At 43.3% G+C, this 263,368-nt stretch overlaps 5 protein-coding genes and 1 long non-coding RNA gene across 16 annotated transcripts; 4 read left to right on the forward strand and 2 right to left on the reverse strand.

Annotated features, from left to right (window-relative positions):
• Positions 1–8,688: 8,688 nt before the first annotated feature.
• LOC135511962 (uncharacterized) lies at positions 8,689–37,620 on the forward strand. 9 transcript variants are annotated; one of them, XR_010451342.1, is made up of 7 exons: positions 8,689–8,753; positions 9,633–9,742; positions 19,298–19,373; positions 24,242–24,297; positions 24,476–24,593; positions 25,382–25,557; positions 25,891–37,620. It is a non-coding gene; the product is annotated as an uncharacterized LOC135511962 (long non-coding RNA). The 9 variants fall into 9 exon arrangements; XR_010451343.1 differs by lacking the exon at positions 8,689–8,753 and having other exon boundaries at positions 9,596–9,742; positions 25,891–31,029; positions 36,376–37,620; XR_010451347.1 differs by lacking the exon at positions 8,689–8,753 and having other exon boundaries at positions 9,596–9,742; positions 25,891–30,725; positions 30,901–37,620.
• Positions 37,621–42,137: 4,517 nt separating this feature from the next.
• Positions 42,138–52,689, forward strand: LOC135511964 (class A basic helix-loop-helix protein 15-like). Its single transcript, XM_064933503.1, has 2 exons — positions 42,138–42,291; positions 50,445–52,689. Exon 2 carries the CDS (start codon positions 50,485–50,487, stop codon positions 51,058–51,060), a length of 576 nt encoding a protein of 191 aa, XP_064789575.1. The 5' UTR covers positions 42,138–42,291; positions 50,445–50,484; the 3' UTR covers positions 51,061–52,689.
• Positions 52,690–52,849: 160 nt separating this feature from the next.
• Positions 52,850–102,650, reverse strand: LOC135511963 (tectonin beta-propeller repeat-containing protein 1-like). Of its 2 annotated transcripts, none has more exons than XM_064933501.1 (23): positions 102,422–102,650; positions 99,133–99,315; positions 96,597–96,719; positions 96,309–96,434; positions 95,957–96,131; positions 95,588–95,688; positions 95,163–95,264; positions 94,783–94,934; positions 93,734–94,323; positions 93,371–93,516; positions 92,685–92,846; positions 92,435–92,584; positions 91,997–92,154; positions 63,149–63,276; positions 57,361–57,560; positions 57,137–57,216; positions 56,930–56,986; positions 56,372–56,546; positions 56,133–56,268; positions 55,745–55,837; positions 55,515–55,621; positions 55,253–55,372; positions 52,850–55,069 (listed from the first exon to the last, which is right to left on the reverse strand). In XM_064933501.1, the coding sequence occupies exons 1-23, from the start codon at positions 102,644–102,646 to the stop codon at positions 54,893–54,895; spliced, it is 3,666 nt and encodes a 1,221-aa protein (XP_064789573.1). In that variant the 5' UTR covers positions 102,647–102,650; the 3' UTR covers positions 52,850–54,892. The 2 variants fall into 2 exon arrangements, with proteins under 2 accessions (XP_064789573.1, XP_064789574.1); XM_064933502.1 differs by lacking the exon at positions 102,422–102,650 and adding an exon at positions 97,596–97,623 and having other exon boundaries at positions 99,133–99,188.
• A 7,765-nt stretch (positions 102,651–110,415) lies between these two features.
• LOC135511965 (brain-specific angiogenesis inhibitor 1-associated protein 2-like protein 1) lies at positions 110,416–173,612 on the reverse strand. 2 transcript variants are annotated; one of them, XM_064933505.1, is made up of 14 exons: positions 173,079–173,612; positions 172,020–172,095; positions 168,390–168,476; positions 154,840–154,901; positions 150,643–150,714; positions 149,465–149,599; positions 132,768–132,920; positions 127,189–127,344; positions 124,820–124,952; positions 123,872–124,094; positions 115,182–115,241; positions 114,877–115,030; positions 111,095–111,135; positions 110,416–110,985 (listed from the first exon to the last, which is right to left on the reverse strand). In XM_064933505.1, the coding sequence occupies exons 1-14, from the start codon at positions 173,127–173,129 to the stop codon at positions 110,913–110,915; spliced, it is 1,476 nt and encodes a 491-aa protein (XP_064789577.1). In that variant the 5' UTR covers positions 173,130–173,612; the 3' UTR covers positions 110,416–110,912. The 2 variants fall into 2 exon arrangements, with proteins under 2 accessions (XP_064789577.1, XP_064789578.1); XM_064933506.1 differs by lacking the exons at positions 110,416–110,985; positions 111,095–111,135 and adding an exon at positions 114,036–114,660.
• Positions 173,613–186,173: 12,561 nt separating this feature from the next.
• On the forward strand, positions 186,174–191,223 carry tmem130 (transmembrane protein 130). The gene is made up of 8 exons (XM_064933069.1): positions 186,174–186,367; positions 186,470–186,558; positions 186,656–186,824; positions 187,124–187,269; positions 187,416–187,497; positions 187,670–187,872; positions 189,115–189,227; positions 189,783–191,223. Exons 1-8 carry the CDS (start codon positions 186,360–186,362, stop codon positions 189,951–189,953), a joined length of 981 nt encoding a protein of 326 aa, XP_064789141.1. The 5' UTR covers positions 186,174–186,359; the 3' UTR covers positions 189,954–191,223.
• A 10,592-nt stretch (positions 191,224–201,815) lies between these two features.
• Positions 201,816–206,469, forward strand: LOC135511580 (transmembrane protein 130-like). The gene is made up of 8 exons (XM_064933070.1): positions 201,816–201,859; positions 201,961–202,049; positions 202,147–202,315; positions 202,609–202,754; positions 202,901–202,982; positions 203,161–203,363; positions 204,664–204,776; positions 205,539–206,469. Exons 1-8 carry the CDS (start codon positions 201,852–201,854, stop codon positions 205,707–205,709), a joined length of 981 nt encoding a protein of 326 aa, XP_064789142.1. The 5' UTR covers positions 201,816–201,851; the 3' UTR covers positions 205,710–206,469.
• The last annotated feature ends 56,899 nt before the right edge of the window (positions 206,470–263,368 follow it).

Below are 263,368 nucleotides of genomic sequence, written 5' to 3' on the forward strand. Positions count from 1 at the left end.
CTTCTCAAACACCCTGCTCAAACAGAGGGATGCTATGTTAGCTAGCTGGCTATGACTATCCAACACAACACTGGAACTCTTCCAAGTCAAGGTAAGCTTTTGGTTTTACTAATTTATTGCCACCGGGGCCCTCCGGTGTAACTGCTTACTGACGGTACACTGTAACGTTACTGCATGACTGTAGTGGGTTTTCTAACGCGTTAGTTATTTCACCAATGTTGACAATGATGTTACTTTAGCTAATATGGTGACAACAATGTGGGCTGTGTGTAGCAGTTATGATATGGTTTGGTCTTGGTAAGGTTTTTTCGCCTGGTCACACAGCTGATGTGTTGTGCATTGACGTCCACAAGTGATAAAGGGAAAAAATGAGAGGAGGTGAGCACATAGATGTGAGAAGGAATACAGGGTGGCTGTAATGAAAGTAAACTGTGTTTACACGTGATGAGAGCTGTATTCATTCCGCCGATTCTGTTGAAAATCGTTTCTCAAAACGGGGATAAATATACACCTGGGATAAATATACCTGAATTTGTCTAATAGAAACTCTCGTTTGCAACTGTTAAACTAATGATTACACTCTAGATCAGCTAGATGCAGGAAAGAGTGTGCAAGGCATTAATGAATGTTCCACTGTCTGTGCAACTAAGTTGTAAACATTCATTCGTAGGCTAGGTTGTAACAACATGATGGGTATAGGGAAAATTAAACCTATCGATGATACATTGAGCGGGGTGAATGGAATATGAATGACAGTCATCCGAATGGCTGTAATAGAAATAAGGCCATGCTCACTACAATAAATCGTCCTCCCTCATCCTAAACGACACATTTTGTCACGTTACAGCCTTACTCTAAAATGACATAAATCCCCCCCCCCCATCAATATACACACCATACCCCATAATGAAAAGCTAATTTATTTAAAAAAAAATAAAAAAACAGAAATATCTAATTTGTGCTTAGGGTCGTTGTCCTGTTGGAAGGTGAACCTTCACCCCAGTCTGAGGTCCTGAGCGCTCTGGAGTTTTCATTAAGGATCTCTCTGTACTTTGCTCTGTTAATCTTTCCCTCGATCCTTACTAGTCTCTCAGTCCCTGCTGCTGAAAAACATCCCCACAGCTGCCACCACCGTGCTTCACCGTAGGGATGGTGCCAGGTTTCCTCCAGACGTGAAGCTTGGCATTCAAGCCAAAGAGTTCAACCTTGGTTTCATCAAACCAGAGAATCTCTTTTGTCATTGTCTGAGTGTCCTTTAGGTGCTCTCCAAGTGGGCTGTCATGTGCCTTTTACTGAGGAGCGGCTTCCGTCTGGCCACTCTACCATAAAGGCCTGAGTGGAGTGGTGCAGAGATGGTTGTCCTTCTGAAAGGTTCTCCCGTCTCCACAGAGGAACTCTGGAGCTGTCGAGGGACCATTGGGTTCTTGGTCACCTCCCTTACCAAGGCACTTCTCCCCCGATTGCTGTTTGGCCGGGCGGCCAGCTCTAGGTAGAGTCTTGGTGGTTCCAAACTTCTTCCATTTAAGAATGATGGAGACCACTGCAGAAATTCTTTGGTACCCTTCCCCAGATCTGTGCCTCGACACAGTCCTGTCTCGGAGCTCTATGGACAATTCCTTCAACCTCATGGCTTGGTTTTAGCTCTGACATGCACTATCTTTCTGAGGGACCTTAAATAGTGCCTTTTCAAATCATGTCCAATCAAACAGGTGGACTCTAATCAAGTTGGGATGCACCTGAGCTCAATTTCGAGTCTAATAGCGAATGGTTTGAATACTTATGTAAATAAGGTATTTTAGTTTTTAATTATTAATAAATTAGCAAAAAAATATAAAACCTGCTTTTGCTTTGTCATTATGTGGTATTGTGTGTAGATTGATGAAAAAAAAACATTTGAATCCATTTTAGAATAAGGCTGTAACGTAACAAAATGTGGAAAAGGTAGGAATTCTTTCCGAATGCACTGTAGTATAACAATTTCAGATTGAATCTGAATATGGGATTTGTTAGAAACAGCCAGTGACAGCGATAAATCATCTGATGGCTTGTAAGCAGTTTCTATTTACAAGCCATCAGACTGTTGAACACTTGAACTGGACTGGCCACCTGCACTGACTCTCCGCACCTTTGCACACACGCTCTCACGCATACACACGCACGCACACACACGCTCTCTCTCACACTCACACACACACACACACACACACACACACACACACACACACACACACACACACACACACGCACACACACACACGCTCTCACGCATACACACGCACGCACACACACGCTCTCTCTCACACACTTGCCCACACAATTCCCCCTTCCCAGGTAAAAGTGTAAATATTGTGCCTTCCTGTATTATACTGATGCTAAAATGTTTATTCTATTCTATTGAGCCATTTACTTTATGTTTGTATTCTTATATTTTATTATTTCTTATTATTGTTGCATTGTACAGAAGAAACCTTCCAGTAAGCATTAAGTTGGGCAGTGTATACCATGTGTATCCTGTACATACGATGAATACAATTTGAAACTTGAAAAAGTGTTTGTCTTCGTGTTCATGTGATTGAGTGTTTTTCCTTCAGGATATGAATGGGAAAGGCGTAAGGACAATTTTGGTAAAGGCTTTAGGGCATGCTGGGGAAAGGCATTAGGACATGTTTGGGAAAGGCTTTAGGACATGCTGGGGAAAGGATTTAGGACATGTTTGGGAAAGGCTTTAGGACATGTTTGGGAAAGGCTTTAGGACATGCTGGGGAAAGGCTTTAGGACATGCTGGGGAAAGGCTTTACGACATGCTGGGGAAAGGCTTTAGGACATGCTGGGGAAAGGCATTAGGACATGCTAGGGAAAGGCTTTAGGACATGCTGGGGAAAGGCTTTAGGACATGTTTGGGAAAGGCTTTAGGACATGTTTGGGAAAGGCTTTAGGACATGCTGGGGAAAGGCATTAGGACATGCTGGGGAAAGGCTTTAGGACATGCTGGGGAAAGGCTTTAGGACATGTTTGGGAAAGGCTTTAGGACATGTTTGGGAAAGGCTTTAGGACATGCTGGGGAAAGGCTTTAGGACATGCTGGGGAAAGGCTTTAGGACATGCTGGGGAAAGGCTTTAGGACATGTTTGGGAAAGGCTTTAGGACATGTTTGGGAAAGGCTTTAGGACATGTTTGGGAAAGGCTTTAGGACATGCTGGGGAAAGGCTTTAGGACATGCTGGGGAAAGGCATTAGGACATGCTAGGGAAAGGCTTTAGGACATGCTGGGGAAAGGCTTTAGGGCATGCTGGGGAAAGGCATTAGGACATGCTGGGGAAAGGCTTTAGGACATGTTTGGGAAAGGCTTTAGGACATGTTTGGGAAAGGCTTTAGGACATGTTTGGGAAAGGCTTTAGGACATGCTGGGGAAAGGCTTTAGGACATGTTTGGGAAAGGCTTTAGGACATGTTTGGGAAAGGCTTTAGGACATGCTGGGGAAAGGCTTTAGGACATGCTGGGGAAAGGCTTTAGGGCATGTTTGGGAAAGGCTTTAGGACATGCTGGGGAAAGGCTTTAGGACATGCTGGGGAAAGGCTTTAGGACATGCTGGGGAAAGGCTTTAGGACATGCTGGGGAAAGGCATTAGGACATGCTAGGGAAAGGCTTTAGGACATGCTGGGGAAAGGCTTTAGGGCATGCTGGGGAAAGGCATTAGGACATGCTGGGGAAAGGCTTTAGGACATGTTTGGGAAAGGCTTTAGGACATGTTTGGGAAAGGCTTTAGGACATGTTTGGGAAAGGCTTTAGGACATGCTGGGGAAAGGCTTTAGGACATGTTTGGGAAAGGCTTTAGGACATGTTTGGGAAAGGCTTTAGGACATGCTGGGGAAAGGCTTTAGGACATGCTGGGGAAAGGCTTTAGGACATTTTGGGGAAAGGCTTTAGGACATGCTGGGGAAAGGCTTTAGGACATGTTTGGGAAAGGCTTTAGGACATGCTGGGGAAAGGCTTTAGGACATGCTGGGGAAAGGCTTTAGGACATGTTTGGGAAAGGCTTTAGGACAGTGGTCACCAACCTATTCATACCTAAGATCACATACCAAGTCTAAATGTAAACCAGAATCTACCTCTTAGATTTCAAACTAGCAATGCTCACTCACTCAGATGGCTGTGGATGAGATCCCCTCCCCACAAACACACATTCAATGTGATGGCTGTGATTGCCCACTATCAGCAAGTTCTCTGTAGTCTTACACTGTCTGTGAGATGTCTATTAGTTAGACAAGACCTGTTCTTTGTCTTGATTCTTTTCATCTGTGAAAAGGCCATCTCACAGAGATATGTTGATCCAAAGTAGGCCTTCACCTTAAGTGTGCAGGATGAAAGGAGAGAAAACCTTTCAGTGTTCACAAGACCCCAAAGGTCACTGTCTCTTGATCTTGCTTTCAACTCAATGTAATTTTGCAATTCAGTTATCTCCATGTCATCTCTGATTGGTAAAGCAAATATTTACTGGAATTTGGCGGACAACTCCTCAATCTCAATAGGGAGGAAAGTGTTTGAGATAAATGCAACAACCTCCCCTATGTCATTTAACTCCTGAAAACGCCTGTAGAATTCGAATGCCAGTTTCTCCAGGTGGGCAGAGAATTCTTGTGGGAGAAAAGCATCTTTGTTTCCGATGTTTTGGAACATTTTCTCCAGGTTTGGGAAGTGCACCAGCCTTCCATTCCTCAGCTGAGAGGCCCACACACCCACCTTGGCCTTAAAGGCTTGACAGCACTGATCATGTGTGCCATGTCTTTTCCCTGAAGCTCGTAGTTGAGCTGGTTCAGTTTTGCTGTTATGTCCGTGAGGAAACCTCAGTCTTGCAGCCGTGCATCATTAGACAGTTCCTCATGCTCCTCATTTCGTGACTCCAGAAATGATTTGATCCCGGGCAGCAAGTCAACAAAGCAACCACCTTACGCAAGCGTGGAGTATCAAGTCACCTTATGCGGCATCAAGCTCATCTAATAAAGATTTAAACAAGCGGTGCTGAAGTCATTTTGCACGAATCGAATGAACATAACGACAAGTGTCAGGACATGAGAGAAGTCCACTACTTTACTAGCTAGTCCTTGCTGATGGATCACACAGTGATAGTTCTAGAACTCTGGGAAATCGGGATCGCGACGGCACAGTGCAACGAAGCCCGAATCCACCTCACGCATTGCCGGTGCCCAGTCGGTAGTGATTGCTACCAGCTTATGAATGGGAATGCTGTTATCATGCACATAATGTTTAAACTCGTTGTAAATGTCCTCACCTCTTGTCCTCCTTCTTAATGATAAAAGGGTGAGAAAAGACTCCTTAGTAGTTGAATCCTTCAACGCCATGAGAACAAACCCCATCAGCTGTGCAGTGTCTGTCATATCCTGGGAATCATCAAATTGCAGCGAAAGCACTCACAAAGTGATAAATCCTTGAGCACTTGTTGGTTCACATCCTCCGATAATGACTCTACCCTTGTCACAGTGGCTGGGCCATGTGGCACACTTCCGATAGCATTTTTAATGTTCTCTTTGTTTTTGAACTCTTTGGATGACGTCTCTGCGGCAAGGGCCATTGCCTGCTTGTATAGCTTTCCACCGGTGAACGATTTCTCATTTTTAGCCAGGAGATGGCTGACACGGAAGGATGCCTCTGTTGCAGCATGACGTTTAGCTGTCGGTTTGGTAAAGAGATGGCTGATATGGAAGGATGCCTCTGTTGCAGCATGACGTTTAGCTGTCGGTTTGGTAAAGAGATGGCTGACACGGAAGGATGCCTCTGTTGCAGCATGACGTTTAGCTGTCGGTTTGGTAAAGAGATGGCTGACATGGAAGGATGCCTCTGTTGCAGCATGACGTTTAGCTGTCGGTTTGGTAAAGAGATGGCTGACATGGAAGGATGCCTCTGTTGCAGCATGACGTTTAGCTGTCGGTTTGGTAAAGAGATGGCTGACACGGAAGGATGCCTCTGTTGCAGCATGACGTTTAGCTGTCGGTTTGGTAAAGAGATGGCTGACACGGAAGGATGCCTCTGTTGCAGCATGACGTTTAGCTGTCGGTTTGGTAAAGAGATGGCTGACACGGAAGGATGCCTCTGTTGCAGCATGACGTTTAGCTGTCGGTTTGGTAAAGAGATGGCTGACACGGAAGGATGCCTCTGTTGCAGCATGACGTTTAGCTGTCGGTTTGGTAAAGAGATGGCTGACATGGAAGGATGCCTCTGTTGCAGCATGACGTTTAGCTGTCGGTTTGGTAAAGAGATGGCTGACACGGAAGGATGCCTCTGTTGCAGCATGACGTTTAGCTGTCGGTTTGGTAAAGAGATGGCTGACACTGGAAGGATGCCTCTGTTGCAGCATGACGTTTAGCTGTCGGTTTGGTAAAGAGATGGCTGACACGGAAGGATGCCTCTGTTGCAGCATGACGTTTAGCTGTCGGTTTGGTAAAGAGATGGCTGACACGGAAGGATGCCTCTGTTGCAGCATGACGTTTAGCTGTCGGTTTGGTAAAGAGATGGCTGACATGGAAGGATGCCTCTGTTGCAGCATGACGTTTAGCTGTCGGTTTGGTAAAGAGATGGCTGACATGGAAGGATGCCTCTGTTGCAGCATGACGTTTAGCTGTCGGTTTGGTAAAGAGATGGCTGACATGGAAGGATGCCTCTGTTGCAGCATGGCGTTTAGCTGTCGGTTTGGTAAAGAGATGGCTGACATGGAAGGATGCCTCTGTTGCAGCATGACGTTTAGCTGTCGGTTTGGTAAAGAGATGGCTGACACGGAAGGATGCCTCTGTTGCAGCATGACGTTTAGCTGTCGGTTTGGTAAAGAGATGGCTGACATGGAAGGATGCCTCTGTTGCAGCATGACGTTTAGCTGTCGGTTTGGTAAAGAGATGGCTGACATGGAAGGATGCCTCTGTTGCAGCATGACGTTTAGCTGTCGGTTTGGTAAAGAGATGGCATGAGCTGTCGGTTTGGTAAAGAGATGGAAAGGATGCCTCTGTTGCAGCATGACGTTTAGCTGTCGGTTTGGTAAAGAGATGGCTGATATGGAAGGATGCCTCTGTTGCAGCATGACGTTTAGCTGTCGGTTTGGTAAAGAGATGGCTGACATGGAAGGATGCCTCTGTTGCAGCATGACGTTTAGCTGTCGGTTTGGTAAAGAGATGGCTGATATGGAAGGATGCCTCTGTTGCAGCATGACGTTTAGCTGTCGGTTTGGTAAAGAGATTGCTGATATGGAAGGATGCCTCTGTTGCAGCATGACGTTTAGCTGTCGGTTTGGTAAAGAGATGGCTGACATGGAAGGATGCCTCTGTTGCAGCATGACGTTTAGCTGTCGGTTTGGTAAAGAGATGGCTGACATGGAAGGATGCCTCTGTTGCAGCATGACGTTTAGCTGTCGGTTTGGTAAAGAGATGGCTGACATGGAAGGATGCCTCTGTTGCAGCATGACGTTTAGCTGTCGGTTTGGTAAAGAGATGGCTGATATGGAAGGATGCCTCTGTTGCAGCATGACGTTTAGCTGTCGGTTTGGTAAAGAGATGGCTGATACGGAAGGATGCCTCTGTTGCAGCATGACGTTTAGCTGTCGGTTTGGTAAAGAGATGGCTGACACGGAAGGATGCCTCTGTTGCAGCATGACGTTTAGCTGTCGGTTTTTGGCTGACACGGAAAAGCTGTCGGTTTGGTAAAGAGATGGCTGACACGGAAGGATGCCTCTGTTGCAGCATGACGTTTAGCTGTCGGTTTGGTAAAGAGATGGCTGATGTGGAAGGATGCCTCTGTTGCAGCATGACGTTTAGCTGTCAGTTTGGTAAAGAGCGACTGCTGTGCTTTCAACACAGACTTGAGCTCGTCAACATTCTGTGACCGAAGCTTGCTCTTTAGCGGGTAGGTTTCTTTGAACTTGGGGTGGCTGGTGTTGTGGTGCCACTCCACATTACCCCTATTTGAGAGCGCTACAGCCTGGTGACAAAATCAGGCAAATCCTTTTGTCCTTAACTATGGTGAACAGAAAATTGTGTTCCCATTCTACATGAAAATTGTTTTTTGCTTTTTACGTTGTGCCTCCTCCATCGTTATGTTAGCTTGTGTATCGTTAGCTTCCCATAAATGGGAAAGGCTTTAGGACATGTTCGGGAAAGACTTAAGAACATTCTGGCAAAAGGCTTTAGGTAATGCTGGGGAAAGGCTTTAGAACAGATAAGTGACCAAGAAAATAGAAGACTTTATATTTGGTTGGCCAGATGCCGCCTGGCTGACCTGCTCTGCTCCCTCCCTATCTCCCTCTCTTCCGACTCGCCCTCTCTCCCTCTCTCCCTCTCTCCCTCTCTCCCTCTCTTCCTCTCTCCCTCTCTCCCTCTCTCTCTCTCTCCCTCTCTTCCTCTCTCCCTCTCTCCCACTCTTCCGCCCGCCCTATCTCCCTCTCTCTCCCTCTCTTCCTCTTTCCCTCTCTCACTGTCTCTCCCTCTCTCTCCCTCTCTCCCTCTCTTCCGCTCACCCTCTCTCCCTCTCTCCCTCTCTTCCTCTCACCCTCTCTCCCTCTCACCCTCTCTTCCTCTCTTCCTCTCTCCCTCTCTCCCTCCACTCCCATTACCCATCTCCCTCCCCGTGTTAAGGAGTTGTCTCTCTGACACAGGATCCCCCAGGCGTATCTATAAACATCCTGTTATTCGGAGGCCCAGTCACATTTGGACTTCCCCCTATGATGCGGCTAGGCTCACTATCATCACGGGTAGAGGTAAAACTTTGTTTTATGAAAATATTAGGTTTTGAGTCTTCAAATCGCCAGTGTCAGTCGTACTGTACGTGGTATGTCTTTGGGCCAGACACAGCTGTTGGTGCCTGATAAATGAAGTGTTAATGACTGATTCATTTTGAAGAGCCACCTCCCTTTGAGGCTGTTAGGCTGTTTTTCACTGAGCAGTCACCTGCTGGAGTATTGACACATTCACAGCTGGCCAGGCCCTACTGTAGCCTATTATGTACAGGAAATGGATAATTGCCGTTGGCTTGGAAACAGTCAAGTATAATGTTTCCTGCTGGTTCAACAGCAACTAGCTTTGTAGAGAAACATATCGATAAAGATATTGAACTGACTTTGACACCTTTCCCTTTACATGAAACATTAGCTTACTGTACAGTATCCCAATTATCCATAAAAATAAAGCTACTTTGTTCCTCCCATGTGGGAGGAACATTGCTGATATCTGCATCAGGCCCTCTCTGCAGCGATGGTGTCTGTGTCGCTGTGGGCCTGCTACTGAGCATGTGCAGGCCTATGGCTGGAGCTGTAGTGCTCCTCTGAGCACCAATGACGTGAGCCAGCTTCCTCAGGATAGACGACAGCAGGCCTCTCAACCAGGGGGGTTGAGGAATGACAAAAACATCCTCTCCCTCCATACCTGCCCCCGGCCAGGACCTTGTCCCCTCTCCGTGCTCCGACGCTTTCTGCAGGAAGGCCAGGTTTCCTGTGTGATGGAGGAGTGGGGGATGAGGGGGATGAGGGAGGGGGGAAGAGGGATGTGACGGCTGGGCTTGTGCACGTAGTGATTGTACAGATTGACTTTATGTTTTAGCTGTGTGTGGATGTTGTTGTGTTATGTCGTTTTCTGCGCAGGTGCAGCATGATGAGACCCATGAAGACAAGATGCAGCAGTGAAGGAGGTGGAGGAAAGACAATGGGACCAAGAACCAGAGCAGCCTTCTTCTACATGGACAAATATATTGGTATGTGATAGGGAAACTACATTTTTGTGATTGTGTTTTGTGCTTGTCATTGTATTCCTGTTTTGTGTTGAGCTGGTTGATAGAGCTTACTGTATCCACTTTGCCAGATATTAGGACGTTTTGAGACAAGACTGAATTGTCTGGGTTTGTAAAATATTTTGTTGATCTATTTTAGCCCTTATATTATGTTTAGTGTAAAAACGTATCCATATATCCTCCTGGGGGATCTGTAGCCCAGCATTATAGCTGCATCTAACTGCTAACTACAGAATTACTAAAAAACACGCTGGCACATTGGCTAGCTCAGTGAATAAAACACACATACAGGTGTACTATCTTAATTTGACCAGCTTCTCACAATAGGAAAATAATCCTGCAGCAACAGGAAATGTGAACTATTATTTGGATTATCATTCATGGACATTTTTGTAGGTGTTGATACATTTTTAGTTAGTATAAATACAGTTCGACATTTTAAAGTGTTAATTACAAACTTTAGAAGCCTTTTAAACTTCGATTCCACGATAATTAGCATTTCCTGCTCAGCAGGAAAGTTCTCTGTGACAACAGAGCGATCAAACAGAGTGATAGTAAAACACATTCGCCTCCTGAGTGATCTCACCCAGATCCCTGGACCAACATAGTTGTTTTAATCAGATCATTCCTGGCTGAGATTGTTTGGAGCTATTTTGGTGTGGCTAGAGCTGAGTCCTGTTGGCATAGCTGTGTCTCTCTGACAGACATGGGGACGGACTTTCAACTACCAAGCCAACCAGTCGGTGCTCTTCTTACTGCCAGGGTAAGATGCTAGAGCAAGAGCCTGCTCACCTGCTGGGTTTGGGCTTGCTTTCTTTCTCTTGCTTTTTATCCATTGGTCCCACTGCATAGAGCAAGCTAAATCAAGTGCACCTTAATAAGTATTTGAAAGACAACAAATCCTGTTTTGGTTAGGGTATGTGCAACTCTCAGGGTGAGAATGCAAAAAAATAATACACTGAAATACACTGTTTGCTGTTTATGGACAACGTTTCTGCCACTGATAAGGTCTTGGTGAAGTCACAGGGAGTATATCTGATAAGGTGTTGATGAAGTCACAGGGAGTATATCTGATAATGTCTTGATAAAGTCACAGGGAGTATATCTGATAAGGTGTTGATGAAGTCACAGGGAGTATATCTGATAATGTCTTGATAAAGTCACAGGGAGTACATCTGATAAGGTATTGATGAAGTCACAGGGAGTATATCTGATAATGTATTGATGAAGTCACAGGGAGTATATCTGATAAGGTATTGATGAAGTCACAGGGAGTATATCTGATAAGTTCTTGATGAAGTCACAGGGAGTATATCTGATAAGGTCTTGGTGAAGTCACAGGGAGTATATCTGATAAGTTCTTGATGAAGTCACAGGGAGTATATCTGATAAGTTCTTGATGAAGTCACAGGGAGAATATCTGATAATGTCTTGATGAAGTCACAGGGAGTATATCTGATAAGGTATTGGTGAAGTCACAGGGAGTATATCTGATAAGTTCTTGATGAAGTCACAGGGAGTATATCTGATAAGGTATTGATGAAGTCACAGGGAGTATATCTGATAAGTTCTTGGTGAAGTCACAGGGAGTATATCTGATAAGGTATTGGTGAAGTCACAGGGAGTATATCTGATAAGTTCTTGATGAAGTCACAGGGAGTATATCTGATAAGGTATTGATGAAATCACAGGGAGTATATCTGATAATGTATTGATGAAGTCACATGGAGTATATCTGATGATGTATTGATGAAGTCACAGGGAGTACATCTGATAATGTCTTGATGAAGTCACAGGGAGTATATCTGATAAGGTATTGATGAAGTCACAGGGAGTGTATCTGATAATGTCTTGATGAAGTCACAGGGAGTACATCTGATAAGGTCTTGGTGAAGTCACAGGGAGTATATCTGATAATGTATTGATGAAGTCACAGGGAGTATATCTGATAAGGTATTGATGAAGTCACAGGGAGTATATCTGATAAGGTATTGGTGAAGTCACAGGGAGTATATCTGATAAGTTCTTGATGAAGTCACAGGGAGTATATCTGATAAGGTCTTGGTGAAGTCACAGGGAGTATATCTGATAATGTATTGATGAAGTCACAGGGAGTATATCTGATAAGGTATTGATGAAGTCACAGGGAGTGTATCTGATAATGTCTTGATGAAGTCACAGGGAGTACATCTGATAATGTATTGGTGAAGTCACAGGGAGTATATCTGATAAGTTCTTGATGAAGTCACAGGGAGTATATCTGATAAGGTATTGGTGAAGTCACAGGGAGTATATCTGATAAGGTGTTGGTGAAGTTACAGTGAGTATATCTGATAAGGTCTTGGTGAAGTCACAGGGAGTATATCTGATAAGGTCTTGGTGAAGTCACAGGGAGTATATCTGATAAGGTCTTGGTGAAGTCACAGGGAGTATACCTGATAAGGTCTTGATGGAGTCACAGGGAGTATATCTGATAATGTCTTGATGAAGTCACAGGGAGTATATCTGATAAGGTATTGATGAAGTCACAGGGAGTGTATCTGATAATGTCTTGATGAAGTCATAGGGAGTATATCTGATAAGGTGTTGGTGAAGTCACAGGGAGTATATCTGATAAGTTCTTGATGAAGTCACAGGGAGTATATCTGATAAGGTCTTGGTGAAGTCACAGGGAGTATATCTGATAATGTATTGATGAAGTCACAGGGAGTATATCTGATAAGGTATTGATGAAGTCACAGGGAGTGTATCTGATAATGTCTTGATGAAGTCACAGGGAGTACATCTGATAATGTATTGGTGAAGTCACAGGGAGTATATCTGATAAGGTATTGGTGAAGTCACAGGGAGTATATCTGATAAGTTCTTGATGAAGTCACAGGGAGTATATCTGATAAGGTCTTGGTGAAGTCACAGGGAGTATATCTGATAATGTATTGATGAAGTCACAGGGAGTATATCTGATAAGGTATTGATGAAGTCACAGGGAGTGTATCTGATAATGTCTTGATGAAGTCACAGGGAGTACATCTGATAATGTATTGGTGAAGTCACAGGGAGTATATCTGATAAGTTCTTGATGAAGTCACAGGGAGTATATCTGATAAGGTATTGGTGAAGTCACAGGGAGTATATCTGATAAGGTGTTGGTGAAGTTACAGTGAGTATATCTGATAAGGTCTTGGTGAAGTCACAGGGAGTATATCTGATAAGGTCTTGGTGAAGTCACAGGGAGTATATCTGATAAGGTCTTGGTGAAGTCACAGGGAGTATACCTGATAAGGTCTTGATGGAGTCACAGGGAGTATATCTGATAATGTCTTGATGAAGTCACAGGGAGTATATCTGATAAGGTATTGATGAAGTCACAGGGAGTGTATCTGATAATGTCTTGATGAAGTCATAGGGAGTATATCTGATAAGGTGTTGGTGAAGTTACAAGGAGTATATCTGGGGCTCAGCTGCTGAGCTATTCAGCCCACTGTCCTCCTCTTACACTCAGGCACAGAGATCTGTAGCCCGCCCTCGCTCGCTCAGCCCACTAGCTGGCTGCCATGGGTTCAGGCTTTGGGCTTCGTATCTATCTGCCATGCTGTACAAACAGGATATTGTCATTGGGTAATTACTGTGGACAAATATAATTAAGATAGTTGCTTATAGTATGCTATGGTTTTTATGTTTTAAACATTTGACCCATTGAGACAATAGAGAGAGAGAGAGAGAGAGAGAGAGAGAGAGAGAGAGAGAGAGAGAGAGAGAGAGAGAGAGAGAGAGAGAGAGAAATAAAGGAGAGAGAGAGAGAGGAAATAAAGGAGAGAGACTGCTTGAACTCCATCCATCCTGGGAAAGCGAATGCTCCTCTTCTCTCCTGGACTCAGTTTCACCTCTGTCTATTTCCATCTGGCCAGCTGTGGCAGGGGACATACCGATAGCGCTCTCAGATTCATCCCAACCCCCCCCCCAACCCCATCACCAGCCCCCTTCTCCCCTCCAAACTCCTCCCTCCCTTCTCCTCTACTCCCTTCTCCTCCCCTCCCCTCTTCTCTCTCCTCCCCTCTCCACTCCTCCCCTCTCCTGACCTCCCCTCTTCATCCCCTCTGCCTCCCTCACCGTCTCCCTCTCCTTCCCCTCCCTCTCCACTCCTCTGCAGTCCCTCTCTCCTCACTTCTCCTCCTCTTTACCTCTAACCCCCCCTCTCCCTCTCCTTCCCTCTCCCTCCTCAAGCTGTTTTGTTTCGCTCTCCTGATGCGCTGACATTAATCACTCAAGATTAAACAGTATGTTCGTGTGTGTGTTGATGGGAGCCCTGTAGTGACCCTGTCCCACTTCTCACAGGAACCAATGGAAAACAAGACTGTTCTGTCTGATTTCTGCTCACCTTCTGATCATCAATGCTCACGTTACTCCTCCCTCCGGCCTAACTTACTGCCAGGCTGGCTGAGTACCCTGTCAGCTCCACAACAACAACCTAAGCACCCTCCCTCACATACACTCTGCAATCTGAACTTGAGCCGAGGGTAGGCTACACCGTTGTGGGTTTGTGAGGGAAGGATGAACACAACAGAACATAGCTTTTTCCAGGGATGAAAATGACCAGATGTTTTCTAGGCATAATATATGGAGACAGTTATCAGGTGGGTTGCATGAACACTTCAAATCAAATACAACTTACCTGCATACTGTTAGGTGTTCTTAATTAAATGGACAATGTTTTAACCAACAATTTGTTTACTGAGAAAAACACCCGTCCCAGTTAAAGACCAGTCTCTCTCCTGGTTAAAGACCAGGAGAGAGACTTCCCCACGCACAGATATCCCCCTCTGCTGGTGTGATCTCACCAGACCATTACTTAGGCCTATGCTAGCTAGTGTACTATAGCTCCCTGAGATGGTTGTAAAGCCATTGTATATCAGGTTTCCCTTCTACACCCACATCAGCAGGTGCAACGATGTCTCTCTGTCTGTCTCTCTCTCGCTCTCTCTCTCTCTCTCTCTCTCTTCCCCTATCTCTCTCCCATAATTCTTATTCTGTTTCTCTCTCTCTCTTTCCCTATCTCTCTCCCATAACTCCTATTCTCTCTCTCTCTCTCTCTCTCTCTCTCTCTCTCTCTCTCTCTCTCTCTCTCTCTCTCTCTCTCTTCCCCTATCTCTCTCCCATATCTCTTATTCTCTCTCTCTCCCATATATCTTATTCTCTCTCTCTCTCTTCCCCTATCTCTCTCCCATATCTCTTTTTCTCTCTCTCTCTCTTCCCCTATCTCTCTCCCATATCTCCTTTTCTCTCTCTCTCTCTTCCCCTATCTCTCTCCCATATCTCTTATTTTGTTTTTCTCTCCCTCCCTCCCTCTCTCTCTCTCTCTCCCATATCTCTTATTCTCTCTTTCTTTTTTGCTCCTTACTCTTCCCTCTTTCTATTTCTCTCCGGACTCTCTCTCTTCCCCTCCACCTTTCTGTTCTAAAGAGACAGAGAATGGTTGCTCTCTCCCTTGTGTTACCTACTGGATAGGAAATGAGCCATGGGGTGGAATGTAATGTGCACTTCTTAAGCTTCAGTCCCCTCTTAAAGAGTGTTAAGAGATTTGGGCTAGACAGGCTTATCAGATGATTTTCTGAAATGTTCAAATCCACAGGGATCTTGGCTTCCACCAGCCTGCACTATGCTGTAACCTATTTCACGTTATGGTTTTAGATTAAAACGTGTCCTGTAATCTCTGTGCTTTAGCCATTGGCCAGCATCAGTTGCCATGGAAAGGTAAGGAGTGCAGCTAGCTGTATTTAAAGAGTAAGGCTAGGAGCAGAAATCCATACAAAAAATACAAAAAACTTCACAATTATTTAAATCATAAGTACAGTAAGTTAGTCCGCAACAAGTGTCATGTAAACTATTTATTAGATGTGAAAATCAGTTTGAGCCTGAGTAGCTTGTACCCTTCATGTTCTGTCTCTCTGTCTCTGTCTCATGTTCTGTCTCTCTGTCTTCTGTTTCATGTATGTTTCATTCGTAACCAGGGGTAACCCTGACTCATTGCATTTTGGATGGAAATATAGTTACACCATGCAACTGGAGTAGGACCCCCCCCCTGAACTGGAGTAGGCCCACCCGAATGCCAGTTGGCTTAAAGCATGAGTGACAGTTTCCCTCTCTCTGGTGGTGGGGGAGTGAATGGATAGGGATGACAGGGGGAGTAGGAGGGACAGGGACTCCCCAGGGCCCCTTGGAGGAGGTTGGGACCGGTAGAGAGCGTGAGATGGATTGGCAGGCTTCAGTGAGAGATAGGAGGAGCTTAGAGATAGTTAAGGGTATAGATTAGAACATCGCTGGCAGTGTCAGCGTTGTGTCGTCTCCCTCCTGACTAACTGTCCCAGCCGGGACTGTTTTAGTATCTGTTAGTGGTTGTGACTGAATGATCCTTTTGCACCATCCAAGAGTTCTACAGCTGTTCGCCTGCGATTATGATTGTGTGTGTATGAGTGTGTGCAGGTCAAAAGTGACAGTCTAGCTTTTCAACACTTTCCCAACAGTCCTCGGCCACTCGGCGTCGGCACCAAATTGCTCAGTGATTGTGTGTGCCGCAGCTCAGTGCTAGCTTCATGTTATCGCTGAAATATCAGTTTGAGCTAAGCTGGTCTCCTGCATGGATTACAGTAAATGTGAGATATGTGTTGGTGAACTGTATGAGTTGCTTCCCGTGTTTGTATGGGTACCTTTCTATGGCACCGTCTCAGGCTTGGTTTCTTGTTACTGCGTTAAGATAGTTTCAGTTTCTTTCTACCTTCACTACACTCACTTTTAAAGACTCAAAAATGTTTGGGAATATCACTGTGATAATAAATACTGTAACAAAGTCTTAGTGAAATTCCTAAAATGAGGTTGTACAGGTTGACAACGTCATGACAGGCCTGGGTGTGCCATTGCTCATCTTGACTAACCCCCTACACGCCTACACACCCACTTCCTTACACCTTACGAACCCGAACCCTCCAATCCCCCTCTTTCTCCTGAGACCAAAGCAACAGTTTACAGTCTAACCTAATGTTGCATTAACAGTCAGTAAGTACACATTAAACCCTTAATAAAGCCTTTGGAGGGATTCTGCAGAGTCTGTTAAAGTGGATCTCGTCTTATTTTTAACACTTGAATGTAAAGATGTAGGATTTGAATTTGAGCCAGTTTGCCACAGCAGGAAAATAATCCTGCAGCAGCATTTAGCAGACACTCTTATCCAGAGCGACTTACAGAAGCAATTAGGTATAAGTGCCTTGCTCAAGGACATGTTGATACATTTTTCACCTTGCCAGCTTGGGGATTTGAACCAGCAACCTTTCAGTTACTGGCCCAATGCCCTTAACCCCTAGGCTAGGCTACCTGCAGTATAGATTTTAGAGTTACATTTACATTTTACATTTAAGTCATTTAGCAGACGCTCTTATCCAGAGCGACTTACAAATTGGTGAATTCACCTTCTGACATCCAGTGGAACAGCCACTTTACAATAGTGCATCTAAATCATTAAGGGGGGGTGGTGAGAAGGATTACTTATCCTATCCTAGGTATTCCTTGAAGAGGTGGGGTTTCAGGTGTCTCCGGAAGGTGGTGATTGACTCCGCTGTCCTGGCGTCGTGAGGGAGTTTGTTCCACCATTGGGGGCCAGAGCAGCGAACAGTTTTGACTGGGCTGAGCGGGAACTGTACTTCCTCAATGGTAGGGAGGCGAGCAGGCCAGAGGTGGATGAACGCAGTGCCCTTGCTTGGGTGTAGGGCCTGATCAGAGCCTGGAGGTACTGCGGTGCCGTTCCCCTCACAGCTCCGTAGGCAAGCACCATGGTCTTGTAGCGGATGCGAGCTTCAACTGGAAGCCAGTGGAGAGAGCGGAGGAGCGGGGTGACGTGAGAGAGTTAAAATTACAAACTTTATAATCCCTTTTAAACTTTGAACACACTGCTGTGCAGGACAATTATCAGCAACAAATGAGTGGTCAAATTAAGATCATCTATCTGTATGTACACTACTATACATCCAAGGCGGCAACCAAACCTTACAGTATACACAGATATAGACAGTTCTAGATAGTATAGATATAGAGAGTTCTAGATAGTATAGATATAGACAGTTGTATATGGTATAGATATAGACATCTATATATAGTATAGATATAGACTGTTATATATAGTATAGATATAGACAGCTATAGATATTATAGATATAGACTGTTATATATAATATAGATATAGACAGTGATAGATAGAATAGCTGTAGACAGCTATAGATAGTACAGCTATAGACAGGACATATATAGATGCATATAGACAGTACAGATATAGACAGGATAGCTATCTCTATAATTTGTGTTCCTGTTCAAAATGGGTCATTTGATATCCTGATCTCTTCTCCTCATCGCGGTAACCACCCAGAACCCAGGCAGAGAGTGACAGGCGGGAGAGTGGCCGGACTGACATGGCACTTTTATTTTTAAATAGCCGTGATACAGCAGCAGCAGCACAGACATATCTATTAGACATGCAGGACCCTATAAGTTCAACTGGCTGATTGGACCAAGCTCTTCTGGAGGGAGGGGTTCTCTTCTCTGCCACCTAGTGGTAGGATACTGCCATGACATGAGTTTATCTGCCACCTAGTGGTAGGATATTGTCACGACATGGGTTTTTCTGCCTCTTAGTGGTAGGATACTGTCATGACATGGGTTTCTCTGCCTCTTCGTGGTAGGATACTGTCATGACATGGGTTTCATTGCCTCCTATGGGTCAGATACTGTCACGACATGGGTTTCTCTGCCTCCTATGGGTCAGATACTGTCACGACATGGGTTTCTCTGCCTCTTAGTGGTAGGATACTGTCACGACATGGGTTTCTCTGCCTCTTAGTGGTAGGATACTGTCATGACCTGGGTTTCTCTGCCTCTTCGTGGTAGGATACTGTCATGACATGGGTTTCATTGCCTCCTAGTGGTAGGATACTGTCATGACATGGGTTTCTCTGCCTCCTATTGGTAGGATACTGTCATGACATGGGTTTCTCTGCCTCTTAGTGGTAGAATACTGTCATGACATGGGTTTATCTGCCACCTAGTGGTAGGATACTGTCATAACATGGGTTTCTCTGCCTCCAAGTGGTCGGATACTGTCATAACATGGATTTTGGTGTTCACTTACTAACTGTCATTGCTTTGGGGGGAAATTGGTTTCATCATCAGGTTTTTGGGAGGGTAATACTGATGCTTCTTCTCTATATTAGGTTAGTGAAATTGTGCTAGCACTTTATCCACTGATTATAACTGTTCAGTTACCATTTTATTATGTAACGTAAATACCTGGTACTTTAGGGTTTAAAAAACCAACAACTCTGAATCAAAGCCTTCATTATTTTGGCAGGAGATACATTTTTTCTCTTTCTCTCTGAGGGGGTGTACTTTAAGTGGTGCTAAATATGCTGCGTGATTCATCTGATTGTGTCGAAGAAGCCTAGTAGAGGATCTAATTGTATGTCCTGCTCTCTTTCCCAGCAGGAGAAGAGGAGGATGGGGGGAGAATAGTGGAGGGGAGTGGAGTCTTCTACATACACAACCCTCTACACAGCAGGTAATGGGCATACTGTAGATGTGTTTACCTCTACTTAATGTCTGTTTAGGGATGTGTTCAGGGTGTCTACATTTAGACTGTGTTGAGGGGTGGAGGTGCTATTACAGGTTACTGTACTATACACTGTAGTATAGAGTTCCTTATCCCAGTAAAGCGTGTTATGCCCGTACCGGGAAATGAACACAGATAAATACGTCAGGTTAAATTGGCCCCACTCAAAACTTATTCAGACACAGCATGCAAGTACACACACACACACACACACACACACACACACACACACACACACACACACACACACACACACACACACACACACACTTAATGCACATATACACACTTGACGCGTACACACTTGTCCAAAATGGCAGTGCATTATTGGCATCAGTCTTGCTTGTTCAGCCATGTCCAGGTCTCAACTGGGGAAGAGCAGGTGTACTGCTGTCAACAGAGGCTCATTTTTGCATTACCAGCTCTCTGAAATGTATCTTACGTTTATGTCATGACATTATAGGAACTCTGTCAGCAAACACTCTAAAGACAATAATCTGTACTAAGATATTATTTGTGATAGTAAGCCCATAGTGAAAAGAAAAATGCTCTTCCACTTAATTCTGTTTCTATATTGACCATCACTGCTGGTTTAGAATAAGATTTGAGCGGAGGACAAAGTTAGCAACTCCAAACCTGAACGATCCCACTCATGAAGGAATGCTAATGAAGGAATGCTAATGAAGGAATGCTAATGAAGGAATGCTAATGAAGGAATGCTAATGAAGGAATGCTAATGAAGGAATGCTAATGAAGGAATGCTAATGAAGGAATGCTAATGTGGAACTGCACAGGAGGTTTTTGCCACCCTGATTAATGGAGAAGACAAATGAGGTTTTTATTTCTCCCCTGTGAAAATATTTAACTGACAGGACACAATAACATGTTTACCACTTTGGCTGTTGTTTCAGTGTCTAGTTTCCCTTAACCTGCAAAACACCAGGATGACAAGTGAGACGCCATCCTCCTGGCGTGTCCAAATAAAGTCTGTAGCCAGGACTGCAAGGGGCCTGGGTGGTGGAGGGCTCATTTCACAGTTTTACCCAGAGTGCAAAGCTACATAGTCTTGACAGTGGGAGAGTAGAGGGTCATGTGGCCCTGCTTGGGGCGTCACGGTTTTGCACTGCTCAGAATAAGCCCTGTGTGTGTGTGGTTGTGTGTACATATGTGTGTTTTGCATGCTCAGAAAAAGCCCTGTGTGTGTGTGGTTGTGTGTACATATGTGTGTTTTGCACTGCTCAGAATAAGCCCTGTGTGTGTGTGGTTGTGTGTACATATGTGTGTTTTGCATGCTCAGAAAAAGCCCTGTGTGTGTGTGGTTGTGTGTACATATGTGTGTTTTGCATGCTCAGAAAAAGCCCTGTGTGTGTGTGGTTGTGTGTACATATGTGTGTTTTGCATGCTCAGAAAAAGCCCTGTGTGTGTGTGGTTGTGTGTACATATGTGTGTTTTGCATGCTCAGAAAAAGCCCTGTGTGTGTGTGGTTGTGTGTACATATGTGTGTTTTGCATGCTCAGAATAAGCCCTGTGTGTGTGTGGTTGTGTGTACATATGTGTGTTTTGCATGCTCAGAATAAGCCCTGTGTGTGTGTGGTTGTGTGTACATATGTGTGTTTTGCATGCTCAGAATAAGCCCTGTGTGTGTGTGGTTGTGTGTACATATGTGTGTTTTGCATGCTCAGAAAAAGCCCTGTGTGTGTGTGGTTGTGTGTACATATGTGTGTTTTGCATGCTCAGAAAAAGCCCTGTGTGTGTGGTTGTGTGTACATATGTGTGTTTTGCATGCTCAGAATAAGCCCTGTGTGTGTGGTTGTGTGTACATATGTGTGTTTTGCATGCTCAGAATAAGCCCTGTGTGTGTGTGGTTGTGTGTACATATGTGTGTTTTGCACTGCTCAGAATAAGCCCTGTGTGTGTGGTTGTGTGTACATATGTGTGTTTTGCATGCTCAGAAAAAGCCCTGTGTGTGTGTGGTTGTGTGTACATATGTGTGTTTTGCATGCTCAGAATAAGCCCTGTGTGTGTGTGGTTGTGTGTACATATGTGTGTTTTGCACTGCTCAGAATAAGCCCTGTGTGTGTGGTTGTGTGTACATATGTGTGTTTTGCATGCTCAGAAAAAGCCCTGTGTGTGTGTGGTTGTGTGTACATATGTGTGTTTTGCATGCTCAGAATAAGCCCTGTGTGTGTGTGGTTGTGTGTACATATGTGTGTTTTGCACTGCTCAGAATAAGCCCTGTGTGTGTGGTTGTGTGTACATATGTGTGTTTTGCATGCTCAGAAAAAGCCCTGTGTGTGTGTGGTTGTGTGTACATATGTGTGTTTTGCATGCTCAGAATAAGCCCTGTGTGTGTGTGGTTGTGTGTACATATGTGTGTTTTGCATGCTCAGAAAAAGCCCTGTGTGTGTGTGGTTGTGTGTACATATGTGTGTTTTGCATGCTCAGAAAAAGCCCTGTGTGTGTGTGGTTGTGTGTACATATGTGTGTTTTGCATGCTCAGAATAAGCCCTGTGTGTGTGTGGTTGTGTGTACATATGTGTGTTTTGCATGCTCAGAAAAAGCCCTGTGTGTGTGTGGTTGTGTGTACATATGTGTGTTTTGCATGCTCAGAAAAAGTCAGGGGAGCTCCAATTACCCTCCTCTCACGGATTGTTTGGTGTCACTTGATTCTGCGCCTCTAGTGTAAAAGGATAGTTATGCAGGACACCCCCCCCCACCCCCCCTGCAAATGTACATGTGTCACAACTCAATTGGTGTGGGACACTCAAAGCTAACCCAATTAGAAAAGCAAAGCAACCCCCCTCAATCCCATTTTTCTGGTAGGGTTAGGGTTACTATTGGCTCTTTCTGTCCCTGACTCCACCCACTAGGGTCTGCACATGGACAAGTGTCCCAAGCCGTTGCATTGCATTGTGGGACTAGTGCATTGAATTTCTTCGGACTGTCACCAAATGCCCGTTAATGTTGACCTGGGAAGAGGAGAGGTAGATATAAACCTGTTATTACCCTGGGAAGGGGCAGGGAAGAAGGGATATTCTATGCTTTGCCACAGTTAGAAAAACAACAGTAAATTAGGGAATGTAACGACTAGTCACCATGTCACACCTGAAACCTGAGTAATGATGGAAGACACTTTTAATGTGGCCCATCAGATCACAATCTTCCAAAGAGGGGGAATCAAAGATACTGTAATTCATGAATGAAATGGACAATGTTGTAGATTTCTATCAAGAGGTTGATGCTGGGTTAACAGACTGACCACAGCACAAATAGTTTAGATTAAAATATATTTTATGTGGATTTTTCAACCCTGGCCTATATCGCATTAGATTTGTGTGTTTTGGGTATATGTTTTGTAGTTGTTAGATATTTCCTTACACCCGCATAACATCTGCTAAACACTTGTATGTGACCAATAAAACGTGTTTTGATTTGATAAACTGCTAGGTTCAGTGGAAAAAGTGTGAAGTATCGATTCAAGCATGAGGCTGACCTAACAGAAGGACCAGGGTTTGCAGGCTAGGTGACATGATGCCTGGACTATACGGGAAGAGGGAGGGAGGAATGGAGGAAGGGAGGGAGGGATGAAAGGAGAGAAGGAGGGTACCCCTTAATGAAACACACAGGGGCTAGGTTGAAACACAAGCACCTTCCTCCATTTGAGTTAACCACCATCTGTCCATCTCTCTCTACCTCCTTTCCGCCACTCCTCTCTTCAGTCCTTCCTTCCCTTCTTCGTCAGACCCGGGACAGAGAGGACCTGAAAGACGAATGTGTGTGTGTCTCCCTGGGAACAATATCCTGATGCTGCATGAGTGTGTCAAGTAGAACTCCAGCATCAGTGATTTTGTTGCCAGGGAGAGGACAGTAGCGACCGGACCTTACAACTTGTCCTCTGTCAGAAAGAGTATGGGAAATATACTGTGTGTGGGCTCCCGAGTGGTGCAGCAGTCCAAGGCACTGCATCTCAGTGCTAGAGGTGTCACTACAGGCCCTGGATCGATTCCAGGTTGTATCACAACCAGCCGTGATTGGGAGTCCCATAGGGAGGCGCACAATTGGCCCAGCGTCGGCCGGGTTAGGGTTTGGCCAGGGTAGACCGTCATTGTAAATAAGAATTTGTTCTTAACTGACTTGCCTAGTTAAATAAAGGTTAAATAAAATATGTTCACTAAATGAATCCAGTATTCATCATTCAGTAGAAAGTAGTAATTGTATTGAATCTGTACAGAAACATTTATTACGTAACATCAAATAAACTTGAAACTAGATATTTAAGATTCCTGCGAATCAATCACATAGCGGCAGAGTAGCTATTTTCTAGACGGCCCTAGCTGTTCTCCCTCTGAAGTGTGTGACATGTCTTTGACATCGACTGTCTGCTATTATCAACAGAACCACGAGAGGGCACTCATACTCACATAGGCTTGTAATAATATGCCATGGTGAAAGTCCTGAAGATAGTAAGGGGTCCTGAGGTCCTGCACCAGCCTCTAAAAACATCTTTCCTCCAAACACTCTTGCAAACGTTCAGGTTCTGATTTTGAGTTAACATTTTCATTGCAGCTTCTCTGTAGAGCTTTGTGTGTGTGTGTGTGTGTGTGTGTGTGTGTGTGTGTGTATGTGTGTGTATATTGTCCTCTCACTGTCTCTCTCTCTCACCAAGGAGGCTCTGTTGCATTAGCCAGGCAATTAATTGATCTGTCTGTTCCCTGCTACTGGTCAAGTCCATGGGACTGACTACTGTATACATATTTCTCTCTCTCCTTCTCTCTCTCTCTCTACTCTTTTTCTCTTTTCCTCAATTCCTATTTTAGTGTCTTATTTCCTGGATTACTGACCCACTGAATGTGGCCCTGGCTCAAATCACAAGGTACAGTAGTATTCTGACCTTCTCTCTAAGTCACTTTTCTCTTGAAATTCACATCGATAGTGTAACAGATAGGCCTGGATGTCAGGAAGTTGCAACATAACATGGTAGTGTTCTGTAGTTGTAGGGCATCATGATGTAGCAACATGTAAAATGACATTTGTTCATCTTCACTTGACAGACTTACTTCACTCCAGAGAATGAGTTTGCTGTTTCCTGTCTTTGGATGGACCCTCATCTTATTGGCTACCGAAAAGGGGTGTGGTCGTTGTGGAGCAAACTAATGAGAGAGAACAGTGGTATGCCTCTGATTCTGTAACTTTTACTAACAGTGTCAATAGTTGTTGACCATTGCTTTGCGGTTCCATTGTCATGTTCTTTAGCTAACAGTTCTCTTTCTTTTATAGTAGTGTGTGTGTGTGTGTGTGTGTGTGTGTGCATGCTTGCGTTGTTTGTTTGTTTGTGCGTGTGTAATTGTGTGTCTGTTTGCGAGTGTGTGTGTTTTAGCTATGTCTGTATGTAGGGCGTTGGTAGGAGTATTTTGGGCAGTACTGCTGTGGCCCCCGACTCACACCTGTTACACAGTGAGTTGCTGATCTAGGGGATACAGGAGACACAGATTAAAGCTGTGTGTGTTGTGTATGAGTGTGTATGTGTGCATCTCCTGGGCTGTGTATGGTGTGCCTCTTGCATTTGTTTGTCATACCGCTCAGTGAGTCAGCATATCCGTTTCCTTTCCTGAGTCACTCATTTAACGGTTGCCCGGTGACCACAGAACGGAAAAAGGTTCCTATTGCGTGTTCGCCTGCGAGGACGGCCACCAATATTTATTCAGGCCTTGCAGTAAGTGGCCAGGAGAAAATTATAAATATAAATTCTCCAATGATTGCCTGGGTGCCATGTCATTGGATGGAAAGCACACTTAGTAATCCAGTTAACATTCCTCATTTTGAAGGAGATATACTGTTGCTATGGCTCATTGTAAAAGGAGACAATGGATGTCTCAATAGATGTTTAGTTTTATGTTGAAGAATAACATAAAATGAACTACATTTTATGTGAAAGAATCACCTTTTTCTCCATGCAGGCATGAAGACTTTCAGTGCTGTCTCTCCTCAGGTGAGAGGGTCCCCCAGGCCAGTCTTTCCGCCCCACATTGCAACCTTGCCATCCCCCAGCCCTGCATCATCAGAAAGGGACGAACCAGGACATGGGAGGAAGGTGTCTTTCTTTGACGATGTCACTGTCAATGTGTTGGATCAGGTAACATCTATCAGATAATTGGTATTTTACATCGGAATCATGTTTTAATACCTACAGTATCTAAATAATGTAATTTTGAACATTCTCAATAGGAGAGTCCCACCAGGGAGCTAATGTCACTGACCAGAAACCTACAGCAAAGAGACCAAGGGTCAAACACCATATGCAAATTTACAGACACAGACCTGAGACCAACGATCAATCCCCAATCCCGCACCACAGCAATGTCAACCTTTTAACTCAAATGTCAACCTCAGGGGTAATCTCCTTAGAGGACAATATTATGTCTCTATCTCTCTATCTGATGGTGGTTGTGTTCACTCTTCCCTACAGGTGTTGGTTTAGAATGGGAGGATGACTTCTCCTTCTTGGACAGCTCTCTCAAAACTAAAATGGTCGACCACCATCTTATTAAATCAATTACATTTTTATTTGTCACATGAGCCGAATACAACGGGTGTAGACCTTACCGTGAAATGCTTACTTACAAGCCATTAACCAACCATGCAGTTCAAGAAATAGAGTTAAGAAAATATTTTCTAAATATGCTAGAGTAAAAAATTGAATAAAGAGTAACACAATAAGATTACATAACAATAGCGATGCTATTTACAGGGGATACTGGTACCAAGTCAATGTGCGGGGGTACAGGTTAGTCAAGGTAATTTGTACATGTAGGTAGGTGTTCAGCAGTCTTATGGCTTGGGGTTAGAAGCTGTTTGGACCTAGACTTGGCACTCCGGTACCGCTTGCCGTGCGGTAGCAGGGAGAACAGTCTATGACTTGGGTGACTGGAGTCTTTGACAATTTTTTGGTCCTTCCTCTGACACCTCCCAGGATATAGGTCCTGGATGGCAGGAATCTTGGCCCCAGTGAAGTATTGGGCTGTACGCAGTACCCTCTGTAGCGCCTTATGGTCGGATGCCGAGCAATTGCCAAACCAGGTGGTGATGCAATCAGTCAGGATGCTCTCGATGGTGCAGCTGTAGAACTTTTTGAAGATCTGGGGACCCATGCCAAATCTTTTCAGTCTCCTGAGGGGGAAAAGGTGTTGTCGTGCCCTCTTCACGACTGTCTTGGTGTGTTTGGATCATGTTTGATCCAGGAATCATGTTTGTTGGTGATGTTGACACCAAGAAACTTGAAACTCTCGATCCGCATCTTAATGGGGGCCTGTTTGGCCCGCCGTTTCCTGTAGTCCACGGTCATCTCCTTTGTCTTGCTCACATTGAGGGAAAGGTTGTTGTCCTGGCACCACACTGTCAGGTGTCTGACCTCCTCCTTATAGGCTGTCTCATCGTTGTCGGTGATCAGGCACTGTTGTGTCATCAGCAAACTTAATGATGGTGTTGGAGTCGTGCTTGGTCACGCAGTCGTGGGTAAACTGCTTCCATCACGTGGACTGGGACATGTTTCGTACTGCGTCAGGCAACAACATTGACGAATACGCTGATTCGGTGTGCGAGTTCATTAGAACGTGCGTTGAAGATGTCGTTCCCATAGCAACGATTAAAACATTCCCTAACCAGAAACCGTGGATTGATGGCAGCATTCGCGTGAAACTGAAAGCGCGAACCACTGCTTTTAATCAGAGCAAGGTGACTGATAACATGACTGAATACTAACAGTGCAGCTATTCCCTCCGTAAGGCTATCAAACAAGCTAAGCGTCAGTATAGAGACAAAGTAGAATCTCAATTCAACGGCTCAGACACAAGAGGTATGTGGCAGGGTCTACAGTCAATCACGGACTACAAGAAGAAGTCCAGCCCAGTCATGGACCAGGATGTCTTGCTCCCAGGCAGACTAAATAACTTTTTTTGCCCGCTTTGAGGACAATACAGTGCCACTGACACGGCCTGCAACGGAAACATGCGGTCTCTCCTTCACTGCAGCCGAGGTGAGTAAAACATTTAAATGTTTTAACCCGCACAAGGCTGCAGGCCCAGACGGCATCCCCAACCGCGCCCTCAGAGCATGCGCAGACCAGCTGGCTGGTGTGTTTACGGACATATTCAATCAATCCCTATACCAGTCTGCTGTTCCCACATGCTTCAAGAGGGCCACCATTGTTCCTGTTCCCAAGAAAGCTAAGGTAACTGAGCTAAACGACTACCGCCCCGTAGCACTCACTTCCGTCATCATGAAGTGCTTTGAGAGACTAGTCAAGGACCATATCACCTCCACCCTACCTGACACCCTAGACCCACTCCAATTTGCTTACCGCCCAAATAGGTCCACAGACGACGCAATCTCAACCACACTGCACACTGCCCTAACCCATCTGGACAAGAGGAATACCTATGTAATAATGCTGTTCATCGATTACAGCTCAGCATTTAACAGCATAGAAGAAATTCGGCTTGTCACCAAAAGCACTCACAAACTTCTATAGATGCACAATCGAGAGTATCCTGGCGGTCTGTATCACCACCTGGTACGGCAACTGCTCCGCCCTCAACCGTAAGGCTCTCCAGAGGGTAGTGAGGTCTGCACAACACATCACCGGGGGCAAACTACCTGTCCTCCAGGACACCTACACCACCCGATGTTACAGGAAGGCCACAAAGATCATTAAGGCCAACACCCCTTCCGAGCCACTGCCTGTTCACCCTGCTATCATCCAGAAGGCGAGGTCAGTACAGGTGCATCAAAGCTGGGACCGAGAGACTGAAAAACAGCTTCTATCTCAAGGCCATCAGACTGTTAAACAGCAACCACTAACATTGAGTGGCTGCTGCCAACACACTGACTCAACTCCAGCCACTTCAATAATGGGAATTGATAGGAAAGGATGTAAAATATATCACTAGCCACTTTAAACAATGCTACCTAATATAATGTTTACATACCCTACATTATTCATCTCATATGTATACGTATATACTGTACTCTATCATCTACTGCATCCTTATGTAATACATGTATCACTAGCCACTTTAACTATGCCACTTTGTTTACATACTCATCTCATATGTATATACTGTACTCGATACCATCTACTGTATCTTGCCTATGCTGCTCTGCACCATCCCTCATTCATATCTTTATGTACATATTCTTTATCCCCTTATACTGTGTATAATATATTAGTTTTGGAATTGTTAGTTAGATTACTTGTTGGTTATTACTGCATTGTCGGAACTGGAAGCACAAGCATTTCGCTACACTCGCATTAACATCTGCTAACCATGTGTATGTGACAAATAAAATTTGATTTGATTTGATTTGAAAAACAGGGAGTACAGGATGGGACTAAGCAACCACCCCTGAGAGTGTGGTAGATACTCAGTGTGGTAGATGTGTTGAGGATCAGCGTGGTGGTGTTGAGGATCAGCGTAGTAGATGTGTTGTTACCTACCCTTACCACCTGGGGGCAGCCCATCAGGAAGTCCAGGATCCAGTTGTAGAGGGAGGTGTTTCGTCCCAGGGTCATTAGCTTAGTGATGAGCTTTGTGGGCACTATGGTGTTGAGCTCTGAGCTGTAGTTAATGAACAGCATTCTCACACAGGTGTTCCTTTGTCCAGGTGGGAAACGGCAGTGTGAGTGTGATTGAGATTGCGTCATCTGTGGATCTGTTTGGTCGGTATGTGAATTGGAGTGTTTCTAGGGCTTCCGGCATGATGGTGTTGATGTGAGCCTGCTTGAAATATGTAGGTATTACAGACTCGGTCAGGAAGAGGTTGAAAATGTCAGTGGAGACACCAGTTGGTCCGCGCATGCTCTGAGTACAGGTCCTGGTAATCCATCTGGCCTTGCGGCCTTGTGAATGTTGACCTGTTTAAAGGTCTTGCTTACATCGGCTATGGAAAGCGTGATCACACAGTCGTCCGGAGCACCTGATGCTCTCATGCATGCATCAGTGTTGCTTGCTTCGAAGCGAGCATAAAAGGCATTTAGCTCGTCTGGTAGGCTCACGTCTCTGGGTCGGCTCGCGGCTGTGTTTCCCTTTATAGTCCGTAATTGTTTGCAAGCCCTGCTACATCCAACGAGCTCAGACTGGTGTAGCAGGATTCAATCTTTGTCCTGTATTGGCGCTTTGCCTGTTTGATGGTTCGTCTGAGGGCATAGCGGGATTTCTTATAAGTGTCCGGATTAGTGTCCAGCTCCTTGAAAGTGCCAGGTCTAGCCTTTAGCTTGGTGTGGATTTTGCCTGTAATCCATGGCTTTGGGTTGGGATATGTATGTACGGTCACTGTTGGGACATCGTTGATGCACTTATTGATGAAGCCGGTGACTGAGGTGGTCTAGAGTTTTTTTCCCCCTCTGTTTACACATGTGACTTGCTGGTAGAAATGAGGTAAAATGGATTTAAGTGCCTGCATTAAAGTTCCCGGCCAATAGGAGCACCGCCTACGGATGAGCATTTTCCTGTTTGCTTATGGCCTAATACAGCTCGTTGAGTGCGCTCTTAGTGACAGCATCTCAGTGCCAGTATCAGTTTGTGGTGGTAAATAGATGGCTACGAATAATATAGAGAACTCACTTGGTAGATAGTGTGGTCTACAACTTATCATGAGATACTCTACCTCAGGCGAGCAATACCTCGAGACTTCTTTATTATTAGACATCGTGCACCAGTTGTTATTGACAAATAGACACACACCCCCGCCCCTCGTCTTACCAAACGGAGCTGCTCTGTCCTGCCAATGCACCAGCTCTATAATATCCATGTCGTCATTCAGTCACAACTCGCTGAAACACAAGATATAACAGTTTTAAATGTCCTGTTGGTAGGATAGTCTCGAATGTAGATCATCCAGTTTCTTTCCAGTGATTGCACATTGGCCAATAGAACTGATGGTAGTGGAGATTTACTCACTTGCCTACGAATCCTCACAAGGCACACAAACTGGGGTGGCAGGTAGCCTAGTGGTTAGTAACCGGAATGTTGCAAGTTCAAACCCCCGAGCTGACAAGGTACAAATCTGTCGTTCTGCAGTTAACCCACTGTTCCTAGGCCGTCATTGAAAATAAGAATTTGTTCTTAACTGACTTGCCTAGTTAAATAAAGGTTAAAAAAACTTTTTTTAAAGGCACACAGACTTTCGCCCCCTGTATCTCTGTCTTTTCTTCACGCGAATGACAGGGATTTGGGCCTGGTCTCCGGGAAGCAGTATATCCTCCTCGTCGGACTCATTAAAGAAAAAGTCTTTGTCCAGTTTGAGGTGAGTAATCGCTGCTCTGATGTCAAGAAGCTCTTTTTAGTTATAAGAGAGAGTAGCAGCAACATTAAGTTACAAAAATTGCAAAAGAAAACACAAAATAGCACAGTTGGTTAGGAGCCCGTAAAATGGCACCATTACATTAAGTCATATTACAGTCCAGTATACTATACTTTAGCATCCCCCCACCAGACCTCGACACCACCACACCAGAGGTGGAGCGGTCCATTCACCCATGCCTGCTCACAGTTGAGACCTTCCAGTCTGGTCCCCACCCACGTCTCTGACGCTGACCTGGAGCAGTGAGGCAAGTGGTTTGATACAATCTTGTTTTTCTGTCACCAATAGAGCCTTGACCTCCTGGAAAAAATTACTTATCCTCTCTCTCTCCCTCACTCTCTCTCCTCCTTTCTCCTACTCTCCATTCTTCTCCACTCCTCTCCCCAACTCTCCCCTCCTCTCTCCATCCTTTTTGTGATGAGTCAGTATTTAACGGATCGCTAGCTTGAAGAAAAAATATACTATATTTTTATTTCCGATAGTTCCAAACCACCTGTCAGTTTGTTACACTGACATCACAAAGCTCTGTGACAGTGTCTGACTCCATAAGTCTTCTATCTGGTGACATAGATCACTGGACTGTGTAGTAGCTAACAGTGCCGCCCGTCATGCTCTCGTGCCACATTCAGCCTTAGGCCAAATGACGTCATCATTACACAATGTACTAAGTGGTCTAGTAAATAGATATTATTGACCAGTTATATATAATATTGATCCGCTTTTGGTAATTTTGATCAGTAAAATATATCATTGATCAGTTATAGGTAGTATATGCAAAACCTGGACCCATACAAATCAGCTGGGCTTGGCAATTTGGACCCTCTATTTCTGAAACTGTCCGCCGCCATTGTCGCAACCCCTATTACCAGCCTGTTCAACCTCTCCTTCGTATCATCTGAGATCCCCAAGGATTGGAAAGCTGCTGCAGTCATCCCCCTCTTCAAAGGGAGAGACACCCTGGACCCAAGCTGTTTACAGACCTATATCCATCCTGCCCTGCCTATCGAAGGTCTTCGAAATCCAAGTCAACAAACAGATCACTGACCATCTCGAATCCCACCGTACCTTCTCCGCTGTGCAATCTGGTTTCTGAGCCGGTCATGGGTGCACGTCAGCCACGCTCAAGGTACTAAACGATATCATAACCACCATCGATAAAAGACAGTACTGTGCAGCCGTCTTCATCCACCTGGCCAAGGCTTTCTACTCTGTCAATCACCATATTCTTATCGGCAGACTCAGTAGCCTCGGTTTTTCTAATGACTGCCTTGCCTGGTTCACCAACTACTTTGCAGAAAGAGTTCAGTGTGTCAAATCGGAGGGCACGTTGTCCGGTCCTCTGGCAGTCTCTATGGGGGTACCACAGGGTTCAATTCTCGGGCCGACTCTTTTCTCTGTATTTATCAATGATGTTGCTCTTGCTGCGGGCGATTCCCTGATCCACCTCTATGCAGACGACACCATTCTGTATATATCTGGCCCTTCCTTGGACAATATGCTATCTAACCTCCAAACAAGCTTCAATGCCATACAACACTCCTTCCGTGGCCTCCAACTGCTCTTAAATGCTAGTAAAACCAAATGCATGCTTTTCAACCGTTCGCTGCCTGCACCCACATGCCCGACTAGCATCACCACCCTGGATGGTTCCGACCTAGAATATGTGGACATCTATAAGTACCTAGGTGTCTGGCTAGACTGCAAACTCTCCTTCCAAACTCATATCAAACATCTCCAATACACAATCAAATCTAGAGTCAGCTTTCTATTTCACAACAAATCCTCCTTCACTCACGCCGCAAAACTTACCCTAATAAAACTGACTTTCCTACCGATCCTCGACTTCAGTGATGTCATCTACAAAATAGCTTCCAATACTCTACTCAGCAAACTTGATGCAGTTTATCACAGTGCCATCTGTTTTGTTACTAAAGCACCTTATTCCACCCACCACTGCGACCTGTATGCTCTAGTCGGCTGGCCCTCCCTACATGTTCGTCGCCAGACCTACTGGCTCCAGATCATCTACAAGTATATGCTAAGTAAAGCTCCGCCTTATCTCAGTTCACTGGTCACAATGGTAACACCCACCCGTAGCACGCGCTCCAGCAGGTGTATCTCACTGATCATCCCTAAAGCCAAAACCTTGTTGGCCACCTTTCCTTCCAGTTCTCTGCTACCTGCGACTGGAACGAATTGCAAAAATCTCTGAAGTTGGAGACTTTTTTCTCCCTCCCCAACTTTAAACATCTGCTATCTGAGCAGCTAACCGATTGCTGCAGCTGTACATAGTCCATCGGTATATAGCCCACCCAATTTACCTACAGATAATATTGATCAGTTATAGACAATATTTATTTATTTTATTTCACCTTTATTTAACTAGGTAGGCTAGTTGAGAACAAGTTATCATTTACAACTGCGACCTGGCCAAGATAAAGCACAGCAGTTCGACTGTCACGCCCTGACCTTAGAGAGATGTTTTATTTCTCTTTTTGGTTAGGTCAGGGTGTGATGTGGGTGGGCATTCTATATTTTGTTTGTCTATGATTTTGTATTTCTATGTTTTGGCCGGGTATGGTTCTCAATCAGGAACAGCTGTCTATCGTTGTCTCTGATTGGGAACCATACTAAGGTAGCCCTTTTCTCTCCTTTCAGTGTGGGAAGTTAACTTTGTGGCACATAGCCCTTAAGCTTCACGGTTGTTTTGTATTGTTTATTGTTTTTGTCGGCGTCACCTAAATAAAAGGAATATGTATGCTCACCAAACTGTGCTTTTGTCCTCTTCATTCCACGGCCGTGACATTGACACATGCAACAACACAGAGTTACACATGGAATAAACAAACATAGTCAATAACACAGTATATTATTGGTCAGTTATAGGTCAAATGTATCAGTTATAGAAAATATTGATAAATTATAGATAATATTGATCAATTATAAATAATATTGATCAGTTATACATAAAATTGATCAGTTATAGGTCAAATTGATCAGTTATACATAATCTTGATCAGTTTTGGATAATATTGATCAGTTATAGGTCAAATTGATCAGTTATAGATAATATTGATCCGTTTTATTATTTTATAATAAGAAATTGGTTGAATCAATGTCGTTTCCATGTCATTTCAATTAAATCGGGAGGGAAGGAAAGGAAGTGAGAGAGAGGGAAAGAGAGAGGAAGTGAGAGAGAGGGAAAGAGAGGGAGAGGCCCCTTTATTTGTCTATCTATGTCAAGGTGTGTCCTTGAGTCCATCTGTGGGCTGGGGACAGCTCTATGACCAGAAGGGGTGGAGGACAGGACAGGACGGCACTCAACTCTAATGCACATGTTCATGCTTGTATGTGTGTGTGCCTGTGTGCCTGTGCGTGTGTGCGTGTGTGCGTGTGTGCGTGTGTGCGCGTGTGCGCGCGTGTGCGCGCGTGTGTGTGTGTGACGGTATTTATGCCAGCTTGTAGTAAGAGCTTAGTTTGCACATTATTACAGCATACCCAGCACAGTGTAGTTATCAGTTATCAGAGCCCATGGGTAAACTAAATACATACGGTTGGTCTGAGGAGAAACTGAATCGAGAAATATTTGCACAGAACCTGAAGTGTGGTTGGGTTGATTTCAAGAAACCTAGCAGGACCAGCCTAGTGTTCACACACACACACACACACACACACACACACACACACACACACACACACACACACACACACACACACACACACACACACACACACACACACACACACACACACACACACACACACACACACACACACACACACACACACACACACACACGCACACACACAGACACACACACACACACACACACAAGGACATCACCACTGTACATTTTGCTGCTGGGAGCTGCTCACCTGTGTCTGACATTCTCTTTAGATACCGGTAGATATATTTGTGGAACCATAACACTACAGTTGAAGTCGGACGTTTACATACACCTTAGCCAAATCCATTTAAAATCAGTTTTTCACAATTCCTGACATTTAATCATAGTAAAAATTCCCTGTTTTAGGTCATTTAGGATCACCACTTCATGTTAAGAATGTGAAATGTCAGAATAATAGTAGAAAGAATGATTTATTTCACCTTTTATTTCTTTCATCAAATTCTCAGTGGGCCAGAACTTTACATACACTCAATTAGTACTTGGTAGCATTGCCTTTAAATTGTTTAACTTGGGTCAAACATTTCGGGTAGCCTTCCACAAGCTTCCCAGAATAAGTTGGGTGAATTTTGGCCCGCTCCTCCTGACAGAGCTGGTGTAACTGAGTCAGGTTTGTAGGCCTCCTTGCTCACACATGCTTTTTCAGTTCTGCCCACAAATTTTCTATATGATTGAGGTCAGGGATTTCTGATGGCCACTCCAATATCTTGACTTTGTTGTCCTTAAGCCATTTTGCCCAAACTTTGGAAGTATGCTTGGGGTCATTGTCCATTTGGAAGACCCATTTGCGACCAAGCTTTAACTTCCTGACTGATGTCTTGAGATGTTGCTTCAATATATCCACGTAATTTTCCTCCATCATGATGCCATCTATTTTGTGAAGTGTACCAGTCACTCCTGCAGCAAAGCACCCCCACAACATGATGCTGCCACTTCCGTGCTTCACGGTTGGGATGTGTTCTTTGGCTTGCAAGCTTCCCTCTTTTTTCTCCAGACATAACAATGGTCAATATGGCCGAACAGTTCTATTTTTGTTTCATCAGACTATAGGGCATTGCTCCAAAAAGTACGATCTTCTCTCCATGTGCAGTTGCAAACCGTAGTCTAGCTTTTTTTATGGCAGTTTTGCAGCAGCGGCCTTTCAGGTTATGTTGATATAGGACATGTTTTACTGTGGGATATAGATAATTTATACTGGTTTCCTCCAGCATCTTCACAAGGTCCTTTGCTGTTGTTCTGCGATTGACTTGCACTTTACGCACCAAAGAACATTCATCTCTAGGAGACAGAACGCGTCTTCTTCCTGAGCGGTATGACGGTTGCGTGGTCCCATGGTGTAATACTTGAATACTATTGTTTGTACAGATGAACCTGGTACCTTCAGGCTTTTGAAAATTACTCCCAAGGATGAACCAGACTTGTGGAGATCTACAATTTTTTAATGAGGTCTTGGCTGATTTCTTTTGATTTTCCCATGATATCAAGCTAAGAGGCACTGAGTTTGAAGGTAGGCCTTGAAATACATCCACAGGTACACCTCCAATTGACTCAAATTATGTCAATTAACCTATCAGAAGCTTCTAAAGCCATGCCATCATTTTCTGGAATTTTCCATGCTGTTTAAAGGCGCAGTCAACTTAATGTATGTAAACTTCTGACCCACTGGAATTGTGATCCAGTGAATTATAAGTGAAATAATCTGTCTGTAAACAATTGTTGGAAAAATTACTTGTGACATGCAAAGTAGATGTCATAACCGACTTGCCAAAACTATAGTTTGTTAAAACAAGATAATTTGTGGAGTGGTTGAAAAATAAGTTTTAATGACCAACCTAAGTGTATGTAAACTTCTGACTTCAACTTTATGTCATACAGAAGTCTGACTGACTTTCTTGTGTTTACCCCAGGATCCACCACTGGGGATAAGAAGACTAAGTGTTGTCATGACTGTCCTGACCAGGTCAGGTTACAAGAGACCACAACCCTACAGATTATCACTCACCCCCAACAGAGGAGGAGAGATCTAGGGGTCTGAAGATGTGGGGGTTTTATGACCCCTCATGCACATGGTAAATCTCAGGCCACAGACAACATCTCTTTGTCCTGTTACTATGGAGAACAAGCCTCAGAACATTAAACATGAAATAAAGGGACTTTGGAACAATGGTTTCCATCAGCCAAAATGGTGGTCATGACGATAGATGGAATATGAAAATGTATGTCATTTTTGTTTTGTTATTAAAGGTTAATAGATGGCGTTATTACGAAAACATTGTAACGTGAAGAGTTTTCCTAGTATATGTTTGATGTTTATACATTGTACGTTGTGTGGAAAATGTCCAAATCAAAGGGAATGTTTTGGTAAAGGTGAAATGTTAAGTTAGTTGTCTAAAATTGGATTTGAGTCAAATCTAGACCTTGCCTCATTAACTTGGTACGCCCAGAGAACTGCCCTACAGGCGGTTATGCCCACTTCTGACCCAACCGCCTTTCTAAACCTGTGAGTATAGAATTTACAGAGAGGACTACGTGACCCAAGCTGCAGCCAAGGTCTAAAAAGTCAATGAACCCAGAACGCAACACAAGTTTGAAGACAAAGAAATCCTTTTCTACCCAAGCTACGGATGAGTAGCTGTGTCTAAGCGGGTGAATTCAAGCTTGACTCCCTTAGCATCCAATCCCAGCGAATCGTGGTATCTAAAAGGTTTCATTCCTATGCTGTGAGCTACAGAGCTGTATGTCATCAGAAGACCCCTTCCATAGCAAGGGCGAGGGACTCCTAAGCCAAAAGGACACTAACATCGGGAGGACGATCAGAGAGGTGCGCAGGAGAAGTGCGTCATCGAGCAGCTGAACGGTCCCCTGAACGTCCACGCAGAGAATCCTCGGAGGTCTACCCCACATAATTACATCATTATATTTGGGGCAAGGCGAGGGTTAGAATAGCATAGCTGACAAATTCACCCAAATGTATATTTCTCTCATGTACTTTCTTTTTCCTCTCTCTCTTTGAAATCCCCATTTTGGGTAACATGCGCCATAGTGTGTTGGCCCATTATACTAAGTTCTAATCAATAGCCTATAATGTGTTTCGTCTATGTGTATCTTTTATCATCATTTTAGCTTTTTAGTAAATAAATATTCAACTAAGATTGGTGTGGTACGAACTCATTGGTGAGACCCGGGTCCGTGCAGATTCACGGGCTATACGACGTTCAGAATGAGATTGGTAGAGGTAACTGGTTAATTAGCGGCTGTTGTGAAATCGATATTCTGATATTCTTTGAGTTAATTTGGGAAATAGAAACTCAATAAAAAATAGTTTTCCCATGGTGCCCAAGGTTAATGAGTTAATAATTGCTTGATTCAGATAATCACAAAATTAGAAACTTTTAATAATTCGATGAACAACAGTCGTCACATTAACTAATACAACGTCACGACAGTGTGTTTGCTGAAGAAAGACAAACACCCAAATAAACAGAATAGCTCAACTAAACCCCACTGTGATAGAATTGAGCCCTCAATAATCAATGCACGGACGCAGACCTCCCTGAGAGGTAGTGACATGGAGGGCCGAATGTACCCCTGTCTCAGAGATTCCATAACATATGTCTCCATAGCCAACGTCTCCTCCAGTGACAATGGGTACACGTGACTCCTGGGAAGTGCAGCGTTCTCCTGGAGGTTTATCATGCAATCCCCCTGTCGATGGGCTGGTAATTTGGTCACCCTTTTTTTTTACAAAAGATGATAGCCAAATCGGCATATTCTGAGGGAATGCGCACAGTGGAAACTTGGTCTGGACTCTCCACCGACGTGGCACCGATGGAAACTCCTATACACCTACCTGAACACTCCCCTGACGAGCCCTGAAGAGCCCCCTGTCTCCAGGAAATGAGGGGATTGTGAATAGCCAGCTAGGGAACACCCAGCACCACTGGAAACGCAGGTGAATCGATAAGGAATAAACTGATCCGCTCCCTATGATCCCCCTGCGTTACCATGTCCAGCGGAACCGTGGCCTCCCTGACCAGCCATGACCCTAACGGTCGGCTATCTAAGGAGTGCACGGGGAAGGGTGGGTCTATCGGCACCAACGGAATCCCCAACCTATGGGCGAGTCCGCGATCCATAAAACACCCAGCTGCGCCTAAATCGACTAGCGCCTTATGCTGGAGAGAGGGAGAAAACGCAGGGAAAGAAATTAATAAAAACGTGACCAACAGGGAGCTCTGGGTGAGTTTGGTGCTTACTCACCTGGGGTGGCCGAGAAGTGTTCCGCCTGCCATCTCGACTCCCAGACGGGATCCTCCAGCACCGGTCTGAAGCCTCCTCCTCCGGTCCCCCTCGATGCAGCCTCTCCCAACTCCATCGGAACTGACAGGACCCCTTCTGAACGCCCACGGGCAGCTAGCAGGTTGTCCAGCCGGATCGACAAGTCTATGAACTTGTCGAAGGAGAGTGTGGTGTCCCGACAAGCTAGCTCCCTGCTGACGTCCTCCCGGAGGCTGCACTGGTAGTGGTCTATCAGGTCCCTGTCATTCCACCCCGCTCCAGCGGCCAAGGTCCGGAACTCCAAAGTGAAGTCTTGCGCGCTCCTCGTCTCCTGTCTGAGGTGAAACAGTCGCTCACCCGCCGCTCGGCCCTCAGGAGGGTGGTCGAACACAGCCCGAAAACGCCGGGTGAACTCCGGGTAGTAGTCCCGAGCAGAGTCTGGGCCGTTCCAGACTGCGTTGGCCCATTCCAGGGCTCTACCTGTCAGACAGGAGACGAGGAAGCTCACACTCTCTTCACCCGAGGGAGTCGGATGAACGGTAGCCAGGTGGAGCTCGAGCTGGAGCAAAAATCCCTGGCACCCAGCCGCTGCTCAATCGTACTCCCTCGGGGGCGCGAGACGCAACACGCTGGGACCAGATACCGCCGGAGGAGGAGTGGGTTGCGTCGTCTGTGGGGGAGCTGGGGTTGATGTCGGGAGACCACTCCTCTCCCATCGCTCCATCCTCTCCATCATTTGGTCCATCACCGAACCGATCTAATGGAGGATAGCTGTGTGATGGAGGACGCACTCCTCCATTGATGGAAGAGGGGAGGTCGCTGCTCCTGCTGACTCCATGTCGTGGTGTGGGCTTCTGTCATGGCTTCTAGGAGTAGTGGGTGGAGGAGTCAGGCGCAGAGAGCAGAGTTAGTTCAAACGTGGGTCTTTATTCCAGGAACAGAGTCATGCGCCAAACACAAGGGCGCATGAATAACCAAGTCCAACAAACAGGACGAAACCGTCCGGAAAAAGGAATCCACATAAATTCACACACATGAACAGAAAAACAAGCCTGCACAAAAGCAGGCGGGCATACCGGGTTTAAATAGCCCAAAACAAAACCCAAACAAGAAACAGGTGACACTAATCAGACAAAACTAACTGAAACAGAAAAGGGGATTGGTGGCAGCTAGTAGGCCGGCGACGACGACCACCTGAACGCCGCCCGAACAGGAAGAGGAACCATAACAATGGTGACCTGATAATCCTGCCATGAATAAATGGAGTCCACCAATGGAGATGGTTTGATTCACTCATAAAGTGTGAGAAAGACAAGACTGCCCGCATGTTCAAAATGTAAGAAAATGTTCATCAGGGTTTTGGAAATGATGTAGGCTAACTACTAACTTCTGTACTGATAATACCGTGATATTGGAAATACAAGAAACAAGTAAACAAATATTTCTATACAGAGTTTTCCTTTGATTGGTTTCCTCTTGCCTACTGTGAAGCATAACTCAGTGATAAGTAATACTATGCTGTAACACACGGACGGACGGACAAATATGATTAATATATTAGAATTTAAATAACACAAAATGAACTAGAGGCTAAACAATAGCCATCAAATAACCTTATACAAGAATAAAAATACAAAAACTGTATCCTAATAAGACAGACAGACAGACAGACAGACAGACAGACAGACAGACAGACAGACAGACAGACAGACAGAGACAGACATCACCCGTGTCCGTTTTGTTGTTTGGAGCTGCTCACCTGTGTCTGACATTCTCTTTAGATACCGGTAGATATGTTTGTGGAACCACTATATCATACAGAAGTCTGACTGACTTGTGTTTTCCCCAGGATCCACCACTGGGGAAGGAAGACTAAGTGTGTTTGCTGAATGAAGACAAACACCCAAATAAACAGAAGAGTTCAACAGTGGGACCTTGCTGTTTCACCGCTAGTGAACACTACACATTCTCCCTTTACAATTTATAGACCAGGGGTCCAACTACAGGGGTGTAAACCATCCCTTTTCAAGTTACTGTACCACCAAGAGTCAGTTGTTGACCTTTCAGGGCTATGTCTGACTGTATCCCAATAAGAATGAGTCTAGAACAGATCAACAGTAACAGAGGGGTCTGCTGACCACAACATAACAACAAGGATTAGTCTAGAACACATTAACAGTAACAGAGGGGTCTGATGACCACAACATAACATAACACACACACACTGAGCTGTGAATGCAAATAGAAGACTAAACAGTTGAAATAGATTAACCAACATAAAAAATCATGTTATATCCCTCTGACAATTAATGGGCAGCTTCAACAAGTGGACTGACATGTGGAAAGCCTCTACTTGATTTTGACAAAGTGCAGTTTTAGCCCTGTTTATACCTGCTTCTAGCAGTCTTGAGCATGTCCACATTCTCATTGTGATCTAATTGTGATATTATCTTCCTGACCACCTCCAGAGCGGTTTTCAAATAATTTGCATAATTTGCATACAGGGAGGGACCATGATATCTGGTCACAATGTGGACACAGTGGACGGAGAAGAGACACATTTATGCAGTGGCATAAAGTACTGAAGTAAAAAATACTTTAAAGTACTACATCAGTCGTTTTTGGGGGGTATCTGTACTTTACTATTTATATTTTTGACAGCTTTTACATTTACTTAATTTTATTCATGAAAATAATGTACTTTTTACTCCATACATTTTCTCTGACTCCCAAAAGTACTCGTTACATTCTGAATACTTAAAAGGACAGGAAAATGGTTATCCCTACTGCCTCTGATCTGGCGGATTCACTAAACACAAATGCTTCATTTGTAAATGATGTCTGAGTGCTGGAGCTGGAGTAAAGAGTAAGAGTAAATAAATAATCAGTAAATCAAAATAAAATAAAAACGATTTTGCCATCTGGTTTGCTTAATATTTTATTTTTGTATTTATTTATGTTTAACCTTTATTTAACTAGGCAAGTCAGTTAAGAACAAATTCTTATTTACAATGACGGCAATATACTGTATGTGAATTTATTTATACTTTTACTTTTGATACTTAAGTATATTTAAAACCAAATACTTTTAGACTTTTACTCAAGTTGTGTTTTACTGGGTGACATTCACTTTTACTTGAGTCATTTTCAATTAAGGTTATCTTTACATCTACTCAAGCATGACAATTGGGTACTTCTTCCACCACTGCATTTATGCAACGGATTCACTGTGGGCACAATCTTGAATGCGGATAAGATCAGGACAAAGGACGCATGTTAGACCAGGTGTAAACAAGGCTTTTGGTAGCGCAGGGCACAGATGACCATGTCCGGAGTTGGAGCGCACTCTTATTGGCTAAGCGAGCGCTACGTGTACATTACAGCAGCAACAGGTACCTCACATGTTTACAGTTATCTTCATCCTCGGAGTGGAACCTCAGACGCTTCTACCACTTAAGCAAAACGTGCATTCTGAAGATATTATCGATGTTCCATGGTGAAAACGATTCTTCTACATACAGGGGAATCTTACTTTCACTTGAAAGGTAAGTTAAGTTTCAATTTGTTGTCCATTCCATTTTTTCTTCATAGAAATCCAATGAAGTTATATCAATTTAAGACATTCACAGTTTTTTCAACTATTCAAATCAAAATAGCCTTTCTTACTGAAAAACATGATATACAGTCCAGTCCGTAATTATTGGCACCCTTGGTAAAGATTAGCAAAAAAAATATTGTATAAAATAAATAATACAAATACTGAGCTATATTGTATGCTCAAGAAAGGAGGAACATTGTATTATTTTATACTAATACAATTGCTCAGAGAAAGATATTTTGTGTAACAAGTAATATATATATTTAAAAAAGATGATTGGTATGCTTGTTTTCAATAGATTTCAATACCTCACCTATCGAGGATAACTGCACTGAGCCTTTTTCTAACATGTTTTATGAGATTGGAGGACACATTGGGAGTGATCTTAGTCCACTCCTCCATACAGAATCTTTCCAGGTCCTTGATATCCGTGCACTTATGGACTCTCCTTTTCAATTCAAACCACAGGGTTTCAATGGGGTTCAAATCCGGAGACTGAGATGGCCATTGCAAAATGCTGATTTTGTGGTCATTTAACCATTTCTTTGTGGATTTTGATGTGCGCTTGGGGTTATTGTCATACTGGAAGATCCACATTGCTAAACGGCATTTGCACTTGGATTAGAATCTGTGCTATGGCCAGATGACATTAAAACAAGAGCTCTTCGGCCACGCGTCACTGGGCAGCTCGGGCCCGGGTTTCCCTTTGTAATCCATAATAGTTTTCAAGCCCTGCCACATCCGACGAGCGTCAGAGCTGGTGTAGTAGGATTCAAACATTGTCCTGTATTGACGCTTTGCCTGTTTGATGGTTCGTCTGAGGCTATAGCGGGATAACAAATATTAAAACATACAGTGAAGCCGCTCATCATTTACCATGCATTCAGTCATCTAACAGACTCGCATCCAGAGTGACTCAAAAGGGAACATCGACAGATCTCCCACCAAGTCAAAACGGGGCTGGAACCAGCGACCTATCTGCCATCGGCTGTGCTTCTAACCGCCAGGCCACCAACCATCCAATATCCCCCCACTGTTCCCCGAGAGCTGCACCTCAACCATCCAATATCCCCCCACTGTTCCCCGAGAGCTGCACCTCAACCATCCAATATCCCCCCACTGTTCCCCGAGAGCTGCACCTCAACCATCCAATATCCCCCCACTGTTCCCCGAGAGCTGCACCTCAACCATCCAATATCCCCCCACTGTTCCCCGAGAGCTGCACCTCAACCATCCCGAGAACCACGCCCCCACCCCGAAAAAAACAACAACCTCTCCCTCCATTCCCCAACCCCAAACCCTCCCAAGCCACCGTCCCCCAATGCATCATCAATCAACAAAATGAACAAAAGAGGAAAAAGAGAATGTGTACACACGTACAAGCACCTGCTCATTAACAGCCTCAGGCAAACAATCATTGGATGTAACAGCATTGCTCCTCAGCATCATTCGAACATTTCTTATAAGCGTCTGGATTAGTGTTCCGCTCCATGTAATCCATGACTTCTGGTTGGGATATGCACGTACGGCCATTGTGGGGATGACGTCATCGATACACTTATTTATGAAGCCAGTGACTGAGGTGGTATACTCCTCAATGCCATCGGATAAATCCCAGGAACATATTCCAGTCTGTGCTAGCAAAACAGTCTTGTAGCGTAGCATCTGCGTCATCTGACCACTTCCGTATTGAGCGAGTCACGGGTACTTCCTGCTTTAGTTTTTGCTTGTAAGAAGGAATCAGGAGGATCGAATTATGGATAGATTTGCCAAATGGAGGGCAGGGTAGAGCTTTGTACGCGTCTCTGTGTGTGGAGAAAAGGTGGTCTAGAGTTTTTTTCCCTCTGGTTGCACATGTGACATGCTGGTAGAAATGAGGTTAAATGGATTTAAGTTTGCCTGCATTAATGTCCCCAGCCACTAGGAGCGCCGCCTCTGGATGAGCATTTTCTTGTTTCCCTATGGCCTTATACAGCTTGTTGAGTGTGGTCTTAGTGCCGACATCGGTTTGTGGTGGTAAATAGACAGCTACAAAAAATACAGATGAAAAGTCTCGTGGTAGATAGTGTGGTCCACAGCTTGAGGTACTCTACCTGAGGCGAGAGATCTAAGATCCCTCCTTATGTGTTCTCTAATTTCATATAACGTTTTAGAAAAAGGCTCAGTGCCATTATCCTCGCAATGTGAGGTATTGAAAGTTATTGAAAACAAGGTTGCAAATAATTTTGACCTCTATATTTAAAAAAAAAATGTTTTTACTTGTTAAATAAAATTTGCCATATGTATGTTGTTTGTATAAAAAATATTATCAATCTAACCTTAATAATCTTTTCATGATAAGCAAAAGCCTAAAAGTTTTACTTTGTTACCCAACTCATCATCACAATGAAATAATCCTGAATGTATCATTTCTGTAAATACTACAGTATGTAGTTGGTTTTATGCTGTGAAAAATCTGTTAGAATAACTTGCTGTTATTTCACCTGTTACCATGTTACATGAATGGCGTCTGATCAAGCATACCAGTAGGCCAACAGCCTTCACACAGACACACATTTCACATCATAGATAGCCTATATCTCAGACAGGTTTGCTGTTAATCTCACACAGTGATCTGCAATTTAAAGGAGCAATCTGTGATTGCTACATCTGCGATTGCTACATGCAACTGTCGTACCCCATCAGAATCCAAAATATATGCTTGTTTTACTCAATTGTTTGTAAACAATTTAATTGTAAACCAACAATGTATAGTCTCAAGGCATGTTTAAAACTATAACTGTGATATCATGGATGGTCAGTCCTTGCATTCATAGCTCTGTTTATGAATTTGAAAGTGGTAACATTTCTTCAGCGCCAGCCCTCAGCTGTTTACTAAATCAGTGGTGGGTGACGCTTTGTCGTTTGAAGTGCAGATTTCCCCTTTAAGTTATGAGATGGAGTACACAAGGGCAAAATCTCTCTCCCCAAAATTGTGCTGTACTTTTCTATCCCCTGTCTGTATTAAAAGAGCATAACCTTGAGTTGGGTATTATCTGGAGGCCTGGGTAACCTACAGTAGGATAAGACAGGTGGAGATTACATTATAGCATTTTCACACACTGGCTGATTAGATAGACACTGTTTTTCTTACATTTTTCTTCGCGTCAAAAGAAAATACATCTTCATTTAAAACTGAATAAAAACAATTCCAATAAGGCCATATTTCTGTCTTATTGTAATATAACATATATAACTCATCATTAATCATCATAAACAGCAGGTCTAGTTCCATTAGCTAATTACAATGTAATTACAGTGTAATCAGCATTTCACGGCGCATGTGATGAAGTTTGATTTGATTTTAGAACTTGGGTTTGTCTTCGTAGTTGTTTTTCTGAGTAATAAGGACTCAAACTCAAGTACCCCCTGTATAGTTTTATTTAAAAAAAGATTTCCCCTTTATTTAACCAGGTAGGTCAGGTAGGACAACTGCGACCTGGCCAAGATAAAGCAAAACAGTGCGACAAAAACAACAAGAAAGAGTTACACATGGGATAAACAAATGTACAGTCAATAACACAATAGAAAAATCTGTACACAGTGTGTGCAAATGAAGTAAGGAGGTAAGGCAGTAAATAGGCCATAGTAGCGAAGTAATTACATTTTAGCAATTAACAATGGAGTGATATATGTGCAGATGAGGATGTGCAAGTAGAAATACTGGTGTGCAAAAGAGCAGAAAAACAAAAACAAATATGGGGATTAGGTAGGTAGTTGGATGGGCTATTTACAGATGGGCTATGTACAGCTGCAACAATCGGTAAGCTGCTCTGACAGCTGGCGCTTTTAAGTTAGTGAGGGAGATATGAGTCTCCAACTTCAGTGATTTTTGCTATTCTTTCCAGTCATTGGCAGCAGAGAACTGGAAGAAAAGGCGGACAAAGCAGGTGTTGGCTTTGGGGAGGACCCGTGAAATATACCTGATGGAGCGCGTGCTACGGGTGGGTGTTGCTACGGTGAGCAGTGATCTGAGATACGGCAGAGTTTTACCTAGCAGAGACTTATAGATGACCTGGAGCCAGTGGGTTTCGCGACAAATATGTAGCGAGGACCAGCCAAATTGACTGCATCCAATTTGCTGAGTAGAGTGTTGGAGGCTATTTTGTAAATGACATTGCCAAAGTCAAGGATTGGTTGGATAGTCAGTTTTGCAAGGGTATGTTTGCCAGCATGAGTAGAGGCTTTGATTCTGGATTTAATTTTGGATTGGAGATATTTAATGTGCGTCTGGAAGGAGAGTTTACAGTCTAACAACACCTAGGTATTTGTAGTTGTCCACATATTCTAAGTCAGAACCATCCAGAGTATTGATGCTCGTCGGGCGGGCGAGTGTGGGCAGCGATTGGTTGAAGAGCATGCATTTAGTTTTACTAGTGTTTAAGAGCAGTTGGAGGCCACGGAAGGAGTGTTGTATGGCATTGAAGCTCGTTTGGAGGTTTGTTACCAGTGTCCAAAGAAGGGCCAGATGTATACAGAATGGTGTCGTCTGCGTAGAGGTGGATCAAATAATCACCCGCAGCAAGAGTGACATCATTGATATATACAGAGAAAATAGTCGGCCCGAGAATTGAACCCTGCGGCACACCCATAGAGACTGCCAGATGTCCCCGATAACAGGCCCTCCGATTTGACACACTGAGCTCCATCTGAGAAGTTGTTAGTGAACCAGGCGAGGCAGTCATTAGAGAAACCAAGGCGTTGGGTCTGCCGATAAGAATATGGGGATTGACAGAGTTGAAAGCCTTGGCCAGGTCGATGAAGACGGCTGCACAGTACTGTCTTTTATCGATGGCGTTTATGATATTGCTTAGGACCTTGAGCGTGGCTGAGGTGCACCCGTGACCAGCTCGGAAACCGGATTGCATAGGGGAGAAGGTATGGTGGGATTTGAAATGGTCGGTGCTCGGTTTGTTAACTTGGCTTTCGAAGACTTTAGAAAGGCAGGGCAGGATGGATATAGGTCTGTAACAGTTTGGGTCAAGAGTGTCTCCCCCTTTGAAGAGGGGGATGACCGTGGCCGCTTTCCAATCTTTAGGAATCACAGACGATACGAAAGAGAGTTTGAACAGACTAGTAATAGGAGTTGCAACCATGGCGGAGGATAATTTTAGAAAGAGAGGGTCCAGATTGTCTCGCCCAGCTGATTTGTAGGGATCCAGATTTTGCATCTCTTTCAGAACATTAGCAGTCTGGATTTGGGTGAAGGAGAAGTGGGGGGGCTTGGGCCAGTTGCTGAGGGGGGTGCAGAGCTGTTGGCCGAGGTTGGGGTAGCCAGGTGGAAAGCATGGCCAGCCATAGAGAAATGCTTATTGAAATTATCGATTATCGTGGATTTATCGGTGGTGACAGTGTTTCCTTGCCTCAGTGCAGTGGGCAGCTGGGAGGAGGTGCTCTTATTCTCCATGGACTTTACAGTGTCCCAAAACATGTTGGAATTAGTGCTGCAAGATGCACATTTCTGTTTGAAAAAGCTAGCCTTTGCTTTCCTAACTGACTGTGTATATCGGTTACTCACTTCGCAGAAAGGTTGCATATCGTTGGGACTATTTGATGCTAGTGCAGTACGCCACAGGATGTTTTTGTGCTGGTCAAGGACAGTCAAGTCTGGAGTGAACCAAGGGCTATTATCTGTTCTAAGTTCTACATTTTTCAAAAGGGGCATGATTATTTAAGATGGTGAGGAAAGCACTTTTAAAGAACAACCAGGCATCCTCTTCTAACGGGATGAGGTCAATATCCTTCCAGGATACTCAGGCCAGGTCGATTAGAAAGGCCTACTCGCAGAAGTGGGAGTGTTTGACAGTGATGAGGGGTGGTTGTTTGACTGCGGACCTATAACGGACGCAGGCAATGAGGCAGTAGTTGCTGAGATCCTAGTTGAAAACAGCAGAGGTGTATTTAGAGGGCAGGTTGGTTTGGATGATATCTATGAGGGTGCCCATGCTTATGGATTTTCGGTTGTACCTGTTAGGTTTCTTGATAATTTGTGTGAGATTGAGGGCATCTAGCTTAGATTGTAGGACGGCCGGAGTGTTAAGCATATCCCAGTTTAGGTCACCTAACAGTACGAACTCTGGAGATAGATTGGCGGAAATCAATTCACATATGGTGTCCAGGGCTCAGCTGGGAGCAAGCAGCAACAGTGAGAGACTTATTTCTGGAGAGATGGAATTTTAAAAGTAGAAGCTTGAACTGCTTGGGCATAGACCTGGATACTAATGACAGAACTCTGCAGGCTATCTCTGCAACTCTGTCCCCTTTAGCTGTTCTATCTTGATGGAAAATGTTGTAGTTGGGGATGGACATTTCAGAATTTTTGGTGGTCTTCCTAAGCTAGGATTCAGACACGGCTAGGACATTAGGGTTGGCAGAGTGTGCTAAACCAGTGAATAAAGCAAACTTAGGGAGGGGGCTTCTGATGTTAACATGCATGAACCCAAGGCTTTTATGGTTACAGAAGTTAACAAATGAGAGCGCCTGGGGACACACAGGGCCTGGGTTAACCTCTATATCACCAGAGGAACAGAGGAGGAGTAGGATGAGGGTACGGCTATAGGAAATGGTTGTCTAGTGCGTTGGGAACAGAGAATAAAAGGAGCAGATTTCTGGGCGTAGTAGGATAGATTCAGGGCATAATGTACAGACAATGGTATGGTAGGGTGCGAGTACAGTGGAGGTAAACCTAGGCATTGAGTGACGATGAGCGAGGTTGCATCTCTGGAGGCACCAGTTAAGCTAGGTGAGGTCTCTGCATGTGTGGGGGTGGGACAAGGGGGCTATCTAAGGCATGTTGAGCGGGACTAGGGGCTCCACAATAAAATAAAACAACGAGAGCTGCCCTAAACAACAGTATACAAGGCATATTGACATTAGAGAGAGGCATAAAGCAATCACAGGTGTTGATTGGGGGAGCTAAAACAACAAAGGGTAAGACAACAACGGATAAACAGCTAAGACAACAACAACGGGTAAATGGCGATTAATGGGCAGAGAGGGTCAGTTATCTACACACAGGCCTGTGTTCGAGGCTGGGGCCAACAGATAAACAAAATGAAGTACAGTGTTAATGAACAGTCCAGCAGGCATCAGCAGTGTAGTTGAGTGATCATAGGGGCCAATGAGCAGCAATAGTTTAAACAGGGAGCCGTTCGGTAGTAGTTACTACGCTAGGCGAGCGGGAGACACAGCGTTCAGAAAGCTAGCGGGCCGGGGCCAGCAGTTTGGTCTTCCCCGACATCCACAACGCAGAAGCCAGCAGACCAGTCGTAATGGATCGGCGGGGCTCTGTGTCGACAAAGGGTCCAGGCCAATTGGCAAGAGAGGTATTGTAGTTGGTGTACTTCGTTGGCTAGCCGGGAGATGGGCCTAGCTCGAGGCTAACTCGAGGCTAACTGGTGCTTGCCCCTGGACAGGGGCGTTAGCCACAATAGCCACTCGGTAGCAGCTAGCTAGCTGCGATGATCCAGTGTAATTGTCCAGAGCTTGCAGCAGGAATCCGGTGATGTAATGGAGAAAAGCAGTCTGATATGCTCAGGTCTGATAGCGCGCTGTGCAGACTGGAAGGTATTATCCGCGCTAAGTGGCTGGTGTCTGAGCTAAACGTAATGACCGCCAGCAGTAGCTAACAATGACTAAATAGCTAGTAGCCAATTAGCTGTCTAGCTTCCGATGGCTTGCCTCTGATGGAGGTTCCAGTTATAAGGTCTAAAAAAAATTGCAGATCCGTACCACATTGGATGAGACGAGTTGCAGAAAGGTATATTTAATTCGAAAATGAAAAAAATGATATATATAGCCTCAATATTGTTATTTTATTATTATATTTTTTTTAAACTTTAGTTAATTTAGTAAACATGTGACAAATAAAATTTGATTGGATGATTTGATTTGAGAGTGGAAGGGGAAAATGGTGGTCAAAAAACTGCATATTCCAACTTGAGTATTTAAACTAATCTGTAACACTGTAGCCCTCAGGGCAAAGGCACTGCCACTTGTTTGCTTATCTCTTCCTTGACCAGTCCTTTCTATAACCAGTTGTTGTTTCTGTTGTCTTTCAAGGCTGTTGTGAGGAAGAGGGGTAACTAAATCAGGCTGAAGGATGAAGTCTAAAGCGAAGGTCGCTAAGTCATGCAGAAAACCCTGGACCGAGCCAGACCTGGACCATGAACCAGAGAACAGAGAACCAGGCACCAGCGAACAGGAGGGCTCTGAGGCCTCGGTCCGTATTGGAGGCTCCTGGAGAGGCGTTCTGAGGGGCGGGGACCGCGAGCGAGGCGGAGGCGGTGGCACCACCCACGGCCCCCACAGATACAGACGGTCTCACAACAGCAACAAAGAACGCAACGTCCGGCGGCTGGAGAGCAACGAGCGGGAGCGCCAGCGCATGCACAAACTTAACAACGCCTTCCAGGCTCTTAGAGAGGCCATTCCACATGTCAAAATGGACAAAAAGCTCTCCAAGATCGAGACGCTGACGTTGGCTGAGAACTATATCAAGTCCCTGACCTCCATCATCCTGGGGATATCTAGCGCCCGCCTGCCTCCTGGTGAGACACCGACAGAGGCTAGTGCTGCCAGACTGCTCCAGTGTTACCAGCAGCACCTGGAGGAGGACGGGGATGAGAGCCTGTCTCAGTTCCTCACCCAAATCCACAGCTTCAGCCAGGAGAGCTAACAGCTAGCCTCAGTTACTCACCCAGATCCACAGCTTCAGCCAGGATAGCTAACAGCTAGCCTCAGTTCCTCACCCAGATCCACAGCTTCTGCCAGGAGAGCTAACAGCTAGCCTCAGTTCCTCGCTCAGATCCACAGCTTCAGCCAGGAGAGCTAACATCTAGCCTCAGTTCCTCACCCAGATCCACAGCTTCTGCCAGGAGAGCTAACATCTAGCCTCAGTTCCTCATCCAGATTCAAAGCTTCAGCCAGGAAAGTTAATAGCCAGCAGGTGCTAACTCCACAGACAAAGAGTTGAAGCATCCAGGCTTGACTTGGGGAGCGAATCTCAACTGAAACCCTATCTACCATATTGTACACTGCTACTCTACTTATGACCATGGCCAAAAGTAGTGCACAGATTGGGGAAAGGGTGTCATCTGAGATGCAGCCTTATACTCCGACAAGCTAGTGAGCTATAGTGACATACCTGACCATGCACTAAATGGAGCACACAAGAAGGTGAGGTGATTTGAAGCACTGTACCCTTGACATTCATTCTCAGAAACGTAATGGTGGAGTACAAGTGAAGACAGACAGTCAGGCAGCCTGTGGACTATGTCAGATTAGACAAAGGCCTAGCCAGAGCTGTGACAGACAGAATCCCCAAAGGACCATGATATAACTTCTAGAACAGGGGAACTTAAAGTTCATCTCACGTGGGATTCTGAATCTGATATGTGGTGAGAACCAAGTCAAAGAACATTCCAGCGCCATTTAATCTGTTTTCTTAATTTTTTTATGTCATTTTTCCTAGCTGGCGATTAACTGTAGTTACCTGATTGGTCAGAAATATAAAATAACTGATTGTTAAAGTATAGTTCTCCAGCATGCACTGTAGCCCACAGGGGCCCAAGCTGTGTATATAGGACAGGCCACCCCTGCTGTAGATAGGACAGGCCACCCCTGCTGTAGATAAATAAATGTTTTCAACCTTTTAGGAACAATGTTTGTTTTCCCAGCTGAGCACTACCTCTGGACACAACAGTCACATACAGGACAAGGATATGCGTACCTATACTGGTCCCACAGACCGCCTCTCGACACAACAGCCAAGTACAAGACAAGGATATAATTCCCTATACTTGTCCCACAGACTTTAGTCAAATACTGTACTGTTTAAGGAAGGGAAAGAATACACACTGTAATTTAAACGAAGGGTAAATTATTTGAAACATATTTGTATGTATATATTTTATTTGGGGGTGGTTGACACAGTTATTAAATTGCAGAGTGGAAGACAGGTAAGTGGGACAAACAGTTTGAAGGGTTGGAGCAGGGAATTGAACTCATGCCTCTGGTGGGAAGAGGAAGCCAGCAGTGTTATCGCAAGATACAGGATCTACACAGAGCCATATGTGTACATGTCAAAATGTACAGTATGTGTTGAACAAGTTGTTTTACCTCCATGACCCTATGGTATCTTGTGTTTTTATGGTTCTGGGACATGGATGTCTGTAGCTCAGTTAGTAGAGTTGGTAGAGCATGGGGCTTCCAATGCCAGGATAGTGGGTTCAATTACCACTTGTACACAGAAAGTATGCAATCATGACTGTAAATTACCTGGAATAAATGCATCAGCTAAATGGCATATTTTATTAGAACAGTGGTGTGTGTGAAAGGTGAATGTAATAATTATGTTGCTATTACAATGTGTGTTTGAATGATACTTCTGTAATATCTTTAAAATCCTGAGTTCTCCTGAGACTCCAAGAAAGTGTGAATTGAAAAATGTAAAACGAGAATCTTCCTTATCAATAATCACATTTATTGAGAGGACATTGACCATGCACACTATTAGAAGGAAGAAATATATAGCTCAATAACACCCTTGTTGGAGTTGGAACAGTACCGGCTTATAGTATTCTATTTTACACCATAATCAACAAAAGCAATGGAATCGCCAAGTGAAGAGTCCGATAGACTTATGATTTTCATGCTATGGTGTACCCCCGTCACATCCCAACCTATATGTGTAATGTGTCCCTCCTTTAGGATACGTCCTGTACTGTAGTAACAGCAGTATGTACTCAGTGTCATTATCAAACAATGCACTCGTTGTATTATGAACTGCCATAGGAAGATAAAGTGACAGTATTCACAGATATACAGTTTTCTGGACAATTAATGATTTGTAGTTGCAGTATATCAGTCACTATTGGATCTTCATCTTTCAGTTTCAGCACTAAGATGAATGAATGCCCAAACGTGATAGTTTCAGCACTAAGATGAATGAATGCCCAAACGTGATAGTTTCAGCACTAAGATGAATGAATGCCCAAACGTGATAGTTTCAGCACTAAGATGAATGAATGCCCAAACGTGATAGTTTCAGCACTAAGATGAATGAATGCCCAAACGTGATAGTTTCAGCACTAAGATGAATGAATGCCCAAACGTGATAGTTTCAGCACTAAGATGAATGAATGCCCAAACGTGATAGTTTCAGCACTAAGATGAATGAATGCCCAAACGTGATAGTTTCAGCACTAAGATGAATGAATGCCCAAACGTGATAGTTTCAGCACTAAGATGAATGAATGCCCAAACGTGATAGTTTCAGCCTTTGTGGTTTAAAGATAATAGTTAATATGACTTTATATGACTGATATTTTAAGATTTTTATATATCAATGTACAATAACCCAACCTTGAAATATCACAATGAAAACATTTATACTATACTCATATTCAGATTTATAAAAAATATATATATATATGTTCTTTCCACCAACCCCTTCAAGTGTGTTGGCTGCCAGTCATGTGTGTTGGCTGCCAGTCAATACTGATAAAATCATAGGAGGTGAAAAATATGCAGATAATAGTGTTAAAACTCTTATTTTCATGAGAAACAAACAAATGAACTTTTAAGCCTTTCAAAGACATCATTTTTCAAGCAATTCACATTTTTTTTAATGAAAATAAGAAAAATAAGAATATGTACTTTCTTTTCAAGAGTAACACAAAAATGCTATAGAAAAAACTGTCCCCCTTGGAACATGGACATACAAACTCTTCACTGTGGCCATCACAGATACAAACCATTCAGGGGAAAGGCATATAACTGTAAAAGAGCCATGTGCTATCTAAGGACTCATAACCTAAATTATTCTCCGTGAATAAACCCTTAATGTTTTTGTTGTGACTCCAGTAGAATCTCTACGTTACCAGCAGGTACAAAGTAGGAAGTATAGTAACTTATTGGAACAGAATCAGTCAAAACTACTGATCGCCCACCTTCACAGAATCATACATCGGCCCAATAACATTGAATACCCCAGAAAACACTTCTTACATTATATTTTAAAAAGTTAAACCTATCACCAATATAACATAAACAAAACATTCACATACAGCACTGTATACACCTACACACAGAAAAAAAACATTCAACCAAACAATAACAATAAATAAAACAAAAAGTTATCTTAAGACCACAGATTTAAATAACGATGATGCAATGTTCGAAGACTGAGTCACACAGTTTAAAAATGACTAGTGCTCTATGTGGGAAATGTTGAACATGACCTGCTAGCTGTGAAGAGAGAAGGTGATTGGCTGAGTCAAGCTGAGGGCACAGAGCTAGGGTTCAAAGGTAATTGAACACAACCAGGTGATTGGTCAGAAGAAGAGTTTGACTTCAGACACTTAGAGGGTGAGGCTGGAGCTGGGAGCTACAGTACAGTGTGGATGGTAGAGTAGTTGCATTGGGGCTTTTGTTTTGTAGCGAGAGTTGGGCTGAAGACAGAACAGAGATACAGTGTCCACTGGCAAATACTCTATGTGTGTGTGTGTTTAACACCTGACAGCGTTCCCATTCTCCTCTGTGTTCCTGAAGGAGAGCGGTCTGCGGGGTGGATGGGTGCAGAGGGGGTCCGTCAGGGAGGCGGTAAGGGAGGGTGTCAGGGAGGGCATACGGACACGGGGAGCCTCGAAGGAGTTCCCTCTCACAGTGATGTGGTCCCAGCCACCCTGAGGAGAGAGAGGAAGTTAGGAATAGAGGGAGAGAGAGAGAGAGAGAGAGAGAGACAGAGAGAGAAAAAGAGAGAGAGTCAGACAGCCCCCCCCACCAAGAAAACCTTTCCATTGAAAGTCATTGGTGTCTCAGAAGCAGGTTGGTGAGTCAGGGTTAGAGGTAAGGTTTTAGGGTCTCACCCCGATGCCATAGTCCCACGACTGTCCCTTTGGCTCCATGGGCTGAACCCCCAGACGGTGACAGACTGTCCCACAGCTCAGACTGTGGCTGCCTTGCACCTTGTCAGCTATGATCCACACCTACACAACAACAACGAGAAGGGTTGAGTTACTCAACACAGTGCATTGTCAAGATGTTAGAATTTTGAAAAAAGAGGAAGTCATTATCATTCATTACTGCCAACAACAACCCCCCAGTTTTTAGATGGTAGGTTCTGCTCACCTGGTCCAGAGGTCCTACGGAGACCTTGCGTACATTGTTGGAGATGTGTTCCCATGACGATCCCTGGGGGCAGCTAGGAGTCAGGCCCTGTCTGAACCACAGGTTACCTGGATGGAGAGCACCAAATTAAAATCATGACAAAAATAAAGAAGAGATGGTTCAACTAATAGACGTCTGACAATAATAAAGGTCCATGTCATAGTCAGTCATGACATTCTCGTCTGTAGTACCATGTTGATCCACTGTGTAGACTGACGTCCTCCCTACAGACACCTGTTGGAGCTTCTGCCTGACTGGAGAGGGGATGTGGTACCAGCAGTCTCCTACAGGGGGCAATAGTACATTAAACAGCCAGTGATTAGAGTCTTCTCTCATCATTAGGTCCATCTCTGTGATAGGAATCAGAACTCAGAGAGAGGTAAGCTCCTCCCGAAAACAAACATTGAGCTATTACTGTAAAGCACTTTGTGACAACTGCTGATTTAAAAACAACTTCAGAAATACATTTGAGTGATTTGACTGAACTGTTGATTTTAAGACTGTAAGACACACAGGACTGAAATGAGAATCCCTGGGTTCTGTCAGAGACGGTGGGTTCTGCGTGATTCTCTGACTGACCTGAAGGGCTCTGTGCGGTCACGGAGCCCCTGTAGAAGGCAGAGCCATCCCTGGCAATGGCCCACACCTGGTTGGCCCCACCAATGGAGATAGACTTAAAGGGCTGGTCTGTGCCCACATGGAGCCATGACGTCCCCTAGAAACACACGCAACCACTTCTGTTATCAACCACAATGTCTGTGTATTCATGGTGGACTTGTGTGTTGTATGTTTACATATTGTGTGTGTGTGTGACTCACAGCAGGCGTCAGTAGTGTGACTCCCAGTCTACAGAGCACGTCTCCCTTGTTACTGATGGCCCACAGAGGGATCGGCTCAACAATGCTCTGAGCTCCACACGGGATGATGGTCACGTCACTCAACGGGATGGGTGGGACTTCCTGCCATGGCCCTGTGGTAGTCAGTTTACACTTCCTGTCAGAGGAAATACAAGGGTTGTTCAAATAGGAGTTAAGTCACACCTAGACCAGTGTACCAACAGTTGAATTAGGTGTGTAAATACTGGGCTGGAGCAAAAACATGCACTCCCTGTGGGTCCCCAAGACCAGGATTGAAGAACTCTGCCCTAGACACTGATCTAACAGCAGTTGTTGTGTTTCCTTCCCCCAATGGTTAAGGTTAGGATTTAGGTAGAATAAAGCTGATCCTAGATCTGAGTTTACGGGCAATTTTTCCCCCAGAGCTCAAACCCAGGCATGTTTAAACACAGTGGGCAGACTGAGGACAGACCATAGTGTGCTTACTAAACAAATAGTGATGAGGGAAAAGGGCGATTGTTGTGTGGTAACATACAGTACCTGGCCCATCGCCTACGACGGACAAAGTCCTTCAAGGTCTTGTGGCCATGATACGACCTGGAAGAGTACATACAGAGGGAGGGAGATAAAATACATGATAGTGACAGAAACAAACATATCATGGCTACTTTCATGCAGGGAAAAGATTCAGATTGATATGTAATAGATAGACCAATGAATATGTATTGGGGAAGGTTAGATACTCACGTTGGGAAATCAGCTGCATATTGCCAACCCTCTCTGTCTGTCCCTCCAGAGATACCATAGTCAATGGCCCAGTCTGCCACCTGATAGAGACAGAGCAGTTAGCGGAACAAACTTTGTAGGACTATTTTAGTCATCTAATGGCACTCTGTGCATATTTAGTTCAGGTTCAAAAGTTATATTGTCCTGGGGTGAAATTGAAATTTTGTCCAGTTACTGGTACCCACCCATGTCCAATGAGGGGATGGAGGCTTGGTGTTGGCCTTGGTACACTCCTGCAGTCCTGTTGCATCACTCCACATGTAACGGTCTGTTGGGAGGCCTCTGTTGGTATATCCTGTGACTGGGTTCCACCTCTGGTTCTCATAAATGTAGACACACTTCACATCTGTCTGGGTGTAGATGTTATCGGTGCTGCTGGCCAGACCTAACAAAAACAAGAGAGGGGTTATAGTCATGAGCTGAGACAAAACAGCCATGAAACATACCCTTACACCCTAACCTAACTGTCCCCTGGCGTACGCCTGTTGAAACATACCCTTACACCCTAACCAAACTGGTCCCGAGCGTGCGCCTGTTGAAACATACCCTTACACCCTGACCAAACTGGTCCCGAGCGTGCGCCTGTTGAAACATACCCTTACACCCTAACCAAACTGGTCCCGAGCGTGCGCCTGTTGAAACATACCATTACACCCTGACCAAACTGGCCCCGGGTGTTTGCCTGTTGAAACATACCATTACACCCTGACCAAACAGTCCCCGGACATGAGCCTGTTGATTTTGTCTATCCACACTAGACGCGATCATGACACACAGGTTAAAATACCAAAACCAACTCTGAACCAGCTATATTAATTTGGGAACTGGTCAAAACACTTACAGTACCAGTCAAAAGTTTGGACACACCTACTCAGATTTTTCTTTAATTTTACTATTTTCTACATTTTAGAATAATAGTGAAGACATCAAAACTATGAAATAATAAATATGGAATCATGTAGTGACCAAAAAAGTAAAATAAATCAAAATATATTTTATATTTGAGATTCTTCAAAGTAGCCACCCTTTGCCTTGATGACAGCTTTGCACTCTTGGCATTCTCTAAACCAGATTCATGAGGTAGTCACCTGGAATACATTTAAATTAACAGCTGTGCCTTGTTAAAAGTTAATTTGTGGAATTTCATTCCTTCTTAATGTGTTTGAGCTTATCAGTTATGTTGTGACAAGGTAGGGCTTGGTATACAGAAGATAGCCCTATTTGGCAAAAGACCAAGTCCATATTATGGCAAGAACAGCTCAAATAAGCAAAGAGAAATGACAGTCCATCATTACTTTAAGACATGAAGGTCAGTCAATATGGAACATTTCAAGAACTTTGAAAGTTTCTTCACGTCCAGTCACAAAAACCATCAAGCGCTATGATGAAACTGGCTCTCATGAGGACCACCACAGGAAAGGAAGACCCAGAGTTACCACTGCTGCAGAGGATAAGTTCATTAGAGTTAACTGCACCTCAGAAATCCCAGCCCAAATAAATGCTTCACCAAATTCAAGTAACAGACACATCTCAACATCAACTATTCAGAGGAGACTGCGTGAATCCGGCCTTCATGGTTGAATTGCTGCAAAGAAACCACTACTAAAGGACACCAGTAAGAAGAAGATACTGGCTTGGGCCAAGAAACATGAGCAATAACATTAGACCGATGGAAATCTGTCCTTTGGTCTGGAGTTTGGTTCCAACCACTGTGTCTTTGTGAGACGCAGAATAGGTGAATGGATGATCTCTGCATGTGTGGTTCCCACCGTGATGCATGGAGGAGGAGGTGTAATGGCATGGGGATGCTTTGTGGTGACACTGTCAGTGATTTATTTAGAATTCAAGGCACACTTAACCAGCATGTCTACCACAGCATTCTGCAGTGATACACCATCCCATCGGGTTTGCGCTTAGTGGGACTATCATTTGTTTTTCAACTGGACAATGACCCAACATACTCTACACCTCCAGGCTGTGTAAGGGCTATTTGACCAAGGAGAGTGATGGAGTGCTGCATCAGATGACCTGGCCTCCACAATCACCCAACCTCAACACAAGTGAAAGAGTTTGGGATGAGTTGGACCGAAGAGTGAAGGAAATGCAACCAACAAGTGCTCAACTCCTTCAAGAATGTTGGATAAATCATTCCTCATGAAGCTGGTTGAGATAATGTCAAAAGTGTGCAAAGCTGTCATCAAAGCAAATATATGGCTATTTAAAATATATTTTGATTAGTTTAAGACTTTTTTGGTCACTACATGATTCCATATGTGTTATTTCATCATTTGATGTCTTCACTATTATTCTACAATGTAGAAAACAGTGAAAATAAAGAAAAACCCTTGAAAGCTATTGTATGAAACATTCATGGACATTTAGCTAGCTTGCTGTTGTGCTGGGAGATAAACATTGGGTTGTTATTTTACCTGAAATGCATATGGTTCTGTTTTTAGCTGGATCTTTGTAGAATTTTGACCCGGAGTCATAGAAAATGGTATGTTTCTCTACTCCAACAATTAATCCACAGATAAAAAGGGAAACCTAGTAAATTCTTTGTTAGTTTCTTTGATTAATCTCTCCTTGTTCGCTTGAATATCACCCATAGGTGGGGTTGTATGCTTGTGAAAACCAATGAGTAGATGGGAGAGGCAGGACTTGCAGCACATCAAGCTTCTCAAATAGAACCAAGTTCTATTTTAGTGTTCGGCAACGTGAGCAGTTTGAGAAAAAAATATTGCAACATGCCCGGTTTGGTTTCCCTATTAGTGGCTATACAGTACTTGGTTTATGTTTAGCGTATGCTTTAAATTCAGTCCAGTAGGTTTAAGCCTTTTTGAAATCTGACACAGCGGTTGCATTAAGGAGAAGTTTATCTTTAATCGTATGTTAAACACTTGTATCTTAGATCAATGTTTATGATGAATATTTATGTGATTTGATGTGGCTCTCTGCACTTTCACAGAATGTTTTTTTGAGACAATGCATTTCTGAACATAACGCGCCAAATTCAAATGAGGTTTTTGGACATAAAGAAGAACTTTATCGAACAAAACACATATTTATTGTCTAACATGGAGTCCTGGGAGTGCCATCTGATGAAGATCATCAAAGGTTAGTGATGAATTTAATCGCTATTTATGACTTTTGTGAGCCCTCTCCTTGGCTGGAAAATGGCTGTATGGTTTTCTGTGACTAGGCGCTGACCTACCATAATCGCATGGTGTACTTTCGCAGTAAAGACTTTTTGAAATCGGACACTTTGGTTGGATTTACAAGACGTTTATTTTTAAAATGGTGTATAATACTTGTATGTTCGAGAAATTTTAATTATGGGATTTCTGTTGTTTTGAATTTGGCGCACTGCAATTTCACTGGCTGTTGTCGAGGTGGGACACTACCGTCCCACTTGTACCAGAGAGGTTAAGTCCAGTCCAGTCGGTTTATGTTTAGCGTATGCTTTAAGTCCAGTCCAGTAAGTTTATGTTTAGCGTATGTTTTAAGTCCAGTCAGTTTATGTGTAGCGTATGCTTTAAGTCCAGTCCAGTAAGTTTATGTTTAGCGTATGCTTTAAGTCCAGTCCAGCAGGTTTATGTTTAGCGTATGCTTTAAGTCCAGTCCAGTAAGTTTATGTTTAGCGTATGCTTTAAGTCCAGTCCAGCAGGTTTATGTTTAGCGTATGCTTTAAGTCCAGTCCAGTAAGTTTATGTTTAGCGTATGCTTTAAGTCCAGTCAGTTTATGTGTAGCGTATGCTTTAAGTCCAGTCCAGCAGGTTTATGTTTAGCGTATGCTTTAAGTCCAGTCCAGCAGGTTTATGTTTAGCGTATGCTTTAAGTCCAGTCCAGTAAGTTTATGTTTAGCGTATGCTTTAAGTCCAGTCCAGTAAGTTCATGTTTAGCGTATGCTTTAAGTCCAGTCCAGTAAGTTCATGTTTAGCGTATGCTTTAACCTCTTGAAACTCCCCATCCCGGATCCGGGATTGTGACTAAGCCTCAGGCTCATTAGCATAACGCAACGTTAACGATTTCTGAAAATCGCAAATAAAATTAAAATAATGCGTTTGCTCTCAAGCTTAGCCTTTTCTTAACAACACTGTCATCTCAGATTTTCAAAATATGCTTTTGAACCATAGAAATTGACTAATTTGTGTAAGAGTATGCAAAGCTACCATAGCATTTTGTGTAGCATGTAGCACGCAACATTTTCACAAAAGCCAGATAACCAAATAAATAAAATCATTTACCTTTGAAGAGCTTCTGATGTTTTCAATGAGGAGACTCCCAGCCACATACCAAATGCGCAGTGTTTCCTGAAAGCGTCTGTGTGTAGGAGAAATCGTTCCGTTTTCTACATTGCGCCTGGCTACCGAAACGAACCGAAAATGCAGTCACCTACAACGTGAAACTTTTTCCGGATTAACTACATAATATCGACCGAAACATGGCAAACGTTGTTTGGAATCAATCCTCAAGGTGTTTTTTCACATATCTCTTCATTGACATGCAGTTCGTGGAAGCTTGCTTCTCTCTCTGTGCCCCATGGAAAAATACTGGCAGGTGACTTTTGCGCACCAATTTCGGCGCAGGACACCGGGCGGACACGTGGTAAATGTGGTCTCTTATGGTCAATCTTCCAACGATCTGCCTACAAATACGTCACAATGCTGCAGACACCTTGGGGAAACGACAGAAAGGGCAGACTCATTCCTCTTGCGTTCACAGCCATATAAGGAGATCATGAAAGACAGAGCCTCAAAAATCCTTGTCATTTCCTGGATGCCAAGTCATCTTGGTTTTGCCTGAAGCTCACGTTAAAGGGCACGCACAGAGAAGATATTTGTATTTCTGGACACGTCAGTGTTTTCTTTCGAACAGTAGCAATTATATGAATAGTCGAGCATCTTTTTGTGACAAAATATCTTGTTTAAAACGGGAACGTTTTTCTTCCAAAAATGAAATAGCGCCACCATAAGTGTAAGAGGTTAAGTCCAGTCCAGTTAGCGTTGTCACGGCTTTCGTCTGTAGAAGGAGGAGCGGACCAAAATGCAGCGTGGTTGTTATTCATTTTATTTTAATAAAGAAAATATACACTAATAATCTAACAAAATAACAAACGTGCGAAACCATAAACAGCCCTATCTGGTGCAAAACACAGAGACAGGAACAATCACCCACAAACACACAGTGAAACCCAGGCTACCTAAATATGGTTCCCAATCAGACACAATGACTAACACCTGCCTCTGATTGAGAACCATATCAGGCCAGACATAGAAATAGACAAACAAGACATCCAACATAGAATGCCTATTCAGATCACACCCTGACCAACCAAAACATAGAAACATACAAAGTAAACTATGGCCAGGGTGTGACAAGCGTATGCTTTAAGTCCAGTCCAGTAAGTTTATATTTAGTGTATGTGTAACCAATGTGAAATGGCTAGCTAGTTAGCGGTGGTGCGCGCTAATAGCGTTTCAATCGGTGACGTCACTCGCTCAAAGACCTTAAAGTACTGGGTTCCCTTGCTCTGCAAGGGCCGCGGCTTTTGTGGCACGATGGGTAACGATGCTTCGTGAGTGACTGTGGTTGATGTGTTCAGAGGGTCCCTGGTTCGGGGGGGGGACGAGGAGAGGGACGGAAGCTATTCTTTCACATTGATGCTGTTGACCCGGGTCACTGGTTGCTGCGGAAAATGAGGAGGTCAAAAAGGGGGTGAGTGTAACTGATGTGAAATGGCTAGTTGGTGGTGCGCGCTAATAGCGTTTCAATCGGTGACATCACTCGCTCTGAGACTTGAAGGGCCGTGGCTTTTGTGGCACGATGCTTCGAGGGTGGCTGTTGTTGATGTGTGTAGAGGGTCATTTGTTCGAGCCCAGGTAGGGGCGAGAAGAGGGACAGAAGCTATACTGTTACATATGCTTTAAGTCCAGTCCAGTAGGTTTATGTTTAGTGTATATTTAGTGTGTTTACCCTGCATGAATCCCCCTCCATAGCCGCCAGTGTAGACCCAGACAGTGTGGTCGTAGCCAACCCCCCACACCACCCCCAGACTGTTACACTCCACCAGACGCAGGTGGCCCCCCACCTGATGCCAGAACCTGCAGACACACAACGTGGGGTTGAAGACAAAGTAAGGAAAAGTATAACATTTTAATTGAAAGGCTATTCAGACAGTCAAGGCTATTCAGACAGTCAAGGCTATTAAGACACTCAAGGCTATTCAGATACTCAAGGCTATTCAGACAGTTAAGGCTATTCAGACAGGTAAGGCTATTCATACAGTTAAGACTATACAGACACTCAAGGCTATTCAGACAGTCAAGGCTATTCAGACACTCAAGGCTATTCAGACAGTTAAGGCTATTCAGACAGTTAAGGCTATTCATACAGTTAAGGCTATTCAGACAGGTAAGGCTATTCTGACAGTCAAGGCTATTCAGACAGTTAAGGCTATTCAGACAGGTAAGGCTATTCATACAGTTAAGACTATACAGACACTCAAGGCTATTCAGACAGTCAAGGCTATTCAGACACTCAAGGCTATTCAGACAGTTAAGGCTATTCAGACAGTTAAGGCTATTCAGACAGTCAAGGCTATTCAGACACTCAAGGCTATTCAGACAGTTAAGGCTATTCAGACAGTTAAGGCTATTCATACAGTTAAGGCTATTCAGACAGTTAAGGCTATTCATACAGTTAAGGCTATTCTGACAGTTAAGGCTATTCAGGCAGTCAAGGCTATTCAGACAGTCAAGGCTATTTATACAGTTAAGACTATTCAGACACTCAAGGCTATACAGACAGTTAAGGCTATTCAGACATTCTAGGCTATACAGACAGTTAAGGCTATTCAGACACTCAAGGCTATACAGACAGTCAAGGCTATTTATACAGTTAAGACTATTCAGACACTCAAGGCTATACAGACAGTTAAGGATATTCAGACATTCAAGGCTATACAGACAGTTAAGGCTATTCAGACACTCAAGGCTATACAGACAGTTAAGGCTATTCAGACACTCAAGGCTATTCAGACAGTTAAGGCAATTCAGACACTCAAGGCTATTCAGACAGTTAAGGCTATTCAGACAGTCAAGGCTATACAGACAGTCAAGGCGATTCATACAGTTAAGGCTATTATGACAGTTTAGGCTATTAAGACAGTTAAGGTTATTATGACAGCTAAGGCTATTCAGACAGTCAAGGCTATTCAGACAGTTAAGGCTATTATGACAGTTAAGGCTATTCAGACAGTCAAGGCAATTCTGACACTCAAGGCTATACAGACAGTTAAGGCTATTCAGACACTCAAGGCTATACAAACAGTTAAGGCTATTCAGACACTCAAGGCTATTCAGACAGTTAAGGCTATTCAGACACTCAAGGCTATACAGACAGTTAAGGCTATTCAGACACTCAAGGCTATTCACACAGTCAAGGCTATTCAGACAGTTAAGGCTATTCATACAGTTAAGGCTATTCAGACAGTCAAGGCTATTCAGACACTCAAGGCTATTCAGACAGTTAAGGCTATTCAGACAGTTAAGGCTATTCAGACAGTTTAGGCTATTCAGACAGTCAAGGCGATTCATACAGTTAAGGCTATTATGACAGTTAAGGCTATTCAGACAGTCAAGGCTATTCAGACAGTCAAGGCTATTCAGACACTCAAGGCTATTCAGACAGTTAAGGCAATTCAGACACTAAAGGCTATTCATACAGTTAAGGCTATTCATGCAGTTAAGGCTATTATGACAGTTAAGGCTATTCAGACAGTCAAGGCTATACAGACACTCAAGGCTATTCAGACAGTCAAGGCGATTCATACAGTTAAGGCTATTATGACAGTTAAGGCTATTAAGACAGTTAAGGTTATTATGACAGTTAAGGCTATTCAGACAGTCAAGGCTATTCAGACAGTTACGGCTATTATGACAGTTAAGGCTATTCAGACAGTCAAGGCAATTCTGACACTCAAGGCTATACAGACAGTTAAGGCTATTCAGACACTCAAGGCTATTCAGACAGTTAAGGCTATTCAGACACTCAAGGCTATACAGACAGTTAAGGCTATTCAGACACTCAAGGCTATTCACACAGTCAAGGCTATTCAGACAGTTAAGGCTATTCATACAGTTAAGGCTATTCAGACAGTCAAGGCTATTCAGACACTCAAGGCTATTCAGACAGTTAAGGCTATTCAGACAGTTTAGGCTATTCAGACAGTCAAGGCGATTCATACAGTTAAGGCTATTATGACAGTTAAGGCTATTCAGACAGTCAAGGCTATTCAGACAGTCAAGGCTATTCAGACAGTCAAGGCTATTCAGACAGTTAAGGCTATTCAGACAGTTAAGGCTATTCAGACAGTTTAGGCTATTCAGACAGTTTAGGCTATTCAGACAGTCAAGGCGATTCAGACAGTCAAGGCTATTCATACGGTTAAGGCTATTCAGACAGTTTAGGCTATTCAGACAGTCAAGGCGATTCAGACAGTTAAGGCTATTCAGACAGTTTAGGCTATTCAGACAGTCAAGGCTATTCAGACACTCAAGGCTATTCAGACAGTTAAGGCAATTCAGACACTCAAGGCTATTCATACAGTTAAGGCTATTCATGCAGTTAAGGCTATTATGACAGTTAAGGCTATTCAGACAGTCAAGGCTATACAGACACTCAAGGCTATTCAGACAGTCAAGGCTATTCAGACAGTTAAGGCTATTATGACAGTTAAGGCTATTCAGACAGTTTAGGCTATTCAGACAGTTTAGGCTATTCAGACAGTCAAGGCGATTCAGACGGTTAAGGCTATTCAGACAGTTTAGGCTATTCAGACAGTTTAGGCTATTCAGACAGTTTAGGCTATTCAGACAGTCAAGGCGATTCAGACAGTCAAGGCTATTCATACGGTTAAGGCTATTCAGACAGTTTAGGCTATTCAGACAGTTTAGGCTATTCAGACAGTCAAGGCGATTCAGACAGTTAAGGCTATTCAGACAGTTTAGGCTATTCAGACAGTCAAGGCGATTCATACAGTCAAGGCGATTCATACAGTTAAGGCTATTATGACAGTTAAGGCTATTCAGACAGTCAAGGCTATTCAGACAGTCAAGGCTATTCAGACAGTCAAGGCTATTCAGACAGTCAAGGCTATTCATACAGTTAAGGCTATTCAGACAGTTTAGGCTATTCAGACAGTCAAGGCTATTCAGACAATCAAGGCTATTCAGACAGTTTAGGCTATTCAGACAGTCAAGGCTATTCAGACAGTCAAGGCTATTCATACAGTTAAGGCTATTCAGACAGTTTAGGCTATTCAGACAGTCAAGGCTATTCATACAGTTAAGGCTATTCAGACAGTTTAGGCTATTCAGACAGTCAAGGCTATTCAGACAGTCAAGGCTATTCAGACAGTCTAGGCTATTCAGACAGTCAAGGCTATTCAGACAGTCAAGGCTATTCATACAGTTAAGGCTATTCAGACAGTCAAGGCTATTCAGACAGTCAAGGCTATTCAGACAGTCAAGGCTATTCAGACAGTTTAGGCTATTCAGACAGTCAAGGCGATTCAGACAGTTAAGGCTATTCATACAGTTAAGGCTATTCATACAGTTTAGGCTATTCAGACAGTCAAGGCTATTCAGACAGTCAAGGCTATTCATACAGTTAAGGCTATTCAGACAGTTTAGGCTATTCAAACAGTCAAGGCTATTCAGACAGTCAAGGCTATTCATACAGTTAAGGCTATTCAGACAGTTTAGGCTATTCAGACAGTCAAGGCTATTCATACATTTAAGGCTATTCAGACAGTTTAGGCTATTCAGACAGTCAAGGCTATTCAGACAGTCAAGGCTATTCAGACAGTCTAGGCTATTCAGACAGTCAAGGCTATTCAGACAGTCAAGGCTATTCATACAGTTAAGGCTATTCAGACAGTCAAGGCTATTCAGACAGTCAAGGCTATTCAGACAGTCAAGGCTATTCAGACAGTCAAGGCTATTCAGACAGTCTAGGCTATTCAGACAGTCAAGGCGATTCAGACAGTTAAGGCTATTCAGACAGTTTAGGCTATTAAGACAGTTTAGGCTATTCAGACAGTCAAGGCTATTCAGACAGTCAAGGCTATTCATACAGTTAAGGCTATTCAGACAGTTTAGGCTATTCAGACAGTCAAGGCTATTCAGACAGTCAAGGCTATTCAGACACTCAAGGCTATTCAGACAGTTAAGGCTATTCAGACAGTTTAGGCTATTCAGACAGTCAAGGCTATACAGACACTCAAGGCTATTCAGACAGTCAAGGCGATTCATACAGTTAAGGCTATTCATGCAGTTAAGGCTATTATGACAGTTAAGGCTATTCTGACAGTCAAGGCTATTCAGACAGTCAAGGCTATTCAGACAGTCAAGGCTATTCAGACAGTCAAGGCTATTCAGACAGTCAAGGCTATTCATACAGTTAAGGCTATTCAGACAGTTTAGGCTATTCAGACAGTCAAGGCTATTCAGACAGTCAAGGCTATTCAGACAGTCAAGGCTATACAGACACTCAAGGCTATTCAGTTCAGTCAAGGCGATTCATACAGTTAAGGCTATTCATGCAGTTAAGGCTATTATGACAGTTAAGGCTATTATGACAGTCAAGGCTATTCAGACAGTTAAGGCCATTCTGACAGTTAAGGCTATTATGACAGTCAAGGCTATTCAGACAGTTAAGGCTATTCTGACAGTTAAGGCTATTATGACAGTCAAGGCTATTCAGACAGTCAAGGCTATTCAGACATTCAAGGCTATTCAGACAGTTAAGGCTATTCTGACAGTCAAGGCTATTCAGACAGTTAAGGCCATTCTGACAGTTAAGGCTATTATGACAGTCAAGGCTATTCAGACAGTTAAGGCTATTCTGACAGTTAAGGCTATTATGACAGTCAAGGCTATTCAGACAGTCAAGGCTATTCAGACATTCAAGGCTATTCAGACAGTTAAGGCTATTCAGACAGTCAAGGCGATTCAGACAGTCAAGGCGATTCAGACAGTTAAGGCTATTCAGACAGTTAAGGCTATTCAGACAGTTTAGGCTATTCAGACAGTCAAGGCTATTCAGACACTCAAGGCTATTCAGACAGTTAAGGCTATACAGACAGTTTAGGCTATTCAGACAGTCAAGGCGATTAATACAGTTAAGGCTATTATGACAGTTAAGGCTATTCAGACAGTCAAGGCTATTCAGACAGTCAAGGCTATTCATACAGTCAAGGCTATTCAGACAGTTTAGGCTATTCAGACAGTTTAGGCTATTCAGACAGTTTAGGCTATTCAGACAGTCAAGGCTATACAGACACTCAAGGCTATTCAGACAGTCAAGGCGATTCATGCAGTTTAGGCTATTCAGACAGTCAAGGCTATACAGACACTCAAGGCTATTCAGACAGTCAAGGCGATTCAGACAGTGTAGGCTATTCAGACAGTTTAGGCTATTCAGACAGTTTAGGCTATTCAGACAGTCAAGGCGATTCAGACAGTTTAGGCTATTCAGACAGTCAAGGCGATTCAGACAGTCAAGGCAATTCAGACAGTTTAGGCTATTCAGACAGTCAAGGCGATTCATACAGTTAAGGCTATTCAGACAGTCAAGGTTATTCAGACAGTCAAGGTTATTCAGACAGTTAAGGCTATTATGACAGTTAAGGCTATTATGACAGTTAAGGCTATTATGACAGTTAAGGCTATTCTGACAGTCAAGGCTATTCAGACAGTTAAGGCCATTCAAGGCTATTCAGACAGTTAAGGCTATTATGACAGTTAAGGCTATTATGACAGTTAAGGCTATTATGACAGTTAAGGCTATTCAGACATTCAAGGCTATTCAGACAGTTAAGGCTATTCTGACAGTCAAGGCTATTCAGACAGTCAAGGCTATTCAGACAGTCAAGGCTATTCAGACAGTCAAGGCTATTCAGACAGTCAAGGCTATTCAGACAGTCAAGGCTATTCAGACATTCAAGGCTATTCTGACATTCAAGGCTATTCAGACAGATAAGGCTATTCATACAGTCAAGGCTATTCAGACACTCAAGGCTATTCAGATATTCAAATATATTCAGACAGTCAAGACCATTCAGACAGTCCAGGCTATTCAGACAGTCAAGGCTATTCAGACACTCAAGGCAATTCAGATATTCAAATATATTCAGACAGTCAAGACCATTCAGACAGTCAAGGCTATTCAGACAGTCAAGGCTATTCAGACACTCAAGGCTTATTCATACAGTCAAGGCTATTCAGATGGTCAAGGCTATTCAGACATTCAAGGCTTTTCAGACAGTTAAGGCTATTCAGACAGTCAAGGCTATTCAGACATTCAAGGCTATTCAGACAGTTAAGGCTATTCAGACAGTTAAGGCTATTCATACAGTCAAGGCTATTCAGACACTCAAGGCTATTCAGATATTCAAATATATTCAGACAGTCAAGACCATTCAGACAGTCAAGGCTATTCAGACAGTCAAGGCTATTCAGACACTCAAGACTTATTCATACAGTCAAGGCTATTCAGACAGTCAGGGCTATTCATACAGTCAAGGCTATTCAGACAGTCAAGGCTATTCAGACAGTCAATGCTATTCAGACAGTCAAGGCTATTCAGACAGTCAAGGCTATTCAGACAGTCAGGGCTATTCAGACGGTCAAGGCTATTCAGACGGTCAAGGCTATTCAGACACTCAAGGCTATTCAGACGGTCAAGGCTATTCAGACGGTCAAGGCTATTCAGACGGTCAAGGCTATTCAGACAGTCAAGGCTATTCAGACAGTCAAGGCTATTCAGACGGTCAAGGCTATTCAGACGGTCAAGGCTATTCAGACAGGTTAGGCTATTCAGACAGTTAAGGCTATTCATACAGTTAAGGCTATTCAGACAGTTTAGGCTATACAGACACTCAAGGCGATTCATACAGTTAAGGCTATTCAGACAGTCAAGGCTATTCAGACAGTCAAGGCTATTCAGACAGTCAAGGCTATTCAGACGGTCAAGGCTATTCAGACGGTCAAGGCTATTCAGACACTCAAGGTTATTCAGACAGTCAAGGTTATTCAGACAGTTAAGGCTATTATGACAGTTAAGGCTATTATGACAGTTAAGGCTATTATGACAGTTAAGGCTATTATGACAGTTAAGGCTATTCTGACAGTCAGGGCTATTCAGACGGTCAAGGCTATTCAGACGGTCAAGGCTATTCAGATATTCAAATATATTCAGACAGTCAAGACCATTCAGACAGTCAAGGCTATTCAGACAGTCAAGGCTATTCAGACACTCAAGGCTTATTCATACAGTCAAGGCTATTCAGATGGTCAAGGCTATTCAGACGGTCAAGGCTATTCAGACGGTCAAGGCTATTCAGACATTCAAGGCTTTTCAGACAGTTAAGGCTATTCAGACACTCAAGGCTATTCAGACAGTCAAGGCTATTCAGACAGTCAAGGCTATTCTGACAGTTAAGGCTATTATGACGGTCAAGGCTATTCAGACAGTCAAGGCTATTCAGACATTCAAGGCTATTCAGACAGTTAAGGCTATTCAGACAGTTAAGGCTATTCATACAGTCAAGGCTATTCAGACACTCAAGGCTATTCAGATATTCAAATATATTCAGACAGTCAAGACCATTCAGACAGTCAAGGCTATTCAGACAGTCAAGGCTATTCAGACACTCAAGACTTATTCATACAGTCAAGGCTATTCAGACAGTCAGGGCTATTCATACAGTCAAGGCTATTCAGACAGTCAAGGCTATTCAGACAGTCAATGCTATTCAGACAGTCAAGGCTATTCAGACAGTCAAGGCTATTCAGACAGTCAGGGCTATTCAGACGGTCAAGGCTATTCAGACACTCAAGGCTATTCAGATATTCAAATATATTCAGACAGTCAAGACCATTCAGACAGTCAAGGCTATTTAGACAGTCAAGGCTATTCAGACACTCAAGGCTTATTCATACAGTCAAGGCTATTCAGATGGTCAAGGCTATTCAGACGGTCAAGGCTATTCAGACATTCAAGGCTTTTCAGACAGTTAAGGCTATTATGACAGTCAAGGCTATTCAGACAGTCAAGGCTATTCAGACATTCAAGGCTATTCAGACAGTTAAGGCTATTCAGACAGTTAAGGCTATTCATACAGTCAAGGCTATTCAGACACTCAAGGCTATTCAGATATTCAAATATATTCAGACAGTCAAGACCATTCAGACAGTCAAGGCTATTCAGACAGTCAAGGCTATTCAGACACTCAAGACTTATTCATACAGTCAAGGCTATTCAGACAGTCAGGGCTATTCATACAGTCAAGGCTATTCAGACAGTCAAGGCTATTCAGACAGTCAAGGCTATTCAGACAGTCAAGGCTATTCAGACAGTCAAGGCTATTCAGACAGTTTAGGCTATTCAGACAGTAAAGGCTATTCATACAGTTAAGGCTATTCAGACAGTAAAGGCTATTCATACAGTTAAGGCTATTCAGACAGTTTAGGCTATTCAGACAGTCAAGGCTATTCAGACAGTCAAGGCTATTCAGACAGTCTAGGCTATTCAGACAGTCAAGGCTATTCAGACAGTCAAGGCTATTCATACAGTCAAGGCTATTCAGACAGTCAAGGCTATTCAGACAGTCAAGGCTATTCAGACAGTCAAGGCTATTCAGACAGTTTAGGCTATTCAGACAGTCAAGGCGATTCAGACAGTTAAGGCTATTCAGACAGTTTAGGCTATTAAGACAGTTTAGGCTATTCAGACAGTCAAGGCTATTCAGACAGTCAAGGCTATTCATACAGTTAAGGCTATTCAGACAGTTTAGGCTATTCAAACAGTCAAGGCTATTCAGACAGTCAAGGCTATTCATACAGTTAAGGCTATTCAGACAGTTTAGGCTATTCAGACAGTCAAGGCTATTCATACAGTTAAGGCTATTCAGACAGTTTAGGCTATTCAGACAGTCAAGGCTATTCAGACAGTCAAGGCTATTCAGACAGTCTAGGCTATTCAGACAGTCAAGGCTATTCAGACAGTCAAGGCTATTCATACAGTTAAGGCTATTCAGACAGTCAAGGCTATTCAGACAGTCAAGGCTATTCAGACAGTCAAGGCTATTCAGACAGTTTAGGCTATTCAGACAGTCAAGGCGATTCAGACAGTTAAGGCTATTCAGACAGTTTAGGCTATTAAGACAGTTTAGGCTATTCAGACAGTCAAGGCTATTCAGACAGTCAAGGCTATTCATACAGTTAAGGCTATTCAGACAGTTTAGGCTATTCAGACAGTCAAGGCTATTCAGACAGTCAAGGCTATTCAGACACTCAAGGCTATTCAGACAGTTAAGGCTATTCAGACAGTTTAGGCTATTCAGACAGTCAAGGCTATACAGACACTCAAGGCTATTCAGACAGTCAAGGCGATTCATACAGTTAAGGCTATTCATGCAGTTAAGGCTATTATGACAGTCAAGGCTATTCAGACAGTCAAGGCTATTCAGACAGTCAAGGCTATTCAGACAGTCAAGGCTATTCAGACAGTCAAGGCTATTCATACAGTTAAGGCTATTCAGACAGTTTAGGCTATTCAGACAGTCAAGGCTATTCAGACAGTCAAGGCTATTCAGACAGTCAAGGCTATACAGACACTCAAGGCTATTCAGTTCAGTCAAGGCGATTCATACAGTTAAGGCTATTCATGCAGTTAAGGCTATTATGACAGTTAAGGCTATTATGACAGTCAAGGCTATTCAGACAGTTAAGGCCATTCTGACAGTTAAGGCTATTATGACAGTCAAGGCTATTCAGACAGTTAAGGCTATTCTGACAGTTAAGGCTATTATGACAGTCAAGGCTATTCAGACAGTCAAGGCTATTCAGACATTCAAGGCTATTCAGACAGTTAAGGCTATTCTGACAGTCAAGGCTATTCAGACAGTTAAGGCCATTCTGACAGTTAAGGCTATTATGACAGTCAAGGCTATTCAGACAGTTAAGGCTATTCTGACAGTTAAGGCTATTATGACAGTCAAGGCTATTCAGACAGTCAAGGCTATTCAGACATTCAAGGCTATTCAGACATTCAAGGCTATTCAGACAGTCAAGGCGATTCAGACAGTCAAGGCGATTCAGACAGTTAAGGCTATTCAGACAGTTAAGGCTATTCAGACAGTTTAGGCTATTCAGACAGTCAAGGCTATTCAGACAGTCAAGGCTATTCAGACACTCAAGGCTATTCAGACAGTTAAGGCTATTCAGACAGTCAAGGCTATTCAGACAGTCAAGGCTATTCAGACAGTCAAGGCTATTCAGACAGTTTAGGCTATTCAGACAGTCAAGGCGATTCAGACAGTTAAGGCTATTCAGACAGTTTAGGCTATTAAGACAGTTTAGGCTATTCAGACAGTCAAGGCTATTCAGACAGTCAAGGCTATTCATACAGTTAAGGCTATTCAGACAGTTTAGGCTATTCAAACAGTCAAGGCTATTCAGACAGTCAAGGCTATTCATACAGTTAAGGCTATTCAGACAGTTTAGGCTATTCAGACAGTCAAGGCTATTCATACAGTTAAGGCTATTCAGACAGTTTAGGCTATTCAGACAGTCAAGGCTATTCAGACAGTCAAGGCTATTCAGACAGTCTAGGCTATTCAGACAGTCAAGGCTATTCAGACAGTCAAGGCTATTCATACAGTTAAGGCTATTCAGACAGTCAAGAATATTCAGACAGTCAAGGCTATTCAGACAGTCAAGGCTATTCAGACAGTCAAGGCTATTCAGACAGTTTAGGCTATTCAGACAGTCAAGGCGATTCAGACAGTTAAGGCTATTCAGACAGTTTAGGCTATTCAGACAGTCAAGGCTATTCAGACAGTCAAGGCTATTCATACAGTTAAGGCTATTCAGACAGTTTAGGCTATTCAGACAGTCAAGGCTATTCAGACACTCAAGGCTATTCAGACAGTTAAGGCTATTCAGACAGTTTAGGCTATTCAGACAGTCAAGGCTATACAGACAGTCAAGGCGATTCATACAGTTAAGGCTATTCAGACAGTTTAGGCTATTCAGACAGTCAAGGCTATTCAGACAGTCAAGGCTATTCAGACAGTCAAGGCTACACAGACACTCAAGGCTATTCAGTTCAGTCAAGGCGATTCATACAGTTAAGGCTATTCATGCAGTTAAGGCTATTATGACAGTTAAGGCTATTATGACAGTCAAGGCTATTCAGACAGTTAAGGCCATTCTGACAGTTAAGGCTATTATGACAGTCAAGGCTATTCAGACAGTTAAGGCTATTCTGACAGTTAAGGCTATTATGACAGTCAAGGCTATTCAGACAGTCAAGGCTATTCAGACATTCAAGGCTATTCAGACAGTTAAGGCTATTCTGACAGTCAAGGCTATTCAGACAGTTAAGGCCATTCTGACAGTTAAGGCTATTATGACAGTCAAGGCTATTCAGACAGTTAAGGCTATTCTGACAGTTAAGGCTATTATGACAGTCAAGGCTATTCAGACAGTCAAGGCTATTCAGACATTCAAGGCTATTCAGACAGTTAAGGCTATTCAGACAGTCAAGGCGATTCAGACAGTCAAGGCGATTCAGACAGTTAAGGCTATTCAGACAGTTAAGGCTATTCAGACAGTTTAGGCTATTCAGACAGTCAAGGCTATTCAGACACTCAAGGCTATTCAGACAGTTAAGGCTATACAGACAGTTTAGGCTATTCAGACAGTCAAGGCGATTAATACAGTTAAGGCTATTATGACAGTTAAGGCTATTCAGACAGTCAAGGCTATTCAGACAGTCAAGGCTATTCATACAGTCAAGGCTATTCAGACAGTTTAGGCTATTCAGACAGTTTAGGCTATTCAGACAGTTTAGGCTATTCAGACAGTCAAGGCTATACAGACACTCAAGGCTATTCAGACAGTCAAGGCGATTCATGCAGTTTAGGCTATTCAGACAGTCAAGGCTATACAGACACTCAAGGCTATTCAGACAGTCAAGGCGATTCAGACAGTGTAGGCTATTCAGACAGTTTAGGCTATTCAGACAGTTTAGGCTATTCAGACAGTCAAGGCGATTCAGACAGTTTAGGCTATTCAGACAGTCAAGGCGATTCAGACAGTCAAGGCAATTCAGACAGTTTAGGCTATTCAGACAGTCAAGGCGATTCATACAGTTAAGGCTATTCAGACAGTCAAGGTTATTCAGACAGTCAAGGTTATTCAGACAGTTAAGGCTATTATGACAGTTAAGGCTATTATGACAGTTAAGGCTATTATGACAGTTAAGGCTATTCTGACAGTCAAGGCTATTCAGACAGTTAAGGCCATTCAAGGCTATTCAGACAGTTAAGGCTATTATGACAGTTAAGGCTATTATGACAGTTAAGGCTATTATGACAGTTAAGGCTATTCAGACATTCAAGGCTATTCAGACAGTTAATGCTATTCTGACAGTCAAGGCTATTCAGACAGTTAAGGCCATTCTGACAGTTAAGGCTATTCTGACAGTCAAGGCTATTCAGACAGTCAAGGCTATTCTGACAGTCAAGGCTATTCAGACAGTCAAGGCTATTCAGACAGTCAAGGCTATTCAGACAGTCAAGGCTATTCAGACATTCAAGGCTATTCTGACATTCAAGGCTATTCAGACAGATAAGGCTATTCATACAGTCAAGGCTATTCAGACACTCAAGGCTATTCAGATATTCAAATATATTCAGACAGTCAAGACCATTCAGACAGTCCAGGCTATTCAGACAGTCAAGGCTATTCAGACACTCAAGGCAATTCAGATATTCAAATATATTCAGACAGTCAAGACCATTCAGACAGTCAAGGCTATTCAGACAGTCAAGGCTATTCAGACACTCAAGGCTTATTCATACAGTCAAGGCTATTCAGATGGTCAAGGCTATTCAGACATTCAAGGCTTTTCAGACAGTTAAGGCTATTCAGACAGTCAAGGCTATTCAGACATTCAAGGCTATTCAGACAGTTAAGGCTATTCAGACAGTTAAGGCTATTCATACAGTCAAGGCTATTCAGACACTCAAGGCTATTCAGATATTCAAATATATTCAGACAGTCAAGACCATTCAGACAGTCAAGGCTATTCAGACAGTCAAGGCTATTCAGACACTCAAGACTTATTCATACAGTCAAGGCTATTCAGACAGTCAGGGCTATTCATACAGTCAAGGCTATTCAGACAGTCAAGGCTATTCAGACAGTCAATGCTATTCAGACAGTCAAGGCTATTCAGAGAGTCAAGGCTATTCAGACAGTCAGGGCTATTCAGACGGTCAAGGCTATTCAGACGGTCAAGGCTATTCAGACACTCAAGGCTATTCAGACGGTCAAGGCTATTCAGACGGTCAAGGCTATTCAGACGGTCAAGGCTATTCAGACAGTCAAGGCTATTCAGACAGTCAAGGCTATTCAGACGGTCAAGGCTATTCAGACGGTCAAGGCTATTCAGACAGGTTAGGCTATTCAGACAGTTAAGGCTATTCATACAGTTAAGGCTATTCAGACAGTTTAGGCTATACAGACACTCAAGGCGATTCATACAGTTAAGGCTATTCAGACAGTCAAGTCTATTCAGACAGTCAAGGCTATTCAGACAGTCAAGGCTATTCAGACGGTCAAGGCTATTCAGACGGTCAAGGCTATTCAGACACTCAAGGTTATTCAGACAGTCAAGGTTATTCAGACAGTTAAGGCTATTATGACAGTTAAGGCTATTATGACAGTTAAGGCTATTATGACAGTTAAGGCTATTATGACAGTTAAGGCTATTCTGACAGTCAGGGCTATTCAGACGGTCAAGGCTATTCAGACGGTCAAGGCTATTCAGATATTCAAATATATTCAGACAGTCAAGACCATTCAGACAGTCAAGGCTATTCAGACAGTAAAGGCTATTCAGACACTCAAGGCTTATTCATACAGTCAAGGCTATTCAGATGGTCAAGGCTATTCAGACGGTCAAGGCTATTCAGACGGTCAAGGCTATTCAGACATTCAAGGCTTTTCAGACAGTTAAGGCTATTCAGACACTCAAGGCTATTCAGACAGTCAAGGCTATTCAGACAGTCAAGGCTATTCTGACAGTTAAGGCTATTATGACAGTCAAGGCTATTCAGACAGTCAAGGCTATTCAGACATTCAAGGCTATTCAGACAGTTAAGGCTATTCAGACAGTTAAGGCTATTCATACAGTCAAGGCTATTCAGACACTCAAGGCTATTCAGATATTCAAATATATTCAGACAGTCAAGACCATTCAGACAGTCAAGGCTATTCAGACAGTCAAGGCTATTCAGACACTCAAGACTTATTCATACAGTCAAGGCTATTCAGACAGTCAGGGCTATTCATACAGTCAAGGCTATTCAGACAGTCAAGGCTATTCAGACAGTCAATGCTATTCAGACAGTCAAGGCTATTCAGACAGTCAAGGCTATTCAGACAGTCAGGGCTATTCAGACGGTCAAGGCTATTCAGACACTCAAGGCTATTCAGATATTCAAATATATTCAGACAGTCAAGACCATTCAGACAGTCAAGGCTATTCAGACAGTCAAGGCTATTCAGACACTCAAGGCTTATTCATACAGTCAAGGCTATTCAGATGGTCAAGGCTATTCAGACGGTCAAGGCTATTCAGACATTCAAGGCTTTTCAGACAGTTAAGGCTATTATGACAGTCAAGGCTATTCAGACAGTCAAGGCTATTCAGACATTCAAGGCTATTCAGACAGTTAAGGCTATTCAGACAGTTAAGGCTATTCATACAGTCAAGGCTATTCAGACACTCAAGGCTATTCAGATATTCAAATATATTCAGACAGTCAAGACCATTCAGACAGTCAAGACTTATTCATACAGTCAAGGCTATTCATACAGTCAAGGCTATTCAGACAGTCAAGGCTATTCAGACAGTCAAGGCTATTCAGACAGTCAAGGCTATTCAGACAGTCAAGGCTATTCAGACAGTCAGGGCTATTCAGACGGTCAAGGCTATTCAGACAGTTAAGGCTATTCAGACAGTTTAGGCTATTCAGACAGTCAAGGCTATTCATACAGTTAAGGCTATTCAGACAGTTTAGGCTATTCAGACAGTCAAGGCTATTCAGACAGTCAAGGCTATTCAGACAGTCTAGGCTATTCAGACAGTCAAGGCTATTCAGACTGTCAAGGCTATTCATACAGTTAAGGCTATTCAGACAGTCAAGGCTATTCAGACAGTCAAGGCTATTCAGACAGTCAAGGCTATTCAGACAGTTTAGGCTATTCAGACAGTCAAGGCGATTCAGACAGTTAAGGCTATTCAGACAGTTTAGGCTATTAAGACAGTTTAGGCTATTCAGACAGTCAAGGCTATTCAGACAGTCAAGGCTATTCATACAGTTAAGGCTATTCAGACAGTTTAGGCTATTCAAACAGTCAAGGCTATTCAGACAGTCAAGGCTATTCATACAGTTAAGGCTATTCAGACAGTTTAGGCTATTCAGACAGTCAAGGCTATTCATACAGTTAAGGCTATTCAGACAGTTTAGGCTATTCAGACAGTCAAGGCTATTCAGACAGTCAAGGCTATTCAGACAGTCTAGGCTATTCAGACAGTCAAGGCTATTCAGACAGTCAAGGCTATTCATACAGTTAAGGCTATTCAGACAGTCAAGGCTATTCAGACAGTCAAGGCTATTCAGACAGTCAAGGCTATTCAGACAGTCAAGGCTATTCAGACAGTTTAGGCTATTCAGACAGTCAAGGCGATTCAGACAGTTAAGGCTATTCAGACAGTTTAGGCTATTAAGACAGTTTAGGCTATTCAGACAGTCAAGGCTATTCAGACAGTCAAGGCTATTCATACAGTTAAGGCTATTCAGACAGTTTAGGCTATTCAGACAGTCAAGGCTATTCAGACAGTCAAGGCTATTCAGACACTCAAGGCTATTCAGACAGTTAAGGCTATTCAGACAGTTTAGGCTATTCAGACAGTCAAGGCTATACAGACACTCAAGGCTATTCAGACAGTCAAGGCGATTCATACAGTTAAGGCTATTCATGCAGTTAAGGCTATTATGACAGTTAAGGCTATTCTGACAGTCAAGGCTATTCAGACAGTCAAGGCTATTCAGACAGTCAAGGCTATTCAGACAGTCAAGGCTATTCATACAGTTAAGGCTATTCAGACAGTTTAGGCTATTCAGACAGTCAAGGCTATTCAGACAGTCAAGGCTATTCAGACAGTCAAGGCTATACAGACACTCAAGGCTATTCAGTTCAGTCAAGGCGATTCATACAGTTAAGGCTATTCATGCAGTTAAGGCTATTATGACAGTTAAGGCTATTATGACAGTCAAGGCTATTCAGACAGTTAAGGCCATTCTGACAGTTAAGGCTATTATGACAGTCAAGGCTATTCAGACAGTTAAGGCTATTCTGACAGTTAAGGCTATTATGACAGTCAAGGCTATTCAGACAGTCAAGGCTATTCAGACATTCAAGGCTATTCAGACAGTTAAGGCTATTCTGACAGTCAAGGCTATTCAGACAGTTAAGGCCATTCTGACAGTTAAGGCTATTATGACAGTCAAGGCTATTCAGACAGTTAAGGCTATTCTGACAGTTAAGGCTATTATGACAGTCAAGGCTATTCAGACAGTCAAGGCTATTCAGACATTCAAGGCTATTCAGACAGTTAAGGCTATTCAGACAGTCAAGGCGATTCAGACAGTCAAGGCGATTCAGACAGTTAAGGCTATTCAGACAGTTAAGGCTATTCAGACAGTTTAGGCTATTCAGACAGTCAAGGCTATTCAGACACTCAAGGCTATTCAGACAGTTAAGGCTATACAGACAGTTTAGGCTATTCAGACAGTCAAGGCGATTAATACAGTTAAGGCTATTCAGACAGTCAAGGCTATTCAGACAGTCAAGGCTATTCATACAGTCAAGGCTATTCAGACAGTTTAGGCTATTCAGACAGTTTAGGCTATTCAGACAGTTTAGGCTATTCAGACAGTCAAGGCTATACAGACACTCAAGGCTATTCAGACAGTCAAGGCGATTCATGCAGTTTAGGCTATTCAGACAGTCAAGGCTATACAGACACTCAAGGCTATTCAGACAGTCAAGGCGATTCAGACAGTGTAGGCTATTCAGACAGTTTAGGCTATTCAGACAGTTTAGGCTATTCAGACAGTCAAGGCGATTCAGACAGTTTAGGCTATTCAGACAGTCAAGGCGATTCAGACAGTCAAGGCAATTCAGACAGTTTAGGCTATTCAGACAGTCAAGGCGATTCATACAGTTAAGGCTATTCAGACAGTCAAGGTTATTCAGACAGTCAAGGTTATTCAGACAGTTAAGGCTATTATGACAGTTAAGGCTATTATGACAGTTAAGGCTATTCTGACAGTTAAGGCTATTCTGACAGTTAAGGCTATTCTGACAGTCAAGGCTATTCAGACAGTTAAGGCCATTCAAGGCTATTCAGACAGTTAAGGCTATTCAGACAGTCAAGGCTATTCAGACAGTCAAGGCTATTCAGACAGTCAAGGCTATTCAGACAGTCAAGGCTATTCAGACATTCAAGGCTATTCTGACATTCAAGGCTATTCAGACAGATAAGGCTATTCATACAGTCAAGGCTATTCAGACACTCAAGGCTATTCAGATATTCAAATATATTCAGACAGTCAAGACCATTCAGACAGTCCAGGCTATTCAGACAGTCAAGGCTATTCAGACACTCAAGGCAATTCAGATATTCAAATATATTCAGACAGTCAAGACCATTCAGACAGTCAAGGCTATTCAGACAGTCAAGGCTATTCAGACACTCAAGGCTTATTCATACAGTCAAGGCTATTCAGATGGTCAAGGCTATTCAGACATTCAAGGCTTTTCAGACAGTTAAGGCTATTCAGACAGTCAAGGCTATTCAGACATTCAAGGCTATTCAGACAGTTAAGGCTATTCAGACAGTTAAGGCTATTCATACAGTCAAGGCTATTCAGACACTCAAGGCTATTCAGATATTCAAATATATTCAGACAGCAGTCAAGACCATTCAGACAGTCAAGGCTATTCAGACAGTCAAGGCTATTCAGACACTCAAGACTTATTCATACAGTCAAGGCTATTCAGACAGTCAGGGCTATTCATACAGTCAAGGCTATTCAGACAGTCAAGGCTATTCAGACAGTCAATGCTATTCAGACAGTCAAGGCTATTCAGACAGTCAAGGCTATTCAGACAGTCAGGGCTATTCAGACGGTCAAGGCTATTCAGACGGTCAAGGCTATTCAGACACTCAAGGCTATTCAGACGGTCAAGGCTATTCAGACGGTCAAGGCTATTCAGACGGTCAAGGCTATTCAGACAGTCAAGGCTATTCAGACAGTCAAGGCTATTCAGACGGTCAAGGCTATTCAGACGGTCAAGGCTATTCAGACAGGTTAGGCTATTCAGACAGTTAAGGCTATTCATACAGTTAAGGCTATTCAGACAGTTTAGGCTATACAGACACTCAAGGCGATTCATACAGTTAAGGCTATTCAGACAGTCAAGGCTATTCAGACAGTCAAGGCTATTCAGACAGTCAAGGCTATTCAGACAGTCAAGGCTATTCAGACGGTCAAGGCTATTCAGACGGTCAAGGCTATTCAGACACTCAAGGTTATTCAGACAGTCAAGGTTATTCAGACAGTTAAGGCTATTATGACAGTTAAGGCTATTATGACAGTTAAGGCTATTCTGACAGTCAGGGCTATTCAGACGGTCAAGGCTATTCAGACGGTCAAGGCTATTCAGATATTCAAATATATTCAGACAGTCAAGACCATTCAGACAGTCAAGGCTATTCAGACAGTCAAGGCTATTCAGACACTCAAGGCTTATTCATACAGTCAAGGCTATTCAGATGGTCAAGGCTATTCAGACGGTCAAGGCTATTCAGACGGTCAAGGCTATTCAGACATTCAAGGCTTTTCAGACAGTTAAGGCTATTCAGACACTCAAGGCTATTCAGACAGTCAAGGCTATTCTGACAGTTAAGGCTATTATGACAGTCAAGGCTATTCAGACAGTCAAGGCTATTCAGACATTCAAGGCTATTCAGACAGTTAAGGCTATTCAGACAGTTAAGGCTATTCATACAGTCAAGGCTATTCAGACACTCAAGGCTATTCAGATATTCAAATATATTCAGACAGTCAAGACCATTCAGACAGTCAAGGCTATTCAGACAGTCAAGGCTATTCAGACACTCAAGACTTATTCATACAGTCAAGGCTATTCAGACATTCAGGGCTATTCATACAGTCAAGGCTATTCAGACAGTCAAGGCTATTCAGACAGTCAATGCTATTCAGACAGTCAAGGCTATTCAGACAGTCAAGGCTATTCAGACAGTCAGGGCTATTCAGACGGTCAAGGCTATTCAGACACTCAAGGCTATTCAGATATTCAAATATATTCAGACAGTCAAGACCATTCAGACAGTCAAGGCTATTCAGACAGTCAAGGCTATTCAGACACTCAAGGCTTATTCATACAGTCAAGGCTATTCAGATGGTCAAGGCTATTCAGACGGTCAAGGCTATTCAGACATTCAAGGCTTTTCAGACAGTTAAGGCTATTATGACAGTCAAGGCTATTCAGACAGTCAAGGCTATTCAGACATTCAAGGCTATTCAGACAGTTAAGGCTATTCAGACAGTTAAGGCTATTCATACAGTCAAGGCTATTCAGACACTCAAGGCTATTCAGATATTCAAATATATTCAGACAGTCAAGACCATTCAGACAGTCAAGGCTATTCAGACAGTCAAGGCTATTCAGACACTCAAGACTTATTCATACAGTCAAGGCTATTCAGACAGTCAGGGCTATTCATACAGTCAAGGCTATTCAGACAGTCAAGGCTATTCAGACAGTCAATGCTATTCAGACAGTCAAGGCTATTCAGACAGTCAAGGCTATTCAGACAGTCAAGGCTATTCAGACAGTCAGGGCTATTCAGACGGTCAAGGCTATTCAGACGGTCAAGGCTATTCAGACGGTCAAGGCTATTCAGACGGTCAAGGCTATTCAGACAGTCAAGGCTATTCAGACAGTCAAGGCTATTCAGACGGTCAAGGCTATTCAGACGGTCAAGGCTATTCAGACGGTCAAGGCTATTCAGACACTCAAGGCTATTCAGACAGTCAAGGCTATTCAGACGGTCAAGGCTATTCAGACAGTCAAGGTTATTCAGACAGTCAAGGCTATTCAGACAGTCAAGGTTATTCAGACAGTTAAGGCTATTATGACAGTTAAGGCTATTATGACAGTTAAGGCTATTATGACAGTTAAGGCTATTCTGACAGTCAAGGCTATTCAGACAGTTAAGGCCATTCAAGGTTATTCAGACAGTTAAGGCTATTATGACAGTTAAGGCTATTATGACAGTTAAGGCTATTATGACAGTTAAGGCTATTATGACAGTTAAGGCTATTCTGACAGTCAAGGCTATTCAGACAGTTAAGGCCATTCTGACAGTTAAGGATATTCTGACAGTCAAGGCTATTCAGACAGTCAAGGCTATTCTGACAGTCAAGGCTATTCAGACAGTCAAGGCTATTCAGACAGTCAAGGCTATTCAGACAGTCAAGGCTATTCAGACATTCAAGGCTATTCTGATATTCAAGGCTATTCAGACAGATAAGGCTATTCAGACAGTCTAGGCTATTCAGACAGTCAAGGCTATTCAGACAGTCAAGGCTATTCATACAGTTAAGGCTATTCAGACAGTCAAGGCTATTCAGACAGTCAAGGCTACCCGGCTACCCGGATAAAGCACTAAATAAACTTCAGTTAGTGCTAAATACGGCTGCTAGAATCCTGACTAGAACCAAAAAATTTGATCATATTACTCCAGTGCTAGCCTCCCTACACTGGCTTCCTGTCAAAGCAAGGGCTGATTTCAAGGTTTTACTGCTAACCTACAAAGCATTGCATGGGCTTGCTCCTACCTATCTCTCTGATTTGGTCCTGCCGTACATACCTACACGTACGCTACGGTCACAAGACGCAGGCCTCCTAATTGTCCCTAGAATTTCTAAGCAAACAGCTGGAGGCAGGGCTTTCTCCTATAGAGCTCCATTTTTATGGAACGGTCTGCCTACCCATGTCAGAGACGCAAACTCGGTCTCAACCTTTAAGTCTTTACTGAAGACTCATCTCTTCAGTGGGTCATATGATTGAGTGTAGTCTGGCCCAGGAGTGGGAAGGTGAACGGAAAGGCTCTGGAGCAACGAACCACCCTTGCTGTCTCTGCCTGGCCGGTTCCCCTCTTTCCACTGGGATTCTCTGCCTCTAACCCTATTACAGGGGCTGAGTCACTGGCTTGCTGGGGCTCTCTCATGCCGTCCCTGAGGGGGTGCGTCACCTGAGTGGGTTGATTCACTGATGTGGTCATCCTGTCTGGGTTGGCGCCCCCCCTTGGGTTGTGCCGTGGCGGAGATCTTTGCGGGCTATACTCAGCTTTGTCTCAGGATGGTAAGTTGGTGGTTGAAGATATCCCTCCAGTGGTGTGGGGGCTGTGCTTTGGCATAGTGGGTGGGGTTATATCCTTCCTGTTTGGCCCTGTCCGGGGGTGTCCTCGGGTGGGGCCACAGTGTCTCCTGACCCCTCCTGTCTCAGCCTTCAGTATTTATGCTGCAGTAGTTTATGTGTCGGGGGCTGGGGTCAGTTTGTTATATCTGGAGTACTTCTCCTGTCCAATTCGGTGTCCTGTGTGAATCTAAGTGTGCGTTCTCTAATTCTCTCCTTCTCTCTCTCGGAGGACCTGAGCCCTAGGACCATGCCCCAGGACTACCTGACATGATGACTCCTTGCTGTCCCCAGTCCACCTGGCCGTGCTGCTGCTCCAGTTTCAACTGAACCGCGGCCCTAGGACCATGCCCCAGGACTACTTGACATGATGACTCCTTGCTGTCCCCAGTCCACCTGGCCGTGCTGCTGCTCCAGTTTCAACTGTTCTGCCTTATTATTATTCGACCATGCTGGTCATTTATGAACATTTGAACATCTTGGCCATGTTCTGTTATAATCTCTACCCGGCACAGCCAGAAGAGGACTGGCCACCCCACATAGCCTGGTTCCTCTCTAGGTTTCTTCCTAGGTTTTGGCTTTTCTAGGGAGTTTTTCCTAGCCACCGTGCTTCTACACCTGCATTGCTTGCTGTTTGGGGTTTTAGGCTGGGTTTCTGTACAGCACTTTGAGATATCAGCTGATGTACGAAGGGCTATATAAATAAATTTGATTTGATTTGATTTTGATTTGAAGGCTATTCAGACAGTCAAGGCTATTCAGACAGTCAAGGCTATTCAGACAGTTTAGGCGATTCAGACAGTTAAGGCTATTCAGACAGTTAAGGCTATTCAGACAGTTTAGGCTATTAAGACAGTTTAGGCTATTCAGACAGTCAAGGCTATTCAGACAGTCAAGGCTATTCATACAGTTAAGGCTATTCAGACAGTTTAGGCTATTCAGACAGTCAAGGCTATTCAGACAGTCAAGGCTATTCATACAGTTAAGGCTATTCAGACAGTTTAGGCTATTCAGACAGTCAAGGCTATTCATACAGTTAAGGCTATTCAGACAGTTTAGGCTATTCAGACAGTCAAGGCTATTCAGACAGTCTAGGCTATTCAGACAGTCAAGGCTATTCAGACAGTCAAGGCTATTCATACAGTTAAGGCTATTCAGACAGTCAAGGCTATTCAGACAGTCAAGGCTATTCAGACAGTCAAGGCTATTCAGACAGTTTAGGCTATTCAGACAGTCAAGGCGATTCAGACAGTTAAGGCTATTCAGACAGTTTAGGCTATTAAGACAGTTTAGGCTATTCAGACAGTCAAGGCTATTCAGACAGTCAAGGCTATTCATACAGTTAAGGCTATTCAGACAGTTTAGGCTATTCAGACAGTCAAGGCTATTCAGACAGTCAAGGCTATTCAGACACTCAAGGCTATTCAGACAGTTTAGGCTATTCAGACAGTCAAGGCTATACAGACACTCAAGGCTATTCAGACAGTCAAGGCGATTCATACAGTTAAGGCTATTCATGCAGTTAAGGCTATTATGACAGTTAAGGCTATTCTGACAGTCAAGGCTATTCAGACAGTCAAGGCTATTCAGACAGTCAAGGCTATTCAGACAGTCAAGGCTATTCAGACAGTCAAGGCTATTCATACAGTTAAGGCTATTCAGACAGTTTAGGCTATTCAGACAGTCAAGGCTATTCAGACAGTCAAGGCTATTCAGACAGTCAAGGCTATTCAGACAGTCAAGGCTATTCATACAGTTAAGGCTATTCATACAGTTAAGGCTATTCAGACAGTCAAGGCGATTCAGACAGTTAAGGCTATTCAGACAGTTTAGGCTATTCAGACAGTCAAGGCTATACAGACACTCAAGGCTATTCAGACAGTCAAGGCGATTCAGACAGTGTAGGCTATTCAGACAGTTTAGGCTATTCAGACAGTTTAGGCTATTCAGACAGTCAAGGCGATTCAGACAGTTTAGGCTATTCAGACAGTCAAGGCGATTCAGACAGTCAAGGCAATTCAGACAGTTTAGGCTATTCAGACAGTCAAGGCGATTCATACAGTTAAGGCTATTCAGACAGTCAAGGTTATTCAGACAGTCAAGGTTATTCAGACAGTTAAGGCTATTATGACAGTTAAGGCTATTATGACAGTTAAGGCTATTATGACAGTTAAGGCTATTATGACAGTTAAGGCTATTCTGACAGTCAAGGCTATTCAGACAGTTAAGGCCATTCAAGGTTATTCAGACAGTTAAGGCTATTATGACAGTTAAGGCTATTATGACAGTTAAGGCTATTATGACAGTTAAGGCTATTATGACAGTTAAGGCTATTCTGACAGTCAAGGCTATTCAGACAGTTAAGGCCATTCTGACAGTTAAGGCTATTCTGACAGTCAAGGCTATTCAGACAGTCAAGGCTATTCTGACAGTCAAGGCTATTCAGACAGTCAAGGCTATTCAGACAGTCAAGGCTATTCAGACATTCAAGGCTATTCTGACATTCAAGGCTATTCAGACAGATAAGGCTATTCATACAGTCAAGGCTATTCAGACACTCAAGGCTATTCAGATATTCAAATATATTCAGACAGTCAAGACCATTCAGACAGTCCAGGCTATTCAGACAGTCAAGGCTATTCAGACACTCAAGGCAATTCAGATATTCAAATATATTCAGACAGTCAAGACCATTCAGACAGTCAAGGCTATTCAGACACTCAAGGCTATTCAGACACTCAAGGCTTATTCATACAGTCAAGGCTATTCAGACGGTCAAGGCTATTCAGACGGTCAAGGCTATTCAGACATTCAAGGCTTTTCAGACAGTTAAGGCTATTCAGACACTCAAGGCTATTCAGACAGTCAAGGCTATTCAGACAGTCAAGGCTATTCTGACAGTTAAGGCTATTATGACAGTCAAGGCTATTCAGACAGTCAAGGCTATTCAGACATTCAAGGCTATTCAGACAGTAAAGGCTATTCAGACAGTTAAGGCTATTCATACAGTCAAGGCTATTCAGACACTCAAGGCTATTCAGATATTCAAATATATTCAGACAGTCAAGACCATTCAGACAGTCAAGGCTATTCAGACAGTCAAGGCTATTCAGACACTCAAGACTTATTCATACAGTCAAGGCTATTCAGACAGTCAGGGCTATTCATACAGTCAAGGCTATTCAGACAGTCTAGGCTATTCAGACAGTCAAGGCTATTCAGACAGTCAAGGCTATTCAGACAGTCAAGGCTATTCAGACAGTCAAGGCTATTCAGACAGTCAAAGCTATTCTGACACTCAAGGCTATTCAGACAGTCAAGGCTATTCAGACAGTCAAGGCTATTCAGACAGTTTAGGCTATTCAGACAGTCAAGGCTATTCAGACAGTCAAGGCGATTCAGACAGTTAAGGCTATTCAGACAGTTTAGGCTATTCAGACAGTCAAGGCTATACAGACACTCAAGGCTATTCAGACAGTCAAGGCTATTCAGACACTCAACGCTATTCAGACACTCAAGGCTATTCAGACAGTCAAGGCTATTCAGACAGTCAAGGCTATTCAGACAGTCAAGGCTATTCAGACAGTCAAGGCTATTCAGACAGTCAAGGCTATTCAGACAATCAAGGCTATTCAGACACTCAAGGCTATTCAGACAGTTAAGGCTATTCAGACAGTTAAGGCTATTCAGACAGTTTAGGCTATTCAGACAGTCAAGGCTATACATACACTCAAGGCTATTCAGACAGTCAAGGCTATTCAGACAATCAAGGCTATTCAGACACTCAAGGCTATTCAGACAGTTAAGGCTATTCATACAGTTAAGGCTATTCAGACAGTTTAGGCTATTCAGACAGTCAAGGCTATACATACACTCAAGGCTATTCAGACAGTCAAGGCGATTCATACAGTTAAGGCTATTATGACAGTTAAGGCTATTAAGACAGTTAAGGTTATTATGACAGTCAAGGCAATTCTGACACTCAAGGCTATACAGACAGTTAAGGCTATTCAGACACTCAAGGCTATACAAACAGTTAAGGCTATTCAGACACTCAAGGCTATTCAGACAGTTAAGGCTATTCAGACACTCAAGGCTATACAGACAGTTAAGGCAATTCAGACACTCAAGGCTATTCACACAGTCAAGGCTATTCAGACAGTTAAGGCTATTCAGACACTCAAGGCTATTCAGACAGTTAAGGCTATTCAGACAGTTAAGGCTATTCAGACAGTTTAGGCTATTCAGACAGTCAAGGCGATTCATACAGTTAAGGCTATTATGACAGTTAAGGCTATTCAGACAGTCAAGGCTATTCAGACAGTCAAGGCTATTCAGACAGTCAAGGCGATTCAGACAGTCAAGGCTATTCATACGGTTAAGGCTATTCAGACAGTTTAGGCTATTCAGACAGTCAAGGCGATTCAGACGGTTAAGGCTATTCAGACAGTTTAGGCTATTCAGACAGTTTAGGCTATTCAGACAGTTTAGGCTATTCAGACAGTTTAGGCTATTCAGACAGTCAAGGCGATTCAGACAGTCAAGGCTATTCATACGGTTAAGGCTATTCAGACAGTTTAGGCTATTCAGACAGTCAAGGCTATTCAGACAGTTAAGGCTATTCAGACAGTTTAGGCTATTCAGACAGTCAAGGCTATTCAGACAGTTAAGGCTATTCAGACAGTTTAGGCTATTCAGACAGTCAAGGCGATTCAGACAGTCAAGGCTATTCAGACAGTCAAGGCGATTCATACAGTCAAGGCGATTCATACAGTTAAGGCTATTCAGACAGTCAAGGCTATTCAGACAGTCAAGGCTATTCAGACAGTCAAGGCTATTCAGACAGTCAAGGCTATTCAGACAGTCAAGGCTATTCAGACAGTCAAGGCTATTCAGACAGTCAAGGCTATTCATACAGTTAAGGCTATTCAGACAGTTTAGGCTATTCAGACAGTCAAGGCTATTCAGACAGTCAAGGCTATTCAGACAGTCAAGGCTATTCATACAGTTAAGGCTATTCAGACAGTTTAGGCTATTCAGACAGTCAAGGCGATTCAGACAGTTAAGGCTATTCAGACAGTTTAGGCTATTCAGACAGTCAAGGCTATTCAGACAGTCAAGGCTATTCAGACAGTCAAGGCTATTCAGACAGTTTAGGCTATTCAGACAGTCAAGGCTATTCAGACAGTTTAGGCTATTCAGACAGTCAAGGCGATTCAGACAGTTAAGGCTATTCAGACAGTTTAGGCTATTCAGACAGTCAAGGCTATACAGACACTCAAGGCTATTCAGACAGTCAAGGCGATTCATACAGTTAAGGCTATTCATGCAGTTAAGGATATTCAGACAGTTAAGGCTATTCTGACAGTCAAGGCTATTCAGACAGTTAAGGCCATTCTGACAGTTAAGGCTATTATGACAGTCAAGGCTATTCAGACAGTTAAGGCTATTCTGACAGTTAAGGCTATTATGACAGTCAAGGCTATTCAGACAGTCAAGGCTATTCAGACATTCAAGGCTATTCAGACAGTTAAGGCTATTCAGACAGTCAAGGCGATTCATACAGTTAAGGCTATTATGACAGTTAAGGCTATTATGACAGTTAAGGCTATTCAGACAGTCAAGGCTATTCAGACAGTCAAGGCTATTCAGACAGTCAAGGCTATTCATACAGTTAAGGCTATTCATACAGTTAAGGCTATTCAGACAGTTTAGGCTATTCAGACACTCAAGGCTATACAGACAGTTAAGGCTATTCAGACACTCAAGGCTATTCAGACAGTCAAGGCTATTCAGACAGTTTAGGCTATTCAGACAGTTTAGGCTATTCAGACAGTTTAGGCTATTCAGACAGTTTAGGCGATTCAGACAGTCAAGGCGATTCAGACAGTCAAGGCGATTCAGACAGTTAAGGCTATTCAGACAGTTTAGGCTATTCAGACAGTCAAGGCTATTCAGACACTCAAGGCTATTCAGACAGTCAAGGCTATTCAGACAGTTTAGGCTATTCAGACAGTTTAGGCTATTCAGACAGTTTAGGCTATTCAGACAATCAAGGCTATACAGACACTCAAGGCTATTCAGACAGTCAAGGCGATTCATGCAGTTAAGGCTATTCAGACAGTTTAGGCTATTCAGACAGTTTAGGCTATTCAGACAGTCAAGGCGATTCAGACAGTTTAGGCTATTCAGACAGTCAAGGCGATTCAGACAGTCAAGGCTATTCAGACAGTTTAGGCTATTCAGACAGTCAAGGCTATTCAGACAGTCAGGGCTATTCAGACAGTCAAGGCTATTCAGACAGTCAAGGCTATTCAGACAGTTTAGGCTATTCAGACAGTTTAGGCTATTCAGACAGTCAAGGCGATTCATACAGTTAAGGCTATTCAGACAGTCAAGGTTATTCAGACAGTCAAGGTTATTCAGACAGTTAAGGCTATTATGACAGTTAAGGCTATTATGACAGTTAAGGCTATTATGACAGTTAAGGCTATTATGACAGTTAAGGCTATTATGACAGTTAAGGCTATTCTGACAGTCAAGGCTATTCAGACAGTTAAGGCTATTATGACAGTTAAGGCTATTATGACAGTTAAGGCTATTATGACAGTCAAGGCTATTCAGACAGTTAAGGCTATTCTGACAGTTAAGGCTATTATGACAGTTAAGGCCATTCTGACAGTTAAGGCTATTCGGACAGTCAAGGCTATTCAGACAGTCAAGGCTATTCTGACAGTCAAGGCTATTCAGACAGTCAAGGCTATTCAGACAGTCAAGGCTATTCAGACAGTCAAGGCTATTCAGACAATCAAGGCTATTCAGACACTCAAGGCTATTCAGACACTCAAGGCTATTCAGACAGTCAAGACTATTCAGACAATCAAGGCTATTCAGATATTCAAATATATTCAGACAGTCAAGACCATTCAGACAGTCAAGGCTATTCAGACAGTCAAGGCTATTCAGACAATCAAGGCTATTCAGACATTCAAATATATTCAGACAGTCAAAGATATTCAGACAGTCATGACTATTCAGACAGTCAAGACTATTCAGTTTTTAAGTGCATACATCTGATTAATCTAATATCTACAAATAATAAATCCATCATATCGTTTTTATCAAGCCTTTATAAAGCATCGATAACAGCCCAGAGGACGTGTCTTACATCTGGTCGCAGGGTGTGGGGTAGGGACATGCTTCCAGGCTTGGCGAAGGCTCACAGACGAAGATGTCTCCTTTACAGGTGACTGACCAGAGGGCCTGTTTAGAGGGGGGACCCTGGATCCCCCGGGAGTCACAGCACGACACACTCAGCAGGGCCAGCTGGGGGTGCAGAGAGACAGTCAAAACATTCCCAGACTACAACTTATAAAGGATAGCATGCAGAGAGTCTTCATAAGCCCTACATAGAGGCAAAGTCATGCTACATAGGGTCATATAAAAGATCCATACATCTGATGCTTTACTAAACGTGGAATAACCCTTTCACCATCCTTTATTTAGCATGACATTTCCTTATGAATAAACATATGATATTCTGTGAAAATTGAGAACTTGTACTGTGTGTCTGGTTCAGGTGTAAGACAGTGATCATATAACCTACCCAGTCGTGCATCTCCAGCTCGGTGGCAGCAGCCAGTCTGATAGGCCACCTCTGTTTGGTCCTCTCTGCTGTGTAGACGGCAAACGTGTGTTTGGAGTCATTCAGCACTGGCACCAAGATAGTCACCTCGTTGATGAACACATGCAGGTACTGGATATAGGGAGGAGAGGAGGAGGGGAGAAACAAGATGAATAAATAACTAATTACAGATCATCCAAAATACACACACACACTGTGGCCCTCCCCTCACCTTCTTCTCCTCGTTGAAGTTGTAGTAGAGGAAGAGAATGCCATCCTGGTTTCCCTCTGGTCCTGAGAACTGCTCCAGGGCAAACCTCACGTCCACCCACTTATGGGGCTTCCAGTCCCTCCACCACTGCATGGTCCCTTTCTTCACCCACACAGACTGGGACTGAGGGGGAGGGAGGGAGAGAAGGGGGGACGGAGGGGGGAGGGAGGGAGAGAAGGAGGGGACGGAGGGGGGAGGGAGGGAGAGAAGGAGGGGACGGAGGGGGGGAGGGAGGGAGAGAAGGGGGGGACGGAGGGGGGAGGGAGGGAGAGAAGGGGGGACGGAGGGGGAGGGAGAGAAGGGGGGACGGAGGGGGAGGGAGGGAGAGAAGGAGGGGACGGAGGGGGAGGGAGGGAGAGAAGGAGGGGACGGAGGGGGAGGGAGGGAGAGAAGGAGGGGACGGGGGGAGGGAGGGAGAGAAAGGAGGGGACAGAGGGGGGAGGAAGGGAGAGAAGGAGGGGACGGAGGGGAGAGGGAGGGAGAGAAGGAGGGGACGGAGGGGGGAGGGAGGGAGAGAAGGAGGTGACAAGGGAGGAACTAATGAGCCTCTATACAACAAGGACAAGTCATAAACAAACTCATTTTATCATGGCAACCAGAAAAAGCATTTGCAAGCATTCAAGTTGTAAGGACGTTCAACGTTCAACCTGTTCTATGGCCTGTTCGTAGTGTTTAAAGTTGTCCATCTCTCTCTTGGAGCGTTCGCTGAGCTGCTCAAAGATCTGTTTCCGCCAGGCAGCTGTCTGGGCTGGACTGATGGACAGACTCATGGACTGGACTGATGATGACAGGGCTGGGAGAGACAAATAGACAAAGATCAAATCTTTATCAACAACATGTGAGGAAACACTCCAGTTGCTCAACAACAACAATAACAAGCACAGGGACACTGTTCTATCAGCCAGAAGGGTGTATTCTGTAAATTTTGTTTTGTAAATTGCTAGGCTTTTTTTGATATGCAGGAGAAATAGAATTTCAGGGCGATACAATATCTACAGTATGTGTCTCACCTGTGGCAGAGTTGAACCAGTTGAGCTGGGAGTGACAGTCCACACCACAGCCTCCTCCACTGACCCATGCCCAGAGTGGATGTTCATCCACCCCATAAGGCTCCTCCTGACACAGGGTGTAGGTGGCCACAGAGGACAGGCTACAGGTGTCAGCCGCGTCCCCTCTCACCCCAGCAGGCCCCACAGCCAGGTGAGTCTGGGTCTCTTCTAGGTCCACGTTACTCCATTGGGGGTCCCCAGGCCCTCCAGACAGGCTGGGGGACAGAACCAGGGCCAGAGGGGGAGACTTGGCATCTGCTTCCCGAAGAGAGGCCTCCTCTTCTGGGATAGAGGGACCGGCGGTGATGGCAGTGTGGGCCCCCTCCCGTTTGACCTTGCGGTCAGAGAGCATCTCGGAGATGAAGCTGTCGCTGGTGACCTTGGGGATGCGTGGTTTGGGGACGTTGGGGTCAACGGTAGGGGGATCGGGGGGAGGGGAGGAGGGACAGGCCCCTACTTCTAGGACTGCCCTTTGTGGACCGTTCTTTGTGTCTGAGTCTTCACTCATCACAGACTGTGCTCGCACCTCTCCACTGAAGAAACAACCAGCACTGAGAGAGAGACGGACGGACGGACGGAGAGAGGGAGAGACGGACAGAGAGAGGGAGAGATGGACAGACGGACAGAGAGAGGGAGAGACGGACAGACGGACAGAGAGAGGGAGAGACGGACAGAGAGAGAGAGGGAGGGAGAGACGGACAGACAAACAGACAGACAGACAGACAGACAGACAGAGAGAGAGAGAGAGAAAGAGAGAGGGACAGAGAGAGAGAGAGAGAGAGAGAGAGAGAGAGAGAAAGAGAGAGGGACAGAGAGAGAGAGGGAGAGAGAGAGAGAGAGAGAGAGAGAGAGAGAGAGAGAGAGAGAGAGAGAAACTGATGAGAGATAGTATTACACAGAGCACCCAGCTGGCAGACAGCTTAGCAAATCGCTTTATGTAGCCGAGGTTGCCCAAGCAGTGAAAACAATGTGTGTGTGTGTTTATGTGTGTGTTCATGTCCCCAGCCCACCTGTGCAGACTGCTAATGCTGGCGGAGGAGTGGGACCTGATGTCTCCGTCTCGGGGCACGTTGACAGCCTTCCAGGCTTTACCACTCAACTCACTGGAGGTCACACCCTGACGGAAATACACTGCTCGGTCCTCACAGCTGATACCCCACACCTGGATGGGACAGAACACATGAGGCGAGAGCCAGACAAGAAACTAACATGACATTGTGTTTGTTCTCCATTACTAAACTGCCTTTTAATCATTATGAATCATTTCTTCATGAATGAATGTACAGTTTATGATTTTAAGCCCATGCCATAAGGCTTGGCTATGAGAGTCTGAGGGAACGTTATAATTAGTTGAATAAGCAGAAGAAATAGTTAAGTCATGGCTCCTTACCTGATCGTTGAGACCCACGTTGATCATGACCATCTCCCCGATCATCCCGATCCAGCCTGAACCACGGGGGTTATAGCAGTTGATGCCACGTCTGTACCATACCTAACAGGTACCGACAGAAGATCATCAGGGAAACAGTCATGACTGAATGATTCATAACCAGAGGTAGACATGTGGCGGAATTAAAATGAAATTTGTGTTTTTTTCCTAAATTCTTCCTTTAGCTCATGTTCATCATTGTCCAGCTCCACATTAACTATCATCAATAAATTCAAATTCAGTTTTTTTTTCATTTTTTAAGCGTCTTTGTGATTCTTCATGTAATGAAAAGTGCTATTTAAATTAAATCTATTAGTATGATTATGTCCAATAATGAAGCATATAAATTAGTGTTCAGTTATGGAAACCCAGTGGTATTGTCTTACCTTGTTGTCCTTGGTGACAGCCCAGACTACGTTGTCCCCCACAGCTACGTGGATGGCCCCGGCCTCTGGGTTGGGAGAGTCCACCACTACCCAGGAGGAGCCTGACGGAGAGAGAAGAGGGGTAATGGGGCCATGAGACCATCAGACTCTTTCTCTTCATCTCTCTATTTCCCTCTTTCTTTAGCTCTCTCCTTTTCACTCGCTCTCTCTGTCTCTCTCTTTATCTCTCTTTGTCTCTCGCTTTGTCTCTCTCCATTACACACACACACACACACACACACACACAAACAGACACAAGCATTCTGTCTCTCTGTGTCTCTCTAACATACGCATCCACGGATACACACACTTCCTCTGTCAACCAGTCACCTCGTGGGCAGTCTCTGGTGATGCCCTCCCTGACGATGAGTTGTCCCTCCCAGAGCACGGCCCAGACAAGGTCCCCTGGACCACAGCTGATCTGCACCACCTCCCCAGGCAGAGACACCTCCTCCCAGCCATCCCCCTCTGGGCTGTGGTGGTGGATACCCTCACGAAACCACACCTAATGACCCAGATCAAACAATCAGTCAATCAAATGACTTAGGAATATATTAGAGTTGTGTACAACCTGGCAGTGTTTTGTGATCTCTGAAGATATGACCTCCCCCTCTGAGCTGTGTGTGTCTGTGTGTTAGTGTGTGTGTGTGTGTATGTGTTAATGTTTTAGTGTGTGTGTTACCTTGCCCTGTAGAGAGACAGCCCACAGAGACAACCTCCCCCTGGGCTCCTCACTGATCTCCCAGCCTCCACAGCTGATGTCATTAAAGGGGTCTGGAAGGGGACCACTGTGACCTTCTGACGGGATCTGGTAACAGAGAGAGACAGGTCAACACACACACACACACACACACACACACACACACTGTAAACTACGGTACATGATGAGTACAATACAAGCATGTACACTGCAGAGGTACACAGTTACATCCTGGTTGTGGCAGGTGATTATATTTCTCCAAATACACACCTTGGCCCAGGTGTCTGTGGCCTTGTACCTCCTGTAGCGGATCCATCGCCTGCGACGGACACATGAGTTCCACTTCTTATCTTTGGTGTAGGTGGCAGGGAAGTCCATGGCATAGGTCCAACCCTGCAGACACACAGACAGACCCATTGAATCAGTATAGTGAGTTACAGGTATTAGAACAACACGTTGTTGTTTTGGCTTCGTACTCCAGCACTTTGGATTTGAAATGATACACTGGCTATGAAGTGCAGACTGACAGCTTTTTAATTTGAGGGTATTTTCATCATTATCGGGTGAACCGTTTAGAAATTACTTTTTGTAAATAGTCCCCCCATTTTAGGAAACCAAAAGTCCTGTGTCAAATTCACTTATATGTGTATTAAAGTAGTAGAAAGTTATGTTTTTGCTTACCTCCCCTGATATTGGTAATGGTGAGAGGTTAGCGTGTCTTGGGTGTATGATCTTTGACCCTCTGTAACTTTATCACTCATCATTATTCAAGATTCATTCAGGATTATCTGTAATCACCGTAGCATCCACATTAATGTAGAAGTGTTTAGAAATATATTCTATTCTTATCTACAATAAAAGGGACTCCATAATGACACAATACGTTATTTACCATTCATTTCTACTGGGAACAAAATAACCTGAAACACAACCAAAACAAACAGCAAATGCATTCAAAAATGTGTAAAGTTACAAGCTTGATGTAGTCATTGGGCACTATCAATATGGGACCAAATACTTCACTTTTCACTACATTAATTCACATAAGTGAATTTGTCCCAAAACTTTTGTTCCCCTAAAACTGGGGGACCATGTACAAACAGTGCTGTAATCACGCGATATGGATGAAAATACCCTCAAATTAAATCTGCCATTCTGCAACTTAACCTTGTATCATTTCAAATCCAAAGTGTTGGAGTACAGAGCCAAAACAACAACCAATGTGTCACTATGTACACTCCATCCAAACATTTCATGCAGATGAATTACCTGACACATGGAAAAAGTCCAGACGGGGCTGATGGAAACATGAAATGAGGGTATAAATGCCGACAGACAATTTGTTCTTTCGACATGTTGGGATCTTTTTGTCTGTAAAATTAATTATGCGAGAAATAGCAGTGAAAATAACCATGATACCGATGATATGTTGTGTGGCCCTCCCACTATGACTCGGGGAAGCATGCAGTTCATTAGGCTACAGATGAAATAAGTTATGATGAACTTCACAGGGTGGTGAAAGTGCACAGTGATGAGCTTGATGCTCCTTTCCAATATATATCGAGGTTCTTATTCTGGTGACATGATGATCACGCTTATGAATATTAATCTCATACTGTAGGTAGTCTACCCACTGTATCAGCCAGCTGTTGGCTAGAGCACAAGTGCCAAGACCATTGTGGACACATTTTCTATACAATGCAACAGTTTTTGTGACAAAACCATCAGTACATTTGAAAATGTGATGGTACATGGGAAATGAATGATGGTACATGGGAAATGAATGATGGTACATGGGAAATGAATGATGGTACATGGGAAATGAATGATGGTACATGGGAAATGAATGATGGTACATGGGAAATTAATGTAAAAAGTTGTTTTTGTGTGCACTACATCATCATGCACATCATTTCATCTGCAAAAAGTCAGTTTGATGGAAACATCTCTGGTGGGAAAATGGGCATATTGTTTTACGCAGATTTTAGAGTATTGGAATGAAAATCTGTCACCAATTGGATGGAAACCTAGCTAGTCTACTGTTGGAGATCACTGTACGTGAGGGGTAAGACAATGACAGAGAGGGAGGGAAGAAAGACATAGAGAGGGAGAGAGAGAATTAGAGAGAGGAGAAGGAGGGGAGGAGAGAGAAGGAGAGAGAGGGAAAGAGAGAGGGAGAGAGGAGAGAGGGAAAGAGAGAGGGAGAGAGGAGAGAGGGAAAGAGAGAGGGAGAGAGGAGAGAGAGGAAAAGAGAGAAAGAGAGAGGGAGAGAAGAGAGAGAGGGAAAGAGAGAAGGAGAGAGGAGAGAAGGAGAGAGAGGGAAAGAGAGAGGGAGAGAGAGAGAAGGAGAGAGAAGGAGAGAGGGAAAGAGAGGGAGAGAGAGGGAAAGAGAGAAGGAGAGAGAGGGAAAGAGAGAAAGAGAGAGGGAGAGAGAAGGAGAGAGAGGGAAAGAGAGAAGGAGAGAGGAGAGAAGGAGAGAAGGAGAGAGGAGAGAAGGAGAGAGAGGGAAAGAGAGAGGGGGAGAGAGAGAGAAGGAGAGAGAAGGAGAGAGGGAAAGAGAGGGAGAGAGAGGGAAAGAGAGAAGGAGAGAGAGGGAAAGAGAGAAAGAGAGAGGGAGAGAGAAGGAGAGAGAGGGAAAGAGAGAAGGAGAGAGGAGAGAAGGAGAGAGGAGAGAAGGAGAGAGGGAAAGAGAGAGGGAGAGAGAGGGAAAGAGAGAAAGAGAGAGATAGAGGGGACATATAAAATGGAGGAGGCGAGAGAGGAGAGAGAAAGATACAGAAAAGAGAGAAAGACGGAGAACATTCACTTCTTTCTCTGTGGGCTCTCCTCCAAAGTTCCCGTCAATGTACCAGTCCCCCTCCCACTCCCAGTTGGTCGAGGGAAGAAAGAAGCTGTCAAGGGGTTGGTGTTCCAGTCCTGTGATGTTACTCCACTGCCAGCGGTCGCTCGGCAACAAGCGATCTGAGAAGTTATCCATGGGATTCCATCGCTGAGAGAGAAAGAGAGAGAGATAGAGGGAGATATATATATTTATTTGTATTATTATTTTTTTTTTAATTGAACTTTTATTTAACTAGGCAAATCAGTTAAGAACAAATTCTTATTTACAATGACGACCTACTCCAGCCAAACCCGGACGACACTGGGTCAATTGTGCAACGTCCTATGGGACTCCCAATAATGGCAGGATGTGAAACATATATACATATATATACACATATATATATACATACACATATATATATACATACACATATATATATACATACACATATATATATATATACACACATATATATAGAGAGAGAGAGAGAGAGAGAGAGAGAGAGAGAGAGAGAGAGAGAGAGAGAGAGAGAGAGAGAGAGAGAGAGAGATAGAGGGAGATATATATATTTATTTGTATTATTATTATTTTTTTTTAATTGAACTTTTATTTAACTAGGCAAATCAGTTAAGAACAAATTCTTATTTACAATGACGACCTACTCCAGCCAAACCCGGACGACACTGGGTCAATTGTGCAACGTCCTATGGGACTCCCAATAATGGCAGGATGTGAAACATATATACATATATATACACATATATATATACATACACATATATATATACATACACATATATATATACATACACATATATATATACACACACATATATATATACACACATATAGAGAGAGAGAGAGAGAGAGAGAGAGAGAGAGAGAGAGAGAGAGAGAGAGAGAGAGAGAGAGAGAGACTATTAAAGACTACCAGAACCCACTGGATTCTCCAATTACATTGAATTAACTACAGGACAAAATACAAACCCTCCAACCCCAAAAAACCTGTGGTGTTGATGGTATCCTCAATGAAATTATAAGATATACAGACCACAAATTCCTATTGGCTATACTTAAACTCTTCAACATCAACCTTAGCTCTGGCATCTTCCCCAATATTTGGAACCAAGGACTGATCACCCCAATCCACGAAAGTGGAGACAAATTTGACCCCAATGGGATGTGGGATGTGTCAACAACAAAGTTGGGAAAATCCTCTGCATTATCATTAACAGCAGACGAGTTCATTTCCACAGTAAAGAAAATGTACTGAGCAAAGGTCAAGTGTACTTTTTACCAAATGATTTGACAACAGGCCACATATTCACCCTGCACACCCTCATTGACAAACAAACAAAAAAACATAGGCAAAGTCTTCTCATGCTTTGTTAATTTCAAAAAGCTTTTGACTCAATTTGGCATGAGGGTCTGCTATACAAATTGATGGAAAGTGGTGTTGGGGGAAAACATACAACATTAGAAATTCCATGTACACAAACAACAAGTTTGGGGTTAAAACGGGCAAAAAGCAAACACATTTCTTTCCAGGGGGGTGGGAAAGGGATATAGGTTAAGCCCCATCCTCTTCAACATGTACAGTGAGGCAAAAAAGTATTGTCAGCCACCAATTGTGCAAGTTCTCCCACTTAAAAAGATGAGAGAGGCCTGTCATTTTCATCAGAGGTATACTTCAACTATGACAGTCAAAATGAGAAGAAAAAAATCCAGAAAATCACATTGTAGGATTTTTAATGAATTTATTTGCAAATTTGCAAAGCCATCACCTACAGAGAGATGAACCTGGAAAAGAGTCCCCTAAGCAAGCTATTCACATACACAAACAGACCCCACAGAGCCCTAGAACAGCAACACAATTAGACCTAAACAAATCATGAGAAAACAAAAAGATAATTACTTGACACATTGGAAAGAATTAACAACAAAATGGAGTAAACTAGAATGCTATTTGGCCCTAATCAGAGAGTACACCTTGCCAGAATATCTGACCACAGTGACTGACCCAAACTTAAGGAAAGCTTTGACTATGTACAGACTCAGTGAGCATAGCCTTGCTATAGAGAAAGGTCGCCGTAGACAGACATGGCTCTCAAGAGAAGACAGGCTATATGCACACGACTCACAAAATGAGATGGAAACTAAGCTGCACTTCCTAACCTACTGCCAAATCTATGACCATATTAGAGACACATATTTCCCCCAGGTTACACAGATCCACAAAGAGTTAGAAAACAAACCCAATTTTGATATCACATATCTACTGGGTGAAATACCACAGTGTGTCATCACAGCAGCAAGATTTGTGACCTGTTGCCACAAGAAAACCAGTGAAGAACAAACACCATTGTAAATACAACCCAATATTTTCCCTTTTGTACTTTAACTATTTGCACATTGTTACAACACTGTGTATAGACAATATGACACTTGAAATGTCTTTATTATTTTGGAACTTCTGAGAGTGTAATGTTTACTGCAAATATTTATTGTTTATTATCTACTTCACTTGTTTTTGCAATGTTAACATGTGTTTTCCATGCCAATAAAGCCCTGGAATTGAAACTGAATTGAGAGAGGGAGAGAGAGAGGGTTACAAGGACCATAAATGCATCAGGTGCAAGAGAAGCACAAACACAGGCACAGACAGACACACAGTCACACACACACACACAGCCCACCCTCCCCCCACCACACACACACAGCCCACCCTCCCCCCGCCCGCCCGCCCCACACATACACACACAGCCCACCCTCCCCCCGCCACACACACACAGCCCACCCTCCCCCCGCCCCACACACACAGCCCACCCTCCCCCCGCCACACACACACAGCCCACCCTCCCCCGCCACACACACACAGCCCACCCTCCCCCCGCCACACACACACAGCCCACCCTCCCCCCACCACACACACACAGCCCACCCTCCCCCAGCCCCACACACACACACCCCACCCCTCCCCCGCACACACAGCCCACCCTCCCCCACCCCACACACACACAGCCCACCCTTCCCCCGCCCCGCCCCACATACACAGCCCACCTCCCCCCACCCCACACACACACAGCCCATCCCCCCCACCCCACATACACAGCCCACCTCCCCCCACCCCACACACACACAGCCCACCCTCCCCCCGCCCCACATACACAGCCCACCCTCCCCCCGCACCACACACACACAGCCCAACCCTCCCCCCCCCCACACACACACAGCCCAACCCTCCACCGCCACACACACACGGACCCTGTACCTGGTTCTCGAATGTCTCCTCCTGGTAGCGTATGGGAACATCACTCGAGTGGACATTCAGGTAGATGTGATGGTCACAGGCGATACCCCAGCAACACTGCTGCACGGCCGTCACCCTCTTAAACTCTAACACAGCATCATGACACTGCTCCCACTGCTGCCCTCTGGTGGACAAGCTGTACACACGCCCATACACATCCACTGCCCACAGCAGGGACACAGGCATGTTCAGGCCTAAGGAGAGACGTACTAAAGTAAGATGCACTGCTTTCATTTAAAAGATTCAACTGTTCGGTCTAAAAATAAGGACATTTACCTCAGGGTCAAGCCAGCAGGCCATCAGATTTGCCACCAGTGCTCCTTATAGGACACATCACTGCACTCTATACTCCTCTGTAAACTGGTCATCTCTGCATACTTGTCACAAAACCCACTGTTGCTGCTTATTTATAAAACCCTCTTAGGCCTCACTCCTCCCTACCTGAGATATCTACTGCAGCCCTCAGCCTCCACATGCAACACCCGTTCTGCCAGTCACATTCTGTTAAAGGTCCCCAAAGCACACACATCCCTGGGTCGCTCGTATTTTCAGTTTGCTGCAGCTAGTGACTGTAACGAGCTGCAACAAACACTCTGACAGTTGTGGCTGCTTTGTGTGATGTATTGTTGTCTCTACCTTCTTGCCCTTTGTGCTGTTGTCTGTGCCAAATAATGTTTGTACCATAATTTGTGCTGTTACCATGTTGTGCTGGTGCCATGTTGTGTTGCTACCATGTTGTTGTCATGTTGTGTTGCTACCATGCTGTGTTGTCATGTGTTGCAGCCTTGCTATGTTGTTGTCTTATGTCTCTTATGTCTAATGTTGTGTTGTCTCTTGTCGTGATGTGTGTTTTGTCCTACATTATATTATTATTAGTAGTAGTAGTTTTAATCCAGCCCCCGTCCCCGCAGAAGGCCTTTTGGTAGGCCATTTGTGAATAAGAATTTGTTCTTAACTGACTTGCCTAGTTAAATAAATGTTAAATATTTTGATTAGATTTGAAATAATAAAAATAAAAAATGTAGCTAGGCTAAGCTAGGCTAGCTGGCAGGCCTGATTTTTTTTTTTTTTTTGGGGGGGGGACATAATGACACATAATTTGTACACTGCAAATCAACCACAAGAAGCCCAAACATATATAATATTTGACTAAAACATAATCATTTCAAACCTTGCTTATATTTGTACATGATGTGTGGGAATACTTGGGAACTGATTTCTTAACCTTAAATCACCTAGAAGCTGATTTCCTGGTTTTTTAATAGTATTTTATGTGCAACAATAAAATTACAAATGAGTTCGGTTATTATATTTTTTTTGCTCTGAAAACTTGTGGGGCCAAATAAAACCACACGCGGGCCAAATTTGGCCAGCAGGCCACTAGTTAAGGGAACACTGATCTACACTCATTGAAGTGGTTTTAACAGGTGACATCAATAAGGGATCATAACTTTCATCTGCATTCACCTGGTGAGTCTATGTCACCTGGTCAGTCTATATACACTCAGTGTATATTGTCTCTTTGTCCCTTTGATTGTAGAAGGCTTTAAGATAATCTTATCCAACCCAAGTATATCAATTTGGGGGTAAAAAGCCAACCTGACCATACAATTTACCACTGTTCTGTGTAAACTGTGCCAGCTTCATCCTGTCCTATTCCTTGCCCACTGCACTAGGGCAGTGGTTCCCAACCAGGGGTACTAGGACCTATCCACGGGAGGTACTTGAGAAGAAGGCACTGTTCTATCTTGTTGTTGGGAACCACTGGGTTAGGGGCACTGTCTATCTTGTTGTTGGGAACCACTGGACTAGGGCACTGTCTATCTTGTTGTTGGTAACCCCTGGACTAGGGGCACTGTTCTATCTTGTTGTTGGTAACCACTGGGTTAGGGGCACTGTTCTATATTGTTGTTGGGAACCACTGGACTAGGGGCACTGTTCTATCTTGTTGTTGGGAACCACTGGGTTAGGGGCACTGTTCTATCTTGTTGTTGGTAACCACTGGGTTAGGGGCACTGTTCTATCTTGCTGTTGGTAACCACTGGGTTAGGGGCACTGTTCTATCTTGCTGTTGGTAACCTCTAGGTTAGGGGCACTGTTCTATCTTGCTGTTGGTAACCACTGGGTTAGGGGCACTGTTCTATCTTGTTGTTGGGAACCACTGGACTAGGGGCACTGTCTATCTTGTTGTTGGGAACCACTGGACTAGGGGCACTGTTCTATCTTGTTGTTGGGAACCACTGGACTAGGGGCACTGTCTATCTTGTTGTTGGGAACCACTGGACTAGGGGCACTGTTCTATCTTGTTGTTGGTAACCACTGGGTTAGGGGCACTGTTCTATCTTGCTGTTGGTAACCACTGGGTTAGGGGCACTGTTCTATCTTGTTGTTGGTAACCACTGGACTAGGGGCACTGTCTATCTTGTTGTTGGGAACCACTGGACTAGGGGCACTGTCTATCTTGTTGTTGGGAACCACTGGACTAGGGGCACTGTTCTATCTTGTTGTTGGTAACCACTGGGTTAGGGGCACTGTTCTATCTTGTTGTTGGGAACCACTGGACTAGGGGCACTGTCTATCTTGTTGTTGGGAACCACTGGACTAGGGGCACTGTTCTATCTTGTTGTTGGTAACCACTGGGTTAGGGGCACTGTTCTATCTTGCTGTTGGTAACCACTGGGTTAGGGGCACTGTTCTATCTTGTTGTTGGTAACCACTGGACTAGGGGCACTGTCTATCTTGTTGTTGGGAACCACTGGACTAGGGGCACTGTTCTATCTTGTTGTTGGGAACCACTAGACTAGGGGCACTGTTCTATCGTGTTGTTGGAAACCACTGGACTAGGGGCACTGTTCTATCTTGTTGTTGGAAACCACTGGACTAGGGGCACTGTTCTATCTTGTTGTTGGGAACCACTGGACTAGGGGCACTGTTCTATCTTGTTGTTGGGAACCACTGGACTATGGGCACTGTTCTATCTTGTTGTTGGGAACCACTGGCCTAGGGGCACTGTTCTATCTTGTTGTTGGGAACCACTAGACTAGGGGCACTGTTCTATCGTGTTGTTGGAAACCACTGGACTAGGGGCACTGTTCTATCTTGTTGTTGGAAACCACTGGACTAGGGGCACTGTTCTATCTTGTTGTTGGGAACCACTGGACTAGGGGCACTGTTCTATCTTGTTGTTGGGAACCACTGGACTATGGGCACTGTTCTATCTTGTTGTTGGGAACCACTGGACTAGGGGCACTGTTCCCTCTTAAACTCTAACACAGCATCATGACACTGCTCCCACTGCTGCCCTCTGGTGGACAAGCTGTACACACGCCCATACACATCCACTGCCCACAGCAGGGACACAGGCATGTTCAGGCCTAAGGAGAGACGTACTAAAGTAAGATGCACTGTTTTCATTTAAAAGATTCAACTGTTCGGTCTAAAAATAAGGACATTTACCTCAGGGTCAAGCCAGCAGGCCATCAGATTTGCCACCAGTGCTCCTTATAGGACACATCACTGCACTGTTCTATCTTGTTGTTGGGAACCAGTGGACTAGGGGCACTGTTCTGTTGTTGTTGTTGTTGTGATTTAGGGATCATGCTATGAGGTTACAATAATAACCATGATTAAAGCTGCAATATGAACTTTAGGGGCAACCTGAAATGTGAGTTATAGAGCTGTCATTATTTTACATTTAACTAGGCAAGTCAGTTAAGAACAAATTCTTATTTACAATGATGGCCTACCCCAGTCAACCCCGGACGACGCTGGGCCAATTGTGCGCCGCCCTATGGGACTCTCAATCACAGCCAGATGGGATCCAGCCTGGATTTGAAGCAGGGACTGTGGTGATGCCTCTTGAACTGAGATGCAGTGCCTTAGACCGCTGGGCCACTTGGGAGCCTGTTCTATGTGCACTATTTCTATGCTTCCCACTCTTAATTTTAGTTTTTGCATCTTTTACTTTCGGTTTTGTACACAAGATTAAAACAGCTGAAAATACAATATATTTGGCTATGGAAAATATATTTCACAGTGGTTTAGACAACACAACAATATTTAGATGATACAAAGATATGTCACATCGGTTTAGATGATACAATGATTCTCTACACTATACTAGCTTGTTTTGTCACATAAACTGAAATTAGGCGAACTATTAGAATTTTAGCAACTAGGAAACGGCGGAGTGATTTCTGCATAGTGCATCTTTAATACAACAGTGCTTTGTTTACACTATTTAAACCACATCTCAGGTAGGCTGAGTCACGTGTCTTCATCACTGCCCCATATTCTGAACACTGTGGTCATTACACCATAGTCTATGTGGCATAACATAAATATAGTATGACGTTTATCATGAATAACTTCATAATTTTAAACTTTTAAAGGGGATTTGCTGAGTTATGTTAAACTAACACCCCTCCTCTCTTTTGGAGCGAGTGATGCTCTTCAAAGGCATAGTCCCTGTCGCTAGCAATTAATTAACTGATGTAGCCAGAGAGAGACCTCTGTGTACTGTCTGAACCGAGCTGAGATATGATCTTAAATAGCCCACTTGACTCGACAGTCTCTTTAGCGACAACTGTCACCCACCAAGCAAACTGCAACATTGTAACTTTTTGCGAGAATACTGTGAAAAATGAATGACATTTGTTACATTGTAATGGCGCAGTGAATGATCAACATGGATACATTGTAGATAGTACAATCTTGCTAAGTGACATATAGCTAGGCTTCGGTTGTCTTATAAAGCACTCTAAACTAGTATTAGCCAGCTAAGTGTATCACAGGTAGTCTGCTATTTTTGCATAATATAGCTAGCTGGCTGCTGCTGTCAGACAATCTACAACCGCATAACTGAATGACATTATGTTGCTTATAGGGAGGTTTACCACTGCAAAACCAGAAATTAAATAGCTTGCTCGTTAGCAGTAGCTCATCACTTACCTTGTGCTCCATCTCATAAACCGTATGGCAGTTCACGTAAATCACTGCAATTCATTCGGCATATCAGATTGAATATGCAGTGATTTCACGTTTGCCACTACTGTATCTATTTACATTGCAATCGTTTCCTAATCCGAAACAGGAAGTGTTGGGTTTTACTGTAAACGCAGATTGGCTGCTGCACCAAAATGAACCAATAGCTACATTTGTCCAGTAGGTAACGCTCGTAGTTTAGTTATTAAAGGACAGTACAAGGTATGATAGCATTGGATACAACAATAGAATACAATCGGTAATGTACTCGTCTTTCCTTACCAGCACTGAATTTGCTTATAGCTGGTATATTGAGGAAAGTTTTACTTACAATGACTGTGATGTGTGGCTTGCACTGAATGTAAGATGCAATGTATACTTGATCCGAAAATGTGGTCGGAGGCGCCATATGAATGGTGTGACGCAATTGCGAAACTTCTGGAGGTACGCAGAGGCCAACATGAGCTCTGTTCCGCATCGTCGTGCGCCTCTCAAATGTTGTGACAATGCAGAGGGCTCTGTATAGCTCCGCTTTGACACACACACACACACACACACACACACACTAGGAGTGGACAGTGGACATAATGGACAGTAATGTCCTATTGACAATCCCTCAGCGTTGTCTCATGCTTTTCCTTTCAAATGTGTCTTATGACCAACAAAATAGCAACGTAAACAGACTCTAGTGGTAAACATAAGACATCTTTATTTAGATATTAATGTGAGTGTTTATGGCTATTTACTATGGGGCAGGAAATAATGGTAGCCTACTCATTCGTTCAATATAAAATAAAAACGACTCATTCAATTAAAAGACAACCAAATTCTCAATTTCATCTCATGTATTAAGGGACATACAACATTGTCAGTTATAAGTCTTCATACAGATATTCAGTAGGTTATGGCAGTAAATTGCAAAGACAGTACATGAATTTTAAATTAAAAAAAAAAATAAAGACCATGTTAAGGTTTATCCTGTTTTACTGTGAGATAACATCACTTTAGTCTACAGAACACCATGGTAAAGCATTTTCCTTGTCACCTTTAGAGAATGACAGAATACACATCAGTATCTGAACAGAGATAGAAGAAGAACCATAAACGTATTTGGGAATCATCAATTATCATGGACAGCAGTGTGTATCATGAATTCCTCTACACTGAAGGAAGAGAAAAACCTATATACTCTTTCGATATACTGCATGGTTCATACAGTAATTCTACCAATAACACAATGTTATTGTGATTTACAACAATTGTGTATTTGTAAAACACAGTCTTCAGCTTACCATGAAAAAAACAAAGATAAATTGTCTCCTTACAACTTTATAAACATCATGAACCTTTAAACAATAAACATCATGAACCTTTAAACAAGTATGAAAAAATAAATTTTAAAACTATGAAGAAATAGCATAGCAGAATCCATATGTCAATCCATTCCCCATTCAGCATACATACATTTAGTAGTCTATGGCTAATCAAAAATCACTTATTTTCATTTTAAACATAACTAACATGAGCTATATTCATTCTTCCATAAACTCTCATTGTTTACACTCAATACACTTAGTTGGGGCTGAGTAGACTTCTTTATGATGAAATGAATTTAAAAAAAATGATACATCTCCAATTTGTTTAAAATGTACGCATAAATAGTAGCCTCCCCATTGAAAAATGGTTACGTCATAATGAAAAAATAAATATGGCAAAAAATGTAGCACTTCTTTCCCCAACTAGTGTCCCTGTGCCTAATTCCTACAACTACTACAGACAGAATACAGTGCCTAGAGAAGGTCTACAGACAGAATACAGTGCCTAGAGAAGGTCTACAGACAGAATACAGTGCCTAGAGAAGGTCTACATATAGAATACAGTGTCTAGAGAAGGTCTACAGACAGAATACAGTGCCTAGAGAAGGTCTACAGACAGAATACAGTGTCTAGAGAAGGTCTACAGACAGAATACAGTGTCTAGAGAAGGTCTACAGACAGAATACAGTGCCTAGAGAAGGTCTACAGACAGAATACAGTGCCTAGAGAAGGTCAACACACCCCAAATATTACAAAAATAAACTAATAATCATTTTGCCTTCCTACCGATGTACACAACCTAATACACATTTTCAGTGAAGTAAATTACAGAAAATGTTCAACATGAGAAAAAAAAGAAGTCTTGATTGTGTATGACTTCACACCCCAGAGTTAATACTTGGTGGAAACACTGTTGGCAGCCATTACAACTGTTAATCATTTGGAATAAAATTCCAACTCTCGACAACTCTTAGGGAAATACATATCCATAGTTTTTGTCAAAATTGCTCAAGAGCAGTAAATGATCATATAATAACTCATGTTATAGGTATGCTTGTCAACGGCAGGGACTGGGGAGTTTGTCATGATCAAAAATAAATATGAAAGGAGCAAAGTCCAGGTAAGAAGTTAGAGAAAACCCTGCCTCAGTCTTCTGAAAACCTAACCCTGGCATAGATGTTTTTGCGGAACAATTACACAAATGTTATTGCCGAAGACTCCAAAATGTTTGCCAAGAGGTGTTGAGTGTTCCTCAGTAGTCCACTCTCAGTCCTGACTAACTTTGCTTGAAAATCAGAGACACGGTTCGAATATTGGTGCCCATCAATGATTCCCAACCAAATGTAATGAGCTTGAGCAATTTTGCCAAAACAATGGATAAATGTTGCCCTAGTACAACAAATGATTCCCAGCTGTAATGGCTGCCAAAGGTGCTTCCACCCAGTATTAACTCTGGGGTGTTGTATAATTTATCTTTCAGTCTGAAAATGTGAAGTAGTTTGTGTAGGTCAGTGTAGGTCAGTAGAAAAAAACATTTATTCCCTCTGTAGATTACATTTTAAGGCAACAAACTTTGAAGACTCTGCAAAGGGTGTGTAGACTTTCACTAGGGACTGTATATATATTTATTTAAAAAACAATCTGAACGCAAAAGAGTGCGGAAGGTAGCCTGGATTTTATTATGTTTCAGCACTGCCCATAATCATTGTCACTTCACTACTCTGTTTTACAATGGAGCTGGCTACAATGGAGCTGGCTACAACGGAGCTGGCTACAACGGAGCTGGCTACAACGGAGCTGGCTACAACGGTGCTGGCTACAACGGTGCTGGCTACAACGGTGCTGGCTACAACGGTGCTGGCTACAACGGTGCTGGCTACAACGGAGCTAGTTACAACGGAGCTAGTTACAACGGAGCTAGCTACAACGGAGCTAGCTACAATTGTGCTGGCTACAACGGAGCTAGTAACAACGGCGCTGGCTACAGCGGAGCTGGCTACAATGGAGCTGGCTCGGGTACAATGGAGCTAGCTACAATGGAGCTGGTTTGCTGAAGCGGAGTAGAATCCATGCTTTGTGGACATCTTGTTGGACTGTAATTCTGGAGTGTTGGTGGTGCTTTATCATTCCTCTGTCTGGATGAGCTCTGGTTATTAGACGTTGGGTGCTGATCTGTCGTTGGTCACTGTAGGTCTCAGTTTGACAGTGGCAAAGGGATTCCCACCTCTGGAAAATATCAGGAAAAAAAACATTGTCATACGTGAATTCCTTATTATTTCCCATCAAAATCATGTGAGAGGTTATATTGTTATAACAGAGTTATTATAAAACTTACCCCAGAAAGGGAACCTTTCCAACCTCATTGGGTAGAGAGATCTATTAACAAAAAGAAAGAGAAACACTTAAGCCATGATACATGCTGTGTATATTTACTACATGCTGCATTATCCCCATGCAGCTGTCAGTGTTGTATCACTCCTCAGTGAAGAACTCTGGGACGTATTGAGATGGAGGATGCCATGATCTCATGCTGGGTGACAGGAATCTAGAATTATCTAGAAAGGCCAGCACACCGCACACCTCTTCTCTGAGTAGATGGAAATCTTATCGAAACACCAAGCAAGTGAGTGTGATGAAAATAGTTTTAAAACAGACGGTTAACTGATTACGTAGCTATGCTTGAGGTAATTTAGGATGTATAAACGTGTATCTATTGAACCAACAATTACCTGCACTCTCAGAAAGTAAGTTGTGTTTGTTTTCTATCCTTATCTGATGTTTTGAAGATTCATTCTAACAGTGGATCAGGCTGTTATCATTCAGCAGAACAGATTGAATAGATACACCAACGGTCAGAGCAAACGTAACACCTGGGTCAATTTCAGAGAATTTAGTTTTTGCACTGCAAAGAAATTACCCTGTTGGCCTCCTCAACCTATTCCAGGACATAACCACTACACTAGAGGGCAGACAGTGTCCAGGAGTGAGGGTGAATGGGCAGCTATGGGAGAGGCCCCAGACAGTGGCTTACATCAGGAACCATTCATCTTTAAGCAACGTCACCTCTCCACAATCACATGATCAGGGGGGATGGGGAGGTGGGGGGGCAAAGAAGAAGGGAAGCAAGAAGGGGGAGAAGAGGGGTGATAAATGCCCACTCTATTACCATAGCATCCCTAACAGCAGTGTATTTCTCTCAATGCCCTGAGGCAGCAGTTCCAGCACACAAGGGCAATCAATGAGAGGAGAGAGAGAGAGAGAGAGAAATCTGAAGTCAAATGTGTGCTGTTTGCTGATGATCTGGTGCTTCTGTCACCAACCAAGGAGGGCCTACAGCAGCACCTAGATCTTATGCACAGATTCTGTCAGACCTGGGCCCTGACAGTAAATCTCAGTAAGACCAAAATAATGGTGTTCCAAAAAAGGTCCAGTCACCAGGACCACAAATACAAATTCCATCTAGACACTGTTGCCCTAGAGCACACAAAAAACTATACATACCTTGGCCTAAACATCAGCGCCACAGGTAACTTCCACAAAGCTGTGAACGATCTGAGAGACAAGGCAAGAAGGGCATTCTATGCCATCAAAAGGAACATAAATTTCAACATACCAATTAGGATTTGGCTAAAAATACTTGAATCAGTCATAGAGCCCATTGCCCTTTATGGTTGTGAGGTCTGGGGTCCGCTCACCAACCAAGACTTCACAAAATGGGACAAACACCAAATTGAGACTCTGCACGCAGAATTCTGCAAAAATATCCTCCGTGTACAACGTAGAACACCAAATAATGCATGCAGAGCAGAATTAGGCCGATACCCACTAATTATCAAAATCCAGAAAAGAGCTGTTAAATTCTATAACCACCTAAAAGGAAGCGATTCCCAAACCTTCCACAACAAAGCCATCACCTACAGAGAGATGAACCTGGAGAAGAGTCCCCTAAGCAAGCTGGTCCTGGGGCTCTGTTCACAAACACACCCTACAGAGCCCCATGACAGCAGCACAATTAGACCCAACCAAATCATGAGAAAACAAAAAGATAATTACTTGACACATTGGAATGAATTAAAAAAAAAACAGAGCAAACTAGAATGCTATTTGGCCCTACACAGAGAGTACACAGCGGCAGAATACCTGACCACTGTGACTGACCCAAAATTAAGGAAAGCTTTGACTTTGTACAGACTCAGCGAGCATAGCCTTGCTATTGAGAAAGGCCGCCGTAGGCAGACATGGCTCTCAAGAGAAGACAGGCTATGTGCTCACTGCCCACAAAATTAGGTAGAAACTGAGCTGCACTTCATAACCTCCTGCCCAATGTATGACCATATTAGAGAGACATATTTCCCTCAGATTACACAGATCCACAAAGAATTCGAAAACAAATCCAATTTTGAAAAACTCCCATATCTACTGGGTGAAATTCCACAGTGTGCCATCAGAGCAGCAAGATTTGTGACCTGTTGCCACGAGAAAAAGGCAACCAGTGAAGAACACGCACCATTGTAAATACAACCCATATCTATGCTTATTTATTTTATCTTGTGTCCTTTACCATTTGTACATTGTAAAAACACTGTATATATATATATAATATGACATTTGTAATGTCTTTATTGTTTTGAAACTTCTGTATGTGCGATGTCTACTGTTAATTTTTATTGTTTATTTCACTTTATATATTATCTACCTTACTTGCTTTGGCAATGTTAACACGTTACCCATGCCAATAAAGCCCCTTGAATTGAATTCCCATCTCCCGTCTGGATTACTGCAACTCGCTGTTGGCTGGGCTCCCTGCCTGTGCCATCAAACCCCTACAACTCATCCAGAACGCCGCAGCCCGTCTGGTGTTCAACCTTCCCAAGTTCTCTCACGTCACCCCGCTCATCCGCTCTCTCCACTGGCTTCCAGTTGAAGCTCGCATCCGCTACAAGACCATGGTGCTTGCCTACGGAGCTGTGAGGGGAACGGCACCGCAGTACCTCCAGGCTCTGATCAGGCCCTACACCCAAACAAGGGCACTGCGTTCATCCACCTCTGGCCTGCTCGCCTCCCTACCACTGAGGAAGTACAGTTCCCGCTCAGCCCAGTCAAAACTGTTCGCTGCTCTGGCCCCCCAATGGTGGAACAAACTCCCTCACGACGCCAGGACAGCGGAGTCAATCACCACCTTCCGGAGACACCTGAAACCCCACCTCTTCAAGGAATACCTAGGATAGGATAAGTAATCCTTCTCACCCCCCTCCCCCTTAATGATTTAGATGCACTATTGTAAAGTGGCTGTTCCACTGGATGTCAGAAGGTGAATTCACCAATTTGTAAGTCGCTCTGGATAAGAGCGTCTGCTAAATGACTTAAATGTAATGTAAATGTAAATGAATTGAATTGAATTGAGAGAGAGAGAGAGCGCAAGATGGGAGAGAGAGAGCGCTGAGAAGAGTGAGAGATGGGGAGAGCGAGAGTGAAAAAGATGGGGAGAGAAAGAGAGAGAGCGAGCGAGCGAGGGATGGGGCGAGAGAGGGCCTATAGCTCTGTACACCATGATTACTTCATTCTCAAACCAGCTGACAGTGCAGGTTCTAATTGAAGATGTGTGGTTAAGCAACATTTCTGTGTAGGCCTATACCCCCCTGGTCCTCCGTCCTTCCCTCCCTCTCTTCCTCCCTCCTTCATTCCTGCACAGAGACAAAACCAGGCAGGGAGCATTTTTTAAATATATTTTTATTTCCCTCTCTCAATTATCAGTGGCAGCATCAAGACATTTAGGCCTTAGGTTTCTGTCATAACAGAAATAGCTTAAAGTGTGCTTGGTGGTGGGAGTCCTTCCCTAACTAGCCCATGTGAAAATACACAAATAAAATGTCTTCCACATTAGGTCAGCCAACTGTAAACCTGTGGATAGGGTGAAGGTTTAACGTTCACTCTAAGAAGACCATTTTCCAGCATATGAGCTAATAGACAACATCAAAATCAAAGTTGTTCAAAAGTTTCAGAGACCTTGTAGGTGGTTTAACATTGAAATGAGTCCAACAAACTGATTGTCACTTTAAGGTGACGTGCTGACTGTATTGTTAGGTAAGAATGTGGAAGGGTTGACTGGGTTCTGACCGTGTTTTTGGGTGAGGGTGTGGAGGCGCTGACCAGGCTGACAGGGCTGTTCCCTGTCCTGTCGCTGTAGTCTGGCGGCGGCAGCAAAACAGGCTCCTCCTCTTCCTGTTCCGGAAGACTGGCCACACTCAGACGACGCACCGGTGTCCCCAAACTGTAGACATAGACATATACACACAAATGTTAAGACTTTACCTGGCACAAAATAACCTTGTTTCTAGACACTTCTTGAAAGCCCCCTATAGATTTGAGAGGGTAGGTGTAAACAATATCATATGATCATCACATGGCTATATGTGTCGTACCTGTTTGAGATCAGTGGTTCATTGTAAGGTCGGCAGTAAGATGAGGGAAACCAGCCCCGCCTGAAACAAACACAGACACACTAAAATATTAGCCCAATAAAACAACAATGAAGAACATCACTCCTTTCATCCACTAGGTAGCCTAGTGGTTATCCTTATCCCAGTCTGCTGTTCCCACATGTTTCAAGAGGGCCACCATTGTTCCTGTTCCCAAGAAAGTTAAGGTAACTGAGCTAAATGACTATCGCACGCAATTGCAACCACACTGCACAACGCCCTAACCCATCTGGACAAGAGGAATACCTATGTGAGAATGCTGTTCATCGACTACAGCTCAGCATTTAACACCATTTTTTTATTTTTTTTATTTCACCTTTATTTAACCAGGTAGGCTAGTTGAGAACAAGTTCTCATTTACAACTGCGACCTGGCCAAGATAAAGCATAGCAGTGTGAACAGACAACACAGAGTTACACATGAAGTAAACAATTAACAAGTCAATAACACAGTAGAAGAAAAAAAAGGGGAGTCTATATACAATGTGTGCAAAAGGCATGAGGAGGTAGGCGAATAATTACAATATTGCAGATTAACACTGGATTGATAAATGGTCATGTACAGGTAGAGATATTGGTGTGCAAAAGAGCAGAAAAGTTAATAAATAAAAACTGTGGGGATGAGGTAGGTGAAAATGGGTGGGCTATTTACCAATAGATTATGTACAGCTGCAGCGATCGGTTAGCTGCTCAGATAGCTGATGTTTGAAGTTGAGGAGGGAGATAAAGGTCTCCAACTTCAGCGATTTTTGCAATTCGTTCCAGTCACAGGCAGCAGAGTGCTGGAACGAAAGGCGGCCGAATGAGGTGTTGGCTTTAGGGATGATCAGTGAGATACACCTGCTGGAGCGCGTGCTACGGATGGGTGTTGCCATAGTGACCAGTGAACTGAGATAAGGCGGAGCTTTACCTAGCATGGCCTTGTAGACGACCTGGAGCCAGTGGGTCTTGCGACGAATATGTAGCGAGGGCCAGCCGACTAGAGCATACAAGTCGCAGTGGTGGGTAGTATAAGGTGCTTTAGTGACAAAACGGATGGCACTGTGATAAACTGCATCCAGTTTGCTGAGAAGAGTGTTGGAAGCAATTTTGTAGATGACATCGCCAAAGTCGAGGATCGGTAGGATAGTCAGTTTTACTAGGGTAAGCTTGGCAGCGTGAGTGAAGGAGGCTTTGTTACGGAATAGAAAGCCGACTCTTGATTTGATTTTCGATTGGAGATGTTTGATATGGGTCTGGAAGGAGAGTTTGCAGTCTAGCCAGACACCTAGGTACTTATAGGTGTCCACAGATTCAAGGTCGGAACCATCCAGTGTGGTGATGCTAGTCGGGCAAGCGGGTGCAGGCAGCGATCGGTTGAAAAGCATGCATTTGGTTTTACTAGCGTTTAAGAGCAGTTGGAGGCCACGGAAGGAGTGTTGTATGGCATTGAAGCTCGTTTGGAGGTTAGATAGCACAGTGTCCAATGACGGGCCGAAAGTATATAGAATGGTGTCGTCTGCGTAGAGGTGGATCAGGGAATCGCCCGCAGCAAGAGCAACATCATTGATATATACAGAGAAAAGAGTCGGCCCGAGAATTGAACCCTGTGGCACCCCCATAGAGACTGCCAGAGGACCGGACAGCATGCCCTCCGATTTGACACACTAAACTCTGTCTGCAAAGTAATTGGTGAACCAGGCAAGGCAGTCATCCGAAAAACCGAGGCTACTGAGTCTGCCGATAAGAATATGGTGATTGACAGAGTCGAAAGCCTTGGCAAGGTCGATGAAGACGGCTGCACAGTACTGTCTTTTATCGATGGCGGTTATGATGTCGTTTAGTACCTTGAGAGTGGCTGAGGTGCACCCGTGACCGGCTCAGAAACCAGATTGCATAGCAGAGAAGGTACGGTGGGATTCGAGATGGTCAGTGACCTGTTTGTTGACTTGGCTTTCGAAGACCTTAGATAGGCAAGGCAGAATGGATATAGGTCTGTAACAGTTTGGGTCCAGGGTGTCTCCCCCTTTGAAGAGGGGGATGACTGCGGCAGCTTTCCAATCCTTGGGGATCTCAGACGATATGAAAGAGAGGTTGAACAGGCTGGTAATAGGGGTTGCGACAATGGCGGCGGATAGTTTCAGAAATAGAGGGTCCAGATTGTCAAGCCCAGCTGATTTATACGGGTCCAGGTTTTGCAGATCTTTCAGAACATCTGCTATCTGGATTTGGGTAAAGGAGAACCTGGAGAGGCTTGGGCGAGGAGCTGCGGGGGGGCCGGAGCTGTTGGTCGAGGTTGGAGTAGCCAGGCGGAAGGCATGGCCAGCCGTTGAGAAATGCTTGTTGAAGTTTTCAATTATCATGGATTTGTCGGTGGTGACCGTGTTCCCTAGCCTCAGTGCAGTGGGCAGCTGGGAGGAGGTGCTCTTGTTCTCCATGGACTTCACAGTGTCCCAGAACTTTTTGGAGTTGGAGCTACAGGATGCAAACTTCTGCCTGAAGAAGCTGGCCTTAGCTTTCCTGACTGACTGCGTGTATTGGTTCCGTACTTCCCTGAACAGTTGCATATCGCGGGGACTATTCGATGCTATTGCAGTCCGCCACAGGATGTTTTTGTGCTGGTCGAGGGCAGTCGGGTCTGGAGTGAACCAAGGGCTATATCTGTTCTTAGTTCTGCATTTTTTGAACGGAGCATGCTTATCTAAAATGGTGAGGAAGTTACTCTTAAAGAATGACCAGGCATCCTCAACTGACGGGATGAGGTCAATGTCCTTCCAGGGTACCCGGGCCAGGTCGATTAGAAAGGCCTGCTCACAGAAGTGTTTTAGGGAGCGTTTGACAGTGATGAGGGGTGGTCGTTTGACTGCGGCTCCGTAGCGGATACAGGCAATGAGGCAGTGGTCGCTGAGATCCCGATTGAAGACCGCGGAGGTGTATTTGGAGGGCCAGTTGGTCAGGATGACGTCTATGAGGGTGCCCCTGCTTACAGAGTTAGGGTTGTACCTGGTGAGTTCCTTGATGATTTGTGTGAGATTGAGGGCATCTAGCTTTGATTGTAGGACTGCCGGGGTGTTAAGCATATCCCAGTTTAGGTCACCTAACAGAACAAACTCTGAAGCTAGATGGGGGGCAATCAATTCACAAATGGTGTCCAGGGCACAGCTGGGAGCTGAGGGGGGTCGGTAGCAGGCGGCAACAGTGAGCGACTTATTTCTGGAGAGAGTAATTTTCAGAATTAGTAGTTCGAACTGTTTGGGTATGGACCTGGAAAGTATGACATTACTTTGCAGGCTATCTCTGCAGTAGACTGCAACTCCTCCCCCTTTGGCAGTTCTATCTTGACGGAAGATGTTATAGTTGGGTATGGAAATCTCAGAATTTTTGGTGGCCTTCCTGAGCCAGGACTCAGACACGGCAAGGACATCAGGGTTAGCAGAGTGTGCTAAAGCGGTGAGTAAAACAAACTTAGGGAGGAGGCTTCTGATGTTGACATGCATGAAACCAAGGCTTTTTCGATCACAGAAGTCAACAAATGAGGGTGCCTGGGTTTACCTCCACATCACCCGCGGAACAGAGAAGGAGTAGTATGATGACGCTCCAAACTCGTCATCAAGCTCGAGACCCTGGGTCTCAACCCCACCCTGTGCAACTGGGTACTGGACTTCCTGACGGGACGCCCCCAGGTGTTGAGGGTAGGTAACAACTTCTCCACCCCGCTGATCCTCAACACTGGGGCCCCACAGGGGTGCGTTCTGAGCCCTCTCCTGTACTCCCTGTTCACCCACGACTGAGTGCGCATGCATGCTTCCAACTCAATCATCAAGATTGCAGACGACACTACAGTGGTAGACTTGATTGCCAACAATGACGAGACGGCCTACAGGGAGGAGGTGAGGGCCCTCGGAGTGTGGTGTCAGGAAAATAACCTCACACTCAACGTCAACAAAACAAAGGAGATGATCGTGGACTTCAGGAAACAGCAGAGGGACAGTAGTGGAGAGGGTAGTAAGTTAAGTTCCTCGGCGTACACATCACAGACAAACTGAATTGGTCCACCCACACAGACAGTGTGGTGAAGAAGAAGCAACAGCGCCTCTTCAACCTCAGGAGGCTGGAGAAATTTGGCTTGTCACCAAAAGCACGCAAACTTTTACAGATGCACAATCGAGAGCATCCTGGCGGGCTGTATCACCGCCTGGTACGGAAACTGCTCCGCCCACAACCATAACGCTCTCCAGAGGGTAGTGAGGTCTGCACAACGCATCACCGGGTGCAAACTACCTGCCCTCCAGGACACCTACAACACCCGATGTCACAGGAAGGCCATAAAGATAATCAAGGACAAGGACAACTGTACTCTATACCATATACTGCATCTTGCCTATGCCGTTCTGTACCATCACTCATTCATATATTTTTATGTACATATTCTTCATCCCTTTACACTTGTGTGTATAAGGTAAATTGTTAGGTTAGATTACTCGTTGGATATTACTGCATTATTGGAACTGGAAGCACAAGCATTTTGCTAACCATGTGTATGTGATAAATAACATTTGATTTGATTTGATTTGATTGATTTAGAGCGTTGTGCCAGTGACTGAAAGGTTGCAAGATCAAATCCCTGAGCTGACAAGGTAAAAATATGTTGTTCTGTCCCTGAACAAAGCAGCACTGTTTCTAGTCTGTCATTGTAAATAAGAATGTGTTCTTAACTGACTTGCCTAGTTAAAAAATGAAATTCCCAAAGCTGTAATAATGTCTGTCTGTGCCAAAGGGACCGGAAATGGACTTTCTTTGCTAATTTGTTTCAGAAAGAAAATGTCAGTAGGCAGACTAACATCTCTGCTTCAAGCTTAAATCTCTCTCTTCTCTCCCCCCCCCCGTTTATTGGCATGATGTAACTATGTACATATTTTTTGAGATGCCAAAGCTTACTTTGGAGATTTACAATATTAACATAATTAATAATCAATATTGTCAACAGGACAACAGTAACAACCAAGGGTCAAAGTAACCATACATTGAACAATAACAATTAGCATAGAGGACATGTGCAGGTTGGTTGGTCTGTCAGACACTGTCCCTCATCTTATCTCGCTCTCTGGCTCTCTCTCCCTGATCTTTCACATACATATGAGCACTAATGACTTTAATGACCAGCTAGAAGAAGGGAGATACAGCCATACAGTAGACTTGCCATCAAAGCATGGCTTTGAGCTTTGAGCTATCGGTCTCTGTGGCATTAACAAAAGATAATGGGTGCGCTACATTCAGCTGGTACCAGGCTCTACCTTCACTGTATTCAGAGATGAAAGAACATAAACAAAGATGGCGTTTCAAGAAGATGGGTTGGTATTCATCCTTCACTCCCCACACAGTCTGTGTATGAGCAGACATCACAATCGCCAACGGTCTTTCAAAGGTGTGGTTTGACCAAACTACCTTTCAACAACCCCTCGCCACGCTCTCACATGTTGAATTTCTTGTTGCGTTTCCACATCAACATTCATCATTGTATATCCCAAAAAACACAACCAGCCAAGTGAGGCCACTGCTTTCTTCTGGAAAATGTGAAGTCCAAGATGGACAAAGGGGGTGTTGTTGGGGCTGTGTATCTGGAACTAAGGAAGGCTTTTGATACTGTTAACCATGAGATTCTCATCACAAAATTGTCCAAGCTCAACTTTTCCCCTGATGCCTGGAGATGGATGAAAGCATACCTTGAAGGCAGAACTCAGTGTGTCAGAGTGAGCAATGAGCTGTCGCCCACTCTTAGCTATGATGTGGGTGTGCCCCAAGGGTCAATACTGGGGCCCCTCCTGTTCATTAATGATCTGCCTTCTGTCTGTACTGTGTCTGAAGTTCAAATGTATGCAGATGATACAGTGATATATGTGCATGCAAAGAGCAAACAACAAGTTGCACAAGAACTCACTACTGTAAAGGTCCAGGTTACAAAGTGGCTCAGTGACTCGTGTTTGCATCTCAGTGTGAAAAAAACTGTTTGCATGTTCTTCACAGAGGGCAACAGATGCTACTGAGCCAGATGTCTATGTGTCAGGGGAGAAGCTCCAGGTGCTATCTGATTTTAAGTACCTTGGCATCATACTCGATTCCAACCTCTCTTTTAAAAAGCATTTGAAAAAGGTAATTCAACAACCAAACTCAACCTAGCTAATTTCAAATTTATACGAAATTGTTTGACTAAAGAGGTAGCAAAACTGTACTTCAAATGTATGATACTATCCCACTTAACATACTGCTTGACTAGTTGGGCCCAAGCTTGCTGTACAACATTAAGACCTATTCAGTCTGTCAACAAACAGGCTCTCAAAGTGCTTGATAGGAAGCCCAATAATCATCATCACTGTTACATCATCAGAAAGCATGAGCTCCTGAGTTGGGAACATCTTGTGCAATACACTGACGCATGTCTTGTATTCAAGATCCTAAATGGTCAGGCTCCACCTCCACTCAGTGTTTTTGTTAAACAGAAAACCCAAACATATGGCAGCAAATCCACAAGGTCTGCCATGAGAGGTGATTGTACTTTTCCCTTAAGGAAAAGCACCTTTAGCAAATCTGTTATCTCTGTGAGAGCTTCCCATGTCTGGAATACACTGCCATCAGACACACACAACTGCACCACATAACACACTTTCGCAAAATGCTTGAAGACATGGCTAAAGGTCAATCAGATTTGTGAACATGGTCCCTAGCTATGTGTTGCCGCTTTCCATGTTTTCTGTTGTCTGTAGCTTGTGAGGTGTGGAAACACTGTTGTTTTTATGAATTTTGTCTTGCTGCTTTTTGTTCTATGTTGCTATGTCTGTATGCTACGTCTTGCTTGTCCTATGTTGCTCTGTCTGTATGCTATGTATTGCCTATATTAGGGTAGCCTAGTGGTTAGAGCGTTGGACTAGTAACCGAAAGGTTGCAAGTTCAAACCCCTGACCTGACAAGGTACAAACCTGTCGTTCTGTCCCTGAACAGGCAGTTAACCCACTGTTCCTGGGCTGTCATTGAAAATAAGAATTTGTTCTTAACTGACTTGCCTAGTTAAATAAAGTTTAAAAAATACATATTGTAATTATTTTTAATAACCTGTCCAGAGACTGCGGTTGAAAATTAGCCGGCTGGCTAAAACCGACACATTTACTGAAACGTTGATTAATGTGCACTGTCCCTGTAAAAATAAAATAAACTCAAACTCAACATGATGGAGAGCAAAGCCACGTGTCCCTAAGAGCTCCGTTACCTTCTATTGCCTGCAGTTGTGGTAGTTAGCAAGCTTAGGGTAATAGTGTTATAACCTCTAGCACTGTGACAGATTACATAATTTCACTGAGAGATCTTAGATCTGCGTCCGGGTCTTCTCCTGGGAAATAAGCCTTAACCTCTTACACTTATGGTGGCGCTATTTCATTTTTGGAAGAAAAACGTTCCCGTTTTAAACAAGATATTTTGTCACAAAAAGATGCTCGACTATGCATATAATTGCTACTGTTCGAAAGAAAACACTGACGTGTCCAGAAATACAAATATCTTCTCTGCGCGTGCCCTTTAACGTGAGCTTCAGGCAAAACCAAGATGACTTGGCATCCAGGAAATGACAAGGATTTTTGAGGCTCTGTCTTTCATGATCTCCTTATATGGCTGTGAACGCAAGAGGAATGAGTCTGCCCTTTCTGTCGTTTCCCCAAGGTGTCTGCAGCATTGTGACGTATTTGTAGGCAGATCGTTGGAAGATTGACCATAAGAGACCACATTTACCACGTGTCCGCCCGGTGTCCTGCGCCGAAATTGGTGCGCAAAAGTCACCTGCCAGTATTTTTCCATGGGGCACAGAGAGAGAAGCAAGCTTCCACGAACTGCATGTCAATGAAGAGATATGTGAAAAAACACCTTGAGGATTGATTCCAAACAACGTTTGCCATGTTTCGGTCGATATTATGTAGTTAATCCGGAAAAAGTTTCACGTTGTAGGTGACTGCATTTTCGGTTCGTTTCGGTAGCCAGGCGCAATGTAGAAAACGGAACGATTTCTCCTACACACAGACGCTTTCAGGAAACACTGCGCATTTGGTATGTGGCTGGGAGTCTCCTCATTGAAAACATCAGAAGCTCTTCAAAGGTAAATGATTTTATTTATTTGGTTATCTGGCTTTTGTGAAAATGTTGCGTGCTACATGCTACACAAAATGCTATGCTAGCTTTGCATACTCTTACACAAATTAGTCAATTTCTATGGTTCAAAAGCATATTTTGAAAATCTGAGATGACAGTGTTGTTAAGAAAAGGCTAAGCTTGAGAGCAAACGCATTATTTTAATTTTATTTGCGATTTTCAGAAATCGTTAACGTTGCGTTATGCTAATGAGCCTGAGGCTTAGTCACAATCCCGGATCCGGGATGGGGAGTTTCAAGAGGTTAATTAGGGTGTAATAAATCTTTGTAAAGTTGTAATAAAGTTGGTCAAACTCTCAATACACAGTGACTCACTGCCAAGTCAATAAGCCTCTATAAATGTGTTATAAAACTTCATAAATCCTCATAGACCCTTAATAACCAGTAAATAGTGACTTACTGCCATGTCTTCTCCAGGCTAGAAAGCATTTATAAAGGTGTAATAATGCTTCATGAAGTGACTTACTGCTGGGTCTTCTCCAGCTCTCCGTATAGCCATCCGTCCTTCTCCTCCTTAATGAGCAGTATGATGATGTCACCATCATCAAAGGACAGGAGTGTGTCGTTGTTGCCCGCCGTGTGGGGGAAGATGGTCCTGACCCGTGGCTTCCTGCCCACGTTCAGCCCAGAACCTATCGACACTGACCGAGATAGAGACAGGCTTCCACTGTTCTCCATACTGCTCTGGCCTGGAAGGTCAAAGTTCAAGTTCAATATGTTTTATTATCAAAATGTAGAAAGACAGCAAGTACTCGCTGAAATATTTGATATTTACAATAGCAGAGTTCAAAATAATCCATGGATAAGTATATCACGGAGGAACGAGACATGGTTTATGGCTAATGATTTATAACCCTGGTCTAAATGGCCACACGGAGAAGAACTATTGCATCATTAAAGAGGGGAATTGGTTTTGCAGCAGAATCTTCTGTGTAATTTAGACATTCAATAAGAGAAGACATGGAGAACAAATGCTAGATGAAGTAAGAATCGATAATTTAGCAGGATTAAAGGGTACATGCAGCACAACTTGACGGGAATAAAGATACCATCCTCAACCTTCTTTTAAGATTTCCGTATATATTCTGTCGAGCAGACATACTCAATAATGTCCCAGCGCACAAGATAAAATATTTCCAAACAAGATTACAGGTAGATTAGGACAGCCACCAACTGCTATACTGTCATCTTTTTTATCAATTTGTATAGATCAGATTACGAAAGGCAGCATACTTACATGAGTAAAGAGGTATGGGACTCGTAAAGCTAAACAGAATCTCTGTATAAATGAACAGCTATCAAAACATTCTATTTTCAAATTTTGTTATACAGAGTACAACTACACACACAATGTAACACATATTCAAACTTCAATCCAAAGCCTGAAGCCTAAGGTGTGAGGCTGCAGTAGTACCTGAGTTGTGGTCTGATGTAGATGTGGATGTGAAGGAGGCGTGGGGGACGTCCTGGTTGAACATATTAGCCAGTGGACTGATCTGGGCCTTCAGCTGGGGGGCTGGTGGGGGAACCATCGAGTCCCTGTTGTTCTGAGGACAGAGAAAACATCAAATATGAAAGCAATGCATCTGGAAGAGCAAATACCATTTGTGACTCGTTTCAGGAAACTAGGCGTATGTCGCGCGTCACTACTTCCCAGAAGAGGCATTTGAACATAAACATTTATTCTAAACATTATTTTTTTTGATTGGCTGAGATAATGGATGGGCTGGACATGCACGCGTCTGTCTATAACATGAGCTGCTCAGAATGTGTAGGTCGTCCTTTCTAATGTGTTTAAAAAATATCACGAAGAACTGCAAAAGTATTGCTAATTCTCTCCACTTTCTGGAGGACCAAGTTTTGAAATCAGTGGAATACCTGGTGGAAGCAGAGTATGATAGCTAAGGAGATGGAGAAAATTTGGGCATTTGATTGCAAATAACTGGAGGGAGTCGAAAAGAGGACACACAGAAGGTTGTATAAAACTCCTGTCTACCGATTACATCTTCAAACTATGGGCAACCATGGCATCCGTGACAGAGAGGGAGAAGCATTTATCCAAATACTGTATAAGAGAGTCTAGCGAGCTACATTTTCAGAAATTATACGTTTTTGTCAGGAAGTCGTTTTCATTGCAAGTTAAAGCATACTGTTAGTTGGCTCGCTGGTAATAGTCATAGTGTTTGTATCTCAGAGCCATTTGCATTGCTAGTTATAGCCTATTGTTACCTAGCTAGCAAACGTTGAACCTAGTTGGTTAGCTTTAGCTACCTGCAGGGTAGTAACGTTATGAGTTTAGATTATGGTTCATAGTTTAGCTAGCTACATGTTTAAACAAAAGACTTTACTATGCAAGTAACCATTTCACTGTGTCGATTTATACCTTCTCTATACTGTGCAATGTGACAAATAAACGTTCATTCAATTTGATATAGTGTGTATTTACCCGACGGTAATGTAAAGAGCAACATGACCAGCAAAAGTCAAATTAGAATATAACGTTAGGCCAACGAGACAGCGTTCAAGTTCGAAAATTCTCTGGTAGAATGCCCTGCTTTTATTTTGTCACACTCACAACTGTAAGCTATTTTCTGCAATTAGCTTACCATTAACTTGTTCTTGTTGTGAGTTTATTTTCCTGTAATAATTAATACAAATTAGCTAAAGTTGAGACGTTGTCAGACATATGGTAACTTAACGTTAGCTAGCCAGCTGACAAGCTAGAAACAAACCAAAACATTGTTTAGAAAGTTGATTTTAGTTGCCTGGTATGCTAGATTGACATATACTAAATAAATGTTTAAAAACGGGTGGGTTTATTGGTGTTAAAATACACCAGTTATGCTAATTTGGACCAACAGGCTGCTGATATCGTGCAGCCTTTAGTTTTTGTGTTTCTACCTTTTCAAAATGAGAACAACAAGTTTGATGTCGGACAACAATAGAATGTTCATTATGTCACTGCAACAACTGTCTACAGACATGTCAATAGACGTAGTATAAACCAGTCTTTAGTCTTGAAATCGTTGGTTGTTTAGTACACTACTGTTCTCACTCTGTTTAGCACATGGCCTCACATGTGAACCATTAAAGAGGTAGGTGGGGCTAAGGCTTAAGAGGGTGTGAATGATGCTGAATGGATGTAGACAAAGAAGAGCTCTTCTGGGTTATATCCTGCCTGTTTGGCCCTGTCCGGGGGTATCATCGGATGGGGCCACAGTGTCTCCTGACCCCTCCTGTCTCAGCCTCCAGTATTTATGCTGCTGTAGTTTATGTGTCGGGGGATAGGGTCAGTCTGGTATATCTGGAGTACTTCTCCTGTCTTATCCGGTGTCCTGTGTGAATTTAAGTATGCTCTCTCTAATTCTCTCCCTCTTTCTCTCTCTCGGAGGACCTGAGCCCTAGGACCATGCCTCAGGATTATGATGACTCCTTGCTGTCTTTAGTCCACCTGGCCGGTCTGCTGCTCCAGTTTCAACTGTTCTGCCTACGGCTATGGAACCCTGACCTGTTCACTGGACATGCTACCTGTCCCAGACCTGCTGTTTTCAACTCTCTAGAGACAGCAGGAGTGGTAGAGATACTCTCAATGATTGGCTATGAAAAGCCAATTGACATTTACTTTTGAGGTGCTGACTTGTTGCACCCTCGACAACTACTGTGATTATTATTATTTGACCATTCAGGTAATTTATCAACATTTGAACATCTTGGCCATGTTCTGTTATAATCTCCACCCGGCACAATAACTGCCATATTGTCACTGTCTGACATCCCACTCACCCTGTTGTAGCGTTCGACGAGAGGCGAGGCTTCTGGGGTCCCAGACATGGGGGTGCGGAGCCCCTCTAGCATGGTCAATACTGTATCGGGGACCTTGGTGGCATCTTTGCATTTATCCTGCCAGCTGGGCAGCTTCACTGCCAGCAGCTCTTTGGCCTACAGGGCAGATAGATACAAACAGGTTATAAAGGAATAATAAAGCTTTATAAAGCATTCATAACTAGCAGTGTTGGGGGATGGAGTAGAGGCACATCTGACCTTTTCAAACAGGGTAACATTACTACAGTTACTTTGTCAAACAATGTGTGCATTACTTTCAGAATCATATCTCTACTGGGTATGTGTTTCCATGATCTGATATCCACTTGTTTCCTCATTTAGTAGTTGAGCAAGCGGAGAAAGGCTGTTTGGGGAAATGTCATGACACCTGCTGTCCATAGAAAGGTATAGAGGGTGCACCTCTGATTTCGCTACACTCGCAATAACATCTGCTAACCATGTGTATGTGACCAATAAAATTTGATTTGATTCTATGGATCTATTCTATGGATCTGTGTACAGTCGTGGCCAAAAGATTTGAGAATGACACAAATATTGATTTCCGCAACGTTTGCTGCTTTAGATATTTTTGTCAGATATTACTACGGAATACTGAAGTATAATTAAAAGCATTTCATAAGTGTCAAAGGCTTTAATTGACAATTACATGAAGTTGATGCAAAGAGTCAATATTTGCAGTGTTGACCCTTCTTTTTCAAGACCTCTGCAATCCTCCCTGGCATGCTGTCAATTAACTTCCGAGCCACATCCTGACTGACGGCAGCCCATTCTTGTATAATCAATGCTTGGAGTTTGTCAGAATTTGTAGGTTTTTGTTTGTCCACCCGCCTCTTGAGGATTGACCACAAGTTCTCAATGGGATTAAGGTCTGGGGAGTTTCCTGGCCATGGACACAAAATATTGATGTTGTGTTCCCCGAGCCACTTTTGCCTTATGGCAAGGTGCTCCATCATGCTGGAAAATGCCTTGTTCGTCACCAAACTGTTCCTAGGTGGCTGGGAGAAGTTGCTCTCGGAGGATGTGTTAGTACCTTTCTTTATTCATGGCTGTAATCTTAGGCAAAATTGTGAGTGAGCCCACTCCCTTGGCTGAGAAGCAACCCCACACATGAATGGTCACAGGACGCTTTACTGTTGGCATGACACAGGACTGATGGTAGAGCTCACCTTGTCTTCTCCAGACCAGCTTTTTTCCGGATGCCTCAAACAATCGGAAAGGGGTGTCACACACTGACCTTAGATATCTCTGTTTTTCTATATATTTTGCTTAGGTCAGGGTGTGACGAGGGTGGGTACTCAAGTTTTTGTATGTCTAGGGTTTTTGTATGTCTATGTTGGCATGATATGGTTCCCAATCAAGAGACAGCTGTTTATCATTGTCTCTGATTGGGGATCATATTTAGCTAGCCATTTTCCTCATTTGTGTTGTGGGATCTTGTCTATGTATAGTTGCCTTAGTGCACATCAGTAGCGTCACGTTTCGTTTGGCTGTTTGTTGTTTTGTTCAGTGAGTTTCGATTTATTAAAATTATGAGGAACTCTACTTACACTGCGCCTTGGTCTGATCCTTACGACGAACGTGACAAGGGGATTCATCAGAGAAAATGACTTTAGCCCAGTCTTCAGCAGTCCAATCCCTGTACCTTTTGCAGCATATCAGTCTGTCCCTGATGTTTTTCCTGGAGAGAAGTGGCTTCTTTGCTGCCCTTCTTGACACCAGGCCATCCTCCAAAAGTATTTGCCTCACTGTGCATGCAGATGCACTCACACCTGCCTGCTACCATTCCTGAGCAAGCTCTGTGTTGATGGTGCCCCGATCCTGCAGCTGAATCAACTTTAGGAGACGGTCCTGGTGCTTGCTGGACTTTCTTGGGCGCCCTGAAGCCTTCTTCACAACAATTAAACCGCTAACATTGAAGTTCTTGATGATTCGATAAATGGTTGATGTAGGTGCAATCTTACTGGCAGCAATATCTTTGTCTGTGAAGCCCTTTTTCTGTTAAGCAATGATGATGGCACGTGTTCCCTTGCAGTTAACTATGATTGACTGTCACGGCCGTCGAAAGAACTGCACCAAGGTGCAGCGTGGTAGGCGTACATATTTCTTTATTAGAATGAAAAGACGCCGAACAAAACAATCAACACTACAAAACAAACCGTGAAGCTAGAGACTATGTGCCATAAACAAAGTCAACCATCCACAAAGACAGGTGGGAAAAGGGCTGCCTAAGTATGGTTCCCAATCAGAGACAACAATAGACAGCTATCCCTGATTGAGAACCATACCCGGCCAAAACAAAGAAATACAAAACATAGAAAATTAACATAGAATGCCCACCCAAATCACACATAGAGACATAAAAAGCTCTCTAAGGTCAGGGTGTGACAGTACCCACCCACCCCCCCCACAAAAGGTGCGGACTCCGGCTGCAAAACCTGAACCTATTGGGGAGGGTCTGGGTGGGCATCTCTACTCGGTGGAGGCTCTGGTGCGGGACGTAGACCCTGCTCCACCACTGGATCACCCCGCTTTGGTGACGCCTCTGGTGTGGGGACCCTCGCCGCCAACCCCGGACAGGGAAACCTTGCTGCGGGCCCCGGACTAAGGACTCTCTCTGCGGGCCCTGGCCTGGGCACCTTCACTGCGGGCCCTGAACTGGGAACCCTCATTGCGGGCCCCGGACTAGGCACCCTCATAGCGGAGGCTCAATCGGGAAGTTGCTGGAGGCTCCGGACTGGGGACCGTCGCTGGAGGCTCCGGACTGGGGACCGTCGCTGGAGGCCTGGTCCATGGAGGAGGCACAGGATTAACCTGGCTGGGGAGACCTATTCGAGGCCTGGTCCTTGGAGGAGGCACAGGTCGAACCGGTCTGTGGGTGAGCACTGTAGATCTGGTGCTTGACACTTGCACCTCTCCTCTTGGCTGAATGCCCTTTTTAGCCCGGCACGGGCGGAGCGTAGACATAGGACACACTGAGCAGTCACAGCGCACCGGAGACACAGTGCACAGAGCAGGCGCAGGATACCCTGGGCCGAAGCGGCGCACCGGAGGCCAAGCGCGCTGGAGCTGAAACAATCTGCCCTGGCTGGATGCCCACTCTAGCGTGGCACTTGCGGAGAGCTGGCATATAGCGCACTGGGCCATGAGAGCGCACTGGATACACCGTGCGCTTTACCGCATAACATGGTGCCTGACCAGTACCACGCTCCTTACGGTAAGCATGGGCTCAGGTCCATAGCCTGACTCCACCAATCTCCCCGTGTGCCCCCGCCACATTTTTTTGGGGCTGCCTCTCGTGCCTGCCTCGATGACTTGCCTCCACATATCGACTTCGCTCCTCCTTCGCTGCCTTTATTTCCTCCTTTGGATGGCGATAGTCCCCAGCCTTTGCCCAGGGTCCATCACCGTCCAGGATGTCCTCCCAAGTCCACGAGTCCAGAAAACGCTGCTCCTCCTTACCACGCTGCTTGGTCCATTGGTGGTGGGTAGTTCTGTCACGGCCGTTGAAAGAACTGGACCAAGTTGCAGTGTGGTGAGCGTACATATTCCTTTATTTATATGACGCCGAAAAAAAACAATAAACACTACAAAACAAACCGTGAAGCCAAAGGCTATGTGCCATAAACAAAGTCAACCATCCAGAAAGACAGGTGGGAAAAAGGCCTGCTAAGTATGGTTCCCAATCAGAGACAACGATAGACAGCTGTCCCTGATTGAGAACCATACCCGGCCAAAACAAAGAAATACAAAACATAGAAAAATGAACATAGAATGCCCACCTAAATCACACCCTGACCAAACCAAAAGAGACATAAAAAGCTCTCTAAGGTCTGGGCGTGACATTGACAGAGGAAGAACAATGATTCCAAGCAGCACCCTCCTTTTGAAGCTTCCAGTCTGTTATTCAAACTCAATCAGCATGACAGAGTGATCTCCATCCTTGTCCTCGTCAACACTCACGCCTGTGTTAACGAGAGAATCATTGACATGATGTCAGCTGGTCCTTTTGTGGCAGGGCTGAAATGCAGTGGAAATGTTTTTTTGGGGATTCAGTTCATTTGCATGGCAAAAAGGGACTTTGCAATTAATTGCAATTCATCTAATCACTCTTCATAACATTGTGGAGTATATGCAAATTGACAGCATACAAACTGAGGCAGCAGACTTTGTGAAAATTAATATTTTTGTCATTCTCAAAACTTTTGGCCACAACTGTACTTGTGGTTTATAACCAGAACTGGCGGCTTGAAAGAAAGATTTTGAATGAAAAGATAGGAAAGCTGTACCGATGTAAGCCTACTCTATATATAACTAATCAAGCAGCCCATATATAGTGCAGCACTTGAAGTCTAGCACAGGAAAGCAGTGCCACAGATTTAAGGAGAAACTAGTGATCAAACCTGAGTTAGTAAATAGCCTAAATTTGGTAAAGCACATGCTGCTTGCTTTGCTCACACAACATTCAAACAAACAGCGAGATTTAGAGATGTTTTTCATGAAAGAACGCGTTATGTTCCACACAAAGTAATATTGTAAAGTAACGTTACTTGTGTTAAATATAACAAGTGGTATGTAATGTATTACTTTCCCAAGTAACTAATTCCAACACTGGTAACTATTGAGTTATATGGCCAGGTTAGGAGGAGCAGGGGTTGCAGTGCTGAACAACACATAGAATCTCAGCCATATCAACCCCAAGGTGGGCATGACCCCTCCTGTCTCAGCCTCCAGTATTTATGCTGCAGTAGTTTATGTGTCGGGGGGCCAGGGTCAGTTTGTTATATCTGGAGTACTTCTCCTGTCCTATTCGGTGTCCTGTGTGAATCTAAGTGTGCGTTCTCTAATTATCTCCTTCTCTCTTTCTTTCTCTCTCTCGGAGGACCTGAGCCCAAGGACCATGCCCCAGGACTACCTGACATGATGACTCCTTGCTGTCCCCAGTCCACCTGGCCGTGCTGCTGCTACAGTTTCAACTGTTCTGCCTTATTATTATTCGACCATGCTGGTCATTTAGGAACATTTGAACATCTTGGCCATGTTCTGTTATAATCTCCACCCCACCCGGCACAGCCAGAAGAGGACTGGCCACCCCACATAGCCTGGTTCCTCTCTAGGTTTCTTCCTAGGTTTTGGCCTTTCTCGGGAGTTTTTCCTAGCCACCGTGCTTATACACTTGCATTGCTTGCTGTTTGGGGTTTTAGGTTAGGTTTCTGTACAGCACTTCGAGATATCAGCTGATGTACGAAGGGCTATATAAATAAATTTGATTTGATTTGATGCCTCAAGAGAGGGCACAAATCTGGGACAAACAATAGTGTCCGTTCTGGTGGATTTAAATTCTGTTGTTGATGATGTGAATTCTCCCCACTGTGTATAATGATGCCATATCACTGAGTCTACCTTTACTTTAAGATAAGGTTAACTAAAGGACTAAAGGTTAACTAAAGGACTCAAGAACTAAAGGACTAAAGGTTAAATAAAGGTTAACTAAAGGACCCTCCCGTGCAGTACTGCAATACCTTCTCGTGGAAGGTGTTGACATGGTAAGAGAACGTGCAGTGTTTGTCGACCAGGAAGCAGAATCGTCTCTTCTCCTCCAGGAGGGCCTCTCTGCAGCCGTCAGCGATGAACTTCTGCATGTCACTCTGCCGAGACGAGATGGTCTCTATATACTGAGGGGAAGAGGAGGGGAGGGTGGAGGGAGGAAGGGAGACAGGTCAGTAAAGGGGGGCACGGGGGCCAAAAAGGGTTAGATACTTTGGGGTGGGGGAGGGGACATGTTATTAAGGGTTATGGGTTACTGTGGGGTGGGGACAATATGTATGAGATTGTCTCCAGATACACTCTATGGAAAAAAAAACATGTGACTTTCACATGTGCACATGTGATCTCATGCAGGACATCTAAGGACGTCTCAAGGTTTTGCTCGCCTGAGGAAGAGCATCTAAGGATGGAGGTCTTCGTAGCTGTCTATTTACCACCAAAAACCGATGCTGGAACTAAGACTGCACTCATTGAGCTGTATACGGCCATAAGCAAACAGGAAAAATGCTCATCCAGAGGGGGCACTCCTAGTCCACTCCTGGTGGACATTAATGCAGGGAAACTTAAATCAATTTTACCCAATTTCTACCAGCATGTAAAATGTGCGACCAGAGAGAAACCTCTAGACCAGCTTTACTTCGCATACAAAGCTCTACCTCGCCCTCCATTTTGCAAATCTGACCATAATTCTATCTTCCTGATTTCTGCTTACAAGCAAAAACTAAAGCAACAAGCACTAGTTATTCGGTCAATAAAAAATTGGTCAGATGAAGCAGATGCTAAGCTACAGGAATGTTTTGCTAGCACAGACTGGAATATGTTCCGCGATTCTTCCGATGGCATTGAAGAGTACACCACATCAGTCATTGGCTTCATCAATAAGTGCATCGATGACGTCGTCCCCACTGTGACCGCATGTGCTGTACATACCCCAACCAGAAGCCATGGATTATAGGCAACATCCAAACTGAGCTATATTAATTTAGAATATTTTACTTTGAAAGGCGTAATTGACATTAATTACATTTAAACAGTCATGGTCCCCTGTAGGTTTTGTCTAGTTGTGGTAAAAATACCATACATTTACAACCAGTTACTGTATTTTTACAGATAAATAAGGGTGATAACAGACATTATCCTGCTGTATGCTGATTACTTGAGACTCAACCTCACTTGCGATTTGAACTAACAACTTCTTGAAGTTCATGTGGACATAATAAAGTTGGGCAGGAATACATTTCTGCACTTTGCCTAAAGTTGCAGTAAAAATCAAGTAAATATAAAATATTGTACTGTGACCACAGTTGGGACTCATAACCGTTATGTCGCTAGCAACCTGAAATGTCCTGCTACAGTGCAGCAATAGCACCAGATCTGTGAGCATGAAAGATACATGGTCACAGACCTATTGGCACGAATGCATTTCTACACTTTGTTATAAGCTGCCCAGAATCAAGTAAAAAATGGTCAAATTATCACCACCAATGTAAAACTAGGACTGCTCAAGGACACAAATCTTTTAGGATTTGAACTTACAACCTCTTGGTGGGAAGTGCATCCAAGTGTCTGCAGTCCCACCATGTTCAAACTAAATGCTTGGAACATCTTGAAAAAATAAGTGTATGTTTATGTTTCACTAGGGGTATACAAAGTCAAAAGTATTCTTCACAGGTAGGCTACACATATGAACTCACATGGTACAGTTTGGTACCTTGTAAGTATAAAGGGCAATTTTTCTACCCAATATTTTGAATATAAGGTACAATCAGCCTGTTGATAGGTGGGGGTAACATACTGGTAGGCTCATTAGCATATCTGGGGGCATGGTCAAATAGATGTGTATTTGTGCCAACCCTCAGTGGAAGTGATGGAGCAGTTTGTGTTTGATGGTTATGCCAATGCAAGTAGAGCACCTCCTTTGACACTGTGTGTTCTGCAAAATTTTAAAGAGAATGTGTCAGTAATGAGCTGCACTGGGAAGAGCTTACTGTGTGTTTTACAGTAACTTAATGTCAACTTGTAGCCAAAAGTTGCTGTGATTTTGTAATTGCTTAACTGGAAACTACTTGTCATTCAGTAATTGTACAAGTTACACAAACCTACTAGCAAAATGTTGCATGTAACCTACAGGACACTTGCTGCCACTAGAAATCTTGCCAGTAACCTAATGTGCCTTCACTGACTCTTCTGTTGACAACATGCACATCAATAGCTGATTGGCAGCATACTGTAAAAGTGTCAGCCTATTAGAAGATTGCAGGTGTGACTAATGAGGCATGGCTTTCAGCTAGCTCTTTTTGGTCTCCCATAAATGGGAATGTCATCAAAGTTAATCTGCTCTGCTCATAAATGTAAGATTGTACACAACCACACAATAATGATGGCGCTGGAGAGGATGGCTGCCGTTTTATTGGCTCTTAACCAACTGTGTTATTTTGTTTGTTTTTTCGCATTGTTTGTAACTTATTTTGTACATAATGTTGCTGCTACTGTCTCTTATGACTGAAAAGAGCATCTGGATATCAGAACAGCAATTACTCACCTCGAATTGGACAAATAATTTTTCTTTAATGAGTCGGACGGGAAGGATATACTCCAAACACCTGAACAGGCCCGCATCCCCGTCATTCGCAGCAGAAAGAAACTGAGATTTCGCAGAAGGAGATCGAGGAGCCTTGCGAGGATCAGGCAACGAGTGGCTAATCTGCCTTTGCCATCCGTACCTGTTAGCCAATGTTCAATCGCTGGAAAATAAATGGGATGCACTAAGAGCATTGATGCTCCTACCTATGGGACATTAAAACTGTAATATCTTATGTTTCACAGAGTCATGGCTGAAAAACAACATTAATAACATACAGTTGGCAGGTTATACACCATCTATCAGCAGGAAAGAACAGCAGCCTCTGGTAAGACATGGGGTGGCGGCCTATGTATATTTGTAAACAACAACTGGTGCACAATATCTAAGGAAGTCTCGAGGTTTTGCTCGCCTGAGGTAGAGTATCTCTTGATAAGCTGTAGACCACACCATCTACCTAGTGAGTTTTCATCTGTATTTTTTGTAGCTGTCTACATACCATCACAGACCGATGCTGGCACTAAGACAGCACTCAATGAGCTGCATACCGCAATAAGCAAACAGGAAAACACTCATCCAGAGGCGGTGCTCCTAGCAGACGGGGACTTTAATGCAGGCAAACTTAAATAAATTTGACCTAATTTCTATCAGCATGTTAAATGTGAAACCAGAGGGGAAAAAAACTCCAGACCACCTTTTCTCCACACACAGAGATGCGAACAAACTCTCTCGCCCTCCATTTGGCAAATCTAACCATAGTTCTATCCTACCTGATACATGCTTATCAGCAAAAATTAAAGCAGGAAGCACCAGTGACTCGGTCAATAAAACAGTGGTCAGATTAAGCAGATGCTAAGCTACAGGACTGCTTTGCGATCACAGACTGTAACATGTTCCGGGATTCTTCCGATGGCATTGAGGAGTACACCTACCTCTGCAATTGGATCCTGGACTGCCTTACTGGCCACCACCAGGTGGTAAGGGTAGGTAGCAACACATCCGCCATGCTGATCCTCAACACGGGGGCCCCTCTGGGGTGCGTGATCAGTCTGCTCCTGTACTCCCTGTTCACTCATGACTGCACAGCCAAGCATGACCCCAACATCATCATTAAGTTTGCTCATGACACAACAGTGGTAGGCCTGATCACCGACAATGATGAGACATCCTATAGGGAGAAGGTCAGAGACCTGACCGTGTGGTGCAAGGACAACAACCTCTCCCTCAAGGTGATCAAGACAAAGGAGTTGATTGTGGACTATAGGGAAAGGAGGACCGAGCACGCCCCCATTCTCATCGACAGGGCTGTAGTGGAGCAGGTTGACAGCTTCAAGTTCCTTGGCGTCCACATCACCAACAAACTAACCTGGTCCAAGCACACCAAGACAGTCGTGAAGAGGGCACGACAAAACCTATTGCCCCTCAGGAGACTGAAAAGATTTGGCATTTGTTCTCAGATCCTCAAAAGGTTCTACAGCTGCACCATTGAGGCCATCCTGACTGGTTGCATCACTAACTGGTATGGCAACAGCTGGGCCTCCGACCACAAGGCATTACAGAGGGTAGTGTGTATGGCTGAGTACATCACCAGGACCAAGCTTCCTGCCATCCTGTACCTCTATACCAGGCGGCATCACATGAAGGCCCTAAAAATTGTCAAAGACTCCAGCTACCCTAGTCATAGACTGTTCTCTCTGCTACCGCAAGGCAAGCGGGCCCGGAGCGCCAAGTCTAGGTCCAAGAGGCTTCTAAATAGCTTCTACCCCCCAAGCCATTAACATCTAATCAAATCATGTCATTCACTAGGTCCCCCCGTGTGGTTCGGGGATTTTTGCATTTGTTTTGTCTTGTTTTCCCACACACCTGTTGCATTCCCTCATTACGTGACATGTATATAACCCTCTGTTCCCCCCATGTCTGTGTGTGGAATTGTTTGTTGTAAAGGGTATGTTCATTATTAGACTGGTTTGCGACGGGTTATTTCAACCCATATTTTGTTGTTCTGGGTGCTGTTGGTTTTGCCTCATTAAGGGTGGTGATGCTAGTCGGGCGGGCAGGTGGGGGCAGCGAACGGTTGTAAAGCATGCATTTGGTTTTACTAGCGTTTAAGAGCAGTTGGAGGCCACGGAAGGAATGTTGTATGGCATTAAATCTCGTTTGGAGGTTAGATAGCACAGTGTCCAAGGAAGGGCCAGAAGTATACAGAATGGTGTCGTCTGCGTAGAGGTGGATCAGGGTATCGCCCGCAGCAAGAGCAACATCATTAATATATACTGAGAAAAGAGTCGGACCGAGAATTGAACCCTGTGGTACTCCCATAGAGCCTGCCAGAGAACCGGACAACATCCCCTCCAATTTGACACACTGAACTCTATCTGCAAAGTAGTTGGTGAACCAGGCAAGGCAGTCATTAGAAATACCGAGGGTACTGAGTCTGCCGATAAGAATATGGTGCTTGACAGAGTCGAAAGCGTTGGCCAGGTCGATGAAGATGGCTGCAGAGTACTGTCTTTTATCAATGGCGGTTATGATATTGTTTAGTACCTTGAGCGTGGCTGACGTGCACCCCTGACCGGCTCGGAAACTGGATTGCACAGCGGAGAAGGTACGGTGGGATTCGAGATGGTCAGTGATTTGTTTATTAACTTGGCTTTCGAAGACCTTAGATAGGCAGGGCAGGATGGATATAGGTCTGTAACAGTTTGGGTCAAGGGTGTCTCCCCCTTTGAAGGGGGAGAGAGGGGGGGGGGGGTTAGAGCCACAGAATGCAAATTTCTGCTTGAAAAAGCTAGCCTTTGCTTTCCTGACAACCTGCGTGCATTGGCCCCTGACTTCCCTGAACAGTTGCATATCGCGGGGACTATTCAATGCTATTGCAGTCCGCCACAGGATGTTTTTGTGCTGGTCGAGGGCAGGCAGGTCTGGAGTGAACCAAGGGCTATATCTGTTATTAGTTCTGCATTTTTTGAACGGGGCATGCTTATCTAAGATGGTGAGGAAGTTACTTTTAAAGAATGACCAGGCATCCACAACTTACGTGATGAGGTCAATATCCTTCCAGGATACCCGGGCCAGGTCAATTAGAAAGGCCTGCTCGCAGAAGTGTTTTAGGGAGCGTTTGACAGTGATGATGGGTGGTCGTTTGACCGCAGACCCGTAGCGGATGCAGGCAATGAGGCAGTGATCACTGAGATCCTGATTGAAGACAGCGGAGGTGTATTTGGAGGGCAAGTTGGTCAGGATAATGTCTATGAGGGTGCCCATGTTTACAGATTTAGGGTTGTACCTGGTGGGTCCCTTGATGATTTGTGTGACATTGAGGGCATCTAGCTTAGATTGTAGGACTGCCGGGGTGTTAAGCATATCCCAGTTTAGGTCACCTAACAGAACAAACTCTGAAGCTAGATGGGGGGCGATCAATTCACAAATGGTGTCCAGGGCACAGCTGGGAGCTGAGAGGGGTCGGTAGCAGACGGCAACAGTGATGTCACTGCGACAACTGTCAATAGACCAACACTACCGTTCACTAGTTTTAGAACACCTACTCATTCAATGGCTTTTCTTTATTTTTGCTATTTTCTACATGGTAGAATAATAGTGAAGACATCAAAACTATGAAATTACAGATATGGAATCATGTAGTAACCAAAAAAAAGTGTTAAACCAAATCAAAATATATTTTAAATTTGAGATTGTTCAAATAGCCACCTTGATGACAGCTTTGCACACTCTTGGTAGTGTCTCAACCAGCTTCACCTGGAATGCTTTTCTCAACAGTCTTGAAGGACTTCGCACATATGCTGAGCACTTGTTGGCGGCTTTTCCTTCACTCTGCGGTCCGACTCATCCCAAGCCATCTAAATTTGGTTGAGGTCGGGGGATTGTGGGGGTCATCTGATGCAGCACTCCATTACCCTCCTTCTGGGTAAAATAGCCCTTACACCGCCTGGAGGTGTGTTGGGTCATTGTCCTGTTGAAAAACAAATGATAGTTCCACTAAGCCCAAACCAGATGGGATGGTGTAGCGCTGCATAATGCTGTGTTAGCCATGCTGTGTTAGCCATGCTGGTTCAATGTGCCTTGAATTCTAAATAAATCACAGACAGGGTCACCAACAAAGCACCCCAGACCATTGGTGTGGCAGGGTAGCCTAGTGGTTAGACTAGTTTTGGACTAGTAACCGGAAGGTTGCAAGTTTAAATCCCCGAGCTGACAAGGTACAAATCTGTTGTTCTGCCCCTGAACAGGCAGTTAACCCATTGTTCCTAGGCTGTCATTGAAAATAAGAATTTGTTCTTAACTGTTAAATAAAGGTAAAAAAACAACAACAAAGAAGACCTCCTCCTCCATGCTTTACTGTGGGAAATACACATGTGGAGATCATCCATTCATACACACCGCGTCTCACAAAGACACGGCGGTTGGAACCGAAAATCTCAAAATTCCACCTGTCTTATGTCCATTGCTTGTGTTTCTTGGCCCAAGCAAGTCTCTTCTTCTAATTGGTGTACTTTAATAGTGGTTTCTTTGCAGCAATTCGACCACACATTCTCCTGTGAACAGTTGATGTTGAGATGTGTCTATTACTTTAATTATGTGAAGCATTTATTTGGCCTGCAATTTCTGAGGCTGGTAACTCTAAAGAACCTCTGCAGCAGTGGTAACTCTGGGTCTTGCATTCCTGTGGTGGACCTCATGAGAGCCGGTTTCATCATAGCGCTTGGTTGTTGTGACAGGACTTGAGGAAACATTCGAAGTTCTTGAAATTTTCCAGATTGACTGACCTTCATGTCTTAAAGTAATGATGAACTGTCATTTCTCTTTGCTTATTTGAGCTGTTCTTGCCATAATATGGACTTGGTCTTTTACCATATCTTCTGTTTACACCCCTACCTTGTCACAACACAACTGATAGGCTCAAACACATTAAAAAGTAAATAAATTCCATGAACAAACTTTAAACCTCTCTGAACCACCCATCCCGGGATAATTGTCATCAGCAACGCTGAATAGCATAGCGCCACAGTCAAATAATTTTACTAGAAAATATTCATATTCATGAAATCACAAGTGCAATATTGAAAAACACAGCTTAGCCTTTTGTTAATCCACCTGTCGTCTCGTCTCATTTTGAAATTATGCTTTACAGCGAAATCAATACAAGCGTTTGTGTAAGTTTATCGATCGCTCGACAAAACAATAAGTACACTTGGCATCAGGTAACTTGGTCACGAAAATCAGAAAAGACATCAAATGAATCGTTTACCTTTGATGATCTTCAGATGTTTTCACTCACGAGACTCCCAGTTTGACAACAAATGTTCCTTTTGTTCCATAAAGATAGTTTGGTGCGTTATGCCCAGGAATCCACCGGTGAGAGCGGTCACGACAACGCAGACAAAAATTCCAAATTATATCCATAATATTCACAGAAACAAGTCAAATGTTTTTTATAATCAATCCCCAGGGTGTTTTTCAAACATCTATTCGATAATATATCAACCGGGACAGTTGGCTTTTCACTAGGACCGGGAGTAACAATGGCCGCCTTTCTCTTTTGCACACAACTCACTCTGAGAGCCCCCACCTATCCACTTATGCAATGTGTCTAAAAGGCTGTTGACACCTTAGGGAAGCCACAGAAAAAGGAATCTGGTTAATATCCCTTTAAATGAGCAATAGGGATGCATAAGAACGGAGAGGTTTCAAAAACAGGGGCACATCCTGATTGGATTTTCCTCAGGTTTTAGCCTGCAATATCAGTTCTGTTTAAAACCTGGTAAGGCTCGGGACAATAGTGCCCCCTTTGGATGAATTGCGTGCCCATAGTAAACTGGAAAACAAATCTGTCCAAAATTGCTAATATATGCATATAATAATTATTATTGAATAGAAAACACTCTAAAGCTTCTAAAACCGTTTGAATTATGTCTGTATGTATAGCAGAACTCACAGGGCAGCCAATCTCCCAAACTATTTTTCTCATCAGGAAGATTGGGCCAAATTTGACGTCATCGCCCCCACCCTTCCCAACCAGCTATGGATCTGGGATCAGTTTCTATGTCTTCCGCGAGATGTCTTCTATCAGTAGAGCGTTTAATTGTGCAAATCCCGCGAGCTTTGACCCTTTGGCAGGCAAAATACTGGGTGTCGCGAGAAAATACATTTCAGCTGGAATTTGTCGCATTTGCTAACACAAAGACACACGACTTGAAACCAAACGCTGTTTTGGGTAAGTATGACTCCTTCCACTACATTCTGATCGAAGACCATCAAAGGTAAGGGAATATTTATGTTGTAATTTTGTGTTTCTGTTGACTCCAACATAGCGGAGAAATATTGCTTATGTCTGAGCGCCGTCTCAGATTATTGAATAGTTAACGATTTCTGTAACGTTAAAAAGAAATGTGACAAAGCGATTGCATTAAGAAGCAGTGTATCTTTCTAACTATATGTAGAACATGTATATTTAGTCAAAGTTTATGATGTGTAATGCTGTTATCTGGCGTTATCTGGCGGAGTTATCTATAATTTCTCCGGACATTTTTTAGCATTTTCTGAACATGGCGTCAATGTAAACAGAGATTTATGGATATAAATTGCATATTATTGAAAAAAACAAATGTACTGTGTAACATGTCCTATTACTGTCATCTGATGAAGATTTTCAAAAGGTTAGTGAATTATTTTTCTTTTAATCCTGCGTTTGTGATTGCATCTTTTGTTCGACAAAATGGCTACATATCGTCTGTGTCTTTGTGGTGGTTTGACATACATATGTGCTATGTTTTCGCCGTAAAACATTTTAGAAATCTGACTCGCTGGGTAGATGAACAAGGTGTTTATCTTTAATTTGAGCTATTGGACTTGTTAATGTGTGGAGGTTAAATATTTCTAAGAATATTTTTGCATTCTGTGCGCCACTTTTTGAGTTGAGGGGGTGGGGTGCCCTTGGGGAACGTGTAGCGTGAACAAGTTAAACAAGCCTATAGTCTTGAAATCCTTGGTTGTTTAGTACATGGCCTCACAAGTGAATCCTTAAAGAAATGGGTGGGGCTAAAGCGTAAGAGGGTGAGAACAATGCTGAATGGGTGTAGACAAAGAAGATCTCTCAACAGGTGTCCCAAAATCAAGGGCCAAGTTTATCAACTTTCATGGCAGAATTACTTTCCCATTGTCCCTCAACTGTAATATATGATATTCAATTTTCTAGCTTGGAGTCTTTAATTTTACAAAAAAAAACACAATTTCATGTTTTGCTACGAATCGAGCTCTTATGTGACATTTCACATGTGAAAACATGTTTTTGGAACCATTCCTATGTGAAATAATCATGTGAAAACATGTGTTTTTGGAACACTTCACATGACATTTCAGATGTAAAACATGGTTTTGGAACACACAAAGGTGCAATTCTATGTGTTATAACTGTTTGCTAAACTATGACCCAACCTGGGATTTGAGGTCACAACCTCTGGAGGTGCTGATCTTTATGCTACACCAGCAGTCTAACATCCCCCTAAACATTCCTTACCTATAATTAATCTCTGCATTTAGCAACAGAATGCCATCTGACTGCTATCAGTTAATCCGACTATTCTCTCAACATGGATTTAATTGACTTATCTCAGCAATTTTATTATTATTCTGGTTTAATGATACTCCTGAATCACTATGATAAATATAATAGTTTTTCTTGAGAGTATTTTCAACAACGCTGAGATCTACTTTGAAGTTTAACGTGTAGGAATACAGGTAAAATGCATTACTGACACAGACATTGTGGCATAGCAGGATGGTTGGAATGCTGTGGACCAAGAGGTTGTGTGTTCAAATCCCAGGTAAGAACATGTTGAATAATAAATACTGTATCAATAAACATAGACAACAAAGTGTGTCAAATATTTACAGTTGAAGTCAGAAGTTTCCATACACCTTAGCCAAATACATTTAAACTCAGTTTTTCACAATTCCTGACATTTAATCCTAGTAAAAAGTCCCTGTTTTATGTCAGTTAGGATCACCACTTTATTTTGAGAATGTGAAATGTCAAAATAATAGTAGAGATAATGATTTTCAGCTTTTATTTCTTTTATCACATTCCCAGTGGGTCAGAAGTTTACATATACTCAATTAGTATTTGGTAGCATTGCCTTTCAATTGTTGAACTTGGGTCAAATGTTTTGGGTACCTTCCACAAGCTTCTCACAGTTGGACATTTCTCCAAAAAGTACGATCTTTGGCGTTGATTTGCACTTTTCGCACCAGAGTACGTTCATCTCTAGGAGCCAGAACGCGTCTCTTTCCTGAGTGGTATGACGGCTGAGTGGTCCGATGGTGTTTATACTTGCGTACTATTGTTTGCACAGATGAACATGGTACCTTCAGGAGCATGGAAATTGCTCCCAAGGATGAACCAGACTTGTGGAGGTCTACTATTTTTTTCTGAGGTCTTGGCTGATTTCTTTTGATTTTCCCATGATGTCAAGCAAAGAGGCACTGAGTTAGAAGGTAGGCCTTGAAATACATCCATAGATACACCTCCTATTAACTCAATGATGTCAATTAGCCAATCAGAAGCTTCTAAAGCCATAGCATCATTTTCTGGAATTTTCCAAGCTGTTTAAAGGCACATTCAACTTAGTGTATGTAAACTTCTGACCCACTGGAATTGTGATACAGTGAAATAATCTGTCTGTAAACAATTGCTGGAACAATTATGAGTGTCATGCACAAAGTAGATGTCCTAACCGACTTACCAAAACTATAGTTTGTTAACAAGAAATTTGTGGAGTGGTTGAAAAACAAGTTTTAATGACTCTAACCTAAGTGTATGTAAACGTCCGACTTCAACTGTATGTAAAAAGTACTGTATGTGTATCATAACAACACATTTTTGTTTGCAGGGCATCACCTGTGAAATCTCATATAAAAATTCGAATCCAGATGTGAAAGGTTATGTGAAAATCCATATGTGAAATATCACATGTAAAGTGTTCGAAAACACATGGTTTTACATGATTTCACAAGTGCAAAACATGGAAATGTCACCTGTGAAATCATGTGATTTTCCATGTGAAATCGTGTTTTTTCCTTAAGGGTACTGATGAGAGGATATAGGGGATGAGACTGACTGTTAAACCATTCAGTAAGGTTGTAATTGCATGCTTAGAAAAAAGCGATTTGCTTAATTTAACTGTTCAGGTCACGTTCGGGCTTATATTGAATAATGTTGAATAATGAGATTTATTTCTATTTTTGAATATATCCATACATTTTTTATTTATTTGACCCCCTTTTTCTCCCCAATTTTGTGATATCCAATTGTGATCTTGTCACATCACTGCCACTCCCCAACGGGCTCGGTAGAGGGGAAGGTCAAGTCATGCCGCGCTTCTTAACACCCGCTCGCTTAACCCGGAAGCCAGCTGCACCAATGTGTCGGAGGAAACACTGTTCAACTGACAACTAAAGTCAGCTTGCAGGCGCCTGGCCTGCCACAAGGAGTCGCTTGAGCACGATGAGCCAAGTAAAGCCCCCCAGGCAAACCCTCCCTTAACCCGGAACAACACTGGACTAATTGTGCGCCGCCCTATGGGACTCATGGTCGGTTGTGACACAGTCTGGGTTAAAACCCCAGGCTGTAGTGACACCGCAACACTGCAATGCAGTGCCTTAGACCTCTGTGCCACTTGGGAGGCGAATAATGAGTCTCTGCTCTGTCTGTCTCCATCTCACCCCCTGTTATTACTCCATCATCCCTATCCTGTAGAAACTCAATAACTCTGCTGAAAGAACCCATGTCTAAATCCCAAATAGCACCCCTTTCCCCAATGTAGTGTATGGTCAAAAGTAGTACACTATATAGGGAATAGGGTGCCATTTGGGATGCAGACCCACACCTTCCCAGTGATTGACTCAGTATTGAAACACCCTCACAAAGCAGACCACCGAACTGACATTACACACAGACAGCTCAGGTCCTCTTTGAAACAACATTCAATCTCTGTTTCACCCTCCTCCCCTATCTCTCCTCTCCTTTTTTCCAGTTGTCTTGACGACAGTGACAGACTATTCGTCTCTAGGGTTCTTGTTTTGTGGTTTTGTCACAGACCCTCCTTTAATGTCTAGCCCAGTTCTCTCTAATTATCTCTCTCTCACTGTTTCTCTCTCTTACCCCAATGATGGGGCAACACCACCTAAAATATGGAGCTTAATTTATACTGCAAACAATCACTCAAACTGGAAGACTGGAAGACTGGGAAAGAGAGAGGGGGGAAAAGAGAGAGTGACAGACATATGGAGAGATAATTAATTGAGCTCAGATGGTGCAGCAAATCAAATCAAAGCAGGCTTTATTCATTTCAGAAATGGAATGCAACAACGCAATGTGCTTCAAAGGAAAATAACTAATGAAATCAATGAAAATAAAAGCGTAACTATTTACTACACAAACATAAGCGGATAAAAAAAAAGATAACAAAAACTGAAAGCCTAAAAATTACCCTAAGGAAAAGCAAAGCTAAAAAGGTGTGTTTTAAGATCACAGTTTTGGCCCCCTCAGGTTCTCTGGCAGGCTATTCCAGAGGCTGGGGGCATCATAACTAAAGGCTGCCTCTCCATGTCTCTTGGTCCTTGTCTTTGGGAAAGTTAAAAGGCCAGTTCCAGAGGACCTGAGGGACATACTGGGTACATAACTTAAAAGCATGTCTGACATGTATTGGGGTGCACAATCATGGATTGATTTAAAAAACAATAGAAAAATCTTAAAATGAATTCTAAAACTCACAGGCAGCCAGTGCAGAGACCTTAAAACCGGTGTAAGGTGTGCTCTCCTGTAGACGTTTGAAAAAGACAGATTTGGGGAAATTCCATTACCGATCTATGCTACTTCATCTATAATCTATCTATTAAAAGGCATTCATGCATTACTTTGGAGAGCGCAGGTTGTTTTTATTTTTCATCCATTTATATCTTCTGACAACTGACCCAAAGTAGATCACAGCAGATCAAAACTAAATACAGTCTGATACATGACTACTAAGTGTGTATGGGTTGGCCCTTATCTAATCAACAGGTGTATTACTCATAAGACAATGACAAACCATTAACACTTCAAAAGAGGAGGGAGTTTGTGTCCCCATATCAAGCCACAATACATCACTGTCTATTAGTTTCACCAAGAACAGACTAGATTACAGCCCTCTTTTTAAAGGGTGCCATTCATAGGCAAAGATAATATACATACCGAAACAAAGATGGTTAATAACAAGATTACAACCAAAAAGCAATTAAGAAGAGATGAAACTGAAGAGAGAGCAAGAGAGAGAGAGACAATATTCTCCTCTTCCAAACCCCCAGTTAGCTAGTGCTTCTAGGATAGAGAGAGACATGATTCTCCTCTTCCAAACCCCCAGTTAGCTAGTGCTTCTGGGATAGAGAGACATGATTCTCCTCTTCCAAACCCCCAGTTAGCTAGTGCTTCTGGGATAGAGTGAGACATGATTCTCCTCTTCCAAACCCCCAGTTAGCTAGTGCTTCTAGGATAGAGAGAGACATGATTCTCCTCTTCCAAACCCCCAGTTAGCTAGTGCTTCTGGGATAGAGAGAGACATGATTCTCCTCTTCCAAACCCCCAGTCAGCTAGTGCTTCTGGGATAGAGAGAGACATTATTCTCCTCTTCCAAACCCCCAGTTAGCTAGTGCTTCTGGGATAGAGAGACATGATTCTCCTCTTCCAAACCCCCAGTTAGCTAGTGCTTCTGGGATAGAGAGACATGATTCTCCTCTTCCAAACCCCCAGTTAGCTAGTGCTTCTAGGATTTCAGTCAGAATAATAATAGAATGTGTGTTGCATGTTAAATAGAAACCCAGCTCACACACTGACACTCATCAACGTCAGACCGATGAAACCAGTCAATAAAGCAGGATTGAAAGAGGAGTTATTGAGCAGAGCCAGAGTGGGTTTCACAGTGGGTTTCATCAACAGACAGCATCTCCCAGGGCCCATCTCTCACCTTGTCCTATTGATTTAATAAAGAAGTCTATGGTTCGGAAGACTATTACTCTGTATCCTCTGATTACTGTTAGTGGCTAAATATGCTACCAGACACCACTCCAAGTCTACTCTATTTAAGGCAACATTTGTTAATGTATAAACTTCACCCGTTCCCAGTCCCACTACACCGTGTGAAGCCTGTCAGTGAGTGTATACTACCAACCAACTCCAGGCCAACTACCAGCTCCTAGGTGCACACGTCATACTCCAGAGTTGGCTGTACCCATAGCCAGTCAACACTTGAGAGCACAATACTCACAAAAGAGTGTACAGTGCTCCCACTCCCCACATTCACTAAAACACACTGTCCATTCTAATGTGATGAGAGGCATTTGATCCTCGATGAGCCTTCAGTGTTGCTTTATGCGTGAAGGGGCACGACAGTGACGGCACTCCACTTGACATGAACACAAAGACTCTGCCCGCAGCTATAGGTGTGGTGGTACTTGAATGTGTAGTGTTCATTTCCCTTCCATCTGTGCACTTTTATGTACAGTTTTTCCTCCTTGCGGTGTGTGGCAAGATCAAGGAGCCAGCTGGGCCTATGACTTTCCCTGGGTTTACTGTCAATACGAACTTCATAAACTTCTTTCTTTGATATCCTCTTTGGCAGGATTCTCCAATAGACGCGGACCAAATTCGGGCAATTTTATTTGGCCACCCAATTTTTTAAAACAATTTTGGGACATAAAAGACTGTAAAAATCACCAGGAATTTAGGAATATATATTCCCACTCGTAAATAAAGAGTTGTGATTGTATCCCAATATAATCAAGGTTTGAAATGATTCTGCTTTTGTGAAAATACTATACAGTATCTGTTTATAACTATGTTCTGGGCCCCCGACCATCCACTCAAGAAGAACAATCGGTCCGCGGCTGAATGTAATTGTGAACTCCTGTTCTGTGGATTACTGCTCCATGTGTGTAAATCATTACTTTACAAGGAAGTCCATAGAAGGGTTCGGCATTGTTTGTGAAAACAAAGCATGACAACCATGGCAACCAAGAGCAAAAATGGTCTGTCTGGTTTTTATAGAGACGCATAGAGAAAAAGGTGGTTTTGGATGAGAGTAAAGTCACGTGACCATCTGTTAAAGTGCTCTCTAAAGCAGTCTGAGAAACTCAAGGAACCCATGCACATGCTCACACCATCAGAAAAATTAACTGGACACAGAGTCACTTTTCAGCTGATCGTGTTGTTCCAAAAGAAAAAAAAGACACCCCGTTTCAAAATGGAGAAAATTTTAAAAGTGGGACAAGGGCCTTTTCTGACGAGCATACCCAAGGTGCATTGAGTGTACAGTCTGATCACTGATACCTCGGTGAAATTAGATTACATCTGGTTCTAGTCTCACCTCGTTCTCCTTGGTTAATTAAGATCTGGTTCTAGTCTCACCTCGCTCTCCTTGGTTAATTAAGATCTGGTTCTAGTCTCACCTCATTCTCCTTGATGAATTAAGATCAGGTTCTAGTCTCATCTCGTTCTCCTTGATTCATTAAGATCTGGTTCTAGTCTCACCTCATCCTCCTTGATTCATTAAGATCTGGTTCTAGTCTCACCTCGTTCTCCTTGATTCATTAAGATCTGGTTCTAGTCTCACCTCATCCTCCTTGATTTATTAAGATCTGGTTCTAGTCTCATCTCGTTCTCCTTGATTAATTAAGATCTGGTTCTAGTCTCACCTCATCCTCCTTGATTCATTAAGATCTGGTTCTAGTCTCACCTCGTTCTCCTTGATTCATTAAGATCGGGTTCTAGTCTCACCTTGTTCTCCTTGATGAATTAAGATCTGGTTCTAGTCTCACCTCATTCTCATTGATGACTTAAGATCTGGTTCTAGTCTCACCTCGTTCTCCTTGATGAATTAAGATCTGGTTCTAGTCTAACATTGTTCTCCTTGATGCATTAAGACCTGGTTCTAGTCTCACCCCATTCTCCTTGATTAAGATCAGGTTCTAGTCTCACCTAGTTGTCCTTAATTAATTAGATCTGGTTCTCCTTGATTATTTGAAATCAGGTTCTAGTCTCACCTCGTTCTCCTTCTTCTCGTACTTGGTGGCTTGTTTTCCCTGGCTCTTTCTCCGCAGCTTCTTCAGGTCCGTCTGAGAGCGCTCCAGAGAGTCCTGCTTCATTTTGTGCTCTGACTGGTACCGCTTGAATGTTGCCTGGATGAGAGATACAGAGGATAAGATGGAGCGATGGAGAAGACTTTTACTGAATGCAAGGAGGGGATATTGAGGAGGGGATATTGAGAAAGGGATAGAGGATATTGAGGAGGGGATAGGGGATATTGAGGAGGGGATAGGGGATATTGAGGAGGGGATAGAGGATAATGAGCATGTGATACGGGTGAGGGGATAGGGGATATTGAGGAAGGGATAGAGGATATTGATGAGGGGATAGAGGATATTGATGAGGGGATAGAGGATATTGAGGAGGGATATTGAGGAGGGGATAGAGGATATTGGTGATATTGAGGAGGGGACAGGGAATATTGAGGAGGGGATAGGGGATATTGAGGAGGGGATAGAGGATATTGAGGAGAGGATAGAGGATATTGGTGATATTGAGTAGGGGATAGAGGATATTGGTGATATTGAGTAGGGGATATTGGTGAGGGGATAGAGGATATTGAAGGGACAGGGTATATTGAGGAGGGGATATGAGACTATTGAAGGGACAATAGTCAATTGGTAGTTAAAGTCTTGTCCCATTGCTGCAACTTCCGTACATCCTCCCGAAACACAACCCCGCCAAGCCGCACTGCTTCTTGACACAATGCACGCTTAACCAGGAAGCCAACTGCACCAATGTGTTGGAGGAAACACTGTACACCTGGAAACCGTGTCAGCGTGCATGCGCCCGGCCCGCCACAGGAGTTGCTAGAGCGCGATGGGACAAGGACATCGGTCGGCCAAACCCTCCCCTAACCCGGAGGACGCTGGGCCAATTGTGCATCGCCTCATAGGTCTCCCTGCGACACAGCCCGGTATTGAACCAGGATCTATAGTAACGCAGTTAGCACTGCGATGCAGTGCCTTAGACCACTGCGCCACTCAGGAGGCCCTGGAGACCATGTTTTAAGTGTGTACTCACATACCTGTACACGTAGACATACAGACACCTACACAAACACATGCATGCACTCACACACTCCTTGCTATTACATTGTCACTTGCCAAGGTCCTACAATGGTCAAGGTACTTACAGTCATATATTTGACATCCATCTCTGTTTTCCTCTCCAGCTCAGAAATGATTTCTTTGTGGAACTGCTTGAACTGAAAAGAAAAGAAAGAATGTAGTTCAAGTTGATATATAAACGTATGACAATAATAATCATGGAAAGATGGTGACATCAGGATAACAGTTGTGAGCCTGAGCCAGAGGAATGTAGCTGTGATAATGTCTTTCTCAGTAAGGGGAATTCCAACAACAGGTCTGTCTTTTGTTTTTTAAACATTGACTACTTTCTCCTTTCCCTCTTACAGAAACACTACATGACCAAATGTATGTGGACACCTGCTTGTCTGACACCTCATTCCAAAATCATGGGCATTAATATGGAGTTGGTCCCCCTTTGCTGCTATAACAGCCTCCACTCTTCTGGGAAGGCTTTCCACTAGATGTTGGAACATTGCTGCGGAGACTTGCTTCATTCAGCCGCAAGGGAATTAGTGAGGTCGGACACTGATGTTGGGCGATTAGACATGCAGTTGGTGAGCCAGGGCTCTGTGCAGGCCAGTCACTCAACAAACCATATCTGTATGGCATTGTCATGCTGAAACAGGAAAGGGCCTTCCCCAAACTGTTGCCACAAAGTTAGAAGCACAGAATCGTCTAGAATATCATTGTATGCTGTAGCGTTAACATTTCCCTTCACTGGAACTAAGGAGCCTTGCCCAAACCATGAAAAACTCCAGACCATTATTCCTCCTCCATCAAATATTACAGTTGGCACTAGAGGTCGACCGATTATGATTTTTCAACGCCGATACCAAAACCTATTATTGGAGGACCAAAAAAGCCGATACCGATTAATCTGACAATTTTTATTTTATTTGTAATAATGACAATGACAACAATACTGAATGAACACTTATTTTAACTTACTATAATACATCAATAAAATCAATTTAGCCTCAAGTAAATAATGAAACATGTTCAATTTGGTTTAAATAATGCAAAAACAAAGTGTTGGAGAAGAAGGTAAAAGTGCAACATGTGCTATGTAAGAAAGATAACATTTCAGTTCCTTGCTCAGAACATGAGAACATATGAAAGCTGGTGGTTCCTTTCAACATGAGTCTTCAATATTCCCATTTAAGAAGTTTTAGGTTGTAGTTATTATAGGAATTATAGGACTATTTCCCTCTATACCATTTGTATTTCATTAACCTTTGACTATTGGATGTTCTTATAGACACTTTAGTATTGCCAGTGTAACAGTATAGCTTCCGTCCCTCTCCTCGCTCCTCCCTGGGCTCGAACCAGGAGCACAACGACAACAGCCACCCTCGAAGCAGCATTACCCATGAGCAAGGGAAACAACTACTAGAAGGCTCAGAGCGAGTGACGTTTGAAACACTATTAGCTCGCGCTAACTAGCTAGCCATTTCACTTCGTTACAACAGCCTCATCTCGGGAGTTGATAGGCTTGAAGTCATAAACAGCGCAATGCTTGACGCACAACGAAGAGCCACTGGCAAAACGCACGTACGTGCTGTTTGAATGAATGTTTACGCGCCTGCTTCTGCCTACCACCTCTCAGTCAGATACTTGTATGCTTGTATGCTCAGTCACATTATATATATTTTTATTTTACCTTTATTTAACCAGGCAAGTCAGTTAAGAACAAATTCTTATTTTCAATGACGGCCTACGAACAGTGGGTTAACTGCCTGTTCAGGGGCAGAACGACAGATTTGTACCTTGTCAGCTCGGGGGTTTGAACTTGCAATCTTCCGGCTACTAGTCCAATGCTCTAACCACTAGGCTATCCTGCCACCCCAGTGGTTATCCTGCCGGCTACCCTGCCTCCCCAGGGTTTATCTAGTAATATTATCAACCGTGTGTAGTTAACTAGTGATTATGATTGATTGTTTTTTAATGGTAGCTAGCAACTTACCTTGGCTTACTGCATTTGCGTAACAGGCAGTCTCCTTGTGGAGTGCAATGAGAGAGAAGCAGGTCATTATTGCGTTGGACTAGTTAACTGTAAGGTTGCAAGATTGGATCCCCTGAGCTGACAAGGTGAAAATCTGTCGTTCTGCCCCTGAACGAGGCAGTTAACCCACCTAGGCCGTCATTGAAAATAAGAATGTGTTCTTAACTGACTTGCCTAGTTAAATAAAGGTATAACATATTTTTTTTAATCAGCAAATCGGCGATCAAAAATACCGATTTCCGATTGTTATGAAAACTTGAAATCGGCCCTAATTAATCGGCCATTCCGATTAAATGGTCGACCTCTCGTTGGCACTATACATTCGGGCAGGCAGCGTTGTCCTGGCTTCTGCCAAACCCAGATTTGTCCATCAGACTGCCAGAAGGTGAAGCCTGATTCATCACTTCAGAGAATGCAATATTCATCATACAAATCATCTTAATCTTGGAACTCCCCATCCCGGATCCGGGATCGTGACTAAAGCCTCAGGCTCATTAGCATAACGCAACGTTAACGATTTCTGAAAATCGCAAATAAAATGAAAATAATGCGTCTGCTCTCAAGCTTAGCCTTTTCTTAACAACACTGTCATCTCAGATTTTCAAAATATGCTTTTGAACCATAGAAATTGACTAACTTGTGTAAGAGTATGCAAAGCTAGCATAGCATTTTGAGTAGCATTTAGCACGCAACATTTTCACAAAAACCAGATAACCAAATAAATAAAATCATTTACCTTTGAAGAGCTTCTGATGTTTTCAATGAGGAGACTCTCAGTTACATACCAAATGCGCAGTTTTTCCTGAAAGCGTCTGTGTGTAGGAGAAATCGTTCCGTTTTCTACATTGCGTCTGGCTACCGAAACGAACCGAAAATGCAGTCACCTACAACGTGAAACTTTTTCCGGATTAACTACATAATATCGACCGAAACATGGCAAATGTTGTTTGGAATCAATCCTCAAGGTGTTTTTTCACATATCTCTTCGTTGATATGCAGTTCGTGGAAGCTTGCTTTCCTCTCTGTATCCCATGGAAAAATACTGGCAGCTGTCTTTTGCGCACCAATTTCGGCGCAGGACACCGGGCGGACACCTGGTAAATGTGGTCTCTTATGGTCAATCTTCCAATGATCTGCCTACAAATACGTCACAATGCTGCAGACACCTTGGGGAAACGACAGAAAGGGCAGGCTCATTCCTCTCGCATTCACAGCCATATAAGGAGACAATGGAAAACAGAGCCTCAAAAATCCTGCTCATTTCCTGGATGCCGTCTCATCTTGGTTTTGCCTGAAGCTCACGTTCTAGGGCACGCACAGAAAATATCTTGGTAGTTCTGGACAGGTCAGAGTGTTTTCTTTCGAAAGCTATCAATTATATGCATAGTCGAGCATCTTTTTGTGACAAAATATCTTGTTTAAAACGGGAACGTTTTTCATCCAAAAATGAAATAGCGCCCCCAGAGCATCAACAGGTTAAATTCAGTTAAGTTTCAAAGTTGATTTGCCACGTGCACACAGGAAGCAGTACAGTGAAACAGTTTTATGCTTTTACGTTACATTTTTACATTTTAGAGTTAATTTCGTGAAATTCTACACATTTTGACATGGGAAGTTATTGCAATTTTATAACAAATTTCATGCAATTCTACACATTTTGCCATGAGTTGGAGAGGAACAATTTGCTGTTATAGTCATTTTTTTCTCCCCAAGTTTTATTATGATATGTGAGTGAGACTAGCTAAATCAAGGGGGCTGTTGATTAGACCATGATTACTAAGTTTACATAGCTGGCCGCTGGACAAATTTACCAATCTATTTGGGCTAATTGTCAGTCACTGATCGTCACACATAACAATAGAAAAACTGTGTGGGGGGGGGGGGGGGGGGGGCTGCAGGTTGTCCATCCCTGGTCTAAAAGACAAACAAAGTAGTAACAGTTGTCTTGTGTCCAGGTGGTATTTCTCAGTAGACTTTGTTGTATTCTAGGTGTGTTTAGAGGATTAGGGAGGCCTGCTAATTACTAGTCACAGTGAGAAAGAGAGAGTTGGCATAGGAAGGCACTATGGATGTGGGTGGACATGAGCACACAATGCAGGTCAAAGAGAATGATAACCCTGGACTTCAGTCTGCCACTTAACTAGCAATTAGATGGTAAAATGGTAATTACATAACAAAAAAGGAATAATTACTATTTTACTAAGAGAAGAAGTGACAGTAGGTCAGCTGGGTAACTTACATTCTCCTCCAGCTCCAGGTGAACCTTCTTGTGCACCTCAGAGATTTCCATCAGAACCACACCTGTAGAAAACAGATCATACATCATACACAGGTAAGGGACATCTAGGCTGGGTGCCAGTCACAGTCCTGCTAGTCTATATCCTCTTTAGTCAACATACTGTTGTCTTATTGGGCAAGGCCAGGATACATCTTCCCTTATCCTGTAAGACAACCAGGCTAAAAACTACTGCATTTGAATATGCTGTGGACATCTATGATCCTTTCTCCTCACATTGCTTGGCGGCAACGACGTCCCTGATAGCCTAGCTGGCATGGGACAGGCTGAGACGTCATGAGGAGGACAATGGGTTTTCACCTCAAAGCTGTTGAATCTGTTCTTTCCCTATGCTTACAGAAACAACTGTTACTGTCAAGAACAAAGCTTACTCTAGCCCTTATCAAAATGTAATGTGTATTTTACGTCATATGGGGTTTTTACATACCGCATGGAAGACTTTTCGGAACAGTAATGTTTGAACAGTAACTAAGTAGTCGCTACTGATCAGGTCCACATTGACACAGAGACAGAAAAAACAACCATTGAACGCCATAGAGGAACATGGCACAACTGCAGTCATACTGTAAACAGAAGTAGACAACGACAGCAGATAGACACAATGGGGTGACATCTAGAGGTTCTGTAGAGTATACTGGAATAATATTCCAGCATATTGTTAGGAATTAGTTGTGGTGCATTCTAGCACCATCTGCCACTAGCACCACCTGCCACTGGCACCACCTGCCACTAGCAGGTTTGCTTTTGACAAAATGTAATATTGTATATGAGTTATTGTATATGAGTTTTTTTCTATTCCCTTTGCAAACACCGTCCAATCACTCCTATCACCTCAGTATTAATTCAATACCCCAAAGCCACGACTGGGCCTGTGAGACCATATTAACAGACTCAACCCAAACACACTGAGCATACATACATTAGGCACACACGCACGAGCACACACACACACACACACACACACACACACACCTACCTGGTGTGACCCCAGGCAGGCCTGCTTATACAGAGCTGCACCTCTCTGGCCGACTGCAGCTTCAACAACATTGCCCTCTGATAGTCAATAGTACGTACTGGTAAATAATGCCATTGCACGTCAGGGGGAGGGGTTGCTGGGCTCTGGGCAGGCTGATATACAGCACCAACAACAGACTGCTACAGAATGAGATGGATGGTGTTCAAACAGGCTGCAGAGTGAGGGCTGGGGTGCAGTGAGAGGGACGGTGTGCAGTGAGAGGGACGGTGTGCAGTGAGAGGGACGGTGTGCAGTGAGAGGGACGGTGTGCAGTGAGAGGGACGGTGTGCAGTGAGAGGGACGGTGTGCAGTGAGAGGGATGAAAATGTGTGGGCAGAACTGAAAAAGCGTGTGCGAGCAAGGAGGCCTACAAACCTGACTCAGTTACACCAGCTCTGTCAGATGAAATGGGCCAAAATTCACCCAACTTATTGTGGAAAGCTTGTGGAAGGCTAGCCGAAACATTTGACCCAAGTTCAACAATTTAAAGGCAATGCTACCAAATACTAATTGAGTATGTAAACTTCTGACCCACTGGGAATGTGATGAAAGAAATAAAAGTTTCGGAAGACGCATGGCTCTCGACCTTCGCCTCTCCCGAATCCGTACGGGAGTTGCAGCAATGAAACAAGACTGTAACTACTACCAATAAGGACATTTGACCCTGTAATCCAACACATGGCTCTGGTCTTAGTCTCAGAGATCTGTGTCTGCTACAAGGTTTTATGTAAATAAGGAAAAAATACATCTCTCTCTCAAAACATTACAACTGAATCTGGTTCTTCTGTCTCCAGATTGACCTTCCCTGATAAGGATACATACTATTACACTTGTAGAAAAAAAGTGCTATCTATGTAGAACCTAAAAGGGTACTTCATCTGTCCCCAAAGCAGAACCAGTTGAAGAACCATTTTTGATTCCAGGTAGATCCCTAGAACCCTCTTGGGTTCAATGTAGGATCTTTTTCAGAGAGGGTTCTACATGGAACCCAAAATAGTTCTCCCTGCAAACAAAAAGTGTTCTACCTGGACCCAAAACGGGTTATCCTATGGGGACAGCTGAAGAACCCTTTAGGAACCTTTTTTTCTAAGAGTGTACCCAGGAAAGGATACATAGTATTGTTCATAATACTGTATAGATAGGTATATGTGTACATCTCCAAACACTGCTTCATCTACAATATAAGAATGAATAATACTAGCCTTACATACAGCTATAGTTACATCCACTATAATCAAAGGCTTCACAGCTTGACTGACTGTGTCTGTTTGTGGTGGGTCATTTGGGAAACCACCCAGTAATGATGATAAGACTTGTATCCCAGCCTTATCCTAGATGTCTTCAGATAGTGCTAGGTGGTGGCCAGTCTCGTTGTGATGTCTGGTGACGTAATAACGACATCATCATTATTATAGAAACCTCCTTATACCTCTGTGGTTTATGGTGGTTATGATAGCACAGAAAACTACGTCCATCCTCTTTCACATTGTTACCAGGTGATGTAGTTTATGAACGGTGTAGGCCTCTGGTAACAGAATACCTGCCGTTCCCTCATAAGAGTCTAATAGAGAAACATGGTGTGGAAAAACAACTTTATTAGATGACAAATTACAATAGATTTAAACAGGTGATCTGTTCAGGTTATTCATACGCACCGGTATTGCTAATATGCTAAACAGCATTGGAATAAACTCAAAGCTTTGTATCTATGGCTGACTGAGCTATGTGCAGTTACATTTATGTGTTAGCAAATGCTCTTATCCAGAGCAACTTACAGTAGTGAGTGCATACATTTTCATACTGGTCCCCCGTGGGAATCAAACCCACAAACCTGTTGTTACAAACACCATGCACTACCAACTGAGCCACAAAGTGCCTAATTCACACAATGTGACCAAGGCAGTGACATTTGAACTTTGAGATAGTAACACTGCACTTCGAGATAGTCGTCACTCTCATAAAACAATAATGATAAATTGTGCAGGGTCATGTCACAGCAAGAGTCTGACGCAATACGGACAACACCTATCTGAGTCACGGCCAACGATATCACAATCTTGAAGCCACACATTCCAATGACAGGTAGGGAGAGTGAGTGTTGTGATGTTGCCATGGTTGGAAGTCTTTGTTCTCTGATATTACATGGATATGAATCAGATATCGGTGTCACTCAGCTCCAGGCCCATAGAGCTATTGTGCACGCACACACACACAGTGTTGAGAAATGTATAGTGGCTGTTTACGGGCTCCTGACCAATTCTGCTATTTTGTGTGATTTTTTTGTAGAGTGGTTGAAAAACGAGTTTGAATTACACTCTAAGTGTATGTAACCTTCCAACCTCAATCATATAGAAAATGTGTGGGCAGAACTGAAAAAGCGTGTGTGAGCAAGGAGGCCTACAAACCTGACTCAGTTATACCAGCTCTGTCAGATGAAATGGGCCAAAATTCACCCAATTTATTGTGGGAAGCTTATGGAAGGCTAGCCGAAACATTTGACACAAGTTCAACATTTTAAAGGCAATGCTACCAAATACTTATTGAGTGTATGTAAACTTATGACCCACTGGGAATGTGATGAAAGAAATAAAAGCTGAAACAAATCATTCTCTCTACTATTACATTTCACATTCTTAAAATAAAGTAGTGATCCTAACTGACCTAAGACAGGGACATTTTACTATGATTAAATGTCAGGAATTGTGAAAAACTGAGTTTTAATGTAGTTGGCTAAGGTGTATGTAGACTTCCGACTCCAACTGTATCTGCATTTACCTTTATTTGAACCAACTTATTTGACTCATCACATACGCTGCTGCTACTGTTCATTATCTGTCACTTTATTCCTAGTTATCGGTACATATCTACCTCAATTACCTCGTACCCCTGCACATTGACTCTGTACTGGTACCCTGTGTATATAGCAAAGTTATCGTTACTCATTGTGTATTTTAGTATTATGTGTTTTACTTTTCTATTATTTCTCTATTTTCTTCCTCTCTGCATTGTTGGGAAGGACCCTTAAATACATATTTCACTGTTAGTCAACACCTGTTGTTTTAGAAGCATGTGATGAATATAATTTAATTACACTTCACACACACACACACACACACGGTAATGAATCCGTCATTAGTCCTAGACACAGGTTGCTCTTCCCTCTCTTGGTGCTGACTCACCACCCATTATGTTAAAGTGCTGCTGGAGACATTGAGGTGACCCTTTTTCCCAGATTTTTATGATCCATTAAGTAGCTTCTTATGTTTGTCACCGTCCTCCATGATGGACTGCTGGGTGGATAAGGCCAACAAATGGCTTCATCTGTGTTCATGTCACACATACATTACCATTATAGTGGCTGTTATCAACAGAAAATTGTCAAATATAATGTAGTGCTATATAACTTTAATAGCCTGGTAGCAGATCAGTTTGTGTTTCTAGCCAACTGAATCTAGCGTTACAAAATGGAACACCAAATGCATATGGAATATTGGTTTAGAATGGGGAATGTCCATTTGAGGAATTCTAATTAAGTCTGGAGCTGTTCCTACTCTATTTCTATGGTTCCTCCTCAGTCAGCCCAGACTGGCCTCAGTCAGCCCAGACTGGCCTCAGTCAGCCCAGACTGGCCTCAGTCAGCCCAGACTGGCCTCAGTCAGCCCAGACTGGCCTCAGTCAGCCCAGACTGGCCTCAGTCAGCCCAGACTGTGTGAATTCTCTCACGCGTTACAGAGCAAACACATTGAACAAACAGACTGACAGAAGAGGACACTATTCCCACTATCACATCTATCTTTCCCTTCATCTGCCACCCTTCTCTCCTCTTCCCCTCTCAGGGCCAGAGTAAAGATTTTATTGTTGTCAAGATATAGACACCGAAATTGCTGGAGTTTGATGAATAACATTTTGAGTGTGACCCCTTGTTCGATTTAATTTATTGTTGTTTGGAACATGTTCATGCTCCAAGATGTAAAACTAGACAGTGTGCCCTCAGCAGACCAAACCTCATGTCTCAGTGTGCCCTCAGCAGACCAAACCTCATGTCTCCGTGTGCCCTCAGCAGACCAAACCTCATGTCTCCGTGTGCCCTCAGCAGACCAAACCTCATGTCTCCGTGTGCCCTCAGCAGACCAAACCTCATGTCTCAGTGTGCCCTCAGCAGACCAAACCTCATGTCTCAGTGTGCCCTCAGCAGACCAAACCTCATGTCTCAGTGTGCCCTCAGCAGACCAAACCTCATGTCTCAGTGTGCCCTCAGCAGACCAAACCTCATATCTCAGTGTGCCCTCAGCAGACCAAACCTCATGACTCAGTGTGCCCTCAGCAGATCAAACCTCATGGCTCAGTGTGCCCTCAGTAGATCAAACCTCATGGCTCAGTGTGCCCTCAGTAGACTTTTGTGTCACGCCAACCTCCCTCATTTCAATAGGAGAAATTCATACAATTGAAAAGTCTCCGTGTGCCCTCAGCAGACCAAACCAGTCTCCGTGTGCCCTCAGCAGACCAAACCAGTCTCCGTGTGACCTCAGCAGACCAAACCAGTCTCCGTGTGACCTCAGCAGACCAAACCAGTCTCCGTGTGACCTCAGCAGACCAAACCAGTCTCCGTGTGACCTCAGCAGACCAAACCAGTCTCCGTGTGACCTCAGCAGACCAAACCAGTCTCCGTGTGACCTCAGCAGACCAAACCAGTCTCCGTGTGACCTCAGCAGACCAAACCAGTCTCCGTGTGACCTCAGCAGACCAAACCAGTCTCCGTGTGACCTCAGCAGACCAAACCAGTCTCCGTGTGACCTCAGCAGACCAAACCAGTCTCCGTGTGACCTCAGCAGACCAAACCAGTCTCCGTGTGACCTCAGCAGACCCAACCAGTCTCCGTGTGACCTCAGCAGACCCAACCAGTCTCCGTGTAACCTCAGCAGACCAAACCAGTCTCCGTGTAACCTCAGCAGACCAAACCAGTCTCCGTGTGACCTCAGCAGACCAAACTAGTCTCCGTGTGAATTTACATCACAATGTATCTCGTATTGATCAAACTGTTAACAAATTGCTATGAGTAACTTTCCCCCTTTTAGATGCTTTGTAAGGGTTGTAGGTGATGGGGTTGATTTTCACTAAGTAGCTAAATAGAGTAGTGTAATAGAGCAGCATCTGCGTCAGTCAGTGAGTTTGGCAAGTGGCATATACGTAGAATGGTATGATGATAAGTGTAGGATCCTGTGTTTTTAATCGACCACTAGACCAGACCAGGAGAAAGTCTTACCCTACTTATAGGCTACAACTAGAGTTCAGAGTTTTCCCTTGTTTAGCAATGTAGTCAATAAATACTTAAGGCCCTAATAATAATAGATAACCAATAAGGGACCATATCAAGCCAACATTTTAGCTCCATTCTGCCTGACACGGGCCTATTTGACCTCCTGGTTGGAGCTGTGACATTGAGAAAGGTAAAGGGTGTTGTTAACAGATAGAACAATCAGCTTATCACTTAATACGACTTGGCATTTTTTGATAAGTAAGTCATTGACTGCTAAGCGCTAATGGACATTCCTGCGTGTTTTCACTTCAAAGAAAACTGCTGGGCTTTCAGATGTTTTAGATGTGTGAAATCTGAAGGAAATAACTTTAAACAGAAAATCTGACATCTATTTATGTAGTCCTATTAACTTTTGTGTCACGCCAACCTCCCTCATTTCAATAGGAGAAATTCATACAATTGGAAAGTACAGCCCATGACTCAATTCCAGCTCAAATTAATTAGTGGCTCTATTGACTCCATTTTGGATCAAGGGAATTGAGCAGTAGAATGACCTGGCTCTGCAAACAAGAGGGTCAGAAAGAAACTGTGAAGGAGCCCAGACAGCCAGCCTCCTTCCTGGTATTCAGTGTCATGGAAAGACCTGATTGTTCTGAGAAACATACTGTCCATGTCTCATCACAAGGGAGCACATACAGTGCCTTTTCAATATTTTGTTGCATTACAGCCTGGTTTTAAAATTGATTAAATTGTGATTTTATGTCACTGGCCTACACACTGGCCCCATCATGTCAAAGTCTATTTGTTTTTAATAAATGTTTACAAATTAATTAAAAATGAAAAGCTGAAATGTCACATAATTAATTGCATTGGACTCACTCTGTGTGCAATAATAGTGTTTAACATGATTTTTGAATGACTACTTCATCTTTGTACCCCACACATAAAATGATCTGTAATGTCCCTCAGTAGTGAATTTCAAACCCAGATTCAACCACAAAGACCAGGGAGGTTGTCCAATGCCTTGCAAAAAAAGAGTAGAGGAAGAACACGACTAGAAAACAAAGAAAATAGAACTATTGTAAAATAGATTGTAAAATATATAGAGTATGTTTCAGCTGGAAGTAGAAGCCTAAGTGTTATTGTTCATTATTTTACTCCAATGAGGGGAGGGGTGGTACGGTTAGTGGAAAATATATTTTGTAAAGATAAGTATAGTACCAGTCAAGTTTGGACACACCTACTCAATACAGGGTTTTCATTTATTTTTTACTATTTTCTACATTGTAGAATAATAGTGAAGACATCAAAACTATGAAATTACACATGGAATCATGTAGTAACCAAAAAGGTGTTCAACAAATTAAAATATATTTTATATTTGAGGCTCACCCTTTGCCTTGATGACAGCTTTGCACACTCATCATACACACTCAGTATCTATACTGTGTATTTATCCCCAAATATATGGGAGATTTGAAATGATGCAGACAATTACAGTGATGGAAGCTACAATCTACCTGCAATATTAAAGCTGATCAAACCCTCAAACCTAAAAAATAAATACTAAACAAAATGCAAAAAAGGGCACCTATTTGTAGATGGGTACAAAAAAAAGCAGACATTGAATGTCCCTTTGAGCATGGTGAAGTTTTTATTCAATTTTTTATTTCACCTTTATTCATTAGTTATTAATTACACTTTGGATGGAGTATCCATACACCCAGTCACTACAAAGATACAGGCATCCTTCCTAATTCAGTTGCTGAGAGGATGGATCAACAACACTGTAGTTACTCCACAATAGTAACCTAATTGACACAGTGAAAAGAAGAAATCCTGTACAGTATACAAATATTTCAAAGCAGGCCTCCTGTTTGCAACAAGGCACTAAAGTAATACTGCAAAAAGAATATCAGAGCAATTAACTTTTCGTTCTGAATACAAAATGGATGTTTGGGGCAAATCCAACACAACACATTACTGAGTACCACTCTCCATATTTTCAAGCATATTGGTGGCTACATCATGTTATGTGTATGCTTGTAACCGTTAAGGACTGGGGAGTTTTTCAGGATAAAAAAGAAATGGAGCTAAGCACAGGCAAAATCCTAGAAGCAACCTGGTTCAGTCTGCTTTCCACCAGACACTAGGAAATGAATTCACCTTTCAGCAGGACAATAACCTAAAACAGAAGGCCAAATCTACACTGGAGTTGTTTACCAAGAAGATAGTAAATGTGGCCGAGTATACAGTTTTGAGTTAAATCTACTAGAAAATCTATGGCAAGACCTGAAAATGGTTGTTTAGTAATGATTAACAACCGATGTGACAGAGGTTGAAGAATTTTGAAAATAATAATGGGCAAATGTTGCACAATCCAGGTGTGCAAAGCTCTTAGAGATTTACCCAGAAAGACTCACATCTGTAATCGCTGCCAAAGGTGCTTCTACAAAGTATTGACTCGGGTGTAAATACTTATTTCTGTATTTCATTTTCAATACATTTGTAAACATTTCTCAAAACATATTTTCATTATATCATTATGGGGTATTGTGTGTACATGGGTGTGAAAGATTTTTATTTGATTCATTTTAAATTCAGGCTGCGACAACACAATGTGGAATAAGTCAAGGGCTATTAATACTTTCTGAAGGCACTGTACTTTACATGCAATGCTACTTTAGGGATATCTATCATAAAGTATCTCTAACTGGTTCATAGTATGTGTGGGAACATTCCTTTTTCCAGGGAAAACTCGTCTAGGCCCTAAGTATGTATTTATCATTCTGGTGAGGGAAATTATGAATTAGCATGATTACAATAATATCATATTAGTCCCCCATCAGTGTTGTGCTTGTAGAATGTCAAATAGTGTGTTTACTATTCATAGTGCTGGCTTCTAATAATCGATTTCCTCTATTGGGATTAACAACATTTACACTGGTCTCTGTGGGATCGCATTACTGTACCACGGCAACATCACAAGAAATAGGCAAGTTATCAAGGCCGGAAACGTACTGAAGAAAGAATGGTGTGATCCCCGCCCTCCACCTTTTCTTCACAAGCTGTTTGTCAAAACCCCCAGCAAAGTAGTTAAAACAATATTGAACCCGAGCTGTCACTCTGAACAAAAATGGTAATTACGTCCAGAAATGTACTGTTTCTTATTTGAGTGATGACAGGAGGAGCTCAGTACGAGGTGTGTTGGCTTTTTCATTCTGATCGTGAGTCTAGGAAGTTGGAGACAGCTTTTTGGTTCGGAACAGATTTGACTTAAGGTGACGTAGTGTTTTTTGAGGCTATGTTGAATTTCTAACCTGACAGTTGGTGGTGTTTGATAGGAATGCTTAGGTTGCATCCCACTGCTCTGCCGTCCATCCATCAGTTGTGTGGGAGACAATTCATCAACCCTCCTAGGACATTCTCTCTCTCTCCATCTCACACGAACTCTCTAGGAATGTGTTGTTCTCAGGATGGACACTTTGGTCCTGTTTGAGTACTTAGAAAATGCATGCTTCTCTTTCTACCTCCCTTGGAGGGAGCACCAGTGGTGGAAAAGTACCCAATTTTCATACCTGAGTAAAAATAAAGTTACATTAATGGAAAATGACTCAAGTCAAAGTGAAAGTCATCCAGTAAAATACTACTTGAGAAAGTCTAAAACTATTTGGTTTTAAATATACTTAAGTATCAAAAGTAAAAAAAAATAATGTAATATTTCTAATATTAAGCATATCAGATGGCACGATTCTTGTTTTTAAATTTTACAGATGGCCAGGGGCACACTCCAACACTCAGACATAATTTTCTTTAGGAACGTAGTGAATTTCAAAGTAAAAGTTGTAGAAAATATAAATAGTAAAGTATAGTACTAGTATTTTTACTTAAGTACTTTACACCACTGGTGATCACTGATGTGACATGAATTAATATATGTTTTTTTTGTGGTTTTAATTTCGGGCATTTAAATGGTAGGCTATTTGTTTGTCAACGTGTCTATAATACGATACATGCAGCTTCTCTTCTGTCGTAACATCTTGCCTGCCTAAAGTGGTGCTCATTAGATCAATGTAATTAAACCATAGAATGAATGCATCAATAATCTGTCATCAGTAAAGTTCTCTCTTTCATTCTGCTTTCTTGTTGTGTGAGGACGTTTAGGGGCCGGGGAGAAAATGCAAGATCTTTCCTGTGCAAAATGTCCAAATTACATCAGTTTGACCAGTTTTAAGGAAACGAAAAGCCGTGAAATTATGTTTCTGATTAGATTTCAGTTTATCTTGGATGCATTTATGTGGTTGAAATACTGTCAGCTTCTATGTTTCAGTGTCAATCACTGAAAAGGATTGCGATCCCTAACCGCGCATTCACATTCTCTCAAGAGATGCTGAATTAAATAATAGTTTCTCCACTCCTGTTACTGAGACAAAATGTACATTTTCTGTATTAAATACTTAATTCTGCAGGAGTTAATATTATATACGGCCACATGTTTGTGGTTATAGGCCTACAGTTAGTGTCTAGATTTCAGTTATTTACATTAACTTTAAAAGTGAGCAAACCAGGGGGTGTGGCCGCACCTGCCGCACCCTTCTGCTGTCCTTAGAATGAATGTTTTCACCAATCTATCCAAAACGTTTAAATCTATGAGAGGGATTTCACACTTCATAAAGACAAGAGAGCAAGTGAACACTTCCTAGGGAGTATGGTAAGGAGTCAAGAGACAGCCAGGGCCATTGGCTGCTCATTCACCCATGACGCCTCAGGCTTTACGATCTATCACGCTCCTGTCACTCACCAAACGATCCCATGACCTCCCAAACCCCACACACCCTTCCTTGCCACACATACTTGCTTTCTCCAGACTTTTTTACCATGCAATTAACCTAATCTTCAAAGGACATACGCCAAACAATTTACTACAATTCCATATTGCATTCTGTCTCTGTTGTTCATGTAGTTAAGCCTGTACTGCACTGTACAACACATAGACATCTGATATAGGACATAGTATGTGATACATCCTTCTGGGAAACTCCTCCCCCACCCACCTCGTGACACATCGCTTAGCAAGCGCCGAATTATGAAATGCTGTATTTCGTAGTTTCTTCCTATGTCATTGTTAATTAGTTTTATCAGCATTTTTATCCAGTTTCTAAAGTCAGAGTCTCTAAACTCATGCCTTCCATGGGTGGGTTGTCTGAAGGATTGTAAAGAGGACATTACTGTCCATGCCTAACTTATTCTATTATGTGTGTGTGTGTGTGTGTGTGCGCGCGCACGCGCATGCACGTTATACATTTTCTGTTGATAACAGCCGCTATAATGGTAATGTATGTGTGACATGAACATATGAAGCCATTTGTTGGCCTTATCCACCCAGCAGTCCGTCATGGAGGACGGTGACAAACATAAGAAGCTACTTAATGGATCATAAAAATCTGGGAAAAAGGGTCACCTCAATGTCTCCAGCAGCACTTTAACATAATGGGTGGTGAGTCAGCACCAAGAGAGGGAAGAGCAACCTGTGTCTAGGACTAATGACGGATTCATTACCGTGTGTGTGTGTGTGTACAGGTGAAGTCGGACGTTTGCATACACTTAGGTTGGAGTCATTAAAACTTGTTTTTCAACCACTCTACACATTTCTTGTTAACAAACTATAATCTTGGCAAGTCGGTTAGGACATCTACTTGACACAAGTCATTTTTCCAACAATTGTTTACAGACAGATTATTTCACTTACCATTCAATGTATCACAATTCCAGTGGGTCAGAAGGTTACATAAACTAAGTTGACTGTGCCTTTAAACAGCTTGGAAATTTCCAGAAAATTATGTCATGGCTTCAGAAGCTTCTGATAGGCTAATTGACATCATTTGAGTCAATTGGAGGTGTACCCGTGGATGTATTACAAGGCCTACCTTCAAACTCTGTGCCTCCTCGCTTGACATCATGGGAAAATCAAAAGAAATCAGCCAAGACCTCAGAAAAGAAAATAGTAGACCTCCACAAGTCTGGTTCATCCTTGGGAGCAATTTCCAAACGCCTGAATATACCAAGTTCATCTGTACAAACAACAGTACGCAAGTATAAACACCATGGGACCCCACAGCCGTCATACCGCTCTGGAAGGAGACGCGTTCTGTCTCCTAGACATGAACGTCCTTTGGTGCGAAAAGTGCAACTCAATCCCAGAACAACAGCAAAGGACCTTGTGAAGATGCTGGAGGAAAAAGGTACAAAAGTATCTATATCCACAGTAAAAGAAGTCCTATATCGACATACCCTGAAAGGCCGCTCACATGGAAGAAGCCACTGCTCAAGAACTGCCATAAAAAAGCCAGACTACGGTTCGCAACTGCACATGGGGACAAAGATCGTACTTTTTGGAGAAATGTCCTCTGGTCTGATGAAACAAAAATATATAAAGACCATCGTTATGTTTGGAGAAAAAAGGGGGTGGCTTGCAAGCCGAAGAACACCACCCCAACCGTGAAGCACGGGGGTGGCAGCATCATGTTGTGGGGGTGCTTTGCTGCAAGAGATACTGGTGCACTTCACAATATAGATGGCGTCATGAAGAAGGACAATTATGTGGATATATTGAAGCAACATCTCAAGACATCAGTCAGGAAATTAAAGCTTGGTTACAAAATGGGTCTTCCAAATGGACAATGACCCTAAGCATACTTCCAAAGTTGTGGCAAAATGGCTTAAGGACAACAAAATCAAGGTATTGGAGTGGCCATCACAAATCCCTGACCTCAATCATATAGAAAATTTGTGGGCAGAACTGAAAAAAACGTATGCGTGCAAGGAGGCCTACAAACCTGACTCAGTTACACCAGCTCTGTCAGGAGGAATGGGCCAAAATTCACCCAACTTATTGTGGGAAGCTTGTGGGAAGGCTACCCGAAACATTTGACCCAAGTTAAACAATTTAAAGGCAATGCTGCCAAATACTAATTGAGTGTATGTAAACTTCTGACCCACTGGGAATGTGATGAAAGAAATAAAAGCTGAAATAAATCATTCTCTCTACTATTATTCTGAAATTTCACATTCTTAAAATAAAGTGGTGATCTTAACTGACCTAAAACAGGGAATTTTTACGAGGATTATATGTCAGAAATGGTGAAAAACTGAGTTTAAATGTATTTGGCTAAGGTGTATGTAAACCTCCGACTTCAACTGTATGTGTGTGTGTGTACTTACCTAATTCTCTGGAGACAGGGGACACGGAAGCAGTCTCTCCTATCTTTGACACAGCCTCAAAGTACGCCTTCCCAGCAAGAGTCATCACTGTGAGGAGACAAACAAACACAATCATATGAATGGATCTCCTCAATCTCTACATGATACCATATTCAGCCCCTTGCTCCAGTCGTGGCTAAGTGACTGAAACCAGAGTGTAAAAGTAAACTAGTTACTGTATCATGTGAGACATCTAATTCACTTTTGTCCAAAATTGGGACAATAAATCACATTTTGTTCATATTACCCTAGTTTATAACAACATTCGTCACAAAGTGACAGTAACCAGTAACCTCTTCACAGATTGCCTTGACTAAATCCCCAAACACTCACACTTGTCTTTTCCTACTAGCAGACTTTTCTGATAACTTACTACGACTGTGATATGTGGTTGTCTCACCTAGCTATCTGAAGATGAATGAACTAACTGTTATATGTGACTGTCTCCCCTAGCTATCTGAAGATTAATGCATTTACTGTGATATGTGATTGTCTCCCCTAGCTATCTGACGGCAATACTTCCGGCGCCGACAGAGATGGCCGCTTCGCTTCGCGTTCCTAGGAAACTATGCAGTTTTTTGTTTTTTTTACGTGTTATTTCTTACATTAGTACCCCAGGTCATCTTAGGTTTCATTACATACAGTCGAGAAGAACTACTGAATATAAGATCAGCGTCAACTCACCGTCAGTACGACCAAGAATATGACTTTTGCGAAGCGGATCCTGTGTTCTGCATTTCAACCAGGACAATGGAATGGATCCCAGCCGGCGACCCCAAAAAAACGACTTGATGAAATCCGAGCAAGGGTAGCATTCCAGAGGGACATCAGAGACTGTAACGTTCTTTGCTTCACGGAAACATGGCTCACTGGAGAGACGCTATCGGAGGCAGTGCAGCCAGCGGGTTTCTCCACGCATCGCGCCGACAGAAACAAACATCTTTCTGGTAAGAAGAGGAGCGGGGGCGTATGCCTTATGGCTAACGAGACGTGGTGTGATCACAGAAACATACAGGAACTCAAGTCCTTCTGTTCACCTGATTTAGAATTCCTCACAATCAAATGTCGACCGCATTATCTACCAAGAGAATTCTCTTCGATTATAATCACAGCCGTATATATTCCCCCCCAAGCAGACACATCGTGAAACTCAAAGCGCGAACCACTGCTTTTAATCAGGGCAAGGTGACTGGTAACATGACCGAATACAAACAGTGCAGCTATTCCCTCCGCAAGGCTATCAAACAAGCTAAGCGTCAGTATAGAGACAAAGTAGAATCTCAATTCAACGGCTCAGACACAAGAGGTATGTGGCAGGGTCTACAGTCAATCACGGACTACAAGAAGAAAACCAGCCCAGTCACGGACCAGGATGTCTTGCTCCCAGGCAGACTAAATAACTTTTTTGCCCGCTTTGAGGACAATACAGTGCCACTGACACGGCCTGCAACGAAAACATGCAGAGTCTCCTTCACTACAGCCGAGGGGAGTAAAACATTTAAACGTGTTAACCCTCGCAAGGCTGCAGGCCCAGACGGCATCCCCAGCCGCGCCCTCAGAGCATGCGCAGACCAGCTGGCTGGTGTGTTTACGGACATATTCAATCAATCCCTATACCAGTCTGCTGTTCCCACATGCTTCAAGAGGGCCACCATTGTTCCTGTTCCCAAGAAAGCTAAGGTAACTGAGCTAAACGACTACCGCCCCGTAGCACTCACTTCCGTCATCATGAAGTGCTTTGAGAGACTAGTCAAGGACCATATCACCTCCACCCTACCTGACACCATAGACCCACTCCAATTTGCTTACCGCCCAAATAGGTAAACAGACGATGCAATCTCAACCACACTGCCCTAACCCATCTGGACAAGAGGAATACCTATGTGAGAATGCTGTTCATCGACTACAGCTCGGCATTTAACACCATAGTACCCTCCAAGCTCGTCATCAAGCTCGACACCCTGGGTCTCGACCCCGCCCTGTGCAACTGGGTACTGGACTTCCTGACGGTCCGCCCCCAGGTGGTGAGGGTAGGCAACAACATCTCCACCCCGCTGATCCTCAACACTGGGCCCCCACAAGGGTGCGTTCTGAGCCCTCTCCTGTACTCCCTGTTCACCCACGACTGCGTGGCCACGCACGCCTCCAACTCAATCATCAAGTTTGCGGACGACACAACAGTGGTAGGCTTGATTACCAACAACGACGAGACAGCCTACAGGGAGGAGGTGAGGGTCCTCGGAGTGTGGTGTCAGGAAAATAACCTCACACTCAACGTCAACAAAACTAAGGAGATGATTGTGGACTTCAGGAAACAGCAGAGGGAACACCCCCCTATCCACATCGATGGAACAGTAGTGGAGAGGGTAGTAAGTTTTAAGTTCCTCAGCATACACATCACAGACAAACTGAATTGGTCCACTCACACAGACAGCATCGTGAATAAGGCGCAGCAGCGCCTCTTCAACCTCAGGAGGCTGAAGAAATTTGGCTTGTCACCAAAAGCACTCACAAACTTCTACAGATGCACAATCGAGAGCATCCTGGCGTGCTGTATCACCGCCTGGTACGGCAACTGCTCCGCCCACAACCGTAAGGCTCTCCAGAGGGTAGTGAGGTCTGCACAACGCATCACCGGGGGCAAACTACCTGCCCTCCAGGACACCTACACCACCCGATGTTACAGGAAGGCCATAAAGATCATCAAGGACAACAACCACCCGAGCCACTGCCTGTTCACCCCGCTATCATCCAGGAGGCGAGGTCAGTACAGGTGCATCAAAGCTGGCACCGAGAGACTGAAAAACAGCTTCTATCTCAAGGCCATCAGACTGTTAAACAGCAACCACTAACATTGAGTGGCTGCTGCCAACACACTGACTCAACTCCAGCCATTTTAATAATGGGACTTGATGGGAAATGATGTAAAATATATCACTAGCCACTTTAAACAATGCTACCTAATATAATGTTTACATACCCTACATTATTCATCTCATATGTATACGTATATACTGTACTTGATACCATCTACTGTATCTTGCCTATGCTGCTCTGTACCATCACTCATTCATATATCTTTATGTACATATTCTTTATCCCCTTACACTGTGTATAAGACAGTAGTTTTGGAATTGTTCGTTAGATTACTTGTTGGTTATTACTGCATTGTCGGAACTAGAAGCACAAGAATTTCGCTACATTCGCATTAACATCTGATAACCATGTGTATGTGACATATAAAATTTGATTTGAAGATGAATGCATTTACTGTGATATGTGATTGTCTCACCTAGCTATCTGAAGATGAATGAACTAACTGTGATATGTGATTGTCTCACCTAGCTATCTGAAGATGAATGAACTAACTGTGATATGTGATTGTCTCACCTAGCTATCTGAAGATGAATGCACAAAGTGTAAGTCGCTCTGGATAAGAGAATCTGCTAAATGACTAAAATGTAAAAATATAACAGGGACTAGATCACAAAAAAGCAAGCAGCACAGTGGCAACAGGCAAGGACCAACTCTTGAAGGAAGACACCTCGAGAGGAACACGACTCAAACCATCCTCCATTGACATGTTCTTACCGGCTACAGATTTCTCATAGTTCTTCCCCAGATTGACAAGGTTCCTCAGTCCTGGATTCAACTGCTCCATCACATTCTGCAAGAGGGGGCAGAACAATATAATACTGGCAGTGAGTGTAACTATTCTTCACATCTTTTGTGTCAAAACACCATTTTTATCTCTTGTTGTGGAGTGGATACACAGAGACCAGTAATACGTTAATAAACCATGAGACGTTTCTGATAAACAAATCCAAATAAAGGATTGTCTCAATGTCATCATAAAAAAAGTGTTTACATGTTTGTGTTAATTCTATAAATAACTCCAAGCTGAAATAAAACATTTTAATCATTAACACGATCCTTCACAAAGCATTTGCAGCAACAGGACAGATTGAATACGAGTGGGATTGGTTCAAACGGCCCACAATAAAATGCTGTTCAGGACTGGAGTCCCTGTTTCAATTCCCCAGACACACCCTCAACAGAACAATGAACTGCCAGGTATGGATTGGGCCTAGTTGCACCATGCCAGATAGAGAGAAACACAGGAGGAAGACAAATTAAAACAGAGAGAAACAGGTTTATCTTCAGCTGAAACTGTGGATTGTCATAAACAATGTAGAATTAGTGTTCCTGACACGTTTTGACTTCACTTTGTATGTGATAAGCTTGACGCAAGTACACCAGATGGCCTTATAATTGATGAACTAACAAGAAGACATGTATTATTGGCCACATTTTAAATTGACAAATGACAAAATATAGTTTTTTTCAGTTATTTGGAAAGGCAAATGTTAGGCCTACTTCACTGCGCTTTTTCGCTCTCACGGGCGAGTCACAAGCGTACCCGTGCTCTCACCATACGCACTGTGCAAGTTTATGACCATATTTTGGAATGGGTTTATGTATCTCCTATAATAATAACGGGTTGTGCCCTAAACCTGAAGCCAATTGGAGCCTACTGCTATTGCCAAAGGCGACGATGGACATTGGCCATACGGAACCCATGTTGTTATAAAGGTGGAGAAATTGGGAGCTATGATGATGAGAACATAGCCTAACAAAAAGCCTGCTTACCTTGTATGTACTTTCGGTCAGCTTATTCACATTGTCATGATCCCTAGACATGTTGGCAGTTATTTCTCAGTCTCTACAAGATGGAACAACAGAAACAAGCCAAAAACCAAAGCCAATCACTCGAAGTCTATAGAATTCCCTTCAAATCCAAGGGTGGGCTGTTTAATTGTTCCAGGAGTAGTTTACGCTTGATGGCATTTGTCACACTTTGCATGTACACGTAGAGCCGAAACGCAACTGTTCGCTGGTGGCCAAACAATCCGGCATTCACCGCTGCGCTGACAGCGAGACAGTCAAACTCACTGTGTCCGCGGGGCGGGAGGTAGAAACCGTGGTATCCGAGTCGTCACTGCTTTAGTCAAACCATATAATTAGGAATGATAATTATAATGATAATTCTCCATGACCAAGACGGCTGCCATTTAGTCCTATTCTATAACTTTGAGGGATTATGATCACATAGTCCCTATAGTAATTTAATAGGATATTTATGAGTCAAGCACTTTCGGTGCTGTGGTTTTAGGTAGATCATCAACTCGGAATTGACAATAGGGGTTGGGCGCTCACTCTCCCGGGGCGGTTCTTGTTATTGCATTCGGATTAATTTCAATCACAATAGGTTTACTTTAAAATCAATTCACACCCCAATTTGGCCATCGACATCAGTCTCATGTCAACACCTTCTGTGCCTAATTATGTTGTGGTTAATTAATGGGGAAAGTAGGGAAAGGGGATAACTAGTCAGTTGAACAAGTGAATGCCTTCAACTGAAATGTGTCTTCCGCATTTAACCCAACCCCTCTGAATCAGAGAGGTGCGGAGGGCTGCCTTAATCGAGATCTACGTCTTTGGCGCCCGGGGAACAGTAAGAACAAGTGTCTTGCTCAGGGGCAGAACGATAGATTTTTACATTGTCCGCTCGGGGATTCGATCCAGCAACCTTTCGGAGAGAAGACAACGTTGTTTTATATGGAATAGACTGATGCTGTTTTCCATGTAGGCCTGGGCTTTTACACATCGGTTTCAATTATTTGAATTCTATTTCTGTGAACTCAATGCGCAAATAGCTTAGTTTCTCTGGAGATAAAATAAATCAGATCAGCCCGAACTCTGCAATGGTGGAGTTGTAGTTTCCAACAGGCCAAAATTCTACATAGTTTAGTGCAGAAACCGTGGTAATTAACTACAATGACTTCAATCCATTGCGCGCCTTTTTGTGTGTTTCATTTAGGCAGGCAATGTTAGTTAGGTTAGTGTCGGGCAGACACCGGAGAGAAGAGTCAGAAGATGCAAGATCAAGAGGGATAGATAACTGTTACTTCGCGAGGTATCTACCTGAAAATACATGATCTAAGTGATTGATAGTTGGTATTCAGCAGTCATATTTACTTTGAAGAACTTCTAAAATAGTGATTTTGTCAGACATCATAGGCAGTAGCTCTGTAAAGACGAGATGATGACTTGAAATAAAATAATAAAGTCATCAAATAAAACAAATGTAATCTACACAACAACTGAAATATGTTATGAAAGTAAAGTAATGTGAATAACTGATGGTTAATAACTGATAAACAGTAATGGGAAGTCACTACCATCATGGGACTTTAATTAATTGTTGTATTCTGTCTTGTTTACATTTTTTTGTCGAAACTGAAAACCGTGATTATTTTTAAATAGTCGAACCGAAACCGAACAGACCTCAAAACGCACTAATCTCTCAGCACTAAATCAAATCAAATTGTATTGGTCACATACACATGGTTAGCAGATTTTATTGCCAGTGTAGCGAAATGATTGTGCTTTTAGTTCTGACAGTGCAGCAATATCTAACAAGTCATCTAACAATTCCACAACAACTACCTAAACACAAAAATCTAAATAAATGGATGGAATAAGAATATGTACATATAAATATAATGATGGGTCAATGGCCGACCTGCATAGACAAGATTCAATAGATGGTATAAAATACAGTATATAGGTGGGATGAGTAGTGCAAGATATGTAAACATCATTATTAAAGTGGCATTAATAAAGTGACTACTGATCCGTTGTTAAAGTGGCCAATGATTTCAGGTCTGAATGTAGGCAGCAGCCTCTGTGTTAGTGATGGCTGAATGTTTAACAGTCTGATGGCCTTGAGATAGAAGCTATGTTTCAGTCTCTTGATCCCAGCTTTGATGCACCTGTACTGAACTCACCTTCTGGATGATAGTGGGGTGAACAGGCAGTGGCTCAGTTGGTAGATGTCCTTGATGATCTTTTTGGGCTCCCTGTGGATGCTCTCGATTGTGCATCTGTAGTTCATATTAGGTCCTATACTTTATTTACATTTGTATTTAACTAGGGAAGTCAGTTAAAAACAAATTCTTATTTACAATGACAGCCTACCCTGGTCAAGCCTGGACAACACTGGCTCCACCCTATGGGACTCCCAATCACATCCGGATGTGATACAGACTGGATTCAAACCAGGGACTGTAGTGACACCTCTTGCATTGAGATGCCATGTCTTAGACCACTGCACCACTCGGGAGCCCCTATACACTTGACAATGGGCATGTAGTCTTACACACTATAATCTGAAAATGAACCATAACTCTGAAAAACATGTACTACTTTATCTCTAGAGTGAGGTAGATGTTCACAGAAGCGATGAATGTCGTCGTTCACAAGGGGACCAGTCCTGTTTCTCTGTGTTTGGCTCCATCTTGTGGCCATATTCAATACTTGAGCTCATAAGTGAGATGCAAGCGTCATAACTAGCTGACGTGAAACAAGGGTCTTGCTAATCAATATAATTATATACTGCACTAGATAGAACATGGCTGACTTCATAAGGTTGAATTTTTATATCATATAGGCCAGTCCTATGTACAGTACTAAGGTGTACAGTAAAAGCCTCTGTGTACACATCTTAAAGGACCTATCATGGTCCAAACATACAAACACAGTCATGAAGAGAGCACGGCAAAGCCTCTTCCCCCTCAGGAGGCTGAAAAGATTTGGCATGGGCCCTCAGCTCCTCAAAACGTTCTACATCACCCCATGGTATGGCAACTGCTCAGCATCCAACCAAAAGGCCCACAGAGGGTAGTGCGTACGGCCCAGTTCATCACTGGGGCCAAGTTCCCTGCCATCCAGGACCTCTATACCCAGGGTTGGGTAGGTTACTTTCTAAATGTAATCAATTACAGTTACTAGTTACCTGTCCAAAATTGAAATCAGTAACATAACTTTTGGATTGCCCAAACTCAGTATGGTAATAGATAACTTTCCCTTAAGCGGCATTAGATAAAGACAAAAATGTATGTTACCAATTGAATGACATCCATTACAGGACAAATCAATGTTAAAGTTTACATAGCTGGCCATACATGGATGTTACATTTTACTTTATGGGTTGGTTATGTAGGCTTCTTCTAACCGATCGCTTTCTACTATATATAATAATATGATTAAATTATATCTTTACATTAAAAACCAAAGTCTAACAGAATTCCAGTCATTCCAATAAATGTTATACTCCTTGATCTAAAAGAATAGGACTTGGAAATATGGAAGTATAGATTAGGCAAATTGTTCTACCTGAGTATAACCCAAAACTAAGGACTTATTAGCCAGCCCTACTCTGTTTATGATTTTGTTGTCATGGAGGACTGATTGGGCTCATTGATTCGAGTTGAAAAATAAATGCTGCGCTTGTGCTTTGAGCTCTACTGAAAAGTACTATTTACATGTCAAAATGAATGCCATATGCTGCATTTGCTATAGGCTTATTGTTTAACTTTTTTTTCGTGACACTTTGATATCTTGATAATATGCAGCTGTTTAAAGGGCAAATCAAATCAAATTGTTTTTGTCACATGTGCCGAATACAACATTCACCTTACAGTGAAACGCTTACTTACAAGCCCTAAACCAACAATTCAGTTTTAATAAAAAATATAGAAATATAACAAATAATTAAGGAGCAACAATAAAATAACAGTAGCAAGACTATGTACAGGGGGTTCCAGTACAGAGTCAATGTGCCGGTTAGTCGAGGTAATTGAGGTAATATGTACATGTAAGTAGAGGTAAAGTGGCTATGCATAGATAATAAACAGAGAGTAGTAGCAGCGTGGGGGAGGGGTGGGGACAATGCAAATAGTCCAGGTAGCCACTTGATCAACTATTCAAGAGTCTTATGGCTTGGGGATAGATGCTGTTAAGAAGCCTTTTTCACCTAGACTTGGTGCTCCGGTTCCGCTTGCTGTGCGGTCGCAGAGAGAACAGTCTATGACTAGGGTGGCTGGAGACCTTGGCAATTTTTTGGGCCTTCCTCTGACACCGCCTGGTATAGAGGTCCTGGATGGCAGGAAGCTTGGCCCCAGTGATGTATTGGGCCTAACGCACTACCCTCTGTAGTGCCTGGCGGTTGGAGGCCGAGCAGTTGCCATACCAGGCGGTGATGCAACCAGTCAGGATGCTCTCGATGGTGCAGCTGTAGAACGTTTTGAGTATCTGAGGACCATGCCAAATATTTTCAGTCTCCTGAGGGGGAATAGGCTTTGTCATGCCTTCTTCACGACTGACTTGGTGTGTTTGGATCATGATAGTATGTTGGTGATGTGGACACCAAAGAACTTGAAACTCTCAACCTGCTCCACTACAGCCACGTCAATGAGAATGGGGGCGTGCCTGGTCCTCATTTTCCTGTAGTCCACAATCATCTCCTTCGTCTTGCTCACATTGAGGGAGAGGTTGTTGTCCTGGCACCACACTGCCAGGTCTCTGACCTCCTCCCTATAGACTGTCTCGTCGTTGTCGGTGATCAGGCCTACCACTGTTGTGTCGTCAGCAAACTTAATGATGGTGTCGTGCCTGGCCATGCATTCAAGGGTGAATAGGGAGTACAGGAGGGGACTGAGCACACACCCCTTAAGGGCCTGTCATGCCAAATAGTGTCTCCCTATACATCACAATGGGATTCATTAAACTATTAGCGTTTGTTGCTATATCAACAGTGTGGTGACCTAATGATTCGAATTTTGGATATCATTGCAGCCTAAATGAAGTTCTTTTCATCATTGCTATTCAAAAAAGGCTGATTTTTGCAACAATTTAGCTGTTTTAACAAGTTTGGTTTAGCTAATAAAAAGAAAACATGATTTCTAACTACTTTGTGGTACCTTGTTAACATTACAACATGAAATCCATGTCTTAAATGTTTTGCTATGTTTCGGAAATGGCAAAGAAAACGTGTAATCTGCTTGACACATTAAAGTTACTTAACTTACAGATCACAAAGTCAGTTAATTTCCACTCCATTTATATGCAAATCCCTTTGATTCATACGCTGGCTTGTCTGGCTGTCATGTTTTTATGTTACCCTGCCCTTCCCATGTCTCCACTGACATAACATAATTTCTGTAGTCCTCTATTCTGTTTCATGTTGTTCTATCTCGCACGGCTCATTGGTACACCCTTGTGGTTGAATATATATGGATCTATTGTTGGTCCTAGGATACAACAATGAATAATGTGGAACACATAAATACCACCAAAGGATACCTTACAATTTACAATAATTAACATCCTATGAAACAGCTGTGAAAACCAACCTGGCAATATTTAAAGATTTTAATACATAAACATTTTGGTATAGTGTCATCAATTTATTTTCACAGATGATTATTTTTGTGCACTCACATGGCAATCAGACTTAAATACTTAATTCTGGTATGTGGAATAAAGAGGTAGGTGCTGTGTGGTTGGGAGGTTCTGCCTGTCACTTGTTCTCAACAGGCAGTCTCGGGAAGGGGGACTTGAAGAGGGAGACTGCAAAGTCCAGGCACTGCTGCGCTCTTTGTTCTGAGTGTTTGCAGTGCTCGTGTTTTTAGTTCATCTGTGTATCTCACATATTATATGACCAGTAAGATATGGGTAGCAAACTTTATTAGCAGATAATGACATCATGACAATAACAATAGCTTTAAATTATATAATGACACGGAGGAGGGGATGGGATGAGTGGGCAGATTGTTGGGCAAGTCACTAGATGAAGAATTTTGTCTGGAGAGAGAGGAGAAAAAGAGTTAAAGGATGAAGACGCCCTCAACCTTTAATGAAGGCCCTCAACCCCCTACTCTATCTTTGTAATGTTTGACCTGATGGGGCTTGGATAGGGTGTAGCAATATGGTGATGACTCAACCCTCAACAGGTTATTAAGGTTATTTACAATAACATACAATATACAACAAGATGCAATGTGGTAAAATACCTACCGTCTTGAGGTGGGGAGCCGGGCAAGCAGTGAAAACGGGTTAGGAAAACATCAGACAAAACAGATGACGGACTATGGACAGACAAATTCACACACATTGACGACATTAGACAAACCGATGCATGAAAATGCTTGCAACATCTCCAGCCCCGGGCCTCCTCCTTATCTTCTCTCACATATTTCCGATAGAAGCAAGGAAAGCTGACCTCTGTTGTGTAGGGTGTGGACACCTTGAGAGGCCTGGACCCAGGGGGGGGGGGGGGGGGTAGCCTTGAGACTGACTATCTGGATAAACCCCTGGGCCAGTGTTGGTACTGTTGACAGCATGGCGATGCCGCCCACTGCGAGGAGGCCTCCTACTTCTGGATGCTGCACCTGCAAAAGTGCTTGAGCTTGAGAATGATCAATTGTAAAACTGTCTAACCAGGTGTGTGACGGAAGAATGACCCCGCGAAGGTCCTCCATCCGGCCACAGAGAGCAGCTGGCCTTACCTGCCCCTGTTGGACACTAGTGACGAGAACCTCACTAGTGTCTTCTAGTCCAGTGACTGGCCTTACCTGACCCTGTTCCTCCAGTCTGACGCAAGCCATCTTTGAGGACATTTGATGGATTAGTGCAGTGTTATGAAGGCGAGATATGTACTTTTCAATAGTTTTTTAAGTACTGTATATCCTACCTCAGACTGGTCCCCTTCCGACTCAAGAGCACAGAGAATCAGACTGATCCTGTCTCTGGTGGATGGGATACCTCCTGGGTGGTTTGGACAGTTGACGGTCCTAAAGTCATTAGGAGAGGTAAATTGGAGAGGTACATTTTTATGAGCTCAGCATAACTAGCATTTCTTGCTTTCTCAAATGTCAACCAAAGCTTAACATACTTTGACTCATGGGCTTCACCGAAGTGTAGGGCGTCAGGGCTTTCAGTGGTCAACCGTCCAACTGCTCCAACTGGAGAAGATTGTTGGCTTCCACTGAGGTAACCCTTATGAAGACATAAAGAGAACAATGTCAGTGTTAGGAAAACTAAAACTAGCCTCAGGTTATTTTATGTGCAAATTCAAATAGTTATTATCTGATATGTTTTATATTTACCTTAACGGATGATGACCCCAGCTATAATAATTATTTACACGGATTAATTTGATTGATCAGAGTTTACTTATAGCTAGATACCTCAATGTGACAGACATATAACTAAATGTATAGCTAGTGACATGTAGATGACCAACTAACGTCAGCTAGATGAAAAACTGTTGTTAAATGGTTGCACATAAATCCTTCCAGTTATCTAACAGCAACAGTAATATAAATGAATTTGGGCTGTGAGGTATACGTATTTTATAATATACCGGTATTGATGCAGGGACAGGTTTGGGTTTTTACTTGACCTTCTATACCGGTATTTGAATGTTTGGTTTGTTAAATGTTATAAACCATGTGTACTGTCAATTTTAACGGTTTACTTCACTACTTGAGTCATCTCTCTCCGCATTCTCGCCGTGCCACTTTCCACACAGACCTAGCCACGCCCCCTGCTACTCAAGGAGCGCATTTGATGTTCCTCAACCGCTAGACGTTTGCGTTCATGTTGACGACAACAATGCTGTTTTCACTTTGCTTCTTAATATAAATTAACTAGCGTTCTATAAATTATACTATTAGTTTGTGTTTCTTACATCAGCAAAAAGCTAGTTTGTCTTTTCTTAGCAAGTTGCCCTAAATCTTGTGAGACGCTAATTGTTAACCACTAATAGACAGCTAATAAACGTACTGAGTAAGAGCAAACATAGCTAGCTAACACAGCCTGATAATACCAGTGATGGTGTAGACCTAAATCATTATGTTGTTTGTCCGACAGTATCTTCTAAAACAAAGAGGATTATGCAAAACAAGAATATGTTAGCCACATGAAGTAGCTAAGAGAAAACATGCAATGTAGCCAACGCTTATAGAGTCCCCTAGGAAACACGTATCAACACGTTAGTACCTTCTCTGTCACAATAACACCTCCCTGGCATTTTAATTAGTTGTCATCTCAAACAACACTGTATTCAAAGTGCCCACTATTATATTCTAACTATATAATTAGAATAGTCATTCTATTTCCAAGATTCCAACAGTTTTGCTATAATTCGCAAGTCAAAATGCATTTGCAACATTTGGTTAAAAATAAATCCTAGATTATTTGCCCATATCATGCAGCCCTACGTGGCTGTGTGGAAATGATCTCAATTGAGCAGTGGTGTAAAGTACTTCAGTAAAAATGCTTTGAAGTACTACTTAAGTCGTTTTTTTTGGTATCTGTACTTTTGTTACAATTTTTTATTTTTTTTTGACAACTTTTACCTCACTACAGTCCTAAAGAAAATACTGTACTTTTTACTCCATACATTTTCCTTGACACCTAAAAGTACTCGTTACATTTTGAGTGCTTAGCAGGACAGGAAAAAGGTCCAATTCACGCACTTGTCAAGAGAACATTCCTGGTCATCTACTGCCTGAGGATCAGTGTGGCAGATGTGTTGTTACCTACCCTTACCACCTGGTTACGGCCTGTCAGAAAGTTCAGGATTTAGTTGCAGAAGGAGGTGTTTAATCCCCGGGTTTAGTTTAGTGATGAGCTTTGATGGCACTGTGGTGTTGAACGCTGAGCTGTAGTCAATGAATAGCATTCTCACGTATTTGTTCCTTTTGTCCAGGTGGGAAAAGGCATTGTGGAGTGCAATAGAGGTTGCATCATCTGTGGATCTGTTGTGGCGGTATGCAAATTGTAGTGGGTCTAGAGTTTCTGGGATAATGGTGTTGATATGAGCCTTTGAAAGCACTTCACGGCTACAGATGTGAGTGCTACGAGTCGGTAGTCATTTAGGCAGGTTACCTCGGTGTTTTTGGGCACAAGGACTATGGTGGTCTGCTTGAAACATGTTGGTATTACAGACTCGGTCAGGGACAGGTTGAAAATGTCAGTGAAGACACTTGCCAGTTTGTCAGCGCATGCTCGGAATACACGTCCTGGTAATCCACCTGGCTCTGTGAACTTGTGAATGTTGACCTGTTTAAAGGTCTTACATCGGCTATGGAGAGCGTGATCACACAGTTGTCCGGAACAGCTGATGCTCTCATGCATGCTTCAGTGTTGCCTGCCCCGAAGCAAGCATAGAAGTTATTTAGCCTGTCTGGTAGGCTTGTGTCACTGGGCAGCTCGCGGCTGTGATTCACAATAACAAAACGTTTATCCCGCCTCTGTTTTGGTAAAAAGCTGAGGGATGGGCCTAGAGAAATGTATCCTCTCTCAGATTAATAGACAGAGCTATGAATGCAAGGACTGACCAAAATGATTGTTTTAACCATGTTATGAGGCTATACAGTGTTTGTTTACATTTTCAATGTTTACAAACACCAGAGAAATCAAGCTTATATTTTGGGACCTCATGGAGTGTGACAGTTGAAGTAAGTTTATGAGGCATTTATATTTTTCAAGTATCAGTGGATATATACGTATATATACACACACTACTGTTCAAAAGTTTGGGGTCATTCAGAAATGTCCTTGTTTTTGAAAGAAAAGCCTTTTTTTGTCCATTAAAAGAACATCAAATTGATCAGAAATACAGTGTAGACATTTTAATGTTAAACATGAATATTGTAGCTGGAAATTATTTTTTATGGAATATCTATGTACATTATCTGTCACTCCCTGACCTTAGAGAGCCTTTTTATGTCTCTATTTGGTTTGGTCAGGGTGTGATTTGCGTGGGCATTCTATGTTCTGTTTTCTAGGCTTGTGTATTTCTATGTTTTGGCCGGGTATGTTTCTCAATCAGGGACAGCTGTCTATCGTTGTCTCTGATTGGGAATCATACTTAGGCAACCTTTTTCCCTATTGTGATTGTGGGAAGTTGTCTTTGTTAGGGGTACGATAGCCCTTGTAAGCGGCACGGTCGTTTTTGTTATTTCTTGTTTTGTTGGTGACATTTGAACAAATAACAGAAAATTTACGCTCACCACGCTGTACCTTGGTCTCATTCCGACGACGGCCGTGACGTTATCAGCAACCATCACTCCTGTGTTCCAATGACATGTTGTGTTAGCTATTCAAAGATTATAATTTTAAAAGGCTAATTGAGAATTAGAAAATCCTTTTGCAATTACGTTAGCACAGCTGAAAACTGTTCTGATTAAAGAAGCAATAAATCTGGCCTTCTTTAGACAAGTTGAATATCTGGAGCATGAGCATTTGTGCACTCGATTACAGGCTCAAAATGGTCAGAAACAAAGAACTTTCTTCTGATACTCGTCAGTCTATTCTTGTTCTGAGAAATGATGGCTATTCCATGTGAGAAATTGCCAAGAAACTGAAGATCTCGTAAAACGTACATACAAGAGCACCAACTTCTACCCCCAAGCCATAAAACTGCTGAACAATTAATCAAATGACAACCCAGACAATTTACCTTGAACCCCTTTATCATTTATTTATTTATCTTAATTTAAAGTTAAGTTAATAAACAGCCAAGTTAATAAACATATCACTGACAATTTAGAATCCCACCGTACCTTCTCCGCTGTGCAATCCAGTTTCCGAGCTGGTCACGGGTGCACCTCAGCCATTCTCAAGGTACTAAACGATATCATAACCGCCATCGATAAAAGACAGTACTGTGCAGCCATCTTCATCGACCTGGCCAAGGCTTTCGACTCTGTAAGTCACTGTATTCTTATCGGCAGACTCAACAGCCTTGGTTTCTCAAATGACTGCTTTGCATGGTTCATCAACTACTTCTCAGACAGAGTTCAGTGTGTCAAATTGGAGGGCCTGCTGTCCGGACCTCTGGCAGTCTCTATGGGGGTACCACAGGGTCCAATTCCCGGGCCAATTATTTTTCTCTGTATATATCAACGATGTCGCTCTTGTTGTGGGTGATTCACTGATCCACCTCTACGCAGACGACACCATTTTGTATACATCTGGCCCTTCTTTGGACACTGTGTTAACAAACCTCATAACGAGCTTCAATGCCATACAACAGTCCTTCCATGGCCTCCAACTGCTCTTAAAAGCTAGTAAAACTAAATGCATGTTTTTCAACCGTTCGCTGCCCGCACCCGCCGCCCGACTAGCATCACTACTCTGGACGGTTCTGACTTAGAATATGTGGAAACCTACAAATACCTAGGTGTCTGGCTAGACTGTAAAATCTCCTTCCAGACTCATATGAAACATCTCCAATCCCAAATTAAATCTCAAATCATCTTCCTATTTCGCAACAAATCCTCCTTCTCTCACGCCGCCAAACATACCCTCGTAAAACTGACTATCCTACCAATCCTAAAGCTCCGCCATATCTCAGCTGACTGGTCACGATAACAACACCCAACCGTAGCACACGCTCCAGCAGGTATATCTCACTGGTCATTCCCAAAGCCAACACCTCCTTTGACAGCTTTTCCTTCCAGTTCTCTGCTGCCAATGGCTGGAGCGAATTGCAAAAATCGCTGAAGATGGAGATTTAAATTTCCCTCACTAACTTTAAACATCAGCTATCTGAGCAGCTAACTGGTCGCTACAGCTGTACACAGCCCATCTGAAAGTAGCCCATCCAATCTACCCACCTCATCCCCATATTGTTTTTATTTACTTTTCTGCTCTTTTGCAAGCCAGTATTTCTACTAGTACATCATCTGCACATCTATCACTCCAGTGTTAATTTGCTAAATTGTAATTACTTCGCTACTATGGCCTATTTATTGCCTTACCTCCTCACGCCATTTGCACACACTGTATATAGAGAATTTCTTTTTTTCTATTGTGTTATTGACTATATGTTTGTTTATTCCATATGTAACTCTGTGTTGTTGTTTGTGTTGCACTGCGTTGCTTTATCTTGGCAAGGTCACAGTTGTAAATGAGAACTTGTTCTCAACTAGCCTACCTGGTTAAATAAAGGTGAAATAAAAAATATACAAAATAAATGTTTTTGCACTGACTCTATGCACACTCACTAGACTCTACCCACACTCACACACATACTACACTGACACTCCAACAAACACACTTTACATAGCTGCTGCTACTCTGTTTATCATTTATCCTGATTGCCTAGTCAATTTTACCTCTGCCCACATGTATTACCTCAATTACCTCAACTACGTGTACCCTTGTACATGGACTCGATACAGCTACTCCTTGACTATAGCTTTGTTATTATTTTTTATTGTGTTACTGTTTCCTTTTTATTCAGCAAATATTTGTCTTACTTTTTAACTCTGCACTGTTGGGAATGGGCCCATGAGTAAGCATTTCACTGTAAAGCCTACACATGTTCTATTCTGCGCATGTGACCCATAAAATGTGATTTGCTCGGTAAATAAGAGGAACAAATAGCCATTCCTAAGACGTGACCTGCACATTTTTGATGTGGGTCATAAAGTCAATGAGGAATGTCAAGTGTCCTACCTCACGAATGGCGCAATGGTCTAAAGCACTGCATCTCGGGCAAAAATGCAGAATTTCATTAGAGTAAATGTAACTTAATTTTGTGAACTTCTGGTTTATGATTTCGAATCTAGAGTGTATCACCGGCGGTGGGAGTCTCGTCTCATAGCGAGGCGCATAATTGGCCCAGAGTCGTAATTGTATATAAGAATGTGTTCTTAACTGACTTTCCGAGTTAAATATAGGTAAAAAGATATTTTTTAAATACCTCCACTATCAACAGTGACTTCCAACACGTTAACGTTTGAGTCATTTAGCAGACGCTTTTATCCAGAGCGACGTACAATAGTGAGACACAACAGCTTTTTGTATTCTGACACATATGGCTAAAACGCATGGACATGATTTCAAGCTATTACGTATATCTGGGAACATAAAGGGCATGAACAATTTGCTGGCACCGGCTGACGAGGCATCTACTATCGGTTGGCCATCTGAAGACTGTCCCCATTTCTCAATTTCTTAGTCCTGAAGTATCCTACACCATTTTTCTCTTCTGTGAGCGGACAAGCGCAAATGTATCGGTAAATATGATGTGTTGTATGTGTAATATTTGGGCAAAAAAAGCAGAATTTCATTAGAGTAAATGTAACTTAATTTTGTGAACTTCTGGTTTATGATTTCAGAAATATAATTGCGTTGCTCGTCATGTCACTTCCACTGATTCTGAGCCCCCAAGTTTTGGGGCTCGCGACAGACGGTTCGATCCATCTGAGTAGGTTAACTTTTACGCATAGACAACATTATTTCAATACAACACTATTTTAACAAAATGTACACTAAACACATATAATTTTTACATTTTTACTCAGAAAATATTGCAGGGAAGCTCAGCTTCATTCAGAGGGAAGGAAATGTGACTTATCTGCGGGACAAGGAGCTGGCCACGGAAGTTCCAACCGAGACAAAGTTTGAACTGATCGATCCAAGGAACAATTTACGCACTGCCAGATTCAACTATACCTGGGACTTCGGCAACGGGTAGGCCTATGTGGACTTGCCTGTTTATCATCGAATGTATGTTTTGTAGATTAGGCTATACATTTAAATATTATGTGGTTGTTTAATTTGTTATTTATTTATTTATTTATTCGATGTTGTGTGATGCTGTTTTTTACTGTAAGGATTACTGTTGTTTCTGTTGTCTTGTCAGTGTTGAATGTATTCCATCAGGGACCACGTTAGAAACAAGTGGACATGCTTTAACCTGTTATCCCTGGGTTGTCCTCAATTAATAATTTTGCTCAATAAATCATCAATAAATATTCTGGTTTTGTAAGAGAGGTGCGGAAGGGATCGGAGCCGTCTGTGCACTATAACTACTCATCCCCTGGAAACTACACTCTGCGGCTGAGAGTTGGGGCCCAAGTGAACAAAACCTCTACTCCACTAACTGGGGTGTACACCATGGACGTTACAGTTTTGGGTAGGTAGACAGAATACACATCATTGTTCTTCATAATTATCTGGTTTGAAATAGTAGAGTTTTTAAATATCACATTAGGTTTACCATACAGTAAGTGACACCACAACATCAATGTAGGTGTATTGCACATCTCTGCTATTTTCCAGACGCCATCAGAAATATTGAGTTGAGCCCTTTGAGTTTCCAGGTTTCCAGAAACAACAGTCTGGTTGTTCATGTGGATGGAAGGTGGGTACAATTTCTCAGTAGGCCAAACAATTAACACACACAACATACTAAACATGTATAACACATCAAATAATCAGCTCATTTATTCTCTCTCTCCTCTCTCTGTTTCCTAGTCTTCCAATGTGGGTGTGTTGTATTTATTCTCATCATCTCTCTCTCTCTCTCTCTCTAGTCCTCCCATGTGGGTCTGTTGGAGGTTCCTACAGAACTGTGTATCAGCAACCCCTACAGGCTGTCACCTGACCATGCTGTATGAGAACACCATGACACTGAACCACACCTTCACAACTTTAGGAGTCCACTGTCTGGACATCAGCGCCCGCAACGACATCAGCAAACTGCAGACCTCCTACAACATCTTTGTGAGGAGAGATTGTAAGTCTGGTGTTATCATGTGGTCTGTGGAGATTTGGTCCACATTTGTCATGCAAGGCAGAAGCTACAGGATAGTACAGTACAGTTCACACTTTGTACTCTCACTTTTTTGGAAAAGCCCCAAAAATTGTCAAAGACTCCACCCAAGTCATGCGGTTGACTTTTCTCTCTGCTACCACACGGCAAGCGATACAGGAGCGCGAAGTCTAGGACCAAAAGGCAGCTCCTACCCCCAAGCCATAAGACTGCTGAACAATTAATCAAATGGCCACCCGGACTATTTACATTGACACGCCCACCTCCCTTTATTTTATTTTTTTACACTGCTGCTACTCGCTGTTTATTATCCATGCATAGTCACTTTACCCCTACCAGGTTAACTTGAGTAACCTGTACACATTGACTCGCTACCGGTACCCCCCGTATATGGCCTCGTTATTGTTATTTTTATTGTGTTAATTGTTATTTTTATTTTACTATTTTTATTTGATTTAGTAAATATTATTTTAACTCTTTATTGAACTGCATAGTTGGTTAAGGGCTTGTAAGTAAGCGTTTCACAGTAAGGTCTATGACCTGTTATATCCGGAGCATGTGAGAAATACAATTGGATTTGATTTGAATACAGTATAAATGGTTTGATATAGTACAAATGATCCATCTATTAGTACAGTGTCCCTCAGCAGTTCAGGTGGTACAAGAGGTTTTGATGAGAATTTACCTCTTTAGATTTCATGGTTCATTCTGTAATCTTCAGCTGAACCGAGTGATAGTGTGTTCAGAGAAATGAAAAGACGTCAGTGGGATAGTGGGCAGGGTTGAGGAATGCAGCTAAGGAGTTCTGGAGGAGAGCAATTTAACAGCAGGACCCACACCCCATACTGCATTTGTCTCCTGTGGTGAATTGATTTGTGCTGGATGGTATCGTTACAGAGGAGTTTCAGGAAGCGTGTGACCTAATTTTAATGCATAACAAATAGATAGTTTGAAATCAGAAGACTAAAAGAATGATGATGATTTGTGTAAATAGGAACATGATTCAATGGTGCACAAAGTTAAGACAAGAGGAGACATGCTAATAATCATGTATGCATATACTCGGGAGTATGACAGTTACTAATCGGGAGTTAATTGTAAAAAGAAAATCAATTCTGCTTGCAGAACGTCTGACCAGTATTCAAGCTTGTCTAACTGCATCACGTAATACTGTAGAAAAACAATTCTCTCTTTGTCTTCTTATAGCCCCCATTAACCTGCTCTTCACCCTGACATGTACTGGGATCATCTTGGTAATACTCGCCTTCATCACTGTTATAGCCTGTCGCACTAAGAATGGACACAACAACAAACCACAGGTAGGAGACTGACAGAGGGACTTGTTCGGCCCTGTTTCAGTACTTATCCCAAAGAAAGGAAGCTATTTTACAATATGTCCACATGAGGGTGATGTATACCTAACAAATTGACTAACGATCAACTCCAAAAATTGTTCGTAGCAGTAAAAAGCGCTGTCAAGCAGTGTTGTAGTACTTGAGTACAGGACTCAGTTTTGGTTCAGACTCGACTCACAATTCTCATGACTCGTGACATGACTCGGACTCCACCAGCAGCAATGATAGATAACTGTATTATCTAATCAGCCTTACAAACGTGAAACATTGTAATGAAATGTAGCTTAGCAAATGTTTGGACTGCAGCTTTTAGCACTACCAAAAGACTCAGACTTGGATTCAGACTCGGACTTGAGGTTTACTGAACTCTACACCACTGCTGTCAAGTGATGGGGGTTTACACAAGTGATGGGGGTTCATTGCAATATGAAACTACTAATAAATATTCAGACAATGTAGCCCTACAAACTCCAAAAAACAGTTGTGTGTCAGTGTAAATATGTATTTTTTATTTGACAGATGTCTAAGTCCAGTAACGCCAGTTACTCCAGTATGAACATGGAACTGCAGCCACAACAGGACATCCCTGATATCAGTAGTGATCTCTATGTGTCCAGGCCAAAGAACGAAGAGGTCCAACCCCTTCTACAGCACGGGACCAGATCTGTCGCCAAATCCTACCGCAACTAGTCTTCATTTACACACTTTGTGTTGGACTGATTCAAGCCAAATGTTAATAGTTTGCTAACAATGTATAGTTTGAGATGAATATATGGCACCAGTAACATTGAACTATACATTGTCAGTGATGTAATACCGATGTAGATTACATTCCCCTGTCTGAGTGGATGTTATACTTACACTATTTTGCCTCTGATGATCTCATCCTCAGACCCAGCCAAAAGCCTGACCTCGAAAACTAAATATCCATCTAAGGGGTTTTAGAGGATTGGATCCTCTATGATAATAGATGACAGCTGCCAATAACCCTGTAGGGGAGTGTCCTAATGTGTATTATTACCTAGTGATTTATATATACGCTAGATGACTGATCAGTGGTGCTGTGTTGAATCCACCATGCCTCCATTTTGGCACTCCCCCACCATTGTATAAACATTTTGGGAAGCTATAGAAATGCATTTATTCATGTCTATATTCATTCTTGCCACATTTATTCTATTACAGACACCTTATCGCATACATTTAAATTACATTTCATTACTAATGTTACTATCCCCACTAAAACAAAAAAATACTTAAATACATGTAATTTTGTCCCTGAAACATTTATTTGAACTACTGTAGAGTTCCATTCATTCCAATGGTTGGACGGCTCCTACTGGGTAGTGCCAAAATGCAGACCGACGGCTTCAAAGCCTCTCAGTGGCAAATAGATAGCATAAGCAATCCAGTTTTATTTATACATTGCTGCTATTACCTAACCATACTGGCTGTCACCACAGATGGTCCATTATATTGACCAGATACTCCATTGGCCACTCTAAGAATTAAAAGAATGTCTTCAAAAATGTAAGGCAGATGGAAGTAAGAGAGATCGGGTAAGAACATTCTAGTCAATGAGAGAGCAGATACACGTGTGATAACAGGCAGAACCAATGAGAGAGCAGATACACATGTGATAACAGGCAGAACTCTGATATAAGGGGCTTTTATGTCACATCCTACTAATATCAGTACAGTCATAACAACCTAAGCATTACAAAACCCCTATTAGATCAAATAAGCCACACGTTGAAAATTAGCCATTACATTTTTGGTAATCACTCTCTTTGACCTCCATACAAAAAACCTGGCTTGGTGAGAGGAAAAAAACAACAACAAAACGCCACCTGCTTGAGAAGACAGATTTTGGGCCGAGTTATTCCTCTGCTGTCACCAAACCCACCTTTCAGTCAGGGCAACAGAGATGAATTCATGACTAATGACAATGACCTTGATTGACAGATGGCTTTAGCTTACATATTTATTTTGCAGAAATTGTATTTTAATTTGGGTTTGGGAGTGTGACTCATCAACATCTTCAGAAAATTTTAATTTGATTTACAAAATGTTTTTATGGAATGCCAAGAAAGTCAATAATGAAAGTAAAAATAAATCAAGCGTCATTGTCAGTAAGAAGTCTTGTTATATTTACAATGTTATTCACAGGTTATTGTCCCCCAAAATGTATGTATTTGTTGGGTAATCGACATCTGTCACCATTATTTCTACATATTTATCTTGCTGTTCACGACTGTAACCTACTTGCTGCTCACGACTGTACCAAAGATATTATGTATCTGAATGGTATCTTACAATACAATCTAACTTGAGTTGTAGGCCTACTTCATGTTACGCACCCACAATCATTAAATAATATGAATTGTTCTTTTATGTATTTTTCTATTTGATATATATTTTTCTATTTTTACCACTTTATGGTATAATGTACCCCAATTGAACAATGCAGAGACAGGATAGAATATTAGTCAAAGTGAATGTTCGCAGTGGTGTAAAGTACTTATGTAAAACATACTTTAAAGTACTAACTAAGTTGTTTTTTGAAGAATCTGTACTTTACTATTTATATTTTTGACAGCTTTTACACTACTTCACAGCGGCGGCAGGGTAGCCTAGTGGTTAGAGTGTTGGAAGGTTGCAAGTTCAAATCCCCGAGCTGACAAGGTACAAAATCTGGTGTTCTGCTCCTGAACAGTCATTGAAAACATTGAAAACAAGAAGAAGAATGTTCTTAACTGACTTGCCTAGTTAAATAAAGGTAAAATAAAAAATATATAAAAGCTACAATGTACCTTTTACTCAGTACATTTTCTCTGACACCCAAAAGTACTCGTCACATTTGGAATACTCTGCAGGACAGGAATATTGTGCAATTCATGTACTTAGGGTACTAGGGGGTAACTAGCCCCCCCTAAGAACAATGTATAATTGCTGACACAAAAAAAGCTACTTTTGGATGAAAATTGGATTGTGGATGAATATCATGCTTTGGCTAATAAACTATCAAGGGAAATAAATGGCTATAGTTTACACTTTTTAAGTTACCCCCCAGTTATTTCATGAAATGTTGTTTTTAGAAAAGTGGAGCATTTAAAAAAAGTAACTCCCCCTGGTAGAATATTATGGCATAGGGTTTCACACAATTGTGTTCAAATCCATTTAATCCGTTTCATTTAGAAATTCTTTAGTAAGTAATACTTAAAAGCTAAGTCTAGAAGTCTTATTTTAATTATTTAAATAAAATATTGGGGGAAATGGTGTTTCACATGTCACCATTAATAGGGGCACTATGAGGATATTTGATTTAAAGTCACTCTTTTTAACTCACCTGCACATTAATTTTCTTTGTTCTTTCTTTGTTTTTCCTTTTCCATAAAATCCATTATGTACAATTGCACTAAATATGAATTTGAATCCCAGCAGTCTTTGAAATTACATTCAGGAGCAAAAGGTTTTCAATAATTGTTTTCAATTCATAAAATAAATAATTAATTGGAATATAATATTGGAATGGATAATAAATAATAACATCAAATAACATTGGAAATAACATTTAATAAAAATATCGTAACTCAGTGTAACATTGGCGGCAACTCTCTTATGCTCTGCTATTGCACAATTCTAATTTGTACCTGTAGGTCACAAATAAATCTATCCCCAGTACATTTGGAGCGCAACTCATGAGCCGACCTTTTGCACTGCTCACACCTAATCCAGTCCCCACCTGTGACTGAAAACGGGGAGAGATGCCAATTGAAAAGCTCTCTCTTAAAAACTTATATCGCTATATAGCTATATGACAATTGCATTAACGGTAAAGCTATGGAAACATTTGCAACTGAAATTAAGTTACGTTATCTTTTTTTAATGTATTTTAACTCAGACATTCTGGTAGTAAGGATGCTAGCTAGTACTCCTAGCAGCTTACTAACATTTCCTAGCTAGGTAACTAACATTTACTGTTAGTGAAGTTGCTAGCTCACAAGTTAGCATAAATGACAAATAGAAAAACATTCATAACCATAAAGGGGTAACTAGCCCCCAGGGGATGGGGGAGTTACTACTTTACAAAAATAAATATCTAAATGTTTCATTCTAAACAAGTGGATAATTTATCTAAAGGCTTTCCTAGTTGTATATTTAAAAATTATTTGGGATCGTTGTCCCTTCCACGGGATGGTTGAGCTAATGTAGGCTAATGCAATTAGCATGAGGTTGTAAGCAACAAGAACATTTCCCAGTACATAGACATATCTGATATTGGCAGAAAGCTTAAATTCTTGTTAATCTAACTGCACTGTGCAATTTACAGTAGCTATTAAAGTGAAAGAATACCATGCTAATGTTTGAGGAGACTGCACAATTTTGAACATGAAAAGTTATTAATAAACAAATTAGGCACATTTGGGCAGTCTTGATACACAATTTTGAACAGAAATTCTATGGTTCCTTGGATCAGTCTAAAACTTTGCGTAGACACTGCTGCCATCTAGTGTTCCAAATCTAAATTGCACCTGGGCTGGAATAATATATTGTAGCCTTTCATTGCATTTCAAAAGTGATGGTAAAAAAATACAAAAGAACGGTTGTTTTTTTCTTTGTATTATCTTCACATTTCCACAAACTTCAAAGTGTTTCCTTTCAAATGGTACCAAGGGCCTGAGCTACAAGCAGTTATATTTGGTTATGTCATTTTTGGCGAAAATTGAAAAAAAAAGGGGGATCCTTAAGAGGTTTTAAAACACATATATAGATCTAACTTCATTGGAACTTTCACATTTTCAAAAAATTGGATCAACTTGTTTTGTTGAAATATCTCCAAAAGTTGTGATGACACAGAGGACATTTTTTGTTCAGCGAGAACAGTATCAGACAGGGAAAATGTTGGGGAGAGAATTTGGTGACATCTAGTGATCTTTATGTGAATTACAGGGGGAGGGGCAGTTACACCGGAGGGCTAATTACCCCCTACTACCCTATCAAGAGAACATCTCTGGTCATCCCTTCTACCTCTGATCTGGTAGACACACTAAACCCTGGCTATATTTAATCTAAAAAAAAACAAGAAAATTGTGCCTTCAGGCTTCAGGCTATATGTGAAATTATTAATACTTTTACTTTTGATACGTAAGTATATTTTAAGCAATTACATTTACTTTTGACACTAAAGTATATTTAAAACCAAATACTTTTAGACTTTTAATAAAGTAGTATTTTACTAGGTGACTTTCACTTGAGCCGTTTTCAATGAAGGTATCTTTATTTTTACTGGAGTATGACAATTGGGAACTTTTTCCACCAGCGAATGGTCGACGACTAGTTTCACACTGCTAGGGGACTTTTCTCATTTGAGCAAAGGTCAGTGCTTCATCCTCTCGCCTGCGTGACACGAAACCTGTCAAGTGGTGGAGTGTGTCAATTCATCTGTAAGCAAAAGGAAATCGGTCCTACCCTTCTCAATAGCCTCCTTTTGGCGAAGAGGTACACGTATTCTACCGAGGAAGAGATTTGATATCTGCCACACCCCCTTTGAATCAGATGTTGTATTGTCGGAGGAGAAAAGCACACATTTAAAAACCATACGCCAATATCGAGTTGTTGATCCACTGACATCACCAGCGGTTGATTCCGTTACCGGTTGGGATACTTGGACAAGACAACATTAATATATATGAAATGGTGGCATTGTAATTATTTTTCCTAGAGTGCTACCACAATTTATGTTGTATTCCACTTCACACCTGTAGGTGTTGGCTTTAAAGCAGAGAACCATTATGCATTTTAAGCACCATTAGCCAGTAGTTAATATTAGGCCCTGTACACTTGACAATGGCCATCAAAAGTAAACAAATCAAATCAAATCAAATCAAATTTTATTTGTCACATACACATGGTTAGCAGATGTTAATGCGAGTGTAGCGAAATGCTTGTGCTTCTAGTTCCGACAATGCAGTAATAACCAACAAGTAATCTAACTAACAATTCCTAATCTACTGTCTTATACACAGTGTAAGGGGATAAAGAATATGTACATAAGGATATATGAGTGAGTGATGGTACAGAGCAGCATAGGCAAGATACAGTAGATGGTATCGAGTACAGTATATACATGTGAGATGAGTATGTAAACAAAGTGGCATAGTTAAAGTGGCTAGTGATTCATGTATTACATAAGGATGCAGTCGATGATATAGAGTACAGTATATAGGTATGCATATGAGATGAATAATGTAGGGTAAGTAACATTATATAAGGTAGCATTGTTTAAAGTGGCTAGTGATATATTTACAACATTTCCCATCAATTCCCATTATTAAAGTGGCTGGAGTTGAGTCAGTGTCAGTGTGTAGGCAGCAGCCACTCAATGTTAGTGGTGGCTGTTTAACAGTCTGATGGCCTTGAGATAGAAGCTGTTTTTCAGTCTCTCGGTCCCAGCTTTGATGCACCTGTACTGACCTCGCCTTCTGGATGATAGCGGGGTGAACAGGCAGTGGCTCGGGTGGTAGATGTCCTTGATGATCTTTATGGCCTTCCTGTAACATCGGGTGGTGTAGGTGTCCTGGAGGGCAGGTAGTTTGCCCCGATGATGCGTTGTGCAGACCTCACTACCCTCTGGAGAGCCTTACGGTTGAGGGCGGAGCAGTTGCCGTACCAGGCGGTGATACAGCCCGCCAGGATGCTCTCGATTGTGCCTCTGTAGAAGTTTGTGAGTGCTTTTGGTGACAAGCCGAATTTCCTCAGCCTCCTGAGGTTGAAGAGGCGCTGCTGCGCCTTCTTCACAATGCTGTCTGTGTGAGTGGACCAATTCAGTTTGTCTGTGATGTGTATGCCGAGGAACTTAAAACTTGCTACTCTCTCCACTACTGTTCCATCGATGTGGATAGGGGGTGTTCCCTCTGCTGTTTCCTGAAGTCCACAATCATCTCCTTAGTTTTGTTGACGTTGAGTGTGAGGTTATTTTCCTGACACCACACTCCGAGGGCCCTCACCTCCTCCCTGTAGGCCGTCTCGTCGTTGTTGGTAATCAAGCCTACCACTGTTGTGTCGTCCGCAAACTTGATGATTGAGTTGGAGGCGTGCGTGGCCACGCAGTCGTGGGTGAACAGGGAGTACAGGAGAGGGCTCAGAACGCACCCTTGTGGGGCCCCAGTGTTGAGGATCAGCGGGGAGGAGATGTTGTTACCTACCCTCATCAGGAAGTCCAGTACCCAGTTGCACAGGGCGGGGTCGAGACCCAGGGTCTCGAGCTTGATGACAAGCTTGGAGGGTACTATGGTGTTGAATGCCGAGCTGTAGTCGATGAACAGCATTCTCACATAGGTATTCCTCTTGTCCAGATGGGTTAGGGCAGTGTGTAGTGTGGTTGAGATTGCATCGTCTGTGGACCTATTTGAGCGGTAAGCAAATTGGAGTGGGTCTAGGGAGTCAGGTAGGGTGGAGGTGATATGGTCCTTGACTAGTCTCTCAAAGCACTTCATGATGACGGAAGTGAGTGCTACGGGGCGGTAGTCGTTTAGCTCAGTTACCTTAGCTTTCTTGGGAACAGGAACGATGGTGGCCCTCTTGAAGCATGTGGGAACAGCAGACTGGTATAGGGATTGATTGAATATGTCCGTAAACACACCAACCAGCTGGTCTGCGCATGCTCTGAGGGCGCGGCTGGGGATGCCGTCTGGGCCTGCAGCCTTGCGAGGTTAACACGTTTAAATGTTTTACTCACCTCGGCTGCAGTGAAGGAGAGACCGCATTTTTCCGTTGCAGGCAGTGTCAGTGGCACTGTATTGTCCTCAAAGCGGGCAAAAAAGTTATTTAGTCTGCCTGGGAGCAAGACATCCTGGTCCGTGACTGGGCTGGATTTCTTCCTGTAGTCCGTGATTGACTGTAGACCCTGCCACATGCCTCTTGTGTCTGAGCCGTTGAATTGGGATTCTACTTTGTCTCTGTACTGACGCTTAGCTTGTTTGATAGCCTTACGGAGTGAATAGCTGCATTGATTGTATTCAGTCATGTTATCAGACACCTTGCCCTGATTGAAAGCAGTGGTTCGTGCTTTCAGTTTCACACGAATGCTGCCATCAATCCAAGGTTTCTGGTTAGGGAATGTTTTAATCGTTGCTATGGGAACAACATCTTCAACGCACGTTCTAATGAACTCGCACACCGAATCAGCGTATTCGTCAATGTTGTTATTAGACGCAATACGAAACATGTCCCAGTCCACGTGATGGAAGCAGTCTTGGAGTGTGGAGTCAGCTTGGTCGGACCAGCGTTGGACAGACCTCAGCGTGGGAGCTTCTTTTTTAGCTTTTGTCTGTAGGCAGGTATCAGCAAAATGGAGTTGTGGTCAGCTTTTCCGAAAGGGGGCGGGGCAGGGCCTTATATGCGTCGCGGAAGTTAGAGTAACAGTGATCCAAGGTTTTTCCGCCCCTGGTTGCGCAATCGATATGCTGATAAAATTTAGGGAGTCTTGTTTTCAGATTAGCCTTGTTAAAATCCCCAACAACGATGAATGCAGCCTCCGGATAAATGGTTTCCAGTTTGCAAAGAGTTAAATAAAGTTCGTTCAGAGCCATCGATGTGTCTGCTTGGGGGGGATATATACGGCTGTGATTATAATCGAAGAGAATTCTCTTGGTAGGTAATGCGGTCTATATTTGATTGTGAGGAATTCTAAATCAGGTGAACAGAAGGATTTGAGTTCCTGTATGTTTCTTTCATCGCACCATGCCTCGTTAGCCACAAGGCATACACCCCCACCCCTCTTCTTACCAGAAAGGTGTTTGTTTCTGTCGGCGCGATGCGTGGAGAAACCCGTTGGCTGCACCGCATCGGATAGCGTCTCTCCAGTGAGCCATGTTTCCGTGAAGCACAGAACGTTACAGTCTCTGATGTCCCTCTGGAATGCTACCCTTGCTCGGATTTCATCAACCTTGTTGTCAAGAGACTGGACATTGGCAAGAAGAATGCTAGGAAGTGGGGCACGATGTGCCCGTCTCCGTAGTCTAACCAGAAGACCGCTACGTTTCCCTCTTTTTCAGAGTCGTTTTTGGGGTCGCTGCATGCGATCCATTCCGTTGTCCTGTTTGTAAGGCAGAACACAGGATCCGCGTTGCGAAAAACATATTCTTGGTCGTACTGATGGTGAGTTGACGCTGATCTTATATACAGTAGTTCTTCTCGGCTGTATGTAATGAAACCTAAGATGACCTGAGGTACTAATGTAAGAAATAACACATAAAAAAAACAAAAAACTGCATAGTTTCCTAGGAACGCGAAGCGAGGCGGCCATCTCTGTCGGCGCCGAAACTTACTCCCTATGATCAAAAAATTAACACTAAATATGAAAGACATTTCTTAATTCATCCCTAGAGTGACTTAGTGGTGCACAGAAGCGATCCCTAGAGTGACTTAGTAGTGCACAGAAGCGATCCCTAGAGTGACTTAGTAGTGCACAGAAGCAATCCCTAGAGTGACTTAGTTGTGCACAGAAGCGATCCCTAGAGTGACTTAGTAGTGCACAGAAGCGATCCCTAGAGTGACTTAGTTGTTCACAGAAGCGATCCCTAGAGTGACTTAGTTGTGCACAGAAGCGATCCCTAGAGTGACTTAGTAGTGCACAGAAGCGATCCCTAGAGTGACTTAGTTGTTCACAGAAGCGATCCCTAGAGTGACTTAGTTGTGCACAGAAGCGATCCCTAGAGTGACTTAGTAGTGCACAGAAGCGATCCCTAGAGTGACTTAGTTGTTCACAGAAGCGATCCCTAGAGTGACTTAGTTGTGCACAGAAGCGATCCCTAGAGTGACTTAGTAGTGCACAGAAGCGATCCCTAGAGTGACTTAGTTGTGCACAGAAGCGATCCCTAGAGTGACTTAGTTGTGCACAGAAGCGATCCCTAGAGTGACTTAGTTGTGTACAGAACGATCCCTAGAGTGACTTAGTTGTGCACAGAAGCGATCCCTAGAGTGACTTAGTTGTGCACAGAAGCGATCCCTAGAGTGACTTAGTAGTGCACAGAAGCGATCCCTAGAGTGACTTAGTTGTGCACAGAAGCGATCCCTAGAGTGACTTAGTTGTGCACAGAAGCGATCCCTAGAGTGACTTAGTTGTGCACAGAAGCGATCCCTAGAGTGACTTAGTTGTGCACAGAAGCGATCCCTAGAGTGACTTAGTAGTGCACAGAAGCAATCCCTAGAGTGACTTAGTTGTGCACAGAAGCAATCCCTAGAGTGACTTAGTAGTGCACAGAAGCGATCCCTAGAGTGACTTAGTTGTTCACAGAAGCAATCCCTAGAGTGACTTAGTTGTGCACAGAAGCGATCCCTAGAGTGACTTAGTAGTGCACAGAAGCGATCCCTAGAGTGACTTAGTTGTTCACAGAAGCAATCCCTAGAGTGACTTAGTTGTGCACAGAAGCGATCCCTAGAGTGACTTAGTAGTGCACAGAAGCAATCCCTAGAGTGACTTAGTTGTTCACAGAAGCAATCCCTAGAGTGACTTAGTTGTGCACAGAAGCAATCCCTAGAGTGACTTAGTTGTTCACAGAAGCAATCCCTAGAGTGACTTAGTAGTGCACAGAAGCGACCCCTAGAGTGACTTAGTTGTTCACAGAAGCGATGAAATGCGTCATTCACAGGGGGTCTGGTAATTTCTCCTTGTATGGCTTTATCGTGTGGTCATATTCAGTACTTGAGCTCATAACTGAGATGCAAGCAGCTTACATCAAACAAGGGTCTTGATAATATTACTGAACAAAAATATAAACTCAACCTGCAACAATTTCTAAGATGTGTTACAGTTCATCGCAGGAAAATCAGTCATTTTTAAATTATTTTTATTAAACTAGGCAAGTCAGTTAAGAACAAATTCTTACTTACAATGACAGCCTACGGCGGCCAAACCCGGACGATGCTGGGCCAATTGTGCGCCACCATATTGGACTCCTAATCACGGACGGATTTGATGCCCCCTGGATTCAAATCAGGGACTGCAGTGACGCCTCTTGCACTGAGATGCAGTGCCTTAGACCGCTGTGCCACTCGGGAGCCAAATTGAATTGAGATAAATTCTTCAGGCCCAAATCTGTGGGTTTCACATGACTGGGAATAGAGATATGCATCTGTTGGTTACAGATACATTAAAAAAAGATAGGAACATGGATCAGAGAACCAGTCAGCACCTGGTGTGACCACTATTTGTCTCATGCAGCGCAACACATCTGCTTCGCATAGAGTTGATCATGCTGTTGTTTGTGGCCTGTGGAATGTTATCCCACTCCTTTTCAATGGATCTGTGAATATGCTGGATATCGGTGGGAAATGGAACATGCTGTCATATACATCGACCCAGAGCATCCCAAACATGCTCAATGGGTGACATGTCTGGTGAGTATGCAGGCCATGGAAGAACTGGGGCATTTTCAGCTTCCAGGAATTGTGTACAAATCCTTGCAACATGGGGCTGTGCATTATCATGCGGAAACAGGAGGTGGTGGGGGCGGATGAATGGTATGACAATGAGCCTTAGGATTTCATCATGGAATCTCTGGGAATTCAAATTGACATCGATAAAATGCAATTGTGTTCGTTGTCTGTAGCTTGCCTGCACATACCACAACCCGACCACCGTGGGGCACTCTGGTCACAACATTGACATCAGCAAACCTCTCACCCACACTGCGCAATAAAGGTGGTCTGCATTTGTGAGGCCGGTTGAATGTACTGCCAAATTCTCTAAAACGACCTTGTGGGCGGCTTATTGTAGAGAAATTGACATTAAATTATCTGGCATCAGCTCTGTTGGACATTCCTGCAGTCAGCAATTCAATTGCAAGCTCCATGTCCTCGTCTGTCCTCAGTTGCAACATTCAGTTCCAAACAGCCTTAGGAAGCAATGTCAGCACAAGAACTGTTCGTTGAGAGCTTCATGAAATGGGATACCATGGCCGGGCAGCCGCACGCAAGCCTATGATCACCATGTGCAATGCCAAGAGTCGGCTGGAGTGGTGTAAAGTTTGCCGCCATTGGACTCTGGAGCAGTGACGCTTCACCATCTGGCAGTCCGACGGACTAATCTGGGTTTGGCGGATAACAGGAGAACACTACTTGCCCGAATATACAGTATATATATATATATATATATATATATATATATATATATATATATATATATATATATATATATATACATATATATATAGTAAAATCTTTGAGATTGTTACATGTTGTGTTTTTATTTTCGTTCACTGTAGGAGGAAAAATGTAAATTGGCCGTTAATAAGAAGTGTCCTGCACAGTTTTGATGTGGGCCATAAACTCATGTGTATCCTCCAACATGGACAGTGATTTACAACACAACAACTCTTTGTAATCTGAGGCAGGCACATGGTTAAAACGCATGCACATAATTTCAAGCTTGTACATGTATCTGTGAAATTTAGAAGGCATGAACAATTAGCTGGCAACGGCTGACAAAGCACCTATTATAGGTTGACCATTTAAAGACTGTCCACATTTCTAAACGTCTTAGTCCTGAAGTATCCTACACCATCTGCCTCTTCACAAGTGCAAATGTATCGGTAAATATGATGTGTTGTATGTGTAATATTTGGGCAAATAATTAGAATTACATTGCAGTACATTCAACATCATTTTGTGAACTTCTGGTTTATGATTTCAGAAAAATAATTGCGTTGGTCGTCATGTCACTTCCACTGATTCTGAGTCCCCAGGTTTTTGGGCTCGCGACAGACGGTTCGATCCTTCTGAGTAGGTTTACTTTTACGCATAGACAACATTATTTCAATACAACACTATTTTAACAAAATGTACACTAAACACATATAATTTTTACATTTTTACTCAGAAAATATTGCAGGGAAGCTCAGCTTCATTCAGAGGGAAGGAAATGTGACTTATCTGCGGGACAAGGAGCTGGCCACGGAAGTTCCAACCGAGACAAAGTTTGAACTGTTCGATCCAATGAACACTTTACGCACTGCCAGATTCAACTATACCTGGGACTTCGGCAACGGGTAGGCAAATGTGGACTTGCCTGTTTATCATCAAATGTATGTTTTGTAGTTTAGGCTATACATTTAAATATTATGTGGTTGTTTAATTTGTTATTTATTTATTCGATGTTGTGTGATGCTGTTTTTTTACTGTAAGGATTACTGTTGTTTCTGTTGTCTTGTCAGTGTTGAATGTATTCCATCAGGACCACGTTAGAAACAAGTGGACATGCTTTAACCTGTTATCCCTGGGTTGTTCTTGGTGCATATCTTTTTCCCAATAAATCAACCAATAAATATTCTGGTTTTGTAAGAGAGGTGCAGAAGGGATCGGAGCCGTCTGTGCACTATAACTACTCATCCCCTGGAAACTACACTCTGCGGCTGAGAGTTGGGGCCCAAGTGAACAAAACCTCTACTCCACTAACTGGGGTGTACACCATGGACGTTACAGTTTTGGGTAGGTAGACAGAATACACATCATTGTTCTTCATAATTATCTGGTTTGAAATAGTAGAGTTTTTAAATAGCACATTAGGTTTACCATACAGTAAGTGACACCACAACATCAATGTAGGTGTATTGCACATCTCTGCTATTTTCCAGACGCCATCAGAAATATTGAGTTGAGCCCTTTGAGTTTCCAGGTTTCCAGAAACAACAGTCTGGTTGTTCATGTGGATGGAAGGTGGGTACAATTTCTCAGTAGGCCAAACAATTAACACACACAACATACTAAACATGTATAACTAAACATGTATAACACATCAAATAATCAGCTCATACTCTCTCTCCTCTCTCTGTTTCCTAGTCTTCCAATGTGGGTGTGTTGTATTTATTCTCATCATCTCTCTCTCTCTCTCTAGTCCTCCCATGTGGGTCTGTTGGAGGTTCCTACAGAACTGTGTATCAGCAACCCCTACAGGCTGTCACCTGACCATGCTGTATGAGAACACCATGACACTGAACCACACCTTCACAACTTTAGGAGTCCACTGTCTGGACATCAGCGCCCGCAACGACATCAGCAAACTGCAGACCTCCTACAACATCTTTGTGAGGAGAGATTGTAAGTCTGGTGTTATCATGTGATCTGTGGAGATTTGGTCCACATTAGTCACGCAAGGCAGAAGCTACAGGATATGTCACGCCCTGGTCTATATTTATTATGTTTATCTTCATTTATTGGGTCAGGCCAGGGTGTGACATGGGTTTATTTGTGGTGTGTTTCGTCTTGGGGTTGTGTGGGGTGTATTGCATAGTCATTGGCGTCAGGTGATTATCGTTGTCTCTGATTGAGAACCATATTTAGGTAGCCATATTCTTTGTGTGTTTTGTGGGTGATTGTCCTTAGTGTCCTTGTTCCTGTCTCTGTGTTAGTTTACACAAGTATAGGCTGTTTCGGTGTTCGTTACGTTCTTGTTTTTGTAGTATTTGTATTTAGATTCGTGTTACGTTTTTTGATTAAACATGGATCGCAATCTACACGCTGCATTTTGGTCCGACTCTCCTTCGCCTACAGAAAACCATTACAGGATAGTACAGTACAGTACACACTTTGTACTCTCACTTTTTTGGGAAGGCCCAAAAAATTGTCAAAGACACATATTTTCTTAACTCTATTTCTTGAACTGTATTGTTGGTTAAGGGCTTGTAAGTAAGCATTTCACGGTAAGGTCTATGACCTGTTGTATCTGGAGCATGTGAGAAATACAATTGGATTTGATTTGAATACAGTATAAATGGTTTGATATAGTACAAATGATCCATCTATTAGTACAGTGTCCCTCAGCAGTTCAGGTGGTACAAGAGGTTTTGATGAGAATTTACCTCTTTAGATTTCATGGTTCATTCTGTAATCTTCAGCTGAACCGAGTGATAGTGTGTTCAGAGAAATGAAAAGACGTCAGTGGGATAGTGGGCAGGGTTGAGGAAGGCAGCTAAGGAGTTCTGGAGGAGAGCAATTTAACAGCAGGACCAACACCCCATACTGCATTTGTCTCCTGTGGTGAATTGATTTGTGCTGGATGGTACCGTTACAGAGGAGTTTCAGGAAGCTTGTGACCTCATTTTAATGCATAACAAATAGATAGTTTGAAACCAGACTACTGAAAGAATGATGGTTTGTTTAAATAAGAACATGATTGAAAGTTGAGACATCCTAATAATCATGTATGCAGATACTCAGGAGTATGACCGTCACTAATTGGGAGATAATTGTGAAAGAAAATCAATTCTGCTTGTAGAACTTATGACCAGTATTCAAGCTTGTCTAACTGCATCATGTAATACTGTAATATTACAGTATGTGAAGTGTTTTCTATTCCTTGAACTATGGTCAAAACAGTTCTCTCTTTGTCTCCTTATAGCCTCTTTTAACCTGCTCTTCATCATGTTGTGTGCTTGGATTGTCTTGGCAATCCTTGCCTTCATCACTGTTATAGCCTGTCGCCACAAGAAAGGAAGCAACAGCAATCCACAGGTAAGAAGGAGACTGATAGAGGGACTTGTTGAAGAATGTTATGCTCTGTTTCTATACTCCTAAAGATATGAGGCTATACTACAATGTAGCCACAAACGCTTGATCTACATGTATACCTAACATATTGACTTAGGATCAATTCCAAAACTTGGTCGTAACCATAGAAAGCACAGTCAAGCGGTTTTGTAGTTTTTATTTTATTTTTATTTAACCTATATTTATACAGATTTTTCTCATTGAGATAAAATCTATTTTTCAAAAGAGACCTGGTCCAACAGCAGCAGGAACAAAGTTTCAGACAAAACAACTTACATACACTAACACAACATTGAACAAAACTATAGACACACATACAGTACAACAATTACATATTACGTAAAGAAACAGGACTCAGAGTTGACTCAGACTCGATTAGTAGTGACTTTGTTTTCAGAAAATCTCTTCCTTTTGCATAATTGAACATACTGGCTAAAAAACGGTTGAACCACAGATTTTAGCACGACCAAGGGACTCGTGACTCGAGTATGAAGGACTCGAGGTTTACTGGACTCTACATTTACTTTTAGTTATTTATTTAACCTTTATTTAACTAGGCAAGTCAGTTAATAACAAATTCTTATTTACAATGACGGCATACATCACTGCTGTCAAATGATGGGGGTTTGCACAGTGTATTTGTTCTTGTTCAGTATAAAAATGTAGCCCCACAAACACCAAAAAACACTTGTGTGTCAGTGTAAATATGTATTTTTTATTTGACAGATGTCTAAGTCCAGTAACGCCAGTTACTCCAGTATGAACATGGAACTGCAGCCACAACAGGACATCCCTGATATCAGTAGTGATCTCTATGTGTCCAGGCCAAAGAACGAAGAGGTCCAACCCCTTCTACAGCACGGGACCAGATCTGTCGCCAAATCCTACCGCAACTAGTCTTCATTTATACACTTTGTGTTGGAATGATTCAAGTCAAATGTTAATAGTTTGCTAACAATGTATAGTTTGAGATGAATATATGTCACAAGTAACATTTAACTATAAATTGTCAGTGATGTAATACCGATGTAGATTACATTCCTCTGTCTGTGTGGATTTTATACTTACACTATTTTGCCTCTGATGATCTCATCCTCAGACCCAGCCAAAAGCCTGACCTCGAAAACTAAATATCCATCCAAGGGGTTTTAGAGGATTGGATCCTCTATGATAATAGATGACAGCTGCCAGTAACCCTGTAGGGAACATTCTAATGGGTATTACTACCCATATACACTAGATGACTGATAGGTGGTGCTGTGTTGAATCCACCATGCCTCCATTTTGGCACCCCCCCTCCATTGTATAAACATTTTGGGAAGCTATAGAAATGCATTTATTCATGTCTACATTCATTTTTTCCACATTAATTATATTACATTACTAATGTTACTGACCCCACTACAACAACAAAAAATACTTAAATACTTAAATGTTTAACAAAATTTCCATCCAAGGGGTTTTACAGCAGTAGTTCCCAAACTGTGGGGTGCGCGCCCATGTATATATTTATATTATGATTTTTTTAAATTAAGGAACTCAGTCCGGCTTTTAAAACCTCTTAGGGATCCTTTAAGCTCGAATCCCGTTAGCGGGACAGATTTGACAACATCCGGTGAAATAATGTCAACAGCGCGCCAAATACAAACTACATATAAATACAAGTGTAATACTTCAAAATAAAGCTTATTTTTTTGTTAATCCAGCCACTGTGTCAGATTTCAAAAAGGCTTTACGGCGAAAGCACACACTTCACAACGCTGTCTGTGTGGGAGGACCAATTCAGTTTGTCCATGATGTGTACGCAGAGGAACTTAAAACTCACTACCCTCTCCACTACTGTCACGTCGATGTGGATAGGGGGGTGCTCCCTCTGCTGTTTCCTGAAGTCCACAATCATCTCTTTTGTTTTGTTGACGTTGAGTGTGATGTTATTTTCCTGACACCACACTCCGAGGGCCCTCACCTCCTCCCTGTAGGCCATCTTGTCGTTGTTGTTAATCAAGCCTACCACTGTGGTGTCATCCTCAAACTTGATGATTGAGTTGGAGGCGTGCATGGCCACGCAGTCGTGGGTGAACAGGGAGTACAGGAGAGGGCTCAGAACGCATCTTTGTGGGGCCCCAGTGTCGAGGATCAGCGGGGTGGAGATGTTGTTACCTACCCTCACCACCTGGGGGTGACCCGTCAGGAAGTCCAGTACCCAGTTGCACAGGGCGGGTTTGAGCCCCATTGTCTCGAGCTTGATGATGAGTTTGGAGGGTACTATGGTTTTAAATGCTGAGCTGCAGTCGGTGAACAGCATTCTCACATAGGTATTCCTCTTGTCCAGATGGGTTAGGGCAGTGTGCAGTGTGGTTGCTATTGCGTTGTGTGCATCGCGATTGCGTCGTCTGTGGACCTATTGGGATGAAGAGCAAGTTAATGGAAGCTATAAGAAGAACAATAGAGAACTGTTTTGACCATAGTTAAAGGAATGGAAAACACTTCAGATACTGTAATATTACAGTATTACATGATGCAGTTAGACAAGCTTGAATAATGGTCAGAAGTTCTGCAAGCAGAATATATCACAAGCTTCCTGAAACTCCTCTGTAACGATACCATCCAGCACAAATCAATTCACCACAGGAGACAAATGCAGTATGGGGTGTGGGTCCTGCTGTTAAATTGCTCTCCTCCAGAACTCCTTAGCTGCATTCCTCAACCCTGGCCACTGTCCCACTGACGTCTTTTCATTTCTCTGAACACACTATCACTGTAGGTCTGCAGTTTGCTGATGTCGTTGCGGGCGCTGATGTCCAGACAGTGGACTCTAAAGCTGTGAAGGTGTGGTTCAGTGTCATGGTGTTCTCATACAGCATGGTCAGGTGACAGCCTGTAGGGGTTGCTGATACACAGTTCTGTAGGAACCTCCAACAGACCCACATGGGAGGACTAGAGAGAGAGAGAGATGATGAGAATAAATACAACACACCCACATTGGAAGACTAGGAGAGAGGAGAGAGAGAATAAATGAGCTGATTATTTGATGTGTTATACATGTTTAGTATGTTGTGTGTGTTAATTGTTTGGCCTACTGAGAAATTGTACCCACCTTCCATCCACATGAACAACCAGACCGTTGTTTCTGGAAACCTGGAAACTCAAAGGGCTCAACTCAATATTTCATATTTCTGATGGTGTCTGGAAAATAGCAGAGATGTGCAATACACCTACATTGATGTTGTGGTGTCACTTACTGTATGTTAAACCTAATGTGATATTTAAAAACTCTACTATTTCAAACCAGATAATTATGAAGAACAATGATGTGTATTCTGTCTACCTACCCAAAACTGTAACGTCCATGGTGTACACCCCAGTTAGTGGAGTAGAGGTTTTGTTCACTTGGGCCCCAACTCTCAGCCGCAGAGTGTAGTTTCCAGGGGATGAGTAGTTATAGTGCACAGACGGCTCCGATCCCTTCCGCACCTCTCTTACAAAACCAGAATATTTAATGGTTGATTTATTGGGAAAAAGATATGCACCAAGAACAACCCAGGGATAACAGGTTAAAGCATGTCCACTTGTTTCTAAGGTGGTCCCTGATGGAATACATTCAACACTGACAAGACAACAGAAAACACGTAGTTGCATCGTCGGACGGGCCAGTTGCCGCTGCCAAAGTTGCGGCGGCATCAGACGGACCAGTAGCAGTGGCATCGAACAAAGCTGTTGTGGCGACGTCGGGTGACCCAGCTGCCGCTGCCAAAGTTGAGGCGGCGGCGGACGGACCAGTCACAGTGGCCTTGGACGGACCGGATGTGGCGGAGTCAGACGGGCCAGTTGTAGCTGCTGAATTTCCTTCGTCGGACGGACCGGTTGTGGCGGAGTCAGACGGGCCAGTTGTAGCTGCTGAAGTTCCTTCGTCGGACGGACCGGTTGTGGCAGAGTCAGACGGGCCAGTTGTAGCTGCTGAAGTTCCTTCGTCGGACGGACCGGTTGTGGCGGAGTCAGACGGGCCAGTTGTAGCTGCTGAAGTTCCTTCGTCGGACGGACCGGTTGTGGCGGAGTCAGACGGGCCAGTTGTAGCTGCTGAAGTTCCTTCGTCGGACGGACCGGTTGTGGCGATGTCCCACGGGCCAGTTGTAGCTGCTGAAGTTCCTTCATCGGACGGACCGGTTGTGGCGATGTCCCACGGGCCATTCCCGCTGTCTCCCTTAATGGTTGATTATTCTGTCACATATGTATGAAGAGATTCGGGAGACAGGCGCAGGAATGCGTAATCGGGGTCTTTATTATACCCCAAATTGCAACGTGCCGTGTAAAGGCACGGGGACAAAGACCAAACAAACACGTAACAAAAACAAAGTGTTGAAACCCAAACAAAAGAGCGAGGAGTACCTTGAATAAATAACACAAGCGCACAATGATTAACATATGGGACAAGACCCGTAATCATCTGCGCACACCACAAGGATGAAAGCCCAAAACACACAGCACAGGTACTCTTATGCAACAACGGACATAGTAACAATAATCGACAGCACCGTGGTGAACAAATATATACAAATACAATCAGTGGGAATAGGGGCCAGGTGTGCGCAATGAAAGTTCCAGAGGGATCCGTGAGACATGAGGTGATGGTGGCGGATGAATGACACGACAATGGGCCTCAGGATCTCATCATAGTATCTGTGTGCATTCAAATTGCCATGATAAAATGCAATTGTGTTTGTGTTTGTTGTCTATAGTTTATGCATGCCTCTGTTCACAACTTTGACATCAGCAAAATGCTCCCTGGAGGAGCAAACGGAACATGCAGATGAGCTTCCCTGAGACGGTTTCTGACAGTTTCTTCAGAAAACTCCATAATAATGCCCATGATTTTGGAATGAGATGTTATATCATTTTCATATCACATCGCGACCCCTAGTTCTGGAACCACTGGCGTAAGGAGAAGACATTCGGAATTGTATTTGTTTACAAAAACTACGCTGTCATATTTAGCCTGTCAGAATTGTTGACAGGTTCAGTTGAGACTTGCTTTCTATGTTAGTTACTCATGCAAATCAAATATCGTATTGTCACTGATTTCTTCCATATTCTCACACACATTCATTTTCTGTGAGATCGGCACAGACTCGTGTCTGCCCTACCTCATCGCAACCCTGTCTCTCCCAGCAGGGACCATGGCCTTCATGCCAAACTCCAGCCCGATGGTGGTGGACCAGTCCACGCTCATGAAAAATTACCAGCAGTTCGTGGCAGGCCTCAGGGACAACAACAACAACAACTACAAGTGAATGAGAAACTATTATAATTGACAAATGCGTTATTCTGAGCATCAGCATGAGTCTGAAAATTCTCCTGTGCTGATAAATATAATTATTTGATGTATACTCCACCTACTATTGGATGAGTTGTATAAATAGTTATTCAGTAATCAATGGAAAATGTGGTTTAGGTGTCATATCTTCAACAAGGGTGTAGTGATAAGAGCGATATGCTTTAGTCCAGAATAAAGTACAGTGTGTTTGTGAGAGTGAGTGACTTAGTGAGTGTGAGTGTGTCTGATAAATGTACCTTAAACAATCTGAGCGCTGAAAGTAAAATTGATCAGATCTGAGCATCCCTGTCTTCTAAGAACTGAACTTTGAGGTGAGTTTATACCATAGAAATATAATGACTAAAGTGAGTATCCCCATTATATGTTTGTGTTTATACTACAACTGCACGTCTCAACACCGTTCAGGTAACCCCTCTCTCTGTAATTTCAACTGGCCTAATGTTACTGTGACATCATCACCACAGTACTCCACCTTCCTGGAACACATCATCCCTCGCTTCCTTACCTTCCTCCAGGACAGAGAGGTGCAGTTTCTGCAGGAGCAACCCACACAGGTAGGAGGAAATGTTATAATTTCAATAGTTTATTTGAATAGGCACAGATGCAATTTAAACATGCACACATTGAATACACAAGAGTCAGAGCCACCTTGATTTACTTTAAAACAGCAACTGAGGGAGCTGGTGCTGGAGATCATCCACCGGATCCCGACTGATGAACAGCTAACTAATTATCTGTCCCTAACCTGAACTCAGAGTTTTCTTTGCATCGCACATTGTTTGTTTTCAGATTGCGGGCGAAAAGATTGTTTTGATATGCTTGCGTATCATCATTGAACCGCACAAGCAGTTCCGTCCACAGATCTCTCAAGAGGTGAGAACTACGATCTTACTATTCTCCACTCTCACTTTGTGTTGATGATGAACAGAAGACCCGTCTCCAGTGTTTTGCCTTGGCTCTATCTCAATTCCTCTTTCCATGATTCATTGCAATGAGAAGGTAGGTTCAAGGACACTCCCATCAGACCCACTTCTTCAATGTGTTATTAGAAGAAAGCAAGGAGAGAGGATGTGAGGAATCGAGCAAAGATTAATTGAGATGGACCCCATGTCTTACTGCTGAGCAGTGATATTAACTGTCTGCTTTCATCCTCTATTCAAATTCATCACTTTCTGGACTTTGTGAAGCAGATCTATAAGGAGCTACCGACAGTAGTGGTAAGACTACTGAACAGCAGGTGGATTATTGAGCTTGTGGGAGCTGGGAAATGTTTGGGTCTCTGAATCATGTTCTCATGGCTCTATTTTGCCACCTTTCCCATCCTGCTGTCTAACACATTCCCCCTCCCTCGCTCTCGCTTTCCCCTCCTGTCTCTTTTCTCTCTCTCTCCTCCGCCAGGCTCGGTACTTTGAGAACCCCCAGGTGATAGCTGAGAACATAGTGCCTTCTCCTGAGATGGTGGGCATGATCACCTCAGTGTTGGTGAAGACCACACAGGGAGGACAGTGAAACACGCACGGTGAGTAGACCTGTCCTGGTAACTTATATCATCTTTCTGGAACTCCTCTTATTACCACTTGGTGGTGTAGAAGCACTGGCGAAGCATCTCAGACCAGGCTAGTTTTCCAGGTAGAAAAGGCATGGACACACAGGTCGCGTTTGCAGGCCGAGAGTACTTAGAACCTCTGTTCAGCGTGTCAGCCGTAATTTGCCAAATTATTCTACATGTAGAATCGCGTGAAAATATTGTCAGTCAGACACCCACCGTTGTGTGGTCCCTAAAACACAGCACCAAACAAACTGTGAACAAACAGCAGTTGAATGACAGATCGACATTTGATGCAGTGTGTGTGCTCCCTAAGGCAGAGAGTTGATGTGATTCATCATTGAATCATGGATGACGTAGAATCATGTCTGGTCCATACAGTATATTTATATCTGAATGTTCCGTACTGTTGGACCATTCCTAAATTTAGGCTGGCAATTGCCCTTGTCTTTTCCTGATCATTTGTCTGTGTCTGTACCTCCAGCACACCATCATCCCCCGGGGTCCCTGTCCGTCAAGGTCCTGGCTAAGCTGCCCATCATAGTGGTGCTCATGTACCAGATGTACGAACTGAACATCCATAACATGGGATTGTCCCCCTCATCATGAACACTATGATGCTGCAGGTTTCTCCTCTGGCCAGGTAAGACACCTGTGTGCATGTGTGTGTGTTAATTCCCTCCTGCAGACAATCATACAATCATCTTTTTGCTAAACAACCACAAATAATATGAAATGGTGTTGAAGCATAAATCATTTTGACTTGAACAGTAAAATAGTTTGCTTCGTCTATAACAAGTTATTCTAAACCCTAACGTAACTTTCAGGCAACGCAAGCTGTATAACAGAGAGATGTATGCTGACTTTACCCCTGCTTGGACCAAGACCCTGTCCTTCTGGCCTGCATCATCTGCATTTACCAGGTACATATATCCATGTTGTGCTTTTTATGTCTGGGTTAAATTTCTCATTCAGTTTTCTGTCTTGTATTGCATTTACCTGGCACACAGAATAATTAATTCCATGTACATGAAATCATATTTTCTGAACTGCAATGCAATCCGTGTGTCTCTCTGTGTCTCTGTCTCTCTCTCTGTGTGTGTGTTTCTGACCAGGACCTGGTAGGGAAATACTCTCAGCAGATGGTGAAGGGCGTGCTGCAGCTGCTGACCAGTTGTCCCTCTGAGACGGCCCACCTCCACAAGGAGCTGCTCATTGCTGCCAAAAACATCCTCACCAAAGACCTGCGCAGCCGTACGTATTGACACTAACCGAAGGACACACACTGACGGACGCAAACACACACACAGGCATGCACATATGGATGCAGACTCACAACCTCAGATTAATTCTGACACTAGATTTTCATTCTGTGTTGCAGAGTTCATCCCTTGAATGGACTTACTGGCTACACCACCTAACAGGTAGCCCTAAAACCCCTCCCCTCTTCCGTCCTATACCTCCTCACCTTAACCTTCTCCTCCCTCCTACATCTCCTCTCCTCCTCCTTCTCCCTATGCTGCCAACCTGCCCTTTCTCTCCCCATCCTCCTCCATGTGCTGCCAACCTGTCCCTCCTCTCCTCCCCCTCCTCCTCCTCCCCATGCTGCCGACCTGCCCCTCTCATCAAAACGCCTTCATCTTCATTAGTCTCCTTGTGAAACAAGTCACAGCTATCAGACTTAGCATCTCTATTGGTGGCAGCCATATTAGTGTCTTTCAGGTGCATTAAAACCTCAAGTGACTCCCCATCCCGCATGCAGGAGCGTAATCATCGCCTGACACTAATTAGCATAACGCAACGGACATAAATATCCCTAGAAAATATTCCTATTCACGAAAATCACAAATGAAATATATTGAGACACAGCTTAGCCTTTTGTTAATCACCCTGTCATCTCAGATTTTGAAAATATGCTTTACAGCCAAAGCTAGACAAGCATTTGTGTAAATTTATTGATAGCCTAGCATAGCATTTTGTCCAGCTAGCAGCAGGTAACTTGGTCACGGAAATCAGAAAAGCAATCAAATTAAATTGTCTACCTTTGATGAGCTTCGGATGTTTTCACTCACGAGACTCCCAGTTAGATAGCAAATGTTCCTTTTTCCCAAAAATATTATTTTTGTAGGTGAAATAGCTCCGTTTGTTCTTCACGTTTGGCTGAGAAATCGCCCGGGAAATTGCAATCACGAAAACGGCGAAAAATATTCCAAATTAGCTCCATAATATCGACAGAAACATGGCAAACGTTGTTTATAATCAATCCTCAAGTTGTTTTTAAAATATCTATTCGATAATATATCCATCGGGACAAGTCGTTTTTCAGTAGGACCGTTTGGAGTATTGGCTACCTCTGTATTTTACATGAGAATCTCTCTGGCAGGATCAGGTGACCACTTGCGCAATGTAGCCGCTTACGCGTATTCTTCAACATAAATGCATAAAACTACGTCACAATGCTGTAGACACCTTCGGGGATACGGAGAAAGAGTAATCTGGTTGATAGCCCATTCACTGCTCAATAGGGACTCATTGGAACGCAGCGCTTTCAAAACATGGGGCACTTCCGGATTGGATTTTTCTCAGGCTTTCGCCTGTAACATCAGTTCTGTTATACTCACAGACAATATTTTTACAGTTTTAGAAATGTTAGAGTATTTTCTATCCTAAGCCGTCAATTATATGCATATTCTAGCTTCTTGTCCTGACAAAATATCCCGTTTGCTACGGGAACGTTTTTTCCCCAAAAATTAAAATACTGCCCCCTAGTCACAACAGGTTTTAGCATTCATGTGCTCTCTCCCATGTGTTCTCTCCCTTGCTCTCTCTCCCTTGCACTCTCTCGTTCTCTCTGTTTGTCCTGCCTCCAGGTACAATTTGTGTGCCCTGTGGCTGGTTGCAGTCAAATTTCTTTACGTGTGTTTTACATAGCCAGCCACGCAGTCGTGGTGCAGGTAGGGTATTAAGTGTTTACTGTGCTTTAATTGACAACTGAACAGCAAGTGTTGACTAGTTTATAAAAGCTGTCAAACTGACTGAATAAAGTCAATGTCCAAATCACTTTGCTATTCATAAATCAACGTGGTTATATGTCCATGGTATCCATGATAGCATCCCGGAGTCGCCTCTTCACTGTTGACGTTGAGATTGGTGTTTTGGGGGTACTATTTAATGAAGCTGCCAGTTGAGGTCTGTTTCTCTTGCACTTCTTGAAGATGGTGGCGAGCTGGTAGCGAGTGATGGTGTGGAACTTCAGCACCAACACCTCGAGGAAGAAAATGTAGAGATTGAAGATTTATTGAAGTCAATGCTAAGAGCTAGTAACATAAGCATTGTTAAGAGCTAGTAACTTGGCCAGGTCGATGAACATGGCTGAACAGTATTGTCTCTTATCGATGGCAGTCATAATATCGTTTAGGACCTTGAGAGTGGCTGAGGTGCACCCATGACCAGCTCTGAAACCAGATTGCATAGCGGAGAAGGTATGGTGGGATTCTAAATGTTCGGTAATCTGTTTGTTAACTTGGCTTTCGAAGACCTTAGAAAGGCAGGGTAGGATGATATAGGTCTGTAGCAGTTTGGGTCAAGAGTGTCTCCCCATTTGAAGAGGGGAAGGACCGCGGCAGCTTTCCAATCTTTGGGAATCTCAGACGTTACAAAAGAGCGGTTGAACATGATAGTAATAGGGGTTGCAACAATTTCGGGAGATAATTTTGGAAAGAGAGGGTCCAGATTGTCTTGCCCGGATGATTTGTAGTGGTCCCAGCTATCTGGATTTGGGTGAAGGAGACATGGGGAGGCTTGGGTGAGTTGCTGTGGGGGGTACAGGGCTGTTGACCGGGGTAGGGGTAGCCAGGTGGAAAGCATGGCCAGCTATAGAAAAATGCTTATTGAAATTCTCAATTATAGTGGATTTATCGGTGGTGACATTGTTTCCTAGCCTCAGAGCAGTGGGCAGCTGGGAGGAGGTGCTCTTATTCTCCATGGACTTTACAGTGTCGCAGAACCTTTTGGAGTTTGTGCTACAGGATGCAAATTTCTGTTTGAAAAAGCTGGCCTTAGCTTTCCTAATTGACTGTGTATATTGGTTCCTAACGTCCCTGAAAAGTTGCATATTGCGGGGGCTATTCGATGCTAATTCAGTACCCCACAGGATGTTTTTGTGCTGGTCAAGGGCAGTCAGGTCTGGAGTGAAACAAGGTTTATATCTGTTCCTGGTTGTACATTTTTTGAATGGAGCATGCTTTTTAAGATGGTGAGGAAGGAAATTTAAAGAATAACCAGGAGAGCGTTTGACAGTGATAAGGTGCGGTTCGACCGCAGACCCATTACGGATGCAGGCAATGAGGCAGTGATCGCTGAGATCTTGGTTGAAGACAGCAGAGGTGTATTTGGAGGGCAGGTTGGTTAGGATGATATCTAGGAGGGTGCCCGTGTTTACGGATTTGGGGTTGTACCTGGAAGGTTAATTGATAATTTGTGTGAGATTGAGGGCATCAAGCTTGGATTGCAAGATGGCCGGGGTGTTAAGCATGTCCTAGTTTAGGTCACCTAGCAGCACAAGCTCTGAAGATAGATGGGGGGCAATCAATTCACATAGGGTGTCCAGGGCACAGCTGGGGGCAGAGGGTGGAATATAGCAAGCGGCAACAGTGAGAGACTTGTTTAAGGAAAGGTGGATTTTTAAAAGTAGAAGCTGGAATTGTTTGGGTACAGACCTGGATAGTAGGACAGAAAGAACTCTGCAGTCTATCTATGCAGTAGATTGCAACTCCGCCCCCTTTGGCAGTTCTATCTTGTCGAAAAATGTTATAGTTAGGGATGGAAATTTCAGGGTCTTCCAAAGCCAGGATTCAGACACGGCTAGGACATCCGTGTTGGCAGAGTGTGCTAAAGCAGCGAATAAAACAAACTTAGGGAGGAGGCTTCTAATGTTAACATGCATGAAACCAAGGGTTTTACGGTTACAGTAGTCAACAAATGAGAGCACCTGGGGAATAGGAGTGGAGCTAGGCACTGCAGGGCCTGGATTAACTTCTACATCACCAGAGGAACAGAGGAGGAGTAGGATACGGGTACGGCTAAAGGTTATATGAACTATAAAAGGCTATAAGAGCTAGTAACATGAGCATTGTTAAGAGCTATTAACATGAGCATTGTTAAGAGCTAGTAACATGCTATAACATCTGCCAAACTGTGTAAGCGCCCAATAAACTTTGATTTGATTAAATCCAGTAATTAAAACAGAATCCCACAATATAAAAAATGTATTGACCCTAGCTAGGAATAAACTAAATGTATTGACCCTAGCTAGGAATAAACTAAATGTATTGACCCTAGCTAGGAATAAACTAAATGTATTGACCCTAGCTAGGAATAAACTAAATGTATTGACCCTAGCTAGGAATAAACTAAATGTATTGAAAATGTATTATTTTCCCAAGTTTATTATAAGACAATGGAATGCGTCACTGATTTGTATTTGCAGCAACTTTCTAAAGGGCCGACCTGAATGCCCCTGTCTGTGTGTGCGGCGCCTGAACAAACTGGGAAAAACGCAAACCTGGAAACTATTATGACCCCTCTATGGAAAGGTCATACCCTTACGAACATGTACTGTGCCTTCAGAAAGTATTCATACCCCTTGACTTATTCCACATGTTGTTGTGTTACAGCCTGAATACAGAATGGATTACATATTTGTTTTTGAACCCATCTACACACTATCCCATAATGACAACGTGAAAACTTGTTTTTGGAAAATGTTTGCAAATGTATTGAAAATTAAATACAGAAATATCTCATTTACATAAGTATTCATACCCCTGAGTCAGTACATGTTAGAGTCACCTTTGGCAGTGATTACAGCTGTGAGTCTTTCTGGGTAAGTCTCTAAGAGCTTTGCACACCTGGATTGTACAATATTAGCACATTATTTTTTTAAATTCTTTAAGTTCTGTCAAGTTGGTTGTTGAACAAGCAGACAGCCTTTTAGAACCCTGGTGCTTTCAGAATAATTTTGAAGCCTCCACATTACCTGTTCGGTAAAAAGTGACTTATATTCACCCAACTGGAATCTCAAAGAGCAAATCAATCACAGTTTCTAGGTTGATGGTGGAGTATAATAAATGAAAAAGGGATCTTAAAAGCTCAGGCACCTTCATGCACTGATTGTAAGACACTCCTGATAAGAGCATTTAGTGTCTGCTAAATGGCTGAGGTGTTAGGTTAAAGATGTTTCATTTGATAGTTGTGAACTCCTATAACCTTTAACCTGTCCCTTCTCCCCTTTATCCCCCATTCCTCCAGACCTCTGGTCTACATGGGTGCTAGTGATATGACCGTTTTCCTTCTCCCCTTTCTCCCCCATTGCTCCAGACCTCTGGTCTACATGGGTGCTAGTGATATGACCGTTTTCCTTCTCCCCTTTCTCCCCCATCCCTCCAGACCTCTGGTCTACATGGGTGCTAGTGATATGACCGTTTTCCTTCTCCCCAATCCAGATAATGTCATGTAAAATGTAACCTTCTGTTTTATAGGGGTGAGCTCTCCTCCTCACTCCCTTATTGACCTATACATTCCCCTTCTCTCCCCCCACAGACCCCTGGCCTACAGCACGCTGGCAGACAACGTGTGTCAGAACCTGCCCCTCACAGACCTGTGTCTGGCTGTTTGCCAAGAACATAGATGACAAGTTTCTTCCCAGTAGCATCCAGACCATGTCCTGAAAACTGCTGTTTAACCTGGTCGATTGCATCCGCTCCAAGAGTGAACAGGAGAATGACAACGCACGGGACATACTGATAAGGAGACTGTGAATAAGTAATGACAGATGGGAAGGGACGTCATAATGGGCAATGTTGTACCCAATCACAAATCGACCCTTGGCCTCTCTACTACCTCTAGGTTCCCCATGTAAGGAGAATCTGTTCCTTTCATGATTATCAAGGCATTGACCTCACTAAATCTTCGATCTCTACATCTTCTTCCTCGAGGTGTTGGTGCTGAAGTTCCACACCATTGCTTCCTCCAAGCTCGCCACCATGTTCAAGAAGTGCAAGCCCCAGTCAGAGATGGGTGTTGCCTGTGTCTGACGTGTGTCTGACGGTGCCTGTGAGGCTGTGTCTGACGGTGCCTGTGTCTGACATTGCCTGTGTCTGACAGTGCCTGTGAGGCTTTGTCTGACGGTGCTTGTGTCTGACATTGCCTGTGTCTGACGGTGCCTGTGTCTGACATTGCCTGTGTCTGACGGTGCCTGTGAGGCTGTGTCTGACGGTGCCTGTGTCTGACGGTGCCTGTGTCTGACGGTGCCTGTGTCTGACGGTGCCTGTGTCTGACGGTGCCTGTGAGGCTGTGTTTGACGGTGCCTGTGAGGCTGTGTCTGACGTTGCATGTGTCTGACGGTGCCTGTGTCTGATGGTGCCTGTGTCTGACGGTGCCTGTGTCTGACGGTGCCTGTGTCTGACGGTGCCTGTGTCTGACGGTGCCTGTGAGGCTGTGTCTGATGGTGCCTGTGTCTGATGGTGCCTGTGAGGCTGTGTCTGACATTGCCTGTGAGGCTTTGTCTGACGGTGCTTGTGTCTGACATTGCCTGTGTCTGACAGTGCCTGTGAGGCTTTGTCTGACGGTGCTTGTGTCTGACATTGCCTGTGTCTGACGGTGCCTGTGAGGCTGTGTCTGATGGTGCCTGTGTCTGACATTGCCTGTGTCTGACGGTGCCTGTGAGGCTGTGTCTGATGGTGCCTGTGTCTGACATTGCCTGTGTCTGACGGTGCCTGTGAGGCTGTGTCTGATGGTGCCTGTGTCTGATGGTGCCTGTGAGGCTGTGTCTGACTGTGCCTGTGAGGCTGTGTCTGATGGTGCTTGTGTCTGACATTGCCTGTGTCTGACGGTGCCTGTGAGGCTGTGTCTGATGGTGCCTGTGTCTGATGGTGCCTGTGAGGCTGTGTCTGACTGTGCCTGTGAGGCTGTGTCTGATGGTGCCTGTGTCTGACGCTGCCTGTTTCTGATGGTGCCTGTATCTGACGGTGCCTGTGTCTAACGATGCCTGTGTCTGACGGTACCTGTTTCTGATGGTGCCTGTGTCTGACGGTGCCTGTGTCTGACACAGCCTACCTGCCCATGCTGATGGACCCTCTGTTCTCTGCCCTGAATGCCTCCCATATACAGCCTATCTGAGCAGAGCGGATGTAGGTGAGGACGTATGCATAGATGCAGGCACAAATACACACACACACACACACACACACACACACACATCCCAGTCTCTGATCTCACTTCCTAACCTTTGACCCCTCTTCCCCCTGTCCTCTCCAAGCATTGTGGAAGACGCCGCGTATCCCAGCAGAGACCATCAGCCACGTGGAGTAGGGTGCTGGGGAAGTTTGGCTGCAGCAACAGGAAGATGCTGAAGGAGTGCCAGAGACTGCAGTACGTTGTGACAGAGGTCCAGGGACCCGGCATCAAGGCTGAGTTCACTGACTGCAAGGCCACTATACAACTATCCATGGAGAAGTTATGTCACTGGTCAGCCATTACGTCTCTGAATGGGGGATTGGTACGGTAGCCAATTTGGATCATAATAGTTGTTGATAAGGCATTCAACTTTGGTGTGTTGGGCATTAAGTCTCAATAGAAGGATATTGTACTATGTTCTCAAATAGACCACTTATTTACTCTCAATTATTTTCATATATCTACCCCTTTCTCCTGGTCTTTCTCCTGGTCTTTCTCCTGGTCTAGCACAACAGCAGTCTATGTGGGCTAAACTGTGGATAATTTTTCATTGCTTTGGCACAAAATGCATTCAATGACTACATCTTTCAAATTTAATGAATTATTTTCTCGCTATGACACAAACACCACCAAAACTCTATGTACCTACAGGCCAATTTACACATGTTTACATACTCTTTTCAAAACTGTTAAACTTAAGTTTAAACCTAACTTAACACAAAATTGAATAAGACAGCAATTTGCTACATTTCTACAGTAATACCATATTGAAATATATTCCCAATCTAAAAAGGGAAATACTATCAAAATAATTAGACCAACCACAGCTGATTCCCATTGTAGCTGAACACCTACCCAGGTGTTAGTCTTTCAATTCCATTACCATCTATACAAAAGGGGACATGTTAGGAATAATGCTGTACTGTAATATAAACATGGACCCAGTCAGATATAGAGAAGTGGCTGACAGAGGAAGAAGAGTGGCTAGGAGAGGAAGAGGAGTACGTATGCGTGGTGGAAGAAGACTGAGAGGAAGATCAAGAGCTGTAGTCTCAGATGAGATTAGGGCGACTATAATTGATTATGTAATAAATCATGGTCTATCAATGACAGAGGCTGGTCTGAGAGTGCAGCCAAATCTGTAAGACTCAACAGTGGCATCTATTGTGAGAAATTTCCGGCAAAACAACAGGTAAGATGTGCAGTTCAGTCAGATGCCCTTGTAGAATGCACATTACAGAAGTCAATTGAGCAAAGCCTCCAAACCCACTTGTGTGTAATTGTTTTTGTATTTCTGCTTAGGACCCAATGGTTACCTTCCACAGGCGGGAGAGGTGGGACTTTCACTTTGTGCAGGAAACTGTAATCGTTGATATGGTCGTCAGAAACAAAGGCATAAAACTCACAGAGATTCGGGACAGAATGATGGCAGACAACATTACTTTTGGAAATATTCACAATGTAAGCAATAACAACTGAAACAACATCAAGTCAGGATGAAGCAGCTGTACACTGTCCCCTTTGAGAGGAACTCTGACCGAGTCAAGCAACTCAGGAACCAATATGTCAAGGTAAAATGACTATAAAATACAGAACTGGTTTTGAAAAAAATCAAACAGGGTAGAGGCACACAATGGCATGTTTTCAGGTATAATGTAAACTACCATAATAGCCTAACTCTTATGTCGTCTTATGGATTTATTTTAGAGAGTCATGGAGATTCATCTTTGTGGATGAGGCTGGAAGGAATGTGATTAGGAAAAGAGCCACAGTGGATGTCCCGGGCCAGAGGGGTGCCAACATCACAATGTGTGCAGCAATATCCTCTGATGAATGGCTGGTACACAAACCTCTAATTGGGCCGTACAACACCGAGCGTCTCATTTCATTCCTGGATGACCTCTATGGAAGGGTTGTGCCAGGTGAGGAAAGGGTTGCAGTGGGGCGAAATCGGCCAACGTTTGTAATTGTATGGGACAATGTGGCATTTCACCACTCCCATACAGTCACAGAGCGGTATGCAGTCCACCCCAGGATGGTGTCACTTTTCCTTATGGAGGTGGAAGGTTTAGGACCACCATCTACATGATCCAATGTCCCTCCTGGACGCAATGAATGCTGGATTCCTGGACATATCTGCAGAAGATTGCCATGGATGGACCAGGCATGCAGAAAGATTCTTTCCTAGGAGTGTTGCCCAAGATGACTTAAGATGTGACGTGGATGAGAACCTGTGGCCAAATGCAGAAGACAGGGTTGACTAACATTGCTACTGTATCTGTATTGGTAGATGATGTATATACAAATTCTTGTATTTTGGAATCACTCAGTGCCAAAAAAACACATTGAAGCATATTGTATCATGTCTGATTCATTCCTGTAACATATACGACAGTTCATTCTAAACAGTCATTCTTGTTTTGTAAAGACATTTCATAAAAGAAAACATGGTGTAATGCTTCCTGCTGGTAGTGCTTTTTAGGTCATTGTTTTATGAGTGACAAAGTGTGCTTGTTAGGTGACAACCTTTACTAGTGTTATGGAAGAATATGTTGATTTGAGACATGTATGAAGTATTTTGGTAGTTTTAGTGCCTATTGGATGTGAAATTAACTGCTGTGCCAAGCTGAAAGTTGGTTAGGAGAACTGTGTGAAGAGTTTTGAAAAAGTGAGCTAACTATTGAGAAATGGGTCCAAGGGATTGTAAAAAAATGTACTTTAATTTATCCACCCCATTCTCCTGGTCTTTTAATTCCTCTTATCCACTTCTTTCTCCTGGTCTATTAATTCCTCTTATCCACTTCTTTCTCCTGGTTTATTAATTCCTCTTATCCACCCCTTTCTCCTGGTCTATTAATTCCTCTTATCAATTATTTTTTTTACCTTTATTTAACCAGGCAAGTCAGTTAAGAACAAATTCTTATTTTCAATGACGGCCTGGGAACAGTGGGTTAACTGCCTGTTCAGGGGCAGAACGACAGATTTGTACCTTGTCAGCTCGGGGGTTTGAACTTGCAACCTTCCAGTTACTAGTCCAAAGCTCTAACCACTAGGCTACCCTGCCGCTACCCTGCTGCCACTTCTTTCTCCTGGTCTATTAATTCCTCTTATCCACTTCATTCTCCTGGTCTATTAATTTCACTTATTCACCCCTTTCTCCTGGTATTTTAATTCCTCTTATCCACCCCTTTCTCCTGGTCTTTTAATTCCTCTTTTCCACCCCGTTCTCCTGGTCTATTAATTCCTCTTATCCACCCCTTTCTCCTGGTCTTTTAATTCCTCTTATCCACCCCTTTCTCCTGGTCTATTAATTCCACTTATCCACCCCTTTCTCCTGGTCTATTAATTCCACTTATCCACCCTTTCTCCTGTTCTATTAATTCCACTTATCCACCCTTTCTCCTGTTCTATTAATTCCACTTATCCACCCCTTTCTCCTGGTCTATTTCAATGTGATCACAAAGCAGAGAAAGCTAGAGAACAGGAAGTGGAGAGAATAAGGGTGATGGTTATTCTAATGAATCCTTGTCAGAGTTGAGCGTCTCTCCGTGAGAGGGGAGTAGACAGTCTTCCATCATCAGGTCTTACGAGCTCCTCGTCTCCTCTCCAGAATAATCAATCTACAGAACCTTGGATGACGACCACATGATTTACTCTCTAATGACTCTATTTCTGTCTGCTACTAGTGAAAACACATTTCTATAATTGAGTTGGTGTTCCAAAGATGGATGCCACAGATAGCTCTCTGTATCACTCTCTCTAAGTTTATCCTGACATTTGTTTGGATGGTTGCGTTAAATCTTTTTCTCTCTCCTTTGATCTATCTCCCCCACTATCCCTTTCTTTTCCTGCTCTGTCTTCTCCCTCTCTCTCTATCTGCCGGCCCCTTCACTCCCTCCTCTCTTTCTCCCTCCCCTTCCTCCTCCTTTTGAAGTGAGACACTCAGTCTATTTAAAACCTATTTGAGCCTCTCTTTATTCAAAATGATTTCTATGGTATTTATGTCTTTATATCTAGCTGTTGAGATGGGATGAGTGCATGTCAACCAGTAGCAGCATAGCCTTTATGTGCTGACAGGGCCAGGCTAGTGGAATTCAATTATGCAGTCTCCTCCTCCTCTCCTCCTCTCCCACCAGACAGACCAGCCCTCTCTCTCCCTCTCTCCTCTCTGGCGTTAATTAGTTAATTTTCTCCCTCTTTAAGTCTCTGGCCGCGTCGCCTTGTCAGTTCATAATCTGCCAGTTGAAATGACCTCTGCTCTCCCTGGGCCCGGCACCGTGTGCAGAGGTTCTCTCTTCATGACAGGTTACTCAGAGCGCTGGTCTCAGAGTTAATCACACTGCCTGAGTGCAGCAGGGTAGTTATTCTACACAGGGTACAGGGTTTCAGACTGCAACCATTTTGTCACATTTTTCCACCCTTGTCTGTGCGAGCAAAACATTTTTATTGGTTGCACTGGTGCGAGCTGCACATTCTATTTGTCCACCTCAATCAAATGTCAAATTGTTTTTGCTGATAAAACCATGAATTTGTTCAACAGTAAAGTGCATTATCCTCATGATCCCTGTAATAAAGGTGTCTGCCCCACCTGCCTGGTTCACTGGGGCCCATTGCTGTAATGAGATAACATCTCACACTCTCTCTATACAATCATGTGTGCTTTTCGTGATTGTATAACATTTCAAAATGCTATGCAATTATTTTTAAATTATCATTATTGAGGTCAAAGGTAATTTGTGTTCTTGTATTAGTTAAATCCTCTATTTATATTATTTTAATGATTTATATTTGAAATTCAGTTCAGCTTCAGTTAGTTTTCAGATCCACTTGGCTAGCCTTCATTTAGGTTTTCTTTCATGTATTTTAGTATTATTTAGTTTTTGTGTTCTAGACAGGAGACATTTATGGCTAGGAGAAATTTTGTTTTGGGGGGGATGTCACTTCCTGACACTATGGGCCAGCAATGCACAAGGGGATGGGTCACGTCATAGGTTAGGTTTAAAGGTAGGCTCAGCGAGATGACGTAGATGCACAAAGTAAACGGTAGTAGTGGGTCAATTTCCGCAACAAACAGGAGTGTTGGAGCTTAAGGCTAAACTTCTCTGCTGTTGTGTTCCCATAGTGTGCATGTTGTAGCAGCATGAAGCGTACCCGTGCACATGCCAAGATTCTCTGTGTGACTGTGTAAGAGCAAAGTCTTGCATCGTGTTCATCTCAATGGCCGCAACCCAGCTGGCCATTTTTGTCAAGTCTGTGACCACTGCTGTTCAACACCTTTCAAAGTGTTTTCTGGGGATAAATATGTCAGACTTCTGCCTACATGTGAACCGCATGAACTTTACAAAAATCATGTTTCTTTATTTATTTCACCTTTATTTAACCAGGTAGGCTAGTTGAGAACAAGTTCTCATTTACAACTGTGACCTGGCCAAGATAAAGCACAGCAGTTCAACACATACAACAACACAGTGTTACACATGGAATAAATAAACATACAGTCAATAATACAGTAGAACATTTTTAAATCTATATACAGTGAGTGCAAATGAGGTAAGATAAGGGAGGTAAGGCAATAAATAGGCCATGGTGGCAAAGTAATTACAATTTGACGCTAGAATAGTAGATGTGCAGAAGATAAATGTGCAAGTAGACATACTGGGGTGCAAAGGAGCAAGATAAATAAATAAATACAGTATGGGGATGAGGTAGTTGGATGGGCTGTTTACAGATGGGCTTTGTATAGGTGCAGTGATCTGTGAGCTGCTCTGACAGCTGGTGCTTAAAGCTAGTGAGGGAGATATGGGTCTCCAGCTCCGAAGGCGAGCGGGGCCGACCGCTACCGCAGTGAGGCCCCGGTATTTGCACCGGGGGACCGGGTCTGGCTCTCGACCTGAAACCTACCCCTTCGCCTGCCCTGCCGGAAGCTGCGTCCTCGGTTTGTGGGGCCATTTAAAGTCCTGAGGAGACTGAATAAGGTTTGTTATAGGTTACAACTCCCCCTGATTACCATATTAACCCCTCGTTCCATGTATTTCTCCTCAGGCCGGTGGTGGCTGGTCCGCTCCAGCAGTCTGAGGTGCGGGAGGTTCCTTCGCCCCCTCAGGATATCGAAGGGGCCCCGGCGTATACTGTGCGAGCCATCATGGACTCAAGGCATCGGGCGAGAGGCCTTCAGTACCTTGTGGAGTGGGAGGGGTACGGTCCAGAGGAGAGATGCTGGGTGCTGGTGGAGGACATCCTGGATCCGTCATTACTGTAGGAATTTCACCACCTCCATCCCCGAGGCCGGTGTCAGTGCGCTGCTGGGGGGAGTACTGTAATGACTTCCGCCGAAGTTGGTCCCTCTTCCTTTTTTGGGCGGCGTTCGGCGGTCGACGTCACCGTCTTTCTAGTCACCACCGATCCATGTTTCATTTTCGTTTTTTTTCATCTTCATTATACACACCTGGTTTCCATTCCATAATCAATGTTCCTTATTTAACCCTCTGTCTTCCCTTTCTGTTTTGTGAGTGATTGTCATTGTCATGTGTGTTCGTTCTTTGTGCTCTGGATATTTGTATTTTTCCTTGTTGTAACATTGCTTACATTTTGAATAAATTCAGATTATTACTCATACCTGTGTCCTGCGCCTGACTCCGCTTATCCATTCACCTAATCGCTGACAAGCAGAGACTTGTAGATGACCTGGAGCCAGTGGGTTTGGCGATGAGTATGAAGCGATGGTGATCAAAGGTCACAAAGTTTTGACTGCAGTTGACTGCAAGTTGCTCTACAAGGACTTCATCCTTCAGCCATCGCCTGCATTGTGGGCTCTATTGTCAAACAACCATAAGGGTGTTTCTGTTTAGGAAAATGGTTAGAGTTAGATAAAATGCAAAAATTTGACTCATTTATGTGTACAGTGGATATATACAAATAAATGTGATATTTGAGGCTCTCTTTAACTAATTTAGTGTACAATGTACACACATAATATTATATTATGATTTCAGTTTGTGAGTTTGTGATATGGGGATGGAGACCTGTTTTTGCAACCTTATAAAGAAAACCTTTTATAAACAATTTCAACACTGAAATTCATATGAGCGTTGATATGAGCCTTGCTGTTAGAAAACCACATTAGTGTCTGACTTTCAGATGCACCTGCCCCAACATCCCTCCTCGACGTTCGTCTATGGTCTGTTGATTTAGCCTTACCACTCAAACGCGCCCAATATCTGAGGTACTGCTCTTGGCAACATCATGTCGCCGAGTCTACCTTATTGTAGTGAAATCTCAGGGAGGAAAAGGTGTAGATTCATGCGCAGAGCGCGGCAGGTGTTTATTTCGCCTTCACAGAAGGCAGGAATCGTGGTCACAGGCAGACAATGGTCATACACAGGTAGGCAAACAGGCAGGTGAATCAAAACTAGGACTGAACACAAGGTTGACAAAGAAAATAAATACAGAACCTTGTAATTATAAATGAGAAAGTCAATCTCAATGTGACCCACCATCTGAAGAGTGCCAACACTGAGTTAGGGTTAGGGTTAAACGCCTCTCTCTGTTTCCACTGTAGGCTATAGAGACGGCTCTGGAATGTCAGAAGAGTGCCAACACTGAGTTAGGGTTAGGGTTAAACGCCTCTCTCTGTTTCCACTGTAGGCTATAGAGACGGCTCTGGAATGTCAGAAGAGTGCCAACACTGAGTTAGGGTTAGGGTTAAACACCTTTCTCTGTTTCCACTGTAGGCTATAGAGACGGCTCTGGAATGTCAGAAGAGTGCCAACACTGAGTTAGGGTTAGGGTTAAACACCTTTCTCTGTTTCCACTGTAGGCTATAGAGACGGCTCTGGAATGTCAGAAGAGTGCCAACACTGAGTTAGGGTTAGGGTTAAACGCCTCTCTCTGTTTCCACTGTAGGCTATAGAGACGGCTCTGGAATGTCAGAAGAGTGCCAACACTGAGCCTTTCTACAGACGGCTGGGAGGTCATCAAGTGTTTCTGCTCGCTAGGATCTCCTTGGATGACAACAAACATGCCCTGTAACATCTCCTGGCTCACCCCAAGTAAAACTATTTGCACGCACATGCACTCTTTAATGTTCCCCAGTTTCCGCTCAACTCCACATGACCTCGGGTATTGTCTTCATCTCTTCATGCCTTAATCAATCTCCATATTTCTCTCTCCCCCATTACCATCATTGACCTCCGGGCAAGGGCTAATTGACTTTTCCCCCTCTGTTTACACTCCTCCCCCCCGCTCCCCCCACACACACACTCCTGCTGAGATAATGAAGTGTGTCAGTTATGATTGTGGGGATCGTGCGCCCCCCCACCTGTCAGATGTTTTGATCCATGATGTCCCCTCTCAATGTTTTCTTTCATCTCTCACCCCCTACATTCTCTCCTTGTTTCACCTGTTGGTCTTCGTAAAAAGGGACTTTCAGTGAAAAGGGTCAGATAGATTTTCTTGATATCACCGAATGCCAAGAAGTGAGAATGGAGCGCCATTGGAGTGGCAGGGGCCGTGAATGAATGGGAATTGATCTGGCTGTCCGTCTAACCCCCCCACTCCCTTCTCTCCCGCCTCCTCACCCCCTCCTCTTCTCCCCTCTCTGCCTCTCCCTCTCCTAAAGCAAAAGTATTTTAATAGGCGATAATGAAAAGGAGCAGTCCATCAGGTGTGTCCCTGGCATGTGGCGTTATAAAACACTAGCGCAAGCATGGAAAAAACAGCTTCTCAAACAACACGTCCACTTCAGCACGGCAAAACTTTTCATTTAGAATGTTTTATTGTAACATGCACCAGGGTCAGGGTCAGCCATAGTAGTACAGCGCCCCTGGAGCAAGTTAGGGTTAAGTGCCTTGCTCAAGGGCACATTGACAGATGTTCACCTTGTCGGTCTGGGGATTTCAAACCAGAAACCTTTTGGTTCCTGGACCAAAATTCTAACCACTAGGCTACCTGCCACCTTATATAGCAATACAACAACCGACTGCTTCAGCAGGGCTGAACAACAACACAGCCTTGGAGAGGACAGGGGGACAGGGAGGCCGAGGCCAGCCAGTCAGGCACAAAGACTGTCTGTCTATCGATCCTTAGGGTTTTTAACCACTGCCAGAGACTACAGATGAAACACCCAGGGACAGAAAATGTCTGTTACCACAGAATAAAACCAAAGCTGATGTGACAGACCCTGTAAATGATTCATTACCATTTTAATGATGAACATGTTAATATTTGAGTGTTTTGTCGTTTGCTTGTGTCTATTGAATGTCTTATGACGGCATGTTGAATTGAGTGTGTGTTTTGCGGTTGTGTGTGTGTCCAGTTTCACAGAGAAGTGCGTCCCCAGTGTGATAATCTCCCATCGCGACAAGGCCCAGTACGCAGGACTTTTGAACAGGCACCGACCAGGGCATTCATGTCTGTTGTCATTAAGGACCTCCGTCCCAGCGTTCTGCACTTCGTGGCTTGCCTTGCGGCCAGCCTCGTGGACAGCCTTGTCAGCACTACACCATAGTGACTGTGGCTCAGCAGTGTGGTGAAAGAAGGCATATTTCTCTCTGCTCTCTGCTACCTTGTACCTGCTTTTTGTCTCCTCTCTCCTTCTGTGTCATTCTCTCACACCGTCTACCCTTTCTATTCTCCTCCTTTTGTATGCTTCTCATAGGTGTTGGGTTTTTGTCCCCACCCCTCCCCCCAGGTCCGGTCTTGCTGCAGTTCTACCTGCTGGGCAGCCAGCCCAACACAGCTATGTTCCAGAGTGAGGAGAATGGTTTTGATCAACACCATAGCCATCTGCGTGGCCTACGATGAAAATTAGCTTTGTAAAATAGGAGAGGTTTCTCTGGCTGTTATCTTCGAAATAGCCTCCATCATCCTGGGGTCCGAGGAGAGGGTGAGAGACCGAGGGCTTGGGGGTTTACCAGTGGCATGGCATCACTTACTATAATGTGTGCTAGCGTTGATTTATACAACATTTGATATGTTTTGAACTGGAAGTTAATTCTCGATTACTGTAAGTGCTTTAATTATTGTCTGTGAATATACATTATTGCTGTTACTGTAGCTCATTCTGCTCCTTCTCTTCCCTCATCCCCCTCCTCTACCCTCTTCATTCCTCATCTCCCTCCCTCTTCCCCATCTCCCTCCACTACCCTCTTCATTCCTCATCTCCCTCCTCTCCCCTTCATTCATCATCCCCCTCACTCTTCCCCATCCCCATGCCCTCCTCTCCCCTCTTCATTCCTCATCTCCCTCCTCTCCCCTCTTCATTCCTCACCCCCTCCTCTTCCCTCTTCATTCCTCACCCCATCCTCTTCCCTCTTCATTCCTCACCCCCTCCTCTCCCCTCTTCATTCCTCACCCCCTCCTCTTCCCTCTTCATTCCTCACCCCATCCTCTTCCCTCTTCATTCCTCACCCCCTCCTCTCCCCTCTTCATTCCTCACCCCCTCCTCTTCCCTCTTCATTCCTCACCCCCTCCTCTCCCCTCTTCATTCCTCATCTCCCTCCTCTCCCCTCTTCATTCCTCACCCCCTCCTCTTCCCTCTTCATTCCTCACCCCATCCTCTTCCCTCTTCATTCCTCACCCCCTCCTCTCCCCTCTTCATTCCTCACCCCATCCTCTCCCCTCTTCATTCCTCATCTCCCTCCTCTCCCCTCTTCATTCCTCACCCCCTCCTCTTCCTTCTTCATTCCTCACCCCCTCCTCTTCCCTCTTCATTCCTCATCTCCCTCCTCTCCCCTCTTCATTCCTCACCCCCTCCTCTTCCCTCTTCATTCCTCATCTCCCTCCTCTCCCCCTTCATTCCTAATTTCCCTCCTCCCCCTTCAATCCTCATCTCTCTCCTCTCCCACCTTCATTCCTCATCTCCCTCCTCTCCCCCTTCATTCCTCATCTCTCTCCTCTCCCACCTTCAATCCTCATCTCTCTCCTCTCCCACCTTCATTCCTCATCTCCCTCCTCTCCCCCTTCATTCCTCATCTCTCTCCTCTCCCACATCTCCCCCCTTCATTCCTCATCTCTCTCCTCGCCCACCTTCATTCCACATCTCCCCCCTTCATTCCTCATTTCCCTCCTCCCACCTTCATTCCTTATCTCTCTCATCCCCCTTCATTCCTCATTTCCCTCCTCTCCCCCTTCATTCCTCATTTCCCTCCTCCCACCTTCATTCCTCATCTCCCTCCTCTCCCCCTTCATTCCTCATTTCCCTCCTCCCACCTTCATTCCTCATCTCTCTCCTCCCACCTTCATTTCTCATTTCCCTCCTCCCACCTTCATTCCTCATCTCCCTCCTCCCACCTTCATTCCTCATTTCCCTCCTCTCCCCCTTCATTCCTCATCTCCCTCCTCTCGCCCTTCATTCCTCATTTCCCTCCTCTCCCCCTTCATTCCTCATTTCCCTCCTCTCCCCCTTCATTCCTCATCTCTCTCCTCCCACCTTCATTCCTCATTTCCCTCCTCTCCCCCTTCATTCCTCATCTCCCTCCTCTCGCCCTTCATTCCTCATTTCCCTCCTCTCCCCCCTTCATTCCTCATCTCCCTCCTCTCGCCCTTCATTCCTCATTTCCCTCCTCTCCCCCCTTCATTCCTCATTTCCCTCCTCTCCCCCCTTCATTCCTCACCCCCCTTCATTCCTCGTCTCCCTCCCCAGGCATGCCAGCTGCCTCTGTCTCCTATGTGGTGGAGCGTCTGTGTGTGAGCTGCTATGAGCAGGCCTGGTGTGCCAAGCTGGGAGGGGTGGTGTCCATTAAGTTCCTGATGTAGAGACTACCTGTCATCTGGGTCCTGCAGAACCATCTCACCTTCCTTAAGGCTCTGCTCTTCATCATGATGAACCTCACTTGAGAGGTACGGTTATCTGTGGTAACAGTAGCTGTCTGCTTTGTGTTGACACATATACTTGAACTATACAGGGTTGAAACAATCAAATGAAGAAATGTTATTTCCTATGGCAAGATGGCCCCTGCCCCCTATGGACTTTTCTGTCAGGTATCACGGTGGGGTGAAAACAATAGTGAAATATGAAGTTATTATTAAACTTTTACCTCCAGGTGTCTAACGGTGCAGTAGCCATGGCAAAGACCACTGGAGCAGCTCCTGCTGCGTTGTGCCACCCCTCTGAAGGACGAGGAGAAGACAGAGGAGCTGCTGGCTGCTCAGGGCAAGTCCTTCCACATGGTCATCCATGACCTGGTGAGAGAGGTCACCTTCCCCAACTCTCCGGTCAGGAAGCAGGCCTACACTCCCTGCAGGTGCTGGCCCAGGTCACTGGGAAGATTGTCACCGTCATCATGGAGCCGTACCAGGGAGTTGTTGCACATAGAAATGGAATGAGGCAGTGTTAGATATGGTCTTTGCTCTGCACATGCTACAGATATTGGAATGAAGTTCTTAGTGAGCATTACCATCTGGCCATACAATAAAACACACTCCACAGCCTAACCTTGTGTTGATTCTCTTTAAGAAGCACCTGCCTAGCCACCAGGCGGCCAACGCCCTGATGGAGGGCTACACCTTATGCACACCCCTGCAGCCACGCCTCTTCACCATGGACCTCAACGTCATGGAGCATAAGGTCATTTACACAGAGGTGAGAGGCCATGGGTTCAGGTCACAGGCCAAGCCAAGGCAACAGACTTATTTGGAAAGTTTATAACAAAGTTCAACGTTTTTCAAAGGATTTGTTTTCATACCTTCAAAGTGGTCTAGTCTATATTTTTTTTAAATATGATCCCCTAATGAGTTCAGTGTATTAGGGGAACTTTAGTAAGTTGGCTCTGTATTTTGATCCTCCATTGATCCGTATTGATTCCAGCTCTTGCTGTTGCTCCAGCTGTTGAACTTGTGTGAGGCTAAGGACACTGCCCTGCTATTAAAGCCTGCCTCGTCCAGAAAGAAGATCATTGCTGCCCTGTTCCAAGCCCTCAACTCCACCAATTCTCACCTGCAGGATATAGGAGAGTATGAGGAAGGAGAGGGCTGTATGAGACAGGAGAGGGCTGTATGGTGAAGGGTGGTATTTAACACAGCCCTTTTTCTTCCTTTCGTCTCTTCTCTTTTATCCTCCTCCACCTCCTTTCTTTATCCCTTTCCTACTTGTCTTCCTTCATCGCTTACTCTCGTTTCACACCTTTTCTCTATCCCTCCATATCTTCCCTTCATCCCTTTATCTCATCCCTCTATCCCGGCACCCCATCCCTCTCTCATTCCTCCTTCCCTCCATTCCATCTCATCAATGATCTTGTAAGCCTTCTACAATTGCCTCTCTTCCTTAAGGCAACACTGACTTCCATCCTTTCTACCCACAATCTACCTATCCACACCTTCACCTCTCCATCCATCCATTCTCCCTCCATCCTCTTCTCTCCTGCTCTCACTTTCTCCAATCCTTCTCTCATCCTGTCTTCCCTGGCCTAACACTAATGAGTGTGCCAGGGAGGGGTCGATACAGGATGGAGTGATTGTTCTGAGCAAAGAGTGGAAAATGAATGTGTCTGCCATGCATCATCTGTGTGTGCGTACATTATTGGCCCTGGCCTTCTTGCTGTAGCTTTTCTCTGAGGCACCGGATAATCCAGACCTGTTTTACTGGGCTCTTGGGTTGAGAGGAAACTAAGTTGGTGAGAATAAACCATGATTCATGGTGATGAAAATGTCCTGAATTGAAAAATGATCATGGAAATGTGGTTACCTGTGTTCTGTCTCCCGGTTCCTGGAAGGGGTTACCATCGAGGTGGACCAGATCCATACCCATCTGTTGATGATGCTGGAGGACTACATGGTCAACCGCCTCACCTCTGTCACACACCTCTTCTCCAACTCCTTCAATGACAAGTTCTGTGACCAGATGATGGTAACGAAGAAAGATAGGAAAGAAGGAAGGAAGAAAGGAAAAGAAGGAAGGAAGAAAGGAAAAGAAGGAAGAAAGATAGGAAAGAAGGAAGGAAGAAAGGAAAAGAAGGAAGGAAGAAAGGAAAAGAAGGAAGGAAGAAAGGAAAAGAAGGAAGGAAGAAAGGAAAAGAAGGAAGGAAGAAAGGAAAAGAAGGAAGGAAGAAAGGAAAAGAAGGAAGGAAGAAAGGAAAAAAAGGAAGGAAGGCTGCTGTGTTTGGGCTCACATGTTTTGAAGTCGCTATTAAGGCTTCATGGTAGTAGTCACTGTTTGAATAAATTAATTGCTATCTCTCTGTGTCTATCTGTCTATCTGTCTGTCTCTCTTTCTCTCTTTCCGTCCGTCCGTCCGTCCGTCCGTCCGTCCGTCCGTCCGTCTGTCTGTCTCTCTCTCTCTCTCTCTCTCTCTGTCTGTCTGTCTGTCTGTCTGTCTGTCTGTCTGTCTGTCTGTCTGTCTGTCTGTCTGTCTGTCTATCCGTCTGTCTGTCTCTCTCTTACAGTTTCTCAGTCGCTTTGGTGCATTTTTCACATCATCCCTAACATGTGCAAAATAATAAGTGCATTTCTCAGAACAATTTGTACAAACTGCAATATACAATAGATATGTTTCTAAAGCTCGTCAGTCACTAAAAATCCTTTGTACATCTCTCAAAAGTAAATATTCATGCCAATGATCATGTCAGTGTCATCAGAATGATAAGTCATTGAGTCATTGTTCACGAACAAGGTCGTCAAAATGTTTAGGCATGTTGTCAATGTAACTGTGTACTTTGACAGTATTACCTGATGTAAACTTAGGCTACAGTTTGGATGACAGTTACTGTATTGAAAATGCACAAGGCTGCACTTCTATGGCATATATCAATTTCAACAGTCAGTCCTGACAGTCCTGTCTGTCGGCCCACATATTCTCATCCACATCACACCGGATATTTTCCCTTCCAATGCAACGTGGAAAGAATCTTTTGGAATGCCTTATCCATCCTCTGCAGACGTCTACTGTGATGTCCTCACATGCTGCATCCATTGCAGCCAGCAGGGTCATCTGTGTGTGTGACTGACGATCGTACACCTTCCACCTCCATGCTGAAAATAACTCCTCAATTGGGTTAAGGAATGGTGAACAAGGTGGGAGTAATTCTATGAGCATCCTCGGGTGGGTCACAAACCATTGCCTTATGATGTTTGATCGATGGAAACTCACATTATCACAAATGACCACATACTTTGGCAAATCCTCTCTAAACAGACCCCTCTCATCATCAGGGATGAGAGCCCTGTAGAGAGTCTCTAAAAAGTTGAGTAGATGCTGGGTGTTGTATGGCCCTATAAGGGGGATATGGGATAGAACACCATGCTCCGAAATAGCAGCACACATGGTGATATTTCCTCCCCGTTGGCCTGGCAAATCCACAGTAGCTCTGTGACCGATGATAGTCCGACCCCGCCTTCTGCATTTGGTCAGGTTGAAGCCAGCCTCATCCACGTATACAAAGTTGTGAGAGGGTTCACTTGATTCCAACTCCATTATACACTATATCCCAGAACACACAGTTGAATTTGTTTTGGTAAGGAAGAGTGACATAAAATGTACATATATTGCATGTTCCTTCCACAGCAATGGAAATGTGTGCAGTTTATGCTTATTGTACTATGTATCACTATAAAATGTTGCTGTAAAGTAGTTACATAGATATATGTTTTACCTGTACATACTGGTACCGTAGCTCCTTAACTCTGTCCTCATTCCTTTGGAATGGTACAAGGTACAGCTGTTTCATACTCATCAGGTTTGTAGGCCTCCTTGCTCGCACATGCTTTTTCAGTTCTGCCCACAAATTTTCTATAGGATTGAGGTCAGGGCTTTGTGATGGCCACTCCAATACCTTGACTTTGTTGTCCTTAAGCCATTTTGCCACAACTTTGGAATTTGTTTGGGGTCATTGTCTATTTGGAAGACCCATTTGCAACCAAGTGCTTCAATATATCCACATAATTTTCCTTCCCCATGAAGCCATCTATTTTGTGAAGTGCACCAGTTCCTCCTGCAGCAAAGCACCCCCACAATATGATGCTGCCACACGGTTGGGATGGTGATCTTCGGCTTGCAAGCCTCCCCCTTTTTCCTCCAAACATAACAATGGTCATTATGGCCAAACAGTTCTATTTTTGTTTCATGAGACCAGAGGACATTTCTCCAAAAAGTACAATCTTTGTTCCCATGTGCAGTTGCGAACCGTATTCTGTTTTTTATGACTGTTTTGGAGCAGTGGCTTCTTTCTTGCTAAGCGGCCTTTCAGGTTATGCTGATATAGGACTCGTTTTACTGTGGATATAGATAGTTTTGTACCCGTTTCCAGCATCTTCAGAAGGTCCTTTGCTGTTGTTCTGGGATTGATTTGCACTCCGTCAGAAAGCGTCTCCTTCCTGAGTGGTATGACGGCTGCGTGGTCCCATGGTGTTTATACTTGAGTACTTTTGTTTGTACAAATGAACGTGGTACCTTCAGGCATTTAAAAATTATCTCTAAGGTCAGGGCGTGACATACATCTACAGGTACACCTCCAATTGACTCAAATTATGTAAATTATCCTATCAGAAGCTTCTAAAGTCATGTAAGTAAACTTCTGACCCACTGGAATTGTGATACATTGAATTAGAAGTGAAATAATCTGTATGTAAACAATTGTTGGAAAAATGACATGTGGGAATGATTGATTTCCCCATCCAGGATGGAGAAGCTTGTCTTCTTTAAAGTATTGGGATTCTAGTGTGGAGGTATAGGTAGCACACAGGATAACATTTTTCTCTGTTAAGATCATTTCCATTTGAATTTCTTGCCAAATGTAAAATGTTCCTGTTTTGATTAATTTAATAGAGTGAGTTTGGTCTGCTCTATACCAAATTAGCATACCCCCTGAGTCCCTTCCCTGTTCCACACTTGGTAGTTTGGTGGATGGGACTACCAGCTCTCTGAAAACTGGAGTGCAACCAGTGGGTCCGTCTCCTCTATATCATGTTTCTTGTAGGATGAAAATGTCTGTATTTCTGAATTATTTGGTGAATTCCAGGTTCCTACTTTTTAGGCCAAAGGCCTTGGATATTCCAGGATGAGATGGTGAAGGCTTTGTGTTCCATAAAGTGTCCAATGTTGTTGGCTGTGTGTGTCTTGTTTTGCATGATTTGTACAAAATATTAAATTGCAGTACTGACAGGATATTTCAAAATGTAGCCCTTTATTAGCTAGCTATAACTGGCATGTTCACGTCTCATACCATGAACAACCGAAGATGACCTCACCACCTTGGTGGTCTTAACCAATCATAGCGCAGTATGATATGGCAGTAAAATGCATCCAATTATAATTCAGTATGTTTACACATATGACTATTACAGTGTGGTTTGGACTCAGGCCAGTAAGTGTAAGCAGAGCCTGCTGAGCATCTGAAACATGCCATTGGATTGGGCTTGTGTAAGAGTGGGGGTTGGGCCTGTTTGCCTGCTAACGGCCCGGGTGTTTGTGTGACTTCCATGTTGAGGCCCTCTTTGTGGGAGTGAGGGTCATGGGGTGGGCAGGAGGGGCATAGGTCTGATCTGGGGGGGCCTAAATGGGGTGTGGGCACGGTTGACTTGGGAGGGTGTTGACTGGTTTGGGTGGGGGATGTGGTGCTGTGGTCTGGATGTGGGTCCTCTCGGCGTGAATCCTCTATGTGAAGGTACGTCCCGCAGGTCTGGGAGAGTGTTGTGCTGGTCTGGACGGGGTGTCTATTAATCCGTTGCTCCTGTGTGATTTGTTGGGGCGGCGTTTGAAGGTGATGTCCTTTAGGGTGCGGGCGAAGGTGGGCACTGCTGCCTTGCATGGGTGGACCTGGTCGTAAAGGCTGTTCAAGTCCAGGATGGCCAGGTAAACATTTGGTTTTGAGGCCAGTCACGGGAAATACTTGCATTTTTCCGCTGTATGGTAGCAGGGTGGAAGTCTTTTCGTGGTAGCAAGGTGGAGATAACCACTTGTGCATTGGGGAAAGTAGAAGAAGCTTTTTCAATCACTCCCTTGAGTGCTGTGGCCACCATTTCCTGCTGTGCTCCCAGGTCGTTTGTGCCGGTGTGAATTATTATGTGGCTGGGTGACCCTAGTTGGTCCTCAGACAGAAGGTCTAGGGTACGCTGGGTGTTTGGACATCAGAGTTTAGACACTGTGTTTGGGAAAAGTTTATTTTCTTGTATATATTTCCTGTTTGAGTCCATAAGGAGTACAATCTGTGTTTTTTGTATGTCCTCTGTCACGCCCTGACCATAGAAAGCCCTTGGTTCTCTTTGGAGTTGTAGGTCAGGGCGTGATTCGGAGGTGTTCTGGTTAATTATTTCTATGTTGGTGTTTTGTGTGGTTCCCAATTAGAGGCAGCTGGTAATTGTTGCCTCTAATTGGGGATCATATTTAGGTAGCCATTTTTCCCACCTGTGTTTGTGGGATATTATTTGTGTATGTGCTTGTAGCACCACTGAGGTTTTGTTGCTTGTTTATTGTTTTTTTGAGAAGTTTCACGGCAAATAAAGATTTGGAACTCAACACATGCTGCACCTTGGTCCTGTTCTTATTACGAATGTGACATCCCCAGTGGGTGTGGGGCTGTTGTCAGGAGGGCTATCAGTGTGGCTGACAGGGAGGGTGCTCAAAGGGGGTGGGATCCCCTGGGCTTGGGGTTCTTAATTTGTCTGTTCTGCTGTGATGTTGACGCTATGGTCAAGGTCTGGGATGGACTGTTCTGCTATGGTGCCAAGACTTTTGTCGGGAGCTGAGGCGGGCTGTTCTGCTGGCTTCTCTGCGGGGGTGGCCACCTCTCTAATGGGTTGTTCTCTGTCACACCCTATTCCCCTCACCCTCTCCTACAGCACTCTGATCTTCTCCTCTAGTGCTCTATTTTCCTGCTGCTGCTCTTTCTCCTGTTGATGTTGTCTCACCACCGTCCAGAGTGCAGATATGTGTTTTTCTAATATATATATTTTTTCACCTTTATTTAACCAGGTAGGCTAGTTGAGAACAAGTTCTCATTTGCAACTGCGACCTGGCCAAGATAAAGCATAGCAATTTGACACAAACAACAACACAGTTACACATGTAATAAACAAAACATACAGTCAATAATACAGTAGAAAAAATAAAATAAAAAGTCTATATAGAGTGAATGCAAATGAGTTAAGATAAGGGAGTTAAGGCAATAAATAGGCCACGGTGGCAAAGTAATTTCAATATAGCAATTAAACACTGGAATGGTAGATGTGCAGAAAATAAATGTTCAAGTAGACATACTGGGATGCAAAGGAGCAAGATGAATAAATAAATACAATATGGGGATGAGGTAGATGGTCTACATACAGGTGCAGTGACCTGTGAGCTGCTCTGACAGCTGGTGCTTAAAGCTACTGAGGGAGATAAGAGTCTCCAGCTTCAGTGATTTTTGCAGTTCGTTCCAGTCATTGGCAGCAGAAAACTGGAAGGAAAGGTGACTAAAGGAGGAATTGGCTTTGGGGGTGACCAGTGAGATATGCCTGCTGGAGCGCGTGCTACGAGTGGGTGCTGCTATGGTGACCAGTGAGCTGAGATAAGGCGGGGCTTTACCTAGCAGACACTTGCAGATGACCTGTAGCCAGTGGGTTTGGCGACAAGTACAAAGCGAGGGCCAACCAACGAGAGCGTACAAGTCGCAGTGGTGGGTAGTGTGTGGGGCTTTGATGACAAAATGGATGGCACTGTGATAGACTGCATCCAATTTGTTGAGTAGAGTGTTGGAGGCCATTTCATAGATTACATCGCCGAAGTCAAGGATCAGTAGGATGGTCAGTTTTACAAGGGTGTGTTTGGCTGCGTGAGTGAAGGATGCTTTGTTGCAAAATAGGAAATCGATTCTATATTTAATTTTGGATTGGAGATGCTTAATGTGAGTCTAGAAGGAGAATTTATAGTCTACCAGACACCTAGGTATTTGTAGTTATCCATGTATTCTAAGTCAGAGCCGTCCAGAGTAGTGATGCTGGATGGGCGGGCAGGTGCGGGCAGTGATCGACTGAATAGCATGCATTTAGTTTTACTTGCATTTAAGAGCAGTTGGAGGCCACGGAAGGAGAGTTGTATGGCATTGAAGCTCATCTGGAGGTCCAAAGACTGGCCAGATTAAACAGAATGTGTTGTCTGCGTAGAGGTGAATCAGAGAATCACCAGCAGCAAGAGTGACATAATTGATGTATACAGAGAAGAGAGTTGGCCCGAGAATTGAACCCTGCCAAAGGTCCGGACAACAGGCCCCCGATTTGACACACTGAACTCTATCAGAGAAGTAGTTGGTAAACCAGGCGAGGCAATCATTTGAGAAACCAACGCTGTCGAGTATGCCAATAAGAATGAGGTGATTGACAGAGTCGAAAGCCTTGGCCAGGTCGATGAATATGGCTGCACATTGATGTCTCTTGTCGATGGCGGTTATGATACCGTTTAGGACCTTAGAAAGGCAGGGTAGGATATATATAGGTCTGTAGCAGTTTGGGTCTAGAGAGTCACTCCCTTTGAAGAGGGGGATGACCGCGGCAGATTTCCAGTCTTTGGGAATCTCAGACGATTTGTAAGAGAGTTTGAACAGGCTAGTAATAGGGGTTGCAACAATTTCGGCAGATAATTTTAGAAAGAGAGAGGCCAGATTGTCTAGCCCGGCTGATTTGTAGGGGTCCAGATTTTGCAGCTCTATCAGAAAATCAGCTAAAAAAAAGAAAATCAGATTTCTGTGAAGGAGAAATGGTAGGGGCTTGGGTGGTTTCCTGTGGAGGGTGTTGCTGTGTCCACCTCCTGTTCTAGCTCCACCTGATTTACATCCAGCTGTGTGAATGTATCCTTCATTTAAAATGAGGGAGTAGTACTCTGTGCTGGGAAGCTGACTTTACGCTTGGGGTTGCTCGTCTGTGGGGTTGTTTAATAAAGAGGTCTGGTCTGACATGCTCGGTGTGGGGGTATCTTTCTCAAGAAAGAGCTTATCTCTTTGATAATCTGAAAGTCCAGTTTAAACTGTTTGGGGTTTCTCTCAGCATTTGCTGACTCCTTCTCAATGTCTAATATCCTGTGTTTCCACCCACCTGTCTTAACAGAGGGGTTGTGTGAACGGTACACGTTCCCCAAGGGCACCCCCCCCCCCCAAGATCAACTCAAAAGATGGCGCACAGAATGCAAAAATATTCTTAGAAATATTTAACCTCCACACATTAACAAGTCCAATAGCTCAAATGAAAGATAAACACCTTGTTCATCTACCCAGCATGTCAGATTTCTAAAATCTTTTACGACGAAAACATAGCACATATGTATATCAAACCACCACTAGGACACATACAATATGTAGCCACATTGTCAAGCAAAAAGCACAATCACAAACGCAGGATTAAAAGAAAAATAATTCACTAACCTTTTGAAAATCTTCATCAGATGACAGTAATAGGACATGTTACACAGTACATTTATGTTTTTTTTCAATAATATGCAATTTATATCCATAAATCTCCGTTTACATTGAGCCATGTTCAAAAAATGCTACAGAAATGTCCGGAGAAATTATAAATAGCTCCACCAGATAACATTTACATTTACATTTAAGTCATTTAGCAGACGCTCTTATCCAGATAACAGCAATACACATCATAAACTTTGACTAAATATACATGTTCTACATATAGTTAGAAAGATACACTGCTTCTTAATGCAACCGCTGTGTTACATTTATTTTTAACGTTACAGAATTCGTTCACTAGGCACTAATCTGAGACGGCGCTCAGACATAAGCAATATTTCTCCGCTATGTTGGAGTCAACAGAAACACAAAATTACAACATAAATATTCCCTTACCTTTGATGGTCTTCGATCAGAATGTAGTGGAAGAAGTCATACTTACCCAAAACATTGTTTGGTTTCAATTTGTGTGTCTTTGTATTAGCATATGCCGCAAGTTCCAGCTGAAATGCTACCAAAAATTACTTCTGGTCACGAACAGTTGCGCATCAAAACTTCAAAATTACATATTATATGTCGACTAAACTGGTCAAACTAAGTGCAGAATCAAGCTTTAGGATGTTCTAAGCGTACAAAACAATTGGCGATTCGACCGAATAAATGCAACTCTTCTCAAACGAAATGGAACAAAAGAATAGGCTGTATACAATTGCGCCAGGACACACAGATATTTTCAAGTGACACGTCACTATTTTGCACGCCAACCGGTCAAAGCTCGAGGGATTTTCTTCATTACTCTCCCCATTGAAAGAACACAGCACGCTGAAGACACAGAAACTGATCCCAGATCCGTAGCTGGTTGAGAAGGGTGGGGGAGATGACGTCAAAGTTGGGGTAACTTTCCTGATGAGAGAGAGAGTTTGGGAGAATGGCTGCCCTGCTTTACATACAGACATAATTCGAACGGTTTTAGAAGCTTTAGAGTGTTTTCTATTCAATAATAATTATTATATGCATATATTAGCAATTTTGGACAGATTTTTTTTCTGTTTACTATGGGCATGCAATTCCTCCAAAGGGGGCAGTATTGTGCATAGCCTTAACAGGTTTTAATATAGCACTGTGCAATGCCAGGGGATGGGTTGTGTGGAAGATTTAGTTGCTTACGTTCCCATTTTTATAACAGTCAGCAAAAAGTGTCTCTTGATTTTCCATAAGGAGCTTCATTTTGTACTCTTTTCTTGCCGTATCATTTTTTACATATAGATGGTGTATTTTAATGAACTCTGAACAGCAGGGGGTGGCTTCAAAGCCCTGTGCATGTGATTCTCCTGCCATTGTTGGGCTCAAGGGCTTTGAAACCTCACACTTCACACGTCAGTGCTAATTGAAGTTGTATCTCTTTGTCCTAGCAAGCTTGGTAGCCTTAATTTAGCATTCAGTCCTTATAAAGTAAAATACAGTTGAAGTCGGAAGTTTGCGTACACTTAGGTTGGAGTCATTAAAACTAGATTTTCAACCACTCCACACACTTCTTGTTTCCAAACTATTGTTTTGGCAAGTCGGTTAGGACATCTCATTTGTGCATGACACAAGTAATTTTTCCAACAATTGTTTACAGACAGATTATTTCACTTATAATTGACTGTATCACAATTCCAGTGGGCCAGAAGTTTACATACACTAAGTTTACTGTGCCTTTAAACAGCTTGGAAAATTCCAGGAAATGATGTCATGGCTTTAGAAGCTTCTGATAGGCTAATTTATATCATTTTAGTCAATTGGAGGTGTACTTGTCGAGGCCTACATCCAAACTCAGTGCCTCTTTGCATGGGAAAATCAAAAGAAATCAGCCAAGACCTCAGAGAAAAAATTGTAGACCTCCACAAGTTTGGAGCAATTTCCAAATGCCTGAAGGTACCACGTTCATCTGTACAAACAATAGTATAAACACCATGGGACCATACAGCCATCATACCGCTCAGAATGGAGACTCGTTCTGTCTCCTAGAGATGAACGTACTATGGAGCGAAAAGTGCAAATCAATCGCAGAACAACAGCAAAGGACCTTGTGAAGATGCTGGAAGAAACAGGTACAAACGTATCTATATCCACAGTAAAACTAATCCTATATCGACATAACCTGAAAGGCCGCTCAGCAAGGAAGAAGCCACTGCTCCAAAACCGTCATAAAAAAGCCAGACTATGGTTTGCAACTGCACATGGCGACAAAGACTTTTTGGAGAAATGTCCTCTGGTCTAATGAAACAAAAATATAACTGTTTGGCCATAATGACCATTGTTAAGTTTGGAGGAAAAATGGGGAGGCTTGCAAGCTGAAGAACACCATCCCAACCGTGAAGAGCGGGCGTGGCAGCATCATGTTGTGGGGGTGCTTTGCTGCAGGAGGAACTGGTGCACTTCTAAAAATAGATAGCTTCATGAGGCAGGAAAAGTATGTGGAAATATTGAAGCAACATCTCAAGACATCAGTCAGGAAGTTAAAGCTTGGTCACAAATGGGTCTATCAAATGGACAATGACCCCAAGCATACTTCCAAAGTTGTGGCAAAATGGCTTACAAGGACAACAAACAAAGTGGCCATCACAACTCCCTGACCTCAATCCCATAGAAAATTTGTGGGCAGAACTGAAAAAGTACGTGCGAGCAAGGAGGCCTACAAACCTGACCCAGTTACATCGGCTCTGTCAGAAGGAATGGGACAAAATTCTCCCAACTTATTGTGGGAAGCTTGTGGAAGGCTAGCCGAAACATTTGACCCAAGTTAAACAATTTAAAGGCACTGCTACCAAATACTAATTGAATGTATGTAAACTTCTGACCCACTGGGAATGTGATGAAAGAAATAAAAGCTGAAAGAAATCATTATCTCTACTATTATTTTGACATTTCACATTCTTAAAATAAAGTGGTGATCCTAACTTACCGAAGATAGAGAATTTTTACTAGGATTAAATGTCAGGAATTGTGAAAAATTGAGTTTAAATGTATTTGGCTAAGGTGTATGTAAACTTCAGACTATATATTCCTATTCATTGAATCTCTCTATCTCTCTGTCTCTCTCTCAGCAACACCTGTGGTGGTGGTGATAAACCACAATGGAGGCCAGCGCAGCTATGGCTGTGTGAGTATGAACACACAGGAAGAGTCCTTGACACATACACCCTGACACCACCTCAGTGTGGCCTGCTCTACATGAGAAGTGAGTGGCCATATTACAATTAATGATTAATTAGGCGCCAGCCAGAGAGCAGAGCCAGTAGCAAAGCCACCGTCTCGCCTCTCGTTATCTCTCTGACAGATAACCTTGTAAAGGGACAGAAAAGGTGACGGGGTGCCTGCCCACCTCTGCACAAACAGCATCCATTATCTCCTCATTTTGTCCTCCTCTTTCTCTGCTCCTTAAACCTAGTGGTAATAATGTGTAAATTGGCCCTCTGTTCGACTGCCTCTCCTCTACTCTTTGAGGGGGCTGACATCAAGGCCACCGTGGCCACCAGGTCAAACACACAGGAAAACAGTTAGAAAGGGCAAGAGGATGAGGTGGTGGAGTGTGTAGGGAGGGATACAGAGGGAAGAGGGGTGTCCCCAGAGAGATTTGGATGATGAAGAAATAGTGAGTAGGGGAGAGGGGGATGAGGAGGGACAGAGAGAGGTAGAGGGAGGGATTCATAGGAAAGCACAATTATACCTGTTTGTTTAACCAATTTCCCCTTTTTTTGCCTGTTCAGGAAAATTTGATTTGTTTTCGAATTCTTTGTGGTTTTGTGTAATCTGAGGGAAATATGTGTCTCGAATATGGCCATACATTTGGCAGGAGGTTAGGAAGTTACAACATTTTATGGGCAGTGTACACATAGCTTGTCTTCTCTTGAGAGCCAGGTCTGACTTTGGCGGCCTTTCTCAATAGGAAGGCCATGCCCACTGAGTCTGTACATAGTCAAAGATTTCCTTAATTTTGTGTCAGTCACAGTGGTCAGGTATTCTGCCACTGTGTACACTCTGTTTAGGGACAAATAGCATTCTAGTTGTTTTTTTTTGTAAATTCTTTCCATGTGTCACGTAAATATATTTTAGTTTTCTCATGATTTGGTTGGGTCTAATTGTGTTTCTGTTCTGGGGCTCTGTGGGGTCTGTTTGTGTTTGTGAACAGAGCCCCAGGACCAGCTTGCTTAGGGGGCTCTTCTCCAGGTTAGTTTCTCTGTCGGTGATGGCTTTGTTATGGAAGTTTTGGGAATCACTTCCATTTAGATGGTTGTAGAATTTAACGTCTCTTTTCTGGATTTTGATCATTTGTGGGTTTCGGCCTAATTCTGTTCTGTATGCATTATTTGGTGTTTTACGTTGTACATGCAGGATATTTTTGCAGAATTCTGCATGCAGTCTCAATTTGGTGTTTGTCCCATTTTGTGAATTCTTGGTTGGTGAGCGGATCCCAGACCTCACAACCATAAAGGGCAATGGGTTCTATAACTGATTCAAGTATTTTTAGCCAGATCTTAATTGATATGTAGAATTTTATGTTCCTTTTGATGGCATAGAAGGCCCTTCTTGCCTTGTTTCTCAGATCGTTCACAGCTTACCTGTGGCGCTGATGTTTAGGCCGAGGTATGTATAGTTTTTTGTGAGCTCTAGGGAAGGTATTCCCAAACTGGGGTACTATGTGCAATGCCGACGGGGGTACATCAAATAAAAATGTGATTCACATAAAAAAAAATTTTTTTTAAATAATAATAATTTTATTCACATTTTCAAGCAGTCCATTTATATTTTCAAATGGGGCTATACAATATGGGTGAGTTTTTTCTCTCTTACCTGAGTAGCCCCGTTTCACTGCCAAAACTAAAATGAAACCATCTAGTGTTCAGTGAAATAACAACACAATGTCAAATACAGGTAGCCTAGTCAAATTATTAACATCCAATCACATTACCCGTTACTCTCTCTTGGGAATTCCACGAAAGGTCCGAATGTAGCCAAACGTAGCTGCTGCTCATTCCGTTTGCTCGAAAATTGCTAAATGGTAAAAAAAAATGTAAGGCCCGTGTCCATAGAGACACATACCAGCTCTACTGGTTACTGCTACTACCAGAAGTACTACACCTGCAGCTGTCGACGACACAAGTTGTTCTGCTTCTACGAGCACATCCAATGCTAGCATCAGTAATTCTACATTTGTTGTTAGCCCAGCTAGCATGGACACTGACAGATGTGAATCTGATGCAGCCCTTACCAGGGAAAGCACCGACAGGGACGTTGAACCATCAAAGAGGCGCAAATATGATGAGAACTGCATTGATTTGGGGTTCACTTATATTAGGAGTAGTGCCTTTCCTCAGCCACAGTGTGTTATATATGCAATAATAACTATCTCACAACTCTATCTCACAATGAAACCTTCACTCTTGCTCAGACATTTAGAAACAAAACATAGTTTTGAGTGAGAATTAAGATGACTTTCTAGTAGTAAGTATACAAGCAAAAGATGCTATTACTAAGAAGGGTCTAGAAGTGTCTTATATGGTGAGCTACAGAGTGGCTAGGACAGGCAAGCCCCATGCTATTGTGGAGGACTTTTAATTCTTCCTGCTGCCGCAGATATGGCTGGGACAATGCTGGGGGAAAAGGCCAACAAAAACGATACAGACAATATCTTCATCAAACAACACTGTTTCACGACGATTCAGTGACATGACAGGAGATGTTTTGAAACCATTACTGCTTTGCATGCAAGCCAGTGAATGATGTGCGTTACAGCTGGATGAGTCAACAGTTGTGGCGGGCCTGGCACAGCTCCTGGTAAATGTCCGTTACGTTTATGGGGGGTCAAGACTTCCTCTTCTGCAAACCTCTGGAAATCAGGACAACAGGAGAGGATATTTTTAAAGTACTGGACAGCTTTGTGATATCACATGGACTTTGGTGGTTGAGATGTGTTGGTATCTGTACTGATGACGCAAAAGCCATGACAGGGAGACATATTGGAGAGGTAATACGCGTGCAAGCAGTTGCTCCCAACGCCACTTGGGTACACTGCAGCATCCACCGAGAGGCTCTTGCTGCCAAGGGAATGCCTGACAGCTTGAAAGACATTTTGGACACTACAATGAAAATGGTTAACTTTGTTAAAGCAAGGCCCCTGAACTCTCGTGTATTTTCTGCACTATGCAATGACATGGGAAGAAACCATGTAACGCTTTTACAACATACAGAAGTGTGCTGGTTATCAAGGGGAAAAGTATTGACACATTTAAAAAAAATTGAGATACAAGCTTAAAGTTTCATTTTCACTTGTCTGACCGCTTGCTTGATGATTAGTTTCTCACACAACTGGACTACCTGGGCATTGTTTTTTCACCTGAATGATCTGAATTCATGATTACAGGGACTCTCCACAACTGTATTCAATGTGCGGGACAAAATTGAGGCTATGAATAAAAAGTTGGAGCTCTTCTCTGTCTGCATTAACAAGGACAATACAAGAGGTTTTTCCATCATTGTATGATTTGTTTGTGTGCAAATGAACACAAGCTTATGGACAATGTAAAATGTGATATAGCAAAGCACCTGAGTGAGTTGGGTGCGCAAATATGCAGGTACTTTCTCAAAACAGATGACACAAACAACTGGATTCGTTATCCCTCTCATGCCCTGCCTCCAGTCCACTTACCGATATCTGAACAAGAGAGCCTCATCGAAATTGCATCAAGCGGTTCTGTGAAAATTTTATTCATTCAGAAGCCACAGCCAGATTTCTGGATTGGGCTGTGCTCAGAGTATCCTGCCTTGGCAAATCGTGCTGTTAAGACACCGATGTTCTTTGCAACCATGTACCTATGTGAAAGTAGATTCTTGGCCCTCATGAGCATGACAACTAAATACAGGCACAGACTGTGTGTGGAAAAGGATTTAAGACTGAGACTTTACCCCAATACAACACAACATTGCAGAGTTATGTGAATCATATGTGCACTCCCCCCTCATTAACCCGTCTTGAGTTATTCACATTTCTTCGCTGAACAAATAAGGTTTTATATGTAAGATGGTTACATTTTTGATTATTATTTTTTTGGAACACAATTATTTTTGTCTTGCTGAGATTTACTGTCAGGGTCCAGGTCTGGCAGAATCTGTGCTGGAGATCTAGGTGCTGCTGTAGGCCGTCCTTGGTTGGGGACAGAAGCACCAGATCATCAGCAAACAGTTGACATTTGACTTCAGATTCTAGTAGTGTGAGGATGGGTGCTGCAAACTGTTTTAGTGCCATCGCCAATTCGTTGATATATATGTTGAAGAGGATGGGGCTTAACCTGCATTCCTGTTTCAGCCCACGGCCCTGTGGAAAGAAATGTGTGTTTTTGCCAATTTTAACCGCACACTTGTTGTTTGTGTACATGGATTTTTAATGTAGGGTCTTTCTTCCACACTCAACACTTTCTTCCAACAAGATTTTAACTTTGTTTTTGTGTGTTTGTAAATTGGGTTGTACAGGGTGAATACGTGGTCTGCCGTATGGTAATTTGGTAAAAACCCATTTTGACATTTGCTCAGTACATTGTTTTCGCTGAGGAAATGTATGAGTCTGCTTTTAATGATAATGCAGAGTATATTCCCAATGATGCATATCCCCCAGTAGTTATTGGGGTCAAATTCTTCTCCACTTTTGTGGATTGGGGTGAACAGTCCTTGGTTCCAAATATGAGGGGAGATACCATATATTAGGATGTTGTTAAAGAGTTTATGTATAGCTAGCTGGAATTTGTGGTCTGTATATTTCATAATTTGATTTATGATACCATCAACCCCACAGGCCTTTTTGCGTTGGAGGGTTTGTATTTTGTCCTGTAGTTCATTCAATGTAATTGGCGAATCCAGTGGGTTCTCATAGTCTTTAATATTTTTTTTACCTTTATTTAACTAGGCAAGTTAATTGAGAACAAATTCTTATTTACAATGGCGGCCTACACTGGCCAAACCCAGACAGTGCTGGGCCAATTGTGCTCCGCCCTATGTGACTCCCAATCACGGCCAGTTGTGATGCAGCCTGGATTCAAACCAGGGTGTATGTAGTGACTCCTCTAGGACTGAGATGCAGTGCTTTAGACCAATGCACCACTCGGGAGCCCTTGATTCTAAGATTTGTTTTTGAACACATATATGTATTGGCTGTTTGTTCTTTGTTATAGGGCCAAAAAGATTGGAGAAGTAGTTTACCCATACATCTCCATTTTGGATAGACAACTCTTCGTGTTGTTGTTTGTTTAGAGTTTTCCAATACTCCCAGAAGTGGTTCGATTCTATGGATTCTTCAATTACATTGAGCTGATTTCTGACATGCTGTTCCTTCTTTTTCTGTAGTGTATTTCTGTATTGTTTTAGTGATTCACAATAATGAAGGCAAAGACTCAGGTTTTCTGGGTCTCTATGTTTATGGTTGGACAGGTTTCTCAATTTCTTTCTTAGGTTTTTGCATTCTTCATCAAACCATTTGTCATGGTTGTTACTTTTATTAGGTTGTCTGCTTGACATTTTTAGATTTGATAAGGAAGACTAGAGGTCAAATATACTGTTTAGGTTTTCTACTGCCAAGTTTACACTTTCACTATTACAGTGAAACCTTTTGTCCAGGAAATTGTCTATAAGGGATTGAATTTTGTTGCCTAATTGTTTTTTTGGTAGATTTCCACACTATTTTTATTCCAGAAATAGCATTTCTTAATATGATTCAGTTAATTTGGCTTTGATGCCTTAGGATTGAGCATAGCTCTAATCAAGTAGTGTGTGATTTTGCTCTGATCTGATAGCAGTGTCAGTGGACTGACCTGAACGCTCCAAGAGACTTGAGGTTGAGGTCAGTGATAAAGCAGTCTACAGTACTGCTGCCAAGAGATGAGTTATAGGTGTACCTACCATAGGAGTTCCCTCGAAGCCTACCATTGACTGTGCACATACCCAGCGTCCAGCAGAACTGCCGGAGTTGTGACCCGTTTTTGGTGGTTACGTTGTCATAGTTGTGTCTAGGGGGCATATGGGGGAGGGAATGCTGTCACCTCCAGGTATGTGTTTGTCCCCCTGTGTGCTGAGGGCTTCTTGTCCAGTTCTGGCATTTAGGTCGCCACAGACTAGTACATGTCGCTGAGCCAGGAAATTGTTGATCTCCCTCTCTATGATGAAAAAGCTGTACATTTGTCTTTGTTGAGATAATGTCCTTATTAATTTCTAGCCAGATATAAAATGTTCCTGTTTTGACTAATTTAATATAGTGGGTTAGGTCTGCTCTATACCAAATTTGCATACCCCCTGAGTCTCTTCCCTGTTTCACACCTGGTAGTTTGGTGGTTGGGACTACCAGCTCTCTGTAACCTAGAGGGCAACGCGTGGGTCCATCTTCTTTATACCATGTTTCTTGTAGAATGACAATGTCTGTATTTCCAATTTCTTTGATGAAGTCCAGTTTCCTGCTCTTTAGGCCAAAGGCAGATGACCTCAGACCTTGTAAATTCCAGGATGAGATACTAAAAGCTTTGGGTTCCATAGTGTCTAGTGTTGTTTTACATTAGATTGTGAGGTACAGTCTTGCGAAATGCTTGCAATCACCTGCTGTATGGTGGCAGAGTGAAGTATTTTCGTGGTAGCAGGATGGAAATAACCACTTGTTTGTTGGGGAAAGTAGAAGAAGCTTTTTCAATCACTCCCTTGAGTGCTGTTGCCACCCTTTCCTGCTGGCCCTCAGGTCATTTGTGCCTGTGTGAATTATGATGTGGCTGGAGGACCCTAGTCCGTCCTCTGACAACAGCTCCAGGGCATGCCTAGTGTTTGGGCACCAGAGTTTAGCCACTTTGTGTTTGGGAAAAAGTTTATCCTCATGAATGTATTTGCCATTTGAGTCAATGAGGAGCACAATCTCTGGCTTTTGGGTGTCCTCAGTGGATGGGGAGGGGGTTGTCAGGAGGGCTATCGGGGGAGCTGACAAGAGGGCTGTTGGGAAGAGGTAGGATCTGTTGGGTTGGTGGGTACTGTGTTGTCTGTCCCATTGAGGTATTGAGGTTGTGGTCCTGGTCTGAGTTGGGCTGTTCTGCTGGCTTGTGTTTCCTGCTCTGTGTCACACTGCAGCTTTCTGACCTCGTCCTTCAGTGCCATGTGTGCTACTTTAAGTTCTCTCACGTCAGTCCATAGAGCAGCCAGCTCTCTCAGACAGCCATCCAGCTCCACCTGCTGCCCTTCGGGTCTTGTTGGGGGGGGGGGGTGCTGGTTGTTGTGCTGGTCTCTCTCCAGCTCTGTGAATTTATCCCTCTCAATGATGGAGAGCAGTGCAGTTGTGGGACCTTGGTGTGTTCAATGCTGAGGGGGTGTCATTCAGGTCATTTTGTCCAAAATCAAGGTTTTAGGTATGGAATTTTGATTTGGATTGATGTTGAGGCAAAAAATGTAAGTTGATCTACTTTCATCTATGTCTATATTTTTTTTCAGAAGAACTCAGGAGCTCATGAACACTCTCTCTGTCTCCCTGTCTTTCTTCTGTCTATTACTCACTCTCTCCCTCCCTCTAGGAGATGAAGATATGTTCGGCCATTATCAATCTGTTCCTTCTGATCCCATCAGCTCCTCAGACTCTGGTCATGGAGTTTGAGGGCCATGCACATAGGTACTCTCCCTGTCTCTTTCTCCCTCTGCTCATCTCCTCATCCCCACCTATCTCCCCCTGAATTATAGTTCTCCTCCACTTTCTTTTCAATCTCTCTTACTGTTTAATTACAACTTTAGATGTCCGATCACCCCCTGTCCAGAGTGTTTGTTATGCGCTTTGGCTCGAAATGTCAACACATCAATGTGTCATGTACATGGTTAACTGACTGTTTTCTCCCCCCTCCCCTCTTCCAGGCTGGCAGTCCATTCAGGGATCCCCTGATCAAGTTCCTGATGCATCCCCCAACTCAGACTGTAAAGTAGTTTGTGATGGAGGCCATGCTCAATGACCCACAGTGGAGCTACAAGTTCATGGTGAGACAAACACCATCCTGCCCAAGTGCCTCGGGCACATTACGTCTCACTACGGAGCTTTAACTCTGTGGAGCTGATGTCAACACCATCCTGCCCAAGAGCCTCTGGCACATTACGTCTCACTACGGAGCTTTAACTCTGTGGAGCTGATGTCAACACCATCCTTCCCAAGAGCCTCTGGCACATTACGTCTCACTACGGCGCTTTAACTCTTTGGAGCTGATGTCAACACCATCCTGCCCAAGAGCCTCAGGCACATTATGTCTCACTATGGCGCTTTAACTCTGTGGAGCTGATGTCAACACCATCCTGCCCAAGAGCCTCGGCACATTACGTCTCACTATGGTGCTTTAACTCTTTGGATCTGATGTCCAAGAGCCTCGTGCACATTACGCCTCACTACGGCGCTTTAACTCTGTGGAGCTGATATGTCCAAGAGCCTCGGGCACGTTACGTCTCACTACGGCGCTTTAACTCTTTGGAGCTGATGTCCAAGAGCCTCGGGCACATTACGTCTCACTACGGTGCTTTAACTCTTTGGAGCTGATGTCAACACCATCCTGCCCAAGAGCCTCTGGCACATTACGTCTCACTACGGAGCTTTAACTCTGTGGAGCTGATGTCAACACCATCCTGCCCAAGAGCCTCAGGCACATTACGTCTCACTACGGAGCTTTAACTCTGTGGAGCTGATGTCAACACCATCCTGCCCAAGAGCCTCTGGCACATTACGTCTCACTACGGAGCTTTAACTCTGGAGCTGATGTCAACACCATCCTGCCCAAGAGCCTCTGGCACATTACGTCTCACTACGGAGCTTTAACTCTGTGGAGCTGATGTCAACACCATCCTGCCCAAGAGCCTCAGGCACATTACGTCTCACTACGGCACTTTAACTCTGTGGAGCTGATGTCAACACCATCCTGCCCAAGAGCCTCAGGCACATTACGTCTCAAAACGGAGCTTTAACTGTGTGGAGGAATCCTTTTGATGTCAGATAGTATTGCAGTTATGGCTGCTAACATTATGCTCCGGGTGTTCTCATTCAGACCCTTTGCTCCATGGATCTGTTTAAGAAATGTATGAGATATTTCCCATTCTCCTAATTCCCTTTCATCTGTTGTGGTCCAGAGCTTCCTGAAATATAAAGAAGCCAAGCCCCTGACGGACATGCTGGCCTCCAACCCGAGCCGCTTCACCCCCCTGCTGGTACCGCAGCCACAGCCAGGTCTGGGTCCTCCATCGCCAACACCGCCAGGCTCGACCTGCAGTTCCAGGCCATCACGGTGAAGATGGCTGCATGCTGATGCACAGACACGGAGACACACACACACACACACACACACACACACACACACACACACACACACACACACACACACACACACACACACACACACACACACACACACACACACACACACACACACACACACACACATTATTACACACTCACTCAGGCAAACTCACACAAATGCACCCTCCCTTACCCCGTGAGACTTCATGTAAATCTACCACTGACCGGCTAGATTCAGCCATATTGCTTTAACCTATCCAATCCTTTCCAACAGCTACACCTTCTCACACCAGTGTGTCCACTGCTCTCTTTCCTCAGATCATCAGTATCATAGTGAACAACGAGAAGGGTTGGGCCAGTTAGGCCTTCCAGGAACAACACCGCACAGACAACATGGTCGCCATCAACTGGAAGGAGCCCAAGCTGCTGGCCTAAAGTCTGCTCAGCCACTTGCAAGTATGTCAAGATCAAGATGCATCATTGACTGTCATCTATCTTTCATGTAAATCTTTATTTTTTTATACCTTGCATGCTCACACACTGTCAGTGTTCTACTCACTGTTTACTCACCCCCCCGCTCCAGGCGTAACTTCAATGAGATCGAGCTGCTGTTCTAGCTGCTGAAGGTGTTTACGGGTTGTTTCCTGTGCAACATGACCTTCCTAAAGGACCACATGGAGAAGAAGATCCCGAAGAACTACAGCATCGCTCGAACCCTCTTCTTCCAATGACCCACATTTCAATGACGAGCTCAAAGCCAAGGTAACCAACCAACCCACTCTTCCCTCTCTCTCTCACACACACGGACGTATGGGAACACAGCATCCTCTCAAATGTTTTCACCCACACAAACACCGACATGGTAAAAGAACATAATATTAAAAGCCCCAAAATGGAAATTAAAATTCCTAACTGTGAGTGTTCCCTGCTGGACTGCAGTGTTTTAATTTCAGCGGTGCAGCGCCAGTCCCCCCCCCCCCCCCAATTACTTATGTTTCTCTTATACTTAGCTTCCTCCTAATTGTTCTCCTCGAGCGAAGAGCAGATGCTGTCCGTATGTGTGCGCTAGTGCGAGTGCGAGTGTGAGTGTGAGTGTGTGTGTGTGTGTGTGTGTCTCCACTGACATATTCAATAATTGACTGAAGCGTTTTCCTGGAAACAAGGTAGTATAGGGAGAAGGCGTGTGCTGTGCAATATCACTAGGCAGATGAGATCTGCTTGGAAATTTCACTTCAACCTCCACACTCATAATGTGTGTCTCAAATGACACCCTATTCCCTTTATAGCACACTACATTTGAACAGGGTCTACAGGGCTCTTCACACAACGTTTCCAGTGTTGCATGGATTCCAGCCAGAGCACTAGGCTCTAATTCAACGTTAAGAAAACAGTCCGTGTCTGTAGATGAATCTGTTTTTCTTTTTTTGTCGGGTTAAAGTTATTTTGTGAGGTAGTCAGATCTTTCCATGATGGAGTATGTTGTTCCTCCGTAGCGTAAAGCTGTTGGTACTCGTCGATTTCCCTCAGGATCTCCTTAGTATCATGATGGAGTATGTTGTTCCTCCATAGCGTAAAGCTGTTGGTACTCGTCAATTTCCCTCAGGATCTCCTTAGTATCATGATGGAGTATGTTGTTCCTCCATAGCGTAAAGCTGTTGGTACTCGTCGATTTCCCTCAGGATCTCCTTAGTATCATGATGGAGTATGTTGTTCCTCCATAGCGTAAAGCTGTTGGTACTCGTCGATTTCCCTCAGGATCTCCTTAGTATCATGATGGAGTATGTTGTTCCTCCATAGCGTAAAGCTGTTGGTACTCGTCGATTTCCCTCAGGATCTCCTTAGTATCATGATGGAGTATGTTGTTCCTCCATAGCGTAAAGCTGTTGGTACTCGTCGATTTCCCTCAGGATCTCCTTAGTATCATGATGGAGTATGTTGTTCCTCCATAGCGTAAAGCTGTTGGTACTCGTCGATTTCCCTCAGGATCTCCTTAGTATCATGATGGAGTATGTTGTTCCTCCATAGCGTAAAGCTGTTGGTACTCGTCGATTTCCCTCAGGATCTCCTTAGTATCATGATGGAGTATGTTGTTCCTCCATAGCGTAAAGCTGTTGGTACTTGTCGATTTCCCTCAGGATCTCCTTAGTATCCAGGTTGGCTCTTTACTGCAACCAGTTGTTTTACAAAAAGATAACAATGAGTCTTTCCCACGGCGACGACAGGTGTCTGTAGTACAGCCAGCTAGCACTCACAGAATACACACAAAAAATGGAACACAAACTGGCAGTCCCAGCCATAAAGGCTAACTGCGTCGTGGAATCCTTAGAAACAAAACTTTAGTTCTGAATTAAATCGATTTAATGAAAAATATTTAATATAAACAACAAACCGAGTGTAGACAGTACAATAGTCTGTTGCGTGCTCTGATGGCGTATGTTGCTTCATAAAGCCTCATCATGGCTTTATAAATTATTTGAAATACTCACATCCACTTACATCAACCATGAATAGCTGTTGTCTTCTCAACGAGGCAGTTATTGTAGTGGGGTTCTTGCAAAGTTCCCTCCTGGGATTTCACCTTCAGTCAGTTGTTTTCCTCAGCGCCTAAGTTTCAGTCTGTCTTCCTATTTGACTTCCTTTGTCCCTTATCAGTTCCCTGTCATTATTTAGTCATGATGTGAAGCAGCCTCAATCAGTGTAGTAGCGATAACTAAAGTAAGTCCACCAGGACTTCCCCTCCTCCACTCCTCCCTATTCATGAGCATCCTAAGACAAGCTTATCTGAGTTCTTCCCCAAATGTCTGACAATGATTGTTTTTCTCTCCGTGGATCGCTGCAGCCCCCCTCAAACCAAAGCCCAACCTTACCTCAGAGATGTGTCCTCTCCCTCTTTAGACTGAACTGTACAAGGCTAGCAGTCTTATCCAGAGTAAGGAACAGAGCTGTAAATCACATTGTATTTTATCATCTCATTGTACTGTCATGTCGGTGATTAAAGGGACAGCGGGAGAGGGCAGAACACACACACATCTCTCTGAAACACACCAGAGACTAGGCCTTATTCTGCTCCTACAGCTAGGAATTCATACTTTTTACTTCGACAAGAGTCTTTTTCATTAATACATATTAGTCCAAGGGGTCTGCTCCGAGTCCAAATAATCTTTCTATCTCTTTCTTCTCTCCTCCCTCGCTCTCCCATTCTCCTTCTCCCTACTAAATAGAGAGCTTTATTCTACTATAATCAAATATGTTGGCTTTTCCTGTTCGTCTGAGGAGTTGGAGTGTCTGTATGCAGTGGTGGGTAAGGTCATCTACGAGGGACTCACCAACTATGAGAAGACCACCAGCAGTGCTAACCCAACACAGCTGTTTGGTAAGACACCTACCAGTACCAACACTCTCTCTCTTTTACTTTCTCTGTTGGTCTCTCTCTTTCTGCCTTGCACTCAGTCACTCATGCTCTTTCTGTGTCCCTCTCTTTCTGCCATGCACTCAGTCACTCATGCTCTTTCTCTGTGTCTAGCTCTTTCTGCCTTGCACTCAGTCACTCATGCTCTTTCTCTGTGTCTCTCTCTTTCTGCCTTGCACTCAGTCACTCATGCTCTTTCCCTGTGTCTCTCTCTTTCTGCCTTGCACTCAGTCACTCATGCTCGTTCTCTGTGTCTCTCTCTTTCTGCCTTGCACTCAGTCACTCATGCTCTTTCTCTGTGTCTCTCTCTTTCTGCCTTGCACTCAGTCACTCATGCTCTTTCTATGTGTCTCTCTCTTTCTGCCTTGCACTCAGTCACTCATGCTCTTTCTCTGTGTCTCTCTCTTTCTGCCTTGCACTCAGTCACTCATGCTCTTTCTCTGTGTCTCTCTCTTTCTGCCTTGCACTCAGTCACTCATGCTCTTTCTCTGTGTCTCTCTCTTTCTGCCTTGCACTCAGTCACTCATGCTCTTTCTCTGTGTCTCTCTCTTTCTGCCTTGCACTGTCACTCATGCTCTTTCTCTGTTGGTCTCTCTCTTTCTGCCTTGCACTCAGTCACTCATGCTCTTTCTCTGTGTCTCTCTCAGGCGCACTCATGCATGCACACTACCACACTATCTCTATCCAGCAATAAGAGGAGTAGGTGTGTCATTTAAATCTAAAGCAGTGGTCTATGCTGGGTGGGTTAACAGTTGGTGTGGTTACATGAAGGGTGCAGCACAGAATTCAGTCTGTAGCAGGAAAGACAGATTTGTGTCTTTCACTACTTCTTCTGTTATCAGTTTTGTACCAGATGTCAGAAGTTTTTTCTGAAAAGCTTATTTTTGATAGAAGCGAATAAAGTCTCAATTTACACAGGTGGCATTATTTATTTCAGTAAGTGGGACATGAAGTGACAAATGGCTGTTGGAGAACACTCTTACGTGACCACTATTTCTTACCGTTTCCTGAAATGGCAACAGTGGTCAATAACTGCCTTCATACCCTTTCCTCTCCACGAGCTGTTACACACACACACCACTGAAATGATGAATGTGTTTTGCCGAGGGTGACATTTGACAATTTGTCTCCCCTCCCAAGAACATTATAGAGAGAAATACGTTACTCATTTTCTTGACTCAGTTATATGGTTAGATTTCCTCCAAAAATTACCTTGTAGTATAACTTCTCCTTACAAACAGACTTGTTTTTTTACCAGCATGTGTTCGTGTGCATGTGCCAGGGTTCCTGTTAGCCGGTAACAGCTGGCTTTTGAACGATAAAAAAAAATATATATATACAGTACCAGTCAAAAGTTTGGGCACACCTACTCATTCCAGGGTATTCTTTATTTGTACTATTTTCTACAATGTAGAATAATAGTGAAGACATCAAAACTATGAAATAACACATGGAATCATGTAGTAACCAAAAAAGTGTTAAACAAATCAAACTATATTTTATATTTGAGATTCTTTAAAGTAGCCACCCCTTGCCTTGATGACACCTTTGCACACGTGTCATTCTCTCAACCAGCTTCATGAGGTAGTCACCTGGAATTCATTTTAGTTAACAGGTGTGCCTTGTTAAAAGTTATTTTGTGGAATTTCTTTCCTTATAAATGCATTTGAGCCAATCAGTTGTGTTTTGACAAGGTAGGGTTGATATACAGAAGACAGCCCTATTTGGTATAAGACCAAGTCCACATTAAGCAAAGAGAAACAACAGTCCATCATTATTTAAAGACATGAAGGTCAGTCAATGCGGAAAATGTCAAGAACTTTCAACATTTCTTCAAGTGCAGACACAAAAATGAAACTGGCTCTCATGAGGACCGCCACAGGAAAAGAAGACCCAGAGTTACCTCTGCTGCAGAGGATAAGTTCATTAGAGTTACCAGCCTCAGAAAATCAGCAATTAAATGCACTTCAGATTGCAGCCCAAATAAATGCTTCACAGAGTCCAAGTAGCAGACATCTCAACATCAACTGTTCAGAGGAGACTACGTGATTCAGGCCTTCGTGGTAGAGTTGCTGAAAAGAAACCACTACTAAAGGACATTAATAATAAGAAGTGTCACGTTCGTTGAAATGAGCGGACCAAGGTGCAGTGTGGTAGGCGAACATCTTACTTTAATTCAAATGAACACCGAAAAACCAACAAAATACAAAACAAACGTAAAATTTTGGAGGCTACACAGCACCTATGCAAAATCAAGATCCCACAAACTAAGGTTGGAAAAAGGGCTGCCTAAGTATGATCCCCAATCAGAGACAATGATAAACAGCTGCCTCTGATTGGGAACCATACTCGGCCAACAAAGAAATAGAAAAATAGATTTTCCCACCCAAGTCACACCCTGACCTAACCAAATAGAGAATCAAAAGGCTCTCTAAGGTCAGGGCGTGACAAGAAGAGACTTGCTTAGGCCAAGAATCACGAGCAATGGACATTAGACCGGTGGAAATCTGTACTTTGGTCTGATGAGTCCAAATTTGAGATATTTGGTTCTACCCGCCATGTGTTTGTGAGATGCAGAGTAGGTGAATGGATGTTCTCTGCATGTGTGGTTCCCACCGTGACGCATGGAGGAGGTGTGATGGTGTGTGGGTGCTTTGCTGGTGACACTGTCAGTGATTTATTCAGAATTGTTGCTAGCTAAGGCACACTTAACCAGCCTAGCTACCACAGCGCTCTGCAGTAATATGCCATCCCATCTGGTTTGTGCTTAGTGGGACTGTCATTTGTTTGTCAACAGGACAATGACTCAAAACACACCTCCAGGCTGTGTAAGGGATATTTAATCAAAAAGGAGAGTGATGGAGTGCTGCAGCAGATGACCTGGCCTCCACAATCACCTGACCTTAACCCAGTTGAGATGGTTTGGGATGAATTGGACCACAGAGTGAAAGAAATGCAGCCAACAAGTGCTTAGCATATGTGGGAACTCCTTCAAGACGGTTGGAGAAGCATTCCAGGTGACTACCTCATTAGGCTGGTTGAGGGAATGCCAAAAGTGTGTAAAGCTGTCATCAAGTCAAAGGGTGGCAACTGTGAAGAATCTAAAATCTAAAACATATCGTAATTTGTTTAACACATTTTGGTTACTACATGATTTATATGTGTTATTTCATAGTTTTGATGTTGTCACTATTATTCTACAATGTAGAAAATAGAAAAAATAAAGACAAACCCATGAATGAGATTCTACCAAATTTGCGCAACTCTTCGGGCAACATACTGTATATCCAGATTTTTTGAGGTGGCAGCATCTTGTTATGGGGAGTTTGTTGGGAGAAAAACACAGGTAAAAAGTTACAATAAAACCCACGTCAGTCTGAGACAACATTTGAATATTGCTGTCCATCAATGATCCCCAACCAAATTTACTGATCCTGACCAATTTGGACAAAAACAACGGATATGTTGCCCTAAGAGTAAAGTTGGTCAAATCGTTATGAAAATGACTCACAGCTGTGATGGTTTCCAAAGGTGCTTCAACCAAATATTAACCGGGTTGAGACGTATCCAATTAGGATATTTCAGTTATGTAGTTCTTTAATTTTTATTTGGAAAAGGTTCTATAGCTTTCTTTCACTTCGGAAATGTGGAGTAGGTTGTGTGGATCTGTAGGAAAAAGATCAAATGAACAGGGCTGTGTCGGACTTGGAATTGGAGGTTACGGTAATTGACCAGGCCAATGTAAACAGTCACCGACGTAACTGTTCAGGGGAGGTCAGTTATTATGTTTGTACATTTGTTTACATGGATATGTGTCTTAATAAAACCTATTTGAAATAAGCTATTACAATTCGGTATTATCATCGCATTTCGTTATTATTTTTCAGGTTATTACTTATACATATGAATCAACATATTAAGAAATGCCAGTTGGAGAGGATCTGTCGCATTTTTGTATTGACACAACATGAACAGAGTCAAAATATAGATATGCCTACCTTGTGCTTGTCTGTTGGCTTTTCTGCATATACAAATACTGAATAAAGATCCTATTTTGACGGGAAAAACATTCAAACAAAGTCCGATGGATTTTTTGCCACTTTTCCCAAAATATTTGCATGATGTTACAAACCCTACTGTTGCGGTCTTTCGATGGTATTGGCATTTGTTCTTCGATGAGAGAACGCCGTAATGACAAAGAATGTAGCCTACACTACTAACAATAGGCCTTTTATAAGATTAAATCTTGACAGGAGCATTTGATTCTTATTAAAGAGATGGAGTCCAGACAGGTTACTTTCGGAAACTTTCTGAATTGACATATAGGCCTATAGAGAGAATCAGCTAACTCTCACTCACACCGCTGTGAAGGCACCCGTCAATCAAAGCTGCCAGCGTATGTCGGACGCGAGCAAATATTTCTCCCTCCCCTATTAAAACGTATTTAAAAAACCTAGGCTTGCCTTACATGCTTTCTAGACCGGGTGCACGCGTGTTGATTTTGTCCATCCACACCAGATGCAATCAGGACACGCAGGTTGAAATATCAAAACAAACTCTGAACCAACTATATTAATTTGGGGACAGGTCAAAAAGCATTAAACATTTATGGCAATTTAGCTAGCTAGCTTGCTGTTGTTAGCTACGGTAATTTGTCCTGGGATGTAAACATTGGGTTGTTACTTTACCTGAAATGCACAGGGTCCTCTACTACGACAATTAATACACAGATAAAAGGGTAAACCTAGTTAGTTTCTAGTAATCTCTCATCCTTCAGGCTTCTTCTTCTTTGGACTTTATATGGTGGTTGGCAACCAACTTTAAGGTGCATTACCACCACCAACTGGACTGGAGTGTGGACCTAATGTTGGACCTGGTGAATAGTCATTTGTCCGTCATGTCCATGGAGATGAGGAAGAACTTCATCCAGGTCTTCCTCACGTTGCTCATCGAGTAGTCACCCGACACCAACATCCTCCGCACCATCGTGAAGATCTTGGAGGAGTGGGTGAAGAACAACCCAGGACTCACTCTGCTAATGATCTGTGGAAGAACAACTAGCCAGCAAAGCAACCTGGAAACCAGGAAGCACAAACCTACACAGCTGTCTTTGCTCTGTTTCGGCATTTATTCAGAGTAGAGTCCAGCAGAGAGACAGAATGAGGAGGCAGGACCAAAGGTGCTTCACACTCCCCCCTCCAGATGCTCTAAAGATAAATTAACCGAATCAATCTGCTCTCTCTCCCTCTCTCCTCTCCTACATCTCGCTCATTCCCTCTCTCCCACAGATGCCAATCTTTGTGAGAAGTCCATTCTGCTGGAGAAGATGATGACCTATATTGAGAAACGTTTCCCTTATGACCTTGAGTTAAACGCCCAGTTCCTGGCCCTCGTTAATTACGTCTATAGGTAATTATCCTCATTAATCACCTGGACGAGTATGCACGGCAAGTATGCTGGGCGCCATTACGCTTCTTCATCCATCGAGGGGGAGGGAGAGGGAAAGGAGGAGATGTGGGTTGAGAGAAAGAAGGGGGTGTGGAGTATGCCAGGTCACTGCCACACCATTCATCTATCGAGAGGGAGGGGGAGGGAAAGGAGGAGATGTGGGTTGAGAGAAAGAAGGGGGGGTGGAGTATGCCAGGTCACTGCCACACCATTCATCTATCGAGAGGGAGGGGGAGAAAGAGAGTGGTGGGTATTGGGTAGAGAGAATGATGGGGGTTGAGTTTGGGGGTCTTCCAGTGACAGGACTTATGGTTTGAGGGAGAGATGGGGGTGAGGGAGGGTGGCAGAGGGGTGACAAGGCAGCCAAGCGAAAGGCGACTGACTCCTCAGCCCACTGCTTTTCATCCCGTCTGGCCCTTTAAACACACACACACACCACTCCCCCGTCCCTCTCCTTCAGTCCTCAAAACGTACCCCATCCCCTTACCCAGTCTGCCAGTTCACAGACATCTGCTCTGTAAGTCACATGACTTTAAACACACACACACCACTCCCCCGTCCCTCTCCTTCAGTCCTCAAAACGTACCCCATCCCCAGTCTGCCAGTTCACAGACATCTGCTCTGTAAGTCACATGACTTTAAACACACACACACCACTCCCCCGTCCCTCTCCTTCAGTCCTCAAAACGTACCCCATCCCCTTACCCAGTCTGCCTGTTCACAGACATCTGCTCTGTAAGTCACATGACTTTAAACACACACACACCACTCCCCCGTCCCTCTCCTTCAGTCCTCAAAACGTACCCCATCCCCTTACCCAGTCTGCCTGTTCACAGACATCTGCTCTGTAAGTCACATGACTTTAAACAAGCAGTAAAATCATGATTGACACATCACTGTCC

Source organism: Oncorhynchus masou, chromosome 24, assembly GCF_036934945.1.
Source record: "Oncorhynchus masou masou isolate Uvic2021 chromosome 24, UVic_Omas_1.1, whole genome shotgun sequence".
Taxonomy (NCBI): domain Eukaryota; kingdom Metazoa; phylum Chordata; class Actinopteri; order Salmoniformes; family Salmonidae; genus Oncorhynchus; species Oncorhynchus masou.

Coding starts and splice junctions, on each gene's coding strand:
- LOC135511964 (XM_064933503.1), top strand. CDS start 50,485: ATGAAGTCTAAAGCGAAGGTCGCTAAGTCATGCAGAAAACCCTGGACC.
- LOC135511963 (XM_064933501.1), bottom strand. CDS start 102,646: ATGCCTGTGTCCCTGCTGTGGGCAGTGGATGTGTATGGGCGTGTGTAC. Junction 95,689..95,956: donor CACCAGAGACTGCCCACGAG/GTGACTGGTTGA, acceptor TCTCTCCGTCAG/GCTCCTCCTGGGTAGTGGTG. Junction 55,838..56,132: donor GACCGCACAGAGCCCTTCAG/GTCAGTCAGAGA, acceptor TGCCCCCTGTAG/GAGACTGCTGGTACCACATC.
- LOC135511965 (XM_064933505.1), bottom strand. CDS start 173,129: ATGTCTAGGGATCATGACAATGTGAATAAGCTGACCGAAAGTACATAC. Junction 150,715..154,839: donor ACCTGGAGCTGGAGGAGAAT/GTAAGTTACCCA, acceptor TTTTCTTTTCAG/TTCAAGCAGTTCCACAAAGA. Junction 110,986..111,094: donor GGAAAGGTTCCCTTTCTGGG/GTAAGTTTTATA, acceptor GATATTTTCCAG/AGGTGGGAATCCCTTTGCCA.
- tmem130 (XM_064933069.1), top strand. Junction 186,825..187,123: donor ACCTGGGACTTCGGCAACGG/GTAGGCCTATGT, acceptor TGGTTTTGTAAG/AGAGGTGCGGAAGGGATCGG. Junction 187,498..187,669: donor GTTGTTCATGTGGATGGAAG/GTGGGTACAATT, acceptor CTCTCTCTCTAG/TCCTCCCATGTGGGTCTGTT.
- LOC135511580 (XM_064933070.1), top strand. Junction 202,050..202,146: donor AGACGGTTCGATCCTTCTGA/GTAGGTTTACTT, acceptor ATTTTTACTCAG/AAAATATTGCAGGGAAGCTC. Junction 203,364..204,663: donor CATCTTTGTGAGGAGAGATT/GTAAGTCTGGTG, acceptor GTCTCCTTATAG/CCTCTTTTAACCTGCTCTTC.